This window comes from Hippichthys cyanospilos, chromosome 17 (assembly GCF_059441005.1).
Source record: "Hippichthys cyanospilos isolate Australia breed blue-spotted pipefish chromosome 17, RoL_Hcya_1.0, whole genome shotgun sequence".
Lineage (NCBI taxonomy): Eukaryota > Metazoa > Chordata > Actinopteri > Syngnathiformes > Syngnathidae > Hippichthys > Hippichthys cyanospilos.
In genome coordinates, this window is record NC_142385.1 from 950,411 (window position 1) to 1,238,768 (window position 288,358).

At 39.8% G+C, this 288,358-nt stretch overlaps 2 protein-coding genes, 1 long non-coding RNA gene and 1 pseudogene across 6 annotated transcripts; 2 read left to right on the forward strand and 2 right to left on the reverse strand.

Moving 5' to 3' along the window:
• Positions 1-1,826: 1,826 nt before the first annotated feature.
• shisa6b (shisa family member 6b) lies at positions 1,827-119,118 on the forward strand. Of its 3 annotated transcripts, XM_088438251.1 has the most exons (9): positions 1,827-1,952; positions 2,240-3,132; positions 4,868-5,028; positions 30,389-30,487; positions 89,214-89,252; positions 106,106-106,168; positions 113,069-113,221; positions 116,515-116,618; positions 117,305-119,118. In XM_088438251.1, the coding sequence occupies exons 2-9, from the start codon at positions 2,606-2,608 to the stop codon at positions 118,154-118,156; spliced, it is 1,998 nt and encodes a 665-aa protein (XP_088294377.1). In that variant the 5' UTR covers positions 1,827-1,952; positions 2,240-2,605; the 3' UTR covers positions 118,157-119,118. The 3 variants fall into 3 exon arrangements, with proteins under 3 accessions (XP_088294377.1, XP_088294378.1, XP_088294379.1); XM_088438252.1 differs by lacking the exon at positions 106,106-106,168; XM_088438253.1 differs by lacking the exons at positions 106,106-106,168; positions 113,069-113,221.
• Positions 69,966-96,996, reverse strand: LOC148409188 (uncharacterized). The gene is made up of 4 exons (XR_015868306.1): positions 96,775-96,996; positions 96,624-96,690; positions 96,483-96,539; positions 69,966-70,810 (listed from the first exon to the last, which is right to left on the reverse strand). It is a non-coding gene; the product is annotated as an uncharacterized LOC148409188 (long non-coding RNA).
• An 87,615-nt stretch (positions 119,119-206,733) lies between the features above and the next one.
• Positions 206,734-250,079, reverse strand: LOC148409189 (uncharacterized; annotated as a pseudogene).
• A 19,159-nt stretch (positions 250,080-269,238) lies between these two features.
• LOC148409190 (uncharacterized) lies at positions 269,239-275,927 on the forward strand. 2 transcript variants are annotated; one of them, XM_088438169.1, is made up of 2 exons: positions 269,239-269,298; positions 273,234-275,927. In XM_088438169.1, exon 2 carries the CDS (start codon positions 273,385-273,387, stop codon positions 275,131-275,133), a length of 1,749 nt encoding a protein of 582 aa, XP_088294295.1. In that variant the 5' UTR covers positions 269,239-269,298; positions 273,234-273,384; the 3' UTR covers positions 275,134-275,927. The 2 variants fall into 2 exon arrangements, with proteins under 2 accessions (XP_088294295.1, XP_088294294.1); XM_088438168.1 differs by lacking the exon at positions 269,239-269,298 and adding an exon at positions 269,671-270,103.
• Positions 275,928-288,358: the final 12,431 nt, after the last annotated feature.

The following is a 288,358-nucleotide window of genomic DNA, read 5'->3' on the forward strand; positions in this document are numbered from 1 at the left end:
CGTGAGGACTGCTAGTCCTCTGCTCCCTAGGGGGCGCTGAGGTGGGGAGATTCACCGAGGCGCCTCCTCTGGTCGCTCCCGGATCCCTGGGTGAGTGGGAACCCATGCGAATCGGGAGAAGGCATCTCTCCCCCAGCGAGAGGGAGCACCGGATGCACTCCAAACGACTCACCTGTGCGTCCACACACGGTTATTCATGACAAGCTTAGTCTTCTTTGTATTTCTTGATTATTTCCAGCTTTCTGCCCATATAAATCATATTCTTATTTCTATCTTCTCTCTTCACTGGCAATCTGGACAATTCAAGCTTGAATTAAGCACTAAAATGGGTTTGGGTTAGGCTTTGTAAGCACTCACAGGCGAACAAATCTTTAACGTTCCGCCATTTTGGAAACCGTGATGCCGATCAAGAGCAGACCAGCATCTTAGTGCTTCCATGACACTGATCAATAGTAGACCAGTATCTTAGGAAGTCATGACGCTGACCAACAGCAGACCAGCATTCTAGTGACGTAAGCGATGACGCGTGTATAAACCTATGAGCGCAGAGTGACTTGCAGAGTCACGCACAAACACTGACCGCTATGTTTGAGGAGGAGTTTTTGTCATAACGCGAAAAACATGGGGTAAAGAGAGGGCGCCGCGGTAGCCATTGTAAGGTGTTCTAGTTGATATTTCCTAGTTGATGTTTTCCTTTGCTAATTTGTTCCAGTTCTTCTCTTAATGACTCCGCTTCTTCGTTGCCGTACTTCCTTTATTGGACTCACTTGGACTAGATGTTTTCATCTCATCTTTCATTGATACGTTGTGATTCTGGTTTGATACTTTACCTTTTGGATTATTTTTGTTCCCCACACCTTGCGTGTGCTTTTTGTTAATAAACTTCCATTGACTATCCACTTCCTCGTGTGTCTGGCTGGGATCCTAACTCCACTTGGGTTCTGTGGCTATTCACAACAAAATCATGATAACATTTATTGTTTATTGCAGTCCTCAGAGCCCAGACGTGTCAAATTAAAATTTCAGATACCTTTTAGAGTACTTACATGCTTGTATTGCTATGGTCAAACTGTAATTTATTGTGCCTGTGTAGTTCTTTATAACACATTTTAAAAAAAATGTTTGTGCACATTTTTCATAATTCTGTTGCTTCAAAAGCTCATGTATTCTTAACCTCAGTGGCAAATATTTATCCAGAGAATTCAAATTCAAATCTAGATATTATAGACCGCTGTTGTGACAAGAGCAGCACCACCAAACATGCTGTTCTATTATTATGATTACGCTTGACAGCTTCACTCAAAATATGATCTTTAATAAGTCAGAATTGGTAAAACATGAATGCATGTCTTTAGACAGTGTAAATGGTGTAAAAGCTATGCTGTGTTGAAAGTAACTGAAAATGAAAGTACAGATTTTTCAGTGTAGCACTGCTGAAATTCACTCCGGCATTGCCCCATCATTTCTTCATAATACCACGGCTGCTTTGACTTGGCTACAGACCAGACATAGAGTCAATTATGAATTCATCCTACAAATAATGCATGTACAGCGGCATGAGACTGATGACGATGTCTGTTAAAAACAGGTCGAGGGAGATTTCAAATGTAAATTAACATGAATATTGTAACATTGCAAAATAGGCTTTTCAGTGGACATTCAGCAGTCTGGCTAGCCATTAGATTTAGAAGTGTCAATGAAAATAAGCCGACTTGCTAGAATGGATGGTGAAGCTTTGTTGCAGAATGGTGGGGGTCTAAATGAGGTGGTTGTGTGCAATTTGCCGACACTTGACTGAGTTCTGACGCCAGCGCAGTGATGTAAGAGACAGGGGAGAGGGAGAAGAGAGACGTAGAGAGAAAGCAGGGTTGTCTTCTTAGCAGCTCCGACGGTACGCTTTATTTTCGCGGACCCAGACAAAGAAGGACTCCCAGCAGGTCTTTTTCGCAGAGGTAGGCTGTCTTTAAATGTGCAGCGTGTAAATTCTACGGTTTTCATAAACTGATTCATTTACATACATGATCGAGAATTTCAGTATGAAACACGTGGACACTTTCAAACAAATTAGGGAAAACGTGTTTTATGTACCTGCTAGATTGTAATAATGCTTAAAACGAGTCTACCCACAATTACAGCAAGTTAATGGGACTCCTTGCATTCATAGAACAATGTGATAATTAATGTATGACGTGACGCTGACGCGCTGATCATAACAAATGAGCTCTAATTATGTTTCCAGTCTAACTCTGACTTGAGCAAACCGAACCCCAGATCCAGCCGTCAGCACATTGGACAGCGAACCGCCGCAAAACCACTGGAAGCCCCGATGTCTAGAGGCGTGACTCCTGCTCTGGATATGCGGCTGTCCCCCCGCCCTCGCAACCTCATGGGCTGCAGCGGGCTTGAGTTCAGTTCATGAGCTATGACAGCTGAGATCTGCCCTTGAAGGCAATCCACCCAGTTACATTCATCATGAAGGCTGCGCGCGGGACTGAGAGAATCGGAGAACACTCGATGGCCAAACTTACGTAGGACTGAATTTTCTGCAAAGCTTGATCAGAGTTGCCTTTACATAAACCAATAGTCTTGTTTTGTGCCGCACACCATGGGGATAAGGCATCTCCTGTTACTTCTCATTTATCTGGATCCACTGAGCGTGCTGAGTGCAGCCACGGGTAGTAAAAAGCCCAAACAGACGACCAGGAAGGTCCCTGAAGCCTCAGCGGCACCCACGGCGGTCCCGCAGCCGAAGACACCGCAGCCCGCGCCGGCCAACAATCACGACACTTGCCTCGGTTATTACGACGTCAGCGGACAGTACGACAAAATGTTCGAATGCAACAACACGGACCATCGCTACTGCTGCGGGACTTGCTACCTGCGCTTCTGTTGCGAGTATAAGAAAGACAGATTGGATCAAAAAGCATGCAAGAACTATCAAACGCCGGTGTGGGTGCAAACGGCAGCGCCGTCCCCCATACCGACTGGGGAGACATTTGAGGGCATGGACCAGACCAACACGGCAGTCTACATCACCTGTGGGATCATAGCCTTCATTATAGTGATGGGAGTGTCTGCCAAAGTTGCTTATGACAAAGCCACTGAACCGCCACAAGAGATGAATATACACAGGTAAGGCATAACACATATTGTGCCCCATAAAATTATTATTGTGACCCGTTACTGCTGATACAAAAGCTTCAAAGGCAATTATAGTCACATTTCAGTGACACATTTATGTTACTGTAGTGCAGCAGTGGAAAACTAAATTCCATCACACGTATAAGTTTCCTGGCAAAGATGCCAGCAATTAGTTAACTCTCGGTATGCTGCAATACTTTTCAACATCAAAGCAACAGAAGCACAAAATACAGTAAATAAATTATTATACTGTCATATAATCCCGGAGCAGCCATTCAGGAAAAATGCATTTCTCTATGAGTCTTCATAATTTATCGTCTTTGCAAATTATTTTTATTGCCTCTCATTTGCTCATTCAAATAGTTGTAATTTTTGTTCTATCCCTGAAATAAGTTGTACACACAGGACAATAGTCAAAATAAATTTAAATTGAGTCCTGACATTAATTGAATGTGTCAAAAGTAAAATAATGTAATTTTTTTGAGCAAAAATGGTATGGTTGTCATCCAAAAAAAAAAAAATGTGCAAAAGCACATTTTGTAACAGAGTAGTTCATACTTCAAGTTTGTCATGTTAAGAAGAGGCCAATTTAACAAATGATGATGATTCTGTTTGCCGTAACGTAAGAAAATCAGATCTTGAAATGGATTTAAAGTGATTGACTGATTAATGTAAAGCCAAATGACATAGGCCTTTCACATTAGATTCCATTAGCAGATCTTCCCTCCTGAAAATTTGTCAGAAAAGAAGCTTTAATTAATTACAGTCAAAAGAAGCTCATTACTCAAGACAGTTCTCTTTGAATTTGAGTGTGTTTGTGTGCTTCTTTAGCACCCATCTTTGATATCTTACATCACAGTCAGAAATCGTGCTGCATTTTCCACAATATGCCACATATTTAATTCATGCATCAAACCATCTGTCCGATTTCACACTTTGAACCGTCTCTCGCCACCCCTTCTGGTTTAAATGAGGTAGGTTTAGGTTTGCAATTGGCAGGAATGTTGAGCAGAGATGTGATCCATATACATCCAATGACAACATTTGAACCCCTCAGCTGGCTCCCGCTCCCTCCTGCGGCTTTTCCATGTGAGAGTTATCATACATGAGTGGGCTACAGACTGTGCCCACATCTGGAAACAAACGCTGACACACATTATTTCCTCAAGATTGAATGGTTGTTATGCATTATTCAACACTCAGGCAGTCTTAAGACTGTGAATAATGGATATTGTTAATGATGGGGTGGACCAAGGTCATGTGACATGCGTGCACTACTGCACATTGAATCAAGAACGGGAAGACAAGGGGAGAGTAAATATTCATTTAAAAACAAAAGGTAACCCCCAATGTTATGTTTGATTTACAAGAGCTTTGAGCAGTTGCAGCGGTGCAAAAGTAGTTTGATCTCCCTTTTAATGTGATGCCAGACAAATCAAGCAAACACTTTTTTTTTAAACTTTCTTTCATTGCTGTTGCCTGTGCCTCTCTTCCACGCTCCCTCCCGAGAGTTTCATGTGCACCTGCCGCCGTCTAAAACACATTCCAGTTCAACCTAATTAGATGTGATGCTCACACAAGCCTGTATCAACCCATAATAGCTCAACATGGTTTTAATAATTAGGCACTATTCAGTGTGGAGGAAACATGCATTATGACCTAATTTTTAAATCTGCATGCCGTGATGCTTAGACTGTAACATTCACTTTTGATTTTTAATTCTCAGGGCCCTTGCTGACATCTTGAGGCAACAGGGGCCAATTCCCATTTCTCAGTATGACTGTGAGAACTTTGCAGCCATGAATGGCTCATCCAAAGACAACACACCAGTCAGGACCTCATCCAAGAATCACTACACTCCTGTTCATGCCTCAAAATCCAACCACGGTAAGAGCTCTACTTTTTATCCACTCAGGTGCATTAAAGCTCTCTAAAGCATACTACAAATGCAGCAAAATCTCTCTTTTTTATCACTCTTCACATGTATGATTTTAATCAATTTTAATTGGAAAAACAAAGTGATCAAACAATTCTTTAAAAATGGTAATATTGTGGAAAATATTGAAACAAAAATGAATACTGATTTAAAATCAGTGTTAAAATAAAATGTACATTCATAATGAACAAAAAAAAAATATAGTCCATTTAATTAGCCATGTTTGCAGTATTTATTTTTTCTACAGTTAATTTGATAACAATTGTTATTCATGCACAATTAGTATTTTTAAAAACAAAACATTCTTCCTGCTGTTGAATGAAAATGACATCACATACATTCAAGGCTCTGGTGACAAACAATCATGGCCCACTTGTTGGTCCTGTGATGATCATAAGCGGACTTCTTTACCTGAGCCTTGAGCACATGTGATGTCATTTTAGGTCAAAAGCAAGTGGGAAATTTTGTTTTTAAATTTTTTAATTGTGCATGAAAAATAATTTAGATGTAGGCTTAATGATGGACAAACTGCTAAATATGGCTAAATAAATGGAATTAATATTTTTAGTTGCCTACTTAACACACTATTATGTTAGTACCAGTTGTAAATATGTCTTTTAAATCGTCCAAATTCCACTTTTGCAAAATCTTGATTTCACAATTTAGCAAATTTTCAAATCTTTGATTCTTAAAATGACAAAGTAATCACATTAATTTTATCTATTAACCAGCCCAATGTGCAGATATTCTCAAATTGCTGTACATACCCCTGCAGATATGTGAGGGCCGCAAATGTATAGAACAGCTTCTTTTCACACAAAGAGCAAATGAATTGGAACATGAAGAAACATGTTGCCAAATTGTGTCAGTGACCTTTGCAAAATTATGTATGCCTTGATTTGTATTATTGATGTGCATTATCATTCATGATTCAGTTTTCCAGCACACGAGGCAGAAGTTGTACTGTGTGAAATAAATGATGTGTAAAATAAACCCAGATACCACAACAAATATAGTTCCAAAATATATCAGACATGGATGGTTTGATTTCTCATCCAGAGGTGCTCTGCGCTGGTTAAGAGGTATTTTGCATAATTGAAAAAAGGCTGAGAACCACTGTACTAGTTTATATGTGTGGCTGCGAGTCAAATAGAGGCTGTTGGGAGGCAGATTCCAATAGTGTGCGATTTGCCTCCATTTCTATTTTCAGCCTAACGTTGTGCCTTTTTCCCTAAAGAGCACCCACAGTGCTCAACCTTTCAGCTGCATAATCTTCAATGTTAACATTCTGTAATTATCACATTTGAGCAAGAGGGTGTGAGGGAGAGCATATCAGATAGGAAGGGAGGTGGGAAAGCAAATAATTACAGGCTGGCAAGGTAAAATGGCCCTGCAATGTCTGACAGGGTGGAAGCTGTGACCTCACAAGCGCACAGAAGAAGTCACTGAAAATGCTCATCCTAATCAGGAAACTGCTTTAATCTAGTTTAACATTATTTTGTATGAATTGTTTGAAAAACAATGATAACAAATCTAATTGTTCTTAAAATTTTAATACATACACTACCAGTCAAATGTTTGAAAACACCCTCTCATTTATTTTTTTTTCATTATTTAAAAGTGTTCTCAATTGTAGTTTATGCCATCAATATTATGTAAAAATTTGATGCATTCATTTGGTCGATGAAAGGAAAAATGTAATCAAACCAGATTTTTTTTTTTTTTTTAGTTACTGTATTTCAAAGAAGGCACATTTTCATCCAGACAACAGCTTTGCACTTTTTGGTATTTTTCGTCAGCTTTATGATACTTTATGATCCTGAATGAACTAGCACTATTGAGTAAAAAAAAAAAAAAAAAAAAAAACCCTGGATGCTGTTAACTTTCAAATTTTCAGTGCTCTGCTAGAACCTCTCTCTCTCTTTCTCTCTCTCACTTTCTCTCTCTCTCTTTCTCTCTCTCTCTCTCCTCTCACTCTACCTCTCTCTATGTATATCTATCTATCTATCTATCTATCTATCTATCTATCTATCTATCTATATATATATATATATATATATATATATATATATATATATATATATATATATAAATTACCCCTCCTAATTATTTCACTTTATTTATATTTGAGAAACCAACGTCATAAGACTGTACAAAGCCAAACTAGGGCAGATGAAGTCACGAGATAAAACTATTGCACAGACATATAGACACATGCTATTGTGCATATATTCAATATTTTGGGGTTTTGTTGTGTTTGTCATGTAGACTTGGCCTCTTTCTGCCACATTGCCATCTGTCAGACATCTGCTTCCAGCATCTTCATTCTGCTTATTGTGAAAGGAATCTGCCTTCCTTCCTTTTGTTCTTTTCTCTTCTTTGCAGCCTTGTTTGTTCCTTGGTCTGACTGTAGGCATAAAAACTGAAATGTGAATCCATTCCATCTGACCTTGAATGCATTTAGATCAAGGGTCACTGACATGCTGATGACCATTTGATCCCATCGGTCATGGGATATTGTGATTTCCTAGGAATGTTGCAAGAATGGTTATTTAAAAATATATATATGGGGAAAAAGTGTTGTATTATGGTATTGTTTCAAAAAAGCTCAAAGTACAAGTTGAGGTTTTTCCTCATTTCAACCCCCATATTGGGGTTGTCGACCACAAAACTAAAAACAGATCAGTTTTTTTCCACATATATGTGTGTTTGAATAACATTAATTCAAATGCAAAATAAGTAATATGTAATTTACAAGGCTTAAAAGTATTAAATATATCCATCATTCAATAGTGTGCATCAGTTTTAGAGTGCACACAAAAGATGCACTTTCATTTAACGCCGCCTATTTGCCTCTTTGTTGTCAACAACACGGCTGTGTGGATAAATTTTTCGGCAGATTTTGACGCATAATGTAAAGAAAAAGGCTTGACATGTCTCATTCATCCCTTGGATGCATGCTTAAACAAACCGTTGAACACAAAAATGTGAGAGCAGCGGCATGAATGTCAGCAGGTGTGGTGGGAGGGGAGCAGCAAAGAGCAATATTGTACATTCTGATCTCGCCACTTCATCACTTGCGTAAAGAAAGCTTGTGAGAGTATCCAAAGTAAGATAATTTGCAAATCATTTTACTACCCATGAAAGAGTCACTTGGGGAAGTGAACAGAATAATAATTGTCCAGTACTACTATGCAAATGACAATAAAACTCTTGATCTTTAATGTTGAAAAAGATTTAATCCAAGATTTGGCATGATCGGGATGATGACTTTTAGGGATTTTAGACAAATTCATATTCAGCTGTGTCAAAAATAAAGCATTGAAAGGTTAAATCATTTTATTGTTACTACATTAGTATCAGCATTTGCGTCTACATGGAAGCGTACATTGCCTTGCAGTCATGTCTGCCCCCTCAACCGCAACAATATGATACTCGATATATGATGTAGAAATGCCTCTAAAAATACCAACATTTCACAATTTTAATCACAAACACCATGTATTTTATTTGGACAGCCATGATCTGTGTAACCACTATAGTCAGGAGTAGATTTATAATAGCATGTTTGTAAAGTTTAATTAAATTGTAGTAAAAAAGGGTTCTACTTATAAGCGAGGTCGACTTGTACTCAGAGAAATTTGGTAGATATAACTTTTATAATCACAAAGAAGTAATTACAAATGAAAAGATTACAAAGTTGACATTAATTTTATGAAAAATTAAGAAATTTGCCACATATGTGCATCAAACCTACTAGTGGTATCAGTACTTAATATTGGTATTGGTGACTACTGGTATTTTAAAAAAGTTTCTTTGAGCACATTTCCTATATCACGAGTTTCTCAAACTGTAAGTCAAGAAGTAGCTTTGCAATCACTGATTTAGATTAATTAAATGTCTGCCATCACTTTTATCTTTTGATCTGTTGCTACACATGACTGGAACTTTGTGTGTCAAACCCACGCCAAGTGGCCGTCATCACTGAGCATTCCCAGCAGTGCAACGTGAAAAGGCTACGCCTGCTATAAAAAATACCAAGCTTCACTAGGGGCTGGGTGGCACTTACTTGCACCCCGAGAACATTCATGTGCACTGAAGGAATCTAGAAAAAGCCTCTTGCCTTAAACTAGTTCCTAGCGTGTTCGTTTTTGTTGAAAGATCGCCCATACCACAACATAGTGAAACAATTGATTTAATCCAGACAGAGTGGGAAAGTACACGAGGCCTCGGGCCAGTCCTGCAATGGGTCGGAGCAGAAAATGGCAACGTTTCACATTCAACATTCAGTTCTTATACCCTTCCGGGTCATCTAGTCCCACTGTGGATTGCAAGTGTGTGTGTGTGTGTGCGTGCGTGCCTGTCGGTGTGTGTGTGTGTGTGCGTGCACGTGCGTGCGTGTCTGTCGGTGTGTGCGTGTGTGTGCACGTGCGTGCGTGTCTGTCGGTGTGTGCGTGTGTGTGCACGTGCGTGCGTGTCTGTCGGTGTGTGCGTGTGTGCGTGCGTGAGGGTCTGTTTAAGTGGGGATAGTGTCTTCCGAAGTCTTTGTTCTGCCGGCCATTCTTTGAAGCGGGAGGAAGTCTGAGCACCATAAAACCCTGACTGATATCTTCTCTTGAAGGCCACACCTAGCCTTTTGTTCCTGGTGTAAAGTTGGTCGGGGGATGCCATCTGTTCCTTTTGGAGGTGCCGACTTGTCCCCACTTCCCCTGGGCCAGGACCATATCTGCTTTATACTGACATTACATCGTCTCAATCTTTATTAGAATAATACAGTTCCATGTACACACTATTTTATTGATATATTGAATTTGAAAAATATGAATTTCCTTCAGCACCTACATGGGAATTGGGCAAAAAGTAATGATGATGCTGCTCTTAAAGTGACACTCTTAACTGAAGTTGATGCTTCAGGCGTTTTTTGTACCACAGTCAAGTGTAGAGACCCATAAAAAAGGTAGCTAAGTACCTCAATAAGGAGCGGCAGCTTTAATCATTAATCATTAATATATAATGATGCATAGCTGCTGTATTATTCCAAAATGCAGAGCATATGCTGTCTTATTTTCATATGACAGTCCTGCGATGATGACATTGTACACTTGGTGCGTTGCGAAAGTCCCTGTGTTTTTGGAACATTTGCAACATAATGTGTTTAAAATTTCTACGGCAAAAGCTGTGACAACCTGTGATGACAAAAAAACGAGATATATATATATATATATATATATATATATATATATATATATATATATATATATATATATATATATATATATATATATATATATATATATATATTATCAGTTTATATTTATATCCCCACCATGTTTAATGGTGGAAGTAGTTGAAGTTATTTGAAAAAAAAAAATATATGTTGCTCAACCATGAGCTAGTGCAACGATAAGGCATAGCATACATTTTGCAGAAAATTCAATTCCACCATATTTTCTGTACTATAAGACTCACTCAAAAGTCTTAATTTTTTTAAAAAGCCAACGGTGCGCCTTATAATCTGGTGCGCCTTATATATGGATCATATATTGTGCATAAACTATAATTTATGCCTAAAAAATCCAGTTCGAACCGACCAGGCCGACTCGGCCCAGCGCGATTAATTAACTTGATTTGCAGGCCCAACCCGATTTTTTTTTTTTTGAGGACTCAGAGTGTGTGGCACCTCACTCATGCTTGTCTTTTCAATTTCCCTGTCTTTCATTTATTCTTAACTTCTTGCTGTTCCATATCGGAATAGCAGGTCAAAAATATGTAATGCATGCCGAAGGAAAATTACAAAGACGGCGGCACTGCACGTTCACCTGCACTTGACTCTTCACTCATACCGTTTCATGTTTGTCGTTTAAATTTTCCTGACTTTTTTTTATTCGTAAATTCTTGCTGCTCCATATCAGAATAGCAGGTCAAAAATATGTAATGCATGTCAAGGAAAAAATTACAAAGACGGCGGCGCCACGTGTTCACCTACGCTTGGCTCCTCACTCATACAGTTGCATGTTTGGCGTTTAAATTTCCCTGACATTCGTTTATTCATAACTTCTTTGTGCTCCATATCGAAATAGAGGGTCAAAAATATATAATGCATGCCGAGGAGAAAATCAAAAGGATTGCGGCGCCGCACATTCACGAGTGCATGGCTTGATCTGGGTCTATTCTGCGCTCTGCAGCTCCTGTTTAGTAGTTAAATAGCAATTACCAATAACGCATTCTCTGATTTATCTGAATTTTTTTTAATAACAAATATTCCTCAGTATAATATCCATACAACACTTATATTGTATGAATAAAGTTTATATTCTATAAATATAGTTCGATGACTTTGCTGATTGTTTTTTATACTTTAGTGAAACACCATCTAGTGGCGGCATAACTTAACTTTATCTAGTGGATGCACAATGCAACCCCAGCCAGTACAATGGTTTCAACTCTATGTGAGCCTTATAATCCGGTGCGCCTTATATCTGACATTTTTTTAGAAACTGGGCCATTCATTCTTGGTGGGCCTTATAATTCGGTGCGCCTTATAGTGCGGAAAATACAGTACTCAGTTGTTTTTTTTTTTAACCCACAATGGCTGAGGAAGAGCAAAATGGAAATTGGACCAACGCAGCTTTCAGCATGGGCGTCCATGTCAATACAGAATGATTTATTATTGGATATGAAACGCAGAAACTCTACAAGCAAGTCATTGAAGTCTTTCTGAGGAAAGAAAAAAGAATGGATTTTGTATTAAAATAAGACTTGGACAACTGTTTGGGTGAGTCAAGCATTTGATTTATTTATTTTTTTCATTTCTAATGTGTTTTCATCATTTCAATTAGTAGTAAAGAATAAAATGATGTTCTCATATTCAACTGCGATTTATAATTTAGCGTACAATCTTGTTAAAGCTTGCCGGCTTTTGGTGTCAAGTTCTGTCTGGGTTTTTACTGTTGTGGGTTTATTTTGTGGAGTTTTTTTTTTATTCGCTTTTGGATTTATGTTGTATTTCCCTGGCGTCTATCGTTAGTGTAATTTGTGTCACCTGCCATGAGCGTGTTTCAACTCGAGTGTCTACGCCGCAATGGTGCATCTCGTTCCGTCCAGGTGTTTCGTGTTTGTGTAATTTTTGTCCTTTAAAGTGCCAGTTTAGTTATTTAGTTGTCTAATGTCTATGTTTAACGTCACTGTTTTTGCCGTCCGCAGCACTTGTGCCAGTTCCGCAAATTCCCTGTCCCATTGTCATTGTTCACCCCGTAAGTTTGGCTTTGTTTTTTATTTTTGTGGTTACTTTTGAGCTGGCATTTTTTCTTGTTTCGCCCAGCTTCTGCGAGTAATAAATATTTTTTGTTGAGCTCATCTCATATCCTGCCTCTCTGCATTTTGAATCCAGCTTTCCACACCCGTCACCGACATGAACTCATGAAACTTTGTAGACAAATAATTTAAAATTATTATTAATTATTTTAAGTTTGGCAGTATAACGTATCATGATAACTTTTAATTGCTGATGCGGGTTTATTGATGTTTAAATGCTCCGGAACATAGCTTGTGTACCCCTGTAATGCGTACGTGTGCGCACGATGGGTCAAATGACTGAAGACCTAATGCTGGGTTCACACCAAATGCAAATGGGGCAAAAACGCGGACGGTTTTGTATTGTAGTCAATGGAGTTCGGGCAATATATACAGTATATACCGTATTTTCCGCACTATAAGGTGCACCGGATTATAAGGCGCACCATCAATGAATGGCTGAGTTTCTAAAAAACACCATATATATAAGGCCCACTGGATTATAAGGCACACATAGAGTTGAAACCATAGTACTGGCTGGGGTTGCATCATGCATCCACTAGATAGAGTTGCGTTATGCAGCCACTAGTTGGTGCTTTACTAAAGGGAATGTATTAAAAACAATCAGCAAAATCATCAAATTTAATTAATCTGCGCAGAATAGATCCAGATCAAGCCATGCGCTTGTGAACGCTGCGCAGCAATCCTTTTTATTTTCCCCTCGGCATGCATTATAAATTTTTGACCCGCTATTTCTATGGAGCACAAAGAAGTTCTGAATAAACGAAAGTCAGCCAAATTTAAACAACAAACATGCAACGGTATGAATTTGGAGCCAATCGCGGGTGAAGGCTGGCACCGCGGTCATTTAAATTTTTTCCTCGGCGTGCATTATATATTTTTGACGCATTATTTCGATATGGAGCACAAAGCAGTTATGAATAAACAAAAGTCAGGGAAATTGAAACGACAAACATGCAACGGTATGAGTTTGGAGCCAAGTGCGGGTGAAGGCTGGCGCCGCTGTCTTTAATTTTTTCCTCGGCGTGCATTATATATTTTTGAGCCGCTATTTCGATATGGAGCACAAAGAGGTTATGAATAAACGAAAGTCAGGAAAATTCAAACGACAAACATGAGTGTGGGGCTACACACACTTAAGTCCTCATATATATATATATATATATATATATATATATATATATATATATATATATATATATATATATATATATATATACACACAGTATATATAAATAAACAAGTGTGTTAACACTGCACACCCTAGAGCCACAACACGGACTAGACCTTGAAAATGAGGAACAGATACCCTTACAGGATTTTGCCTTAAGTTAAAATAAACAGTAATTGTTTCTATGATTAATGCAGTTTTGCTGGCAGCTCAAGTGAAGTTGATTTATTTAGCACAAAACAGAGGCAATGATTTACCTCTTTTTGTCTCTCCTTTTTTCCCTCAATTGCTTTTCCTTCCTCATATGTTAACACTGGAAGTGTGAAGTACTGTACTATCATTTTACTAATCAAATACAAAAACACAAGTAGTTTTATAAAGCAACTAGTAAAAAGCTTTTTATCATGGTACTGCAATACGTTATAAGCAGAATAACCACAGCAAGGAATGTTCATATATTCAGCTGTACCACGCATCTATTTGAAGCGAGTCATCTACACATGTACACAATTGTTGGTCGAATTCTATTAATGATAAACATAAGTTATGATAAATAAATTCAGTAAAAAATAATCAATGAAAATCAAAAGATGAGGTTCACACTGCAGGGCTTAATGTTCAATTCCAAATTTGTTCGGAATCTGATTTTTTTCGCAAGGTCGTCCACATTTCCAAATAAATGTGACCTTTATGTGGACTCTGTTTGAATGCCAATTGGCCCAAAGCTGTCTTGCACTAGCAGAGGACATAGCGTTGTTACACACAGTGGGTGTGTTCGTGTCTACAAAGGACCACAATGGATAGCTGATCGGTTGTCATACCGGAGCAAAAATATATTCAGTTTGTTCCATTTAAGTCGGAAAGGAGGGGAAAGATGCAGTATTTGGCCATGGCATTTTTTGCCCTGACAGCAACTCCCTCGCAAGTTTGGAACGAACAGCTCGCGCCGAGCGAGCCAGGAAAGACATACACACAGACAATTTGTTCTCCCTCCTTCAGGGATTTCCTTCGCCTGGTCCACTATAGTTTTTTTTTTTCAAAGCTGCCTCTGCCCTTCCGAGCGTAGAATTGTGACATTTGTTGCTTGTTTGTTATGTGCGAGTTGGATGAACAGGACCTGGCCATTTAGACTGAAGCTGCATGTCAAAAGATTGGATACATATCTGATTTAGTAACATCTACCCAAGTGGCCAGGGTCCTATTTGGAAAGACAGGAAGTGTCATTCACACTGCCATCAAGAGTAGATATATGTCAGATAAGAATTGGGCTACTTCAGGCCCTGTTAGTCTGCCCCTGTCATCAGGTATTTTGGTTCACTCTTCATGAACAAACCACTCCAGTTGTGTAAAGTTTGAAGGGTGCTTTTTCCACAAGGCATGTTTAAGCTCTTCCCACAGATGTTAAATCATCAGATCAAGGTCTAGTATTTTGCTTTTAGCAATTCTTTGGGGTTGTTCATTGTGTTTTTGGTCATTATCTTGCCGCAGGACCCCTGACTGAGACCAAACTTTCTGAGACTGGACAACACAACTCTCTCTAAAATATCTTGATTGTCTTGAGATTTTATTATATCTTGCCCAGAAAAAAAAGCACCAAGTGGCATGTGTGGCAAAGCAGCCCAGGACTATAAAAGACCCTCCTCCATATTTCACTGTTGGGGCAGTGTTATTGTCTGTGTATGCTTAATCTCTGCATATCGAAAGCTGATGCCAAAATGTTTCCTTTTGGACTTGTGTCTCCATAGGACATTCTTTCATTTCCTTTGTGGCATATCAATATGCTTCTCACGCTCCTCCACATTGTAACTTACGGACATTCAGAGATACAAAATAAGTTCCCTGTAAATCAGATTTTGTATTTAGCCATTTTCTGTGATACCAACGGCGGTGCTACCATTGTAAACAAAAGTTCCGCCCAGTACATCTTCCCTTTGCTAATTGTGTCGTGTAGGAGTGCCCAATAAAGATTAGCTCTCCCTCATATCACTAATTAAGATGAAAATGACCCAGGCATAATAGATTACATTTCAATGCTGCACAACACACGAAGAGAGTGAGCTCCCTGTCAATCCTCTCCATTTTATTAAGCAGGAAATATTCAGAGAGGCTTGCAGGAAATTTTCTGACAGACCAGTCATTCCTTGAAAACTGTATCATAGAAAGAACTACATGATGCACTTTTATTTTCAAGTTCCTCCTGGAATGGTCAACTTCTTTCGATCTCAGAACAGCTTTCAGTGTACCAAGCAACACAGTGTTTTATTTTCTGATTGATGTTTTTTCGGCAGATTTTTACTACTAAGAACTTATGAACAAATTCGACTAACAAAGAGGTGCCCGGAACATAACTCGGTCGTATGTAGAGGAGTGTTTGTATTTGGCAATTTCTAAATAATTCAATTTCATCAGTGCTGTCCTTTTTTTTTTTTGTTTCCCATTAAATTTGGGCTCAAATGATGACAGATGATGCAATCTGACACTAAATGTTGAATGGAGACTATGAAGTGAAAATACAATATGAGCTTACCATTAATGACAAACTAATGGGAGTCCTCAACTTGTTGACGCATTCAAGGCAGCACTATATAACATGCTGAAGATAAGAACTAACATTACCCAGCATGTTATCCACAGTGACAAGTTGTTGCATCAAATGAACTCAAGCCACACCCGTTCTTCCTCATTACAAATTTTAATATCAATAGTCGCCAGAGGTTGCGCCAAAAAACAAAGATCAAGCCAAACAAAGCACAAATGAATAAACTGTTACTAAATCCGTTTCAGAAGTCATTATTATCGGTGCGGCCCTGTACCAGTTGATCCACGGACCAGTGCCGGTCCATAGACCGGCGGTTAGGGACCTCTGGTTTTAAGCATGCCACCAAACCTCACAGACTAACTAATTATAAGTTTGAATGTGTCTCTCTGGTCAAATTATTTTCTGTCTTTTCAAGGAGTACCATCATTTTTGGCCAGGACCATTTCATGGGTTTGTTTGCTAAAACAATTCTGTTGAATTACACGTTAAAAGCATTTTCATTGGATATTTTATAGAAAAATTAAACAAAGTCATCTCTAACTTTTCAGCCCTGTTTAATGTACATGAACTACTTTTAAAGCTTTTAAAAGTGGTAATACATTTTGAGATTTCTTAGACTTAGAGTATTTGTAGAGTCATCAGCTTAAAGTTCAGATTTTTTGGAGACCATCAGTGATTGCGATAAGTGGTTTGCACCTTAATTAGTTTTTATTTCTACCAACTCTGATTACCTTCAGGTTGATGTGGTTTAGTTGTTCCTTTTTTGTAGTTTGCAAAAAATAAGAATAAAAATACCTGCACTTTTCAAACTTTCAAACAATGTCACCTGTCAAAAAGTCATTTAAAAGCATTGAGCTAGTTGCTACTCTTTCGTTGTGGACCAATCGATGTGTATGAGTGAGACTCCAAATTGAGCTTAATGCAAGTTGATACCTGGGCAGCACTTATCTTTACATAACAATAAAAAGGCTCCACTTGAATGGTGCTGGTCTGCACCAAGTCTCTTAATTTTCCCCTACATTTTATGGATCTGCCCTTGAGTTTATTGTATAATTAGCTGGCCTTTGGTCTATCTTACGCCCTTTTGCAAAGTTTCATGACAATCGCTCTGAGAGAGCCAAAACAACAGATGTGGGTGAGACTGTAACCTCCTCAGTCAGGGGTAATTATCATAAGACACTCTAAAAACCCACACCAACGGCCATAGCCACCCTGCAATAAATACTGCATGCAAGTTTAGCAGTGTGACATCACTGACTCTCACTTGCCTATATCATCACTCACACGTTAAAAACAACATATTTCTAAAGCATCATCATTTTTAATACAAGTTAATTCCTGCGTGAACCTGAGTCCAGTCCATTTACTTTTGTCTAATTGTTGATGGGTTTGGGAAAAAGAAGTGTTTATACAGTAAATTTTTAAGTGTATGCCAGTCAGTAAAAACCACTGGTGGTCATGCGCTTCTTTTATTCGTCAAAGGACGGTAATAAGGAAGAAGGCTTTTCAATGATGCAAAAATAAAAAATCACTAACATAGAATTAAACAAACAAGTGTTGTTAATCGATAACTTTTTGATAATTACCCAATACAATACAAAATTCTTTAGTACTTTTTCTTAACTTAACCCTTTTACTTCCATTGGAACAATGCGTTCCTGCGCTTTTGAAAAATCGGCATTGGGTATAGGTAGCACTAAGACGAAATGGCATCCCAGCGGGTCATTACACATCTACCTACACATTCTAGTGGCATTTAGCTATTTTTTCATACAAAACAAGTCGGTGCTGTGCTCACTCTCTACAAGGTAGCAATTTCTTGATAAGCATGTAGTGTTGCGGAAATATATTGATGATACTATGTCAGAGAAATCTCAGAAAAGAAGACTAGGACAAGCCTAGCTGCTTAAACAGCAAAAAGAGTAACTCAGACCAGCCAAGATTGACTTTTCTATGCCGGGCATAGGGAAAAAAGCTTGGGCATATGTAACTCGTGGGTCTTCCAACGCTAGTTTTCACTGCCCAGCCGTCTCCCCCTGGCTTTTATTGAGCAAAAGCATAGCAGATTACAAGACACAACAAGAGAGCCAGCCGGGCGCCACCGGCAGCTGGGCCAAGGTCCCGGCTCACACTTTCGTGCATCAACAGCTCTATCTAAGGACAGGGTCAAGATGAACTAGGATTGCATAAATGGGGTAACAATGAACTAAGCACATAATGATAACAACCTAATATATGATTCCCTTCACATACTATAGATATATTGTGTTACTATAGTTTATATTTATTACTATGATACTGATTGTAAGTGTTTGGTGGTAATTCGCCGTGTAGCGGGCAATCCAAGCCTATGTTAATTAGCGAATGCGTGGAAAGCCCCAGGTAAAAACATAAAAATATATATACATATGAAAAATGTCTCATAAAAATAGTATAGTAAGTGCTACTTATATATATTATACATGCATTCAATTACATAACATAATAAATAAAAAATATATGAAGGATTTATTTACCTTTGAGTGACACTTGTTATGGCCATATTCCCTAGTAAGGGTAGCCTAGGCTTGGCTAGTTTAGCTTTCTTCGTGTTTCTTGATTATCTCCATCTTCGTTTCCATATAAATCATCTTCTTACTTCTCACACAAGATCAAGTCCTTAAGCATTCATCTTTGAAACCCTGTGCACCGACCAATAGCAGACCAGTATATTTGTAACCTCATCACACTGACCAATAGCAGACCATTATCTTAAGGAGGCGATATGCCAACCAATAGCAGACCAGCATTGTAGTGACGCGTTGCAGCGGAGTTTGACGCTAACAGAAAATAAGAGCAATTACCTAAAAATGCCTCAAGAAGGCGGCAAAAGAACAAAACACAACCAACCCCAAAGGTCATGACAGTTGATGTTAATCGTAAAGCGTGATAAATGCCTTAAAGAGGGGACGAAAATACTCAGTATTTTCACATCGTACCGTGAAAAAAACGTAAGTCGGGGACGGCTGTATTATTCTTATTCTTATTCTTATTCTTATTGATAAATATAGATGTGGCAAAAAAAAAATCCAGGGGCTATAACCTAATCTATGGAAGTGGGATTTAAAAAAAAATAAATTTTCCAAGTATCCTCGATTTATAAACTAAAGTAATATTTGCCATAAAATGTAGTTTTTTTGGTGGGAAAAAATGAATTGGTAGTGAAAGGGTAAAAAAAAAAAAAGCCTATTCTAGTACAGAAATAAACATGTGACGTGTTTTGACAAAACCAGGCGTTATGTTGGGGATCTTAATTTTCAGTTGTTGACCAAAATGCACGTTGAACAGAAATGTCAATTTTTGAATTTATACAAGACCAACCTCTTTAAAGTCTCAATGTTAATTTCCCAGCAGAGATTAATAGACGATGTATACTGTAATGGAGTTTTTGAATTGACGATGTGGCTAGTGTCTCCTTGTGAAGTTGTCAACAAACATGCCTGATACCCTTGTCTCAAACATCATGCCACTAATCATTTAATGGCTAAAGGGACCAATAAACAAAATGATGTGTCCTTCCAGCACGATATTGAACAGAAACAGACAGACTTAAAGCAGTAGGAAGGCTGTGCGTGCAGTATGCAACATAACCTTACGTGCGCTTCCTTACTTTGAAGCAGAAAACCATGTCATCTGAACATTGGTCAATAATTCAAATGTGTCAACATCAATTTAATGCTTTAAAAGATGCATTAAAAGCAAGTTTTGTCACAACGGGGCTCCTTTGTTCACAACTAAAGCAGGCCCTCCCACTATGGAGATAATAGCCAATCGCTCGGATTACAGTGTCTTTGAAGGAAATATTGAAATTTTGAAATGCCTTTTGAGTACTCGTGTGTTCTTATATGAAATTAACTCTTTCAGTGCCATGGATGAAAACCCTTGTCTTTTAAAATAGTAATAATTATAATAAATAAAAAAATTCTCATCAAATACTGCCATGTGTGTTTGGGGTTTGTTGTTTTCTTTGAATTGTGTGAATTTTGTTCATGTTCCTAAGTCCATGTTTGTTTCCCTTGAATCTGCTTTTGCTGTCTGTCTCATTCGTCTGATCTTGTCCACCTGCCTGTTTACCTGCCCTCCTTGTGTCATCCAATCAACTTCCCCTGCCTTTTGTCTCTCCCTAGCTGTCGTGTCTTCTCAAGTGTGTAGTATATTTAAGTTCCCAGTTTGGATTCAGTTCTTGTCGGGTCATTGTATGTCTTCCCCTGGTGTCTCCTTGTCGCGCTTCTCGGACACACATCATTCCCGTGTTGCCTCCTGTTCCTTGTAGCCCCCAGTAAGTTAAGTTTGTGCTTAGCGTTTAGGTTGTACTTTGCATTTCTCGGTTCCTTCCCTCCCAGCCTATGTTTTTGCATTAAACCTGCATCTATTAAGCCTCATCCCTCTCAGACCTGCATTTTTTGGTTGCACCTTTCACACATCCTGCACCTCCTTACGCCACCATGTCAAGTTGTGACAAATACGTTTTCTTAATGGAGTGTAGCTGACACCCTTGACTAATGCTTACTTAATACAAGCCAAATGAGGAATATAGTAGTAACTGTGACCAGTAATTCCACACATACGTAAATCAGATATTACCTACATGCAATTCAAAGTAAGAAATGGAAAGCAATATTTCATATGATACCACCAATATTTACAAAGACATAGCACACATGACATATTCTGTCGGCCCTGAACAGTGCATGAAAATGCTAAATTTACTGACCCTCTTGAAATTTCCTTTTCCGATAACGCTTGACACTAAAAGAGTTAAAAAAAAAAAGATCACTACTCAGTGTCGTCACTGAATGACATCATTGATGTTGAATGACATGCAGTTGTGTTGATTAGCCTCCCTGTTAGTGGTACTTTTTTCAACTCTAATATGCTAAAATATGTTTGAGAGAGGGCAGCTTGGTGGCACTGTGGGTAGCATGTTCGTTGTGGTCTTCCTGTGTGTGTGAAGAGTTTGCATGTTCTCCCCGAGCCCACGTGGGTTTTCTCCGGGCACTCCATCTTCCTCTCACACTCCAAAACCATGCATGACAGGTGAATTGGAAACACTAAAATGTCCTTAGGTCTGATTAGGTGCTTGAGTGGTTGTTAGTCTCTGTGTACCCTGAAATTGGCTGGCACCAGTCCAGGATGTCATCTGCCTACTGCCCGAGCTGAGATAGCTACCAGCAAGCCTGTAACCCTTGTGAGGATAAGCAGCTATAGAAAATTGACGGATGGATGATTGAGAGATGTGTAAATAACTAGTGTCTGAGTACAATTCAGCTATGTTTGAATATATTGATATAACCCACTCCTTTGAGCTTTGTGCTTCAGGCATCTAAGCTAACATCCATACAGTCCCTAACTTTTGCATTTTCCTGCTTTCACTGTCACCATCTTTTCATCTCCACACATTGTCTTTGTTGGAAAGGTCACTACTGCCAACATGACTGCTACATGACAAATGTTTAAGCTTACTCTAGCCTACTGTAATTCTGTTTATATATGATGGAGAGCAGCGCAAACTTTAAAAAACATTGACCAATCTTTGTCCATGATGGCAACAAAAACCACAGTGTATTAGGACCTAAGGAACTAACAGACATAAACAGTTACTTTAGAAGGGGCATTTTGAGTAGCTTGGACAATATTTTCTGTTAGATGAATACGAGATCCATTGTTTCCAACAAATTGAGGTTGCACTGTACAATTTAACAAATATTACGATCCAACTTTTATAATCTCAACTCTACCACATTATACTCATTTGTATAACTCCTTTGCAAAATGTACAACTTTATTTTATCTTCTGAGGTTGCCAAATAAGATACACTTAGAGATGTAGTTCCAAACAAAATGGACCAAAAATAATAAATAATAGTCTTTTATTTTTCATTCAAAATACTCTCTGCTGGTTAGGTGATACTTGGTTGAAAAAATCCATCCATCCATCCATTCATCCATTCATCCCTCCATGCATGAACCCATCCATGCGTTCATGCATCCATGCATTTTCTGAAGTCGCTTATATTCACTGGGGTTGCTGTGTTGCTGGTGCCAAACTGAGCTGTCTTCGGGCAGTAGGCCCAGACATCCTGGACTGGTTGTGAGCCAATCGCAGAGCACATGGGGATGAACAATCATTCACGCACCCAATCGTACCTGTGAACAATTTAATGTCCAGGGAGGCCTGAGCAAGCTGGAATTGTACTTGGGACTCTGTACTCTGCACAGCCAACTGGCTGAAAACATATACAACGTTGAAAAAACGTGAAAAAGGTTGAGAACCAATGGTTAATCTAGTGACATGCCATTTCTAAATTATGTCATGGTAATAATTTTCAACTATGGTGAAAGCAAAAAAAAAAAAAAGAAATCTTGCAAACTGCAGTACAGTATGTTTGGAAGTTTTACTCAGAGGTATTATTGAGCAGTGTGGAATGCAAGTTTTATTATATAAAACCATAGAGCACCCACTTCATGCACTGCATACCCAATTCCATAGCATTGTCAAGGTGAACATCAGGATTTCCTTTGTAGCAAGGGCATTGAATTTATAGTGTGGAGCCCCTTTTGCCGCAGGCGCACCAAGCAGCCTCACCTTAATAAGATGAGAACACGCACACTGGGATGAGGGGCATTCCTTTTGAAGGGTCTTTCAGATTGAAGGGCTGTCGTAGTGGGACGTGGGGTAGCCTACCAATGACTCAGGTGACAAAGGCAAATGACGAGCGTCACACATGGAAAAATAGCACTACAGACTGTCATTTGAAAGTCTTTAAATCAAAACCAGTTGGGGAGATTTGAGTTCAAAGTGCACAGTTATGCAGGTTGGTGAAAGTAATTGGTTGGATGCCACACGATTCTGCTCGGAAAAAAATGTATAGAGTAGCATATGTTTTTTGTTTGTTGATTGTGTGAGAAAATTTAATGGTCCTTTGTTTTTTGTTAAGGGGGTAGTGGGCGGTAGGCTTTTGCTATAAAGTGCATACATTATCAAGTTGTTTCAAAATACAAAAACAGCTGCATTGATATTTGTATCAAGCTCTTGACAAAAAAATATGAGTTTCTTCACAGACACTTGTTGTTCATGACATTTGACAAACCTGCACAATGACAAATGAAAGGGGCAATGTAGAGGTCTTGGAATGAATCAATTTCAAACTAACCAATTACCAAATTATTTGACAACTATTTTAATAATGAAATAACCATTTGAAGACATTAACTTAAAATTGTCTGAATCCTCTGACTTCAGCATCTCTACAGTAATTACACTCTAATTTATGTAGGCCTTTCATGAAAGTGGACTTGTTTTTGGGGTTTAATTTAACCAGCAAAGAATCTATTTCAAAAGAATTGATGAGTAGATGATCAATTCATCTTCAGAGATATTGAATAAATTTGGTCTTTAGTTGTTTTCTTTTTTCTCCTCCGAACACCACTTAGTAAACTATAATTGTCTAATTGAAAAGTAATCCACAAAAATGGGTAATACAATTTAATGCAAGAATCAATTAATGAAACGCTGTAGAACAGGGGTGTCAAACTCATTTTTATTATGGGCCACATTGTAGTTATAGTTTCTGTCAGAGGGCCGGAATAAATCTAAAAACAGTCTAAAAAAGCATCCTTAACAGTCAGTGCTTAAATTTTAATGTACCTCCAAATTTCTCTAAAATCCAGAACATTTAGGACATAAAAATAGAAAAACATGTCTAATAAACGTCATTTTTGCTTGTTTACATCCTTACCTAGTTTTGAAATCAGAGGCCGATAAAAACTGTTCAAAAAATAGATCGGGAACAGAAAATTGTTTTTTGTTTTTTAAGACAACCTGCAAGTTTACCTAGAAACTTACCCACATAAAATGATGTGGCGGGCTGGCTCTGGCCCCCCGGGCTTTGCGTTCGACACCTGTGTTGTAGAATAAGGAATTCTAAAAGAATGGATAATGACATAAAGTTGTGTGCAGCATATTATTTATCATAGGAAGGGAGAGGATGAGATCTGGCATAATGAGATATTGCTCGATTAGAATGTCAGATGTCTCGTCTATGCCAATTTTTCATTTTCTTTTTGGGGTAGTTGGGCCAGAAGAGCAATGGAGTATAGAGGAAAATGCGCTGCATGTTTATGCTGCATGACAATAAAACACACCACCAAACTTGGTTTAAAATTATCCTTACAACACCAGATAACATATGGACTTTTATTTTTAAGTTGTTCCTGGCAGCATGTTGCATCAATGGCTGACTTCATTCACTCATCTTTTTACTGCACAAATGTTGCTCCCGAAGCCCGTGATCACGTTCCATCCCCAACTAAGGGCGCAAAAAAAAATAAAAAATAAAAAAAATAAAAAAATGGCAGAGCATTATTTATAATCTACATTTTAATAATCAATAATAGATCTACTGTCTATGATATTGATTTGAATCTCAAAAGAAAAAAAAAGATGAACCCCTTAAGCGCCAAAATAGCAACATTATACCGAGCAACCAATACAGTATCCCTTTGTTGCTAATAGTTTTCAAGATACACAATTTTGAAAAAGTGATCTAAAAGTGCAATATATTATTGAAAAGCTCTAAAAAAATCCTAAAGGGTTAAATTTAAGTGTCTTTTTTATATTACATTTAATTGTAGGTCATTCATAAATAAGTGGGAATGTGTTTAGTCTTCTGTGTTTATATAATTGCTTTGCACCAAGCAAAAAATAAATAATAATAATAGTACTAATAATATTTTATCCGAATACCAAAATGCTCAATAGTCGTAGCTCAACAGGAGAAATACTCAATGTTTTGACTACTTTCAAATCATCTGTGTGGTGACATTTTGGGTTGTGCAGTCATAGAAAAGCAAAGTAAAATATCATCTGACAGTACAAGGACAGTTTTGTAAACACTGCAAAAAAATGTGCCATACACCGCAACTCAATTTCTATTTTCAACACAACAAAAGTAAAATATCTTGAAAATAGGCTAATTTATATTGGGTGTTATTTTCTATTCCAAATTTAATGAAAATCTTCTCGCATCTTGTTTTCATGGACTCAATCTTGTGAGACATCGCGTCTCGTGAAATTTGTGTCTTGTTACATCCATCATCATTTGCATTCAATAGTGTCAGGTTCACCAAGCCAATTACCGTCAACCCGAACGCTTGACTAAAAGAAAGAGAGAAGGCGACGTTTATGCTCATGCATGAGGAGAACGAGACAGGACCACAAAGGCCGCAGTACTGCCGCGCTCTGAGGTACTTCCTCGTTCCCCTTAGTTTTATTATTCAGAGGTCCCTAGGTTACATGAAGGTTCCGGCCCTAAAGGGTAGAGATGCATGGGGGAGCGATGTATGCGACCGGAATCCAAAATCTTGTAATACATCTTTGTGAAAGCTGAGCGCGCGTGTAGGTGTATGGCACAATGTAGTATGCAGCAACACGTTCCAGTAAGATGAACGCTCGGGTCCACTGCACTTCCCCACCCGACTTCTTCTTTCTTGGGGAGCCTTCCAGGTGACCCCGGTCCAGGATGCTGTTTGACGGGCCCTGAAAATACTCCAACAACCACTAACACGCGGCCCGAGCGCACTTAACATGTTGCTATCCTAATAATAAGGACAGGGTGTCAAATGTATAATCAGTGTGAATCAACAACATTAACAAATCACTTCATCAATTAAAACATCTGATCAATATAATGGCTATTACATGAGTGATTAGTACATGTGCTTTACTCCCCTGAGTATTACTGATTGCTACATTAAAGACATAAATTAACATGTCATAATTGATTGGCACATTCGATTAAACACTGATTCATTACACAATAAAAGTAAAGGATTCCTAAATTTCTCCAACAAATAGTCAGCTATTTCTCGTACAGTATTTGAATGCTTCGTTTTTTTGATTTACCTACAAAAAAGCACAAATTTCTAAATATCATCATAAGATGCTTTGAAATGAAACCATGTAGGTTAAATAATATGATAAACTATATATAATATTTCAAACAGAAATTTTAAAAGTTAAACACTCATTTTTTTTCTAGCATATGACTCTACAATGTGGGTGTGGTATACAGATAATCCCCCACCATGGACGTTGACCAGGCTGGCCTGGTCAGATAGTAAAAATCTGAGGATGACTTACAATGATACTTTGTAAATGAATTGGAAAAGAAATTAAGTGAAAATAAATCATGCACCCATCCATTATTGTAATCATTTATCTTCAAGAGGGACACAGGCCATCTGTCTGTGGAGTACACCCTGAACTGGTTGCCAACCGGAGTACCCAAAGAAAGGACATACAAGCAAGGAAAGAACATACAAGGCCACCCTTTGTGTTCCTTTTGGTTTGCATTGTTCCTGTTTCTGTCACACTTAAGTATGCTTTTTATTTTGTAAACTAAATATTACACCATATGCCACAAACAGCTATTTTTGCCTCAATAGCAACTCACTGGGCATTCAAACAACAAAAGAGTTCCAGCATGTACAGGGGAATTCCCAAAATCGTTGTATAAATCAATTGATTAAATGAATTGATCATTATCATTGATTACCAATGATTATATAGAATAAAATGAAAATTCTTATAATAAATTGACTTTGGGATATCAGTTTTCTTTTTTTTTTTAAGCCGATTTGAAAATGTCTGCATTAAATATTCTATCCAACGTTCTTCCTTGGAATATTCATTTTATTTGAGCCACCATTTTATTTGAGTCACCTTATCGTAGTGGAGGGGTTTGTGTGTTCCAGTGATCCTAGGAGCTAAGTTGTCCTGGGCTTTTTGGCCCTGGTAGGGTCACCCACGGCAAACAGGTCCTAGGTGAGGTTCCAGACGAAACACGGCTCAGAAGACCCCATATAATGAGGAAAATAAATGGTCTCACGTTTCCCTTGCCCGGACGTGGGTCACCGGGGCCCCCTCTGGAGCCAGGCCTGGAGGTAGGGCTCGTTGGCGAGCGCCTGGTGGCCGGGCCTGCACCCATGGGGCCCGGCCGGGCTCAGCCTAAAGAGACGACGTGGGTCCCCCCTCACATGAGCTCACCACCTGTGGGAGGAGCCATAGGGGTTGGGTGCAAAGAGAGCTGGGCAGCGGCCAAAGGTGAGGACCTTAGCGCACTGATCCCCGGCTACAGAAGCTAGCCCTTAGGACATGGAATGTCACCTCTCTGGCGGGGAAGGAGCCTGAGGTGGTGTGTGAGGCCGAGAAGTTCCGACTAGATATAGTCGGACTCGCCTCCACACATAGCTTGGGCTCTGGCACCAGTCCTCTCAGGAGGGGTTGGACTCTCTTCCACTCTGGAGTTGCCCGCGGTGAGGGACGCAGAGCTGGTGTGGGCATTCTTGTTGCCCCCCAGCTCAGCACCTGTACATTGGGGTTCACCCCAGTGGACGAGAGGGTAGCCTCCATCCACCTTCGGGTGGGGGGACGGGTCCTGACTGTTGTTTGTGCCTATGGGCCAAACAGCAGTTCAGAGTACCCACCCTTTTTGGAGTCCTTGAAGGGTGTGCTGGAGAGCGCTCCCTCTTGGGACTCTCTCATTCTGCTGGGGGACTTCAATGCTCACGTGGGCAATGACAGTGAGACCTGGAGGGGTGTGATTGGGAGGAATGGCCCCCCCGATCTGAACCCGAGTGGTGCTTTGTTATTGGACTTCTGTGCTCATCACGGATTGTCTATAACAAACACCATGTTCAAACATTGGGGTGTCCATATGTCTACTTGGCACTAGGACACCCTAGGCCGCTGTTCGATGATCAACTTTGTGGTTGTATCATCGGATTTGCGGCTGCATGTTTTGGACACTCGGGTGAAGAGAGGAGCGGAGCTGTCAACTGATCACCACCTGGTGGTGTGTTGGCTCAGATGGTGGGGGAGGATGCCGGCCAGACCTGGCAAATCCAAACGTATTGTGAGGGTCTGCTGGGAAAGTCTGGGAGTCCCCTGTCAGAAGGAGTTTCAATTCACCTCCAGCAGAATTTCTCCCACGTCCCGCGGGAGGCGGGGGACATTGAGTCCGAGTGGACCATGTTTCGCGCCTCCATTGTCGAGGCGGCTGACTGGAGTTGTGGCCGTACGGTGGTCGGTGCCTGTCGTGGCGGCAATCCCCGAACCCACTGGTGGACACCAGCGGTGAGGGATGCCGTCAAGCTGAAGAAGGAGTCCTATTGGGCCTTTTTGGCCTGTAGGACTCCAGAGGCAGCTGACAGGTACCGGCTTGCCAAGCAGGGTGCGGCTTCGGCGGTCGCCAAGGCAAAAACTCGGGTGTGGGAGGAGTTCGGTGAGGCCATAGAAAGCGACTTCCGGACGGCTTTGAAGAAATTCTGGTTCACCATCCGGCGTCTCAGGGGGGGAAGCAGTGCACCATTGACACTGTGTACAGTGGAGATGGGGCACTGCTGACCTCAACTTGGGACGTTATGAACCAGTGGGCAGAGTACTTCGAAGACCTCAATCCCACCGACACGTCTTCCTCTGAGGAAGCATAGTCTTCGGGCCCCGAGGTGCGCTCTCCCATCTCTGGGGCTGAGGTCACTGAGGTGGTCAAAAAACTCCTTGGTGGCAAGGCCCCGGGGGTGGTGAGATCCGCCCGGAGTTCCTGAAGGCTCTGGATGATGTAGGACTGTCTTGGCTGATACGCCTCTGCAGCATCGCATGGACATCGGGGGCAGTGCCCCTGGATTGGCAGACTGGGGTGGTGGTCCCCCTTTATAACTCCAACTACAGAGGAATCACACTCCTCAGCCTCCCCGGTAAGGTCTATTTAGGGGTGCGTGAGAGGAGGGTCCTTCAGGAAATCGAATCTCAGATTCAAGAGGGGCAGTGTGGTTTTCGTCCTGGCCGTGGAACAGTGGACCAGCTCTACACCCTCGGCAGAGTCCTCGAGGGTGCATGGGAGTTCGCCCAACCAGTTTAGATGTGCTTTTTGTACATGTGCTTTGTGGACTTGGAGAAGGCGTTTGGCCATGTCCCTCGGGGATCTCTGTGGGGGTGCTTCAGGAGTATGTGGTAACTGGCTGTTTTGCCCCTATATGACCGATGTCAGAGCGTGGTCTGCATTTCCGGCAGTAAGTCGAATTCGTTTCCAGTGAGGGTTGGACTCCGCCAAGGCGGCCCATTGTCACCGATTCTGTTCATTACCTTTATGGACAGAATATCTAGGTGCAGCCGAAGCGTTGAGGCTGTCTGGTTTGGGAGCCTCAGCATTGCATCTTTGCTTTTTGCAGATGATGTGGTGCTGTTGGCTTCTTCAGGCCGTGACCTCCAACTCTCACTGGAGCGGTTTGCAGCCGAGTGTGAAGCGGCTGGGATAAAGATCAACACCTCCAAATCTGAGACCATGGTCCTCAGTCGGAAAAGGGTGCAATACCCTCTCCGGGTTAGGAATGAGGTCCTGCCCAAAAGTGGAGGAGTTCAAGTATCTCGGGTTCTTGTTCACGAGTGAGGGTAGGATATAGCGTGAGATCGACAGACGGATCGGTGCGGCGTCTGTTGTCATGCGGGCTCTGCACCGGTCTGTTGTGGTAAAGAAAGAGCTGAGCCGAAAGGCGAAGCTCTCTGTTTACCACTCGATCTACGTTCCTGCCCTCACCTATGGCTACGAGCTGTGGGTCGTGACCAAAAGAACAAGATCCTGGACACAAGCAACGGAAATGAGTTTCCTCCGCAGGGTGTCCGGGCTCTCTCTTAAAGATAGGGTGAGAAGCTCGTTCATCCGGGAGGGGCTCAGCGTCGAGCCGCTGCTCCTCCGCGTTGAGAGGAGCCAGTTGAGGTGGTTCGGGCATCTGGTTATGATGCCTCCCTATACGCCTCCCCGGTGAGGCGTTTCGGGCATGTCCCACTGGAAGGAGGCCCCGGGGACGACCCAGGACACGCTGGAGGGACTATGCTCCCAGGCTGGCCTGGGAGCGCCTGGGGATCCTTCCGGAAGAGAGCTGGATGAAGTGGGAGAGGGAAGTCTGGGCTTCCTTGCTCAAGCTGCTGCCCCCGCGACCCGACCCCGGAGGACAGCGATACAAGATGGATGGATGGATGGCATCTCAAGTCAATTATGAATTGATTTTTTGCTACATGTGGGCCAGTCCGGTCGGGTTAAATGTAATTACTTGGTGCTTTCAACTGTTAATACTTCTCCTGCACAACAGATGACTAGCAATTTGTGTAAATCACAAGTTTGAGTGTTTAAGCTCTGTATGCACAGGAAATATATGTCTTGTTAATTGTTGCAACTGTGTGTGCAAACAGGTCACTATGGGAAGGAAAATGCACGGAGCAGTGGTGGGGCAGAACTTCATAACTTCATTTCTTCTGGCTTTGTGACGTTGGGGCGAGGTCCTCAGAAAGGTAACACCCCCCACCCCCTTTTTTTTAATGATACTAAAGATAACATTCATTCCATACTCTTGGAATGTACGTTTAAGAGACCTTTGCAGCACTCCTCGTTGCGCCAATCAACAGTGAGGCAATAACAGAGGTGAAATGTTTCCTTATTAAATTTCCCACCAGAATAACCCCCATGAATTCCCGCCACTGTTTTGTAATTAAATATAATTCTAACACAATACAAACAACTGATGAGCGAGAAGTTGAGGTGCGTTGTGCTGCATATCCTTTAGCCACACACATACATGTCCATGCATACAGCCATTAGAGAGAGACCGCAGTTATCGCTTGAGTAATACATTGATTACTATGCAGCCATGTTGGCAAAGCTCTGATTTATTCCCATTCATTTTGGCTCCACATATCACATGCCCTGTGTGTCACCACATGGGGAATTGCCTGGCAACAATTTCTTTGCTTGATCCTGTTTTCCAAGGTTTAAGCCTGCACACTTACAGGAATAGTTCTGTAAATCACAAGGATCCAATTTCTCACCTAATGAACTTAATTTATAAAACACACTTTTTTCCCCAAAATGAAGGCCAAAAGTTCTTTATTCGACACAATTCAAGGAAGATTGATCTGTCAGCCGCAAAAGCCAAGTTTTTACACACAGATGTGCTTTTTTATACCAGCCATAATCCTACTTACATTGATTACCATAAAGGGATGAGCAAGAGGACAGATGTCAGTTAGCAGCAGTTGCCAGGTGCCTAACAGCAGCTCCTGTTGGCTCAGGTTTTTACGGCATTATTTTCAATAAAAGAAGTGAGCAGGCTGAACCTACAACTGAGTTCATCTTTGTTCACACACAGGAATATTACTAAAACTGAGAGGATCATGTAAAAGCTAAGATGTCTTCAGCTGATTCAATTAGGAGTGCATCGGTTTGAGAACACGGAAAGATATTCCATTTGACTTGTTTATTAATTGCGGTCCTTTGGCATATACCATATTTTCCGCACATAAAAGCTTCACAATTTTTTTTTTAAAAATTGCGCCTAATAATCAGGTGCGCCTTATATACGGATCAATATTGAGATTGGGATTCGTAGATGGGGAATGAACTGATAAAGTTTGACCTGTTTCTTTTGTGTGATTACAGTTGAGGGTTAGGGTTGTCTCATATCTGATATGAGAGTGACCTTTCACTGTGTGGTTTTGTGCTATACATGTGACAATAATTCTCTACAATCTACAATTACCAATGTGATGCCAATACATTATAAATGGACAGAGCCAACATAAGATTACCGGTAATATAAATGCATGTCCTAAATCAGACTGATAGTGAGAACATAGATAACTTATTATGGTCAGGAAACAGAAACAGTTCAAAAATGAAATAATATGAGATCGGCACTAAATTGTAACCAGGTCTTCAGGGTATGTTGACAAAAGACTGCATTAAATATATTCATACATTTTGTCTTTGAGTTGAAAACTTCCCTTTTTATACAAAATTTTGTACAGTGTTTAAACGCCTCAAGAAACCAAAATTACACATTTTGCCAGTATTGACACACAGCTGCCTGTCCTGCTTTTCTCCAGAAGTGTCTTTCTTAATATTTTACTTTATGTATATTATGTAATGTGTCACCACGAGTCACAGTAACTACAAGTGTTATCAAGCTCATTATCTTGAGAAAGATTGTACTTAGGCATGTGTTAGTTTCCACTTTGAGTCCACTTATACATAAATATGTGTTTTCCCTATCCAAAAGTACAGTTGGATAAACAAGCAGGAATTGCAGAGTTTCCATCATTTGATTATTTTTCAAGGTGACAAAAGCACATTTTTGTCCTGCAGCATGTATCACGCCTGGAAAAATGCTCTGAAGTTGGTGTAAATGTAATCTAATTTTGAGGAATCTAGACCGAGGCTGCTTTATTTCTTCTATTTAAATTAATATTAGAGGTGGTCAAAAATTAACAAAATCGACAATTCAGTTTGTTTCTTGGCTTTGTGCTCATGGTTTTTGGTTAATTTTTATGCATGGACTACGTTTGCATGGAAGTTGTAGTCAATATGTGCTCTAGAACAATTATTCAAAGTGTGTTATGAGTGCCACATGAAACAATGACTGAATTATATACACATAATATATATCATATTCAAAATATCAAATGCAATAAAACATATTAGAATGGCCTGTATTCCAGTTGTTTTTGCATTTCACATGCATAACACAACTACTGTTCAGTTGTATTTAACCTATAGTACAATAAAATAGATTTGCATTCACTCTTTAAGTGTATATTTTTTTATGTAATGCATTTTAAGCACTATTACTGTTCAAATTGTACGTGTCATTACACTGGCTTACAATCATAAATGTATTTCTACGAATAATACCTTTGTTTCACATGTGATAGTGTTACTAGTTACTAGCTACTGTTTTTAATACGTATGTTGGATAGTATTTTGTATTGGATGTAAAACATTTGAGAAACATTGCACTTCAAAATGCTTGAAGTTAGAATTCATTAGAATGCTGTACTTTTTGTCACAACTGTCAGATGTCAATGAATTTCTAAATATATATTTGATATATTTAACATTATATATGAATATCAAATCGACATATACTTTTTTTTTTCCAATTACAACTTTTGATAATCTCTTTAGATTGTTCCAGCCATAACAAAAACACAAACACCATTTCAAATTGGTATGATTCATTGGGGCCTCTCTCATACTTACTTAGGCAATAATAGAAGCAGAAAACACACTCAATCCCCTCTACCAGGAATGAGTACAAATAAAATAAGATTAAGCTCTATAATTCATATTTGTTATAAACATTTTTTTCCCTCAGTACATAACAGAAATGCAAAAGTCTATGCACAATGTCAGCATGCATGGGGGCGCTTGTTAGCATTTAGCTCATGTGAAGGGACATTTGCTTTTAGCCTTTGATTCTGCTTCAGTAAAACAGCAAAAAAACAAACAAACAAAAAAAGAAAAAGGTGTTGTGTCTGTTGATGCAGAAAAAGATGTAAAGCAGTAGTGACAGCTTTCAGCTCCTTGAGTCTTCTTTGTTGCATCGTGCACCTCAAGGCAGGTATGACTGCAGTCTGAATCCTAAATCAATGACAGACTACTCTCATGTTTGGCACTGTTTCACTAGCGAACCATCACTATACATTGATAGAGGGAAACACTTGAACCAAGCATCTCTGCCAGTTTGCTTTTTATTTTTATATAACATCCTCCTGTAACTTGCCACTGAAAAATTTGGTCATTTTATTGTTTGTCTGTGATTCCTAATTTATAAATTACTTTATTTGTTGCTTGATTCATCTATTTGGTTATCTAGATCAGTCATATGAATTTTATCATGCACCTGTCCTATCATTGTGGACTGTGTCAGAATGAGGTGAACACTAAGTAAGTAGTCAGGTTAAATTTAAATCATAGTGGTGCGTCATTATTTTTTGAAGAGGTTTGCACAGCTTGTTTTTCTCTGACTGAGGGTAGTAACAAAGCAAATGCATATTCAATGCCACAGAACCAAAACATTATTTTGCTACATCCCCCTTTAAAAAGCACAGCATAATGTTTATATTTGCCACACTAATAAAATTAGATTTTGAAGTTGTATTCTTCTGTCTAGTGTATATTTAGTCAGTTTAATTATAGAGCCTAATAGAGACTGTGTTTGGTGTCTGTGTGTAAGCGTGTGTGCGTGTGTGATAGAAAGAGGCGAAGATCAGGTTCAAGGAGTATGGGTGAGGTCACAGAATGTTCTGAAGCATTAAAACAGCTGGAAGCTTCACATCTGTTCGCTCATACACTCAACAAACTTGCGCAAGATACTCAAAATTAAGGCAAAATGCTGCCTTAGCTCATTTTAGCCCTCCTTTTTTTTACTTGAAAATAAATATAATGAACAGCATTGTTGCTGAGCATAGCTACAATAAGCTCAAGTCCTAAAGTTAATGACATGTAATTAATATTTGTAACTCTCTTCTATTACTAGAGTATTTTGACTACTATATTCACTCAAAGGTTACCATTCAACTGAAGAAATTCTGCAGATATTTTTAAGGAAGAATGAAAAGAACTGCTCGTCAGGCATAGTTGTAATGAGGGAACACATTTTGATGTATATTTTAAATGTGACACAATAGCTTAACTTACCTTTACATTTGAACAGGAAAACCATCACACCTTTCCACTTTTTTTTTTTAGTAATTATATATTATTTAAAATGATTACTTGTGTTTTGAAGGAATTAAAACATTTGAGATAAAATCATTAATATAAATATACAGTGCTCATTTTACCTCTGAAAACTGTTGAATTCCCTGGATTCGCAATGGTTAAATGGTTAAATGGTTAAAAATTAAAAAGAACAAAGTGAGTTCAAGGTTCAAACTGCAATTTCAAGATGTGAGCCAAACAAAAAACAACAGATGATCAAAGTAAAATTAGATAAAATAGAATAAACTTGCATGTAGCGTCCATCATCATCTTTTTCATACCACAACCACTGCTATAACGGTCAATTTTGGTAGAAAAGTCTGCGTTTTACTTTGAATGTTCATTTGTTTAGTTTGTCACTGATACTAAAAAAAAATGCAGTTTACTTTGCTTTGGGCCTAAAGATAGCACTTTTTAAATTCAAGATTCAGGAGTTTTTATTGTCATATTGTATAGTATTAATATACTACACAATGAAATTCTTAGTCTGTTCACTCCCTGAGTAGCAAACTACATTCCATGTTCGATCAATAAATAGATAAATAATAAAACATAAACAATACCGGTAAATAGTACAATAAATAAACAAATGTGGTGATAATAATATACTGTGATCCCTCACTTTTCACGGTTAATTGGTACCGGAACCCCCCTGCAATAAGTTAAAAACCGCGATATAGCAGTGCCCCCCTCCCGTAATATTTTTGAAAAAAAATTTTAGATTTTTTTTTTTTTAATGTATAGTCTTCATACTATACAAATTTCAGACAAATATTACTGCAGTACATTAATTTAATTAACACTTAAATCATTAAACCTTATACAGGTACTGCTTTCATCCTGCCCTATCCATTTTGCTGCAGTCTCAGCTATGGCCATATTAGCATATTAGTAGCACCAGAAAGTCAAATTAAAGTGAACGCTGTAAAAACATGATAAAAGTCACAGTTAACACTTGAAATTCCAATTTATTACAAAAGAAATCTAGGTAAGAGATTTCCAATGGCCGCTTTCCTCCTCCTGCCAGTGTGTGTGTTTTCTGGTTAGTGGCGCTGGTGTGCTTGAGGCACATAAAGTGATCATAGTAGCACCCCACGGAAGTCTAATTAGAGTGACGGTTGTAGCAAACATGATAAGAATCGCAGTTTACTCTTGAAATTCAAATTCATTACAAAAAGAAATCTAGGTACGCGATTTCCAATGAATGGCAAAACCCCCTCCTCCTCCTAAAGCCTGCATTTTCTGGTTGAGATCGGTCCTGGTCTCTTGGACAACCAGACGCGGAAGTTGGAGCAAGAGTAGATTACACTAGTGCCCTCATTGGTCGATAGTCGCGCTGGGAGCCAAACACGTGTCATATAGAAGTGCCAATCTCCCTCTTAAAATTACTTTTGAGTGCCCTGCAAATGACGTGATTGGCTCCCGGCACGACCATTGACCAATGAGGGCAGGAGTTGTAATCTACTCCCGCCCCAATTTCCGCTTGTTTAGTAGACAGAGGCTAACAGCTCGATGTCAATCAAAAAACACTTAGGCTTTTGGGAGGAGGAAAGCAGGTTTGTGCAGCTTCACGTGCTGCCTTGGGTCGATGATCAGTACTTTTGGTTATGTCCGTGTTGAGGTGGAGATTGTTGCTGCGAAGGGAAGAAAGGGTGGGGGGGGGGGGGGGGGGTGTGAAAAACAAAACAACAAAAACTGACCCCAGAATCTTTGTAAGGACAAACATGTCCACTGTGGAATTTTTTCTGTGAAATAAATATAAATGGTTTAAAAATGTGGCCCGCAACTTGATGATAGTGAAAAATGTTTTTCCTCCTGAACGTAGATAACTCAAGAACCACTGAAATATCCAGAAAGGGGTTTCAAACTCATTGAATCTTGCAGGCACTTACTGCCACTTGCAATTTTAGAAGCCATGTCTAACAGATAAAAGTTTGCAAAGTCTTCACAACACACTGACCAGCTTGTGCCATCAAGCTAGACGAGGGTGTTCGGCCAATAGCATATCTGCATTCCTTTGATTGGCGTGACGCCGACCAATATCATATCGGCATCTCGGTGACATGCGAGAAAAGTTGTTTTTGTTGATACAGCAAAGCGAAAAAAATAGTGCGGACACACTGACCGGCATGTTGGATGGTTCATAAGACGAAAGGTTTGTGCGTAAGAGGGGGACAAAAAAACGCTGCGGTCCACGTCGTAAGATGAAAAATACGTAAGACAGGGGGTTCGTTAACCGGGGTCCCACTGTAATTGTAAAACAACAACTTCCTTTTTTTTCATTTTCACAAGCACAACAAGTAAAACATCACCGTTAATCATAAAATATTACCATTATTATTAATTACAAAACCCTTCAACTTGTTCGTACATTAATAATTTAGCTCATTTCTTTACTTCACAAAACCATTTGGCTTTCTGGATTAAACCCATTTGCAGGCCAGAACAGTTAGACACCATATTTGTCAACTAACACAACCTTGTCTCCCAGCTGCGGGCAAATAACTTTCGGACATTCATCTTAGAGTTGCATTTAAAGTCAATTCCAAACAATATTTTTAACACATAGTCGCTAAATTTACTGACTACTTGCAGTGAGTTCGTCTACTGTCTTTTATTTAGCCCGTTTTTCGGTGCGTTTCAACTCATTCCTAGTTCATCCGATTCACACCGTTCCAATTTCATTATTCCAATTAATCGTACAATGGCTGCTTCCATTCTTCTCATCTAGATATTTACAGATTTCCCACAATTCCCTGTTTTCTATGCCAAAGATCCCATTGACTTAACATTGGGTGATTTTACATTTCACACTGATTTACTATTGCACTTTTTCTGCACAACGCATGACTACAATGCAGGTCTGCTATTGGTTGGCGTCTCCTCACGGAGATGGTGGTCTGCTATTGGTTGGCCTCACTTGTTTGAGCCGTGTTCGATTGTAAGTGGTTACAAAACCATATTTATAGTGCATTTTACTGCTTAATTCAAAGTTGAAAGGGTTAGCCATGGGTCCCAAGATTGCTAGTGATGTTAAAGAGAGAAGTAAGAAGATGATTTATATTGAAACATTGCTGGAGATAACCCTTATTAGGGAATATGGGCATAACAAGCGGCACTCAAAGGTAAATAAATCCTTTCTGTATTTTTTACTTGTGTTTTCTGATGTTATATATGTATATTATATATGTAGTACTTACTGTACTATTTTGGTTCGAATTTTTAATATGTATGTACAATTTTGATGTTTTTACCTTGGATTCTTAACGCATTCGTTATTTAGCATATGTATGGGTTGCCTGTCATACGACGACTTCACCTTACGACCCCAACCACGGAATGGATTAATGTCATAAAGGGGGCCCACTGTATTCAGAATACTTCACAGAATCAAGCCATTAAACCTTCCACCATTCAACACCTCTCCCTTCAGCGTTTTTGCCTTCACACGCAATTTGTTCAGGAAATGCACATTCTGGTAATAAAATCAGGCAGGATCAACAACAGACAAAAAAACTGGACAAAGTAGCAAAATAAATGAGAACATGAGGCAGGGGAACCGGATTGGCTAACACACAAGGAGCAGGGACATGCGGACAACAGTTGGGCGAAATCTAATTGACGAGACGAAGAAAAAGCAGACGCGGTGGAAACAAACATGGAAAGACTAAATAAACCAAAAACTCCACAAGCTAAATCCACAACAGAAAAAAACACAGAGAGAACGTCACACACATAAGTAATACACGTGAATTACCATATTAATTCGCCATGTGCACATTGTTTATGTGAAGCGAATACAGTAGACTTGAGTTACTATACTAAGTAGTATGCGGCATGTGTGCTCTCAAGTAGATTTGTTGTTATTGGTGAAGCTTTTACCCAAGGACTGCAAATCAATACTGTAGTGTAGTATGTGCTGTGGTGACATCTGTCTGGTGACGCGCCTGGTTATAAAGGAAGTCAGACAATGCTTCAAAATATAATATGGGATTTTCTTCCTCTGCAGGGTTGCAACAACGATCTAATTATTATCTACTTGATCATTACCTCACAATTAGGCTCACAGTGACCAGCAATTATGTAAACAAAGATGAGGTCTTTTTTTTTCGAGTGACGTAATTTTATTTTGCAAGCTCAGAACAAAAATGGTGGACGAAGTTGTTGATAATGTTGTAAGTCGCCAAGTTTTGTTTAGTAAAACAGTAAATTGACAAAGGTTAATATTTTGATGTCAAAAACCGAAGCTGGATGCACGTTGATTTGAAATTATGTGTCCCCCGGCAAAAATTATGTTTAGCAGACTCAGGGGCGCAGGCAAACAGGAGCACTGTGATCAAATTTAAAAGGTTCAGAGAAAACCCTAGATACAAATAGATACATTTTGTTATTTTGGCAAATCAAAAGACTGATGTATAAAAACAAAAAAGTGGCTTCAGTAATTGATTTACTTAAACAGATGGAAGTCCCCCAGCAGAACGAGGGAGTCCCCGGAGGAAGCACACCCTCCAAGGTCTCCAAAAAGGGTGGGTACTCTGAACTGCTGTTTTGTGCATAGGCACAAACAACAGTCAGGACCCATACCTCAACCCGAAGGTGGAGGGAGGCTACCCTCTCATCTACTGGGGTAAACCCCAATGTATAGGTGCTGAGCTGGGTGGCAACAAGAAGGCCCACACCAGCTCTGTGCCTCTCACCGCGGGCAACTCCAGAGTGGAAAAGAGTGCAACCCCTCCCGAGAGGACTGATACCAGAGCCCAAGCTGTGTGTGTAGGCAAGTCAGACTATATCTAGTCGGAACTTTTTGGCCTCGCACACCAACTCAGACTCCTTCCCTGCCAGAGACGTGACATTCCATGTCCCAAGAGCTAGCTTCTGTAGCCTGGGATCGGTGTGCCAAGGTTCTCACCTTTGGCCTCCGCCCAGCTCACTTTGCACCCGACCCCTATAGCCCCTCCCACAGGTGGTGAGCCCATTTGAGTGGGGACCCGCGTCATCTCTTCGGGCTGAGCCCGGCCAGGCCCCATGGGTATAGGCCTGGCCACCAGGCGCTCGCCAACGAGCTCCACCTCCAGGCCTGGCTCCAGCGGGGGGCCCCGGTGACCCGCGTCTGGGCAAGGGAAACGAAAATCCATTTATTTTATTCATCATATGGGGTCTGTGAGCAGTGTTTTGTCTGGAACCTCATCTAGGACCTGTTTGCCATGGATTACTCGCTCGATGGATTAACACGCAAACCCCTCCACACGTTAAGGTGACGGCTCACGGTGGGGTTATTTAATTTCAACCATTAGGAGAAATTATGCAATTTTGTCAATAGTCAATTAATTTAAAATTAACATAAAAAAACACATTATTTAGTTTTGCAAAGAGCTTTGCTATGAATGTCAACATTAGCATCGTTGTTGCTATTGTTAGTTCTGGCTGCAGTCCAGACTGCGTGCTTATACACGTAGTAGGCTACACAGGAGCTGGTTCTGTGGCAAGCAAACGCCTTCTTCCAAAGAATGCTTATCAGTCTACTGCTTATCAAAGGTTCTCAATATTATGTCAAACACAATGACAGACAATCAATGTCCTTTTAAAAAACGGACCTTTGTTTTTAAACCCCTAACAACTCAAACACAGGAATCTTGATGCATAAAAAAATAGATATAATCAGCAATCAGAATGGCATAGATTATAAATTAGATTAACATAATTAAAAGATAACTATGACTGTAATCATGTGATTCACTGCCAATGAGGGCTATAGTCGTTGACTGAGTTGGCAGTGAATGAGTTAATATTACTTTAATATTTATCATAAAAAATAAAATGTAGATTTGCTTAGAATATAGGTTAAATTTCATATTGTACTTGATATGCAATATACTCTAATGCATCTATTACAAGTAAGATGTTCAGAAATGATTTACACATGGTAGAAATGTTATCACTTCTATCAGTTATTCAGTACATTCTATTCAGTCTTCTTCAAACCATAATTACTTCCAGGAAGAATACAACATACAGTTTGCCTCAGATTTGAAATGAGATGCAGTATTTCATGGCTGCTGTCATAAAACTCCAGCAGAGATGTCAGGTGCATGACTCCTTTCAAAGCCATCTGCTATCTGGTAGTGTGACATGCTTTGGGACTTATTTAGAGACTTGTATTTTCGCAAAATGATACTAAGTATGTTGAACTTTATTTGCAGAGCTGCATACTTTACATACATACGCACCACCCTTTTACTTGTCACATTTCATTCAACACTAAATTCATTGTGTTGCCAACTGCTAATTTTCTATTTTTAAAGTACAGTGGGGCCCCCAGTTTACGAACCCCCTGTTTTACGTATTTTTCATCTTACGGCGTGGACCATGGCATTTTTTTGTCCCCCTCTTACGCACAAACCTTTCGTTTTGCGAACCATCCAACATGCCGGTCGGTGTGTCCGCACTATTTTTTTTCGCTTTGCTGCATCAACAAGAACAACTTTTTTCGCATGTTTTGCGGTCTTACAAGGTCACTTTCATGGTCTCAGTCACAGTCTCAGTCACGGAGATGCCGATATGCTATTGGTCGATTAAGGTCACAGTCACGGTCTCAGTCACAGAGATACGGATATGCTATTTGCCGGCGTCACGTCAATCACAGAAATGCCGATATGCTATTGGCCGAACGCCCTCATCTAGCTTGATGGCACAGCTGGTGGAAACTTTATCTGTTAGACATGGCTTCTAAAATTGCAAGTGGCGGTAAAGGAAGAAGTAAGAGGATGGTGACAATAGAAACCAAGCAGGAGATAATAAAAAAATACAAAGGAGGCGCACGCATAGTTAACCTTGCTAGTGAGTATGACCGTAACCGCTCGGCAATATGTACAATTCTCAATGACAAGGAAGCTATAATAGCAAGCAAGTCTTCTAAGGGCAAGACTTTCCTTGTCAGGGGACGGACCTCGGTCGACAACAAAATGGAGAGGCTTCTTCTATTATGGTTTAAAGAGAAGGAAATCGCCGGTGATATGTTCTCGTTTAATAAAATAAATTCTGCGGATTCGTCTCTGCTCCCCTCCGCCTCCACCCACCACCAGCTCAAGTCATGTCTCCCCAAAGGTAAATGTCATATTTTCTTTGTATATTTATGTTCTTAAATTTAACTGTACAGTAGATTATGTTACTAATTTTTAATATGTGTATAAAGTCGTGATGTTTTTACGTAAGATTTTTGCACGCGTTGCACGCATTCACTAACTAACATAGGTTTGGAATGCCCGTCATATGATCAATTCGAGTTACGAGCCTAGCCGCTGAACGGATTAAGTTTGTAACACGGGGGCCCACTGTATCTGATAGACATGACTGGAACACCTTATCTTTAATGTATCTGTAAAATAAAATAAAAAACAGATGTGGACTCTTGAGGATGAAATACATATATCAACTGGGTTCCAAAGGGAAAAATCACACTTCTAATGGAGTATCGCTTAAATAAGTATAACACATTATTGTGATTACATCAAATACTTCAAACCAGTGGTTTTCTGTGCTTCCCTTTCGACTTATCCACTGAGAAATTAGATACTGTTAAAAGAAACATTTAAATAAATACCACAAAGTTCTGGATCTGCACCTATCCTCATAAAGTTTCTTAGATTTTACTGATATAAAGGAGTTTCATCCGGATAAAAACAAACACACACAAAAAAAACAGAAAACTCAAATTGTATCCACACCGTAACCGTCCAAATCTGCCAAAATTAGGAAGTCCCCCCCCCACCCCCTGTTGTCTCCCTTTAATGGTCATTTTACAGCCTTCAGCGGGAGCCTCTTCTCAATGTGACTCATACTCTTTGGCCGGGGCAGCCAATCATGTCCACTTCCTACTTTGTCGGCTTCTGTACCACTGTAAGTTAGCTACTGCAAAAAAAAAAAAAAAAAAATTAATATATAAACAAAAAATGACCAACTACCTCGGCTAATGTGGCTAACATGTTTATGCTACTTTTACGGAGCGTTTTATGGGATATCGCTCAATTTAGGATGCGAGCACTCCTAACTAAGGGACAAGAGGGAAAGAAAGCGACAGGAAATGACAGAATCGACATTGTACTATTAATTAATACACATAGTAATTGAATGATTGATTTGAAATAAACTACTATCACTCAACAGTAGTTAATTTCAAATCAAATCATTTTTCAAAATAATGTGCATTTATATTATTTTTTAATTTACTCCGCACTATGCATAGTAAATGTTTGTTACTGTAACTAATTCCGTATTATATACGGTGAGCCGTCTCTACTTTGCGCCTCGCCTATTGCGCCCTCAGTGCATTGCAGATTTTTGATTTTTTGGTGGGGTGGGGTGGGGGGGGGGGGGGGGGGGCTGTATTGCGGAGAGACTTCTGTGATGGTTTCCTGCATGCCAGAAAGAGGTAACTATAAATGCACTTGCCATGGATGTGGAATATTAGTGGTGCCCAGACATTTAAATCTGTACATGATCAAACATGATATCAATGAGAGTTTACACTTGGAATACCATTTTATTACAAAATAAATCTAGGTAAGAGATTTCTAACAGTCCAGTGAAGGTCTTTGCTCCTCTGTCTTGGAGAAGCAACAGCCTGCGTGTATTACGAATGAGACCGACCAGCACATCCAGGTGTGAATAACAAGCGGGAGTTGGGGCGGGAGTAGCTCTTCCCTCATTGGTCGATGGTCGTGCCGGGAGCCAATCACATCTCATATAGATGTGCCAATCTCCCTCTTGAAATCAAGTATGAGTGTTTGCAGGTTACTATAAGACAGGATCACTGTATTTTGTTTAAAAATAAAACTGTTTATATAATCTAGAAATATGGCTACTCCCCCCAAAAAAATCAAGATTTTAAAATGATATATTTTAGAGCTGTGTTTTCAATACCATGATACTGTGATATTTTTGCTCAAGGTTATTATACAATCAGATTCTAAAATTGTCCCATGCCTACATCACTCTAGGTTTTATTTTATGGAAAAAAAAAATCTTAATGTACTTTCCAGGAGTAAATGAAGTGATTCTAAGTGTTGGTATTTTTTATTTTATTATTATAATTGCACAAGTAACAAATAAACATGATTATCCGAACAATCTCACGTTCTCTTTTCATTAATTCATTTATCTTTTTATTTTTAGTGATACCAACAATCTCAAGTACTCTCTTCATTCGTTCATTTCTCTTTTTATTTGTAGTGAAGGTGAAAGTCTTAAAGTACAAAATCTCTTGGGAAACAATGCAAGTGTGGATCTTCAATTTATAGCTTCCTTGTTTTTCAGGCAAATTCTCACTCACATTATTACTCTGTACCTATGTAAAAGAAACACTAACCGTGGAATTAAATGAATTGTTATTGTCACAGAGGAAGTATGGTGTACTTTTGAAATCAATCGCTGTCACAAAGATGAACTCTGCACTGTAAATCTCTGTCACATTTGCACACATATTTCTCTGCCAAATGTCTAAAGAGAGCAAAGCTGTGTGTGCAGATGGATGAAGAGAGAATTCTTATGACGGATGTTGTTAGTTTTTGACTCGCATGCCCCCATTGATCAAATTTTTCCACCTTGGAGACACAGTGCAAAGTGGCTTGACAGCCAGCATGCAAAAAATTCTTTAAACATTCTTCTTGCCAGCTGTTATTGTTTGAAAGTGTCCATTTTAATTATTTTCCCATGTGTCAGTTTTGTTGATAGGGTAACACTGCCAATTTTTGGCACTCAGAAGTGATTACTTGAGGTAAATGCTATTTTCCTTCACCTGGCATGTGCCACACTTCATTGCCTTGATAAGGCCTACTTTTTACCTATTCAATTATTGTTTTGAACAGGCAGAATAGGTTTACTGTGCATGGGGTCAGAATTGTAGCAAAAGTGTTCACAAATGCATATTTCAATCCACAGATGCGCAACAAAAATCACAGATGAATAACAAGAGTCACAAATGCGCAACAGAAATCTATAAATGTGCAGTAAAAATCCACAAATGCGCGGCTGAAGTCACATAAAATGCCATTGCATTTGTCTGTACAATACTCTGCAGTACATTTAATAAATACGTATGTTAATGTGTTACCATATTATTTCAAATTATTTTTCTTTTACATAATTTACATAATTTTCTATTTAATTAAAGAGTAATACATACATGTTACTTACACAGTACCAAAGAATAGAAGATGTGTCCATGTTTTTTTGTTTTTTTCTTCCCGAAAAAGAAATACCAAACACCTTCGAATACCCTACCTCGTCTTCAAGCCCGTTTGGGAATTCTTTAGGTACTAGGAACGTTCCTTGGTGGTTCGAATGAGTTGCTACAGAGCCACACACAAGTCCTCCGATACGCTTTTGCACGCCCTCTCTCGCTTTTGAAAATCCCCTCATGCATTTGCAATTCCTGTGCGGTGGCAGGACACTAGCAAAAGTCACGTGTAAGAATCCAGCTGATGTTCGCACGTCGCCCTAATTACAGACCTAGGTACGCATTCAACTGTGTTTACATAAAAAACAACGTACACGTTTTGACTTTCATTGCGCATTTGTGGATTTTTGTTGCGTATTTGTGACTTATGAATTTGTGATTTTTCTTGCGCATTTTTGAATTTCTGTTGCGCATTTGTGAATTGTGACGCATTTGTGACTTCAGTCAAGCATTTGTGGATCTCTTTGCACATTTGCGGTTCTTGCTGCACATGTGTGTCTTTGGTTACACATTAGTGGATTAAAGTACGCATTTGTGACTTTGGTTACGCATCTGTGGCTTGAAATATGCATTTGTGAATGCTATTGCTACAATTCTCACCCCAAACTATGCAAGTACAGCATTCAGGTGCACAATTCGAAATGCTTCTGATGCACAAACGAAAGGAAATTTCATGTGAAATTAATGCAAACAAAACGCACAAACTGGTAATGATATCGATCGGTCGTCCCTGAGACTGTGGACTAACAGTTGACCTTTTTGTCTGCCTTTTGTTTACCTTGTTGGTAAAAAGCTTGGTCATATAGGTCCTATTAAACAAGTAGTCACCTTCTGCTATGCACTTCCTTATAATGAGGAAGATGAAAACATTCAACAATTTTGCATTATGTAATTTTAAGTAATTTTTGAGTAGTCACTGTATATATATATATATATATATATATATTTGTTGGAATTTTATTTCTAAATCAACACAAACTCAAGTTAGTAATCTGACTCCAATTTGTGACCTTACCCAACTGCCACTCATCCAACAATTTGCGTGCTCGTTCTGCAATGGAAAGGTATCAGGAAGCCGGCATTTTCACACACGAGTGGATTTATTCCTAACACACAGATCTAATACAAGCACCTGGGTCTCGGGTCCCTCTCAATACAGCCCTGTACGCCTCTGTTGCCACCAGCAGACGTACTCCACATCCGAGTTGCCCAGCCATGAGTTATACTACACAATATGCAAATGGCACAGCAATAAAGGTATCCTGGCATTATTCTATTGGCTATGTGTATACTGCAGTTAACTTTAGCTTGCTCTCATTGGTCTTTCTTCCCCTGCGGAATCGCTTGCTTGCTCCTCCTGGTTGTAGTTTTCCAACAGCTGCCTCGGGGTTATCTCGTCACTGCATCTTCCTTGCGACCACCACCGCTTGTTCTGCAACATTCCACTCTTGCACTCCCTTGCAACACACGTTCTGTCTTCTTCCACCAGTCACACGCCCAGCACTTTACAGTTTCACACTCTCATACACAGGATGTAGCAACATCTAATGAACTACTTTAAGCTCAAACTCTTATGTTCCTTTACTGAGAACTTACACTTATATATATATATATATATATATATACACACACACACGCACACACACAGCGAGCCCTCATTACTTCGCGATTCAACCATTGCGGATTTTCACTACCTCGTGGATTTTATTTATTTATTTTTGATTACGCAGATTCATGGATTTTTTTTTTCATTACTGCCTGTATTGTGGTGAGACATGGTCACAGTTTCTTGCATTTCACATAGACGAGGTAATTATAAATGCACTTGTCATGGGCCCTCCTCAGACGTGGAAATACTGCAGTACACATAAGTGCTTACATCTTAAATAATTAAACCTCATACACTGTACAGTAAGTGAGCAGTTCCCTTTCCTTTGAAGTGTTGCACAGCTGCGGTCATATTAGCAGCGGCCCGGGCGTTGAATTAAAGTCAAATCTGTCCATGATCAAACATAATTACGTGTAGAGTTTACACCTGAAGTACCATTTTATTATAAAAGAAATCTAGGTAAGAGATTTCCAACGGTCTGATAAACTTCTGCTCCTCACTCTGATTCTGCCTTGACAATGTTAATGGGTGTGTTTTATGACTGACACCCTGTGGAGTTGTAATCTAATTCTGCCCCAACTCCCGCTTTTATACCCACATGCTGTCAACTTATATAAATATAGTCAGGTGCTAACCAGTCATGCCGCCAATAAGGGAGCATATATATGGTTTATCAAAAAAAAACTGCATCCAAACACATTTTTTGTTACACTATTTTTAAGATTGTTAAGAAGCTTGGGAAACATATTTCTGGAGACAGCATGCGGACAAGACATACAGCAGAGGGTGTTGATGGAAATGGCATCATTGAGAGCGGGCATTTCAATATGTGTCATTTTTTTGGTCAGAGTCTGATGAATTTGAGTCACTCAAAATTTTCCAGAATCTATAGTGACAGATTTTTAAATGTATAATAGCATTGCCAATAAAGAAGTAATGAACATTGGCATCTTACAGCTGAAACAATACTGTAGATGGGAGTGTATACACTGAGCGGATCCTACATGGTTTCCCTCATCTATAAATAGTATTTTCAATGTTTTGAAAAGTTGCAAATCAGTGCTATGTGACTTTCCATCTATTCCCTTTATAGAGTTGCAGTAGCACAGTGAGCAATGCACTGACGTATTTTTCAAACAGTTTGAAAATCTGATCTTGTGTTAGGGATCTATATGGATGATATCTGTCTTAAATGCCCTAATATAAGAAGGTCGCTTATTTGGCCCCATGGCTGTTTTTGAATGGCAGGACATTACAATAGGACTCACTAACTGCTCGTATAACTGGATGGATAGGTTCCGAGGAGGTGTCCAGGTGACCTGCTGGCTCAGCATTTTGTGAAATATCCGATAAGAAAGCTGTAGTAAGGTCAAGCTGAGAGCAAACCAAGGCCACGACATTAATTAGCCAGAAGGAAAGATCAAGGCATTTTTTACTAAACTAACATTTTAAGAAAATACATGTTTCTCTGGTCCTTGCGTCTCTGAAGCACCAGCTACTGAATATGCAAGATCGATCAACAATTAGGATGAAGGTTAAAAGCATGGGAGCAGCAGTTTTCACTTGGTAAGCATCCTGCTTGTTCACTTGTGAGTGGGAAATATCAAGTAGGTTTATGTGGACGAAGTGGGCCTTAATAATCACCCCAACAGACAGCTCATTAAGGATTTCTTGGTGTCCGAGAACTGAGTTTGACAACTTCCCTGCCTTGCAAAATTAACACAAGCCTCGCAGCATTCTCTATAAAAGCTAACAGAGCACAAACTTGGAAGTCATTGAATGACAAGTCACCCCACAATTCCTGACAAGCCTCTTGGGTATCCTGGGGAAACAACAGCACTTCCAGGCACACTCCAGTCAATTGCAGTGATGTCAGATGTGTGGGAAGACAGAGGAAATAACAGTTCTGAGACAGCACTCTTATCATTGTTCTTCTGCAGTGGCCACTTTCATGTAAGTAGTTATTTGTCGGGATGCAAGCTTGGAAGTAGCACAAAAAGCCCCTTCCTAAAGGGACAAGATGGGAACATGGCCAAGAATATCTGATTGTTTTGAAGCAAGGAAACTGAATGACGAAAGTGGGTACAGTCGAAGCTCTAATGCTGCATTCAAATGGAGTGCGTCGTTTACGTTCTACGCGAGGCGTTTAGTCTTGAGTTCAAGATGAAGTTCACTTTTCATGCAACAGTGTCACGTGAAGGGAGGGGAGTGAGCTTGCTGTGATCTTTACAGTGGATCCAAATAGGAGAGCATTGCTGATGTTGGAATTTATTTCTAAATCAACATAAACTCAAGTGAGTAATCTGACTCTAATTTATGACCTTACCCAACTGCCACTCATCCAACAATTTGCGCACTCGTTCTGCAATAGAAAGGTATCAGGAAGCCGGCATTTTCACACACGAGTGGATTTATTCGTAACACACAGCACCTGGGTCTCGGGTCCCTCTCAATACAGCTCTGTACGCCTCTGTTGCCACCAGCAGACGTACGTCACATCCGAGTTGCCCAGCAATGAGTTATACTACACAATATGTAAATGGTACAGCAACAAAGGTATCCTGGCATTATTCTATTGGCTATGTGTATGCTGCAGTTAACTTTAGCTTGCTCTCATTGGTCTTTCTTCCCCTGCAGAATCGCTTGCTTGCTCCTGCTGGTTGTAGTTTTCCTCAGTTATTTTCCATCAGCTGCCTCGGGGTTTTCTCGTCTCTGCATCTTCCTTGCGACCACCACCACTTGTTCTGCAACATTCCACTCTTGCACCCCCTTGCAACACACATCCTGTCTTGCTCCACCAGTCACATGCCCAGCACTTTACAGTCTCACACTCTCATACACAGGATGTAGCAACATTTAATGAACTACTTTAAGCTCAAACTCTCATGTTCCTTTACTGAGAACTTACACTTTTCCGGGATGTGTTAGACGGGATGTGGTAGAGCTATTATTTTCACTGACAGCACCTTTACTGTTCTTTTTGTATACTGCATGTTCCTCACTTTATAGCAGTACTCGTCTGCCAAAAAAAAAAAAAAGGTTCGGTGTCGCAATCGAGTGGCCGATACCAAGCTAAATACTGTGCTGTCAGTGCTGCACTGCATTGTTAGCTCAGCACAGAAACTACGGTTTATTAGCTGGTAAAAAAGGAAGCAAACACTGCACATACCAGTTGTCCCAAGTTCTCCCTTTCTACAAGCTAGGTGAGTGTTCTTGCTTGGCTACGTTTTTGTATTGAATGATCAGCTGGCCCTGTTGGGTAGCTCCGGTGATCGCAAATCAGCCGCCATGATTAATTTCTGTCCTCTGTGTGAGCAGTTGAACGTTCCCGAAGCTAATTGGCTGACGCGACGCGACACGCGACACAAGTTCAAATTTTTTAACTTCTTGCGTCATGCGTAACTATGCTCCATGCATCGCTCCATTGCGTCCATCGCCGCGTCATCACGTGAACTTCATTGACTACAATACAAAAACGTCCGCTCTTCGCGTTCCATCTGAACGCGGCATTAGGTCATAACTATTCTGGACCATTTTGGAATCATTTGGATGCGGAATGAAGGGAAAACTTGAAAATAGAAACAATCAAGTCAATATCATAAAAACAAAGACACAATGTTAATGTCCCTGTAAAGCCTATTTAAAAATGTACTGCTAAATACATTCTATTTGTTTGATGATAATTTCTGAAAACATGCAGACTCAGGACTGCTAAGACACAAGTGTGGATATTCAGTATTACGATTTGCTTATTTTGTTCATTTTTTGCTAAAACAGTACCTAGTAACAGACCTCAAACAATGGAATAGTCTGCCCCTCCCAACATGTAGTTGAGAGATTTTAGTCTGTTTTTAGGATGAGCCAAGCACAAAGATGGCCCTCCTAAAGATTTTATATGACTTTAGACAAAATTATGTTGCAATGTGTTATTTCTGTAAGACGACTGTTATCTTTGCCATTGTCTAAAACAGGGGTTCTTAATGTGGTCGATCATGAAGATCGATTGCACATGACATGCAAAAAAGCTAACTCCGGATGCATATACAGTATGTATTAGGTTGTATACTGTATACTAATAATTTCACTGTCATGACATGAGAGCTGGTGTGCAAGGTACAGCGGACAATTGCATGGCGTCATGCTTCGTGCAGGTGCCTCAGTAATCAAAACAATAAAACTGACTTACAGCAGTTTGGCCATGCTGTTGATTAACTCATTGTAGTGATATCTTATGTAGTTTTGGCCTCTTATTATAATTGTGTGAAGGTGGAACCTTCACAGGTATGTTATTCCTTTCGGCCATTTTCTTTATTATTGTGTGAAGGTGGAACCTTCACACATGTTATTCCTGTCGGTCATTTTCTTTATTGTGTGAAGGTGGAACCGTTTCGTATTTAGAGCTTTCACATTTCATATTTTCAGTATTTAACTCATTCACCTTGTTTTAGGGATCATTCCCATTATTCCAGTAATTAATACATTTCAATATTTTCCCATAATTCCATATTTTTCCATCTTTAAATATTCATAATTCATTTCAAATGGGAGGGCTTCCCATTCATTCCCAATGGGAGATTAAACATTTCACATTTTGAGCTTTCCTAATTATATTCATAACATTTAACTCATTCATTCTGTCTTATGGTTCATTCCCATCATTCCAATAGTTCATAATTGTTCATATTTTCCCATAATTCCATATTTTTCACCTATAACAATTCACAATTCAATTCCAGTGGCGGATTTAACTTTTCTTCATTGAAGCTTCTCCACTTCACACTCACATCATTCAGTTAATACATGTCACATTCTCAATATTACACATATTCACACCTTCCAGTTATTCATAACTATTATAATAATTTTAACCATAATTCCTCATTCTCATTCTCCTCACCAAAACTTTGTAACCTTCTATCTTGGCCATTCCTTCTCCGATTAACACCGTTCCAACTTTAATGGATTCCCCCAAATCCCGGCATTCCAAAGGGCTAGCCACTTTTTGCTTCCCCGAACTTAAAATTTTACCCACAATTCCTCATTCTGTAGTCACAAAGAATCCATTCATTTTCTATGGGGTCATTCATTATGTGAGCATGTGACCTTCTTGGACTACTGTTCAGGTACACATTGTACTCTACCATGGTACCCCCACCCAGCGGCCATCTTGGATGAACTCTGACCTACACCAAATACTACAGCTCCCATAAACCCCTGTAAGGTGGCCATCTTGGACATTTGACAAGCTCTCGCCCCAGCCCATTCACTTTGTATGGGGAAAAGTGGAAAAAAGTGAAAAAAAAAAACGTTTTTTTTTGGAAACCCTCACGTGGAAATGAGCGGAACCACCTAACTCATGGACCATCGTTGTAGATTTTTAATGATAACGCCGCGACGATCCGACATTCCGATAAGCCAATACAGCTGATTTTCCAAAGTTCGATAATGGCCGCCCACTTAACCTGTATAATATCAGCTATTTTAGATTACCTCTTGCGTTTTCTCCATTTGCGATAGACCTATACTGGTCGTTCCAACTTTAGGTGTTTCCCGTAATTGGGTAGATTGCCAAGAACACCCTCACACCAAACATTTCAAGTTTTATCCCATTTTTTTACCCATAATTCCTCAGTTAACTGTTCGTGCCTAAACTTTGTAACCTTCTGTCTTCGCCATTCTTCATCCGATTCCCACCGTTCCAACTTTAATCGATTCCCCATATTCCCGCCATTCCATTCGTTTATCCATTTTTCTATTGCCAGAATTAAAAATTTTCCCACAATTCCACATTCTGTACACATAAAGAACTAATTCATTTTCAATGAGATCATTCATTGTGTGGGCGTTTGGCCTTCGGTGACTACTGGTTAGGAAGACAAAGTACTCCGTTTCCCATGGGGTCGTCAAGCGGCCATCTTGGACACTTGCCCACTGTCAGGTTCATTTGTCAGACATTTGTAAGAAATTGTACACAAAAAAGGAGACAAGGCAATCTTCCCAACTCTGCATGAGGGGAGCTAAGAGGAACTGGCCAAGGACAATTCGACTGCGCTCTGCCAATCTCTGCCTTCCTTCTGCTTGAGAGAAAACAATGATGAGACAGTTCTTTTCCCACAAACAGTGCACTCATTCTCCCAGCGTACCATCAACATACCTAGCAGTACATCAGCAGTTTATTCATTCATTATAATCATTCAGTATGTGTTTATTCATTCACACAGCAAAGCATTTCGTCATTGCAAGCATTAATATTTTGTGGCAAATGTATAATCACTATATCTACAATTATTCTAACACCCACATACACTGAGACTCCATTTCCCATCAACCCTGAGGGGTGGCCATCTTGGATATCTGATCAGACATCTCATGAGCGCTCAGCCCAACTTCCACCCAGGATGGCGGCCATCTCGATTAACTCAGAACAATAAAAACGACACTGTCCTAATGTTGAACATCCAAACTAGTAATTATAATCCCCCAAAATTCTGAATTTGAACTTCAAGTGTACTTTTTTTCTCACTTTTTGAAATTTTGTGATAGTTTACAAAATTCAAAAATTTGTTTTTTTTCACTCTAATGACTACAGGTGTTTGTCCGATTCAGGCCGATTCAGCGTTTAACCGTTCATCTTGACCCTGCCTAAGACCTCAGAGTGTCATTTACCCATAATGCATCCATTTTGCATAAGTAATAGCCCCCTAAAAATTGCGAAAAATGCAATTTTTTTATGTTTCCTCTTGTGATATCTCCATTTGCGTCCAACCTATACTTATCGTTCCAACTTTACGTGTTTCCCATTATGGGTAAGAATGCCAAGAACACCCTTGCATGAAAAATGTTCAATTTTTTCCATTTTTTTACCTATAATTCCTCAGTTAATTGTTCTTGCCAAAACTTTGAAACCCTCTGTGTTCGCCATTCTTCAGCCGATTCCGACCGTTCAAACTCTAATTGATTCCATTCATCCCCGCCAATTCATTGGGGTATTCATTTAACTCTTACCAGAATTCAAAATTTTCCCACAATTACACATACTGTACCTTTAATGAACCAATTCATTTTCAATGAGGTCATTCATTGTGTGGGCGTTTGGCCTTCGTGGACTACTGTTTAGGTAGACAAAGTACTCCATTTCCCATGGGGTCGTCAGGTGGCCATCTTGGACACTTGACTACATACACTGAGACTCCATCTCCCATCAACCCTCGGGGCGGCCATCTTGGATATCTGATCAGACATCTCATTCAGTTTTTCCCTTCTATCTTTGCCATTCTTCATCCGGTTCCAACCGTTCCAACTTTAATCGATTACCCCAATTCCTGCCATTCTGTGGTGGTATCCATTTTCCTCTTCCAGGAATTCAAAAATTACCCACAATTCCATTTGTTCAGTTTTTCCCTTCTATCTTTGCTATTCTTCATCCGATTCCGACCGTTCCAACTTTAATCGATTCCCCCGATGCCCACCATTCCGTTTTTACCCACAATTCAAAAATTAGCCACAATTCCACTTTTTCAGTCTTTCCCTTCTATCTTTGCCATTCTTCATCCGATTCGGACCGTTCCAACTTTAATCGATTCCCCCAAGTCCTGCCATTTCATGGTGATATCCATTTTCTTCTTCCCAGATTTCAAAATTTACCCACAATTCCACTTTTTCAGTTTTTCCCTTCTATCTTTGCCATTCGTTATCTGATTCCGACTGTTTCAACTTTAATTGATTCCCCCAATTCCCACCATTCCACATCATTCAAAACCTCTCCCTTCAGGTGTTTCACCTTCACACGCAATTTCTTCAGGAATTGCACATATTCTAGTTACCAGGTAAGATGATGGAGCCGCTATCTGTTGAAGAACTAAGCTAATATTGCTGACGCAGATTAGCATGCATTCTACTTTTGGTACTGAGTGAGGTGTGTATGTGGCCCATATATTTTATACATGTGTGTACATATATTTTATACATTTGTGTATGAAGAACGCTTTACAAGGTTTTGAGTGGTTACATGTAAAACACACAACCAAAATACTTTGATTTGTTGAACATATAAACAATACAAATGGAAACAAAATAAAATAACATAAAAAAACTCAAATTAAAGAAAGAAACAAAACAAGGAGCAATTCTGTAGTTTAAACCGTATGTTCAAAAGGAGTAGGAAGAAGTTTAAGAACTTGTAGGGTCCTGCCCCTTGTTTTCTCTCTTGTTGCATGATATTTACATACCAGGTAAATTATACAGTGATCCCTCATTTTTCGCGGTTAATGGGGACAGGAAACCCCCCCCTGTGATAAGTGAAAAACTGCAAGGTAGCGTAACCCCCCCCCCAAAAAAAAAAAAAAAAAACATGCATGATATGCATGATATGTCAGTACGTGATTTTTTTAAAATGTGGAGTCTTCATAATATGACACAGGCACATACCTCTAAGAGTAACACGCAAGATTGGAGTAGATTACAACTAAGTAATAAAGACAATAAAGTAATAAAGACAAAAGATGGATGAATCAAAGTGGATGACATCATGCAATAAATTGGTGTGTGAAAATGAATGCCAATTGTAGATTTGGCAATTTCTTTTTTTCTTTTAACGTTGGATTGTTTTGTTTTTAATTTGTCAGATTGTAGATCGCACAACGTGTTTTTTTATGTTTATGTCCGAGACATAGATTTGCTATAGTGAAAAGTCCCCTGCTGTGAAAAATTTCTGGCTGTAAATATGATTTTGTTGTAGAGGAGTTCTACTGTACCTGCAAGTATGTATACAAATATGCTAGAAAATTGGTTCAAATGCACTTGCAAATACGTTTGGATGTAAGCTAAATGCAGAAAAGCATTTTTTCCCATTATGCTATGTGGTCTATGCAAATGTCCAACCACAAAAAATGACTAACAACCAATATGTGCTTAGTTAATTTACAAACTCATTATCTAATGTATGCCAAATGCATGTGACAAAAAACAAAACAAAACTATTTTTTTAACCTGCATGTGCATAAGTCAGTGCCCAGTGACATTATGGGGGAAAAGGGCTTTAGTGTGTTTTTAGCAATCAGCCTATTTTTAGAGGTGTTTTTTCCCATAAATTTGGGGTAATTCCAACTTGTTTGAACTCAGGGTGTTTTCATTGTTTTGACTAGATAAAGGCAAGAGAAAAGGTTGTCCTCGTTGCATGTATCACACCGGGGACAATACTTTATAAGGCTGCTGTGATGTACTGTTTGGGGCCAGTGGAAAGCTCCTAGTCTGGAGCATGAATCAAGTTGCTTTTCGCCGCACAGCATGAGAACTTTTATCTTCTCTCATTAAAGTAAATGGGGCTATTTTATGCATCAGCTAGAATGTAGGGGCTTTTTCCATGCTAATTTCCTACATTTAGATTTGTTATTAATCATCTTTGATCAGCAGGGTTCTGTTCACTAATAAATCGGTATCCAGTCTTCGCACCTGCAACACTTCGACTCATTCTATGCTGAAGTGTCAACAAACGTATGCAAAGCTGAAGCTGTTTAATGGAAATACATAGGATGTCAAACCTTCCAACAGCTTTTCAATTTGAGAAAAAAAATGAAGTGCAGGTTAAAGAAACTGTGCCATTCTTTTAAATGCAGTATAAACAGAAACTGTGTGGACATGAAGCCCGTTCTCCAGTTTGTCAAGGTCGAGTGAATCTCAGCTAAAAAGTACATTCAGCGTTTCTAAATCCACCCCATCCCTAACAGTTTTTTAGCCCACCAGCAATTCATTCAAAATGAATGACTGCTGAAAGAAAATAGATTTTGCCACAAATTGTCCAACCCCATCGAGATTCCAGACATGAATCTGTAAACACCTTGAATGATGCAAGCTACCTCAAGGCAGCGCAATCTTGATTTGCTGACACATCCTGCAGATCTTTTGTGTTGAAAAAAAATAAACATTAGAATAGAATAGAACAGAATGCCTTAATTGTCAGCTGGTATATAACAAGATTGGAAACGCTGCTCCATTTGGTATGTAACAAATAAATATGAACAGTAAATAGAAGAAATATTATAGAATATAAATTAAATTACAATCAACATTCTTTTATCTCATTTAGTCGCTTTGTCAACTCTGACCACTAGTGGGGTCAAAAGACACAGCTGTGTTGACACTTTTCCCCTCATTGATTATGTGTTTTGGCTCGTGATCAGCATCGTCCGCAAAATCAGGCTGAAAATTGCATTTTGGCGCATGACAAACATGTCAACTACCCACCACTTATCCAGCAATGAACATTCCAAGAAGAATTTTGGTCCACTGTCAACTAAGACACAAAGACTAGAGTGAAGAAACTAAGAAACAAAGACTAGACTGCCAAAAACACAAGCTGAATAGAAACACAGCCTCTCTGTATGACAGAGAGGATTATAGTTAGGACAAAGATCAAATAATACCCAGCAAATTTACACTGGGACCTTGGAATGACGGGAAGATACAAAGAGAAAACAAAACTTTCTGGGTAAATCACCATGCCAAACAAAAAGCATCTCAAACCTCAGACATGAAAGTCAAAACCTTTGCATTGCACTATGGAGAAGAATGTATTTAGAATCCATTCATCATATTGGAAATTCAAACTGTATATTAAACAGCCATGTCCTTGTTGGTTCAAGCGAAAAATGATCTGTTATAAATAGTCCTGCAGGCATTTTGAGAATTCCTCTGCAGGTGTTTTAGAGGGACTGGTAAAAGACTGATCTTGGCTCTGCTGTGTTGACCTCAAGCAGCTTTTTATCCACCTTCCCTGCAAGGCAAACTCCCACTCTCAGCTCTAATCTATAATTCATAACGAAGAGGCTCAAACAAAGACTGGCAAAGGCAGATAACTTGGTCACTTTTGCCGCTTCCTCCCCCAGCTGCGACTATTATCCTAGGGCCATTGTGCAGGAAAACAAATGGGGAAATTGCCTTTTCTGTGTAGTATTAGGAATAGTGTATTGTGCATTTTGTGTGTTGGACAAGTTACTTCAAAACTGTAATGCATTATTTATTACTTATTACTGTCATTTCAAAGTAATTAGTTACAAAACAATATTACTGTATTTGAAATGAAAACCTTTGAAAACAATATACAAAATATTTTTTTGTATTTTAATCCCTTTATAACTTAGCCTCACTGCATAATGATGCATTGTTTATGCTGGAGGCAAAAACAGTTATGCATTTCACAATTCCAATGTTAATATTCATATTCAAGATCAGTTGGCTAGGTTAGAGACATGTGTTTCAAAAATAGATGGTTTTGGTGGGGGGCAGCCAGCCTACATCTTTGTTAAGGTGTTGAACGTACTGGCTAACTTGAGTTTTGTATACTTCATCTTGATACTCATTGACCAGAACTAGTTATAGACTATTAATAAGAGCAATTGTACATTGTCGCACACAAAGTGCACCTAACTATTGTAATTTTCTTGTCTTTATCTCTGACAAACTGAAAGTAACGGTCGTATCTTGTGTATCTTGTCCAAATTCAACCTGCTGTTTCATCACAGCTGTAATGGATCAGCAAGTAAACATTTTGCCCTGGATTTTTCTCCTCCGATCTCGCAGTGTTTTTGGTGAATTTGGCGGGGGACACACCATTTTCAGGCTAAAAATGCATTACTCTTGTTTGTAACGAGTACAATATTACTATTTTTTTGTGTGTAATATATTACATTACTGCGTTACAGTAAAAAGTAATGCGTTACAGTAATTACATTACTTTCAAGATGCATTATTCCCAACACTGGTATTCTGTGCCAAATTTGCACGTGGATTTGCAATTCAGAGCACAAGGTTTATGGCCGCCTATTGAATTGTGCAAATAGAGAGCGAGGGGGTTGAAATTCATATTAATTATCTGTAGATTGGGATTTATCTTCTAATCCAGTTCTAGTATTAAAAATTAAAAGGGTTGTGACCCCCTGCCCGCTTTTTGGTTCAATTTAAATTAGCTGGGGGAAGTCTTTTATTGGAAGATGGGTGTTTTATCGTTAGATTCATCTCCAGTCAAGATAATTTTATGGATTAGTATCTGATAAATTATTCATACTGTGGTGGTAATCTGTAATTGTTACCAATTACAATGGGCAGTTGTTTACCTAGAAAGCATTCATTTGCTAATTCCACATTTACAGATGATAAAAGCCTTGATTAGAGAAATTTCATTTGTTAACCTCAGGGAATTTAATGTTTCTATAATCCACTTCACTTTATCTGCACCACTAAACCTTGAAATCTCTGTTTATTAAAACAGTTATTTATACAACTAGATCCCCCAAACTGTCTCTGTCAATAAAGCAGGTGGCGCTTCCCTGGGCTTCCATTTCACACCATTGTTAACGCAGCACACAAGCTTGAGGAATGAGAGATCAACACCTTGTCAGGCATACCATTAGGGTCCAATTTAGAAATTCTCGTGGGATGTGAAAGACTCGGCGTGCTGAGCGCAGCTTTGCTCAACTGCTGAAGCTGTTCCATAATCAAGTCTACACCTCTTTGCTGTCACTTACTCCATCACAATTGCCCACCGCACTTCAGGCTTGGTTATGAATTGTGCTGCAAATTGCTCCCACATTGTTACCAGTTTGTTTTGTCGCTGATAAAGGTTATAGATGTTCAATCAACAATAACAGACCATGGGGCAAGGTATAATCGAAAGTTGCCTTCAAGAGTGATAAATAATGACATCTCCCAAGGGGGCGTTAGGGGTTTGGAATGGGAAAATGTTGGATGGTTGAAGGGATTCTGTTGGAGCCTGTTAGTACCCCACAGAGAAAGGCGTGGAGGGACTATGCTACAGGTGTGAAAAATCAGAAAGGGAGACACTCAAATAGCTTCATTTCAAATGATCTGGAACTGGTCTATGTGTAAAATAACTGTGATATTACACATAAAAAAAAGCTATGAACCATAGCGAATACCCTTTTAGTAATAATGGAAGCGCAATCCTGCAGATTTTCTGACCAAGAAAAAGAATGGTTGAGTGGTGCTTTCACATGAGCACCCTTTATTAATTATGGGCCATTGTGTGGCTTTCACATGATGCTAACAAGTAAAAATGGACCAAATAAATAGCATCCAATTCACAAAGCACGTGCAGATGGTGAAATCCGTCATTAAATAAGAGGCCAAGCAGAATGCCTCTTGGTGCAGCATCAGTGTTTGCCAATATTTAAATGATTTACATGCATATATGTGCCGACATCTATGCAAATGAGACTCATTGATAAACAGTGTCTAATTCACAAGGTCTAAGACACTGACGTATATCGCAAAGAGCAATTTTGAGGGAGCAAATAGCATCTGAAAGTTGGTGTAAAGGTGGCGCTCCTCGGTGGACTCTCACATTATGAAAGGGGATGTTCTAAAATGGTTCATGCACAAAAGTGCACCATCAGCTCGTGTCAGAAAACGATGACCAATTATGAATGTCTTGGGAACAGAATGAAGAAAATTATTTTCACTTAACTTTTCCTTATTCCCCAAATTTCCCAAGTCATTAGTACTGGATATGCACAAAATAATTGTTACATATTTATGAAAGAACTTTCAAATCAGACCAAAATGGCTGCATGCTACCACTACTGACAAGACAGGAGCTTTTATTGTTCTTCCCAGCGGAGTGGAACAGTTTCCATGTCTTAATTACTTCACTTTTGGCACAGTGAAGCACTGCAGAGCTCACAGCCACCATAAGGAAGACAAGGGAGTTGGCTCAGTTGAGGCGGACAGCGGTTGGTGACAGAAGCCAGGGGAGAACGCAAAGGAAAGAAGGCACCATGCTAGCATGCCTTGGATAGATAGATAGATAGATAGATAGATAGATACTTTATTCATCCCCGTAGGGAAATTCACATTTCCAGCAGTATCCTCAAGTCGAGATATGACAGTTGTGACAGAGGAGGCGGCCCTGAGATCCCTAAGGAGAAGAAGAAAGACCAAGATATCTCAGAGAAGTCCCATATGCCTATGTAGCGGAATTGAAAAATACTATAAACCACATGGAAAACAACAACAAAAAAAGAGAATGCAGGCTCAAGTTTAGTCTCTGGCTCTCTATTTAAAGGTTTTGTTTACTGTCTGATCTATTTTGTTGCAAGTACATGCTTTCCCCCTGGAATGGCACTTTTAAGATTTTTCCAAAATTATACTGTAACTCTGCTTGCAGAAATGTTACTGTCGGTGTACAGTATAGTGTAGCTACAGCTATAGACTACAGGTGTGTAAGAATCACATTACGTATACATTAATATATTATGTGCTGCTCTTCCGAAAATGCCCTCTTTTATTGGTGTGACGTACGTCACACGAGTACCTTAACATCTAATTTGAGGGATCCTGAAAGAAACGTTTTTGTTTTTTTTGTTTTTTTTTTAAAGTACAGCAGCACGTACAGCAAACACCCATGGCTAAAATGTATTTCAATGTTTGTTTTGGTGTGAGTATAGTTAATAATAGTTAACTATTATTAACTATTTTTTACAGTGTTTATATGAATAACAGCTTAGTCTAAAAAAGGCATTTTTTAGACTAAAAGGCATATTCATTAAATAACTAATATTACTTAGTTTGTTGAGAATTTGTTCTCAGGACTGGTTATCTGCACCAAGACTCCTGTGTAAGAGTACGCAAGTCATCACGTTGAACTTCACATTTATTTTGGCTCATGTATGGTGTATCATGTAGTATCTGTTGAATAATAAATCAACAACAATCTTAAAGTCAGTCAACTAACATATAAATACTTGCCGATCTTGAATCTATGAATTTACTGTATTTTTAGCCGACATTAGCGGGTTAGCAACAACTAACAACAACGACTAACTATAAAGTGCAACCTCTACACAAACGAACACATAAACAGTATAAACACGCATCGCTTACTAAACATAGGCAGTAGCGTGCATTATCAATAATATGGGTAATAAACTATAAATGTGAGCTTACGTTGTCATTCACTGCATCATAGTAGTGAGCCGAATGACGCAAAGAAAATGTAAACAGGAAATGGATATGCAACGCGACCCGACAAATTAAAAGCATGCATTTCAAAATAAGATTAAAAAAAACGTCACGAACTCTAACGCTTGAAGAATTCTTAAAGTTATTAACTAATATTACTGAGTTATTTGATGAATACAGTACTGTCTAATGTAGTTTTTGCTCTTTTCAATTTTTGCGTATTTTTCAAATTATTTTTTATTTTGAAATATTTTTAATTTTTCCTGGAAAAACCCACGAGGTACCGAGACCGCGATATCTGAGACTGCGAAGTAGGAGGGATCACTGTATGACAAACCTGACAAATACAAAAATAAACCTGAGAATTTAACAGGTTGAATTACACATTGTGCCAAAGTCTCAAAGTATCTATCACGTAGCACATTTTATATGCTCACAAAGATAATTAAAATGGTGGTTTCATTCAGAATCCCAGTGCTTTGTGTTTCTTTAGAAAGTTCCATCTCCAGCTACCAACCCAATGAATAACATAGCAAAGCTTCTAGGTCTCAACAGATACTGGATTAGACATTCAAAGGACACCCTTTGAATTGTTGTGACACTGGACACGAAACATGCTTTAACATATATCAAATGTTTGCATATCTGGTCTAAACACAGATGCTCGTTGGTAGGCTTTACTCTCTCTATATATCAAGGCCTAGTATGCACCTTTTTTTGTCATTTTAAAGCAAACAATGCGAACGTGAATCATCCAGTTCTGTCTCTTTATCCTTTCAATGTGGCATTGATCTGTCTGCTCGGGGCAGTCTCTGCCAGCCCTACCAGCATCATCAATATTGCATCAGGTTCAGTCCAAACAGTGCGAAACCATCAAGAGAAGCAGAAAATAGAGGCCTGTCTTTATTTCCTCAACAGGGAGCCCCAAAAAGCAATTGATATTAACCTATAGCTCTACAGTGAATTCTGACAGCCTTATTCTATTGTATAAAGTAGGCTATGTGCCTTGTTCTATTGTATAGAGTAGGCTATATTATGTGTAACGTACATCAATACATATACATATATATATATATATATATATATATATATATATATATATATATATATATATATATATATATATACACACAGTGGGACCCCGTGTTACGAACTTAATCCGTTCAGCGGCTACGCTCGTAACTTGAACTGCTCGTATGACGGGCAATCCAAACCTATGTTAATTAGTGAATGCGTGCAACGCGTGCAAAAACCTTTGGTAAAAACATCACGACTTTAAACACATATTAAAAATGAGTAACATAATCTACTGTACAGTTAAATTAAATAACATAAATATACAAAGGAAAAATGACATTTACCTTTGGGGCGACATGACTTGAGCTGGGTGGAGGCGGAGGGGAGCAGAGACCAACCCGCAGAATTTATTTATTCATTTTCTTAAACGGGAACTTTTCTCAAACTAGAACATATCACCGGCGATTTCCTTCTCTTTAAACCATAATAGAAGAAGCCTCTCAAATTTGTTGTCGATCGAGGTCCGTCCCCGGCAAGGAAAGTCTTGCCCTTAGAAGATTGCCGAGCGGTTACGTCCATACTCACGAGCAAGGTTAACCATGCGTGCGCCTCCTTTGTATTTTTTTTTTTTTTATCATCTCCTGCTTCGTTTCTATTGTCATCATCCTCTTACTTCTTCCTTTACCGCCACTTGCAATTTTAGAAGCCATGTCTAACAGACAAAGTTTGCAAAGTCTTCACAACATTCCTTCCTTCCGTTTTTCACTCATTTTCTCTCCTTCCTTCCATCCTGACCAGCTGTGCCATCAAGCTAGATGAAGGCGTTCGACCAATAGCATATCGGCATTTCCGTGACTGACACCATGACTGAAACTGTGACTGTGACATTGTAAGAGCAATAGCATATCAACGTTACCGTGTCAAGCGTGACCAGATGATTTCGTTGATGTAGTAAAGCGAGGTCAATTGTACGTTCACATCGACTGGCAACGCGTAGTGAAATCATAGTAAAAAGCATCACAAATTTACACACATAAATAAAATTAGTAACATAATCTACTGTCTAGTAAATTGAAATAATGTGGATATGCAAAGGATAAATGACATTCTCCTCTGGGGCGACGTGACTTGAGCTGAGTGGAGGAGGAGGTGAGCAGAGACCAACCCGCAGAATTTATTGATTTATTTTCTTAAACAAGAACTTTTCTCAAACTAAAACATATCACCGGCGATTTCCTTCTCTTTGATACATAATAGAAGAACCCTCTCCATTTTGTTGTCGAGCGAGGTCCGTCCCCTGGCAAGGAAAGTCTTGCCCTTAGAAGATTGCCGAGCGGTTCCGTCCATACTCACAAGCAAGGTTAACTATGCGTGCGCCTCCTTTATATTTTTTTATTATCTCCTGCTTGGTTTCTTTTGTCATCATCTTCTTACTTCTTCCTTTACCGCCACTTGCAATTTTAGAAGCCATGTCTAACAGATAAAGTTTTCAAAGTCTTCACAACATTCCTTCCTTCCGTTTCGAAATGTTCGTAAAAGACGGTGTTCGTAAACCGGGGGCCAACTGTGTATATATATATATATATATATATATATATATATATATATATATATATATATATATATATAGGTATTGACGTACTTGGGCGAGTGCTTTTTTACACTCTGACAAGATGTGCGCATGGTACCCCTCTCCTCACATAGCTTGCAGAGCGGGTCCTTGGTCAAGCCCCACTTGTGCAAGTTGGTCACTGTCATCCATTTGTCCCTCTTGAACAAACTTGATTGGTGCTATAAAAACCACATCATCCTTCTCACTACGCCTCGGATTTATATTGATTTACATTGCGGACCGGTGGGGGCTTCTTTAAAAACCACATCACAAACGTATGAACTGTTATGCTACGTGCACACGGAACGCCGAATCATTCGCCGAATCGCGGGGCTTTCTGTCGCTGCTGTAATTTTTGTCCACTTTTTTGTCCTGCGAGGAGAGGGGAGGGGAGTGGAGTGAGTTTGCTGTGCACTTTACGGTAAATCCGGAAAGAAGAGCATTGCTGAGAACTTTCACTTTTCTGGGATGTGACAGAGCCAATATTTTCACCGACAGCACCTTTATTCTTTGCGGCAATACTCGCCTGCCAAAAAATAAAAGTTTCAATGTCGCAATCAAGTGGCTGAGACCGTGCTAAATATTGTGCTGGCAATTCTGCGCTATCGTTAGCTTAGCACAGTAACTACGGTTCAAAAGCAAACGCTGAAGATACCAGTTGTCCCAAGTTCTCGCTTCCGCCTTTCTACAAGCCAGGTGAGTGCTCTTGCTTGGCTCTGTTTTGTATTGAAAGCTCAGCTGGCCGTGTTGAATCGCTCCCCGTGACCGCAAAGCGGCCGCCATTACGCCCCCTGGGTGAGCCGTTGACTGTTCCCGAAGTTGAATGGCTGTGGCGATGCCAAACGCGGAAAAAGTAAAAAATAAATAAATAAATAACTACGCGAAACACGAAATTTCACTTCTCGTGACCATGCGCGGCCATTCGCATCCATCACATCGCCCGACATGCATTCGCACCCAGTCACGCGAACTCCATTGACTACAATACAAAACACTCCGCTTTTTCGCCTTGTTCGCGTTCAGCGTGCGCGTACCATTAAATTCAATCATTTCCAAAACATTATTTTGGTACAGCCCACGCGGCCCGATACCAGTTGATCCACGGACCGGTACCGGTCCACGGACCGGGGGTTGGGGACCATTGTTATAAGGGATACCGCTTGGGCCATGGGCTGATCGTGTTCTGGCTTTCTTCACAACCTCTTGGACTTCCTTCTAGGATGGTTCGCTAATATTGAGCTCTTTTCTAGGAGTACCAATGCTGCCAATTTTAGGGTTGGCATCCAGGGGCTGATTCCTGCAGGTGTCATTGTTGGTCTCCCTCAAGAATGCCTCCACATCTTCTTTGGGGCTGGTTAGCTGTCCAGATTTTGCTTAACCCAACAGTGCTCTGGTGAATCGGAAGGGGTTGTTGGTGAACTGACCTCTTTTGTTCTCATTATCCTTCATTCTCTCCTGAATGCTTTCTGAGATTCGGAGTATGCATAGACGTTCCTGGAGTTGACTCATCAGATCCTTGATGCCCTCCCTTTAATATGCCTTGGCTCTATTGAGCACTTTGAGTGCAAACAGCAGAAAAAGAAACACTTCTGTTCAAGTTGTCTGCAGTAAGCTCTCGTATGTGTTCCAGAGAAGTGCAATAATATCCAAGCAGCCATTAGCCAGTAGAATCTCATGTTAAGTTTAATTCAAATGTGAATTTTGAGATTTCCTGTTTACTTTTATTGAGTTTTATATTATTTTATATGGTAAATAATTTTTGTGATCCGAAATGGAAAAAAAACGTACAGAAGAATGTTTGTGTGCTTAGATATGTCAATGATGTGTGGCTTCTGAAAAAGAATAAATATAATTTGTCTATTTTAATGATTTACTTCTGTTTTTTGTTTTTAGACATTTTAATACATTGGGCCCCCGTGTTGCAAGATTAATTCGTTCCGTAGTTGGACTCGTAAGAGGAATTCACTGTATGGCGGGAAATCCAAACCTATGTTAAATAACTAATGCGTTTAGAACCCCAGGTAAAAACATAAAAATTATACATACATATTAAAAATTGGTACCAAAATAGTATAGTAAGTGCTACATATATATATATATATATATATATATATATATATATATATATATATATATATATATATATATATATATATATATATAATATACGTGTATACAATCAGAAAACATCATAAATAAAACATTTAGAAAGAATTTATTTATCTTTGACTGACCCTTTGAACTTTGAATTAAGCAGTAAAATGCACTATAAATACGGTATTGTAACCACTCGCGATAGAACAAAGCTTTACCATCCCGCCATTTTGAAACGAGTGAGGTCGACCAATAGCAGACCAGCATCACCGTCATATGCTGGCAACAGAAAATAAGTGCAATTACCCTAAAAACGCCTGCAGATGGAGACAAAACAACACAAATACAGCCAACCCCCTAGGGTCATGACAGCTGTTTGTTTTGCAAAGAGGGGCCGAAAAAACTCAGTATTCTACATCGCAACATGAAAAAAACGTAAGTCAGGGACGCTATAACACGGGGGTCCACTTTATATGCAATAGAATTTTTTTTTTAACCAAACAGTCAAGTGCCCCAAAATTAGATAAAAATCATACCATAATATCAACGTGAATGCTTGTCTTTCAGCTATAAGAATTATCTTTTTTTTTTTTTTTGCCAGTAGATGGTACTTTTGGTAAGGTTTAAAGAAAATCGAATAATAAAATGAGCTTATGAGCAAATATTGACTGACTTTAACCACAATTGGATCATTTTAAAAAAATTCTCAATGGAGATGTAAGCAAGATTTTGAGCCAAACTCAATCAGACTTCATTGTTCCCTTGTATCCCTCCCATCACCACAGTGGACTCTGCGGCAGACACAGCAAATCAGAAGATATTAAATGAAACAAAACAGAAGTAGCTTTGCCGTTTCAGCAATGCCTCCTAGGAAATATAGTGTTAAATGGAACATGTTTCAAGAGGGGGGATATCTGCTGTGCTGGCAACTCATTGACTCCGGTAAGGCATTTTAGCTCAGTCATTAACCTTGCATGGAAATTGTTTGCTTAATTGCATACACAGATTTTTGGGCTTGCTGTTCGATTTTGAGTTCGAGGTTCGGCGAGTAGAAATTAGGACTTTTTAAACTTTAATTTTTCAAATTCAAAGATTAATATGAGAGTCTTAGCTTTTGCATTTTAAGAGTGTATGCAGTATTTGAAGGCCTCTTATTAACTTGGCTTCAGGGCATAGGCCAGAGGTGGGCAATTAATTATCCAAAGAGGCATATGTGAATCTGGAACAGTTATAGAGAGCCACACCGCATACTTTCATTGTTTTCAATATACAGTAAATTGAATATCTTTATATTCTGTACTTAGCAGTAGAATACTTTTAAGAATCTGCTAATTATATACGTATGGTATACATTGTTTTAATTATGAAATAAAAGTATATCCATCTTTTATACGACTTATATCTTATACAGCTGATTGACGCAGATACTGGTGATGTCAGAGGCATCAGTTCTTTCTGACTAAACACGTCAGAGGTGGAAGTTCTTTCTGATTGGACAGAATTTGGCGACACTACTGCCGTCTAGCAATGTGGCATGCTTGTAAGTGAATGAAATCACACTGCTGGATTTCAATAGATGTGATTTATTTAAATGAAAAAAACAAAAATGAGGGGGAGACTATGAGGGTTAAAAAAAGGATGGTTACATGTAGACAAGACCTAAACCGAGATTTTTGTGATTGTCATAAATTATACAGTATCATATATACAGTAATCATTCCTTTTTCTTGGTGAAGAGAACTGAAACCCGGCGCAATAAGTGAAAAACTGCAAAGTGCCAAACCCCAGAATTTGCATGTGTGTATGTGGGTACCTGAATTTTTTTAAATGTGAGAAGTATTTATACTTGACATATTTAAGACAAATATTACTGCAGTACACATGTTGACTTAAATCTTAAATCATTAAACCTTATACAGTAACTGTACTTTATCCCTTCTCGTTTCCATGTCTTGGCTGTACATAGTCGGGATCATGGTGACCCGCACTTGGCCTACGAGTCATCTACCCCCATTCACTTCACTTCATTGATCCAGTGCCGTGCATCTATTTTGGCAACAACACGCTTCAGTATTCAATATTAAATGTACATCTGAAAATACAATATGGTTAAAAATGAGTGTAAAACATCCATACAGTATAGTGTATACAGTACAGTATATTGTTTTTGTATCACATTATAAATTGTAGATTGTAGAGAATTATTGTTGCAGTACTTGGTTCAAAATTCAAACTTTTTGTATCACATTATAAATTGTAGATTGTAGAAAATTATTGGTGCAGTACTTGGTTCAAAATTCAAACTCTATCATATGTTATACTAAATAATAAGCAGTCATCTAAATTCTGGGTTTTTTTGGCTACATGACATATAAGTCTGATTTAAGGTTGACATTTTAAATATTCCCCAAAACCATTTTACAAAAGCTGAGTTGAAAAAGTGTGAACATGGCACTGACAAATTATTATTTTGCCTTTCAAAATACTTAAAGTTACCCTGATGAAAAATTGTCTGTAAAAATGTGCATACAAATAACTGGCTCTCCGAAGAACCCACCCACCTATCAAGCGACAATCAGACAGTCATGTAAATCAGACAGTCATGTCAAAAAAAAATGTGAGGTGCCATTTGTGAGCAAGCTGTTCTGAGTTCACCTAGATTGTGAAACAGCAGGAGATATCATGAGTGAGGGTTTCGTCTTTGTGTTATAGTGGCAAAGGCAGACCCAAGTTCAGGGAAGCATGGAAGGCAAGAAAGGCATGTATTGTACTCACAAAAGCTCTTTATTAAGAGAAGAGCAAAACAAAAAGCAAACTAACAGCAGGATAAACACCAAATAACAAAAAGTAAATAAATCAAAAATAAATCACCAAAGCATGTAACAATGACAATGAACTGACCCTGACTCTAAGAAAACTGGGGTACTAAAACTATACATAAAACTAAACATGAGGGGAGAGTGTTCCTGAGAACAGATGGAGACAAAGAAATAATGTAGAAAGACAACTTCCCCCTAATATTTCCCCATACAATTGATTAAGTTAATTAAGTTAAATTACCAAAGGGAGTTTTATAAATTCATTTTTGTTTTACTGGATTTAGTTTATTTAAGATTTATATAAATCTTTTATGTAAACACAGTTACATTTTGTCAATCATGCACATGCTGGCTATCGGGAATTTTACGAGATTCCCTGCAAAACTCACAATCCAAAGAACTGATCTTACAAACACTAAATGTCCTGTTGTTTATTAATTAACATTTACCCATGTGGGGTTACATAAAAGAAATCAGAAGTCTGGCAGTCTTTTGTGTGTGTGCGTGTGTGTGTGTTTATTTAACCACAAGAGCAAAAGGTGGCAAACAAGACCCATTTGTGGCTTTGTGTCTGAGCTAACTAATGAGCAGATTCAATTCAGTAACCTATGCTTTAATATTTTTAGAACACTAATTGAGAACATTTTATCCTACCCCTCTTTCCCCATTCTTTAAATGGACTATGTGTAAATTTTCGCATGCGCCTGTGGGAGGTTTTCGGGTATTACGGTAAATGCATCAATAAACATTTCTGCTGACTGTAGCTATAGCACAGTGTTTTTCAACCAGTGGTGTGGCGCGAGATACTGTCAGGTGTGCCGCGGAAAATCCCCCCCCCCCCCCCCCCCCCCAGACCCCCCGTCCGCTGTCTAAATTTACGGCATTGACTGTGCCGCGGACTAAATTTAAGGCATTAACTGTGCCTGAGCAAAAGGTTGGGAAACACTGCTATAGCAGACATGGCGACTTTCGGAGGAGTGCCACCCCCTATGTAATATAATTTAATAATAACTAGATCTACAATTATATTTAAAACATACTTTTGGTTGTTAAGAACACTTTTATTTGCAAGATTTTGAAATTTATAATAATTCAATTTATTCATTTTTAATGAAAAACTGTCAAAATGTTACACGGTGTCACTTTAAGGCATTACTCTATTCTATTTGATAGGCTACATCAGAATAGGTTCCAAATATGCATAATACTTAACATTAGTTAGCGATTTCACACTGAGATTCAGAAGCTCAATATATAATACTAATGAATAAATCAAAAGTTAAATAACATCTGATGGGAATTCAACTTTGAGAATTATAATTCACCTTTGAACTCATGGTCCACACTGATTTATTATAATTGGTGGTAGAACAAAAATAATCAAACAGACAGTGCAATAATGTGAGAGTAACAACATGTAGTTCATTTGCTCTGAATTTAAATACTATCATGGGAAAGTTTTGACAGCATCTTTCCCCATCAAATACTGTATTACGAGTAGAAATAACTCACATAAATGGGAAAACAAAACATAGATAAAAAGTAGCATTTCAATGTGGAAATCCCAAAATATTATCTTGCTGGGATTTTGAAATAACATTTCATTACCTCAATCAGCATGTCTTCTGCCACTACACTGTGGCGTGGCTTTCTGTGTTTGAAGAGGTGATCGGCACAACCTGATCTGCACTGATGGTGCAGCAACATGCCTAAAACAAACTACATGAAAACTAGGATTAGAGATTGATAACCATTGAGGGAGCTTGCTGATTGCTATTAAAACAAATATTACAAAGGGAAAAATATCTCCATTTTTTTTCTCAAGTGAGTCAAGGAGGGCACGGCTTATCAAGCAAAACATATACAGTATTTCTTTGAGTACAGGTCGACCTCAGTTATAGGTTGACCCCCCCCCCCCTTTTTTTTTTACTTCAATTTGGGTGAGTTTGACAAAAATGCCTGAATAAGTCCACCCCAGTGCTTACATAGATCATGGCTGTCCAATTAAAACACATGATGCGTGTTATTAAAATGATTAAATTACTGCACTTTAAGAGGCATTTCTACATCATACATTGAGTAACATATTGTTGCGGTTATGAGGGGGAGGCGGTGGGGTGGCACTGGGATTAATGTATGCGTGCGCGTAGACACAAATGCTGAAACTCATGTAGTAACAATTAAAAAAAAAAAATTGAAGTTTCGATGCTTTACTTTTGTTACACAGCTGAATATCATATTGTCTAACAGCCCTAAAAATCATCATGACTATACGACATGGCAAATAGCTCCTCCCATTTAACTCGTCTTCTCGTCTTCTCATATTTCCTTGTCAATTGTTCAAACATCCTCGTTACTCTTCGACGGTTAGTCATCTTTGCAGACATTCAATTTGTTTGAAATGTTTAAATAGAGGTTTTCTGAGATGATTTGTTGATCATCTAACTTGGGATGTTCTCTACCCAAGTTACGACTGTTGTGAGATCACAGCATGGAAGTTTGCCCGTCACAGTTCCTCCTCCCACCTGCAGTGACATGCCATCCTAGCCTGTTCAAGCACACATAAAAGGGATGGTGGAGACAATTTAAGCCCTCTTTTCCTTGTCATAACGTGTCAAAGTCCACTGGAAAAATTATCCACGCAGCCTCATTGTTGACAACAAAGTGTCAATAAGGCAGCGCTTGACCAAATTATATTTTTGCAATGTTCTGTGCAAATACTCTAAAATGGATCCATACTATATTAAGAGGTACATAACATCCTTTCAAAGTTTTTAAATTACAGGATATTACTTACTTCACATTCAATTAATGCTATTCAAACACAGATATGTGCCAGTTGATCCCGTACAGGGCGAGGAACTGGCGGTTGGGACCTCTGCTTAAGTGTTTAGGTGCTTGAAAAGACCACTCTACCCAAGTCAAACCATTTGAAGGAAGTGTCCCTCAAATTTGGCACGGACGTCTCTTCAGAAATACCCTTCATATTTGCAACTGAATTCAAAGGGACAAGATTTGAGTGATATTCCTCAAAGTCCTTTGCCCTCTGTCATAAATAGTTTAGCTGCTCTTTGTCCTTCAAGGCTGTATGCCGCTTATAGGTTGATTGATAGGAATGTGCATAATCCATTATTTCGGCCCGTTGATTGAAGCCAGCAATGAGAGATCAGTGATATACAGAAGCTGCTAACTGGAGCCTCCTCTAAGATGGCTGCATCACAGAGGCGCAAGGAGAGGTGTCACCAACCGGTCTACTAATCACCCTATGCCGTGAGTAATGGCTATGAGAGCAATCACAGGGAAAATGCATCATCTTTGCACACCTTCGATTCATCAACCTGACTCGCTTTCATTTGAGTGAAATGCATGCCAATTTGAAATATGACACTTTGTACAAGTCAGTGGGAGCACATTGACTCTGGAACCAGAGAATGTAATAATTAAACATACCTATAAACATCTTTTGTATTTCATCTGTTGATGCTTTTCAAGTTCTTACCCTGGGAAAACATTTCAAGCATGGCTCCAGTGCATGATTACAATAAACAAAAAAAAAAAAACATGCATCACTGCTGTACACAGAGTTACAACAAATATACTACAGCCGTTATTTCCCACCTGACTCATCTATTAATTTGTTAACCTACGCAATATGAATCTGTGAGTCATGCACCAGCCGAAAACTGTTTGGCAAAAGTTTGATTTGTCGCTTCTGTGAGGAACTCAGTGAGTAGGTGTTCATGGGTAACTAATTGGAAATCGGGAGCGAATTCCCTGGTATTCTTTAAAAAGCCAGAGTATTATTTCTGTTGCTGCAATGATGTAGTTTCAAACAGTAACCGATGCGTTTAAACACAAGAAAACTTAAATTACCCTGTAATCTGACCTCCTCATACTGACTTCTCAGACTTGCTTCTTCTTATATACTAGATAATGCTGTTAATGTTATTCCCTCAAAGAACCCTTTGATTGGTTATTAATGATCACAGTGGCACCTTACTTTAATGGACCAGGAATCAGTGGAGTTAGACAAAAAAAATCATTTTTAGTCCTCTCAAAGTGCCTATTTGAGTGTACAGTACTATGCTATACAAACAGACTCACATACTATAGGGCAGTGGTCCCCAACCTTTTGATCACCACGGACCGGTCAGCGATTTGTGGACCGGTTGGCTGCTCTCAAAGCCACATCATCCGCATCTCGCCATCTCACTATGTATGCAATATCAACAGAGGCCAACGGTAATATTGTGGACGGGGGGGGGGGGGGATATTGTGCTGACAATGCTGCGCTATCATTAGCTTAGCACAGTCACTATGGTTCAACAGCTGTTAAGTGAAGCAAACGCTGAACATACCAGTTGTCCCAAGTTCTCGCTTCCGCCTTTCTACAAGCCAGGTGAGTGCACTTGCTTGGCTCTGTTTTGTATTGAAAGCTCAGCTGGCGGTGTTGGATCGCTCCCGGTGACCGCAAAGCGGCCGCCATGATTCATTCCTGCCCCCTGCGTGAGCCGTTGAATGTTCCCGAAGTTGGCTGTCGCTATTTAAATGCCTACATATGGTACAATAAAGGTTCATCACGTTGACACAATCTATAGCTGCCTCAAGCTTGATCTGGCAGGCCACCAAATTAATCAACATTGCTGCTGATGTGTTCATTGGCTCTTTTGTGAAATGTTAATAAAGCTATACTGAATAAGTTTGTACCCTGTGGCTGCTCACTAAATCTCAATGACTTCATTAGCTCATCACCGTGAGTCATGGCACACAGTGCCAAAAGCAATTAAAACACTACAGAAAATTTAGTCGATAGGCTTCTGCGTAGCTTGTGACACTAGCATGCTCTGCTAGTTTTCACATTATAACTGACTTGTCGCAGGCGTGTGTTGAATCAATATGCAGATTTGTCTCACACTCATCTCAAATGTGTAGCAAATTTTGCACACCTCATCAAGTCATATAAGCTTTTTTGATTTTTTTAGTCATTCCCTTCAAAGCTGATGCTGAGCAGGATATAATGGCAGTCAAGAATTAAATACCTGCCACAGTTTTTTTTTTCCTTTAATCGCAACATAATCATTCTTTCATATGTTTACACCTGGTAAACTCAAATGGAAAAATGAAACAAAGGTAAGAGATGTGAGTGTAAAGAAGAAAGGTCACCAGAAAAGACTGCGTAACTGAATCACTTTGTATTATTCATTCAGTCATGAGGCTAGAAGAGAAACAAACGTTGAATGCTATTTAAGTATTTTATTCAATGTTTTGCTTTGTGCTGTAAGACATTCCAATACATGAAGCTGTTCCTCCATATATGACACAGTGTACTTATGTTACTTTTGCTAAACTCTAGAAAAATGGTAATTAAATTGAAACTGTGGGCTACTTTCCCCTTTTTGCATTTAAAGAAACCTCTATCTTTGCAAATGAGTGACAGTTGATTGAAAACCTGCATTTCTGTCTCCTATTTCTCCATGAAGGGAGTCCACCCACACATTTTTCTTATTGTTATGGCTTCATCATTTATGCATTTTGAATTAACAGGATCTGGAATGTCTTCAACTGGGGCCCCTGCGGAGTCTGATGGAATTAATTTAATTGGAAATAAATAACTTAAATAGCAGTCAGGAACAATTGTTTTATTTTATTTTGTTTTTTTAATTTCATGGCACCCTCATCGTTGAACATATAATTTACTTTGAAGCCACCAAAATACAATATAGACAGGCAAACATGTATTAGTTATTAGAAGAAGAAGCTGCTACACAAAGATAGGGTCAAATACAAATAAATGAGGACAATGAGGACCGTTCAGCAAAGCGAAAAAATTAGTGCGGACACACTGACCGGCATGTTGGATTGTTCGTAAGACGAAAGGTTTGTGCGGAAGAGGGGGACAAAAAAACGCCGCGGTCCACGTTCGTAAGATGAAAAATACGTAAAACAGAGAGTTCGTAAACCAGGGGCCCACTGTAATTGCATTTGACATTTTTGCTTAGCGCAAAGTTTTTACAGAGCTTAACACTGCAGAGCATGGATATTGGAAGACTGCGTCAGATATAGAGGAGTTTAAAATACTGTACACCAAAACCTTTAATTAAGGTAGTAAACAATCTATTTCAGCCTGCTGGTGGGCCTCTCATTTTTCCAACATACTTTCCCTTGAAAAATGATGGAAACTGAATTATTAATTAATCAAGCTGTTGGCATAAATAACCTTATTGACCTGACAGACAATGCTTAAGCAGTTTTTCATTCATACTGTCCCATAAGAGGAAAAAGATATAGACATCTGTAAATAGTAAAAGCCAAAGCTAAACAGTCCTAACTTTGATGGTGGGTCTACAAACATGTTGAGTGAGTTTATTACTTCACTTAAGCATTCATGCAGCTCACTTTCTGATGAATATCATGGTCATGTACTTTTTTATTATGGCTCACAATAGTTTACTGAGCACGAAGAAGCCAGATATAATATTATCCATGCAAAAATTCAGATTTATGGTTTTATGACTATAATCAAAATAATTCATTTGTCAAAAATATATATGCATATATACATATATACATTTATATATACACACACACACACACACACACACACACACACACATATATATATATATATATATATATATATATATATATAATTTTTTTTTGCAAATTTGTGTCACGAAATTTATCCATTCCGCGGTTGGGCTCGTAAGGCGAATTCACCTAACCTGTGTTAAATAGCTGATGCATTTAGAACCCCAGGTAAAAACATCAAAATTGTACGTACATATTAAAAATTGGTACCAAAATAGTGTTACGTATTTATAATATACATGTATACAACCAGAAAACATCATAAATAAAATATATAGAAATGATTTATATACCTTTGAGTGGTGCTTGGAATATGATCCATATTCCCTAGTAAGGGTAGCAGGCTAGGTTAGCTTTGTATTTCTTGATTATCTCCAGCTTCGTTTTCATATAAATCATCTTCTTACTTGTCTCTTTAACAACACTTGCAATCATGGGACCCATGGCTATCCCTTTCAAGTTTGAATTAAGCAGTGAAATGCACTATGAATATGGTTTTGTTACCACTCACAATAGGACAAAGCTTTACCATTGGTTACCGACCAATAGCAGACCACCATCTTCGTGAAGAGACGCAGACCAATAGCAGACCAGCATTGTAGTGATTTATTGCATGGAGACATTGACAGAAAATAAGTGCAATTACCTAAAAACGCCTGCAGACAAAACAACACAAATACAGCCAAGCCCCTAGGGTCATGACAGTTGTTTTTGTCGCAAAACTGTGAAAATACCATAAAGGGGGGGATGAAAAAAACTCAGTATTCCACATCGCAACATGAAAAAAACGTAAGCCAGGGAGGCTGTAACACAGGGTTTTTTTAAACATCAATAAACCCACATCAGCCATCAAAACTTGTTCTTGTAAGTGATGCTATCAAAGTTATAATATATATTATATATATATGTATATATATATATATATATATATATGCAGTGGGCCCCCGGGTTACGAACTTAATCCGTTCAGCGGCTTCGCTCGTATCTCGAATTGCTCGTATAGCGGGCAATCCAAACCCATGTTAATTCGTGAATGCGTGCAACGCGCGCCGAAGTCTTAGGTAAAAACGACACACTGTATACTTATATTAAAATTGAGTGACAAAATCTGCTGTACGCTTGCATTATATATTAAATACAATGGATAAATAGCTTTTACCTTTGAAACGACGAGACTTGAGCTGGGTGTAAGCAGAGGGGGGCAGAGTCCAACGCCCAAAGTTAATACGACGATAGATATGCTATTGGTCTTACAGTGTTACAGTAACTCTTTCAGTCAGGGTGCAAATCACGCAGATACTAAAACATCATCCTCTTATTTCTTTCTTTACCACTGCTAGTAATTTTAGAAGCTATGTCTAACAGATAAAGTTTGCAAAGTCTTCACAACATTCCGTTTTTCACTAATTTTCTCTCCTTCCTTCCATCCTGTCCCATCAAGCTAGATAAAGGCGTTCGGCCAATAGCATATCGGCATTTCTGTGATTGACGTGTGACGCCGGCCAATAGCATCTCCGTGAGTGAGACCGGGTGACCTTAATCGACCAATAGCATATTCGCATCTCCGTGACTGACTGATAATTATTCGCACTTTTTTTTTTTAAACGGTTGGAATGTATTGACAATTAACACACATTTAAACCAATGACAATTCTTTGTCCTGCAATCGGCACATTTAATTTCATGTCAGCTGTTTTTCCCTTTAGCTGTACAAACACTACACTTAAATGGTAATATATTTAGACACCGTGAGTGAGACAGTCAGTGTGACGTTGTAAGACCAATAGCGTTCACGTTACTACCACAAGTATCTACTGATGATTGATGATGTCGCTACTGTTGATTTTATTGACGCAATTAAACGAGAACATTTCTATATACTCAATGGCCGGCATGTCGAATTGCTCGTAAGGCGAGAGGTTTGTTCGTAAGCGGAGGACAAAAATCTCCCTGATCCACGCTCGTAAGGCGAATTGTTCGTAAATCAGGGTGCTCATAAGCCGGGGGCCGACTGTATATATATATATATATATATATATATATATATATAATTTCAAATAAATATCCATGAAATTTTATGAAGTCCAAATTACAAATCATAATTTAATATAAGAACATTATTTTATTTCTTTACTATTAATTGAACATTAACGAAATATCAATCAATCAATCAATCAAATTTTACTTGTATAAGTCTCAGAGGGCTTCAACGATGAAAAGCGGTCATGTGGAGACCTCTTTCGAAAAAAAGAGGTCGTACAGAGACATCTTTTCAGTGTAAGGTACACAATAGCATCGACTGTCAAAGCTCCCAGAAGGGGAAGGAAAAACTCAAAAACCCCAATTAGGGGAAAATCAGAAACCTCCAGAAGGGACCACAGGAGGAGCCCCCTTCCAGGCCCACAGGTTGAAGTGGATGCTGCATGTACCAAATACAGACATACACATAAACAATATAGATTACAGAAAACATATTGTGCTATATAGTGCAGTGATAGCTTGACAGCAGGCAAAGCCCCTGGGCAGGAACCATCCCACATTCCAACCAAGTGAACCGCAGATGGCCGATCTCCTAACCCGCGATGGTTGATCAGCGCAGGACCAAATGGAGGCGGTCAAGTCAACCCTCACCATCTAGCTAGCCCCCTCTCCGAGCCAGAAGAGGGGGGCAGGAAAAAGGAAAAAAGAAGAAAGCTGCAAACAGGCTCAATTCACTAAATGCTTTTGAATATAAATGTGTTTTTAGTCGGGATTTCAAGATTTCTACTGAGGTGGCTGCGCGAACTTCCATAGGTAGGGCATTCCATAGTACTGGCGCGTGAATGGAAAATGCCCTTGATCCCACAGACTTTTTTTTTAGCCCGTGGGGTTGATAGCAAACCGGCATTGTGTGATCAAATGTCGGGACGGAACATATGGTAAGTCGACGAGATAGGAAGGAGCTAAACCGAGTAAAATTTTATAAGTAATTAACAGCACCTTAAAATCACATCTCACGTGTATTGGAAGCCAATGCAGGTCATCTAGAATCGGTGTAATATGATCGAACTTTCTCGTCCTTATCAATAGTCTCGCTGCTGCATTCTGTACAGACTGCAGGCTTTTAATGGCGGACATGGGAAGTCCAGAAAACAAAACGTTACAATAGTCTAGGCGCGACGTAACAAATGCATGAATTAATATTTCTGCATCGCTAAGAGAAAGAATAGGGCGAATTTTAGCTATATCATGAAGGTGAAAAAACGCCCTTCTTGTCATGTTATTAATATGTGTTCGAAAGGAGAGAGTTGAGTCAAATATCACGCCGAGATTTTTTGCAGAACTACTTTGGGAAATAGTACAGTTTTCCAGGTTCAACGTGGTATTCTTAATCAAGTGCTGATGATGAGCAGAAGCAGAAAATTGGAAGACATCCATTGTTTAATCTCGGCAAGGCAGGCCTCCAGTTTACTGCACTTGCACGGATCTGATTTCTAAGGGCATATAGAGTTGGGTATCATCAGCATAGCAATGAAAACTAATAGCATGTTTACGTATGATATCGGCAAGAGGAATAATGTATATGTTGAACAGTAAGGGACCAAGTACTGACCCCTGCGGGACACCACATGAGACGGAGAAAGATTCAGAGATCGCATTGCCATAAGATACACGTCCTTCCCAGGATGTAAGATCTGAACCAAGAAAGTGCTGATCCCGAGATACCAACACATGATTTAAGACGTTCTATAAGAATATAAAGATCAATAGTGTGTACTAAATGCGACACTAAGGTCAAGCAATAACAATATTGATGAGAAGTGGGAATCCATGGCTAAGAAAAGATCATTTGTTACTTTTACAAGGGCTGTCTCAGTTGCGTGGTTGGCCCTAAAACCTGACTGAAGGAGTTCAAATCTATTGTTGTTTATCATAAAAACGCTAAGCTGTTGTGCCACAACTTTCTCAAGAATTTTGGCAATAAACGGAAGGTGTGACACTGGCCTATAGTTAAAGAGATTTTCAGGGTCTAGGTGAGGTTTCTTAAAACCCTATAAAGCCCACACCATTAAATAATTGGCAGAAAATTCTGATTCTTTGAAACTGGAGCCTGTATTGGTTGGCCCTTCTTAACAAACAAACAAAATTTTTTTGAAATATCAATGTCCAAATATATGTTTTAATTTGTATCATATTTGATACATTGGGTCATAGTTCACACATATTCTTTTTTCTTCTTAATAAACAAACGCATAATGTAACACAAACAAATGCAAAAAATTGGTCCTTTCAAACATAAAAATTGCCTAAACAGCATTCCCTATATTGCCTTAATATAAAACAATGCAACAATAAGTAATCAATCAATGGAAATAGAGTGGAAGTATGGCAGATTTAACATTTTAATTTTTTTTTTATTCATTTTGCGGTTGACAACTTTTTTTATTTTGCATGGTGGTAGGCTTAAAAACAGCTTCTATCTTTGTTCAGACAAAGATGCATTTAGCATTTCTGACAGTAAACATGGACAAAGTGGCCCAAACATTTCCTGCATCTCTGTCAGATTTCTCACGTTGGGAAATGATCAAGACTACTATCCTTTCTCACATCACAGGGACACATTGAAAATTTTGGCTTTCCTCTTCCATGGAGGGGTCAGCGTTGTTTTTGGAGATGACAGTGGTGCTTTTTTACCTTTGCTGCATTTGTGAGGGCAGTTGCCAAATGAAACCTGCAACCAGGTGTTTCTGCCTGGGCTGCATTTTCTCCTGGTCTTTTCAGTCACGGATACATGCATTGATCGCAATGGTTTGCCACTAGATGTAGAGGTACCATTTTTGGGACGTTGGACTTTTATAGTGCAGATAGCGTCAATGCCTCTCATGAATCTGTTGTATGTGTCAACAATGGATGGTCTGGGAACATTGCCCATCATTGCCCAGTGATTCAACACCATCAAAAGTAGAGAGCAGGTTCAGCAATGTTGTCATTACATCACTCAATGATGCTTTATTACAAAGTATATATGATAATGTTGAAAATGCTGTCATCTGATACTCCTTCCTTTTCACTTTGCCCCTTGCTGGCTGCTTATTTTTTGTGTTCTTTGGTTTTTTTGTTTCCAATTCTGTGACTCTAAGACCTTCATCATTACCACCACTATTTGGGCTTTCATCTTACTCATCGTCACTACTATCCGAGTTTTCCCCAATCCTTGCATTCTTTATCTTCTTCCTCCTCCTCATCATGTTCCCCTTGCTGCTCCATGTCACTTCAGAGCATCTTACACTGTATTTTTTTTTTGCTTTCTAAGAACATACATGCACACACAATACCAAAGGTGTGTGCTTTCTTTGAATTGGTCAGTTTTATGTATAATCAGTTTGCAAAACAAAGTTTCTAGTATCACAACACCCAACTTGTCATCAATTATCACAAAACGGCAAATTGCATATGTAATTTGTTACTCTAAATGTACCATATTAAGTAATTTAATAATCTAATGAGTTTAATTAAAAATAAAAAGGCTGTATGTTGCTAGATTTTACTTATAATGCTTGAAATACAATGAAATGATAATTGAATGATTTAAGGTTACATGACCTTATTTACCCACTGTATCAAATTTGATACGTCATTTTCAACATGGTTTTACTAAAATATAAATTATAAAATATTTAGTAATTTCACATTGCATAAACCCAGTAACTGTTCCTATTAATAGTTCACGCAAAAAATAATGTTATTCTTATCTTAACCTTTTCATAATTGGCAAAAACTTTCAGCAAAAATCTCCTGCGTCTGTTTCCTTGTTCATGGCCAACTTCAAAGACCAACTGGGAGCCCTCGATTGCTCGAATTACTGTCATCTGCTGGTTATTCTGTGCACTGCATGTATCTAATTGTCCACGTTGGGTTTTTCAGGCAAAAAAAAATGTCACAGTAATTAAGTGGAGGGCTCAAAAACTCATGTATCAAATATCATACGTTTGGCGTTATATTAAGTAATGGTTGAATGACGGCCGTCTTAAAAGCTTCAGATACAATGCCAGAGGAGAGTGACAGATTTATAATATTCAAGACAGATGACCCTAAGACCGGGAATAAGTCTTTCACGAGTTTGCCTGGAAGCGGGTCGAGCATGTAGGACGTCGGCTTTTCTGTATTAACCAGGTGTGTAAGACACTCCAGGGATGCTAAATCAAACTGGGACAGGGTAACCAGACTTTCTTGAACCTGATTTTCCGAACTAGCATCAACAATCACAACCGAGGGGGTAAGTGGCGCTGCCTTTTTTATTTTGTCCCTTTTTAATTGAATCCGCTGAGTAAAGAATTGCATGAAATCGTGTGCTGAATAGAGGGAACTATGATTAATCTGCTGCTGTTGCGTTAGCTGTGCTACCATGTCAAATAAATATTTTGGGTTGTTTTTATAAAGACTAATCATTTTGGAAAAGTAATTTGTTTTTGCTAACCTAAGAGCCTCTTTATATTTCAGCAAGCTATCGCACCAGGCCTGATAGAAAGCCTCGAGTTTAGGTGTTCGCCATTTACACTCAAGTTGTCTACTTAACAATTTACACGTACGCGTTTCATCCGTAAACCACAGAGTGTTCTGCTTCAGACAAGTTTTAAATTTCAGCGGCGCAGTAGAGTTTAGGGAATTTAAAAGAACCGTATTAAAATCATTCGCGAGCTTATGGACTGAACCAGTGAAAGACGGAAAGGCAGCTGTTGCGGAAGGAAGTAATTCAGAAAGTGCAGCAGTGGTTGATGAGTTAATATCACGGCTCTTAAAGCCTTGGTTGTGGACAATAAGACCACACTGAGCTAGGACTTCAAATGTTATAAGATCAGACATAGCGTTAGTATACCGCAAAATTGTGACATTTGAGGCAGTTAGGCCACAGGTTAACACTAAGTCTAAGATATTACCATTCCGGTGTATCGCTGCTTTATTATTGGTGTAAAACCAATAATAAACTGTGCTTGAAATGCACAGTAAGTTACTCCAATGGGGAGTTCATATGAATATTGAAGTCACCCATAATTATATTATGTGTGTGAGTTATTAAGTCAGCCATAAATTCGGGGAATTCATCTAAGAATCCAGAGTATGGACCGGGAGGACGGTAAAGAACTACCACATAGAATTGTGGTGAGGAGCTCGATCGCATAACGAGAGCCTCAAGTGTCTTCAAGGTGTGATTAGTGCTCGTGCTAAGTTTAAGATCAAATTCTGAAATTAGGGTGACACCTCCCCCTTTTTTACAAGGACGGGCAATGTGTGAGCCCACAAAGTTTGGGGGTGAGCCTTGATTTAATGATAAGAATTAATTTGGTTTTAGCCATTTTTCGCAGAGATCAAGAACTTTAAGATTGTGATCTGTAATAAGATCATTAACAACAATTGCTTTTGAGGGGAGTTACCTAATATTTATGAAGCCAAATTTAAACTGGGACATTTTTCCTGGACTATTCTGAGTCTTCATGTTGGTGGTACTAATACTAACAAGATTTTTATGGCTGGGGCTTGGATTGTATTTTGAGTAATTAAAACCTCGTCGCAATGTTAGTAAAGTAGGAATTTCGATTGTTGACAGCTACAGCGCACATATTAATATTAATATTCCGACTAGGTACTATGCCGCTAGTCTTACCAATTAAGGAGGCACGGCTATTTTCCTTAATCAACACCACCTCAGCAGAAATCTTATCACTACGACATTCAGCATTAGGTATTGAAAAAGTGTGTGGATTGCAGTGACCTAGACTAAGTATGCTATGTGTGTTGTAGCAGTCCAGCCTAGTGCCGGTTAACTCTAGCCTTAACGACTCCACACCCTTTCTACCAGGCTCGCTACTCGCCTGCGACCCGACATGTTCTAATGTGAGAAGTCATGGAAGGCTCAAACAGTGATCTATGTTTCTAGAAAGAGTGATGGCGCCTTCCCAGTTAGGGTGAAGGCCATCCATCTTTAGCAAGTCGGGCCGGCCCCAGAAAGAGGGCCAATTATCTACAAACTGGATACCCTGCTCTCTACAGAAACTAGCCATCCACGGGTCAAGCGAGAATAATCTACTAAACCTCTCATCATTGCCTCTCGCAGGCAGAGGGCCAGAGACAATAACTCGATGCTCATCTTTCTAGCGAGATTACAAGTCCTAGCTATGTTCTTCTTATTCTTCTAATTCTTCTTATTCTTATCTCAGACTGCCTCATTCTAGTATTGTTGGAGCTGACATGTATCACTATATCTGAGTGACTAGTGTTGTTTGCACTAAGATGGTGTCTAGGCCCCTTGTGTGTAGGCTCCCTAAGATTAGCTTCAATGACGGGTGCTCTGGCCCCAGGAATACACATTACGGTGGCTGGCGTTTTAAGCTTGATGTTACGGGTGATGGAGCCCCCTATAACAGTAGTCCCCAACCCCCGGATCAACTGGTACCGGGCCGCGTGGGCTGCACCCGAAATAATGTTTTGGAGATGATTTAGTTTAATGGAGTTCGGGTGACTGGGCGCGAAGGCACGTCGGGCGACGCACTGGACGCGAATGGAGCGACGCAAATGGCTGCGTGCGGTCACGAGAAGCGAAATTTCGCCTTTTGCGTGAAGTTGTTTTTTTATTTACTTTTTCCGCGTTTCGAGTCGCCACAGAAAATCAACTTCGGGAACATTCAACGGCTCACGCAGGGGGCAGGAATGAATCATGGCGGCCGTTTTGCGGTCACCGGGAGTGATCCAACACAGCCAGCTGATCTTTCAATACGAAACAGAGCTAAGCAAGAGCCCTCACCTGGCTTGTCGAAAGGCAGAAGAGAGAACTTGGGACAACTGGTATGTGCAGGGTTTGCTCCACTTAACAGCTGTTGAACCGTAGTTACTGTGCTAAGCTAATGATAGCGCAGCATTGTCAGCACAATATTTAGCACGGTCTCGGCCACTTGATTGCGACATTGAAACTTATTTTTTGGCAGACGAGTATTGCTGCAAAGAATAAAGTTGCTGTCGTTGAAAATATTGACTCTGTCACCTCCCAGAAAAGTGAAAGTTCTCAGCAATGCTCTTCTTTCCGGGATCTACCGTAAAGTGCACAGCAAGCTCGATCCACTCCCCTCGCACGATAAAAAAAAAAAGTGGACAAAAAGTACAACAGCAACAGAAAGCCCCGTCCATACGTTTGTGATGTGGTTTTTAAAACAGCCCCCCCCCCCGCCGGTCCGCAATATAAATCAATATAAATCTGAAAATAGAGCAGCCAGAACCCCCCCCCCCCCCCCCCCTCCCCCACAGTCTAAATCTAAGGCGTTGACCGGGCCGGGCGACGATCAAAAGGTTGGGGACCACTGCCCTATAACTAATTTGCGGGAACCAGTAGACTGAGATGGAATGTGCCTAGCAAAGGGGCTAAAACAATTATGCGTCGGAACAGGCTCACCGCGGCAGCAGGCTTCTTAGGGCTAATGCTAGCCGGACTAGCTGGTAGGCTACGACCCACACTAGCCGACGCTAGCGGCATTGCAGGAGGGCTACGTCCCGCACTGTCACTATCAGATGTGTCCATCTGATCTACGATTATCAGACTACTCTGCTCTAGCTGATGGACACAGCCCTCTAGAAGAGAAAGCCTCTCCATGAGAATAACGCAGGTGTTGCAAGTGACTGATGCGGTGGAGGTGCACGAAGGCATGCTTACCTTAGTACAGCCGAGCGAATACTTACGCTAGCAGAGCTGTACGAGAACGAGGACGAACGGAGCTAGGAGCTGTTAAGAGAATGGGCGAAACACTAGCTATCGAAGAATGGAAACAGTCCTCAAAAATAAAGAAAAACACCGAACACAGGTACGACGGGTGGTGGTAAATTAGAAAAATATAAAAAGAAAAATATCGTTTGTCTCTCCAGCTAAGGCTAAAACAGCGACAGCATCAAAACGTCCCGGAACCGGAAATAAAATAACACAAGCATATTAAAAATGAAACAATATATAAAGAGGAAGCTTACCCTCATCAAAACAAATGGTGGTCACAATTGATCAGTCTTTTCAATACCTCCCAAATTTTCCAGACCTCTTCATGCTCTTTTTCTCTTCATACTGAGATGTACAGTGTATCCACTCTGGCTTTCCCAAAAGTTTTTTAAAAGCACTGTCGCGCATTTAGAAGCTCTCTTTACCTTTAAACCCCCAATACAGTATATCCACTTGGGTGTCCCAAGAAGTTTGTAAAAGCACCGTAACGCGTGTGTCCAGCTTTGCTTTGGTGTCTCATTGCTGCCTTGGTTAGCTCACGGCCCTAGTAGCCCAGTCAGAAATATGGCCAAGTTGGGACAGGTTAGCAAATAGCTATGCGACGCCTATAAAGCAATCAGGCAAAGCCAACACCGCATGGCTTGCTTGTTGAGCATTGCATCGCCTTCCTGCAGTGAGCATCCACTCACATCACGTTGAACGTGAAAACTTTAGACTTCGATCTTATGACTTGATTGACTATTACAGCTGTCTATTAAGTTATACGGGCCGCTCACATATCCATCTGCGCTTGTCTAGAACCCCACGTTGTGTTGATACGAATGCGCTTCTGGCTAAGGCAGATTACATACAGCATGGAGACACAAGTTAGCTGAGTTCTAATTGGCTAAAAACTCCAACTTAAAACTACAACACTTAAAGGAGCGTAACCAAATGGATATGACTCAAAAAGAACAGAAAATGGAGAATAATTTTAAAAATGACAAAAAAAAGTGATTTTTTCTGATCGTATGCATGTATATTATATATATATAAGACTTACTATACTATTTTGGTCCCAATTTTTGATATGTTTGTAATATTTGGATGTTTTTACCTGGGATTCTAAACACATTAGCTTTTTAACATAGGTTTGGATTGGCCGTCATACAGCGAATTTGCCCTACGACCCCAACCCTCATATACACTATATATATATATATATATATATATATATATATATATATAGTGCTGTGGTAGCTGTGTTAGCACTTGGATTTTCAGCGTTTGAAAAATCTGCCATGTTAAGTGTGTTGGAGAGAATGGTAAGATATCTTAGACCGATAAACTGATATGGGGCCAGTCTGAGCCATGAAAATCCAGGGTTGAAAATGAGCCTCACTCCCTCCCTGGTTAGTCATAAAACCAGTGTTTTGAAAGATGTGTACACTAACAAGAGTTTAATAAACAGTGCAGTTTTTACTCACCCTCTTTTTTTTCCTCTGTCCTACAACACAATTCGCTACAGCTTGTGCATGGGAGATGAAATATGATTCTTAGAATTAAAACCGTATTTGACTCTTTGATCATACTTTATGATAGAACACTGCAAGAGGACTCGTCCTTCTTTATCGCATCTTTGCTCTGTGTTATAATCTTTCTCCTGTGCATGCTGCGGAGGAAAAAGTATGATGACTTTTTACTGTAGGATTATTTGTTGTATCAACATTGGCTTTCATGCCAAACAATGCTACACCAGATCATTATAAATATATTACACATATTACACATATATAACACAGAATGCTGCTTTACCAATGTTTTACTAACTTTGACTGAACAATTTCCACAATAATTCATTTGTATTACACTGCTGTATATATTTTACTGCAAAATTACTGTCATTTACTCATTCACAAAAACTTACAAGCATTGTCGCACTCATAAACTGCAAGTGAGAAGCGCCATTGTCCAAAAGCCATGTTATCATCTAATATAGAGGCCGACGTGGGATGGTGCTGCTGGCAACGTGGTTATGTAAGCTGCTTTCTCAGGGACTGATAGCAATCTAATACACCCAGCAGGGGAGCAATGTGTGCCTCAGTGTTGGGGATGTGAAACAAATCACACATTTGAGTATTACACTCAGTATTTTACCACAGGTACAGAATGATTCACTCGATCGTGCCAATTGATTTGTTAAATGGTAATGTCACTGTGATTAGTGAAGCAAATGAGGCCGGCAAATCTTTGCACAGTGAGGTGTTGATTAAAAGAGCCCAAAAAGCTGGGGTAGATAGAAGTAGCCGGAAATTCTCAAACCCCGGAAAAAAAAGAAGAAAAGAAAAGAAGAAAAGACTAAAGAAAGACGCTTTATTGTTATGAGTTTGGCTATAATTACAAAAGATTTTAATGTTATTCATGTAGGTCATGTAGATCGTGGCGTCCATAAGAAAGAGAAAGGAAATCACTATGGAGAGTGACCTTGAAATGCATTCAATTGAGAAGTGGGATTTTTAAAAAAGTGGGAGTTTATAAAAAAAGGGTTAATTTTCATTCAGGAGACGCTCGGAGTCAGATAGACTCAAATCTATGAGCTTTTGAAAAACAAAGAATCCATTCTTGCTTAGTATTCTGGCAATTTATGTTCTCAGAGGAAGTCGCTTGTGGCCCAACGCACAACGGTCACCAGACATCAGCGATGATCAATGGGACAATTACTTGCAATTAGCAACACAATTGTATGATATTAGGGCCAACATTTTCTTAAAGCAAGAAATGAAGCCAACACAACATTTCAAAATAGACTTTTTTTTTCCAAGACAGATAAAAGTCAAAAATAAAGTACAGTATACAACACTGTAGTTAAGAACAGAACTGTATTGTACTGTACTGTATTGTTATTTTATCAACAGTACATCATGTTTTTTCCATTTTCCAGTTCATATACTGTACATGTTTGAATACTCCGGTTTTTGTTCAATAAACAGGTTTTGGACAGTATATTTTTGCATTTTAATGCTTGTGTTACATGTGTAATTCATTTTGTTAAAGTACTTGCACATTCGCACAGGATGTGTACCATTGTTTCCCACATGAGGAAATTCCGTTATAAGGAAAACTTGGAAAACGTAAAAAGGATTCCTTATTAGAGTACTAACTGTACACATGTGGAAAATCTAAAATTCATGCTAATCAACCTATTGATTAGCAGTACCACTTTTGTTTTTCAGCACACCTACATCTTATCATTAATATATCAGTTTGTTTGATCAGTCGGTTTAAAGTCAACTCTGTCTGTATTGTTCGGACCCAGTGTTGGGGAACACCTTGCTTCTGTGGGGGAGGCAGGAGCAATGAAAAATGTGATGGTTAATCGATAAGGATGGATCAAAGTGCTGCATGCCTGAAGTCTTGTAGTGTCCGTAAGCCCAGACATCATTCACTTTAACACCTCCTCATTTTTTGTTGTATGTGTGGTAGGTGGTTGGGACAGAATGGGCGGGTGAGCTAGCAAGCAAAATAAATGTGAGTGTTTTTCATTTCGCGGTTGAGGTTGGCCACTTGATGCTGTGTGTCAAGTGGTATCAATCATCCTGGCAAGTTTGAAATATTGTTTTCTAAGTCTGCTGATGGTTTGATTTTTTTTTTAAACAAAATGTAAATAACACTTTTTTGCTCACACATTTGCAATTTTATTATTTTACCCCCTTATTCAAGTTTTGAAATATTCACTGCTTAAAGTTTGATGTGATTACAATTACCTATTTCATAACCAGAATCACAGAATATAATAGATAACCACTTGGTTCTGTTTTCTAGGAGAACAACATTGGCCTGTCCGCTCCCAGAGTCACCATGGTAGGGATGGCTATTCATTGTTAAATGGTCAAAGTTGCCTCTAAGAACTTACTACATTCATTATGCATGAATCTACCATAAGACTAAAATTAATAACCTGAATTTGGGACTCACTATTTTGAAAGTAATCAGAGGCATCTTATACAAGTAGTGTTAAATTGTAGTGCTTTGCCACTAAGCTATATACTGCTAGATCTCTTGTCTGTTGATGATGAACATGTGTGTAGTTTTTTCCCTGTGTTCTTCTAGGGGTGTAACCGTACATAGAAAACTATTTAAAATATTTTAATGGCCATTTTCATCAGTATAGGATAAAGCAGAACCCATAATTCTTCTTACAGATCAATGTCAGCTTATTACATGTCATTAGCAGTCCAACCATCAATACTTTTGCACTCCAAAAGGTTTATCACACCACGTTTATACTAAGATGATCTGAACACATTTAGACGTGTTTTTTTGTTTGTTTTTTTAGAAAATTGTGTGCAATTGGAAACACAAGAGTGAAATTATATTGTCACATGGGTATATGTGCCAGGCTGCTACATGGTGCTATGGTGTAACTCTCCTACATCCATGCGGCTGCATAAAATCTCCATTTTGTCTCTGTGTGTAAGCAAAAAATTAATAATAAAAAACAATCAATTTGACGAATAAAGAAGTCAGCCACTATAAAACAAACAAAACCCAATGTGGGAGATCTTAAAGCAGATAGTCAAGCATGTTTACTTGGATATGAAGGTGCACTTGATGCATGTATGTAGTTTGACGTTCAATTATTATGTAGTTTGACACTGTTATTCATTTTGACTTAAGTAATTGTGATAGTATTTTTGTCGGTGTGCAATCCAAATCTTTTGCAATCCAAATGTAATAAAGGACAATTTAAGAAAATGAAGTGACAAGTAAGTGACAGAAGGTGTGTGAGACATGAGAAGTTCTGGCATGAATTTGGGGAGTTTTGAATATGTAGTGTATAATGGGAATGCAATGGGGGAGCACATTTAACTTTTCTAGATCACTCCGGAGGGTGGTTTAAAACTCTGAATGAAATCGAAATAAATCTTGTACACTATATAACTTGTTAAATATGTGCAGTAATTGTTTAGCCCTGTTTAGCTTGTGTGTGTGTTTTGTTTTGCATGTTACATCATGTCATGCGATCTAATAATAATAATAACAATAATAATTCTTATTATTATTAGGTCATTAAATCGATATTTAATAATATAAATATAATAATACGAATTATTATTATTATTATTGTTGTTGTTGTTGTTGTTGTTGGTATTGTTGTTATTATTATTAGGTCATTAAATCGATATGTAAATAAAACAGAAATCTACACTTCCTGTCGTTTTCTGTCCTAAACGCTGTCATGACGTCACCACGCAGCTAGGTCCGAGATCAAATTTGTGATGTTTGAACACAGTCATGTCTCTTTTTCCACGGCCGGTTTAAATTTTGCTGTTCTGCCTTTCAGTTACAGGAATTTGTTCTACATGACTCTTGCTATGTTTTTATTTAGCCGCAAACTGCCTGGTGAGCTTTCGTGCGAAAAGAACGTGATCGAATACGTGTGGATCGAGACTGTATTAAATTCCTACAGTGGCAATGCCTGTATGCAAAATGTTGTTTGTTAAATTGTTAAGGTCATATTTAAAAGCTAAAGTGACATAATTACCGTTGATTGCCACTTAATTTAAGTTTCTTTTTTACACCTGCTGGAATGTGTGCTATCGAAAAACATGGCTAATTTTCACTCCTGACGTTGATGCCAAGATGTGCATTAAAAGCTACAAACTACTATGAGGACATCTTGCGTTATCACTTCAGAGTTTAGTTTGTATAATTTCATTTTGCTGTTAAGAATGAACTATTGCTTACCTGAAAAAGTTCTTATTTATATCTTCTTTATCAAAAATGTACTGATAAAACATTTTCATTTGGGCGACAGTTTAAAAATATAATACTGATTAATATATTAATAAAATAATATTTTAGTATATGAAATGTATCTTGTTCGACTTTTTTTGTATGCAGTTTATATTGTAGTTAGCTTAAAAATAGCAGTTGTCAACATGCTATTTTTGTGGAAAAAGACCATTTAAGCATAAATCATTTTTAAGTATTTGAATCGAATTAGTTTTGAATCGAAAATCCTTGAGAATCGAAAATTGATTCTGAATCGAATCGTGAGACAGCCAAAGATTCCCACCCCTATATAACAACAACAACAACAATAATAATAATAATAATAATGATATGCGATATAATAATATCACAAATATGTTACCTGGTACAAAATGTCTTTGTGACTATTTGAGCCCTTAAAAAGAATCTCAACCTAAGACAGATAAAAATTGTTAATGTAAATGTTGTACCTTTTGTTTGTTGCAACTGACCAACAATGCCTTTTTTTTTAATTGATTATGCCGTACTTTAAAATCCAACCTGTCCACTTCCATTATTTTGTGAACTCCTACTGTATATGAGCTGTATGTTTTTCATGTGCTTAATTGCAGTATTTTCTGTGTAGTCAACTTGAAATGAATGTCCTAACCGCAATGGTGTGTGCGCTCAACTGTGCATCTCAGTGGAGAGGAAGTCTGGTCTATGAAGGCATGGATGAAGGCAGTTTTGATGATGTTACTTCTTTTTATTTTAAGAAGACATCAGATAAATCTGTGCTTATCCTTGCTCACGATATTACGAACCCTCCTCTGCCTCTTCCTCGCCTTCACTCAAAGGAAGTCTGCTTCTCTACAGTTTGCAAATGGAGTATGTTGGTATGTCAATCAACTTTTGTAGGAAATTGCTTGTTTCTCTATTCACAGTTTGTATAAAGCTTCAAAAGTCACAATATATGTTATACTATTTAATGACTAATTTTAAGTATTGAAAATAGATTGTTCTCTTTGATAATGCCGTTTTAATGGTTGAAAAATCAAGTTTTGGGGTCTCCTAAAAAGTGACATTTTGAAGTGACAATCTAGTGATACACAGGTCTTTCTAAGAAAATGAATCATAAAATAGCACATCAAATGACAATATCGCAGTAACTCACCTTTCGATTTCTTGAAAAGATTATTACCTGTAGAAAATTTGTCACTTCAACTTTTAGGTATAGGAGCAGAGTGAAAGTGTGCTGGCTCTGTAGGAACTTCATAAAGCTCAGCTTCAATAAAATGGCCCTCTTAAATAGACCTTGTAACACAAAGGGTCAGCCTAGACCACATGGCTTCACTGTGAATCACATTTCAAAACAAACTGGTATGATGTCCACCTCAAACTCTTCCCCTTACTCATCTATGCTGAGATTATCAGAGTGTATTTGTCAAGATGGAGAGGCATGGCGATGACAAGTAACCACTTGGCCTTTGGTGTCTAAGGAGTGATTGTGAGTTATGAGGTAAAGGGCAATGCTTATTGGAAACAGACAACGAATCAGGCCAAAGTGGGGTTGTATTGTGCTTGGAAGGCAGTGAGAGCAATCTGTAGCACATTTGGCACTCATGATTCTATAAATGCATGATCATATCAGAGTAAAGTAGCTGTTGGGCTCATTTGCAATGTCTGGTGATTGCTATATTTTTTTATTAGTAGATGTGAAATTTAAATAAACCCAGAGGCAGAACCATCTGGAAATACTTTATATGTGCAGATGATCAATGCGCTCTGCTCAGCATATGAATCAGGAGGCTCAAGCTGCTCTACCCTGGGGGCGAGGCTTTGTCCCCCTGCAAACTGAGGCTGTTACGGTAGATAGCATTCTGTTGTAAAATGTGAACAGTCTTTGTCAGTTGTTCAATGCCTTTGGTGGTTTCCCTTTCCTTTGCTGTGTGAGGAGGCGCACAAGTGTCAAAGTGGCAAACTTAGTGTTATGGCAGAGCTATGACTTCTGGAGAGCAATGCTGTGAAGGGAGCGCTATGGAGAGCTGAGCCTGATCTTCAATCTTCAATGAGCGCTGAGAAATCGGGTGAATCAGGAAGTTGTGATCAGTTGCCATGCAGCTGCTATCATAAAGTACTTGTCACCTTCGTCCGAATGGTCATTTATTTGGCACCTTTTGTTTTTTTTTTGTATTTTTCTTTGTAATATCCAGTGGGTCTTGTATTTACTATTGTGGCTGGTTCGTTCCTTCATCTGTCAATTGCCATGCATACGCTATGGTTCTTAAGTTTGCTTCAAGTTATATAGGATTAATGTGTGAGAATTTTTAAGCTCTATGTTTTCATTGGCACATTTCCAGAACGTCAAGTCAAAAAGCCGTCATGTCAAGCTGTCTTCCTAGTTTCTTTCCAAATCTTGTCTCAGAGCCTGTTTCTAGTGTGTAGTTTGCAAGTCTGTGGTTTCCAATGCTCACTGAGGTTACTGTATTTTTCGGATAATAAGTCACAACTTTTTTTCCCCATGATTTGATCCCTGCGATTAATAGTCCAATGGGGCTTATCTGCATTTTTTTTATGTTTTTATTTTTGCTGGAAACCTGAGATAATCCACCGATCAAGCAAATGTGTGTATCTGTATAAAGTGTAAGTTTATGGAACAATGTAATGAGTTTTAAAAACTATATTATTAAAAATTATACCCAAATTGAAGATCTTTTATAAAAGCTTTGTGATGTGCAAATTTGATATATATTTTACGTTATTAAATGGTGTTTTTAGATTTATGATTGTATGTATAAAATATGTGCAATGTGTTCATATGTTGTCTAAAATAAGCAATCAATGAAACAAAGGGAGACAGAAGAAGATACGATGGAAGTATTGGTTTTGAGTTTGAACTTCTATTTAACTGCAGTATAGTATTAGGTTGAAAATATCCATCCATTTTCTATCAATATATTGGGATAAACATGCAGGCATGTTCAGTCTATTGGGGATGTTTCTATATGCAGGCAATTAAAAAAAAACAGTTTCAATAAATAAATAAAAAAACTTCCAAATGCCATCTTTCTGCGTAAATATCCGATTTTACGACAAACATCTTATAGTCCAGTGTGGTTTATCCGTGCCCAAAATTTGTATTTATTTATTTTTTGCTGCCACTGGTGTGGCTTAAAGTCTGGAAAATATGGTTCTTTGGAATTTTGTGAATGAAGACTTTCTTTCTTTTCCTTTGGCCTGTCTTGTTCTGGGTTCAAACGTCGCTCCACACTTGACACCAGAAGGGTACTCTTTGGTCACAGGTCCACATTCTTCTCTGCTCATCTCAGTGCTACAAATTATTCTGCTTGCACCAAAGTGTTTGTGCAACAAAACACACATAGAATGCCTTCAAATGGTTTGGTGCATTGTTTAAAATCCTGGAAGACATGCACGTTCTGCTATTTAATGAGTTAATCATCATTGTTTTGCAAATTGTATATGTCAGAGATTTGAAAAGAAGCAGAAGAAAATCATTCATTTTGAAATCCTAAAATGTGGCACAAAGGATTTACATCTTGAAGTGTAAATAAAAAGTTTATTGCACAATGCATTTAGGGACTTACACGAAAATCCCAAAGAGTTTTAATTGATTCAATGAAGTAAATTGAGCACAAATTAATATATCAGCGGTATGGAAAACCACTTTTCAGCTGTGAAACGAATCTCACAATTTATGAAATTAATCGACAATAGATCGTGACATTTAAAATTACCGGTAGGTTTACAAGAAATCTAATCTTTAAAACCACCATTTTGACTCTGTTTAGCCAACCACGCCATTCCATCAAGGAGTGCACAAATGCATCCAAAGGCTGTTTCGGAATGTGTTCATAATCCTTGTAGAAATGTTTTTTTTTTTTTTTTTTTTTTTTTTTTTTATAGCAGTGGACTCTGCCTTTCACAGAAAACCTTATTATTTTGTGCAAACGACTGCAGTTCAAAAATATCTTGACACAGCTTCAACTGGCAAGAAAGACTACCTGACATGCAAAAAATAAACTGAAAATATAAAAACTGGCTGGCAGAGAAGATGAAAAAAAATCTCAACAAAGGTCACAAATCAAATAGGATCGAAAGTACTGAATATGAAAAGGAAAAAGGGCGGAGAGGATGGTGCTTAAAAAGAACTGACTGGTAGGCTTAGGCAGCTTGAGGAGTGCTAGGGGGTGGAAGATGCCACCTTTATCAAATGTCTTAACCCAAATTGCCTCCCCAACAACTGGTAATGAGTCTATCAATACTAAATCCACATGTTATTTGAATTTGGTCACATGACTTTCACAAGCTCACTGGTTGTTACCCAAGTCCTAAGCATGATACATACAGTAAATATTGTTATCGTAAATCTCTTTGCTCCTGTGGACTTGAAAACAGGAACAAAAACTTTCAATAAAATTACCTAAACAAAATTGTCCACACGCATCAACAGACCAGTGCCATCTCAAGGCCAACAAATGAAATGCGTTTACATTGTCAATGGCTAAAATTATCACTGGTTATTAATGTTATTTTAATGGGTTTATGGGCGTGAATTTGGACTTGGAACGAATTATTCAGTTGACATGTAAAATGAAAATGTAATTATTATCAGCAACAACAAAAAGTCAATAGAATATCTATTTATGTCATATATAGGCTACACTGTTATGTGTTGTGTTGAATTCACACCATTTGTTTTAAGCCCTGTATGAATATTTGTTCCTGGGTAGCTCAACTAATTCACATGCGTGTGAGAGAGCGAGGATACTGTTGTCACTGCCTTAGGAAGGTGGCAGAAATATTTAGCATGGCTTATCTACTTTTAAAGCTTACACAATCACCAGTTTTGTGAGGGTCCAATTCCATTCATTAACAGCCAAGTGAAACATTGCATTCACATGTGTTTGGGTTCCATTGTTTGTGTCTGTGCATCCTGCCATGCAGTATTGACTTTGCAGAACGGGCTGCGTGGTGACATTATGACACAGCATGCCTCTGACATAGTAACGAAGCTGTCCGATTTCATTTTATACTTGATATCGATTTAGGGACATATAATTTAAATTTAAATCTGTTATATAGATGTGGCCAAGTGAGAAATAACACCGTGCACACACTTTATTTTATTTGGGCTTTATTCCCCGACTGCACATGGATTATGCACAGCATTAATTTACAAACATTGAGGTTAGATTTGTTACAAAATAGACAACAGTAGTGGCTTGCTGAACAAAGAAAAAACACAAAACATTTCAAGCCACTGAGCTTCAATGGTCACATGTATGACAAACAAACTGAACTGTTCAATACACTTACTTAATATTCTCTCCAATGTTCGCGGGTGCACTCAGAAGGCAACGGACAATCTCCCCTCTGAACAGTACGAACGGTAACACGTTAACTTTACACAAATCTACTGCAAATCTACACCACATTTTACGATTCAAAATTACTCACGCTGCGCCGCGGCATACACCCACCATCAGCTGCAAAACAACAATGAACCTCTCCAGACCAGCTTCCACTGTAAAAACGTCATTTCCATAACACGCCATCGTCAAAGATTCGCCGTCTTATTGAACATATTGTAACTGAATGTATTAGTTACCTTAAACTCTATCGAGGCACGATTGGAACGACAAGACAATATTGGAACGTCCACTTAACACGATGCCTCCAAGACCGCCAGTCTTCGCGGGTATTTTAGTCTATTTCCTGGTCTGGGTCTCATGCTCGCTACTTGCTCTCGCGTTATTTCAGTGACTACTGTTCCCAAAGGGACAGCACCCCCTCTGTTAGGCAGAGATGCTGGCCAACGGTAAAACGTCAGAGATGCTGGCCAACGGTAAAACGTCAGTTCACCTGGTTATATATATATATATATATATATATATATATATATATATATATATATATATATATATATATATATATATATATATATATATATATATATATATATATATATATATATAACCAGGTGAACTGACGTATATATATATATATATATATATATATATATATATATATATATATATATATATATATATATATATATATATATATATATATTGTGGCGAGGCGAAGAAACCACACGTTGCTGTTCTAGTGGAGATCTTTACTCTTCGCATGCAACAAAGTCCAAAACAGCAAAGACAAAGCCAACAGGTTCAAAGCATCAAAGTATCATAGCAACATGCCTACTGGGTGAGAGACATGGTCCTAGTGTCCGCCCCACAGCTCCCCCCCGAACACCCAGAAAGACATAACGGAAAACCCCACAGGGTATTCACCAGTCTGGCACCCTGAGACTCAGTCTGGTCCTGGGCGGTGTATGTGACACCAGGGCCCCAGGTGCGACAGGAGTAAGGGTGAGACGCTCAGTGTGAAAACCATGAGGTAGCGTTGGCAAAGGGATGTTCTGAAGTTCCGCAGTGGCAGTGCTGACCTGCATGCTGTCAGGCACAGTGGCTTCCGAGGGACGGCCGGTCGGGGCTGCGTCCCAGTCTGTGCCTGGGCATGAACCTGCTGCGGCACCAACACCAGCTGACCCGCTCTAATGTATACTCAGACCATACCTGCGGGCATGGTGAATCGGAGGGGTGGCTGAATGATGGTGGCTGGAGGCCTACTGCTGAGGCCAGACGGACATCGGTAGTAGATGAGGCCGCCCGGCTGGAAGATCCCGGTCGACTCCCAGGGACTCCGAAATTGGACTGCACAGCCGTTCTCACCAGCGCCCGTACCAGCCTGTTGCTGGCTGGCTCGATCCCTGGTGCGCCAAGGGACTGGGCGACGGGTGAGAGGACCCTTGTCGGGGTGCTGGCTGGCTGACGTGGTACAAGCTTGCTGCATTACCTGACGTATAGTAGGCTGGTGGAGGAATGTCACGATGTGGGACGTCTGCGGTGATTCCTCGCTGAAACATTCTGACGTCCGGGGTCACCCATGTGGCGAGACTACATCTCCAACAGCCTGACTAAACTTTCTAACGTCTGGGATAATAATATGGCAAGATGACCCATCCGGGGTCACCCATTCTAACGTCCAGGGTCACCAATGTGGCGAGGCGAAAAAAACCACACGTTGCTGTGCTAGTGGAGATCTTTACTCTTCGCATGCCATCACAAAACTGATACAACAAAGTCCAAAACAGCAAAGACAAAGCCAACAGGTTCAAAGCATCAAAGGATCATAGCAACATGCCATGGTTCTAGTGTCCGCCACAATGTGTGTGTGTGTGTATATATATATATATATATATATATATATATATATATATATATATATATATATATATATATATATATATATATATATATATATATATATACATATACACACACACACACACACAGTGGGCCCCCGTGTTACGAATTTAATCCGTATGACGGGCAATCCAAACCTATGTTAATTAGTGAATGCGTGCAACTCGTGCAAAAACCTTAGGTAACAACATCACGACTTTTTACACATATTAAAAATTAGTAACATAATCTACTGTACAGTTAAAATTAATAACATAAATATACAAAGGAAAAATGACATTTACGTTTGGGGTGACGTGACTTGAGCTGGTGGTGGGTAGAGGGGGAGGGGAGCAGAGACAAACCCGCAGAATTTATTTTTTTTCTTAAACAAGAACTTTTCTTAAAAGAGACCATATCACAGGCGATTTCCTTCTCTTTAATCCATAATAGAAGAAGCCTCTCCATTTTGTTGTTGACCAAGGTCCGTCTCCTGGCAAGAAAAGTCTTGCCCTTAGAAGATTGCCGAGCGGTTACGGCCAAACTCACTAGCAAGGTTAACTATGAGTGCGCCTCCTTCGTATTTTTTTATTATCTCCTGCTTCGTTTCTATTGTCATCATCCCCTTACTTCTTCCTTTACCGCCACTTGCAATTTTAGAATCCGACCAGCTGTGCCATCAAGCTAGATGAAGGCGTTCGGCCAATAGCATATCGGCATTTCTGTGATTGACGTGACGCCGGCCAATAGCATATCCGCATCTCTGTGACTGAGACCGTGACTGTGACCTTAATCGACCAATAGCATAAAACAGCACATTAAATGTCAGATTACTGAGTCATTTGTGTGCCATCTGGATGATATTATGCAAACTCGTTTGTAAGAGAAGTGGTTATACGTAAAAGAAAATGGCATGATGAATCATTGGGTAATGCTACCCAGTTGAACACTGAAACATTGCTGCTCCAACATGATAAGTTTAAAGCTTATCTCAGTCTCTGAATTGAACTGACACCATTTGAAAACTCACAGCTGCAACCTTAGTGAAGTGATAGAAAACATACATTTAGCAATTTAGATAATGACCCTGTTAAACCAACAATCTCCAAAGCATGTCAATCACCATTAATCATTTGATTAAACCACAGCGGTTTGAGCTAATGAAGATGATGGCAATAAGTAATGGACACCGAGGGACACCAGTCTTAATGCTTAGCTCCTTTTCATTCCCTTCATGGCCGTTTACACGGAGAGTGTGAAGGTTACTTTAAAATGTCAGCCATGTTCTTAGAGTTCAGGGGTCATACTGGGACTCATCCTGAATATTCTATGTTTAATTAAACCTCAGATTAGAGCAGTTCAGACACTTAATGAGACATATTTTTCCTAAGATAAGCCTTCCTCTGCATAACCAATAGATGCTTGTTTAATTTTTAATTAGGAATCAACAATATTGCATGGTATTGCTTCAGGAACACACATTATAACCGCAAAATAAGAATTGCAACTTCAAATTGCAAATATATATAGAGTTCATGTTTCTATCAGAAAGCTGACTGATGTTAAAGCATTCATAAGTGTCTTCTGAGATGATAGAAAGTACAGTGGGCCCCCGTGTTACGACCTTAATCCGTTCAGCGGCTATGCCCGTAACTCGAATTCGCCGAATGACAGGCAATCCAAACCTATTAGTGAATTAGTGAATGCGTGCAACGCATGCAAAAACCTTAGGTAAAAACATCATGACTTTATACATAAATTAAAACTTAATATAATCTATTGTACAGTTAAATTAAAGAACAAATATACAAAGGAAAAATGACATTTACCTTTGGGGCGACGTGACTTGAGCTGGTGGTGGGTGGAGGCGGAGGTTAGCAGAGACGAACCCGCAGGTTTATTTTTTTTCTTAAACAAAAACTTTTTTCAAACGAGATTTTTTTTAAACAATCTGTAAACTACCACCTTTATTACTTTCTCAAAGGACCCTATTTATACTAGGCACCGTTGAATTCGTTTGAAGCTTGGCAAGAGGAAATGGAGGAAATGTGCCAATACAGTATATCCCACCGGGGGGGGGGCTGCTGCTGCTGGCTACTCTAAAAAATACATCATCCTTCTCGCATTGTATGTCAAAACAGCGGCGCCACAAAAAAAAGATCAAGCACAAGCGTATGAACTGTTAATCTAAATAATTTCCAAAACATTATTTTGGGTGCAGCCTACGCGGCACAGTAACAGTTGATCCACGGACCGGTTCCGGTCCGCGGACCGGTGGTTGGACATACAGTACATGTATTGAGAAAATAACCTGACCCTAGTGAGGATAGGCAATTCAGAAAACAAAAAGCTTTTTTATTCGCTATATATTTTGCACCATAAAGCACACTTAAAATCCTTAAACGTTCTCAAAAATTTACAGTGCATCATATGTAAGTCGAATTGAAGTTGAATAAAGTTAAGTTAGTGGCTGACTGTACTGGTTTGTGCCTTATAACCCAGTACACTGTATACAGTATATGTACATTTCTAAAAATTAGGCCTGTTTGTTGAGATTGTGCTTTATTATTGGGTGTGCCTTAATATAGTACAAAACAAGTGGGTACTTTTACACAATATACTTTAATGACAAACAAATGCAAGAATAATTTATTATCCATCTGCTGGTAACTAAGTTAACATACAAGGTATACCATATACAGTACATGAATACATGTCAAATATTTGTAAAGGAACATTATGACACATGCCATCTAGCTCCATACACTGAGCAAATATTGAAACACATGCGCCAAGCTTCTTTGTCCCCTGTCACTTGTTTGACAGATGTACATGGATGTATCATGTGGGCCCTAATGTATTTTTAAACAGGCACAGCAGCAGATAGCAAATGAAGCGTCGCCAGGGCAACTCTCTGCGAATGGGTCCTCCATCTATCTGTTTGTCCTCACGCTCAGACATAAAAACCTACAATGACAGGAACACACATATTCCTACACAGCACTGAGAATAACTGCCATTCATCAACTTTCTTAGACCAATGGGCTTGCTAAAGGTCCCATCTTTCATTCTAAAGCACCTCCACTCTGCGGTGTCCAGCCGGGTCTGCACTCTGCCTGTGGAATGCAAACGCTCCTACCTCGTAGGACGATTGATGATTTTGGGAAACCATTGTTTATTCTCCAAATGCAAATCAAAGCCATCTTACTTCCCACATATACTGTTGCTATGTGTACAGAGAAGAGCAGGGAGAGAGGTAATGACCACGGACAGCATGCAGCTGTGAAACTTAATTAATCTTCACCCTTTATGCATTGTTTGGTGAAGGGACCATATTTCATATTTTTGCATAATGTGACCTAATAAGATATTGAATTACCTGAAGACTCAAATTCAGTTAAGTAAAAAGAATTACCCGAAGACTAAAAAAAAAAAAAAAAAAAAGATAAACAGAAATAACCACTATGGGTTAAACTGAACCTATGTCAAAAAATATATATGTTTAAAACAACCCGAGAAAATTAGTTATATTATAAAAAAAAATAAATTAAAAAAACGTGAACGGAATGTTTAGTCAAATTGACCCAAGAAATGTATTATCCGTATTTTGTCAACACAAATTGGATTATTTTTGTTTATTTTTAAAATTATTACCATAATGAGACGAGCTAGATGAGGTGGGTGTCAGATGGCAAATTAGCACTAACTGCCTGTTGCGGCTACCAGCAGCTCGTGTTAGCTAGGATTGCTACGGCACTATTACTGAAACTACTACTGCTATTTGTAAAAAAGACAGAGGATTTCCCATTCAGTCACCACCTGATTCATTCTAAAAATGTTTGTTAATATTTATTATTGACTGGCTTCGGTCTTCCCAATCCAATCTTGACACTAAAATGATGGGTCTAAAAAGGAACCCATCCCTGAGTAAAAGTACAGTAACCCAAAAAAGTTATGTCAGTAAACATTTTGGAGCTGAAAAGCTGCTAAATTTTACAGACACTCCTCAGCATTTACCTCTCAGTGTGTTAGGGGTTTAAGCAGTTCTTTCTTGTTTTTTTTTTCTTTTCTTTTTTTTTTAAGAAAAGATGTCTCTAAAGTAGGACATAAGTACAGTGGGCCCCCGGGTTACGAACTTAATCCGTTCAGCGGCTACGCTCGTAACTCGAACTGCTCGTATTAGTGAATGCGTGCAACGCGTGCAAAAACTTTAGGTAAAAACATCACGACTTTATACACATATTAAAAATGAGTAACAAAATCTACTGTACAGTTAAATTAAATAACATATACAAAGGAAAAATGACATTTACCTTTGGAGCGCCGTGACTTGAGCTGGGTGGAGGCGGAGGGGAGCAGAGACCAACCCGCAAAGTTAACACAGTTACGCTGATATGCTATTGCTCTTACAATGTCACAGTCACTGTTTCAGTCACGGTGTCAGTCACGGAGATGCTAAAACATATCACCGGCGATTTCCTTCTCTTTAATCCATAATAGAAGAAGCCTCTCCATTTTGTTGTCGAGAGAGGTCCATCCCCCGGCAAGGAAAGTCTTGCCCTTAGAAGATTGCCGAGCGGTTTCGTCCATAGTCACGAGCAAGGTTAATTATGCGTGTGCCTCCCTCTTTTTTTTTTTTATTATCTCCTGCTTCGTTTCTATTGTCATCATCCTCTTACTTCTTCCTTTACCGCTACTAGCAATTTTAGAAGCTATGTCTAACAGATAAAGTTTGCAAAGTATTCACAACATTCCTTCCTTCCGTTTTTCACTCATTTTCTCTCCTTCCTTCCATCCCGACCAGCTGTGCCATCAAGCTAGATAAAGGCGTTCGGCCAATAGCATATCGGCATTTTTGTGATTGACGTGACGCCGGCCAATAGCATCTCCGTGAGTGAGACCGGGTGACCTTAATCGACCAATAGCATATTGGCATCTCCGTGACTGACTCCGTGACTGACACCGTGACTGAGACAGTGACTGTGGCGTTGTAAGAGCAATAGTGTTCACGTACTGTCACAAGCGTCAACTGCTGACTTTGTTGGCGCAGCTAAGCGAAAATATATTTGCATACACAATGGCCGGCATGTCGGATTGTTCGTAAGACGAAAGGTTTGTTCGTAAGTGGGGGACAAAAATCTCCGTGGTCAACGCTCGTAAGTTGAAATGTTCGTAACAGGGTGTTCGTAAACCGAGGTCGACTGTACTGCAAAGTCATATGGAAGCCCAATCTCAAGATAAATTTAAAAAACAAATGCTGACATAAGCAGTTTGTGTTGAAGGCATGATGCTGCTGTAAACAGGCAGTTTGAAAAATATGACACAAAAATAACATAACACCAACAACAAAAATCTGTCCACCATCTTTCTGCGTAAATATCTCAAGTTACGACCTGCGACTTACCAGGGGTGTCACTAGACCTAATACTGTACTGGGGCACAACTTGGGCACAAAGAATTCATGAGAGCGGGCATAGTGCATGAAAAAAACCAAAACATTTTTAGCACTTATTTATCATAGAAAACAAATAGTTTTTTAAACTACCCAATCATATCAGTCTATGTTGCTGTCTCGATCTTTGATTAACCACCTGACATGAACTACCTATGCACTTTACTCTAGCCCTCTAAACCATTACTGATAAAAGCAAAAAGGGAGAGCAATAAATCTTTTTTTTATCTTTTTGGAATTATATCCCTAAAGTGAAAAAAAAAAAAAAAAACTAATTTAAAGGTGTTGAATGAATGTGAATAAGACTGGATGATGTTAGAATCATTTTGAATGTTTGACTGTTTGAATTGGTGAAAAATGAAAAAATTAAAATTAAAACACAGAAAAAAAATCATAAAATTTGAAAAAATATGAATAATTATAATTGTTTTTGTGAATACTTAAATGTATGAAAATAATTGCTTTAATAATGTTATAACCTAGGAATTTTACAAATTATTATAAAGTATTAAAATAACCGAATGACCTTATGTCAAATGTAATCAACTGTTTCAAGTTAAATGTTTATAGTTAAATGTCAATTGCCCAATGGAAGTTAATGGGACATTTTGGAATAGAAAATCAGGATTTGTGGGAAAATGGTAAATATTTGGCATAAGAAAAAGTCATGCATGAATATGAAGAATAATATGAAATTGGAAGTATCAAAAACAAAACCACAAAAAAAAACTAATAAATCTGAGAAGGAAAGAAAACATGTGAACCCAATCAGGGATTATACCACCATTTCCTCACGTGCAGAACCAGTATTTTAACCACATTACCTAGTAACCTTTCTATTCGGCAGCAATAAAATTCCAATTGTGAATGAATGGGATTGTGTACCGTTGGAAATAATGTTGATATGGTTCGCAGGAAAATATGAAATTGCTGTAAAAATGTGAATTATTGGAATGTTGGCATTGATCCCTAAGGCTAAATTCATTAGGTAAATTTTGTAAATGTGAAATCGGAAAACTTTAAATGTGAAATTTATAATTGGCTATTATAAAAAGTGAATGTTAATTCGAAATCAAAAATATGGTCTCTGCACATGAATAGAGTATCACAATAATTAGCCATGTGAGCATTTCTCTAACTCATTCATTTCATTTTAGGCACAATTTCCGTCGTTCCAATAATTCATAAATATTAATATTTTCCCTTTATTCCATATTTTTCACCTATAGTAGTTCATAATTCATTCTCAATGGCATATTTAAGATTTTACACTTGAAGTTTCCCCATTTCACATACACATCATTCAGTTTGTTCCTTTCACATTTTCACCATTACTAATATTCACACATTCCAATAATTCATATCTATTTTAATATTCTCACCAAAACTTTGTAACCTTTCCTTTTTTGCCATTACTTATTCGATTTAAACCCTTCCAACTATAATCCATTACCCCAATTCCCACCATTTCATGGGTGTATCCATTTTCCTCTTCCCACAATTCCAAATTTTCCCACAATTCCACTTTTTTTTCAGTTTTTCCCTTGTATCTTCTACATTATTTGGCCTATTCAAACCGTTCCAACTTTGTAATATTCAGAATACTTCACAGATACAAGCATTCAAACATTCCACATCATTTCACCATTCAACGCCTCTACCTTCTGCGTTTTCGTCTTCATGCACAATTTCTTCAGGAATTGCAAAATTTCCTGTTGTTACTGTCTTTTTTTAGCTTCCATGTATGCCTGAGTTTTTAGATTTGCTGTTTCCATTGAATCATTTTATTTTCACTTGAAATACATAGATGTTGTGTTTTTACTTTTTGCTACAACCTCTTCAGTATTGCAAAACAAGATGAGTCAAATCTTGTTTGCAAACCAAGTCTTTTGAAATCTTTCTTTTACCCAGAAAGATTTCACTACAGTGGCAAACATGTTTGTAACCTTGTTTTTGCAGGAAGATTATTGTGGATGCCACCTTTTGCAGATTTACACTTCTCAGTCTTCTTTACAGTCCATGATTATGATTATTTATTATTTATTTTTTTAACTAAAGTGATATTTCACACTACTCAAATAAGTGAGAAACATTGGTGTTCATTTTAATGGTGACTTATATCAATCGCTTAAATCTCACTTTGATTATCATTCTCATGCTTCTACTACTCTGTATTAGCTTCGATACAGAGCATTTTTCATCAACACTGAACGGATATGTCATTGCTTTTGTCATTGAAGGTACACTTCAGCACAACTATAAACCTGTGGCGCTAGGTAGCCCCATATGCACACCTAAGAATGGTAAGGCAAACTAGAGGGGGATGGGAATATCTCGTAAATTCATAGTTCACTGTCTGAAATAAAGGCATAAACCTGGCCATTAACCTGATCACAGCACTTGACGTGGACGTATAGGAAGAAAACAAACAAAAAAAAACATTCAAACTCCACCGTATATCTTTCTGTGATTGAAAATACGGTTCTATATATTCTGGATGGTGGAATAGTTGAAGCTTCCCATCCCAGTTCTGAGCAGAAGCAGGCACTGACCATCTCAGGAAAATAATTGGCTCGAGGTCAGCCCGTCCCTTGGCTGACAGGCTGTACAAAATCTTCAACATTCCCCGTTGTTATCTGAGAACAAAAGTTATCACTTGTAACCTCATGCACTACTTTGATGATGCATCAAACTAAATTGTTTTCTATTTCAGCTGTCACTCATGTTTGACAAAATTGTTGCCCTGTGCTCATTAATTGGCGGTGTTGCATACGGATACACAGCGGAGACAGAGAAAAGAAAGTGTAAATCTCTACCAATGTGTTTTTTTGTTTGTTTTTTTTTTTGACACACACTAGCCAGGAGTTCATACAACAGTAACTATAGGAAAACCTACAAGGTAGCCAAGTTTAGGAAACACCATATTTCTCCATGTATAAATTAGTTTTTTTTCCCCTCATTTTCAACCCCCATATTGGGGGGGGGGGGGACTTATACCCACATAACTCAGAACCAGACCAATTTTCCCCACATATCTGTATTTGAATAACATTATTTCAAATGTGAAATAATATCTTGTCATTTACAACAGTGGTCCCCAACCCCCGGTCCGCGGACCAGTACCGGTCCGTGGATCAACTGGTACCGGACCGCGTGGGCTGCACCCGAAATAATGTTTTGGAGATGATTTAGTTTAATGGTACACGCATACCGAACACGAACGAGGCAAAAAAAACTGAGCGTTTTGTATTGTAGTCAATGGAGTTTGCATGACTGGGTGCGAATGAATGTTATTCAAACACATTCCACGATATGTGGAAAAAAAATTGGTCTGTTTTGAGTTATGTGGTTATAAGTGGAATATAATACCAACCCTTAAGGGGTGAAAATTGGGGAAATACGGTATATTGTGTTTCTACAAATTGGAATTACACCCAATGTACTGTACTTAAAACAATCCCAAACGTACCTTACTGGGGATTTATTTACAAACAGACTATTTAAATATTTTACCAGTCTTCAAATTTCACGTCATCTGTTTGTGATCGCGCTAGATTTGAAAGAGGCAACACAGCCTGACTCAAATCATTCCTTATTGATGTAGTCCGCACACATCCTTCACAAGTCTTCAGGCTCCCAGGACCCCCCGTTGTTGCTCCCCACCATCCTTGGCCAGGCTTTCCACCTCATTTCTCTCCATTTTTTTCTTCTGTCATCATTTTGCAGCCCCTTTATCCCTTTTTTAAGCTTTGGTTATCTCCAATGTCTTGCTCTTTCTCCCCTCCATCATGTGGTAGTTGCCAAAGCTGTATTTTAAAGCTGTATCTGCGCATTAGAGGCTTTTCTGGGGCCGTACCCATGACTGCAGCTCTGCACCGCTCCACAGACTTGCAGGCTCACATGGGAGAACCAGATAGAGCATGAGCGAGTGAGAAAATGAGAGTGAGGTTTTGTAAACGGACAAGACAGAATTAAGGAGCAAAAGTGGGTGGCAGCATGGTTCACTAGATAAAATTGACAGAGCGTGGTTGGGAGACATGGGGAGGATCGCGAATATGTGCATTTGTGGGAAGGTGCGATAAACGGATAGATGAAAATAGAAGTAATGTCTCCCCTGTTGTCTTCTTGGCATCATATCACATCACATTCAGCCAGAGCATGCGTCACTGCCTGTTCCTGATGACATCTCATTGTACTGTCACAAGCAGGGTCGCTCTCCAGACACATTTGTTGTTTGTGGTGCCAATATGTTGGACACTGCTTTTCCCCACCAAACCCTGTCACTTGTCAAGTCAGTTCGACGCCAACTGAGTCATTGATATTTGTACAGTCTGACCCCCAACTTTACTGTCACTAAAACTAGTTAAGAGTTTCTAAACCTGCAGCCATTCCCCAATGCCAATTCACTTCAATTTAGTGGTTAAGCTGAAGCCCAAGCAAAAAAATAAATAAATGAAATAAAATACAGCTTCCCTGAATAAGCAGACGGAGAAGGCAGGTGTTAAAGTGAGATAGCCACACAAGGTTTGAGCCATGCTGTCACTCCAGTACCATCAAAGAAACACTATTAGGTCCATGGAGCAATAAATAGTTGAAGACAAAAATGCTCTTAAAACTTTATTTCGACTTCTTTCAAGATGATTTTAAAATCATCCGATATTTCACCTATATACTGTAAACCCTCAGCAATAATACGACACTTGTACAGTTGCATAAAAATATCTTTTTTTTTCTTTTTTACTTATATTTTTATAATATTGTAGTTTTAAATTTCCGTATGTTTATGCACTGTGGCCTGCAGTCTCACTTTACACCCTATACACTATAATACACTTCTATACACTCAAAGTTCTTTATTGGTCAAAAATGTCACACAACTCTTTGAGTGACTAAGCCAAAAAGTTTGGTCAAACAACTATCAATCAATCAAATTTTATTTGGATAGCCCTGAATCACTGAAGTCTCAAAGGGCTTCACAGATGAAAAGAGGTCATTTCGTGACTTCTTTCGAAAAAAAAATCATACAAAGACATCTTTTTTACACAGGTAAAAAAGCTACACAACAGCATCCCCTGTAAAAGCTCCCAGAAGGGGAAAGAAAAACTCAAATATCCCAATTTGGGGAAAATCAGAAACCTTCAGAAGGGACCACAGGTGGGAGGAGCCCACTTCCGGGCACACAGGTTGAAGTGGATGTGAAGGGAATCGTATATTAGGTTGTTACCATTATGTGCTTATTTCTTATCTAGAATAGTGTTCATTGTCATCCATCTATGCAATCCTAGTTCATCTTGACCCAGTCCTTAGATAGAGCTGACGCAGGAAAGTGTGAGCCTGGACTTTAGCCCAGCTGTTAGTGGCACCCGGCTGGCTCTTTTGTTGTTTCTTGTCATGTGCAATGCTTTGCTGAATGAATAAAAAGGAGGTCGGGACGCTTGAGTAACAAAAATGCTGTGGGCAGTGCAGTATGCCAAGCTTTTCCCTTTGCCTGAGCAGAGAAAAGTCAATCTTGGCTGGTCGGAGTTACTCTTTAGCTAGGCTTGTCCTAGTCTTCTTTTCGAGATTTCCCTGATAGTGGATGCTGCATGTACCAAATACAGACAAATAGATACACAACACAGACAAATATGGGTACACAATATAGATTACAGAAAACATGTTGTGCTATATAGTGCAAAGATGACTTGACAGCAGGCAAAGCCATTGGGAGGGAACCGTCCTTACAGTCCAACCAAGTGGACCGCAGACGGTCAATCTCTCAACCCGTCGTGGTTGATCAGCGCAGGGCCAGATGGGGGCGTTCAAGTCAACCTTCGCCATCTAGCTAGCCCCCTCTCCGAAGGGGGCTGGAAAAAGAAGAAGAAAGCTGCAGGCTGGCCCATTAAATAAATGCTTTCGAGTATAAACGTGTTTTTAGTTGGGATTAAAGATTTCTACTGAGGTGGCTGTGCAAGCCTCCATAGGTAGGACATTCCATAGTACTGGCGCAAGAATGGAAAAGGCCCTTGATCCCGCGGACTTCTTTTTAGCCCATGGGGTCGATAACAAACCGTTATGTGACTGAAGTTGTCGGGATGGAACATATGGTGATGCTAAGTCGACAAGATGGGAAGGAGCTGAATCGTATAAAATATTATAAGTAATTAACAACACCTTAAAATCACATCTCATGTGTATTGGAAGCCAATGCAGGTCAGCTAGAATCGGAGTAATAAGATCAAACTTTCTCGTCTTTGTCAAACGTCTTGCTGCTGCATTTTGTCCAGACTGCAGGCTTTTGACGCAGAACATGGGAAGCCCAGAAAACAGAACATTACAATAGTCTAGGCGCGATGTAACAAAAGCATGAATTAATGTTTCAGCATCGCTAGGAGAAAGAATAGTGCGAATTTTAGCTATACAGTGATCCCCCCTACTTCGCGGTTAACGGGGGCTGTCAACTCCCCGCGAAGTCTGAAACCCGCGAAGTAGGATATCACTTCCTCGATTTCTATGTACGCCCCAATATAGCCACAGAAACCATAAACAATCCTTTTTTTTTGTATTTTTTGCCCATTTTATTTCCTTTCTCCTATTATTTAACATTACATTATCCTTGTTAACATTATTAACATTATTGTATATCATTAAATAACTAATATTACTTAGTTTGTTGAGAATTATTTCTCAGGACTGGTTATCTGCATCAAGACTCCGGTGAGAGAGTTCGCAAGTCATCACGTTGAACTTCACATTTATTTTGGCTCATGTATGGTGTATCATGTAGTATCTGTTGAATAATAAATCAACAACAATCTTAAAGTCAGTAAACTAACAACTAAACACTTAATCTATGAATTTACTGTATTTTTAGCCGACATTAGCGGGTTAGCAACAACTAACAACAACTACTAACTGTAAAGTGCAACTTCTACACAAACGAACACATAAACAGAATAAACACTCATCACTTACCAAACATAAACAGTAGCGTGCGTTATCAACATAAATGATAATAAACTATAAAAATGAGCTTACGTTGTCATTCACTACGTCACCGTAAGGAGCCAAATGACGCACAGAGAATGTAAATCAGGAAACGGAAATGCAACGCAACCCGACAAATTAAAAGCATCCATTTCAAAATAAGATAAAAAACGTCACGAACTCTAACGCTTGAAGAATTCTTAACATAGTTATTAACTAATATTACTTTGTTATTTGATTAATACAGTACTGTATGATGTACTTTTTTGCTTTTTTCAATTTTTGTACATTTATCAAATGATTTATTATTTTGAAATATTTTTTATTTTTCTTGGAAAAAAACGCAAAGTACTGAGACCGCGATATCTGAGACCGCAAAGTAGGAGGAATCACTGTATTGCAAAGGTGAAAAATTGCCGTTCTTCTCGTGTTATTAATATGTGTCCGAAAAGAGAGAGCTGAATTTAAAATCACGCCGAGGTTTTTTGCAAAACTACTTTGGGACAGTTAGCCAAGTTCAACGTGGTATTCTTAAGTGCTGATGATCGATGAGCAGGGTAAATAATTACCATCTCTGATTTACTAGGGTTAAGAAGCAGAAAATTGGAAAACGTCCATTGTTTAATCTCGGCAAGGCAGGCCTCCAGTTAACTGCAGTTGCACGGATCTGTTATTTCTCAAGGCATGTATCAAGCAGGCAGGTATCATCAGCATAGCAATGAACTAAACCATTACTTGGAAAAATGTGTCTCAACTGTGACTGATCCATTTTTTTCTTGCACCCAATCAAACAACACTGAGTCAAATGGAGTAATGGATCATTGCTTTTTTGACCCAGATTGGGTTATGTTTTTGACAACTGGTTTTACAAAAGATTTGAGATGTTTCTTCTCCTTATATAGGGGAGAGCATTCACTTATGACAGTTGATTTACAAAAACACACATGCAACTCTGTTACTGTATCTTAGTTCTGGTGCTGAATTATTATATTCCACAGAGTTTGCTGCTCTGTTTTTTAAAACATTTTTTGTCAACTCCCTAGTAAAACATTTCATCTTATGTTGGCCAGTGACACCCATGACTACAAAAGACATTCAGTCTACTCCATTGATGTGTTTGGTCTTGTCCATCATGAAGTATTCAATGGTTTGCATCTTGTGTGTTTCTAGCCCATTTTGTACTCAAGCAACCATAAAATTTAAGATTGATTTATTTTTTCCTGAAATTATTTTTAAATTCGCTAAAAAAGTGGGTCAACTTAGTTGACCTGTCATATATGAATAATGTTAGAGCCCCCCCCCAATCAAAAAAGGTTTGTTGCACGCAATCTCTACCACATCTCCTTCAACCGGGCTCTGGGCAACTAAAATGGTTGCTAGCGAGCTGTGTGTCCTCTGTCGTGTGTTCATTTTATAGCTTAGCACAGCTAAACTTTGGTTTTGATTGTCAGTATGATCTTATACATTATATACCAGATGATCACAAAACAGATAGAATTGGATCAAGTTCATTCTGTACCGCAATAGTGCAGCACAAAAATAAAAATAAATAAATAAAAGAAATAAAAATAACCACCCTCTGAGTAGCCTAGAAAAAGTGTGAAAAACGATCTGTCATTTTGGCTTTTTCTCAATTTGGCACACTTTTATCAGTTTCAATGACAAAGCTGTCATCCAGCAAATTGTGTCATCAAGAGCTCAATAAAGTCTTTGTGAAAAGGGCATTAAGGGAGCTGATTGTAAGTATTTACCTAGTTAAGCGGTACGAAAGGAAACAATCCAGCTGATTATATTATGCTCATGGTTAGAATTCACCACACCATTAACTTGAAGGCACATAGAACACCTTAAAAATTATTAATGAATAGTATTCAGCCAGAGTATCATGGTAAAATTAAACCTTCATATACCAAAAGAGGAAAATATACTCTAATATGCTATGTGTACATTGTCTACTCAGTGAGCTATGCAGAAAATCAACTATGGATTCTAAATATTCATGCCATGGAACACTGTCAGATTGGTTTAAAACAAATCTGCCTCAAGGTAATATTTGTAGGACTAAGAACTCTAACTTCAATCTGCTTTTTGGTGTCAGCGGGTGATCCTCTATGGTGACTGCCTTTGGTGTCATCATGCTTTTACTTTTTAAACCGGGAGAAGTTTGGAAAGAAGCCAGCACTGCCCATTTTTTGCCTCCCTCTCATGTGTCTGTATATGTATGTACGTGTCTCTAGACAAAAATCGGATAAGTGGCATCCTGACCTCGCAGACGGAGCCCTACGACCTGTCTTTTTCACGCTCCTTCCAGAGTCTGTCCCACCTGCCGCCCTCCTACGAGGCGGCCATCAAAGCCGACCTCAACCACTTCTCATCCCTGAAGAAACTGAGTAGGTCCAAATTCACAGCACGTATGCAAGAGCAGGAACCCTGATGTCATGCATGATTTCTTTGCCTTGAGCGACAAGACCATGAGCAACTTTTTCAAGGCTAGTATATACATGCCATTGTGAGGTAACTTTAATAGATGAAAACCACTGAACCAAAGTTACAATGGAAAAAAAAAAATCATTTCAATTTGTGAAGACAGTGGAACCTTTGAAGTCAGACACAATTTGCCACATGGCGCAATTTGAACTATGGTTTGGTTGTAAACTGAAGCCTTTTTGTTCTTAAAAAAAATGGTTCCACTTGTACAAAGCATGCAAATCTGAATTTGAGGTGTTCAGGAATGTTATGTTGATATAAAGACATACAGAACCTGATTGTTACATTGCAACACTGAGAACTCAACAAGTGGACCCCAACAGTGTTGCTCCAGGCTCGCTTAGTCCGGAAATGGCAGATGGAACTCAGGTGCCACAAAACAAATATACAATATCTTAAATGCAGGTCAGTGTTTTTGATGGTGTTCAGTCATTCAAGAAAGGCCTTAATGGAATGCCACTGAGTTTACACTGTAAACTTGAAATAAGAACACTGAAGAAAGTACTCTCAACTCAGACTCTATTCTGAGTCGATTCAGTTCGAAATGTACAACTTTGGGGATGATTCTGATGTACTGCACATTGTGGGACCAGTTTTTTAGGGGAAAAAAGGGGTTGTTCACATTAAACACATATCCGAATTGTATACTGTTACACTATGTGTGCAATATATCTGTAGTATCCGTTGGTCTTGACCTTTCTCAGTACATTAATAGTTTCTATTTTAAGTGTGTTTAATACCATAATGAAATGGTGCAGTGTGGGTTACTAACATAGTATTAACATGCAAAAACTGAAACTGTCATTATGGGTTTTGTGACACGACTGAGAGGCCTCAAAATGTATTTCACTTTTTTCTATTAGCACCGCATATTGTGGTCGATCATGCACTAAGCATAAACATTAATTATTTTCTCATCAAATTTAGAGCTTGTGAATAAGGCTAATGTATAGACATGATGGTTTGAAATTTTTGGTTGAATTGCAAAGTGTACTACTTCACGGACTTTCAACTTTGAGGGTTCCACTGTACAGTCAATGTAATCTGTCTTTGTATCTCCAAAAACAATAACTTAGTCTTTCTAGGTTGCACTACTGTCCTCTAACCATACATTTTAGTGGTCTTATGCCTTGCCCAGCTCATTATTGATTTAGCTTTGCTTTGGTGGAGTTCTCGAGCAGAGTGTGGTTTCATTTCATGAAATTCTTAAGGTGGAACACAAATATTCCTTAAGGCTTGTATAATTTCATATTTACTGTGTCACTTCATTGCTAACTCCCAGTCAAAGACAGAGGAGTCTTCGACAGCTCCTTCCATCAGGTCTCATTCCAATACGCCTCACACACTTTTAGCTGCCAGGCACAAGTCTAGCAAAACAATAATGGAGCAAGATGCACTTCCTTTGGTCGTTTCTGACAATAAACACTTTTGTTTTGGTGCACCACAATTCTACAAAGGCAATAAAATACGGAAGCCTGAATAAGTGCCTTTAAACCAAATGTCTGAAAACATATGGATGGTCCGTGAGTTGCGCTATCATCTTGCATCTGCTTTGAGAGCAAATCAGTTGTTGCATCAAAGGTCCACATTGCACTGGACTGGATTGTGTTGGAGGAAGATTAGATGAGCTGTTTTCAGTGTTGGGTTATAGAAAAAGAGACAAATGCAGCAATGCTCATTAATGCAAACAAAATCAAAATAGAAAAAAATAATTGTGTGCCGTGGCAGGCAGTTTATTTTGTAAACCTTACAAATGATTATTTTAGAGTCTGACACAGTTGATGAGTATCCAATATGTGCATTACTGTCAAGAAAATGAACATCCTACTATGAATGGTCATTATAAATTGATTTGTGGAAAGCAGGTGTGTCTTGCCGCTTAAAGGGAGTAGCCTTGACAGGTGGCATAAAGAGGACCTCACATATACTGTACAGTAGCTCAGACACAAATGTCTTGTATAAGTTCTCACTAAGACTAAAGTCTGCTTCGTGTTTAAATTACACCCTACATCTTCTTACTGTGTGAGATCTTTAAACATTTGTATCACCAGACAGAAATAAAAACCAATGACATTTTATGGAACTGTTGATGCGGTAATATTAATTATTACTGTAAAATCCCATGTATAATACCCACCCAAATATAGAAAGACCTCTGAAAAAGAGTTTTTTGTATATATATATATATATATATATATATATATATATATATATATATATATATATATATATAAGCTTGTGTATAATCTTAGAGTGCTACAAGCTGCTAATGTTGTGGTCGTCGGTGCTAGGGAAATTGGTAGCTAGCAACCAACGCCATGTAATACAATGTCACCTTGACTAAGAATATTTAAGCATTGTTACTATGGTTGGAAAGATTTTACTTTGAAATTGGCCTCACAATGTTGCCTGCATATTTCATCATTATAGTATGAACAATTGCTGCTGCTGGCCTGGCAAGTTTCAGCCAGTGTGTGAGACATGTTTATTTATGTATTTATTTATGTATTTATTTCTTTATTTATTTATTTATCTATTTTAATTCATCATTTGGAATGAAAGTCCATTTTTTAAACATCCAGCTATTAGCAAAGATATGATGGGACAATGTTGAATAATTTTGTATGGAAAAAATGTGTCTTATTCGCAGGATTTGACAGTAATAATGTTGATATTACTTCTGTGTAATTTGCATTTGTTTGCATGATTTTATGTGGCATGTTGGTGCAACAGTGATTTCTTTATTAGAAATCTTTTCATGTCTGAATGCATGTTAGACATACACAGTACAGTATATCCATGAAAACCAATTACTTTCATGAATAATCCATTATGTAGAGTTACTCTATGCTGTTTAGCATGTACTGGATGCCACGTGTCTGTGTGATATGACAATGTTTGAATCTCCTTTTGTGTGATCTTTGAGAAATTTCCCTCCACAGCTTCCATAGCCTACTGTACAGTAGGCCTCTCAACGGATAAGCGGATACTCTGTGCCTGGCATGTCAAATAATCTAACTGCAAATCTGTGTCTTTTCCTTCACACTCAATGATTTTGTAAAGGTGACCATCTATTGTTTGAAATCTATCAGAAAAGTATTACTCTGGATAGACATTTTTTCCTTGTATTCCAACAATATATTCTCTCTGAATATCTTCCGAGTATCTGTTTTATCTCTCCTTATTTCTTCTGCAGCAGATAAAGAAGTTGAGGACTACTACTCTCGTAAACGGCACCTGCCTGACCTGGCAGCAAGAGGCACTCTTCCCTTGCATGTTCTCAAAATCACTAAAGACCAGGTAGGTAAACAATTTGCTAATTTTCTTCTATGACTGACTGACTTTGACTGTCACACTGCATTGCAGTAATGGTCAGTGTAAAACCACAGCTGAGTTTACACAAAATGATAGTGCACCCCAGTACTGTTTGAAAACAATAATAATTTGACTGATGAGTCAAATTATGATAGTCAACTACTGTATTATTAGGACTACAATAGGCACAGTGCATTACTGCACATTATGGGAACCAACCCAAGATGGCAAATGTCAAACTTCATTCAACTTCCAAACTTGATTTAACCCTGTAAAAATGGCATTTTTACTCATATGTAATTATTTGTTGGCAAATACAATGTAATGCATTTTTCAGACAGTAAAGTGAAAATAAATATGCAGGAAATTTCATTCTAGATGAACTAAAAATTTGACATGAGGTGCACCTGATTAGGAGAGAGAAATAGATAAATAACTTTAAATCCACCGGTAAATGCGGAAAGAATGAGTTTGAAAGTGTAACTAACTTGATTTCCATACAGATAAACTTCCATATACTAGAGCAGTCAAACACACTATTATGCCTTATAGTCTGAATATTATGGTAGAGTCTATAAAAATCCCCACATAACTAAACCAATGTGAAAGACCAGAGCCTGTGACTAACAATTTCCTTTTTTCTGCTCTGCTCCATTTATTTCATTATAAAGCATCGGGAACAACAGCAGCTTCAGACTCAAGTTGCACAGTCTGCCATCTTGCAGGCACTTCCGCAGTCACAGTCCTCCCAACCGCAATCCCAACAAAGACAAAGACCCCGCCGCGTCCAGAGGGCCATGTCCCAGGATCGGGTCCTATCTCCTCAGAGAGCCCTGCAGCAGGATTACAACACATCCTCTAATGGTATGTCCCCTTATGGAGGTCGGATTCTCTCAGACGAACAGCTGCTGTCCGCTGAACGTTTTCGATGCCAGGAGCGCTTACTTCCGCAGGACAGCCATACTTCCCAAGATCGCCTGTACACCAAAGACCGCATGTACTCCAAGGATCGACTCCTCTCACAGGATCACCTCTACTCGAAAGACCGTCACTACTCTCAAGAACGACTCTACTCACAAGATCGCTTATACTCATTTGACCGCCTTCTCTCTCAAGACCCCCTGCTCTCCCCGGACAAGCTGATGATGTCACTGAAGCGTGGCAAGGTCAGCAGTATCTCCGGTGGGTTTGACGGAAGCGACAAGTTCATGTCCCGAGCTATCTCGCACACAGACGTCTTCATACCCACCACGCCTCTTATGGATCCTTACAAGATGACCAAAATGCATTCCCATCCCAGTGCCAACAATGGCGGCGGTGGGGTCAGTGCCGGAACTCCGTGCGCAACAGCAGCTCCACACTCCAACACTTTAACAATGAACCAGACTGTATCAAAGCGGCAGGCATTTGCCGCCAGACGGACTCACACGGTGGAGCAGCTCCATTATGCTCCACAGCATCACCAGCAGCAGCAACATCCACAGCACTACCGCACAGGAAGCAAGACTGAGGTGACAGTGTAAATGGCACCCAAGGAGTGCCTAAACTGCACAGAAAAAAAGATAAATAAATAGATAAATAAAAGAAAACTTCCAATGGCCTAAGTAGGCCAGTGTCCTCACTACTCAGAGTAAGGCAGTAGTTATTTCACTTTTCTTTGACCCATGTTCCAGGACCAAGAACATCTGCTAGGTTAATGTGAGAGACCGGTAAAATGAGATACACTGTACACTACATTCAGATTATTTTAATTTGGGATTTGAAAAATTCTCATTTTCAAATGCAGACTCACACCCTCAATCTTCATTCTTTTATTCCTTCACAGGCCATGGCCTCATTCTGTGTCTTTTCAAGTCTCAAGTGACTCCTTTGTCCAGCCAATCTACAATATCAATTAACTTTTCTGGCAAATTTTAAAGGGCTTTGCAGAGTGAAGCTTGCAGGCCAAATTCCCCCTTGATTTCTGATGTGAAACAGATGAGCTTGGATGAACCTGTAATAATATTATAAATATATAAATACATTTGTGCACCCTTTCTTACTCGTAACTATAACGCATTTAAAATTGAGAGACTGAAATGGATGTTACTTGCATTTATAGGTGCCTCTAACTGATGTTCCATTACTAAAAATGAAGTGGTTATGTGGGTTACAAAGCACAATCATTAAGATTAAAATAGTTCTATAGTTTCAGATTTTTAGTGATGGCTTCCATTTTTTTTGGAAGCAAACTATGACAGTTCTTTAGTTTTGTTTCTTTTGCTTCAAGTCAATGATTGTAAATAAGCTATAATAGAAACATTATCCTGGACAGTTCTGAATTGAATGGACTTCATATTAGATTCTGTTGTGAATCAATTCTCTAAAAGAATATCTAAAAATTATCACTGTTTTGTGAGGTCAGATTAAAAACGCACTTAACCGAGTATTTGACACAAAAAGTACTAGTCTGTGTGTGTGATTGCAAAACTGTTTGTAGGGAGAAACAAATGAAAAAATTATATATATATATATATATATATATATATATATATATATATATATATATATATATATATATATATATATATATATATATATCACTGTTTATACTTAGATGTGTGTTCCGTGTTCCATTGACATCACTGAAGTTGAAGATTATGAAAATGGATTATACTGCTTGTTGGGACAAATAAAGATTCATATTTTTCTAAACAGTCACTATTGCTTCTTCAAGACGTTGTGTTGTGTATTTTCATTGGAACCACATTACTTTAGGATGACACAATGTGGTGCGCAAATAAATATTAGTCAGTTTCAGGTCTATATTCACATACATTAAACAATGTATAAAAAAAACATGTAGCTGTGTATCAAGCTTTTAAAAATATTGCACCCACGTGACAAAGGCACAACAATCAGATACAGGTATCAACAATTTTCCCTAGATGACTATAGTGACTTACCGTACTTCTCTAATTACAAGTTGACCTTGAGTATAAAGCAAACCAGTTTTACAAAATGAAGTATAAAAAACATGAGTATTAGTCTACCACTGACTTTAGTGGTTTTACATATCAATCAAAACACATGGTGCGTTATTAATATTGTGAAATACGGTACTTTTAGACACATTTCTTCATTGTATATCGAATAACAATGTTGTGGTTAGGGGGGCGTAAACAAGACAATTGGGAGGCAATGCACACGCGCGTAGACGCAAATGGTGAAACTGTTGCAACAATAAAAGTTTGATGTTTCATTGCTTATTTTTTTTTGACACAATTGAATATGAATACATCTAAAATGTGAAATCATCTAAAAGCCCTCAAAATCATCCTCGGACACGCCATATAGCTCCTCACATTTAAAGTCTAGATGTCTTCTCCTTCCTGCTCGTCATTTGTGCAAACATCCTTGTTTATCTTCATCTAATTTGTTTGAAATGGAAGTCTTCGGAGATGATATGATAAGATATGATCATCATTTTACATGGGAAGTTCTTTACCCAAGTGACGACTGATCAGAACGCCTTGAGATCAGAGAGTGGAAGGTTGCCCTTCGCTGTTTCTTCTCCCTACCTGCCGACATCCAAGCTGGCTTGTTCAAACACACGTTCAAGGGCTCAAGGTGACAAGTCAATTTGTCTTTTCCTTTTAAAAATGTGTCAAAGTCCGCCGGAAAACGTATTTACGCAGCCTTGACGAAAATGCAAACACGCTAAAATGGGTGCATATCAAATTAAAAGTATTGTATATATAATCGTTTTTAGTCTTTTAAATGATGTGATGTTACTTATTTCACATTCAAATCAAAGTAATTCAAACACAGATATGTGGGGAAAAAAATGGTCTGGTTCTGAGTTATGCTGGTTGACTTCCCCACAAACAAAATCCCCACACACAAAATCAGGGGTGTCAAACTCGTTTTAGCTTGCAGGCCGCACTTCGAACATTTATTGACCATGGAACAGTGGACTCTAGATTACAGCGTCCCTGAAATGTTTTTTTCACATTACAATGTTGAACACTAAGTTTTTTTTATACCCTCTTTAAGGCATTTATCCCGCTTAATGATTAACATAAACAACTTTCATGACCTGTGGGGTTCGTTGTGTGTGTTGTTTTGCCTCCCTCTTGAGGCGTTTTTAGGTAATTGCTCTTATTTTCCATTGACGTCAAACTGCCTCCGCTGCAACGCGTCACTACAATGCTAGTCTGCTATTGGTCGGCGTCTCAACTCCCTAAGATACTGGTCTATTATTGGTCAGCGTGATGGAGTCATGAAGATGCTGGTCTGCAATTGGTCAGCGCACAGGGTCACAAAGATGGCTCGATCTCATGTGAGGAGTGCTTTCAATATTGTATTTATTATGTATTTTAGTGCTTAATTCAAACGTGAATTGGTTATCCATGAGTCACAAGATTGCTCGTGATGTTAAAGGGAGAAGTGAGAAATGATTTCTTTGGGAACAAAGATGGAGGTAATCAAGAAATACCAAGAAAGCTAAGTTAGCCTAGCCTAGGCTACACTTACTAGGGAATATGGCCATAACAAGCGTCACTCAAAGATAAATAAATGCTTTATATATATATATATATATATATATATATATTGAAGGAAATTCATATTTTTCAAATTCAATATATCAATAAAATAGTGTGTACATGGAACTGTGTTATTCTAATACAGATTGACACGATGTAATGTCAGTATAAAGCAGATATGGTCCTGGCCCAGGGGAAATAAAGGCAAGTTGGCACCTCCAAAAGGAACAGATAGCATCCCCCAAGACAACATTCCACCAGGAACAAAAGGCTAGGTGTGGCCTTCAAGAGAAGATATCAGCCAGGGTTTATGGTGGACAGACCTCCTCCCGCTTCAAAGAACAAAGACTTTTGAAGACGCCATCCCCACACAAACAAACACCCACGCCTGCACGACACCATCCCCACACAAACAGACCCCCACGCACGCACACACGCACACACCGACACGCACGCACGTGCACACACACACACACACTCGCATTCCACAGTGGGACTAGATGACCCAAAAGGGTATAAGAACTGAATGTTGAAGGTGAAACGTTGCCATTTTCTGCTCCGACCTGTGGCAGGACTGGCCCGAGGCCTCGTGTACTTTCCCACTCTGTCTGGATTAAATCAATTGTTTCACTATGTTGTGGTATGAGCGATCTTTCAACAAAAACAAACACGTTAGGAACTAGTTTAAGGCAAGAAGCTTTTTTTAGATTACTTCAGTATATATTTATGATGTTATTTAATTGTATGCATGTATATTATAAGTAGCACTTACTATACTATTCTGATACCAATTTTTAATATGTGTATATAATGTTTATGTTCCTACCTGGGGTTTTACATGCATTAGCTTGGATTGCCTGTTTCACGGCAAATTCGCATTACAATCCCAACCGCGGAACGGATTAAGCTCGTAAACTGGGGGGCCACTATATATATATATATATATATATATATATATATATATATATATATATATATATATATATATATATATATATATAAATGTATAGTCAAAATATATCGGAAGCATTATATGAAAAAGTCAAGGCAAAGGGCACAGTGGTCATGTCAGGAAGAAAATCCTGATAGCAACTGCTGTGCACTATCTGAAGCGCTAGGTACAGAAAAATCCCTGTGTGACTGCTGAGCAACTGCAAAAAGTGCACTGAAGTTTCAGCAAATACAATAAGTATACAATAAGGCGCACACTGTGGAATTAAGACCTCCATGCCAGAACTCCCAGGCCCACCCCTTTGCTGATTCCAAAGAATAAGTAAAGTAGACCCTTGCTGACTCCAAAGAACAAGAAAAGTAGACTTCTGTATGCCAAAAGTCATGTGACAAGCCACAAAGGTTTTGGGACCAGCCTCTGTGGTCTGATGAAACAAAATCGGAATTGTTTGGAGCCATGGACCAGCGCTATGTTTGGAGGAGGAAGAAACAGGCGTTTGAAGAAAAGAACACCTTGCCTACTATGAAGCATGATGGGAGGTCAATATTGCTTTGGGGCTGTTTTGCTTCTATCGGTACAGGGAAGCTTCAATGTGTACAGGGTACTATAAATTCCTCTCAGTACCAGGAGATCCTGGATAAAAATGTAATGGGATTTTATCACAAACCACGGCTTGGGTGACGTTGGACCTTTCAACAGGACAATTATCCAACGCACACATCCAAGTCCACGAGAGCATGGTTGAAGATGAAGGGCTGGAACATTTTAGAGTTGCCATCGCAGTCAACAGACCTAAATACAATTAAGAACCTCTGGTGGACCTGAAGAAGGCTGTTGGAGCATGCAGGCCTAAGAATCTGAGTGAACTGGAGACTTTTGCCCGTTAAGAATGAGTCAAGATACCTATCGGTCGCTGCTAGAAACTTGTATCAAGCTATGCTTCACGCTTGCAAGATGTAATAATTACAAAAGGATATTGTAGTAAGTGCTGAAAAGAAATTTCACTTAGGAGGTGAATAAAACTTACAATGATGTCAGCACATGAAATCCATTTAATATTTTATGAAACAAAACAAAAACTATTGATGTAATTTTAGTTGCATTTGGTTTGTTAACAAGTCCTTGTAGGATGTCATTATGAACACAATTACAAGTGTACAGTGATTTCCCAAAGTGCCTGTCCAACATTGGGGGTTGATTAATTCTGATTACAACTATATAATGTTAGTTTAGGGTAATCACTGTCGAATTGTCAGCTAATTTAAGTTTTTCTTTTACACCTGTTATTGAAGAACATGTCTGTTGAGTTTACCCTGTTTATTTTTAGTTTCACTCTGCTGACGTTGATGCCAAGATGTGCGTTCAGTTTAGCTTGCTGTCTATCTCGGACTAAGCTTATACTCGTCAAGAAAGAAACTCAATTGAAATAAATGAGCTAACTAAGGATATATTGCAAATAGCAGAACATAAATCAAATGGCCTGCATATTATATAAACAGTGAACCCTCGCAACTTTGCGGTTCCATTATTGTGGATTCGCCACAGCGTCAATTTTTTTTCCATTACACGGATTCATCACATTGCAGGTTTTTTTTCCATTTCACAGATTCACAACTTCAAGGTTTTTTTTCCATTGCATATTGAACTTTTGCAATAGCTCCCAAGCGTGCTACTCCTGCGAAGGTTTGTATTGAGCCTAAACATCATCAAAAAATGATAATTGCTGAGAAGGTGATACTTCTCAAAGAGAGGTTGGGTAGCCATTGGGAGTGAACGAATTCACCATTCACTACATTAAGGACAAGGTGAACACTAGATGGCCATCACCTTTTGCAATTCAGCGAAGTCAGTTGTTACGGCTCGTGATAAAACGACCGTCCGTATGGAAGCTGCTTTAGAATCTGGATTGCCAACTTCCGACGGAAGAAGCCCTTTCTTTCGAAGTCTCGCGGAGCTACAGTCATATTTGTGGCGGCCCTGACGTCGAATTAAAGTCTAATATGTACATGATCAAAGATGATTACAATGGAGAGTTTAACCCAAGACATCACTGCACTATATAGCACATTATGTTTTCTGTAATTTATGTTGTTTCTGTGTCTGGTACATGCAGCATCCACTTCAACCTGTGGGCCTGGAAGGGGGCTCCTCCCACCTGTGGTCCCTTCTGGAGGTTTCTGATTTTTCCCTAATTTGGGGTTTTTGAGTTTTTCCTTCCCCTTCTGGGAGCTTTGACAGGGGATGCTGTTGTGTACCCTATACTGAAAAGATGTCTCTGTACGACCTCTTTTCATTCTGTGAAGCCCTTTGAGACTTCGGTGATTTAGGGCTATATAAATAAAATTTGATTGATTGATTGAACCCTGCATTACAAAAGACATCTAGGGAAGAGGTTTCCAATGGTCTGGTGAGCGTCGTCTCTGCTCCTTTTCTCTCTGCCTCCTCTGTGTGTGTGTTGACAACACACTACTCCCGCCCCAAAGGCACGTTCATCTCGGTCATGAAGCGCACCCACAAAAGGCACACACGTGCACACACACGCACTCATTGTCCGGGCAGAGAGAGGGACAGAGGAGCAGACTTTCGCCAGACCATTGGAAATGTCTTACCCAGATTTTTTTTTATCATAAAATGGTATTTCAAGAGTAAACTCTCCATTGTAATAATATTTATTCATGTACAGATTAGACTTTAATACAATGTTAGAACGGCAGTAGCTGCAGGAGGGTACAAAAAAGGGGAACACTTATGTTGTAAATTCCTTGTTGCCGCTGGGTTGATTTGCATGAGGGCAATTGCATCCGTGCGTGTGTAAGCAGGTGGAGGTCCTTTGATAAGGTTGGAGTGGGCATGTTAATCAAAATGTGTACTACAGTAATATTTGTCGTAAATAATATGTATAGCATGAAGACTTTTCACGTTAAAAAAAAAAAGTTTTTTTTTTTTTGTTTGTTTTTTTTAATGTGACAAGTGGGGGCGCTACTGCGCGGATTTTCAGCTATCGGGCTGGCTCCAGAACGTATCTACCGAGATAAACTAGGGTTCACTGTACTGCATATCATCGTTGTAGGCCTGTCAGTGGCAGAGATCCAAGCAAAGATGAAAAGCTGGAAGGCACCAGACCCAACATGATTTATGCTTACTGACTAAAGAAGCTAAAGAAGCACACTGCTCTGCATGAATACTAATATCAGGGACCCGCACACTAAGGCTAACCCAAAGTCGGACAGTCCTCATCATGAAGCAATTCCATCTAACATCTGATCTGTAACCTATTTCAGCACCGCATGGCAGCTCCAAACAGGCATCATAGCAGACAAAATGAGTAAACACAGAAAAGGCATTGGTAATAATACCAGGGGTCCCAAACACATAGCTGATTACAGATGGTGAATATCAAATGTTCAGATGCCCTGTGGGGACAGCCCTATGAAGAACAGCAGCCCCCGCTGTTCTTCATAGGGCTGAACCCACTCAGTCAGATCACAGCTAAGAGCTTCGGGTACCGATTCAAGAGTAGAGCAATGATCAGTCACCTCCTCTATGTGGAGGACATCATGATGTATGTAAGACCGAACATGATATCCATTCCCTTAATACAGTGAACCCTGGCTACTTCACTGTTCCACATCACAGATTTTTTTTTTTTTTTTGCTACATCGCAGTTTTTTTTCCATTATGTGGATTCACGACCGTGGATTTTTTTTTCATTACGTATGTATTTTATAAGCAAAATGTATCGTTTCAGCGACCCCTGGCTGCGGCCGTGGCACACCATTTGAGAGTGAAGGAATCCACCATTCGCTACATTAAGACGAGGCGAACATTAGGGAGAAGGCTGCCATCACCTTTGGCAATTCAGCGAAGCCAGTTGTTACGGCTCGTAATAAAACGATTGTTCGTATGGAAGGTGCTTTAGCAATCTGGATTGAAGACTGCCGGAAGAAGAACATAGTGAAGCCCTTTCCTTTGAAGTCTCGTGCAGCTGCGGTCATTTTAGGAGCGGCCCGGACGTTGAATTAAAGTCTAATCTGTACATGATTAAAGTTGATTACAATGGAGAGTTTACACTTGAAATGCCATTTTACTATGATATATATATATATATATATATATATATATATATATATATATATATATATATATATATATATATATATATATATATATATATACACACATACATATTTAAATACAAATGTATACACATACACACAGTGGGCCCCCGTGTTACGGGATTGATCAGTTCCGCGGTTGGGGTTGTAAGGCGAATTCGTCGGATGACGGGCAATCCAAACCTATGTTAAATAGCTAATGCGTTTAGAACCCCATGTAAAACCATCAAAATTGTACATACATATTAAAAATTGTTACCAAAATAGTATAATAAGTGCTACATATAAATAATATACATGTATACAATCAGAAAACATAATAATAAAAAATATGGAATGGATTTATTTAGTTATACCCATATTCCCTAATAAGGGTTATCTCCAGCATCGTTTCCATAAAAATCATCTTACTTCTCTCTTTAACATCATTTGCAATTTTGGGACCCATGGCTAACCATTTCAATTATGAATGAAGCAGTAAAGTGCACTTTAAATACAGTTTTGTAACCACTCACAATCGAACAAAGCTTTACCGTTCCGCCATTTTGTAACGAGTGAGGTAGACCAATAGCAGACCACGATCTCCCCGAGGAGACCCCGACCAATAGCAGAATTGTAGTGACACGTTGAAAATACGTGTAATTACCAAAAACGCCTGCAGATGGAGACCTAACAACACAAATACAGCCAAGCCCCTAGGCCCTAGGGGGGAGGCCCTAGGGGGGTGCCCCTAGGGTCTAGGTTCATGACAGTTGCAAAACCAGGAAAATATCATCGAGGGGATGAAAAAACTCAGTATTTCACATCGCGACATGAAAATAACGTAAGTCAGGGACAATGTAACATGGGGGTCCACTGTAGAAACTTCGCGGATTTTGGGCTATCACGGCCAGTTCTATAACCTATCTACCGTGATAATCGAGGGTTCACTGTATAGGATTAGGGTTTTTGCTCAACCAATTATTTTCTTTTGTTTTACGTTTTTTTTTTGTTTTGTTTTGCTTTGTTTTGTTTCTGTTTTTAATCACGAATATTTTGCACTGGTATGTATTCAATTTCTCCCTAAACCTGGATGAGAGGGTATCAAGGTCAATATTTAATTTGAGCTTTGATTTTTTTGTGAGTTTACTAAGTAAACTCTACTAAGCTGCAGCTAATATTTAACCATATTTAGCATCTAGCCAGCAGGCAAGAACAATTTTTTAAACTGTTGCATTGACTTGCAGCTCTGCAGCTGTCTTATCTAGGGATGACATCTCACTTGAACATAAACCGAGAGGACAGTTTGGCGCACAGCCTTTTAAAATCAATAAATCATCCCAACATCTGCTGTCATATTTTCTGATTCAAATTAGCACTTGATTTTTTTATTTTTTTTTTTCAGTTTGACTGAGATAATCTGAAAAGTATCCAAATGAACTTGCCTGGTCTGTTGCCTGCTGCTATGGTACGATCAACATAACATGCAGTGATTTCTAACTAAAGCAAAACCTAAGATGTTTGAAATAACAGCAATTCTGGTTGTAATGGTGTTAGTTTGAGATTCCTTATGACCTTCACTGAGGAGCGTTCTGACTTTCAGATACACTCATTTTTTCTCAGTATTTCACAACAGGGCTCGGTCTTTATCTATTATTTTCAACTTTACAAATGGCCCATAGGTTTAAATCATTCTAACACTGCAAGATGATTATATGAACATAATTAAGACCCTAGTTTTAATGGCTGGATTTTACACTACTCAATTGTGATTTTTGACCTTTAAATTCATGGGAATCTGGTGTGTGTGAACAACAATTGACACGGCAAACTCTGGCTAAATGGAAATCCACAATGATTTGAACCCATCAGAATTTAAAAGATAATCCAAATTTGCGATCAGAGAGAAACTATTGTGGGTGAAATGGCTACAGGTAGTAGTGATTGACACACCTAGTAAGCCGGAGTGACATACAGCAATGTTTTTTAAAGGACAAAAGTAGGAATCTCTGTCTCATGATTCGATTTCAATTTTGGGGTCTCCGATTAAATCAGATTCAACTTTTGATTCAATTCAAGCAAAATTGATTTCTGCTCCTGTCTATTGATCTGAAAAGAACTATCACACAACTTCAGTCTGATTTGCAAGGCAGAGGAAAAAAAAGAAGGCAAAATGTCTTATTTTATTTAACTTAAGTTTTGATTTGTAAGAAACACACCTTTCCCCCAAAAAATAACATATGGACAACAGCTACTCTTTGAAGTTAGGTATACATTTGATAACTTTGTTATATAATAAAATTAAACGTTTAAAATATGTTGCCAAAATTATTAATACTGTACTTCTCGGTGCATTTATGACAAACAAGAGATGAATATCAACCTTTTCAAGTGAGCTTCTAAATTGTACCTGCAAAGCATTCATCATGTGGTAGTTCGTTCATCTCTGAGCATATCGGCAGAACTATCTTTCACAATTGTAACATTTATTTCATATTTTAAATATTTGTGAGTAGGCATGGGGCAATATCAGAGTCTGACGTTATGATAACCTTGAACAAAAATATCATGGTCTTGAAGCAGCTCTCAATTGTAAATTCAAAATGTTTTGGTAAATAGCAATTTTGTAGATTATATAAACAGTTTTGTTTATAGTATGAGTGCACAAAAATATTTTGAAAGATGACTGATTTGAAAATTCCATCGAGTAATAGTAGTTTATTTCAAATAAATCATTCAATTATTTTGTGTATTAATAATTATCACAATGTAGATTCTGTCATTTAATGTCAATGGGAGTTTTGTTTTTGAAAGCTGAAAAACTCTGAGACAGCCAACTTTGCATGTTTGGAAAGAGGGAAGTTTGATTGGTTTGCCTTCTTAACCCACACTTTAGCTTGATATACTGCTAGCGTCTTACCTCGAACGATTTCAAAAACGCTGCATGAAAGTAGAATAAACATAGGAAAGTGAAACCAGTAAGTGAACATGAGAACGCGATTGGCTAAGGCAGACAACTAGTATAAATCACATTGAGAGCAGATCCCCAACTGCTGGTTGAAATTGCCTTGTGTGAACAAAGTGTTTCACAACTTTCCTACAAAAAAATGTTGCGTCCAGAGGACGCATGTTGATTTCAAAGAATGTGTCCCATGGCAAAAATGATGCATCACCGACGTAGGCAAATGGAACACCGAAATAATTAAAAAAACTGTTTAATCATCACCAAATATTCCAACATTCAAAATGATAACAATAAATACATAGCCATTGTTGACTCTACTTTTATTGCACTCATCTTAAACATGTACTACCACATGGGGCAGCTCGGTTTGGCAGTGGTCAGCACTACCTTCTTGTGTGGAGTTTGCATATTCTCCCCTGGCTCGCGTGGGTTCTCTCCGGACACTCCGGCTCCCTCCTACACTACAAAAACATACATGGCAGATGTATTGGACAAACTAAATTTTTCTTAGGTGTGATTGAGAGTGAATAGTTATCATCTGTGTGCCCTGCAATTGGCTGGCAACCAATTGGGGATACCCACTCTCTACTGCCAGAAGTTAGCTGGGATAGGCACCAGCAGTATTGTGACCCTTGTGAAGATAAGCGGGTCTTTAAAAAGGATGGAGTAATTAAAAGTACTGTATAAACACAATCTAAATACGCAGAAAGTAGACATGCAAGCAGACGAGAACAAGTAGCTGAGTGCTAAAGCATTAGTATACAACTGTTACTATTAAGAGAGAAAATGTAAAATTCAATGAAGCACTGAGCAACAATTTATCCCCATTAAGCTTGCTTAGCATGGCTGAGAGGTCAATGTTTGTGCTGCATTGCAATGATGTTTCATGAACTGAAATGCATACTGTTCACAATTTTGCTCAACACATTCATTGTACATAACATCAAAAGCAATGGTTAGAATTTTGTATTGAGATTTTTGAGTTATTTAGTTTTTAAATGAGAATGAACGAATCACTTGCACACAGTTGAGTAAGAGTCTGGGATATCTTTCTGCAGGCATGGAGCAAATGTCATTCAAGTAACCAATGGGCATATTACAAAGCGAAAATCTCACTCTGATTGGCTACTAGTCAAGAAATGCAAGATTGAAATTTTAAAATTCCTCCTAGGGCATAATGTAATAAATAAGATCAGCAAAACCTTGTGTTTTAGTTGTAGTGTATGGCTAATGATAAGTGCTTAAATGTGAATCTTGTTTTATGTTACCCTGGCCTTTGAATGAAAGGCTCCGGAGATTGAAGGCTGTATTTATCTGATCATTAATTCGATTGGCAAAAACCTGATTAAAATTCTGATCCATTTATTCAAGGACCGGTGATTTGAATCAATCTACAGCATAAATGTTGATGCGTGCATGCTAAGCATTGTGGTGTGGGTTTAGTGTTTGTTTTTTTTTGTTTTTTTTGTTTTGTTTTTTTTGTCATAAGGGTTAGGGTTAGGGTTGGCTGACACACAGACGATTACAGTTTGGGTAAACTTCCAAAAATGATGGACCGACAACGATAGAAGAGGCTCCACATACTTACAGGACTGGAAATGGTACCAGCAAAAAATAAATAAATAAAATAAAATAAAATACCCACCTCTACAAACTTTATTTCACTATGTAGAATCATAGATTTCTAAATTCAGATTATATCTTCATGCATATAACATTTAAGTACATAAAGATGTCACAACTCCAAGATAAAAACAATAATTGCAACAGGCAAACATAAAATTCCACAAAGTGTCACTGCCAACATGCTAAGTGTTTTTGCTGTTAACTAGTTTCTGACTCAGTGCCTGAAAAGTACTCCACTGTTGTCTTGCAGTTTATCTCTCCGTGTACAGCACCCAAACGGAGCTATTTGGGATAATCCACTAATTGTAGGCCGCTAACAGACATTTGTTTTTATGACAGATGCCAGATTCCGACAAACATTTAATTAGCAACTCATCAGCTCTGTCAAGCTAATTACCTCCAGCACCAGTCACAGCCAGAAGCAGCTTCTTGCAGTGCTGGTCTGCACAGCTGCAGTGATGCTACTGTGTATATTGTCCCAATATTGTGGTCTAATCTAGTCATTTTGTTACACTAAAGTATTCGGGGTGGGAGAGTGAGGAGACTGAGTTAGCATAACAAACTGAGGCAAGATTGTGTCATTTATCAACACATCTACATGCTTATTAGGAAAATGACTGCTTGCAGTGTATTGCCACACAAGCCTCAGAAAATGTGGCGTTTAGAGTGTAGCACTTTCTTAGAGCAGGGCATTAATCTTTAACCTTCACCACGTTTTGCAATTCAATTTAATTAAGCATTTGCTCAAAGACCTCCCGCTACATATTTCTCAATTTATTTAAATAAATAAGTGAGTTTAAATCATACTGCAAACAATGAGTTTTTCTTTTTTAAACTTTTGATCTAATATCATACACTCAACAGTTCGTTGGGGCAATCAGAGCCAGGGACTGTGGGCTGCTCAGGGTATTGTGAGTACAAGTGTTTTCACAGTGAAGCAGCCACATTTTTTAGTCTTTAAACTCAAGGGGAGTATTCACAGTGGCATGCACCTTATATTAATTGCAGTCAACATGAATTTGACATTGGATTTCAATTCCTTGTTTACTTTGGCCATGGCAACAATAGACTTTTACACTAAAAGCGCTCCCATTTGGGTTTGAGTCATACTTGTAGAATCATTACTAGTCACGACGTGGTGTAGTAGGATTCAGAACCAACATCCAGGTCATTTTAATTCCTATTAATTGTTACAATAACAAAGCAGGCCACACACTCTTAAGGCCTCAAAACATTAAAACAAAAAATCATGTTGGGCCTGCAAATCAAGTTTATTAATCATGCCTTGTAAGCGTTAATACCCTATCAACTGGATCAGTGGTAGACCGTCAGGGCCTTCTCTGTTGGCCTAGCATAACCTGATATCATTATCATTATAAACTATAATAACTATAATGAAAGTCAATTTCATTTGAAATTCAATTTTACTAAACGTATATAATACTCGTTAATTTAATTATGAAATTATTCTCCATATTCTGTTCTTTTCATGTCATATTATATCCATTTGGTTAAATTGGCGTTTTTAGCAAATTAGAACTCAGCTAACTTGTGTCGTTATGCTGAGTGAAATCTGCCTAATGCTGCGTGTGCACCGAACGCAAATGAGGCAGAAAAGTAGAGAATATATATATATATATATATATATATATATATATATATATATATATATATATATATATATATATATATATATATATATATATATATATATATACAGCTTGTTCTAGTTTCTCTTTTACACCTGCTGTGGATGTGTGCTATTGAAGAACTTGGCTAATTTGAGTTTACCTTCTTCGTTTTTAGTTTCACTCTGTTGATGCCAAGATGTGCATTCTAAGCGACAAAGTACTATGAGGACATCTTCCATTATCACTTTAGAGTTTAGCTAGCTCTCTCGCTAGGAATAAGCTAACACATGCCTCAGTGAGGAAAGTCCAGTTTCACTTCCTTCTTAAGGAAAAGACTATATTCACACAAAATCACACAGAACATAAAGGAATTGGTTCATAATCACAATACAAAACTTCAGCATGTCCACAAAACAAAACAAAACTAGAGAAGATAAAATACAAAACAATGTTTGTAAACTGCAAATTAAGTCACAAACACATATTACTCACATGTAAATGAATGAAAATACTGTCACTGACAATGTTAAAAACAATTGTGACTGTTGGTGGTCCCAAAATGGGAGATGAAACAACTGGCACACGTTTTCCTCATACTTTTCCACATACACAATTTAGGTCCTCACTCGAAAAAGTTCATTTTCATATCTTGTTTGTCATAAATGTACTGAGAAATAAAAACTATTTTTCTATTGTTGTTTTCTTCTTTATCAGATGAACGTAAGGCTTAAAAACTTTAAAATTCAAAAGTAAAACACTTTAATATCTTAAAATTCCAAAGAGGTTCTAACCTGACATGTTCCGACATTTTTTTCTTTAGCCTTCTGAATGCCTAACATGTCAGGTTAAAACTCCTTAGGAATGTTAAGATTTTAAAGGTTTTAAGTCTTACTTCTGTCTGATGAAGAAGAAAACAACAAAGGATTTTAAACTATAGACAGAATGAAGGTTGTTCAAGTATCACTATTTTTCATTTGGGTAGGTTTTTCACATTTTTTGGTACAATGAAAGGACAATGTATCTTTTCTATCATTCTATTTTTCTTTTTTTTATCTTATTGTATTCAATAAAAGTGGTTCATAATTAGCTTAAAAAATAGCAGTTGGCCACCTATTTCTGTGGAAAGAGCATGCTCCTTACAAATCAAAACTTAATAAATGTAAGAAAAAAATACACAGTCTCAATTTGTTATTCTGTCCTGCAAACATGACCCATAGTATGATGGTTCTTTGCTTTTTTATAGATTTAAGCAGGAATCATTTTTAATGAATTGAATCGTTTTGGATCGAAAACCGATTCCGAATCGGAGACTATATATATATATATATATATATATATATATATATATATATATATATATATATATATATATATATATATATATATAATTTGTATCAAGTACATAGGTGAAACTACTGTCAAATGTCCCACACAGTTTTGGGGCTCGGTCTATTGCTTTGGGATGTAATGCAGCCTACTATACAAGTGAATTACTTAACAGGTTATTGATAAAGTCTTATATGTGTGCAATGCTTGTACTTACTTGTACATACTTGTTAGTTCAATATTACAATCAGCACATTCAGTATGAACATGACTTCCTGCAGTGTTTTTTTTCCATGCATTCCATTGAGTTTCCTTTACAAATAAATTCTATCATGAAAAGTTAGCTTTTGTAATTTTTAATCATGTGAGAATATTTCCTCACCAAGAACACACCCGAAGTGGGAATTGCCCCCATTCGTGCATTCGTGGACATTTCTGGTCATTGTTATATACACAAGAGCAACCCCTCCCAATCAGAGAGAAGGACAGGGTCCTCAGACTCCTCATGTTGTCCACATGTCTATCTTCGATTCAATAAAACAATGAACTTTTTTCCACAGTTGTTCTAAAGCTCTTGAAACAAAAATATTTCAAACTTGAAAATGTGCAATTTCTGACGAAATTTCATGTGAAGGTGGAACCGCTGAAGGGAGAGGCATTCAATGGTGGAATTATAAGGAATGTTTGAAAATGCATGAATCTGTGAAGAAATCTTAATATTAAAAGTTGGAATGGTTTGAATAAGCCAATTAATGCAAATGATACGAGAGGAAAACTGAAAAAAGTGGAAATTCTGTGGGTATTTGAATGGGAAAAACCTAAACTATAAGACGAAGAAGTGTATGGCAGTGGAAAGAACAATATTTAACATATAAAGTTGGAACGGTTTGAATAGGATGAATAATATAGAGGGAAAACCTGAAAAAAGTGGAAATTGTGTGAGTATTTGAATGATAAAAACCTCAGTTAATAGGAGAAAAGAAGTGCATGGCAGTTGAAAGAACAATCTATGACATATAAAGTTGGAACAGCTTGAATGGGCACTATAATATGGAAGCTATTGGGGAAAAACTGAAAAAAGTGGAAATTGTGCGGGTATTTCTAAGGCAAAAACATCAACAATTTTGTGCAAGGGACTTTATAGCATTGGTATGTACACGCTTTAACATATAAAGTTGGAACGGCTAGAATAGATATATCATTGTGGAAGATACAGGAGAAAAAATGGAAAACATAAAAATTGTGGATTTTCTGTGGTGGTTTTTGGGAGTCTTTTAATGGCAAAAACAGGACATTTTTGGTGCAAGGGTGTTCTTGGCAATCTTACGAATTATGGGAAACACCTAAATTTGGAACACTTAGTATAGGTCGGGTGCAAATGGAGAAACTGCAAGAGGACTTTGCAAGTTTTAGGAGACTAATACTTATGCAACAGTGATGAATTATTGGTAAATGACGTCTGAGGTCATACGCATATCACAGAATTTGCAAAAGTGAGAGAAAAGTACTATAAAAGTTCAAATTCAGAATTTTTTGGGATTATATTTAATAGTTTGGATGTTCAACATTTGGTAAGTCTGATTTTTATTGTCTGAGTTAACCAAGATGGTCACCATCTTGGGTGAAAGTGGGGATGACAGCTAATAGGAAATGGAGCATCGGTGTATGGAGTCAAATGTTCAAGATGGCCATCAAATGAGGGGTACATGGGAAATGAGTTCTGTGTCTATCTGAGCATCCCGGAAGCGGGGCTGAGAGCTAATGAGATGACTAATCAAATATCCAAGATGGCCACCCCTGAGCGTTGATGGGAAATGGAGTATGGCTGCATGTAGTCAAATGTCCAAGATGACCGCCTCATGAGGGGTACATCAGAAATATGTCCTGTGTCCACCATCGTGGGTGGAAGCGGGGCTGAGAGCTAGTGAGATGTCCAATCAAATATCCAAGATGGAAAGGTGGAAAGTAGTGTATAATGTAGATGATACTAGGGAAAAACTGAAAGTAGTGGAATTGTGGGTAAATTTTTAATCATGGGAAGAGGAAAATGGAATTCATGGAATGGCGGGCATCTGGGGAATCGATTAAAGTTGGAAAAGGTTTGAATAGGCCAAAAAAAGGCCTTAAAGAGAAAGTAACATAAATGTCCATTGGGCAGTGAGCCAAAACAACCAACAAACAATTAAACTCATTTTTAGCTCTTGGCCATTACAAAAACTGAAATTTATATCAACTCTGTTTTTGGGATCAAAACCAATAATAATTCCAAATGCTGTGAATTGGCTCCTGCAAACATGTCATTCATAGATGCATCGTTCTCTTGTATTCGTCCCGGATGACGCTTTTCACCTCAGCTATCCCCTCATGAATGATGGGTTAAGTACCCAGAAGCACATTACTGGTCCACACATATGTTTAAAAGTTGTTGGACATCATCAGGTTGTGCTGTTCACATAAAATGTTGTGAGTTCAGAGCTGCCTTGCATCATCAAAGCACTAGCCACAAATGAACCCACTTTTGCTGTGGCTCAGTGCAGGGCCACAGCACCCCCTTCCTTGCTCATTAATGACAAAATGTGAGTTATGTGATTTCGGTCACTTTCGGAGCGACATCAGATATGCACAAATTGACTCACTGTGTGCATGTCTGAAATTGCTCACCTTGCCCCTCAGCTCTGAAGGTACCAAACCTTTACTTCTCCCTTTGGCGGTGATCCTATGGGAAGGGTGATACATGTTTCTCCTGAGTACACCAGTGGTAAAAAGCACTGGTAACTTTTCCTCTAAGATTATTGGGTAGAACACACAAACCACACAGTAACATACCCGCTGAAGAAGCCTTATCTATTTAAGTACAGTGGGCCCCCGGTTTACGAACCCCCTGTTTTACGTATTTTTCATCTTGCGACGTGGACCGCTGCGTTTTTTGTCCCCCTCTTACGCACAAACCTTTCGTCTTACGAGCCTTCATCTAGCTTGTTGGCACGAGCTGGTCGGTGTGTTGTGAAGACTTTGCAAACTTTATCTGTTAGACATGGCTTCTAAAATTGCAAGTGGCGGTAAAGGAAGTAGTGAGAGGATGATGACAATAGAAACGAAGCAGGAGCTAATAAAAAAATATGAAGGAGGCGCACGCATAGTTAACCTTGCTAGTGAGTATGGCCGTAACCGCTTGGCAATCGGAACAATTCTCAATAACAAGGAAGCTACGAAAGCAAGCAAGTCTTCTAAGGGCAAGACTTTCCTTGTCAGGGGCCGGACCTCGGTCAACAACAAAATGGAGAGGCTTCTTCTATTATGGATTAAAGCGAAGGAAATCGCCTGTGATATGTTCTCGTTTGAAAAAAGTTCTCGTTTAAGAAAAAAAAAAAATTCTGCGGGTTCGTCTCTGCTCCCCTCCGCCCCCACCCACCACCAGCTCAAGCCATGTCGCCCCAAAGGTAAATGTCATTTTTCCTTTGTATATTCATGTTAATTTAATTTAAATGTACAGTAGATTATGTTACTAATTTTTAATATGTGTATAAAGTCGTGATGATTTTACCTAAAGTTTTTGCACGCGTTGCATGCAATCACGAATTAACATAGGTTTGGATTGCCCATCATACGGCCAATTCGAGTTACGAGCGTAGCTGCTGAATGGATTAAGTTGGTAACACGGGGGACCACTGTACTTAAAAGCTTTTGTGACACTGTGTTGAATAACAAGAACAAGAAACAGGCAGGAGATTTGAGAAATGCTGTCAATCAGCTAAAATGTTAGTTACACAAATGAATTGAGTTAGCCTTGTTAGTAAAAGCTGATTTACACATTGCAAAGAAAAATGCTCAGTTAGAAAAATCCATGGTAGAGCTTTTTATAGTCTATTATTTATTAATAGTTTTATAGAATTTTTTTTTTTTATTGCAGTTTATAGGTAATCATCAGACAATGTGGATGGGAGTACCAAGAGTATGAACAAGCATAAAAAAATACATGCTCTTGTTTATTGTTGGAGAAAAATGAAACATTTGGATCTAAAAAAAAACATTATGACATACAACTAATGATCTTTTTTAATAGAATTTTTCGGTGATCCTTAAGTTCATGAACAGTGATAAAAGCGAAAGATGAAAAGAAAGATATGATACTTTAGGAATAGAGCAAGCACTTTTATAGTAAATTGTCTTACAATTAATGTATGAAAGTGAATGTTCATGCTGAAAATAGAAAAAAAAAAACATCACAAGAACAACTGCCAAATTTCACAATTAATTTAATCTGTTTCTTAATTAGTAGCAATAGAGTAAATTCATGAAAAACCCTTGACCCTGTTGTACCATCGCAGCTATGAACATCACAATACAACTCCTGGAATCCTCCTAGATCTGCAAAAGCAAAGCAACTCCAGCCAAGGTCCACTTGGATAGCTTTTTTTTTGGGTCTTCAGGTTAAAGGTCCACACATATATAGGCCCCCTTTTACAGGTCTTGTAAACTGGACACTGATACATGTTTGTGTTCTCCTGTTTGTCCATGGGGATGGCCCTGATGAAGATGATATCCCAGGCCTGATGAACATGAAGATGACATCATTGGAGCAAGCTCTTTCAGATGAGCATCCACAATCAAACTGGTCTGACAGAGAAAGATGGGAGGGGATGATAGCCCAGTTAACCAATGATTGCCGCTTGCCAAACAGCTAAGGGAAGTCATTCATTTGTGTAAAATGCAGAGGTAGCTTGTTAATTTGCTAATTTTTCATGCCATTTAGACTACATTTAAATGTCAGACTAATCCTGGTTGATTTAAGCACTGCGGGACACTCAGAGCATATACATTGTCATAATCTTGAAGTATGTTGGAAAGTCAGCTATGTTTGAGACAAAGTCAAAATGCCCTGCCTAAGAAACACTCACGAAACATAGTGAAACAGAGAGGTCTGTCTCTCTAATTAATCCTCCTACATTTAGTGCCTGACAAACTGAATTTTCACCATGCATGCATAGAGGATTGCAGGGCTGTGTGTAAATCCTGATGACTTTGGTAAAGTCTGAAGACAAAAGCCTTAATTGAAACTGAACATGATGTAAAACTTCAAAGTAGTGTAACACACCAGTAGATCCATGTGTTAAATACAAATTTTAATCTCCAAGCAAGACTAGTGTCCTCGTGTTGAAGTACCACAATTAAGTAGAATGGCATGGACCTCGATGACCATTTTATATCTTGCTCAAATTGTACTGTCTGCCAATTTTCAAAGATGTGGAAAAATATTAATCAAGGCATCATTATAGTTGTCAAAAATTCAATGGGAAAAAAAGATGGCTTCAACAGTTAGGTATGTATGGCTGTGGGATTGCGGGATTGTTGTGTAAATCAGATTTATCTGCTGTACTGCTTTAGGTCCCTCAATCTGCAGTAATACACTTTATAGACTGAAGCACCAAATAATCCATTGCACCCTATATACGAAAATGAGGTGCAAAAATAGACACATTCATTGAGACTTTGCCATTTTTGAACCAATAAAGGCAGTACATCAAAGACTATTTGCCAATTGTAATTTGTTCTTAGTGTTGGAATCTTATTTCTAAATAAACATAAACTCAAGTAAGTAATCTGACTCCAATTTGTGACCTTACCCAACTGCCACTCATCCAACAATTTGCGCGCTCGTTCTGCAATAGAAAGGTATCAGGAAGCCGGCATTTTCACACACGAGTGGATTTATTCCTAACACGCAGATCTAATACAAGCACGTGGGTCTCGGGTCCCTCTCAATACAGCCCTGTACGCCGCTGTTGCCACCAGCAGACGTACTCTCCATCCGAGTTGCCCAGCAATGAGTTATACTACACAATATGCAAATGGCACATCAACAAAGGCATCCTGGCATTATTTTATTGGCTATGTGTATACTGCAATTAACTTTAGCTTGCTTTCATTGGTCTTTCTTCCCTTGCAGAATCGCTTGCTTACTCCTCCTGGTTGTAATTTTCCTCAAAGTTGTTTTTCACCAGGTGCCAAGGTCATCTCGTCCCCGCGACTAGCACCGTTTGCTCTGAAACATTCCATTCTTACACTCCCGTGCACCCCTTATTGTTTTGTTCACTTTACAGTCTCACACTCTCATACACAGAATGTAGCAACATCTAATGAACTACTTTAAGCTCAAACTCTTATATTCCTTTATTAGTGAATGTAATGTTCTAGCTATAGAATTGATAGCAAATACATTCTGGCTTGGTATTACTGTATAAAACGAGTAACTAATCATTTGTGTCCAATAACCAAATTTTTATGTTATCTTTTGTTGCATCTGGAATCATTTTCCTGAAGTGAGACAAAATCTGTGACATGCTTGACTCAAATGACAGGTGTCATGACTGCTGCTTAATTCAAAGTATCTCCCTAAGATGTAGTTTTAGTTTTTTTTGTTGTTGTTGTTTTTAGGGGTCCAGGCATTCAATCAGGTATCTATGAATATACACTACATCAAATAAAGAAAATAATTCAAAAGTTCATAGTTTCTTAAATATACTGGAACTAAATGAATTAAAAAGTAAACTGTGTAGCCGCATTTTGGATAATCCAAAAAGAAGGCAATTTAGACCAGCATATGTAACTTGCAAAGTATAAGTATACATTGTCATCTGAAAAAAAGAGAAGGTTGTGATATGAAGTGGTCCCTTCAAATTTGAATAGGGCTACGAGTTCCTGCCACTTGCATGAAAGGCAGAGAAAAAAGTAACACTACAATTGTATATTGCAAACAACTTTCCAAGTTAAAAAAGAATGGTATTGCCTTCTTTCGCAAAATTTGTCGAATTAAAGTGCATCATTATTTGGATGTAATTGTACTGGATAGCATTGGGCAGGGGTTACCAACATGGTGCCCGTGGGCACCAGGTAGCCCCAAAAGATCGCACGAGTAGCCCGCGAGCCTGTTCTACAAATAGCTTACAGCTGCTTACTACAGCTGTGCCTTAATCATTGTGAAAAATCATTAACATCATCAACGGTCTGTGTCTTCACATAAATAGCCCTTCTTATTACTCAGTACCAAAGAAGTAGCTCTCCGTTTCAAAAAGGTTGGTGACCCCTGGCATAGTGGGTCTCAAATGTATCGTTTTATTGGCAGGATCTTGAGGTGGGCCTCAGCACTGCAAATGTATATGGCTAATGTGCTATCAAGTTATCAATTAATGTGATGGAAAACAAAATGTTCTTTCAATGTTTAAGACTCTAAATTTTCTTGAGAAAATGGAAAAGATACATATTATTGTCTTTTTGAGACTAACAATACACATGTTGAATGTTGGCCAAATGAGCGTAAGTCAGCATGAGTTTGCCATCATTTGTCCATTACAAAAAAAAAAAGTCACGCTCCAGTGTCTAATGGATGAATTCTAAACACACTCAGAGTATTTCAATGCTATATCTAGCTTTCTTTAATGTGTGCTAGCTCTCTGAATAAAAGGTGAACATAAATAGAGATAAGTAGGCTTATCATAAAGCTTTGACTTTTATTGCTACACATCTGTGGAGTGTTGCTTACAGTGCAGTCTTATTCCAACTATTCCCAGACACTGGTACAAGACTGGGCTTTGCAGATGTGGGTAGGTAGAGGCAGTGGATGAGGAGTGACGTGAGCAGCAACGGGAAGCTCCCCGAGTCATCTAACTGAAAGTCTATTTGCCTGCGTCTCTAACTTTAATGAAGAAAAAAGGAACGGCTCAACTAAGGGGAGATCTAAGTGTTAAAGTGCACACTCTGCACATTCCCCAATTAAGAAGTCTACTGGGATAGGGCTTGAAAGCTGGACAGCATATTCTGTATAGAGGTAACATGCTTAGATAGACAGAGCCAAGAGAAACAAAATAATGTGTGCAGCTGAATGCCAGTAGGATGCAAAAGAGAAAATCAAGGCACAAATGGAAGGCAGAATCCCTTATGGGAGGAAACATCCAACTTCATTTACAGAGTAAAATTAAGGTGCATCTAAAGGTTGATTCACTCCATGTCAACAAGCTAGTCAGCCTCACATTTTTAGTTGGATTTGGAAGCATAAAATGAATAGTGCAACTGTGCCTTCATGATCAATAATATTATCAACTGACCCTCAAGGACAAAAGATCTTAATTATTAGTCACATATTGCCTACTTTATTATTTGTTTGATTATGGAATGTAGTCTGCTCGGGGAAGTGAAGAGAACAAGAATTTCATTGTGTAGTATTACTATGCATATGACAACAAAACTCTTGAATCTTGAAAGGGCCTACAAACGTAGGTATAGTCTTCAAACTGACATAGTCAACAGTAAACTTAGCATCGATCTAATCAGGTTGGTCATGATCGTCATGATTATTTTCATTAATTCTCTACGAACACTTTACAAGAATTTGCAATAAATACACTTGTTATCAAGAGAGACATATTGTCAGATTTTGTGACTGGACTGGTAATCAGTCATTTTTAATCAGGTTTACAGGTGATCATGATCAGCCACAAAAATCCTGACCGTGTAAAATGTAGTCAATGTTTTGTATCCAAGAGTCACATATTATTAGTGAAAGCTGAAGCAGAAGAGGTAATGACACAGTAATCTGAAAATGCTTACCTTTGACAATTTTTACTTCCAAAAGGTTTCTATAATAAAGGCTCATAATCATGAAAAGTCAACTTTTTGGAGCTTTTACCCATGCTACAATTTTAATATCCCACCCCCAAAGTGTAATTTTCCTTCATTGATGTGTTTCCAAGGATTCCTTGTTTATTCAGTGCTCTCACACTGTCCCCAACCAAGAAGGTAAACATGACTTGAGAAAACGAATACACCGCGCCTGTCCCGCCTGAGCAAAGGGTGAATACACGCCAATCTTCTCAATGTCTTTTAATGTCATTTTTAGTTCTGAAGTTGAGAAGCCAAGATTTTTGCTGGCCAAGTCAACAGAAACGTTTTCATTTGTTAGAACGTTTTACTGTAGAAAATGCCAGGGTGTGTGTTTTTTCACCTGTGGGCAGAACTTTTATGATGAATACTAGATCCCCACAGGACCGATTTGATAAGAGGATGAGTGTTTTGCATTTTAATGTCAGTAAAACGCCTGTTTTTGGCTCTTTCATTCACTGTGTGACCCTCGTGAAGATAAGTGATGAAGATGCCGGTTGGCTGGATGTTTCATGGCCAGCAGCATTGAACCACATCATAAAGGGGGCGTGACAGCCACACAGTGAGAAGCACAGCCCGCCAATGAGACATTTTACTTCCTGGTTACAAATGTTCCTTCCGTAGACATTTTACTTCCTGTTTAGAAATGTTACTTCCGCAAAACTGATATTTAAAAACAAATTAAATCGTTAATGTTCCAAATGTAATTTATATAAATATATTTAACTGTGGAAAATACAGAAATACCATGATTTATGAGGTTGATAAGGGTCTGGATAGTTATCTGTGCTAGAGTAGAAACTTTTTTTTTTTTAAAGTAACACTGTCGTGCAAGTTCATCCACATCTCATCATATGAACACTGTAATGTTAAAACCAAAGTGTTTATTTTACTATAAAGGCAAAGTATGATTCAATTTGCTGGTACAACAGACTTCTTAGCTTTTAAATCACTGAGCCGATTTATTGGTGCTAATAATGTTGAGAGATCCTCATAACTCCTGACAAATGATTTTACACCGTTTTCCCTCTTCCTTTTCTCTTTTCATTTAGTTGTTCATACATGACTCAGTCAGACTTGGCACAGTTACTATAGCCAGGTCTTTTCAATTGTCATTTCTCACAAAAAAAAAAAAAGCTTCATTGTACTGCAATAAGTAGATATTAACAATTGTTTTTAAGGGATGCGTGAGTGAACGAGGAGTAAACATTTCTCAGTGGCAAACTCACTCAAATGTACTTACAAATAAACATATGTTTGAACTTATTTTAAAAAGCTGTTACATATGTGCAAGTACTTTTGAACATGCAAATAGGTTCAAAAGACTTGAAATAATGTTCAACCATATGACCAAACTGTTAGTTTATACTTGCAAGTGTACTTTTAGGCAAACTGCAAAAAACACAGCACTTTTTTTTTTTTTTTAACCGTGATGCTACACGTCAGATGTACAAGTCTGCCACATAATGGGAACACATACTGAATAGGCATAATATTAAAACTAAAAAAAATTATTAAAACTTACTTAATTTTGTAGTGTGTTGGTATAGAATAGAATAGAATAGAATTGTCACGGCTCTGACATTTTTTTGTTTGAGCTACGTCCCTCTCAGCTTCCTGCACTTTTGGGTCTCATTCCACACCTCCACACACCATGCTCAGACGTGACACCATCCATTTTCGATAAATATGTTGGGACTATCAATGCAGGTATGTTGAATCAGTTGGAAAAGGATGTTGCTGTTGGCAGGCAATTGAAAAACAAAATTAAATATAAAAACCTTCCATGTACCATCATTTTGCATAAATATCTGATGTTATGACCTGTGGCTTATGAGTCCAGTGCGGCTTATTTGTGACAAATTGTTTTTTGTTCTATTTTTGTTGGTGTGGCTTATAAACCGATAAACCGGCATATAGTCAGATAGAAAGAGGAAACTATGACTTTTACTCCCTGAACAGTTTATAATTGATGGAATAATTGTATATATGTGTATATGTTATCATATAAAAACACTTTGCTCGCACACCCCTTAACCTACTCATTCACACACACACGAACACACAAATATACACATGCACAGACACTCACGCTACAGACATAAACAACTCCTTAAATGGTATTATTTTGAAACTTGTAACCGCCTTCTTTGTAATCTTTGGAATAAAACAAGGAGGAGAGCCCCAGAGCACCGGAAGACCCTGGTGCTCTCCCTCTTTTGCAAAAGATCGTGTTTGACTCAGAGTTTTGGCTTTTCTCCAGTCTCTCATTATTGATAACTCTGACAATAATTATACTGATTGATGAGATCTGACTTCTACAAAGATGTGTACTTTTCATTTGACTCAGGTGTTTTCTTTTACCTCGTGCTGACAAAGGGTGAAATAAAAATAAAATCTGTCTGAAAATGCAATCACTTGACAAGCTGCTAATGAGGCAAGGAAAAAAGGGCATGTTCCATCTGCTGTTCTATGACGAAGATCAATATGCTCTTTGTTGGAAGCAACATTAAAGAATATACTTTAAACTTTCGAGTTGTCAGTTTTTCAAACATATTCTATTGAAATCGAGATCTTTAACTCACAAGCACTTTGTTATAAAGTTGCTTGATCTATATTATGCTTATTGCACAGACCTGCACATTTCTAAAGTGAAAATAAAATTGCTGAGTCACTCCTTCTCTGTCCTGGGTCTCTTTCATACAGCTCCAGATGGCTGTGATTCAGTGGATAACATGTCCAATGTATCATAAATAAATTGCACTTTTATAGAGTCTTTATAGTGTTTGGCAACAGATGACACAATGACCTGGCACTATTCTGACTTGACCCTGTCTCTAGGGTTTATGCTTGGACATATAACATCATCTAGCAGGCAAGGTGAGATAAGCTGAGGAGAGACAGTAACTATGAAGCTTGCAGCTGTCACAGTTTGCTTCAGAGTAGATCTGAAAGTAGGTTTTACAATAACTGTCTGTTGGCAAAACTGTAGATTAAAGGGACTTAACCCCTTCACTCCAGTTGGGAAAATGCATCCCTCTGCTTTTCAAAAAAATCACAGGGGGCAAAAGAATGGTCACAATTAGATACACACCTATCTACCTATCCACACATTCTAGTGGCATTTACTAACTTTTCAATACACAATTAGCCAGTGCTGGGCCCACTGTCAACAAGGTAGCTTGTGTTGTGAATAACGAGCTAGTAAATGTTTTCCCAAACTATTGGTATACTATTACTATACTAACAAGTGCCCTGTGTTTCAATGCAAAGAAAAGCATACATTGGAATTAGCCTCCAGGTAGGTGAAAAGAACATTGATTGAAATTGTGAGGTCTCCAGTGTTAAAAGGGTATGAACCTTGAGGACCAAACTTCCTCCTCTCTGCTACCACAGTATGGAAGTAGCAAAGTACAAAAAGTATACTTTAAGATTCATTGTCCAGTGTGCATATTTCCAGTGTGTCCTAAAAACAAAAACATAAAAATATGAAATGAAGAAATGCTTTAAAAAAATGCCCTTCAGTTAAAACTTTTTCTATTAGAGATTTGTCACACACATACATTTACAATGAAGAGAATCGTACTAAATATTCACCATCATAATCGATATGCACCACTGCATACTTAACTATCCCCATCCATTATTTATTGGAGCAAAGTGTTCTGGGATCCCTCTTTTTCGGGTGGCAAGCAACCATTGGGCTCATCTAATGTCTTTATTTGACTTCCGGTTCCGGGGAGTGTTTTGCTGCTGTCGCTGTTTTAGCCTTAGCTGGAGAGACGAACGATATTTTTTCTTTTATATTTTTCTATTTTTACCACCACCCGTCGGACCTGTGTTCGGTGTTGTTTTTCTTCTTTTTCCTTCATTTTTGAGGACCGTTTCCATTCTTCGATAGCTAGTGATTCGCCGTTTCTCTGAACAGCGCCTAGCTCCGTTCGTCCTCGTGCAGCTCTGCTAGCGTAAGTATTTCGCTCGGCTGTACTAAGGTAAGCATGGCTCCGTGCACCTCCACCTCTTCTGTCACCTGCGACACCTGTGTTATTCTCATGGAGAGGCTTTCTCTCCTAGAGGGCCGTGTCCGTCAGCTAGAGCAGGGTAGTCTGATAATCGTAGATCAGACGGACACATCTGATAATGACAATGCGGGCCGTAGCCCTCCCGCAATGCCGCTAGCGTCGGCTAGTGCGGGTCGTAGCCTACCCGCTAGTCCGGCTAGCATTAGCCCTAAGAAGCCTGCTAGCCGCGGTGAGCCTGTTCGGACGCATAATCGCTTTAGCCCCCTCGCTAGGCAAACTCCTCCTCAGTCTACTGGCTCCCGCACATTAGTTATAGGGGACTCCATCACCCGTAACATCAAGCTTAAAAAGCCAGCCACCGTAATGTGTATTCCTGGGGCCAGAGCACCCGACATTGAAGCTAACCTTAGGGAGCTGACATGCAAGAGGGCTAGACACCAGACTAGTGCAAACAACACTAGCTACTCGGACATAGTGATACACGTCGGCTCCAACGATACTAGAATGAGGCAGTCTGAGATTACAAAGAAGAACATAGCTAGGACTTGTAATCTCGCTAGAAAGATGAGTCGGCATCGAGTTATTGTCTCTGGCCCTCTGCCTGCGAGAGGCAATGATGAGAGGTTTAGCAGATTATTCTCGCTTAACCAGTGGATGGCTGGTTTCTGTAAAGAGCAGGGTTTCCAGTTTGTAGATAATTGGCCCTCTTTCTGGGGCCGGCCCGACCTGCTGAGGACAGATGGCCTTCACCCTAACTGGAAAGGCGCTGTCACTCTTTCTAGAAACATAGATTACTGTTTGAGCCTTCCATGACTTCCCACATTAGAGCATGTCGGGTCGCAGGCGAGTAGCGAGCCTGCTAGAACGGGTGTGGAGTCGTTAAGGCTAGAGTTAACCGGCACTAGGCTGGACTGTTACAACACACATAGCATACTTAGTCTAGGTCACTGCAATCCACACACTGTTTCAATACCTAATGCTGAATGCCCTAATGATAAGATTTCTGCTGAGGTGGTGTTGATTAAGGAAAACAGCCCTGCCTCTTTAATCAGTAAGACTAGTGACAAAGTGCCTAGGCGAAATATTAATATCAATATGCGCGCTGTAGTCGTCGACAATCGAATTCCTACTTTACTAACATCGCGACGAGGTTTTAATTACTCAAAATATAGAGCAAGCCCCAGCCATAAATATCTTGTTGGTATTAGTACTACCAACACGAGGACTCAGAATAGTCCGGGAAAAATGTCCCAGTTTAAATTCGGCTTCATAAATATTAGGTCACTCGCTTCAAAAGCCCTTCTTGTAAATGATCTTATCACAGATCAAAATCTTAACGTGCTTGGTCTCTGCGAAACCTGGCTAAAACCAAATGAATTCTTACCATTAAATGAGGCCTCACCCGCAAACTTTGTGGGCTCACATGTTGCCCGTCCTTGTAAAAAAGGGGGGGGCGTCGCCCTAATTTCGGAATCTGATTTTAGGCTTAGCACGAGCACGAGTCACACTTTCAAGACATTTGAGGCTCTCGTTATGCGATCGAGCTCCTCACCACCATTTTATGTGGTAGTTATTTACCGTCCTCCTGGCCCATACTCTGGATTCTTAGATGAATTCCCTGAACTTATGGCTGACTTAATAACTCACACAGATAATATATTAATTATGGGTGACTTCAATATTCATATGAACTCCCCATCAGAGCCACTTACTGTAGCTTTTCAAGCAATAATCGATGCATTTGGTTTTACACAAATAATAAAAGCAGCAACACACCGGAATGGTAATATCTTAGACTTAGTGCTAACCCGTGGCCTAACTGCCTCAAACGTCATAATTCTGCCACATACTAACGTTATGTCTGATCATTATCTTATAACATTTGAAGTCCTAGCTCAGTGTGGTCTTGTTGTCCACAACCAAGGCTTTAAGAGCCGTGATATTAATTCTTCAACGACTGCTGCACTTTCTGAATTACTGCCTTCCGCAACAGCTGCCTTTCCGTCTTTCACTGGCTCAGTCGATAAGCTCGCGAATGATTTTAATTCGGTTCTTCTAAATTCCCTAAACTCTATTGCGCCGCTGAAACTTAAAACTCGTCCGAAGCGGCGCACTCCGTGGTTTACGGAGGAAACGCGTACGTGTAAACTGTTAAGTAGACAACTTGAGCGTAAATGGCGAACAACTAAACTTGAGGTTTTCCGTCAGGCCTGGTGCGATAGCTTGCTGAAATACAAAGAGGCTCTTAGGCTAGCAAAAACTAATCACTTTTCCAAAATGATTAGTCTTAATAAAAACAACCCAAAGTATTTATTTGAGACGGTAGCGCAGCTAACACAGCAGCAGCAGGTTAATCAAAATTCCCTCCATTCAGCACACGATTTCATGCAATCCTTTACTCAGCGGATTCAGCTAATAAGGGAAGAAATAAAAAAGGCAGCGCCGCTCACCACCTCAACTGTGATTGTTGATGCTAGTTCGGACAATCAGGTTCATGAAAGTCTGGCTACCCTGTCCCAGTTTGATTTAGTATCCCTGGAGTGTCTTACACAACTGGTTAATGCAGCAAAGCCGACGTCCTGCATGCTCGACCCGCTTCCAGGCAAACTCGTCAAAGAGTTGTTCCCGATCTTGGGGTCGTCTGTCTTGAATATTATCAACCTGTCACTCTCCTCTGGCATTGTACCTGAAGCTTTTAAGACGGCCGTCATTCAACCATTACTTAAGAAACCACACCTAGATCCTGAAGATCTCGCTAACTATAGGCCAGTGTCACACCTTCCGTTTATCGCCAAAATTCTTGAGAAAGTTGTAACACAACAGCTTAGTGATTTTATGATAGACAACAATAGATTTGAACTCCTTCAGTCATGTTTTAGGGCCAACCACTCAACTGAGACAGCCCTAGTAAAAGTGACGAATGATCTTCTCTTAGCCTCGGATTCCAACATCTCATCAATATTATTACTGCTTGATCTTAGTGCCGCATTTGACACTATTGATCATCATATTCTTATAGAACGTCTTAGATCATGTGTTGGTATCTCGGGATCAGCACTTTCTTGGTTCAGATCTTACATCCTGGGAAGGACGCATAGTGTCTCTTATGGCGACGCGATCTCTGAGTCTTTCTCCGTCTCATGTGGTGTCCCGCAGGGGTCAGTACTTGGCCCCTTACTGTTCAACATCTACATGATTCCTCTCGGCGATATTATACGTAAACATGCTATTAGTTTTCATTGCTATGCTGATGATACCCAACTCTATATGCCCTTAGAAATAACGGATCCGTGCAAGTGCAGTAAACTGGAGGCTTGCCTTGCCGAGATTAAACAATGGATGTCTTCCAATTTTCTGCTTCTCAACCCTAATAAAACTGAGATGTTATTTATTGGCCCTGCTCATCATCAGCACCTGCTTAAGAATACCACGCTGAACCTAGAAAACTGTATTATTTCCCAAAGTAGTTCTGCAAAAAATCTCGGCGTGATATTTGACTCAACTCTCTCCTTTCGAACACATATTAATAACATGACAAGAACGGCGTTTTTTCACCTCCGCAATATAGCTAAAATTCGCCCTATTCTTTCTCTTAGCGATGCAGAAACATTAATTCATGCATTTGTTACGTCGCGCCTAGACTATTGCAACATTTTGTTTTCTGGCCTTCCCATGTCTCACATTAAAAGCCTGCAGTGTGTACAGAATGCAGCGGCGAGACTATTGACAAGGACGAGAAAGTTTGATCATATTACTCCGATTCTAGCTGACCTGCATTGGCTTCCAATACACGTGAGATGTGATTTTAAGGTGTTGTTAATTACTTATAAAATTTTACACGGTTTAGCTCCTTCCTATCTCGTCGACTTAGTATCACCTTATGTTCCGTCCCGACAACTTCGATCACAAAATGCCGGTTTGCTATCGACCCCACGGGCTAAAAAGAAGTCTGCGGGATCAAGGGCATTTTCCATTCGCGCGCCAGTACTATGGAATGCCCTACCTATGGAAGTTCGCGCAGCCACCTCGGTAGAAATCTTTAAATCCCGACTAAAAACACATCTATACTCAAAAGCATTTAGTTAAATTAGCCTGTCTGCAGCCTTCTTCTTTTTCTTCTTTTTTCCTGCCCCCCTCTTCCGGCCGGGAGAGGGGGCTAGCTAGATGGTGAGGGTTGACTTGACCGCCTCCATTGGGTCCTGCGCTGGTCGACCATCACGGGTTAGGAGTCTAGCCGTCTGCGGTCCACCTGGCTGGAATGCGGGATGGTTCCTGCCCAATGGCTTTGCCTGCTGTCAAGACATCACTGCACTATATAGCACAATATGTTTTCTGTAATTTATATTGTTTCTGTGTTCGGTACATGCAGCATCCACTTCAACCTGTGGGCCTGGAAGGGGGCTCCTCCCACCTGTGGTCCCTTCTGGAGGTTTCTGATTTTCCCCAAATTGGGGTTTTTGAGTTTTTCCTTCCCCTTCTGGGAGCTTTGACAGGGGATGCTGTTGTGTACCTTACATTGAAAAGATGTCTCTGTATGACCTCTTTTCATTCTGTGAAGCCCTTTGAGACTTCGGTGATTTAGGGCTATATAAATAAAATTTGATTGATTGATTGATTGATATTTATTAAAATGACTAAATAATAAGAGGGCAAATAATCAATCAAACAATACCCACCACAAAATGTTAAAAAAAAGAATTCTAATGTAATTTGAACCGATCCTCTTATACAAAAATGTTGGCGGATTCATTTGTCTTGTCACCAGCAGGTGTAGACAGTTTTTGGGATGTGTTCGATGGCAAAAAAGCATGTCAATGGGATCACCTTTTAATTGTCACAATTTGTCAAGCGTTTCAAGCCTCCATCTGTCTCCTGAGATTATTATTCTAGACAGGCTAATACAAAATCATGAATGGAAATGTATTCTCTGGTGGGAAGAGACAGTTAAATAAGCATGTCAATAAAACCTATGGAATTTAGGGTGTTAGATTGTATTTACTCCAGCAGTATGTCATGGAGTGTTCGACGAGGGCCACTGCTGCAGTGCCACGGGGAGCTGACTCCTACGATGCACATGCTTGCCCACAATTACACTGCAGACTGAATTATATACACTCTCCTCCTGGAGCTTTAATTAACATTCTGCACTATACTCCCTTTGCTCAACACAGCTGAATGAGATGCAAAGCCTTTCTTTTCTTGACCTGCGTACTTGATAAAAATAAAATGCAGCCAGATAATCAAGAAAGGCAGACACATCACAAAACACAAGCATGCAAATACAAGCACACAAAATACACCTTTATACCTTTTCACAGGCATGGATATTAATTTAACAGCATGCATGAACTGCCTTTAATTTGACAGATGAATGAATGTGATTAGTTTCAGCAAAAACACATTGCAAACATTTTATCACAAAAAAGAATGAGATTTTGCTAATTATGAATCACACACATTTATTTAATTTTCTAAACAATCAACAGTGTGCCTTGTAATCTGGTCCACTTTATGTATTGTCAGCAGCGGGCATGGTGGCGTGCAGAGGAGCAGGATCAATGCGGTCAAGCCTTCCCACTCTCGCGAAAAGGAAGTCAAATGAGCCACACCTCATAGTTTATTTACTCGGCATTACTGTAAAGGGCCATCAATGAGAGGCACGCATCACTTTCAAAGTAAAAGATGTCCACTTTGCCTACATGGATGTGAAAATGTCGGGTTAAAAATGACATTAACAATTATGTCTGTTGTAACAGAACATTTCCACTTATGAAAAAAAAAGTCAACAATAATATCAATCTCAGGACAAAATAAAGAGTTTCAAATAAGCATATTGCAGATAAACTTAAGTAGGCATTTTTGTTTGTTTTTTATTATTAAAAAGAATCCCAATGGTATCACAACATTAGACGAATCCTGGAGAGGCCTTACTAAGTACAGGTCTCCCGGAACATTAAAAAAAAAACATGTATATATGTAGCTATCATTAACACCACATCTGTTCTTGGAGATACAAGAGCACACCAGGGGCCCCCAGATCATTGCTCATCAAAATTTGATGCGGCATTTCAAAATGAGTCACCCCTGAAATTGCTACATTCAACTATCAATTTATTATATTTTTAAAAAATCATTAAAATATATATATTTTTTTTATCTGTCGTAAAACCAAACCTGATCTTGGTGATACAAGAGCACTGCAGGGGGCCCCCAATTGAGTCTCATCAAAATATGTTGCGGCATTTTAAAATGAGTGACCTCCAAAAATGATGCATTCATCTGTCAATATATCGCATTAAAAAAAAAAAAAAAAAAAAAAAAAAAAAAAGATTTACTGACCGTAACATCACACCTTATCTGGGAGATACTAGAGCACCCCAGGGGTCCCCAAATCGTGTCTCATAAAAATCTGATGTGGCTTTTAGGAATGAGTGACCCCTGAAAATGCCTCATTCAACTGTCATTTAATCACATTTTAAAATAAATAATTGAAATATATTCTTTAGCTATTATAACATAACCTGATCTGGGATATAGTAGAGCACCCCAGGGGTCCCCCAACTGGCTCCCATCAAAATCTGATGTGGCATTTCAAAATGAGTGATCCCTGAAAATGCCACATTGTACTTTACCCTGGGGACAGGGACCGGATGACTGGGAAATACAAGACGCAAGGAAGAATATCAGCGTGACGACGTGCAGAACGGCAAGAAAAAACAATGGCCCGACAACCAGCTGGACAAGTACAGGGACTATAAATAGATGTTAAACTAATTAGGAAATTGCAAAACACCTGGAAGGAAGACAAGACGCGGGGGAAGTGTATTGGAAGAGACATGGGGCAGGATCACACAGATGACATGAGGAACAGGCAGGTGGATGAGATAAAACTAATGAGACACGGAAAGTAAAGGCAGACGCGAGGGAATCTTAAACCTGAACTAATAACATGAACCAAAACAACCCCCAAAACAAACATGAAATGTATGGCTGTCAGCTTTTTAGTTTGTTGTCTTGAAATTACATTTCTTCATTTTCTTTCACACGTCTAATCAGCTGTTTGGGGCAAATCACTTCAAAATTGTAATGCATGTCACATCTAGGCATGGGGCGTGTGGCAGTGGAGGGAAAGGGACCCAAAAATGCAGGAGGACGGAGAGGTTGTGCTCAAACAAAATGAATTGTTTAATAGTAAAATAAGGCAGGAACAGCAATAGACAAAAAACTAGACAAAGTAGCAAAGGAACGAGAAACTAAACTTAACTCACGGAGACTGCGGATGACTGGGGAGAAAGAGCGTTGAGGAGGACTATGAAGGGGTTACACAGCAGCATGGGATCACGAAGAACTTCATCAGCGAGATAAGGTGTGCAATAATGCGATGAAGGCTACAGAGGGACAGTGGCTTAAATACATGAAAACTAATTACAAAAAACACATTACAGCTGGACGGGAACATGTGGAAGGGGAACCGGATTGTCTAACACGTGAGGAGCAGGGACATACGGACAACAGGTAGACGAGATAAAACTAATGAGGAGAAAAAGACAGACGCAGGGGAAACCAACACGAATTTGACAGGTGAAATAAACCAAAAACTACTTAAGCTGAATCCAAAAACAGAAAAACCCAGACAGAAGGTGACAATGCATTATTTATTACTTATTACTGTCATTCCAAAGTAAATCGTAAATTATATTATTACTGTATTTGAAATCTAAGACATTACACTACTAATGCATTACTTTGATCTGTTGATGGTGAAAATGTAGGCCATTCTATCTGCTTTAAGATGTTATTAAAGAAACACGAGAAAGAAACACGAGATCAAACAGCCAGACACTGTATTCATCACAGCGGGGGATTTCAATCACTGCAACCACAGGACTGTTTATTCTAAGCTTATGTCATAAGCTTTGCCACGAGGGAAAATAACACCCTGGACTAAGTCTACAGCAACGTGAAAGGTACTTACAAGTCTGTCCCAAGAACTCACTTTGGAAGAGCAGACCACATCTCTATATTTCTTGACCCATGCTACAGGCAACTTCGGTACAGACTGGGATGTGTTTAAAACTGCAGCTGTGTGTGAAACCTGTTATGAGTGTGTTCATGGGGTTCCCCGTCTCCCACTGTGTTCTCCCTTGCATTTTCTATGCAAATAGGTGTGTGCCACGACAACGAGCGGACTGGAGGGTCGGTGTCAGGAGGGCCCGTGATTGGCTGATGTCGTTGCGTACCTGATATATATTGAGCCAAGATGACGGACGCGAGAGACAGCTGCAGACGATCCCTCGCCCTCGTCGAGCAGTAGGAGTGGACTGCCATTTTTGTCATATATGTCTCTCCTGTTTATGTAGGTTATGGAGGTAAGCCTATTGTTTGTCAGATCAGTTTTGGTCCCCTTCCAGATAGGACTTTTTGTTCGTTGTTTTGGCCTTAGTTCACCCTGAGTTAGTTGCTCATATTTTCAGTCATCTTTTTTATGTAAAATAAATATATCTTTTGTTTGTCACGCAACATCCGGTTCTGCTGTTGTCTGCTTGGGAGTTGAGGAAGATGGGGCCTTTTTCGTGTTGTGTCCTAGACCCATAGACTGGGACATAACAAACCACTGACACTGTAGATTTGAACGAGTATGCTTCTGCAGTCACCAGCTTAATCAGCACATGCATACAAATACAAGTACTAAACATCTCAGAATATAGCCTAACCAAAAACCCTGGATAAGCTATGATGTGTGAGCAAAATTACGTACACGCACATCTGCTTTTGTTTCGGGCACCGCTGAGGATTACAAAAAGGCCAGACATGACCTGAGTAAAGCCATCAAAGAGGCCATAACAGTACAATAAAAAGACTATACAGGTAGAAACTGGAAGGTCCACTCTACTGCTGAACCTTGACGCATGTGGGAGGGACTTCACTGACTATCGGCAGAGGAGCAGCGCAGTCACATCCAGCGCAGTCACATCCAGCCAAGCCACACTGCGAGACGAGCTGAACGAGCCTCCTTTGATGCTAAGAATCCTGATCAGCAGAGAAGGATGTTGGGCGTGGAGTGTGCACCGGACCCTCCTCTCACGGTGACACCAGCAGAGGTGAGCAAGGATCTGAGCAGAACTAACCCGCGGGGGAAAGCAGCCAGTGCAGATAAAACTCCTGGCCGCACATTCAGGGTTTGATCATCAGAGCTAGCGAATGTGTTTGAAGACATCTTTAACTTGTCCCTTGCACGAGCCTCGGTCCCCATCTGCTTCATAGGGCCTGTCCCCAAGCAACGCACCGTGACCTGCCTGAATGACTACTGTCCCGTAGCGCTCACCCCAATCACAATGAAATGCTTTGAGAGGATTGTCATCAAGCACATCAACCATTCCAGACACCATGGACCCTCTCCAATTTGCATATCGACAGAAACAGTCCACGAATTATGCAGTCAACACCACCATTCACACCGTTCTTACGCACTTGGAGTGCAAGGACACATATGTAAGAATGCTCTTCATTGATAACAAATCAGTGTTTAACAGTCATCCCTGACAAACTGACGGACAAGCGTCTTGCACTTGGTCTGGCACCCCGCCTTTGCAACTGGGTGCTGAACCTCATCATCAGCAGACATTAATCAGTAAGAGTCCACAAAGGCACATCCAGCACCAGGACTCTAAGCACAGGGACACCCCAGGGCTGTGTGCTGAGCCCCCTACTTTACACACTCTTCAACTATCACTGTGTTGCCTCCCAAAACAAGACCAGCATAATTAAGTAGGTAGACGACACTACAGTCATCGGGCTGATCACTGGTGGGGCTGAGACAGCATACAGGAAAGAGGTGGCAGACCTTGTGACCTGGTGTCGCAGCAACAATCTCCACCTCAACACAGACAAAACCAAAGAACTGATCATTGACCCAAGGCGGCAGGTGGAGCCGAACATATTTCTCTGCACCTACATCAGCAAGAATCTCACCTGGTGCTGACTCCAGCCAGCCAAGTTCCCCACCTGGACCCTGGGTTCTATTTGCCGTGTCCTGAAGATGTTCCCTGCCTCTCTTCCCAAGTACAGTGGACCCCTGGGTTATGGCGTCCCTGGCTTATGTTTTTTTCACTCTATGATGTGGAATACTGGGTTTTTTTGTCCCCTCTTGAAGGCATTTTTCCCACTTTACAATTAAAATCAACAACTGTCATGACCTGTGGGTGGCTGTGTTTGTTTTTTGGCCTCCCTCTTGAGGCGTCTTTACGTAATTGCTCTTATTTCCTGTTGGCGTCAAACTGCCCCCGCTGCAACGCGTCACTACTGGTCTGCTATTGGTCGGCGTCTCGACTCAGTAGACTGGTCTACTATTGATGAGCTTGATGGGAACACGAAGATACTGGTCTGCTATTGGTCGGCGCACGGGGTCACAAAGATGGCTGCCTCAAGACGTTATCTCGTGTGAGAGTGTTTTCAATATCGTATTTAATATGCATTTTAATGCTTCATTCAAACTTTAATTGGTTATCCATCAGTCCCAGGATTGCTAGGGATGTTAAAGAGAGAAGATAATTTATATGCAAAGAAAGCTGGAGATTATCATGAAATATGAAGAAAGTTACGATAGCCTAGCCTAGGCTACCCTTACTCGGGAATATGGCTATAACAAGCGTCACTCAAACGTGAATAAATCCTTTATGTATTTTTTTATTTAAGATGTTATTTAATTGTATGCATGTATATTATACATACCATAGTATAACATAGTATAGTATAATATGTATAACATATTATACATAGCACTTACTATACTATATTGATACCAATTTTTAACATGTATATACAATTCTTATGTTTTTACCTGGGGTTTTACACACATTAGCTAATTAACATAGGTTTGGATTGCCCACCATTAGGCGACTTCGCGTTACGATCCCAACCGCGGAATGGATTCGTCTTGTAAACCGGGGCCCCACTGTCCTTGCTATCTTTCTCGAGAGAGAATGACAGAAAGAGAGAGTGTGTGCGTGTGTGAGAGAGAGAGTGAGAGAGAAATAAAGTACATTATTCAGTACAATGTGGTTTTACCTGGTTGAAAATTTCCAGAGCCTTGTGCAAGTTGGCATGCATGTCTGTTGGTGGTTCATTGGTTATCTAGATGGTGTTCTCCTGTCACAGTTTGCCAGTTCAGCCACCTCACTTCCAGCCTCAACACATCTGCTCAGCCCTCCTGCTAATCAGCCCCTAACACCAACACTTGCAATCACTCACCCGCCCAGTTTAAAGCCCGGTCACTTCCCTCCACAACCCGCCAGATCGTCTCTATGTGCCACGCCGAGCTTTCCAGCATTTCCTTCTGCCTGCCTGCCTGTTCTCCGACCATGCTCGTTCTTGACCACCCGATTGCCTGCCGACTTGACTGGACCTTTGGTATTTCGACCCAGCCTGCCTCTGACCGCCCGTTAGCCTGCCGCTTTAACCAATCTGCTCAAGCCTCCTTCCCATCTGCCTTCCTTCGCCCGGCTGCTAGCCAAACCCCAGCGCCGCTGACTCCGGACCCCCCCCCAGACCTCTATGCCATGCTCCCGTCAGCTCCCACTACTGCCCGCACCTTCTTCTCAATAAATGCTCTGTCATTGCTCTTACCAGTTCGTGCATGCTCTTGCCGGGATGATGTGCTCCTCTCCTTGTAAGGCTCAGCACTAACAAAAAAGTTCTCATGACTTATCTCGGCTAGCGGTTCTAGAAGTTTCTCCAGAGTACCCAGCCAGTGAGCCACCAGAAGAAAGTTCTACAGTGAGACAGCAAGAACAATCAAACACCCAGTTTAACGAGCAGAACTGTGACTTCTAGGCTTAAAAAAAAAAAAAAAAACACACAAAAAACGTAATTTGCTTATTGGTTGTGAAACTGCCTGTTTAATTTATATTCGTAAAAAGGAGAAATACATTTTGGTATACTCCCCAAATCACTCTGACTTTGAAGTGGCACTAAATTAAATTGTACACAGCACTTGAAACCAATTTTCAAGATGCTGACATTGAGCAACATTCTTAGGTGATACTTGAGCCTGACTTTTCTGCAAATTCATCTTGCAAGCACAGCCCGGGCAGCAGAGCTGACTTGTACAATCACACAAGCTTGGATGAGCTCAATTTTCCATCTCAACTGTCTTGACACTTACAGGACATCCTGTGAATGATAAGCAGTCATCCATGCCCCCACACCCAGCTTCCAACACATTTAACCATGCAGCACTGCCCATTCCCTAAATCTAATTAGAACCCTAATAACTCCAGTCATTAATTCATAAGCCTCTTTACTTTCTCATTTCCATTTGCTCTTCATTTTTAATCTTCCTTACGATGGCTGAAGTTAGCCCTTTTTCCAAGCAAGGGAACATGACAAAGGCATGTCAGTCTGTCCGATTTTTGGGATACATTAAATAAAATGGAGTTATGTAAAGTTTGAGTATACTATTATGTGATAAAAATAGTGGTGGGGGGGTGGGTTGGCAGTGTGGTAAGGGACAACTGCTTAAGGAGACAAAGTGATAAGTACATTTTTTCTTGGTGCTCTAGAAAATAATGAATGGGTATACAAATTAGAAATCTAAATTCAAGCACTTTTTCATCAGGCATGAGTACAACCCCTTCCTCTCAACATGTAAATAGTCAAGCAATAAAGACATCGACAGAAGAAGTTACAATTTGTAACAGTAATGAAACCATTCATCCCCTTGCCTACAGAGTGCAGAAGTGAAGAAAGATTGATGCACTAGTGGATCTGACTGCACAAAACAACAACACAAAACGAACAGTCTGTTTTAGAGCTTTGAAGTTAACTTGAGGTGAAACGCTTGTGTTCTTTCCTCCCCATAATATTTCATCAAACAGTCATCTATTTACATAGATGAATCTGTAAGTCCCATCAGCAGCCACAGCTGGCATGCCATTTGATTCATTGCTATCCAATACAACCTGAGGGAATGCAAAATGGTGGCTCATCACACAAGTGAAGAGCACATAAAGGCAATACTGAACAAATTCTGGTAAGCCATTTGTCAAGGAGCAGAGTAAGGGATAACTGCACAGCTGAGGTCCACCACTGAGAACGCGGACATGCAGGGTCATGTGGGGGCTGGACAAGAAAAAAGAATAAATTCTGGACCCAGTGCAAAGGCTGTCAGAATGACTGGCAGCTCAGTCCAAATTCAATGATAGTTACACATTTAGAAAACATAGCACTTCACATTTTAGTTAAAGTTTAAACTTATGACAAATTTGTATCTGCGTAACAGTTAAAGGTTTATGGGCCTAATCTCAGTTTTGAGATTTGTATGTGGAGTTTGCTTGTTCTACCACTGGAGGCAATTCTCAGGCATATTATAAATGTAAAAGGGGATGTTTGGATCAACCCTTTTAATTAACCACATGCGTTTGAAAGAGGATTTACCTTATGTAATTTAGCTACTGCTCCTCTCATACACTTCCATTTTGTTTTCTGGTTAGAGGTAGATAAAGAAATTAAAGTGATAGTTTACTTAAAAGTTAATGTTTTGTCTAATTATATCCATACATACATTTTCTAGAGTCACTGGGTTTGCAGGCTTGTTGGTGCTTATCCCAACTGACTTCGGTCAGTAGGCAGGGGACAACCTAAACTGGTTGCCAGCCAATTGCAGGGCACACAGAGACAAACAACCAGTCACGCACCCTTACGCATCATCTAATACACCTGCCATGCATGTTTTAGGAGTGTGGGAGGAAGCCAGAGTGCCTGGAGAAATGCCACGCGGGCTCGGGGAGAACATACAAATTCCACACAGCTGGACTTTAACTCGGGTCCCTGAACTGTGAGGCGGATGTGCTAACGACTGCGTCACCAAGCCACCTCATATACAATTCATTTCTTTAAAAACACATTTTGCCACCTGCTGTCGAGGGAAAAAGATATCACGTGCTCACGGATCAAGTGGCAACCAACTACGGCTCAGTTTTGTAAATGTCATTTGACCAAACTCAGAAAACGGGCAAACCATACTTGATTGTGACCTGAGCTCCAGGGACGTGTGATGTCAATTTCAGGCAGGAGCAAAGTGGGAAAAAGCATTTTTAAAGGTATTAATTGTACATGAGAAATAAAGAAGTTATCTATGTAATGCTATGGTCGTGCTAATCTACTGCAGAAAATAACTTGTATTTCACCAGCATCTCAAAAAACTTGAGTCATGACTTACCTCTGTTGGTAAATTTTCTACAGCTGCAGCTATTAGATATTTTGGCAATCAGATATCCTACAGAAAATTTGAAAAGTCGACTAATTGAATGAAAATAAGAACTATTATTTTTTTGTTTTGTGAAAAACAATAATCATTGAAGACCAAATACGTTCACTTTTTTATGAATAACCGATATTTATATTTTTTTGATGATCAACATGTTTATTTTTTAAACTGTGCCAAAGCACACTGCTTTACCTCTTTAGAAAAATCCCCTCTTATACGTATTCCCCATGTGGACATTTGCGTCAACCTGGTTTGGTAAAAACTGAACAGTAGAAACAGCAACTCAGCATCAACGTGCACATTCTCATTTACTTCTAATATGGCTTCTCTCACCAGCCCTTATGGGGCACATGAGCATTGTGAGCAAGTGGCTAATTCATGTTATGCTGCTATTAATGACGAAGTCACTGAAAATTGCTGGCAAGAGGCACTGCTCCAATGTCAACATAATTAAGTTATTATTGGCGCCCTTAATTGGTGACTGAACGTCATTTCAGAAAACCAATGTGATGTGCTCATGTCAGGACTCTCCAAAGCAATAGTTCATGACAGCCTGTCATCAGTTTGGCAAAACAAAGAGGAGTAATGCATTTGGTCCTGGTAATATATTCAGAATTAAAGTGTTACAAGGCATTTGGATATTTGGTAAAGTAAGGTTAATTTTGAAGTTGGCATTCTCACCATGTTCCCGGCGTATTTTACTGTCATGCAGAGTATTAACAATTGTAGCTATTCTCCAACCCAGAGAGCCCTGCCACCGAGGTCCGTCCTCCCCCGCAAGTACCATTGAGCAAATAGGCATTCTGTTCTTACCTTCACTTACCTGTGTGGCCCACAAACAAGACAATAGTTATTTTTGCGTTGGTATTTAGTGTGGTTTTCCACTTTTCATCTTTACTCATTTTTTTTACTCAACGCTTCCCACCAATGATTTACACCATAGAACTAACAAACATAAAATTGGCATTAGCTTTGGCTCACATTGTACATATTTACATAAAAACATTTTTGTAACATACCACTTTGGGCTGTCGTGTCTGACATTAGCATTATTAGCATGTCCTTAGCACTTTAGCAATGACATCACACAGGAAGCACATGACTCCAAACTAAACTTAGGTAAACATTCATGCTCAACATAGTGTAAAAAATAACTATTATTGCTCCTGTGGACTTGTAAATGATTCCTGGATCACTAGAAATGTATAATAAAAATGTACAAAACTTTCTAAAAAGGTTTCTGTCTCTCTGCACGAATCACTAGCACACCAGAAAGACAAACAAGTGAAGTGTATTCATATTGTCAACTGCTACAGTTAATATTATTGATTTAAAAGGTTAATGAGTGATTTTTATCTGTTCTTTTACAATATATTTTGATTACTATGCATTAATGTCATTTCAATATGCATCTGTTAGCATTTATGATGCATTTTTATTATTTAATAATATTCATTTAAAGCATAGGTGTCAAACTGCAGTCCTCGAGGGCCGGCATCCTGCATGTTTTCCGGCTTTCTTTCCCCAACACACCTGATTCAAATGATTAGCTCATTAGCAAGCTCTGCAGGAGCTTCAAAATGATCCCAATCATTTGAATCAGGTGTTTTTGAGGGAAAAGGTTTGAAAACATGTAGGATATCGGCCCTCGAGGACTGGAGTTTGACACCTGTGAAGGGTTTAGGAGCATTTTTGGGGGGCTTGGAACAGATTAGGCCATGTAAAAAGTGGCTCTACTTATAAAAGATTCACATTAACAATCTACTTCCTGAATGAATTAAATTTGTAAGTAGTAGTACCAGTCTATATTTCTAAATGAAACATACCATCCATATAAGAACACCAAGTTCTGCCGAAAGTAAAAAGTCTTTCATCAATAGTATAATGAAAAAAGTAATGCCGAACATAGAAACCACCGCGATATGCAATGAATAAATCACGTTTCAGTCTGCAGACAATGAAATGTTTCTTTGTCTTCCAAATTTGAGTCCAGAGAATAAATTGTAGAAGAGTGCTATTGTCAAATGGTCTTTATTTTTTTTTAAACTACACTTCTTTCTTCTGCCTGCTAATGGGGTGGAACAGAGGACCCTGGTTTATGACGTCCCTGTCTTAATTTTTTTTTTTACCTTACAATTCGGACCACAATGTTTTTTTTGTCCCCTCTTAACGCCATTTTTTCGCCATACAACAGCTGAAGCATGGCGGTCAGTGTGCAAGCGTGACTCTAAGGTTTTTGCACGTGTTGCACGCAATCACTAATTAACATAGGTTTGGATTGCCCATCATACAAGCAATTCGAGTTACGAGCATAGCCGCTGAACGGATTAAGTTCATAACACGGGGGCCCACTATATATATATATATATATATATATATATATATATATATATATATATATATATATATATATATATATATATATTCCGAAATGTTGAAGGCTAGCAAGCCGACGACGCAGTACTGCCCTGATGGCTGGCAGGTGAGAAAAGGAGGAGTGCGAGATGAGAGGGGGTGTCACGGTCTAGCATGGCGAGTGGCGTGAGGAGGTGTGAGAGGAAGGTTGCAAGGAAGTCAGGAGGGGATGTACTCAAAAACTGAGGTTTTAATTATCCAAACAAGGCAAGTGCAAGAATAGACACAACCTGGGCAATGTACAAAGGAATGAATGCTAAACTAAACTTACGGGGGAAGAGTGGCCGTGGGACCGGAGGAAAACTAGGAACGCGACAGCGAGGAGACGACAGCTAGGAGGTGATGGAAAAGTTGAGAGAGAACAAGAGGCAGGGGAAGCTGATTGGAAGACACGCATGGGGCAGGAACATACAGGCGACAGGTGGACAAAATCAAACTAACGAACAGGGAGGAGAGACAGACGCGGGGGAGAAACATTTGTAACTGAATGGCTAAACAAACCAAAATATCAACAACTAAACACACAACAGAATAAAACCCAGGCAGAACGTGACAGTGGGAACCTGTTCACTTTGTAAGAAGGATGGAGAGTATCGAATGATATACCGTATAATTAATTGGAGGTGAAGAATCCAAATCATCAATCATAGATGTGCATGGTGATGTGCAGGTTAAGTGGGAAGAGAAATTTGTGGAAAAAAAAAAAACAGGTGAATCCAATATCAGGAGGTATAACTGTGTAATATGGAGAGATAATGACACCCCCGATGTTTTTCTCTCTCTGCTGGCCAGTGCCATGGATCGAGCTATCAGTAGGCAGACAGTTGATGATAAAGTGAGTGGGTGGTTTGTTGCCAAGGGGACAACCCCTTTTTAAGCCTATTGATTTTTATTCTTATGTAAAGATAATTAAAACAGCTGCTTGTCTGTGCTATCCTTATAGAAGGATAGTTGGCACATCCCATTTTTTTCTCCTTATCTACCACCCATGCATATAAATGTATACAATATTAAAACGTATCCCATTATTATCCACCAAGGTTTCTGCTTAAAATGCAAATGTGTGAGTATTTCCGATAAGAGAGGAACAGATATCCTGGCTATAGATGTTGTACCATTGAATACCAGGGCACAGAATAGAATTCCCATAGAGAATTTCATTCATTCTTACATGCAAATGAACCTGGGACAAAGGCAATGGCCTCATGTATGCTTTGCCAAGCAAAAAGTTAACACAATTAATTAACATTGAGCTAATATGTCAGGAGATATTCTAGCTTTCGTAAACAGTATACTGAATGTATGTATACATGCATAAATGTACAGTGTGTGTGTGTTAATGTAAATTGTGAATAAAAACAGAATGCGCTTCCAGTTTGAACATTTAAAAACTTTTCAATGATTAATGTGACCAATAAAGTAAAAATTGGACTATCACATACCCTCTGATGCAGTCTGATGTAAACAAAGTTAAATCTATGGCAAATAATTTCAAAGGCGTGAAAAAACAGCTCATTACCAAAAGAACACCAGTTATATTAAATTCTCACAATTATCTGGACTGAGATAAAAAAATAGAAGCACGCAATTATCAAAAAGAAACGTCGTCACATAACATACTGTTATTTCACATTCTAGGCAATGTATCCATTATGTGGAAGTTATTTGGACCCATTTGAAATAACAGGCATATAACATTCAGACATCTGATATATAGGTTATAGGTTACATTGATGATGGAAAAAAAAAATCCTTTGAGCATAAGGCCTACACAAACAAAAGTAGCAAACATTTTCATATACCATATGTACAAATACAGTATTGTATGGAACACAATTAATAAACTGACATTCCTCCCATAACGCAGATGTAAACATTGAGGACTCTGTTTTTGTGCCTAAGTCAAGTTTTATGGAAGGTACAGTCAGAATCTGCATGACCAAGCAAGGTAGACCTTGTGTTGGTATTTTGGCAGACATGCACAAGTGGCAGATTGAGGGCATGAACACAGCTGTCAACTCCAAATTAAATGAGAAACAAGTACTCAGGGATCACTCAATGATCAATCAAGGCTTTGCTTGCAAATGTCACGTGACCAGAAAACAAGTGAGCGTTGATTGGTCAACCTGATTACCTGTGTCCTGAGCAAACGTTATGTAATTTTTTTTGTCGATCAAAAGGAGTGAAAGGGTTGTGCCCTGATAGGTATGAAAATATGTGTATATTCCACAAAGACAATAGAATTCAGATTGCTGTGTTTAGACTAATGTGGACACATTTAACATATTACTGCAAAGAATTTTCTTGGGTTGACTTCATATTATAAAATGACACTTTTTTTCTATTAAATTACACGTAACTTACACAAATGATAATTCTTACCTGCTCCTTACCTGTGCCATTGAGATTGAACAATACAATTAGTTTTGTAGCATTACAACGTCGACCTACCAGCTGATAGATACTGAGGTTCCTAGCTATCGCAAGTATAGTAGCCCCCTACTGAGGATCAAATCGTTTAATCAGAGCCACTATATTCAAAATGAAAATGGCAATGATTAAAGCCTCTCTGGTAGCTATAATAAATACATGTCATTGTGGCATGTAGTTCAGCAACTGTTACAATCACTGCACTCTTTCTATTGCAATGATATGATAGCGTTCAGCTTTGATCCACTCAGCATGAGGCTGCTGGTATTCAATTAGCATACATCTTAGAGACATGTTACAGGAGAAATCCTTCCTGTTATTGTATTAGGAAAGGATTCCATAGGTTCAAGGTTTGTTTGTTCCATTTTGAGCTGATTCAATCTGATATGGATTTGTTTGTTTATCATTGGCTTTGAGGATGTAGCAAAGCATGAAACGTCAAGACCAATGGAATGGGCCTGTATGTGATCAACATGTTGAATTAGTGTAATACAAACACAAGTAAATGTGTTGAGGAGCTCTTCAGCTCTTCATTGTGACTACTCAATGGAGGTGGCATCGAATTTCCTGACTATATTATTTGGCAGGCAATTCAGAGGACTATTGCTTTTAAAAGCAATATATTCCATGTCAGTCGGCTACAAGACTTTCCACAATATGTCTGCCAAATATGGCTATAAAGTTCATCCACATTATTCAGAACTGTAAAGTAACTCTGAGACAAATGGGATTTACCTGCTGGCCCTATTTCAGCAGTAGTGTTATCTCATAAATATGTGACCTTTAGTATAATCCCTTCAATCTACCCATTCTGATGGCCATGATGGTTTATATAAAAGACAAGATGTGATAGAACAACTGCTGTTATCACTGATAATCGTATGGAGTTGCAATCAGAGTAGCAAGTAGGTACACCTGTACTCCACTTCAACAGTCTGCTTTGCAAAAATCTAATGTTTTTCACAATATAAAAAAATGACAGCTGCGTTCTCAGTATGTACAGTATGCTCTGATAAATCGCCACATGCTGTGAGAAGAAATTTTATGGCTTATAAAAGATGAAACAGCGAGAGTATTACCGTGGTTCTCCACATCCTTCAAAGGATCAACTCCAGGAGATAGGATGAAGAACATGGGCATCGTAGGACCTGTCTCTTCAAAGGACACTGCAAAGTCCAGAGGTCTGCCAATCAAATACTTGGCCCCTAGTTTCTCCTCCACAAAGTCTCTGTGGGAAGAATGGAAGTATCTTATCTGCAGCTCTTTTTGGTATGTTTGACAGATAAGCTCAAAGAGCTTCTATCGATTGTGCAAATCAACTCTCATTACACCCAGGCTGCTCAGTTTTTTTTTTTTTTTTGACTTGACTTGGTGGAAGGGTGGGGGGCTCAATTTCAACATTATAATTTCAATCAATCAATTCAATCAATTAAAAACTTTAAATCTCCAAAATGTGATTATCAATACAAATAATGATCAGTCGTGAGTAATGTCAGTGAAAATGTAAATGAATGACATGTATAAATGACCATCATGTACATCTAGAAATTTGGGTCTTGAGATGGCATGGGAAAATAGTCCAGAAAAATAAAAGACTATAGATATAGGCTTAAAACAAGGTAAGATCATTTTGACAAGCTTAGATGGTGAAGGGATTTATATAATTATATACATGATAATGAAGCTTTATTAATTTTCTCTGGCGCTATTCTAGTGTAATATAGATTGGTAGTTTCTTCTTCACTCTTGACTTGTAATAAGATCAGAAGCACATTGTGGTCTGGTCACCCCCCAGGGGGCCCTTCTGCAGTTACAGACGCCATAACACCTAGAAGTTAAGGAAAACAGCTCCACTGTGCATTGTTCTATTCTCAACCTCGAATACACATTTCTGTGGGGACCTCCAATGTATCTCCAAGGGTACTCGCCAAGGTACTGAGGTGGCTAGATTCAAACCCTCCAACAGAAAGGGGGCAGCAGCAGACTGGAAACAACATGCTAACCTGGCCATGGGACCACCCCTTTTGGTGGACCGGCGAATACAAAAGATAGGACCGGAAGACAAACCGGCATTATTCTCACCATGACACGGGAATGTTCCAGAGACCTGTTTTAGATCACTGGCTTGTAAACTGCATTGGACAATTAGGTAATAATAAATCTTTGAAGTTTTGTTGACGCAATGAACGTGTGCATGTGTGTTTATCTCGGCTCATACCCGAATGCGCAGGAATCTCTCACAAAGGTATGTAACCAATATACTATTGTCAGGTTCATTTGTCAGACATTTGTAAGAAATTGTACACAAAAAAGGAGACAAGGCAATCTTCCCAACTCATGCATGAGGGGAGCAAAGAGGAACCGGCCAAGGACAATTCTACTGCGCTCTGCCAATCTCTCCGACTCCCCTTACTTTTATTTGTTACAGAGATCCCTAACTACATGAAGGTCCCGTCCCTCAAGGGGCAGGAAAAAACGCAACTCTATGGCCGGGACCTTGTGTATTTGTCCTTCTATGTGTGAGCATGTGGGTGAGAAACTAATGCATGTATGAAAAAAGACGTAGCGAAAAATTCTGATAATGCATAGCAAAACATCGATAAGAGTCACAGCTGTGGGAATGCTCCGACTGGCAGGCTTGAGCGGCCTTCCTTCTGCTTGAGAGAAAACAATGACGAGACAGTTCTTTTCCCACAAACAGTGCACTCATTCTCCCAGCGTACCATCAACATACCGAGCAGTACATCAGCAGTTCATTTATTCAATAATATCATTCAGTATTAAATTTATTCATTCACACAGCAAAGCATTTCTTCATTGCGAGCATTAATATTTTGTAGCAAATGTATAATCACTATATCTATAATTATTCTAACAATAATTATTCTAACAACTATTATTCAATTGGGTCCGCAATCGAAACTACGAACAAATATGAAAGTTCCAACACTATCCATTTGGTTACACTCCTTGCAGTGCTGTAGGTTTATGTTAGAGTTTGTAGCCAATTAGAATTCAGCTAACTTGTGTCGTTATGCTGTGTGAAATCTGCCTTCGCCAGAAGACAGGACATTCGCTTCAATATGGCGTGGTCTTCTGCACAAGCGCACGAGGATATTTTAGTGGCCCTAATGCTTAATAGACAGCTGTTATAGTCAATCGAGCCGTAAGTTCGCCATCTAGAGACCTCACGTTGAATGTGACGTGACTGGACGCTCACTGCATGAAGGCTGTGCTATATTGATCCACCATGTTCAATGTTGGACGTAGTTAAATAAAGTTATTTACAAAAAAAAACAAAACATGTTGCTCAACCATAAGCTAATCATGAGGCGTAGCGTACATTGAAGCCAGACCTGTGGACATTTAGCAGAATATTCAAATCTACTCTTTTTTTTTTTTTTTTTTTAAACCGACAATGCCTGAAGAAGAACAAAACGGAAATTAGACTGACACGACTTTCAGCATTGGCGTCCGTGTCAATACAAATTGATGTATTATTGGAAATGAAACCCAGAAACTCTACAAGCAAGTCATTGAAATCTTTCTGTGGAAAGAGAGAAAGAATAGATTTTGTATTGAAAGAAGTGGGAGACACACCTTTTGGTGAGTCATTTTTATTTAACCAGCGTATGCCCAGTCAAGCAACATGCACCCCCCACAAGAAATATTCCAATACAGATTTTAATCTGGATATGTGCTTTCCAATATTCAACCCTGATGCAATGTTTATTAACTCATTCACTGCATTTGACAAGAAAAATATATCAAAAGTGCAGTTTAAGTAGGGTGGCAGTGAGTGACTTAATGGAAAAGAAGGAGTCAAAGCATTTGTTGCAGAGATCACATTGATTACATAAATAAGATCCAGGTGTCAATGGCTGTTGCGTTATGGGAAAAAATGCATTTAGCCTACATTTTAGCAATACAGTGGAGCCCCAGGTTACAACCTCCCTGGCTTACGTTTTTTTCATCTTACTACGTGATCTGGGACATTTTTTTCAGCACCCCTTTACGATATTTTTCCTGCTTCACGACAAGTTTGTCGTGAACCTACGGGTTGGCTGTATTTGTGTTATTTTGCCTCCATCTTCAGGCATTTTTAGGTAATTGCTCTTATGTACTGGTTCCGTCAAATTGCTTGTGCTGCAACGTGTCACTCAGATGCTGGTCTGCTATTGGTCTGCGTCATGACTCCCTAAGTTACTGGTCAGCTATTGTTCGGCGTCACTGTCAAAATGGCGGCATGCAATGAACAGATTGCGTCTCGGTGCTTAAAATAACAATTTATTGTGCATTTTACTGCTTAATTCAAACTTGAATGGGTGACCCATGGGTCCCAAGATTGCTAGTGACGTTAAAGAGATAAGAAAGAAGATGATTTATAAGGAAATGAAGCTGGAGATATTCAAGAAATATGATGAAGGCTAAGCTAGTTTAGGCTAGGTTACCCTCACTAGGGAATATGGCCATAACAAGCCCGTCACGTTAAGGTAAATAAATTCTTTCTATATTTTTATTTGAAATGTTTTAACTGTATACATGTATATTATATATACATAACACTTACTATACTAGTTTGATACCATTTTTAAATATTTATATACAATTTTGATGTTTTAACCTGGGGTTTTACATGCATAAGTGAATTAACAAAGGTTTGGATTGCTCGCCATACGGCGTATTGGCGTTACGATTCCACCCGTGGAAGGGATCAATCTCGTAAATCGGGGGCCCACTGTATAGCCAACATAAACAGTGCAACAGATTGTCTGACGTTGTAAAGTATTATTTAATTGTAGAAAACATTTTTACATTTTGTCCAATTATCAGTATAGGTAGACCAACTATTTATTTATTATTACTTTTTTGTCACAAATTCTCCTAGGTGTAATGACCGTATACTCTAATGTTCTGTATTGTGTATATAGATTTTTTTTTTTTTTTAGGAAACTGTCAATAGTTACTCATTCAAGAAACCACACGATGCAATTGAAGAACCTTTACACATGAAACAGTCACCAAGCAGTATTTATCCTGATTGTTGCTTACTGATGTCATACCACTTGGGATTTTCAATAAAGTGAAGAACAAAGGGTGTATATCGAGAGAAAAACATCCTTTAATGAAATGGGATGATATTGATGCTCCTCAAGAAAGACAATCGTAAATTCGGCCTTGAAGATTCTCCAGGGATTCCTTGCCTGCTAATATCATCCAGAGCACTAAAGAATCAAAATATCAAGTTCAAGACAAAATTCCATCAGTTAGTCCTTAGACATCTGCATTAGTCTGAGTGCAGTTCACTCAGGCTGTCTCCAAACCCCATAAGTGGAGTTTAGCCTACGATACAATCCATGGTGTCCAGATTGAAAAATTCATTACCGTAAAAGGCTAAAGATGCGTGCTGCCATTACATTTAGTCTTCTGCTAAATAAATGACAAGATGGACAACCTCTGCTTAGTGCTAAATTAGCTAATGTATGTTCTTTATATACATTGTGGGGATTGTTGTTGTTGATGTGTCATCCAGTTAAAAATATAATACAGGGTGACACAGGGCTCAAAAGATGAGCCCAGGTGAATCATAGGCTGTCAGCACAGCGGTTCAAACAAAATGGAAAAAACACACCCTAATTATGTCACCATACTTCCACGGAAGTATGGCAAAACAGAAACTTCATGAAATATTAAAATAAAGTACCTGAATGATGTTGTTGAAAGCATAGCATGAATACTATAATGTTTATTTTATAGGTAAGATAAGTTATCGCCAAGTAGAAATACTATATGAATATGCCTGGTTCATTGGTTCATGGGGAAAATAAAGGTGCTAAGTGTATTATTTAGGACTTCAAACATAAATGAACAGAAAGAAACATGGAATATGCTGGTTAGTGATGCATTGAAATTCATTAAAACATAATGGAATACTTGAGATTGTTTGTTAAATGTGGTATTGTTATGCAAGATGTATTATACATTGGAATATTATGTATAGGCTTAGATTTAATTGGATTTATAGATATGCTTAAATATATTATTAATTAAATAAATATACAAGAGTAAAATTATTTAAGTTTTAACCTTTTATTTTTTTTGAACATGTACCTATGTTGTATCTATTATCTAACAGTTTTTCTTTTTTCTATTTACATTGTGTTTATCGTTAAGAAAATCAAACACAATTTAAATAATGTGGTGTTTGTTTATCTTAATTTAGCATTTTTCCTCTTTCCATTCATTACCGAAAACGTATTTTTACATTTCTTAAGCAATTCCGTCCCAGGTACTTATAATTTGTTTCGTTTATTTCGTTTATTTTTGGCTAAAGAAGTAATCTTTTTTAAGTAATTGAGAACTAAAGGTAATTGAGAACTAAAGCAATAACTTACTTTAGTGGTGTTCACATTTCTTCACTTATTGAAACCATTTTAAGTCTTACTTAACTGTAATTACCTTAGGTAATTGATGACTTCAGTACTTAGACTTTTAAAGTAATTGATCACTTTATTAATAATTGCACCTAATATTTATGAAATGTAATTTATTAACTAAGGCAGTTCTTCTCAGTCAAAATGTTTTCTCTTTCCTGGGGTGGGGGGCATTGGTAAGCTAAGGTAATCGTGTACTTTATTATTTGACTGCATAAAGGAATAGTAGGAACAATTGCAATTTTAGACTCTGCTTCAGCAAAACAGGGGAAAAAAAAGAAAAAAATCAGTAACGACATTGAATGTCTTGACTTAAAACACGTAAAAATACTGTTTTATACGCTTATTTATATGTATGTTTGGAAAAAAAATGATAAATATTTTCACGTGAAATTATTCTTCAAAATAATCACTGTTTGAATGTTTTGCCTGCTTTATGTTTCAAAAAGGCTGGCACAAGGATATGGTTCTCATTGAGCTGTATGACCATTCTTTTTAACAACACTTAATAAACATGTGGGAACTGCGGACACTTTTTTTTAAGATTTTCATCGCGGTTAAATTTCTTCTCATTCTTGCTTGATGTACAACTTCAGTTGCTCAGAGATTTAGAGCACAGGATATATAAACAGTGGCATATGGATTTAAACTACTTCATATTTTTTGTCACTGCAAAACAGTTGAAATTTGGGAACAAAATTTCAGTGAAGAGGCTATTATCTATTTTATTTTTATTATTTTATTTTTTTTTTACAAATAGTAGCTAAATGTGTGTCAATTAATTCTGGGAGGAACAAACAAATGAACGTGCATCTAAGAAACTCCACAGATCAAATCATGAAATCAAATTTTATTTGTATTGCTCTGAATCACCAAATTCTCAAAGGGATTCACAAGTGAAAAGAGGTCATGTCAAGACTTATTCTGTAAATAAGAAGTTGTACGGACACATATTTTCGATTATAGGTACACAACAGCATCCCCTGCTCAAAGCTCCCAGAAGGGGAAGAATGTGTTTCAGCAGGTTGGATAGGATATCTCAAAAGGAAATCCAGCTTAATTGGGTTTATTTCAATCAATCAAACAAATTTTATTTATATAGCCCTAAATCACCGAAGTCTCAAAGGGCTTCACAGATGAAAAGAGGTCGTACAGAGACATCTTTTCAGTATAAGGTACACAACAGCATCCCCTGTCAAAGCTCCCAGAAGGGGGAGGAAAAAATCAAAAACCCCAATTTGGGGAAAATCAGAAACCTCCAGAAGGGACCACAGGTGGGAGGAGTCCCCTTCCAGGCCCACAGGTTGAAGTGGATGCTGCATGTACCAGACACAGAAACAATATAAATTACAGGAAACATATTGTGCTATATAGTGCAATGATGTCTTGACAGCAGGCAAAGCCATTGGGCAGGAACCATCTCACATTCCAGCCAGGTGGACCGCAGACGGCCGAACTCCTAGCCCGTGATGGTCGACCAGCGCAGGCCCCAATGGAGGCGGTCAAGTCAACCCTCACCATCTAGCTAGCCCCCTCTCCCAGCCGGAAGAGGGGGGCAGGAAAAAAGAAAAAAGAAGAAAACTGCAGACAGGCTCAATTAACTAAATGCTTTTGAATATTAATGTGTTTTTAGTCGGGATTTAAAGATTTCAACTGAGGTGGCTGCGCGAACTTCCATAGGTAGGGCATTCCATAGTACTGGCGCGTGAATGGAAAATGCCCTTGATCCCGCAGACTTCTTTTTAGCCCGTGGCTCGATAGCAAACCGGCATTTTGTGATCAAAGTTGTCGGGACGGAACATATGGTGATACTAAGTCGACGAGATAGGAAGGAGCTAAACCGTGTAAAATTTTATAAGTAATTAACAGCACCTTAAAATCACATCTCACGTGTATTGGAAGCCAATGCAGGTCAGCTAGAATCGGAGTAATATGATCAAACTTTCTCGTCCTTGTCAATAGTCTCGCTGCTGCATTCTGTACACACTGCAGGCTTTTAATGTAGGACATGGGAAATCCAGAAAACAAAATGTTACAATAGTCTAGGCGCGACGTAACAAATGCATGAATTAATGTTTCTGCATCGCTAAGAGAAAGAATAGGGCGAATTTTAGCTATATTGCGGAGGTGAAAAAACGCTGTTCTTGTCATGTTATTAATATGTGTTCGAAAGGAGAGAGTTGAGTCAAATATCACGCCAAGATTTTTTGCAGAACTACTTTGGGAAATAATACAGTTTTCCAAGTTCAACGTGGTATTCTTAAGCAAGTGCTGATGATGAGCAGGGCCAATAAATAACATCTCAGTTTTACTAGGGTTGAGAAGCAGAAAATTGGAAGACATCCATTGTTTAATCTCGGCAAGGCAGGCCTCCAGTTTACTGCACTTGCGCGGATCCGTTATTTCTAAGGGCATATAAAGTTGGGTATCATCAGCAGAGCAATGAAAACTAATAGCATGTCTATATATAATATCGCCAAGAGGAATCATATAGATGTTGAACAGGAAGGGACCAAGTACTATCCCCTGCGGGACACCACATGAGACGGAGAAAGATTCAGAAATCGCATTGCCATAAGATACACTATGTGTCCTTCCCAGGATGTAAGATCTGAACCAAGAAAGTGCTGATCCCGAGATACCAACACCACACATACCCCACAGGTCATGACAGTTGTTGATGTTAATCGTAAAGCAGGAAAAATGCCTTAAAGATGGGACGAAAAAACTCAGGATTCCACATTGTAACGTGAAAAAACATAAGCCAGGGACACGGTAACTTGCGGGTCCATTGTATAAGTCCACCCCTAAGTTTAGTGGTTACACATATTATGGCTGTCCAATTCGAACACATGGTGTGTGTTATCAAAATGACATAATTAGATCGAATAACATACTGTTGGGCTGATGGGGAGAGGGGATGGGTCAGAAACGGGACAAGTGTGGGGCAATGTACGTGTGCGCATAGATGTATATGCTGACGCAACTAATGTTGCAACAATAAAACAATGTAAAGTTTTGACACAGCTGAATATTAATTTGTCAAAAATGCCTAAAATTCATCATGACCTGACCCTATCTTACATACTAAATAGCTCCTCACAGATCCTCTTCTTCCCGCTCGTTCATGTGTGCAAACATGCTACTTACTCTTCCATGGGTAGTCATCTTCGGATCCGTCCAATTTAATTTGAAATGGAGGTCTCCAGAAATTCTATGCTGAAGCTTTCCTTACCCAAGTGATGACTGTGGCAACATCAGAGCGTGGAACAGTTGCTCTTTGCTGTATTTCTCCCCCCACTTGCAGCCATCCGAGCATACCATGCCACTGCTCCTGCATTTTTGTTTTGACTTGCACGGAGAAGTCAAGCCATATTTTCCCTTTCATAATGGGTCAAAGTTGTCCGGAAAAATTATCCACTCAGTTGAAAACAATGAGGCAATAAGGCAGTGCTTGACCAAAGTGCGTTTGAAAGTGCAAACACACTAAAACAGATGCATACTACATCGAATCAGAAGTATATGGATATAATCACTTTAAGCCTTGTAAATGACATATTACTTACAGTATTTCGCATTTAAATTAATGTTATTCAAATACATATATGTGGAGAAAATTGGTCTGGTTTTGAGTTATAAATTATAAGTCAACCCCCCAATTTGAAGGTTAAAAATTAGGAAAAAAAGTCGACTTGTATATGGAGAAATACTGTAGCCATTTTTAGCACTATAAAGTTAATATTTTGTCTGAAATTAACTTGAAACCATTCATTTTTTGTGCAATTAATACATTTAAAAACACATTTTGCCACTTAATGTCAACTGAAAAGACGTCACAGTTTTTGAACACTGGTAATTTGGTCATGTGAAATCCAAAATTTGAGCTGTGATTGGTTGTTTTCTGAGCTCTGAACACATGCTGCCAATTTGAGAGCAAGTTACAATTGCTGCAGCCAATTATATTGAATTGCAGTTACTAAGGTCATGCATTCATCACCTGTATGTATATGTACAGTATATATACAGTATACTCTTACTCTTGTAAGTAATGGTGACTGGTTTTTCCCTAGATGTATCAGTTGCCACGGTATGTTAGTTTGATTCATTATGTCATATAAGATTAATGAACAGTATTTCAGCTCTAAAGTTTTGATGAAAATTCCTCAAAACATCAAGCTCTCTATTTAGTTTATTTCAAGACGAGTTGCTGAGTGGGTTTACCGAGTCTAAACCTAACCTTAATTTCAGAGTCTAGTTTTTATAGTTTGGTTTCTGATGCTTGCTGTGATTACATTTGAGTTTTGTGTGTAAAGACTGGCACTTCACCACTTCTGTGTTCTGTCTGCTGCTGGGTTCAAACTCTGCTCCGCTCTCCTCCTCTCTGCACTTTAGAGATGTGATGCTCAGGAACAAATCAAGTCTTTTGAAAGATACTGGACTGAACGATGGGAACCGAGCCTTTATAAAGAGTCGTTCAAACACCCCATAGAAATTAGCGCCATAGAAATGTATGTATGTATGTACTGTATGTATGAATGAATATATGTATGTATGTACAAATTGTATTTGTTTCTGGGACAACTCAAAAAAATTTAACAAAACAAAAAATTGCGTGCTTTGCACTGCTCACTGCAGACAGCTGCTTTAGTGCCATGAAAGAAAAGATGTTACAACAAAACACGTTATGGAGGGACAACACATAGAAGACTAAACAACATCAGTTTTTTGGAAGAAAAAGAAGCAAATGTGGAGAGATGGAGCTGCCGGCAGCTCAAAATTGCGACACAGTAGAAGTGAGTGGCTACAGTCTAGAATTGATAGGTTAAACAAGTGTGTTGACCAATACGTGTAAAGTCATCTTTTACATATGTTCTAAAATGATTAAAGTTATTGAATGTTTATTTTGTACATTTAATGAAGGAAAGCACAATTACCAACATGCTTAATGTATCACTAACTACTGCATGACATGAATCCAGCCCACATGTCATTAAGAGTGAGAACATTCGAGAAGGAAACCACATTTAATGTCCCACCACTTAAACATTAAGAACATGTCAAACATAAGCACATAAAAGAGCCAGTCGTTTAAATGGCTTATTTTAGAGAACAGCTCCCTTTCAAGAACCAAAAGTCACATCACTTATTGGGAATACTGTATTTTTTCGAGTACACGTCAACCTTGCTTATGTCCTGAGTATTAGTTTATCGAAAAGCCCTAAAAGTCATTATCACTTTGACACGTCATTCAGCCCCTCCAGGGCGATCTTCAGGCGTTCCCAGGCCAGCCGAGAGACATAGTGAGACCTTGAAGGCATCCTAACCAGATGTCCCAACCACCTTCACTGGCTCCTCTCAACGCGGTGGAGCAGCGGCTCGAAATTGAATCCGTCCCGGATGACCGAGCTTTTCAGCCTATCTCAAAGGGAGAGCTCGGACAACCTGTGGAGGAAATTCATTTCGGCTGCTTAAGGCCCATTCAATTTGTTTGAAATGGTGTTCTTGGTCGGAGGCAAGCTGGGTTGTTACACAGGCTAGCTTGTGGAGTCAGTTGGCTGGCGGATGGTGGGGAAGAGGCTGGGTCATAACATGGGCTATCAGGCAAGATTGAGTGATGGAAAGCTCGGCATGATGCATCGAGACAATCTAACGAGAGCTGGAAGGGAGAGACCGGGTTATACACTGAGCAAATGATTAGCAGCAGCTGTTGGGGTTTGGTGCTGATTGTCAAGGAAGCTGAGCAGGTATGGTCAGGCAGATAAAGAGGTGACTGAGTGGTGGACTGTGACAGCTTTTCATAATACTTTAAAGTCCGCTGGAATAATTATCCATGCAGCCTCGTTATTGTCAAAAAAGAGCCAATGACGCTAGGGCTAGAGGCTTGATGAATGTGCATGTTTGCATATGAATTAGAGGGATAGTATCATGACATTTACAAGGCACATACTACATATTTTGTATTCAAATTAATGTTATTTAAACAAAGATATGTTTAAAAAAATGGTCTGTTGAAAATTAGTAAAAAAAAAACAAACAAAAAAAAAACGACTTGTAATCGGAGAAATACGGTAATTTTGAGTCAATTTAACAAAGATGGGTAGACTTTGCCGCAACCTGATGTGTTAAGTCCATATCCTAAAATATTTCCTCCCATTCAAGTTGTCATCCAGACTCAAAGTGTGTCATTGGATTAGTTTTGAAAATAAACTGAACAGCAGCAGCAACAGTACTGGGGAGAGTTGAGGGTGATTGCAAACCATATCTCAGACTGCCTCTTCTTCGAACTTGCTGGCTGACAATATGAAAGACGTTAAACTCTACATAACCACATTAGGGAGCCACAAACACAATAAAACAGGGCAAAGAACATAAAACACAGTGAGCAAATGGAAGGAGGAGGGTAGGAGCAGCGGAGTGAGTGTTAAGAAGGATCTCACAGAAGAGCCCTTGAGGGGTGTGGGAACATGCCCTGTCAATAGATGGCCAACCTTAAGAGAGAACTGGTACATGGGGTGGATTTTATTGAGGTCGTTCATTATGAAGTATAATAACGAAGCCCGTGCTGCTGCCGGTCTGTAGTGCTCCCGAGCCTCATTGATTTGGTCTTCTGTCATCTTAGATTCTTTTACCTAAAGTATAACAAAATCACACTCATAAACAATAGCATTAATCACACACATGTGCGCACTCTCTAGCTTAAGAGTTCAGCAAGATGAATTTATGCAGCCTATAAAAAACACACTCCGGAGAAGCTTTTCCAATTTCACGCTTTCAGCCAAAATTGACCTCAGAGAAAGTGACAATTAGTGCAACGTTTCTTTCCAACACAAAGAATGGCGTGTGATATGATGCTTAAGAATACACATTTTAAAAGACGTGTTATGTCTTGGAGAGAAAGCACACACATTTTCAAACAATTCACCTACGCAGCAAGAATTCAACTTAACACATCCACATTTTGTGAATACACCTGTACAATTCTGGACAAGTAAACGACCCTAATAGTTAACATCACATCCAATAATGAGCCTTGTCAGGAATATTAGTTCAGCTTTCATATTCCATTGTTGTGATGACACAAAAACAAAGTTCAACTTCTTATAATTAATTTAACAATGTGCATTGAAAAAGGACACACTGTATTCTAACACGGGATTCATGGTTTGTGTTATGCGACTTTCTTGAACATATTTATGATACTACAATTCACTGGACCAAATGTTTTGAATGTGACATTAAATTGCATGATGCATATGTGCATTATATAGAGCTTAGCCAATGTCTTGTGCCTCGTTCCTTTACAGACTACAGACTACCTGAGCATGAGTTATACAGAGCATGTTTTGGCTTTCATTTTTTTTTTGTTTTTTTACATAAATTCTATGCAGGCAATTTAATTAATATACTCTGACAATGATTGACCGCATGGAAGGTGCAAATTGAGTTGAACAGGTTGCCAATACAGTTTCACTGTATATTGTATATCAAATTTAAACATCACAAATAATATACTGTATATTATAATTTTAGTTTTACTGCATATTGTGTATCAAATTTACACATCACATTTAATATACAGTGGGCCCCCGTGTTACGAACTTAATCAGTTCAGCGGCTACGCTCGTAACTCGAATTGCTCGTATGACGGGCAATCCAAACCTATTTTGATTAGTGAATGCATGCAACGCGTGCAAAAACCTTAGGTAAAAACATCACGACTTTATACACATATTAAAAATTAGCAACATAATCTACTGTACAGTTAAATTAAACAACATAAATATACAAAGGAAAAATGACATTTACCTTTGGGGCGACGTGACTTGAGCTGGGTCGAGGCGGAGGGGAGCAGAGACCAACCCGCAGAATTTATTGATTTATTTTCTTAAACAAGAACTTTTCTCAAACTAGAACATATCACCGGCGATTTCCTTCTCTTTAATCCATAATAGAAGAAGCCTCTCCATTTTGTTGTAGACCGAGGTCCGTCCCCCGGCAAGGAAAGTCTTGCCCTTAGAAGATTGCCGAGCGGTTACGGCCATACACACGAGCAAGGTTAACTATGCGTGCGCCTCCTTCGTATTTTTTATTATCCCCTGCTTGGTTTCGATTGTCATCATGCTCTTACTTCTTCCTTTACCGCCACTTGCAATTTTAGAAGCCATATCTAACAGATAAAGTTTGCAAAGTCTTCACAACATTCCTTCCTTCCATTTTTTCACTCATTTTCTCTCCTTCCTTCCATCCCGACCAGCTGTGCCATCAAGCTAGATAAAGGCGTTCGGCCAATAGCATATCGGCATTTCTGTGATTGACGTGACCAATAGCATATCCACATCTCCTTGAGTGAGACCGGGACTGTGACCTTAATCGACCAATAGCATATCGGCATCTCCGTGACTGACTCCGTGACTGAGACAGTGACCGTGACAAGTGTGAACATTTGATTTCGTTAATGTAGCAAAGCGAAAATAATTGTACAAACACATTGACTGCCATGTCGGATTGTTCGTTAGCCGAAAGGTTTGTGCGTAAGAGGGGGACAAAATACGCTGCGGTCCACGCTCGAAAAGTTCGTAAAAGAGGGAGTTTGTAAACCGGTGGCTCACTGTATATTGTAAACCTTATATCATAATATTTTTAAAACTTTATTTGAGCACAGCTTATGATCCACATCTTTTCAGTTCTATTTCATAGTTTTTCCATAATTGACCCCTTGAAAAATAGACACTTTTGCTTTCATGGTGAATTGCCCCTTGGTGGCTAGTTAAAAAAAAGACACTTTTGCTTTACCGGTGAATTGCGCCTTGGTGGCGAGTTAAAAAAAAAAAAAATGCAGATTTACGATTGTCTTTCTTGAGGAGCATCAATATTATCCCATTTCATTGCAGAGCCCTGCAAGGCCTGCCCTCTTAGCTGCAGACTACAGGTGCGCACAAAATTTTTATTGGAGGCTTGAAAAAAACCCTCATCCAATGGAATGCAATTAATGGATGAATATTTGCTTCTTCCACTTCGGTCATTAGCATTGTTACCATTAAGTTGCCTGTGTGCACTGCTCGCACATTCTCAGCGCAAAAAAAAAATGTCTTCGCCTTGCATGAAACAAAATGACGTATAAACATATTCATATCTAATGTTAGACCTCGCGTTATCTGATTAGACCAATATAATTTTTTTTCTGTTCCATTTTGTGACAGCGGGGGACAAGTGTCCAACCAACAATATATGTTTCACTTACACCAGTGGTGTTCAAACTCGGTCCTCGAGGACCGCTGTCCCCTCATGTTTTCCAGGTTTCTTTTCCTGACACACCTGATTCAAGTGATCAGGATCGTTATCACGTTTCTGCTGAGCTTGCTGATGAGCTGATTTGAATCAGGTGTGTCAGGAAAAGAAACATACAAAACATGTAGGACGGCGGCCCTCGAGGACCGACTTTGGACACCCCTGACTTACACTATTCAGCCAATCAAATGCATTGACAGTGCTTGCTTACATTACCTGCATATACACCCCATGCAGGTTAGCTAGCTTACAACAGCGCAGAGTTAATAGACGCAAATGCTAACCCCTTTTCCTGGTGAAACGAACGAGCAGCGAGACATCCACTGACCAAGTCAAAGTAAAATAGAAATGCGCTTATACTGAATGCAAATAGAGGAACAGGCGGAGTAAGTGAGTTAGTTTTTCTTTTTCACAACTTGTGGCTTGTTTATTATCATGGTGACAAGTGCAATATGTTACGGCGGGCGGAGAGAGGACCAAAGAGCAAGCAGAACTGGTAAGGGCAAAGGCAGAGTGTTTATTAAACAGAAGGTGCAGGTGGTCGTGGTGAAGAGGTCTGGGGGTTTCCGGAGTCAGTAGAGCTGGGGTTTGGCTGGGAGCCGGGCAAAGGAGGAGAGAAGGGAGGGGGGCTCGGGCAGACAGGTTAAGGCGGCAGGCTAGCGGGCAGTCAAAGGCAGGCAGGGTCGAAATACCAAAAATCAGGTCAATACGGCAGGCAAACGGGTGGTCAGGAACAAACAGGGTCGGGCAACGGGCAGGCTGGCAGGAGGAGTCGCTGGAAAGCTCGGCGTGGCGCATTGAGACAATCTGGCAGGTTGTGATTTGAAGTGACCGGGCTTTATACTGGGTGGGTGAGTGGTGCAGGTGTTATTGTTTGGGGCTGATTAGCAGGAGGGCTGAGCAGGTGAGGCTGAAGTGAGGTGGGTGAACTGGTGAACTGTGACAGCAATAAACATTACACTGTCATGTCAAAAACACTTCTTCCTCAAGATATTTAAAAAAAAAAAAAAAACTTGTTGAAAACGAACAAAAATTGTTGTGATTTGTTTGGCAACATGTCAATCACGGATGTATTGTTTTCCCGTATTGGTCCACACATATGTTTACAAGTTGATGGACATTATCAGGCTGTGCTGTTCATATAAATTCTTGGAGTTCCGAGCTGCGCTGCGGCATCAAAGCATGAGCCGCAGAATGACCCCACTTTGGCAGGGTTTGTCCAGGGGTGCAGCGAGGCCCTCGGATATACTCCGTCCCCCTCCTTCCTTGCCCATTGATGGCAAAATGTGAGTTATGCGATACAGGTCACTTTGGGAGCGACATTAGATATGCACACAGCAACTCACTGTGTGCATTGTCCAAAGTTGCTTACTGTGGTCCAAATCCTGCTCACGGAGATTGCGTGAATGCTAGGCACGTTGAAAATTAGAGGGAACAATGGTCACTATAGGCACTTTTTGTCAGCAGATTGGCACATCATATCACACAGTCTGAAATGTCATCTTCCAAAGGTGCCACACTGAGCAGAGACCAAACAGTAGACACGCTCTCTAGCAAAACTTTTGCAAGACTGCTTTCAAGTCTTGAATTTCGGCCTGAATCAAGACTTTCAGGCAAACCTATTTTCACATGCAAAACTACCACTGACGCGGACCTTTGCATAAGCAAAGCAAACACAGCGGATGCACAGACTGGCGCTAATGTTCAAACACATATATTTGAAATAATAGCACAAACTGGCAGCAAAATACAAAAATAAAAAAAACATCTTCAAGCACCAATGCAAAAATATACATACAGTAGTCCTGCAATCCATAATGTGTTTATTGAACAATATGCTCTTGCTGTGCAGAAAGCGTTTGTAAAAGGAAAAAAAGAAAAAAGAAACTCTAACTTGGCTCTGGTGTCACCTACTGGATTAGTCGAGTTAAAAAATTTCAACATATCAAATTGACATCATTTTTGACCATCAGTCGAGGGCTCATTAAAGGAATTCAAACAGTAATCATGAGAAATGCATGACAAAACAACAGGTTTACAGTATATGGAAAATGGCTAATTATAATGGAGGGGACAAAAAAAAAAAGATTTGAATCACGTTCCATGGTATCATTTTCTGAGCGCCAATCTGAAACAGCTAGAGACTAGATCTTGCCCTTTTGACTTTTGGCCTCTTCTGACATTCCCCCAGAAATTTCAGTGTTTTTTTTTTTTTTTGCTTTTTCTTTGATGAAACACACAAAAAAATTACAAAGTCCAAAAACTGTCACTGGAAAAATACAAGGGTTAAGGTTCAAGTCAATAAATGTCATGAACACTGAAGGACATGTCAAAGGCAGAAATGAACAATTTCCTATTCATTGTTAGATAGATGCAAAAAGGGAACGGCTATGATTAGTCATTTTTCGCGTTGGATGTTGATATCACACATCCACCAACCTCTGCAGCCTAAACCTTGGTGTGTCACTTCCAGTAAAAACATGAATAATGAGCTTAGGTTGTGAACCACATGCATATTCCATATTCTCCCATTAATTTAGCCAAAGAGAATCATTATAAATTTAGTTAAGATGCAGTTGGAAAACACAATTTGGCCAGTATATATATATATATATATATATATATATATATATATATATATATATATATATATATATATATATATATATATATATAATATATATATATATATATATATATATATATATATATAATATATATATATACATATATATATATATATATATATATATATATATATATATATATATATATATATATATATATATATATTTTTTTTTTTTTTTTTTACTTCACACCATATTCACTTTGAAACAAAGCTCTATCCTAAACTTTGCTACTGTATTCCTTCAAGTGAAAACAATTACAAGTGAAGACAACTTTAACTTTTCAAAGTTTTGTGTTTTGTGTGGAGAACAAAGTCAATAGTGAAGGGTAACTTTCTTTATTACTTCATCCTTCTTCGGCCTCGATTATTGTCTGTTGCAGCTTTCACTCGATAATGACTATCTTGTTGAAGTTTTCCCTAATATAGGTCTTAAGGTGCTTAACATAATGGTTATGGCAGAATGGAGGGCTGCCTTGCCTTGTATTTAGAGATAAACTATAAAAAAAAAAAAAAAATGACTGGCACACCTGACTGACTGAACCTCTAAAACAGAGCATTTTTTTTAGAATGCATTATGTTACTCAGGAATGTCAGCATATGGTGCAAGACATCGTTGTGCCATAAGAGATGTCTGTTCAGCAACCATCAAAGGAATATCTTTATAGGTGTTCTACACGAATAACTTTATTGCTAATGCATTGTTCTATTTTATTCCTTGCAATTTTTGACATATTGTTGCTTCCAAATTTTTCCACAGATTCTTACCATTCCATCTTCAAACTATTCAAAACAATCTGTGACAGGTGTGCTTCTATTTTCCACAATAGTTTTTACCAAATTCACAAAGTTTCACCCTCAACATTTATTCGTTGCTTCCCTTATTAGTTTACCTATCATTCATATGGCATTTTCAACATTTCACATTCACATCGTTCGAATTTGAAATTCAAAACATTTATCTCATTCAAATCACTTTTGGACATTTTTTCAATGTGCCAACATCCATCCATCCATTTTCTTCCGCTTATCCAAAGTCCGGTCGCCGGGGCAGCAACCTCAGCAGGGAAGCTCAGACTTCCATCTCACCGGCCACTTCATCCAGCTCTGTCGGGGGGATCCCCAGGCGTTCCTAGGCCTATCAATGTGGGGGAGCAGCGGTTCAACAATGAGTTCCTCCAGGATGACCGAGCTCGTCACCCTATCTTTAAGGGAGAGCCCGGATACCCTACGCAGGAAACTTATTTCGGCCGATTGTATCTGGAATCTCGTTCTTTCGGTCATGACCCATAGGTGAGGGCAGCAATGTAGATCGACCAGTAATTGAAGAGCTTTGCCCTTTAGTTCAGTTCTCTCTTCACCACGATAGACCGGTACAGAGTCCGCATTACAGCAGACGCTGCACCGATCCGACTGTCAATCTCACGTTCTAGCCTCACTCATGAGCAAGACCCCAAGATACTTGAACTCCTCCACTTGGGGCAGGACCTCTTCCCCGACCCGGAGTGGGCACTCCACACTTTTCCGACTGAGGACCATGGTCTCAGATTTGGAGGCTTCACACTCGGCTGCGAACCACTCAAGCGAGAGTTGGAGGTCATGGTCTGAAGAAGCCAACAGCACCACATCGTCTGCAAAAAGCAGAGATGCAATGCTGAGACTCCCAAACCATACCCCCTCAACGCTTCGCCTGCACCTAAAAATTCTGTCCATAACAGTAATTAACAGAATCCTGTCACGTTCTGCCTGAGTTACGTTCTGCTATGGGTTTTGTTGTAGAGATTTTGGGTTGTTTATTTAGCCATTTAGTTTGTATAGTTTCTTCCCTGCGTCTGCCTCACCTCTCTGTCCATTAGTTTTATCTTGTCCACCTGTCGCCTGTGCGTTCCTGCCCTTGCGTGTCACCCAATCAGCTTCCCTTGCCTCTTGTCTCTCCCAGCTGTTTCGCGTTGTCTTGTAGTAGCCTTGTGTATTTAAGTTGCAGCCTTTTCAATGTTAGTGGTCGGATTATTGTACCTCTCACCCCATCGGTCTCGTCAATTTGTGTCCCCTGTGCCGCTGTTTTTTCCCTTGTTCCAGCCCTCCATTCTTCCCCATCGTCCCAATTAAGTCTCGTGAGTTATATTCCGTTCCTCATTTATTTTGCTACTTTGTCTAGTTTTCGTCTACTGCTTTTCCTGCCATGTTTTATTATTAAAAGAGCATTTTTTGTTTGAGCAAACCCTCTCCGTCCTCCGGCGTTTTTGAGTCCCTTTCCCTCCACCGCCTCACATCGCCATGCCACGACGTGACAAATCCATGATAAAGGGCAGAGTCCAACCTCCACTGGAATAGATTTGACTTACTGCCAGCAATGCAGCGCAAACTCTGAGATCGGTGGTACAGGGACCGAACAGCTCATATCAGAGCGTTTGGTGCCCTGTACTTCCGAAGCACCTCCCAAAGAACTCCCCGAGGGACACGGTCAAGCGCCTTCTCAAAAAACACAGATTGGATGGGCGAACTCCCATGCACCCTTGAGGATCCTGCCGAGGGTGCAGAGCCAGGACGAATACCGCATTGCTCCTCCTGAATCCGAGGTCTGACTTCCAGACAGACCCTCCTCTCCAGCACCCCTGAATAAACTTTACTGGGGAGGTTGATGTGTGTGATCCCTCTGTAGTTGGAACACACCCTCCAGTCCCACTTCTTAAAAAGGGGGGACCACCACCACAGTCTGCGATTCCAGGGGTGCTGTCCACGCAAAGTTGCAAAGGGGTGTCAGCCAGGACAGCCCTACAACATCCAGAGCCTTTAGAAACTCCAGGCGGATCTCATCCACCCCTGAGACCTTGCCACCAAGAAGTTTTTTGACCACCTCAGTGACTTCAGTCCTAGAGATGGGAGAGCCTCCCTTAAATAAATCCCAATTTTGATCCCAAAACATTCCCAGACAGGAAGATATTCTACTTTCCTATGTTCAGATTGTTAAAGCAAATCCATTTATTCAAATTCACATTTTCTAAAACACCAAATTAAAATATATTTTAAAAATCCCCTTACAGTCTGCCATGCATGTTTTGGAGTGTGGGAGGAAGAGAACTCACGAGGGTTTGAGAAAAGCATGAAAACTCCACAGGAAAGCTGGAGCGAGCTGGAATTGAACTTGAGTCCCAAAACTGTGTGGCCAACGGGCTAACCACTCATCCACCAAGCCACCATCATTCAGTATCATAGCTATGACTCATTCATCCTCCACATGCAATTAAGTCTGGGGAAAAAAAGGAAACCAAGTCAGGTGTGTCACCTAAAAATACAAATATTAAATACAATAGGTCTGCTGAAACCATGCTTGTGCCACCATTTTCTAAACTGACCTTTCTTGCAGATGCACACAGTAATGTCTCCCTGCAAAAAGATGTCACAAGCTAATTTCCAATTTAAAAAAGGTGACAAAAATTGTGGTAAGAAATCATTGCAAACTGGACCAAGGCAGTATTTTGACTGCTGATGCATTTAAAAAAAAACAAAAAAACGAAAAGACATTTTTTTTTATGAAGAGATCGATTCCATTTGTTGTCCTGGTGCGCCACCTAATGGCTAAATGGCTAATACTGTTAGAGTGCTTAAAATTACAGTAGACCCCCTTGTTACAAAGTCCTTGACTACGTTATTTTCATGTTGTGAACTGGAATACTGATTTTTTTCATCCCTTCCTTGTGACTTTTTTACCGGTTTTCTAAGTGTCATGACCCTAGGGGCTTGGCTGTATTTGTGTTGTTTTGTTTCCATCTGCAGGCGTTTTTAGGTAATTACACTTATTTTCAGTTGCCGTCCCTGCAACGCGTTACTACAATTCTGCTATTGGTCGGCGTCTCCTCACAGAAATGATGATCTACTATTGCTCTGCCTCACTTGTTTCAAAATGGTGGAACGGTAATGCTTTGTTCAATTGTGATCGCTTACAAAACCGTATTTATAGTGCATTTGACTGCTTAGTTCAAAGTTGAAAGGGTTAGCCATGGATTGCAAGATTGCTAGTGATGTTAAAGAGAAAAGTAAGAAGATGACTCGCAACCATGCACACACACTGACCACCATGTTTGAGGAGGAGTTTTTGTTTTAACGCGAAAAAAATGGTGTAAAGAGGGGACAAAATAACACCAAGGTCGACATCGTAAGGTCAAAAAAAAGCCACCCAAGGACATCGTAAACCAGGGTTCCACTGCATGTGTGTATATATATATATATATATATATATATATATATATATATATATATATATATATATATATATATATATATATATATATATATATATATTTTTTTTTCCCCCAAATTTAGGTGGGGTGCATGCTGGGTCGATTACTCAGTTGTTTGATGGGATACTCGATAGGATGAACGACTCATTAGTAACAGCCCTACATGCAATTTGTTTTGAAATTCCATTCTGGTTTTTTTTTTTACATTTTTGTTACTGTTAAAAGATGTAAGGGCTGCATTATGACCCACTATCTCCACCGTTTTTAGAAAACCACTTCTACTGTTCTACTACAGCATATACAGTAGACATGACAAAGACATGCATTACCTATCTTGTTGCAGCAGGTGAGCTGGGAGCTTTGCATATCATGCTACTTAATTGCTCTCTTTATCACAGCATTTCCTACTGTGCTGATTAAAGATATTAAGCACCATTGTTGGAACTAGTTTAGCTTCTGCTTCTTATGAGCATATGAATTTTGAGCATCTGAGTTTTCAGTCCCTCCATAGGTGACAAGTTGGCCTTTGACAGAAGTGCATGTGATGCGTGGCCTTTTGAGGATGGACCTGAATATGCTGCACAAAATCACTTTGAATGGAGGACATTTTACTGGAGGATATTGGCCTGTGTGAGTCAACGATGACCTTCTAATGCCCACACTAATGTGCTCCTTGGGGAAAAATGCAACCCACTCCCCAAATATCCCCAAAAAGATCCAATTACAGACTGCATACAGTGATTAAATGTCCTCTGGCACTTTTAATTACCCCCTCCTTGGCAGAAAAATAAACAATTAACCAGTCAGCAGAACACCCTAATTAGGATTTAAATATTTTGTAGGCAATCTATCATCTTTCAGCAAATGAACGCCACCAAGTTATTAAGATAATTTGGGAAGTGAAGCATTTTAACTCCCATTCAATAACATTGTTCAGGAGTAGGACGATTCATAGGCACATACAAATGTGTACTAAGTAAGACCAGACAATGTAGTAATTGTGACAAAAAGTTGCATGCTGATAACCTCGTAAAGACTCCAAAAAGTTAACTTGACATTTTAAGCTTCTTAGTCCATGTTTGGTCAGTTAAACGAGAGCTCTTATGGCTGGGTAGCAACACAAAAACCTTATCACAGGTATCATGGTGCAAAGTTGTTCACGTAGGTATAGACATGTTATACTTCACTAACAAATGATATTTTTCTCTCTATGTTGTAAACACATAGTCATTCTATTGTGTTTCCATAAAGGTTAGCCCCCCACCCTTCCCAACTTTCAGTGTTAATTGAAATGATAAGTGAGTTCTAGATCTTGTAGGGTTTTTTTTTCCCCTCTTCCCTTCCCAGTTAAATAACATCTTCCTTCACTTGATTTTTGCTTGGGGTGTAAACACCTCAATACATACTCACACAGTGCATAGTTTATGCTTTAGTTTATCAAAAAGGATGACTTACTCATGAATGAAAAGACTGTAGAGCAAAACATACAGTTTCTCAATAAAAATAATACCTTAAGAAATCCCCTAACCGAGTAATAATGTGAATACATTATATACTGCACACTAGAAAAACTATGACGTAATGTGCATGTTACAGCAATAATTGGCAAAAGTTGGCAATCACACTTTGGTCAATAAGTAAAGAAACAACACATATACACGGACGCCAAACATTTGCACCGAGGCGTTGACTATTTGAATTCAAAGAAAAACATGCATGGACATAGAAAACTTGCGACTACCACTGGATGGTTTTGATAATAATTAATTAGATAATTCCCCCCTCAGTATTTCAATTGTGATTTAACATGCATTTTTTTTTCAAGTTTTCCTCCTATGCATTTTCAACAGAAGCAAATTTATCTGAATTATAATTTGGGCTGCCACAAACAACTATTATACTGTATTAGTCGATTAATCACAGACAGTAGTCAAGATTAGTGGACGAATCATGTAAAGACTGGCATATTGAACAAAATGAGCCAAGCCTAGATGAAAAATCAGGAGATTGTTTGTGGTCATGGGGGGTCAAATTGGAAGTATTTCAGGGAAATGACTGATGAGGAGACACATGGGAGACGAGGAAAATCTGGAGTCCCTCCTGGAAATCGGACAACTACTATGCAAGCAGCTGCTCTTATATAAATATTGGCTTGTATAATACATTGATTAATGGCTTGAATCCTCTCAGGCATGTACAAATTAATTATAAATACAATTACAGTGGGCCCCCGGTTTACGAACTCCCTGTTTTATGAATTTTTCATCTTACGAGCGTGGACCGCGGCGTTTTTTTGTCCCCCTCTTACGCACAAACCTTTCGTCTTACGAACAATCCAACATGTCGGTCAGTGTGTCCGCACTATTTTTTTCGCTTTGCTGCATCAACAAAAACAACTATTCTCGTATGTCACAGAAAACCCCGATATGCTATTGGTCTTATAAGGTCACAGTCACGGTCTCAGTCACGGAGATGGCAATATGCTATTGGTCGATTAAGGTCACAGTCTAGGTCTCAGTCACGGAGATGCCGATATGCTATTGGTCGATTAAGGTCATAGTCACGGTCTCAGTCACGAAGATGCGGATATGCTATTGGCCGGCGTCACGTCAATCACAGAAATGCCGTTATGCTATTAGCCGAATGCCTTCATCTAGCTTGATGGCAGAGCTGGTCGGTGTGTTGTGAAGACTTTGCAAACTTTATCTGTTAGACATGGCTTCTAAAATTGCAAGTGGCGGTAAAGGAAGAAGTTAGAGGATGATGACAACAGAAACGAAACAGGAGATAGTAAAATAATACGACGGAGGCACACGTATAGTTAACCTTGCTAGTGAGCATGGCTGTAACCGCTCGGCAATCTTCTAAGGGCAAGACTTTCCTTGCTAGGGGACGGACCTCGATCAACAACAAAATGGAGAGGCTTCTTCTATTATGGATTAAAGAGAAGGAAATCGCCGGTGATATGTTCTCGTTTGAGAAAAGTTCTCGTTTAAGAAAATAAATAAATAAATTATGCGGGTTTGTCTCTGCTCCCCTCCGCCTCCACCCAGCTCAAGTCACCCTGCCCCAAAGGTAAATGTCATTTTTCCTTTGTATATTTATGTTATTTAATTTAACTGTACAGTAGATTATGTTACTAATTTTTAATATGTGTATAAAATCGTGATGTTTTTGCACGTGTTGCATGCATTCACTAATTAACATAGGTTTGGATTGCCCGTCATACGAGCAATTCGAGTTACGAGCATAGCCGCTGAACGGATTAAGTTCGTACCACGGGGGCCCACTGTATAATGATCATACATATAAATTTAATTAAAATTAACAGCTTATACAAGTATTCTTGACATTTTTGTAAAAATAGAGCAACTTATAATTAAGTTGTTGTTGTACATTGTTTAGAGCATTTTAACATTAAACCAAAATATAAACCAGGGGTCACCAACGTGGTGCCCGCAGACACTGGGTAGCCCCTGAGGATCACATGAGTAGTGTTACGATTGTCCTTGGAACTCGATCAGATTTAGGACCCAAGCCAGCCACACGATGAGGCGGATAATTTATTAACTGACAAGGAAGAACAAGAGGCATTTGAACCATGGCAAAATAATAACCTGGCAACAGGTAGTGATGGGTACGGCAACATGGATGTGCCAATGCGTGCGCCGAGCTCAGGGAACAACCCCCGCGTTGGTGCGCTTATTGGGTCAAATCAATCACGTGACCAACACATGAACTCATTGAACTGCGTCGACACAGCAACAACGCACCAAACTGTGTTTATAAGAAAGTGCTTCTGTCAACGCGACGCAACCGCTGAACCGAGCCAAATCACACAGTTTCTTCACTGCCTTGTGAGCGCATTATCACTCCCAACATTCCCATAATTCATACATTGCAGATATTTTTTTTCATAATTCCATATTTTTCGAACCAATCCAACATTCATTTCTACTCGTCACACTCCCATTAATTGTCAATTAGAATTTGATCTGTGTCATTCCTAAAGGGAGACAGTCTCATTCGTTGAAGTGGAATTTTATATGTGCTTCATTAACAGGCTGCTTGGTATGGTGGTTGAAGTACCGAACCAATGTGAGAAGGGTACGCGGTTCCAGCCTTGACAGTGTTCACACTCTCATCACTTCTTAGATGAACAATTGTTTATCTATTTTAATACTTCAAATGTCATATTAATCTCCATATTCACTTGAGGACATCACGGACGTCTTTTTCTTATTCCAAATATTTATTCTTTTCCCAAAAATCCTCATTTTCTATTCCTAATCTACTCCCATTGACTTACATCGGGCAAATTAACGTTTAACTGTAAACATGTACCTAAAAACAGTATATTAAATTTGACATAAACTCATTCATTGTATTTAATACTTTATTAGTATCTGTCATAATTCCTAATTTATTAGGTCTAGTGACGCCCCTGGTATACACTAGGTCAGTTCAGTTAGCCAAGTGGGTTGCCTGCAGGGATTTTTAGCCTCCAGCAGGTGTCAGTATCTGATGACACAATATCGACACAGTATTGATCATCAACCCATCACTAGTGACAGGCTCTCCTGCGCGGGTTGGTTATATAGCCTTCGTGGTGTACTACGCAGTCATCCTTTATGACTGTGACGTCAGCTCAAAGGCATCTTTTCTGACGCGGGAACTGTGAACTCATCCTAAACAAAAAGCCCACAATAAAACTGAAAAATACATGCACAACTTAAATGCATAACTCATAAAAAAGGCAGAAATCAAAATAAAGGCACAGAGCACAACAGGTAGCCAGCAGATGTGTTCCACAAATAAATTACAAGTGATAGAACAATGTAATTTTCAAGGTATTTTACAAACCATTATGCATTTGAAACATACCACACAGCAGCGGTCCCCAACCACCGGTCCGTGGACCGGTACCAGTCCGTGGATCAACTGGTACCAGGCCGCGTGGGCTGCACTCGAAATAATGTTTTGGAAATTGTTTAGTTTAACAGTTCATACGTGTGTGCTTGATCTTTGTTTTTTTGGCGCTGCTTCTGGCCGCTGTTGATATTACATAGACAGTGCAAAGGATGATGTGGTTTTTGGATCAGCCAGCAGCAGCAGACCCCCCAGCGGTCCAAGGTTGGGGACCGCTGCTATACAGTACATTACATATTACACTTGGTTAACATTTATTACAGCTGTTTTGTAATTATTGTGAGTGATTGTATTACTCAATACCAAAGAAGTTGCTCTCTGTTTCAAAAAGGTTGGTGATCCCTGATCTAAACACGGTGTGGCAGCTCTAATGTGAGACTACAAATACCAAAAGTAACATTTGTAAACATACACGCAACAGAAATATGAACGCAAAATTTTTGTTTTTGCTCCTATTTTTCATGGATTGACTTAAAGATCTAGGGATCATTCCAAATACAAAATATTACAATTTCTCTCAAACATTCTTCACAAATCTATCTAAATGTGTGATAGTGAGCACTTCTGCTTTGCTGAGATAATCCATCCCACCTCACAGGTGTGCTTTAAATTGCCCACAACAATCCACAACAGGGCAGTAATGGTGCCAGGAAGTGGCAGTGCAATTAGCAATTTACTCGTAACTCAAGTGCAGAGTGGTCTTATTTTTTCTACTCACCTTACGGCCTTGTCAAACATCCATATTAATGCATTTTATTCAGAAACTTCAACAACTTCCATCTATGGATTTCAATGCAAAGAAGGAAATAACATCTAAAGGAAGACTATTGCACTAGCGATTACACTTAGAACTATAACAACTACCTCAAATGCACACAACCACAGTCAGAGTTGTCTTGCTTTGTCTCGTACTGTTGGATTGTCTTGTCATATGCTGCTACTTATGTCTTGTCTTGGGGTACTCTTGCCATACCTGGTTTTTCGTATTTAGTTTTTTGTTTTAATTATTAGTTTAGCAACACTAGGCAAAGTAGACCTAACATACTGCACATTACATTACTATAGATAAGAATCTAGTTTTTAGGATTGTCTCGTCTTGCGCACCCGCACTTTGTTCTTGTGCATGTAAAACGCAGAGGATTGTGAGAAACGCAATTTCAATTCCTTTGTATGTTAAGCACATGTGAAGAAATTGACAATAAACTTGACTTTGACTTTGACCAACGCCGGACCTACGAGACTTGCTTCAGTGCACAGACCGGAGAAGCCCCTCATTTAACACAGACTGGCACACAAGAAAATGGCTGGCTGTGTGGATTTCCACTCATAAAGCATCTTTTCTGCTTCTCCTGCTTTCTTTTTGCATCGTGTCATGACAGTGTCTGGACACAGACAGGATATTTTGAACATTAAAAAAAATATATAACTAAGCATCATTCACCATGGGCAGTCCACCACTCACATCCAAAGCCAGACCGTGCAAAAAACTAAGAATTGCAAGGATTGACTTGTCTTTGGATGAACAGAGAAGACTTAACATCAGTATCCACAATGCTAGAGTGGGAACCAAGAGATTTTAAAAGATCTCATTAATGCCACCTGTTTCCTTGCCAAACAGTAGCTAATGCAACATTTCATGATGAAATGATGAAAGTACAGAGTTTAGCAACCGTGGCAACTATATTGACCTATTGTATGCTTTTGCCAAGAAAGATGACAGGCTAGCTAGATATATGAAGACATCCACTGTATTTTCTGGCTTCTCCAACAGAACACAGAACGAATTGCTTGGCGCAATCGCAGACGTAATTAGAAATGACGTTAAGAAGATGTGTGCAGCCTCATTTGTTGCTGTTGATGAGACCACAGATGTAACAAATTAGCACACATTTCTGTTATATTCCGCTATGTGGCCAAAACAGAAACAGATAGTAGGGTGAAGGAGGTGTTTTGGGGATTGGATAACGTGAACGAGGACAGACGAGCTCCTGCAATTAGCGTATATATCCTGGGAGTTTTGGAGAAGTATGAATGTGTTGAAAAGCTTGTAGCTCAGACTTATGATGGAGCAGCTGTAGTGGCCTCAGAGCTTAATGGAGTCCAAGCTAAAATTAAAGAGAGTACCCAAAGCTATTTTTACACACTGTTTTGCACACAACCTGAATTTGTTAGTGTTGCATTCAGCAAATTGCATGCCCATGCGTTGTGTGTTTTTTATAACAGCTGAGTGACTAGTATCATTTTCAACAAATCCACAAAGTGCACTCACATACTGGATGACGTTGTCAGGCACTGTTTACCACGAGCATCACCTGAAAGATGTAGCTCCAACACAAAGTTGGTGCAGACAATAAGCATGCACCACATTGACCTGCACACTTTATTTGAGATTTAGATTTTAGAGAATGCAGACAAATGGGATGACACACATGATGATGGCACCAGGATATGAACGGTGGTTATCAAAAGCATCAATTTGTTTTCTCCTGATGTCAGTTGAAGAAATTATCAGTAAAACTGACACTCTTTAGAGTGTGTTATGGAAAATAAGTATTTAGCCTATATTAGTTAGGACCACCTGGCATTGTTTTAACAAATACCTTTTCACTAAACCAGGCAAGAGAAATATTTGTGCAGCTAGGATAAGATGACCCTGATAGGTTAAGGGAGTTCAAGATCTCCTCTTCAGTTTTATGGGTTTTGCCTCCTTTCTGGTTGTAAATTTCCTCTAATCCAAATACTGATAAGCATGTTGAACAAAGAACTGTTTCTCTTATGTGTTTAGGTCTGGTTTTCATCTTGAAGACGTTCACTCCCAATGAGTGACTAAGAATCTTCACTTTTACGTGTTCCCTTCACACTCTCTTAGAGAACAACCGACTGTTCTCTTAAGACCATGTCTTTGAAGCTTCAAATAAAGGAAACCTAAATCCAAGACAATTTGATTTCCAGATTTCTTATCTAAATCCTAAAAATTCCACAAGTGCTGGAAAACAAAGGGATGGACATTGAATATTGTCTTTCAAGCAGTCATGACATTCTTGCATCTCTCGAGTGCATGACACATAAGTTTGACAATTTCATTGTTAAATTTGAGAATAAACATAGACAACTTGGATAGACAGAGAGTGGAGCCAGAGATCAATTGAAAATGACAGAAATCAAGTGTTCTGTAACATTCTGGATAACATTAGCTGTCAAATGAAGGCTAGGTTTGATCATTTTGGTGAGCTTGCATTCCTTGGTTAGGCGAACTGCACAAAATTCAGGGAAATGTCAAAACGCTTTGATGACAAAAAAATGCAGAGCCTGTCAAAATTTGCCAAATATTTTGACTTTGTTGAACTGAAGGCAGATCTTGTGCGACCACATAGTTCACAAAAAGATCTAATTGAAACTGTTCCTAAGGCGACAAAGTTGCTCATGGTTCCAGCAACCACAGCATCAGTGGAGAGGTCAATTGAGCTCTGAAAAGTCTTAAAATATACAGTCGGAACAGGAACGACCAAGAGCGACTTTCTTCCCTGGCACCGATCTCCATCAAGACAGAGAGACTTTTATAAAACAAAAGGCACAAAAGGAAAATTTCTACAAGCAGGTCATCTATGCGTTTGTTCACAAGGACAGGTGCATGGACTTCATTTATAAACAAAGTTATGATCATAATGATTTTTTAATTAAATATGCTTTTTGCGTGCTACATTTTTGATGTGTAAAAAATGCAGATACGAGATGGTAAATACGCTGCCCTGGTGGGCTCATATGATTGTGAATCTGATTGATGATGTCAGCGCCTCCCCAGCCATAAACCTCACCGCACGTCATAGTCAGTTGGCCCTGCCTGCTCTTCTATTAGGGCCATAGTTGGGGTCTGAGTGATGATGTAAACCTTTCAGCATACTTTCCTGGCAGGTTTGACTGACACCTTACAATTCTTGCCATCCCCCCCAAGGTTTTTAACGGTGTTGAACCTCACTTGTTTGTTTATGATGATCTGGACGGTTGCCACTGGGATGCCAAACCACTTGAAAATGGTCTAGTAACCCTTTCCCTTGCTATGGGCACACACAAGATTCCAACACAGGTCCTCCCACAGGTCTTCTTATTGACCATGATGTACAGAAGCCCAGTATGACTGGGAGAGTTTTAATTCATTTGTACTCTTTTAAAATAATTTAAAAAAAAAATAATTAAAAAAAAATTTATATATATATATATATATATATATATTTTTTTTTTTTTCAAAATTTGTTTTAGAACATGCATTTATTCATTACTCTACACAAGCTGTGAAAGGTCATTGCAAGGAAAATTGTTAAAATTATTAGCCTATCAAATGGCCAATAATTTAATTGTTAATAATTTTAACAATTTTCATTAGACCTCAAATTTTCACAGCTTGCTTAGAAATATTTCATGTTTTTGCGTGTAACGTTTGGCAGTTCTATCTTTTTAGGTTAAGAAATGCCATTTACTTCAAAAGAAAAGGGATTTTGCGAGTTAGAGTATGCTTGGACTCAGCCACCGAAGACAGTGCAGTGTGCCTTCTTCAAACAGTGTGCAAATAAGGCACCAACTAAAAAACAAATTAGGACTTGGCACCATAAATTTAAATAAAAGCGCTGCTTATGCATACCTAAATCACCTGGACGACCATCAACGTGTGGAAAGTCACAGACAGCGCTCATGTAGAACATTTATGAAAATCTGTCATAGAACCAACAAATATTTGTACTTTTCTTTGTAACTTTAAACAATAAAATGTATGACCTTCAATATAACGTGAATTTAGTTTCATTAAGATCCACCATGTAGTTTCCGAGATATGGGCATTTAGAATTGGGTCAACCATTTTGGAACATCCTATATATATATATATATATATATATATATATATATATATATATATATATATATATATATATATATATATATATATATAACAGCATCCTTGCATTCTATTGATTTGTAATTTGTTTTGTACCTTATTACTTAGTCAGCCCTACTTGCAACTGTATTCAGGTTTTGTGCATAGAAATATTTGTTTGGGTTACAGTTGAAAACATACACAGCCCCCTTGTCAGTCTGCCCCATTAGTTGAGTTTCACATTGACATTTGATCCCTCTAACATTTCACCCACAAACATTATAAGTAGCGACAAGCTTGTCACACTTGTCAATGGAATGGTGGAACTGTTTCAGCAATTTGTCTAATTGCCATGGTACTGCAGCCTTTCAAACACATTGACATGAAAAGAGCAGATTTGTTGATGTGACAGCTGTGAGGCATCATTAGGGGCTGGAGCTTTGATCACGTGAATTCTCACTTAATAGCTTGCGTTTACATTCAATCCACGGAATATGCTTTAGACATTGTGACTATGTGCTGCCCATTAATCATCAAAAGTATACCAGCAGTGGCACCTTAAAGGCACAGCTGGTTATCAATTGAGTGGAATCACAGGGTTATTCTCCTCTCTTTAAAAAGGTCCATATTAACAGCCGTTACTTATTGTGTGTGTGTGTGTGTGTGTATGTGTGTGGGGTGGGGGGGGGGGGTGGGGGGGGGGGATTTTATTACAACAAAATCTGAAGTAAAATATTCGGGACAATAAATACACATTTTATTCATTTTTTATTCATTTTTCTAATTTGAAAATTTGAAATAATGGTCATTTCATATCAGTGGTTCTCAACTGAGGTGCAAGTACTCCTTGGTGTATATGAAGGCACTTCAGGGATATGTAAATTTAACAGGGTTTCTGCAAGCAAATCTAATTTAATGTCATAAACTGATCATTATGTTTTTCTTTTTAAATAAAAAAAATGTTGAAACATGAAGCAACTTGTTTCTAAATTGTGACTTATTAGCATGTTGTTGTATGCCTTTATTTTGTTCAATCTAAGATGGATGTGCAATTGTCATCAGATGCAACTTCAGTACAAATATAGTTCCAAAGTTGAAAAGGTTGCATGATTTGCACAGCACTCTGTTTTAAGTCTTTTATTTTCCATCCAAATATGCTTTGCACTGGTTAAAGTGTAAAAAAAAAACATTGAACAAAAGTTGAGATTCACTGGTCTAGTTCTTTGATACAACTGGTGGAATCATGGTTGGCTGGATTGTTAAGGTATTATTTTTTACACAAGATTAGGCAAATGTATAATTTATAAAGCTGCAGTGTGTATATTTTGAGTTATTCATTTTAAAACCAACTACAATTTTCAATAAGCTCTAAATAAATGTGTTCTATCACCAAGATTTTTTTTATATGAGGAGCACGGCTCAGATGGAGGCCATCATAATTCTTTTAACTACGGAAAGTGGATTCAGAGAACCTTCACTGACATAATCTAAATTTCGTTTTAGATGTCACTATGAGTTTCTGGGTTGTATGCCAACTGCAAATAAAAGAAAAAGGAGAAAAAAAGGTTTGTACGCCAATCATAAATAAGTTAAAGCGAGGGAAGAAAACAAGGCTCCGCTCAATGCAGCAAGCAAGAAAGTATGCAGATTGATTTGGGGTTTAGGGTAACGACAGTTATTCTACGCATTTGAATTTACCGACAAAACTGGCAAACAAAAAAAAAAACTTTGAAAAATTGCAAAACAATAATTTACCTTAGATAAACCAGCCTGGAAAGAGCTGCATGCGACATGTCGTTAGCTATTGTTAATCCTTGTGTGCCTGGATCGTTGTACTGCAATTTACTTAACTGGTAAGTGTGTAATTGTGTTTGTATTTGGAAAAAGTGTGGATAGGGATTTTGCTACAAAGTATGTACTGTGCAGTGCTTGTGTCAGTAAAGAAAGAGGGAAATGCTTCAATGCATGAAGATATTTTCACACTAAGCTCTATCTTTGTAGCTGTCCTGCCAACGTCAGGCTTCCTGATTTATGTTTGTTTTTGGTTTTATGGAATCTGCACGATTATGCACTAAAATCAATGGCAAATTGTATTTGTTCGCTTTCTTGCTCCCTTGACGTAGGCTTGCAAAGTAAGGGCTCAATGAGACACTGTATCGCATAGTGCTGCATTCACCTAACACCAGTAATCAGCAGTTCTTAATCCTACACATTGCAGATTTAAGTCAAACTAATTAAAGATGTGTGATAAAAAAAAAAAAAAGAAAACATAGAGTTTACATTTTACAGTGATATGAATTACTGTTTCTTATTTTGGTTCCATAGTTTTGGCCAAAATATAAGATAGTCCTGGGAGTATGTGGACTGTTGTATTAGATCCCTTTCGAAGAAGATTTGGGTCTTCATTTTCTGCGGCGACACACAAATGCCAGCAGATCATGATTTTTGTAAGAGAATATTGCACATTTGTTTTTGCCAATTTTGCAGTCGGTTCTCAGCCAAGGTGGAAGTCCACTTATTGGCGTGGCAATTTGTTGGCAGAAAGTCATAAACACAGAGAAGTATTAAATACTGGTGCATGGTAGAAAGCTCTACTAACACTACTTGTTATGACCGCTTTGACAGCCATCATACAATATATAATACAGAGTTTTGCAGACAAAAAATGAGAAAAAATAAACACAAACTAAGCGCTGATGGAAAGTCTCATTGGCAGAGATTGTCAGTTTGTTAGGGATGGAAGGTTATCTGTTTTGCTGACAAAAGACAAATGAGCAGCAAAAATGAGTAAAATGTTCATCTCTGGTGGTGATGAAGTCATGATGGAAGCGTGGGTAAAATAAAGTGACAGACTGATGACTACAGTTTGGTTTGGCTTGGTGATGATGGAAGGAGTCCCAGGGCACCATTAAATGATGAATAACGGAACAGTAAAAATTTCTAAGATGGTCACATCTGATCATATCATTTTAACAACACATCAGCACTATGGCTTTCAACGGTATAGCCATTGTCTAATCACAGAAAAAAGAAACAACTGAATAAAAGCAATATATTGTGAATGACTAATATTCTCAACTCTACTGTATATTAAACTACTATACCAGATGTGGGACAGAACTATCCTTTTAAATTATGCACTTTTAATCACATAATCTGTTAAAGTTTGGATGTAGTAACATTTCTAAAATGCCAAAACTTAGTTTAGAAGTTATGCAGCACTAAATTAATGAGCTGTGGTTACAGTTTCGTGATCCCTAAAAGCGAGCGACTCAAGTTCCAATAATATTAACATTACTTTGTGAGCCATTAATCAAAGGCACCATCTGAAAGTTAACATTCAAAGAGACTGGACCTGTCGCTCTTGTGATGTTTCATATTGTATATTGTTCTTTGTTGATGAATTGGTTTAAAGTTGGGATATAATGAGCGTGAGTCCTACAACTGGTTGAAAGTAGACCCTGAAATCCCTCACCAAATGTTTCTTTTCATCCCCACACAGCAGACAACATCACGGGAGAGCGGCTAAAAGATGGCACTTTGAATGTTTTTTTTTCGTAATAGCTCCTGGTGACTGTGACAGGTACCACTTTCATGTCTCAACACTTACTTAGTTGTGGCATCTCTCACATTAGTGCTTTGACATGAACTGCACTTCGTAGTTAGATGCTTTGATCACACTGTGGTTTTCTGTGCCCTCAATTGGCATCCTCACCTTTAGCTCCTCTAGGTCAGGTCTCTCCGTACTAACCAGAGCTGCCAACAGATGGTCCTCCAACCCATCTCTTGTCACTGTGAAATTTATCAAAGTGCACTGGCCCTGCAGCTCCAGCTGGTAATGAGCTCTGGCAAGTTTTGTGAGCAGAATTAGCCAGAAGCCAGGATTGTACTCGCACTCCTTGTTGCCAATCTTTACATACACGTTTGCAAAAATGAAGTCTGGTAAATTAAACTTTCGGATGGACTGATATGAAACGATGTCAATCAATCAATCAAATTTTATTTGTATAGCCCTGAATCATCGAAGTCTCAAAGGGCTTCACAGATGAAAAGAGGTCACTTGCACAATAGCCATGTGATGCCACAGATTGAATCATGAGACCCACCATGACTCAGCAACAACTTTTCAATAAAAGACTGCAGCCCGAGAGCTCGAGGAGAAAGACTTAGCAACGAGGCTGACACACGGTCACGCTCTCCTTCGATCTCTCCCCACTGCAGTGGTAAAACTAAATCTCTGACTCCTGAGTTATTATTTACACCTCTCCTTGGGTCATTTGTAAGGTATCGAGTCCACTTCAAACCCAACATGCATAAATGGAAAATGCCGTTGATCCTGCGGACTTCTTTTTAGCCCTTGGGGTTGATAGCAAACTGGCATTTTGTGACCAAAGTTGTCGGGACGGAACATATGGTGATGATGCTTGTGGAAATAAGCATACGTATGTCACACCCTTGCTGAAATCAGGTGAACCCTCAGATTTAAAGAAGAATAGATCAATTACTATTCTCTCAAGCCTGCAAAACTATTTGAGTCCCTGGTATCTACGTACGATTTAGGATTGGACCAAAACATAGTACAACTAACGCCACTCTTAAGTACTTTTGATGATAGCAAATTTTGTCTAGCCTTATTTATTGATTTTGCAAAGGCCTTTGATGGAGTATGTCACAATCACCTCCCTAAAATCAATCAAAATATGTAATGTGATTCAAAGCAGAACATATACAGTCAGTTAGGCTGGGCACAGTAATATCTGATCCAGGGATTAAAAGCAAAGTCCCTCAAGGATCAGTGTTAGGATTATTACTCTAATATATATATATATATATATATATATATATATATATATATATATATATATATATATATATATATATATATGAAACGTCTGTAATGATCTTAAATTCTCCTCATACCATATGTATGCTGATGACATCGTTATGTACAACTCTACAACCTCTCTAGATTTGGCTTTTGACAATCCTCAAGATGATTTTATCACTCCCGGATGTTTTTATCGCATGCCTGGATCAAGGCAAAACATGTCCTAAATACAAATAAAACTAAGATTATACTCTTCAACCACTCCACAGTCAACCTGTCTTCAGTTTGGATGGTACAGTCATTGAGTTGGTGGATACATATACTGTACAAACAAATCATTTAGAGTATAGCTAGCATGTCCCACCACTCTAGCAAAACTGGATCCCATTCATCATTCAGCCCTTATATTAACAACAAACTCAGCATTTAGAATGTGCCATTTTACCTCATATTCTATCAGAGTACTATTTTTCCTCAATAATCGAAGGTTATCACACTGGTACTACGTGATTTATTAAGAAGATTCAGGTACTCTCCTGCAATCAACAACTGCTCTAAACTCACTACAGTTCAGGCTACTGTAAATCTGAAATCAAATAGTCCGCTGCGTCTTGAGGTTCCTGCAATAATGATCGAGTTAGGGAAGAGGAGTCTGTCCTATTTTAGGCCATGGGTTTGGAACGATATGAAATGAAATTAAGGTCTCTGATTCCTTTTGTTCATTTCAAGCATGCTTTTTCCAAACTCCTTTTCACCAGTTTTTTTTGTAATTAATGGACTACTGTCATTGTAACTGTTATATGTATTGTCAATACTGCTATTAAACATATTAATATCACTTTAATTTTTCTCATAATTACTTATTACATAATTCACTTTCTTCTAAACTTTTGTTTAATTATGATCTAATTTTTCATTATTGTTTTCTGTAGTTTTTCTCCTCGCAAAAGAGATGTAAATCTCAATGGTTCATTTCCTGTTTAAATAAAGATCTTAAAAATAATGTAGCCTGGCTCTCATGCAAAGAACCTTGCTATTTTTGTGTGATGGTCAGTGAACACATTTTTAAATCCCAAAAATAAAAAATGGTAAATAAATAAAATAAAATAAAAAAAACACAAAACACAATGACTAGCAAAACTGATAATAACCGATCTCTTCTGAATGTCCCTCATGCTCGTGTCATCTCAAAGCAAACTAAGTGCTACACGTAGACTAAACTTACGCTGCAGCAGCTGACGAGCAGTGAGATTTGGCTGACAAGTAGTACGGCTAGAGATGCTGCAAAGTCGTTCCTAAGTCAGTAATCTAGGCCCCCAACGTCCCTAAGAGAACCACTTGGAAGGAGGGAATGCCAACAGCTGGGCAACCTTAAAGGGAGGGAAGGATGGTGGGAGGGAGGTTGGGTGAAGGTTGAAGTCTGCAACCAACACGGGGTCCAGGTACTAGTGGGATGGGACCAAGGACTATTCCTCAGGCCGGTACCGCTCCCAATCCACCAGGTACTGGAGACCTCTACCCCGACAAAGGGAGCGGAGCAGCCGATTTTCTGCGACTTTCTGAGATTCATATTTAACTCTGTTGCTCCCGTTGGGACAATGCATCCCACAGCTTTTCAAGAAATGGTAGTGGGTATAGGAATGGTAGCAATAAGATGAAATGACAACCCAGCAATTCATTATTCACCTAGTTTAGATAGTTTAAGTTTAGATAATGTTAATAATAATAATAGTTATTATTATTTTAAAATACCAAAGGGACAAAAAATGTTGTGACCTAATCTATGCAAGTGGGAATTTTCTCAACTAATTTTCCAAGTATCCTAGACATATAGTGGGAGGGGGGGAATAAAATAAAACACAGCACTTTCGTTGCAAACTCCATTCACTGATTGTGATGGTGGTGTGACAAAGGGGGTATGTTTTTTTTTTTTTTTATGTTAGTTTTGTCTTTGGTGGCATTTTTTTTTGCGGGGGGGGGGGGGGGGGTTGTTCATGTTCTTCTTTTCATTGAGGATGGAGGTAATATTTATTTGATAAAAAGGTTTTATTCATTTTAAGAGACATTTTCTTTCATATCAATTGACGGAGGTCTTTTTGTGTATTTTGCAATATAACTCACAGTAACTGTTCCTGTCTACCTGGGTCGGGTCGCGGGGGCAGCAGCTTGAGCAAGGAAGCCCAGTCTTCCCTCTCCCTGGACCACTTCATCCAGTTCTTCCGGAAGGATCCCCAGGCGCTCCCAGCCCAGCCGAGAGACATAGTCCCTCCAGCGTCGTCCCAGGGGCCTCCTTCCAGTGGGACATGCCCGAAACACTTCGCCGGGGAAGTGTGCGGGGGGCATCCTAACCAGATAACTGAACCCCCTCAGCTGGCTCCTCTCAACGCAGAGGGGCAGCGGCTCAACGCTGAGCCCCTCCCGGATGACCTAGCTTCTCACCTACCTCTAAGGGAGAGCCCGGCCACCCTGTGGAGGAAACTCATTTCAGCCGCTTGTATCCTGGATTTTGTTCTTTCGATCACAACCAACAGCTCGTGGCAGGAAAGTGAGGGCAGGAATGTAGATTGAGTGGTAAACATAGAGCTTCGCCTTTCGGCTCAGGTCTTTCTTCACCATGCAGAGCCCGCATGACAGCAGACGGTTGAATGCCTTATCCAAGTCCACAAAGCACACGTAGACTGGTTGGCGAACTCCCATGCACCCTCGAGGACCCTGCCGAGGGTGTAGAGCTGGTCTACTGTTCCACGGCTAGGACGCAAAACCACACTGCTCCTCCTGAATCTGAGACTTGACTTCCTGATAGACCCTTCTCTCCAGCACCCCTGAATAGACCTTACCGGAGAGGCTGAGGAGTGTAATTCATCTGTAGTTCAAACACACCCTCCCTTCTTATATAGGGGAACCACCACCCCAGTCTGACAATCCAGGGGCACTGTCCCCGATGTCCATGCGATGTTGCAGAGGTGTGTTAGCCAAGACAGCCCTACAGCATCCAGAGCCTTCAGGAACTCTGGGCGGATCTCATTCACCCCTGGGGCCTTGCCACCAAGGAGATTTTTGACCGCTTCAATGACTTCAGCCCCAGAGATGGGACAGCACACCTCGGTGCCCGAAGACTCTGCTTACTCAGAGGAAGACATGTCGGTGGAATTGAGGAGGTCTTTGAGTTATTCTGCTCACAGGTTCATAACGTCCCAAGTTGAGGTCAGCGGTGCCCCAACTCCACTGTACACTGTGTCAATGGTGCACTGCTTCCCCCTACTGAGACGCTGGATGGTGGACCAGAATTTCTTCGAAGCCGTCCGAAAGTCAATTTCTATGGCCCCTGCAAATTCCTTCCACACCCGAGTTTTTGCCTTGGCGCCCGCCGAAGCCGCACTACGCTTGGCCAGCCGGTACCTATCATCTGCCTCTGGAGTCCCACAGGCCAAAAAGGCCCAATAGGACTCCTTCTTCAGCTTGACAGCATCCCTTACCACTTATGTCCACCAGCGGGTTCGGGAATTGCCGCCACGACAGGCACCAACCGCAACTCCAGTCAGCCGCCTCGACAATGGAGGCGCGAAACATGGTCCACTCGGACTCAATGTCTCCCGCCTCCCCTGGGACATGGGAAAAATTCTGCCGGAGGTGGGAATTGAAACTCCTTCTGACAGGGGACTCTGCCAGACGTTCCCAGCAGACCCTCACAATACGTTTGGGTCTGTCAGCTCTGGCCAGTCTTCTAATCCAGCATCGGAGCAAACACGCCACCAGGTGGTGATCAGTTGACAGCTCCACCCCTCTCCTCACTCGAGTGTCCAAAACCTGCAGCTGCAAATCCGATGTTACAAACACAGAGTCGATCATCGAACTGCGGCCTCGGGAGTCCTGGTGCCAAGTGCACTTATGGACACCCCTTTGTCTGAACATGGTGCTCATTATGGACAATCCGTGATTCAGATCGGGGGGGTTCCTCCCAATCAAGCCCCTCCAGGTCTCACTGACTGCCCATGTGAGCATTGAAGTCCTCCAACAGAACGAGGCAGTCCCCGGAGAGAGCGCTCTCCAGCACACCCTCCAAGGCCTCGAAGGTGGGTACTCTGAATTGCTGTTTGGTGCATAGGCACAAACAACAGTCAGGACCCGTCCTCTCACTCGAAAGCGGAGGGAGGCAACCCTCTCGTCCACTGGGGTAAACACCAATGCACAGGCGCTGAGCTGGGGGGCAATAAGAATGCCCACACCAGCTCAGCGCCTTTCACAGCGGGCAACTCCAGAGTGGAAGAGAGTCCAACCCTTCCCGAGAGGACTGGTACCAAGCCCAAGCCCAGAGCCCAAGCTGTGTGTGGAGGCGAGTCCATCTATATCTTGTCAGAACTTCTCGGCCTCGCACAGCAGCTCAGGCTCCTTCCCTGCCAGAGAGGTGACATTGCATGTCCCAACGAGGGAAACGTAAGCCCATTTATCTTTTTCATCATATGGGGTCTTGTGAACCATGTTTAATCTGGAAGCTCACCTAGGAGCTGTTGTTTGCCATCGGTGACCCTACCAGGGGCATAAAGCCCCCGACAATTTAGCTCCTAGGATTACTGGAACAAGCAAACTCCACCACATTAAGGTGACGGCTCACGGAGGGAGGACATAAAAGTCTAAAGACTATTTTAAAAATATATTTGTTATAAAAGTTATAGAGGTGCATGGCTATTGACAGTAAAGCAATCAGACAAAAGCTACCCACCATCAGCTGACTAAGATAAGCAGTGTTCCCTCTAAGCTGTGAGCATTTGTGCACTGCTTGCATGATCTCAGCGCACTAGAATGTCTATGCTGCGCATAAAACACAATGCAATACAAACGTATTAAATAATATTTCATATTAGACCACATCTTATTTGTTTAATTCGACCAACCATTTTGCAATGTGACAGCGAGTGACAATTTTCCATGGATGTTTCACTTATACTATTCATCCAATCAAACGTAAGGACAGAAACGTTCCCTCTGTGCTGGTTAGCTAGCTAGCAACAGTGCGGAGTTAAGAGACGTCAAATGCTAACTCCTTTTCCTCGCGAAACGAACGAGCAGCGACACATCCACTCAACACACCAAAGTAAAAAAGAAATGCGCCTCCTATAAGATGGAATGGCTGTCGGAGCATATGCAAATAGAAGAACAAGCAGTGAAAGTGAGTGAGATTTTTTTTTTTTCTTTTTAACAACTTGTGGCTCATTTATTGCCATGGTGACAAGTGCAATATACATCACACTGTCATGTCTAAAACATTTATTGCTCAAGATATAAAAAAAATATTAATAAATTGTTGAAAAGGAGCAGAAATAGTTGTGATTTGTTTGGCAACATTGTGCATTCTTCTGGCCGCCTGGCTTACTCGTATGCTTGCCCAGGTTCAAATAAAATAAATATAATAACATTTCCACAGGTCTCATTTGAATCACTAAAACGATAAATTTATTTCCACAGCAGTCCTAAAGTTCTTCAAAATAAAGTCCTTCAAGTAAGAGGCAAACGTTTCGGTTAAGAAGCTTTTGTAAGGTATCCTAGGTAAGAGATGAAGGCTGTGATAAGGAGGACATCACCTTTCCTGTTTTCTGAAACTTAAAATAATATTGGCCCAGTGTACATTCTCTGACACAAGACCTCCCACCTGGAATACAGGACACACAGTGACAAAATTCCCAAAGGCATTCCAGTAATTTCTGATATAAATTAATCTGTGGTCTCCACATAAGACATATACTCACAAACAATTTTGCCACCTTCAGGCCCATTTTTAATAGGCTGTTATATCTTTTACTGCTTCGCTGCTCATGTAACAACACCTTTACTCTTTACTGCAGCAGTGATGCCATTTTCCTTCAGGGATCAACAATTTTCAACTTAATATCCTAGCTTTTCCAAACTTAAGTGACGTTGCCTTTGGGCGTCACAGTAACTTCTCTAGCGTACATCACAGAAAGACTACACACTTCAGCATGTTGGCAACATTTGCATTGATATTCACAACTGACTCTGAGACAAGAAAAACAGTCTTCTGTTATTGCACCTGTCAGGCATCCTGCTACCAAATAATAATTTAGATTAACTGCGTCAACAGCCCTCTTGTTTGTTTTGTTCCAGTCAGCACTATTACTTATATGCAGAGGTGAGTTGAGTGACAAGAGATACTAAAAACATGGATTTGCATTTGAGGAAGAGACAGTATATGAGACAGTATATCATTGTACTATCTTGGATCAGGATTGAATCAGGATTTAACCATGTTTGGTTTAGAATAGAGTGGCATGTGACAGTATTCATTAAAAAAAAATACTGAAAAAAGAGGAATGTACAAACATAGTTACTTCTATGACTCCAATTTCTTGCATAGTAATGCTTTTAAAATTTCGTACCCACCAAAATGTGTGCATTGTGTCATGTCCACCTGTCACGATCGAAGAAGTAGATTGGTAGAAACATGAGGAGCAGGTAAAGGCAGACAGGTGGACCAAATCAAAACTAATGCGGGGTGACACGAGCTTAACAGAAACAGGAATTATGCAAACAAAAGAACAAAACCCCTCAAAATAAACCCACCACCCAAAAACCAACAGAACATGACACCACCATGTAGTAAACCAATGATTCTCGCCCTTTTATCAATGGTGTACCCTTAGTGGACGATTTTTCTTCAGGAAAGAACCCCTGAACAACTGCAAAACATTTTGGGAAAAAAAAAATCTATACATAAAAATAAAATAGTGCTGCACGATCCGCGTCTAAGCAAATACATTTTGGACTTAGTTTTGTAGTGGTATCTTGAATTTGTTTTATTTCTAGCTCATTTGTGATTGAATTGCGTGACTCATGACTAGGTGCATCTGTATAAAACCTAATAATATAAAGTTTTTAGCAAAACATTGCTTCATGTTCCAATTAAATATATCTTGGTTGAAAAGAAAGATGCACTATTCCCCTCAGAGCATTAGAAAGCATTAACTTAGATTTTGTGATGCCTGAATAAAACCTGTTAAAACAGAGGGGGTGCCTACACATATGCCAGATACCCCGTCTGAGAACCGCTATGCTATACAACCACATGGCTAATAACTTATTTGTGATGAGATTGGGACAGCAATATTTAATTCTTATGCAGTATTTGGACCATTTTTGAGTTGTTTTCTTCCACATAAATATCACAGTATCTTTAGCCAAGGGATGGCCACAACTGGTAGTGTGGTAATTAAGTGGTCAAGTTGTGTTGAAATTTGACATAATGTCACCACCTGGGTGAAATTTCAGCTCCCTGGTGTCTTCTATCAATTATATTCCTTTGATGAGAAATGCCATTGATGTAAAGATCAAAGGTTTGGACAAAATACTGCACAAGGTTAATCTTATTACAACATGCTAGGAAATTTATCAAAGATTTGACATCTTAAATAGAGCTTAATCCCTGACAATTTCTTTTGAGGCAATAAATATTGACCTTAATGAAACCATGACTGATCAAAATAGTATATTATTTTGCTTCATGGAATTGTGACCACACTATATTGGGATGTCACTTTCCCCACACCCACACTAACTGATTGTATGATTTTGCATCCTCATTGTGCAGAGCTGTGTTGGACTAATTGAGCAAAATGGATGGGCTCACCAGGCGGTTTGCCCGAGAAGTAGTGTGTGCGGTCGATTCTGCTTCTTGTTGGCACTTCAGTTTGTCTACACTGGCTTTCTCCAACTTTACTGTAAACTTGGCCAGATTCTCATTAAAGTGTCAGGATACCATCAAACACAGACATGCACGCACACGCACACACACACACACACACACACACACAACCACACACACAATAAGAATACACATTGCCATTCATTAAAAGTAAAGCATAGACATACAGAAAAAAATACAGTAGATGATTGCGATCTGCAGGTGACACAAAGTCAGAACGGAGTGAAAAGTTGGTTAAAATGCATCATTCTGTCAGCAATGGATTTATTCATGACGTGGAGGCAATTAGCAAAAGAAGAAACAGGATTATTTGATGTAGGCACATTAGTTCGAAGATTCGTTTGAGGATTGCTTACTCTCTCTGTACTCTCTTCTTAGGCTGAATGATCTGACAGAGGGCTGAGAAATGACAAACAAAATGCTGGATCTTATTAACAATCAGCACTGTAAACTCCTCAGGATTTTACGCAAGCAGCAGACACCACTGCATCATCCCAGGCCGCCCAGAGCTTCACGCTCTGCTTGGGCTCTTCAGCTCTCTGAGGTTGTGAATGTCAAGTGCCACTGAGAAACAATCATTTACAGCTGCTATTATCAATACAGGTTTTAGGCTGATGGATTGAGTTTTGATTAATGAACGATAAAAGCTTGAATTGCTTTGTATTGATGAAATGACAGGAAGTATATAATTACTGGCCCTGCTCATCTGTTCAACTTTCACTCAAACTGTGATAAAATAATTAATCTCCTGAGCTGTTCTTCAGTTTATTGCCTCAGGTTGTTATTGTCTCATTTCTGTGGAAGACAATTCTTACTGCCTCGTATATCTAAAGGGTTCATCCACATTCATGTGAAATGAATATATTTCACAAGTGATCTTTTTAACCCGTGCTTTGTCCACCCTTGAAAAACAGAGAGAATACTTTTTGTAAATGCAGTTTTGCTTATTCAGAGATCATCACACACAAAATCACTTATTCACATACTCAGGGTGAGATAGGCAGAAGCAAAGCTTGGGTGAAAATTCATCTTCAATATAATTACATTCAACACTTTGTTTCTACAGGATATACTCTAAATTTCAAGTCAAACGGAAAGTAGAGTTGATGTATGTATAACTAATAAAAAATACAGACCTACAGCCTGAGCACTATCTATGATGCATTAACTTTCAAGAAGAAGGGTTAGTTGCTATTGATTCATTAGTTTACTTGAAAAAGTGCAATTTCTGAAGAAATTGCATGTGAAGGTGTAACCTTTGAAGGCAGCAATGATGAATGCTGGAGTGATGTTGAATGTTTGAGTGTTTGAGTCTGTGACGTATAGTGAATAATACAGAGTTGGAATGGTTTGAATAGGCCAAATTATGTAGAAGAAACAAGAATAAATTGAAAAAGGAAGAACTGTGGGAAAATTATGAATTGTGGGAAGAAGAAAATCTAATTCATGGAATGGTGGGCATACGCGGTATCAATTAAAGTTGGAATGGTTTGAATAGGCAAAAAAAAAAGTAGAAATTACAAGGGAAAAACTGAAGAAAAGGAATTCTGGGTAAATTTTGAATTGTGGGAAAAGGAAAATGGAATTCATGGACTAGCGGGCTTTGTGGGATTTGATTAAAGTTGGACTGGTTGTAATGGCCAATTGATGTAGAAGATATAAGGGAAAAATGGAAAAACGTGGAATTGTGGGTAAATTTTGAATTGTGGAAAGAGGATTTTAAGTTGTAACAGTTTTAATAGGCCAAATAATGTAGAAGATACAAGGGAAAAACTGAAAAAAATTTTAATTCTGGGTACATTTTCAATTGTGGGAAAAGGAAAATGGAATTCATGTAAAGGCGGGCATCTGGGGAATCCATTAAAGTTCGAATGGTTTGAATAGGTCAAATTATGTAGAGGGTACAAGGGAAAAACTGAAAAAGGTTGAATTCTGGGTAAATTTTGCATTGTGGGAAGAGGAAAATGGAATTCACAGAATGGCAGGCACCCAGGGAATCGATTAAAATTAGAACGGTTTAAATAGGCCAAATAATGAAGATGAAAGGCAAATAGTGAAAAAAAGTTGAATTTTGGGTAAGTTTTGAACTGTGGAAAAAGGAAAATGGAATTCATGGAATGGCGGGCATCCGAGGAATCGATTGAAGTTGAAACGGTTTGAACAGGCCAAATATTGTAGAAGATACAAAAAAAAAACTGAAAATAGTTGAATTCTGAGTCAAATTTGATTTGTGAGAAGAGGAAATTTGAATTCATGGAATGGCGGCCATTGGTGTGGGCATTGGTATAGATCAGCTGAAAGATATAAAGTTGGAACAGTTTGAGTAGGTAAAAAAAATGCTAAATTTACCGGGCAAAATCTGCTTTGTGGTGGGTGACCATTATCGAAATTCAGAAAATCGGCTCTATTCGCTTATCAATGTCGGATCATCACGGGATTTTCATTAAATATTCACAATGATGGTTCTTGAGACAGATGGTACCGCTCCTTTTCACTTGAGGGTTTCAAAAAAAAAAAAAAAAAATCCACCTTTTCCATACAAAGTGAATGGGCTGAGGCCCAAAAGAACCCTGCGCTGATCGACCATTGCGGGTTAAGAGATTGACTGTCTTTGGTCCACTTGGTTGGACTGTGGGAAGGTTCCTGCCAAATGGCTTTGCTTGTCAAGTCATCGTTGCACTATACAGCAAAATATGTTTTCTGTAATCAATATTGTGTACCTGGATATTGTCTGTAATGTGTATCTATTTGTCTATATTTAGTACATGCAGCATCCACTTTAACCTGTGGGCCTAAAAAGGGGGCTCCTCTCACCTGTGGTCCCTTCTGAAGGTTTCTGATTTTCCCCAGATTGGGGTTTTTGAGTTTTTCCTTCCCCTTCTGGGAGCTTTGACAGGGGATGCTGTTGTGTACCTTACACCAGAGATGTCTCTGTATGACTTCTTTTTTCGAAAGAAGGCTCGACATGACCTCTTTTCATCTGTGAAGCTCTTTGAGACTGGTGATTCAGGGCTATACAAATGAAATTTGATTGATTGATCTATTGTTGTGAATGTGTAATGAGAAAAGCTCAGAATGTGATATATTTAATGTCCAATTTGATATGAATATTGAAATATTGTGGCGAAAAAGATGGAATTATGGGAAAATATTAATTATTAATTATGAATTATTGGAATGACGAGAAAGATCAATAAGACAAAATTAGTGAGTCAAATATTGTAAATATGAACTGGTAAAGCTCAAAATGTGAAATGATAAATCTCCCATTGGGAATGAATGTGAAGCCCTCCCATTGGAATTTTCAAAGGTGGAAAAATATGGAATTATAGGAACATATTGAAATCTATCAATTACTGGAATGATGGTAATGATCCATTGGGTGATATGAAAGCTAAAAATTGAAAATGTGATAGGTGAGAGCTTTAAATATGAAATATAAAATCACCCAATGTTAAGTCAATGGGACTTTTGGCGGGTAAAACAGGGAATTGTGTGAAAATTATAAATAATTGGATATATCTGAATACACGTGATCATCACGCGAATAATTGGAATTATATAAAAATTGAACGACGACAATTGTATGAACTGGGAAGATGAAGAAGCGAGCCAAAAAAACGAGCGGGATAAATATAACTAGAAAATGTGCAATTCCTGAAGAAATTGCGTGTGAAGGTGAAACCGCTGAAGGTTAAAGTGTTTAACGGTGGAATGATGTGAAATCTAGGGTGGTGGTTTGAATCTGTGAAGAAGTGTGAATAATAGTGAAAACAGTTGAATTGTGGGAACATTTTTAATCACGGGACGAGGAAAATGGAATACATGGAATAGCGGGCATCTGAGGAATCGATTATAGTTAGAACGGCTGGAATGGTATGAAGACTGGCAAAGATAAAAGTTTACAAATCTTTGATGAGAACAACTAACTAAGGAATAATGAGTAAAAATAATTGGGAAGTAATTGAAATTTCTAATGCAAGGTTGTTCTGGTTAAACTTACTAATTATGGGAAACACCTCAATGGTGGAACGACTAGAATAGGTCGAACATAAATGGAGATATCGCAAGAGGAAACACGACCAGCCTCTGTGCCTGTCTGCTGCCACCGTGAGGAGGACACTCTCCGCCATCAACACTCGGAAAGCAGCAGGTCCAGACACCATCCCTGGCCGGGCCCTGAAAGACCCTGCCCCCCAGCCTGGACCCGTGTCAGTTTGCTTACAGGGCAGAGCGATCCACAGATGACGCAATCTGCTCTGCCCTCCACCCAGTTCTCACCCACCTGGACAAGAAAGACTAATATGTGCGAATGCTGTTCATAGACTTCAGCTCAGCGTTCAATACCATAATACCACTCACCTGCAAATTGGACAAACTGGCCTCAGCACCTCACTCTGCAACTGGCTGCTGGATTTCCTCAGCTAAAGGCCTCAAGCGGTGCGTGTTGGCAACATCTCAGGCAGGATCACCCTGAGCACGGGGGCCCCACAACGCTGTGTGCTCAGCCCGCTCCTCTTAACCCTATTGACACATGACTGCACAGCAACCCACATCTCCAACCACCTTGTGTAGTTTGCTGACGACACAACACTGGCAGAACACATCTCCAATGGCAACGAGACCCACTACAGGAAAGAAGCGGAGCTTCTGACCAGATGTTGCAAAGACAACAACCTCTTGCTAAACATCAGCAAGACCAAAGAGATGGTTGTCAGCTTCCAGAGAGGCCACACCCTACACCCCCCACTGACCATTAACGGTGCTGCAGTGGAGAGGGTAAGCGGCACCAAGTTCCTGAGGGTGCACATCACCGATGACTTCTCCTGGACCACCAACACTGCATCTCTGGCCAAGAAAGCACAGCGGCGTCTCTACTTCCTTCGCAAACTGAAGCGGGCAAGTGCCGCGCCACCCATCATGACCACATTCTACAGAGGAACCATCAAAAGCATCCTCACCAGCTGCATCACCGTGTGGGGCGGGAGCTGCACTGACTACAACAGGAAGGCTCTACAACACATCGTGAGTGACAGCTGAGAGGATTATTGGTGCTCCACTCCCCCCCCCTGCAAGACCTTTACACCACCCACCTCAGCCGCAAAGCCATCACAATTGTCACTGATACAAGTCACCCTGCACACAGTCTGTTCAGCCTCCTGTCCTCCAGAAAGAGGTACAGGAGCCTCCGCTCACGCACCACCAGACTCAGGGACAGCTTTATCCACCAGGCCGTGAGACTGCTGAACTCTCTCCCCCTGGCAAGTGGTCTACCGGGTAACTTCACTGGAAGTACAACGTTAATTTAATCGTCCGCACAGGTTCAAATCCTACTAGGAGCATTTATTTTTATTCGTTTTAGATTTTTACTATGTTTACATTTTCCTGCAGGTAATTAGAAGTTCAAAAGGAATCGCTTTGTTTCGTGTATTTATTGATGAACGGGACAATTCATCAATAAATCTGTTCATTTGCACGGTTACTGTGAACTGTTAATTTTCAAATAAACGCACATTGTGAAATTCAAGAATTTCATTTTTTTTCTTTACCAATATGGCTGTAAAACAGGCCGACTAAAGTCTTAACTTTGTGTATAAATGGTCTGAAAAAGGTATTAAAGTCTTAAATTTAACATAGGAACCCTGCTTCACACAATAACACATAAAAAAATCCTTTTATTAAGTAACATTAGTTAAAAATAAATTTTAAATTAAAATAAAGTAATATTAAAGGGCAAGCACATAATACTTTATTTATTCTTAAACTAAGGTGTTAAAACTGACACGACAGCCTGATTTGTTGGTGAAAAAAGTGAAACAAGTTCAACTAAAGCTGTTCGGAAGTTAAAAATGGGTGCATATTTTTGTTACTACAGCCATCTCAGCACCACCGCATTTTAATAAAAACATATGTTCTGGTTTTATTTATGTCCTAATCCAAACCAAACATCATTGCACTTAATGTAACTCATTGCCAGTGACTTATGTCACATCTGGAACTTGATGAACTGTTAAATTTAACTGTCAAAATAAAGAGAAAAAAAAAAATCATTACTTGTTCATCGAATAGTATCCAGAATACAATTTTCTGTGGGCAAATGATCATCTTTCAAGTGTAGAAGCTGCCAAAATTTAAAATAACTTGAAAACTGTAAAGATGAAACAACTGATTAAAAATTAAAGCCAGACCCAATTAACATTAGAACAAATTTAATGGTATGTCAGCAAAAGTAGATGTTACTCCTGGTTTGTGCAATTAAATATCACACCTCCAAATAAGCGGCTTGTTGACACAGTGGTTAGCACGTCCGCCTCGCAGGTAAGGGTTCTGAGTTAAATTCCAGATGGCTCCGGCCTTCCTGTGAGCAGTTTGCATGATCTCCTTGAGCCTGCGGGGGTTCTCTCCGGGCATTCTGGCTTCCACTCTAAAAACATGCAAGTATTGGACACACTAAATTGTAGTTGAGATTGGGTGCGTGGATGGTTGTTTGTCTCAGTGAGCCTTGCAATTGGCTGGCAACCAGTTCAAGTTGTCCTCCGCCTACTGCCCGAAGTCAGCTGGGATAGGCACCAGCAAGCCTGCGGCCCTTGTGAGGATAAGAAGCTATAGAAAAAGGATGGGCTAGCAAGACACTTGCATGATTTGTTTGCTAGTAATAAAACGGTTATGAGATAAAGAAAATGCTCCATTTTATATTTTACATTGTGTGACATCCTGTTTAAGGCAATACTGAAACTTAACCTTCTCTTGTAAACATACTGTATGTACAGTCATGTTTTTTTTGGGTTTGTTGTTTTCCTCGGGCCGTGTGGTTTTGGTTCATGTTCTTAGTTCATGTTTGTTTCCCTCACGTCTGCCTTTCCTCTCCGTGTCTCACTAGTTAATCCACTTCCCCCGTCTCTCATCTTTCTTCCAGGTGTTTTGCATTGTCTTAATTATTTCTCGCGTCTATTTAAAGTCCCGGTCCATATCGAGCCAGTTGTCTGGTCAGTGTTTGTTTATGCCGTGCGGCACGTTTCCTCACAGACATTCCTCTTCGCGCCTCGTATTTCCCTGTCTCCTAGTCGCTGTCCCCCATGAGTTTGTTTTTGCTAATATGTCACAAAGCCGTCGGTCCAGCTACTCATTGCCCAACACACCTCCTGCCAATCACTGCCCAACACATCTCACAGGCTCATCCCTCCTGCCAATCAGCCCTGAACAGCACCGGTTGCCATGATCCACCACCCTGTATAAAGCCTTGCAATTTTGAAATACAGATAGTCAGTGCTGCTCACACAATCGTGTTACAATGCTCAAAAAATGTTTCATTTAATCTTTAAAGGTTTTGCTTTTTTGTGTGAGGTTCATACTCCAATTACATTTTGTAGATGTATTTTATACTTTTAAATTTAACATGCTTTAAATAAAAGCAAAACGTTTTGAACCATAAAATATGACCTATATATAGTGTAGGCTCAAGGCAGTGCCCATTGGTGCCATTCCCAAGCCCAGATATATCCAGAGGGTTTTGTCAGGAAGGACATTAGACGTAAACTTTTGTCAGATCCAATGCATGAATCAAACCAATGCCTTCCATAGCAGATCGGTCGAGGTATGGGTTCACAACCACCACCTTTGTTGTTCATATACAAGGTACCAATGGAAATCCAGCTCCTGTTTTTGAAAGGAGAGGAGGAATATATATTCATAGGAAGAGAGAGAAGAGGAATACAAAGTGCCTAGGGCTGAGAGTAGGGACCTTGAATGTTTCAACTATGATATGAAAAGGTAGAGTTACCAGAAAGGGTAGAGTTAGTTGCAAGATGCAGAACTGTGTGTGCAGAAAACCAAGTAGGAGAGCAGCAAGGCTAGAAGGCTATGACCAGGGTTCAAGTTTTTATTAGTTTTATTTTTTTTTTTTTTTTTATGGAGTTGATGGGAAGAGAACTTGAGTAGGGGTTATATTGGAGGAAGAGTTTGTTAGGAATGTCCTGATAGAGTGATGATGGACAATGTGGAAAAGAGGTGAACAAGCCTGTACTGGCTGGGACGGGTGGAGAAAAGTGTCAGGTGTGATTAAGAGGTTCAGCTCGAATGAAAGGGAAGGTGTAAAAGACTTTGGTTGGACCAGCGATGCTGTTTGGCCTGGAGACAGTGCCACTGTAAAAAAGAAAGAAGGCGAAGTTGAGGCAGCAAAGATAAAGATAATGAAGTTCTTTTTGGGAATGACCAGGATTGATAGAGTCAGGAATTAATACATCAGAGCTAAAGCTCATATAGAGTTTAGAAATTTACTCAAAGAGACCAGAGTGAGACGGTTCTGACATGTCCAGAGGAGAGATAGCAAATATATAAGGTAGAAGGATGCTGATTTAATTGTCAGGCAGGCGGCCAAGAATAAGACCAAAGAGTAGGTTTATTGATGTAGTGAAAGCAGACATGAAGGCAGTTGCTGGGAGAGAACAGGATGCAGGAAACATGCTGAGATGGAGGCAATTGATTTGCTGTGGCGACCCCTGAAGGGAAAAATCAAAGAAGACAACCTAAATATAGATTACCTAAATATAAAGAATAATATTAAAAAAAACAATACAAGTGTTTTTATATCTTTTCTCTGGTGTAGTGCCTTTTCCTAGTTTTACTTGAATCCGACAGAAAAAATAAAATAGTTGATGCTTGGAATCAGTTAATTATGTTAACAAGTAGTAAATTTGTTAAATCTCAGTTTTGATGACTTAACAGTTTTTATGTTGTTTCATTTGACATTATTAAATAGTTGCAATGTAGGACATACAGTAATTCGCTTACTAGTAGATAGAACATGCTATATCAATATATATATATATATATATATATATATATATATATATATATATATATATATATATATATATATATATATATATATATATATATAACCTAAGTGCTCAACATATAAATAACAACAGAAAAATATTAAATACATATTATTTTCAGGTTCTTGGTCATATTACTGCACCATACTTCATTTTTACAGGCCTTTTCGGCCTGAAAACATGACCCACATCTTCCTCACTGCCATAGTTCTGCTATATAGCTCTACATGCATGCTTCATGCACTGTATGAGCTGGTGGGCGAGCTGAACCGTAATGGCACAGCATCAAAAAACAAATTTGTGGAATGGAGGAATATGAGAACCAGTGACTTCAAAGAGAGTGACATACTTTATTGACAGTGTTGAGTGTGTCCTGTGCAGCGATGAGACCTGGTTCAGCCATGGCCAAGTTCTCTTGGCCAAATCGTTCTTTACGTTCGTTTTGTTTGCCACGGACCATAACAGCCATAGCTACCACCTTCTCTCTTCATCATCAGCCAAAGCTTTCTCTGTGGATACCTTTAGAGTTTCGACTCCAACGACCCGCGGGCCAACCCATTGTATTATGGCTGAGTTAGTCAGTTCACACTTGTTATGGCATACATTTCCATGTGTTCTGAATGTAGTGTTTCAGATTTCCAAAACACAGTGGTGGTCCGTCAGGGCCAGCAAGGCCTTCTCTGTTGACCTGATATTATTATCGTAATAAACTATAATAATTTATAACTATAATGAAAGTCAATTTCATTTCAAATGCATTGTGGCTAAATACTGTTCTTTTTGTGTCATATTAAATCCATTTAGTTATGCTCCTTCAAGTGTTGATATATATATATATATATATATATATATATATATATATATATATATATATATATATATATATATATATATACACACACACACACAGTGGGCCCACGGTTTACGAACCCCCTGTTTTAAGTATTTTTCATCTTATGACGTGGACCGCGGCTTTTTTTTTTGTCCCCCTCTTACGCACAAACCTTTCGTCTTACGAACCATCCAACATTCCGGTCAGTGTGTCCTTACTATTTTTTTCGCTTTGCTGCATCAACAAAAACAACGTTTCTCGCATGTCACGGAAATGCCGATATGCTATTGGTTGATTAAGGTTACAGTCACGGTCTGAGTCACGGTCTCAGTCACGGAGATGCCGATATGCTATTGGCTGAACGCCCTCATGTAGCTAGATGGCACAAGCTGGTCGGTGTGTTGTGAAGACTTTGCAAACTTTTATCTCTTAGACATGGCTTCTAAAATTGCAAGTGGCGATAAAGGAAGAAGTAAGAGGATGCTGACAATAGAAATAAAGCAGGAGATAATAAAAGAATACGAAGGAGGCGCACGCATAGTTAACCTTGCTAGTGAGTATGGCCGTAACCGCTCGACAATCGCTACAATTCTCAATAACAAGGAAGCTATGAAAGCAAGCAAGTCTTCTAAGGGTAAGACTTTCCTTGTCAGGGGACGGACCTCGGTCAACAACAAAATAGAGAGGCTTCTTCCATTATGGATTAAAGAGAAGGAAATCACCGGCAATGTGTTCTCGTTTAAGAAAAGTTTTTGTTTAAGAAAAAAAATAAAATACATTCTGCGGGTTCGTCTCTGCTCCCCTCCGCCTCCACCCACCACCAGCTCAAGTCACGTCGCCCCAAAGGTAATATTATATATTTATGTTATTAATTTTAACTGTACAGTAGATTATTTTACTAATTTTTAATATGTGTATAAAGTCGTGATGTTGTTACCTAAGGTTTTTACACGAGTTGCACACATTCACTAATTAACATAGGTTTGAATTGCCTGCCATACGGCCAATTCAAGTTAGCCTAGTGAGCCTAGCTGCTGAACGGATTAAGTTCGTAACACGGGGGCCCACTGTATATATATATATATATATATATATATATATATATATATATATATATATATATATATATATATATATATTTTTTTTTTTTTTTTTTTTTTTTTTTTTGTAGTAAAATAATTCTCCATATTCTGTTCGTTTCGTGTCCATATGTCATTATGTCCATTTTGGTTACGCTACTTATAGTGTTGTAGTTGGAGTTTTTAGCCATTTAGAATTAAGCTGATTTGTGCAGACTGTATGTAATCTTCCTGCTCCCAGAGGTGCAAGGGCATTCCTGTCAACAGTTGTGGGCTTCTGCGCAAGCGCAGATGGAGATGTGAGTAGCCCCGTATAAGTTATTATACATTTGTAACAGCCAACCGAGTGATAAGATTGCCATCTTGAGGCCTCACATTCAACGTGACTTGAGTAGATGCTCATTGCAGGAAGGCGGTTCAATTCAAATGTATTCCTTTTTATATTATGGTCAGAAAAATACAGTATGCTAGTTTGTATCTGTCTTTAAATGACTGATGAATAGCAAAAAAACAAAAAAAACACTGCTAAAACTTCTGACTCTAGAATTGAAGTTGAATAAAGTTTAAATATACTGGTTTGGTTCCCTTGATGTGCATTAATGTGTCTATGTGACAAATATACAGTGTCACCCCAAAAATGTGGTATTTTAACCCATTTGAAAAATTATGTCATAAGAAAAAGCTCTTTTCCAAATTGGATTCGAATTTAATATGAATGCCTGATTGGGAAGTGGGTGTATAAAATGTTGGTATTCATCTTTTGATGGTCTTGGTCCAATACCTTCGTAGTTGAATTTTTACACATCTTTGAACAACAATGTTCAAACTCAGTATAATGTGTAACCAGAATCCAAAAGAGAGATTCCCTGAGATTCCATGTTGAAAATGTAAATAACTATCTCTAATGCCATGTTGAAAAGTAAAGAGAACCTTCAGCTTTTGACAACTTCAATTGCACTGTAGTGCCATGGATTGTAAATACATATAAGTACATGCATAATCCCTGAGTTATTGCTGTCATAAAATTGAATCCATATTATTTGAAAAAGTGGTCATTTTTTCTTTGTTAGTCATTATTGGATTGAACTAGCTAGATGTCAGAAACCTAAATATCGGGACAAATCTCTCAATGTGACAAAGAATATTTGGCATTTTAAGAAAGCTGGACAAATGAGCCTACAAAGGGGCCTCACCCTTTGTGCATAACATTTTGTGCCTTGCAAGATTTGGCTTGACACCATGCATGTGACCTTTAAGCCTTTAAAAAGATAAATCTTATTCAGCCCAAGATAAACAGAGAGCTAGAAATGAATGGTTTGCATATCTGGAATAAAATTGAAATATTTGTTATAAAGGGTTGCTTTCAGTCAACACAAACAGACAAAATCATACACACATGCTCAGACCAACGACAGCCGTAAAGAGAAATTAAGTGTATTACAAAGTCCTCATAACTCCTCAACAAATAGGTCTTGCATTGCCATTTGACGCCATCAAAATGCTGCCTATGGGAAATTAAAACAGACTGTTTTTCATGCTTGTCTTTCAGCTAATTAAAAAATAGAAAATCAGGCCGCAGGCAAGACAGCCTTTTCAGATTGTGACAGTGGATGCAATGGATTCAGTCAAACATTAGAAGAGCACCAAATGAGCCATCAACATGATGAATAGGCAGGGGAAAAGAGCAAAGGGAGGTGGGTCTTGCATGGGGAAGCAGGCCCAACTAATTGGTGCATGGAATGGATGATATTCAATACATGTGACCACACTCTGGGTTGTTTATATTCTAAAGAATGTAAGCCTATCCTCAGTTTTAACAAGAACCATCGCCAAGCTATCATTTTCCTTTTCCTTACAAGGAGTTCCTGACAACTACACTACAGGGTCACTTCGAAGCAACACCTGCACATTTTAATCAGATCATATTCAAGACGTTGTTGCACTGATAGATTATTAGTAAATCACAACCAAGATTCAAAACATTTATTGTCATATGTATAGTTGTAGCACACAATGAAATTCTTATTCTGTTCACTGCCCTGAGCAGCAGACTACATTCCACAATCGAGCAATAAATAACAATAAATATCAATAAACAGTAAAAAGAGACAACAGTGCTAATAATGTAGTGAAGAAAATGATGTAGTGCATTTTTTTTGTGCAAGATAATGTTTATGCGTGCAGTAGGAGGCAGATTAGGTTGTGAGGGATTTGTTGAGCGGAAGTAGTGCTGTCGCAGGTGTGTTGGTGTCATGACCTTCGGATAGTAATCCTGGCATTTGGGCCTCAGTGCCAGCTACTGGGAGTTTCTCTTCCCCGGACCAACGGGGGAAGGAGAACGTCTGGTGGGGTCAAAATCTTACTCCATGCCTTGCTGGACGGTCCTCAGAGGGGGCTGCCCTATAGGAGCCCTCATTAGCATCGCAACATGGTGAGTAGCTCGTACGAGTGGCATTGTAGTCGGAACTTCTTGGCCTCGCAAACCAACCCAGGCTCCTTCCCCACCAGAAAGGTGACATTCCATTTCCCAAGAGCTCGCTTCAGTAGCCGGGGATCGATGCGCCAATGTCCTTGCCTTTGGCCGACGCCCAGCTCACTTTGCACCCGACCCCGATGGCGCCTCCCACAGGTGGTGAGGCCATGTGAAGGGGGACCCACGTCATCTCTTCGGGCTGAGCCCGGCCCCATGGGTGCAGGCCTGGCCACCAGCCGCTCGCCAACAAGCCTCCAGGCCTGGCTCCAGAGGGGGGCCCCGGTGACCCTTTTTAGGATGTTTAATTTGTATGTTCCCAGGAACAATAATAATTATTTTCTGGATTATTTTGAGCATGTAAGTTTACTTGAGTTTAGTTTGAGGCCATGCAAAGTGCTTCCTGTATGATGTCATTGCTAAAGTGCTAACAACATGCTAACAATCCAAACCTCAGATGCGACAGCCCAAAGTGGTATGTTACAAAAGTGTTTATATGTGGATATGTACAATGTTAGCCATAGCTAATGTCAATATTATGTTTGCTCTTTCCACATTGTAAATTGTTTGTCGGAAGTGTGGATGAAACGAAGAAAGATGAAAAGTGGGAGACCTCAGTAAACATCAATGCAAAAAAACTATTATCTCGACTTTGGGCAAGCCCACTGATTAATAAAATATAAAAACACATCACAAACTGCCACCAATATGGCAGATATCATGCGAGCGCAGGTGTCTTGTGTCTCATATTAAATGCCAACAATGTCATCTTTTGTAGCTTGAATTTTCTTTCGTTACTAGATAGAATATTTTGCGCTAAGGCATTTCGTAAACTGAATATTTCATAACAAGAGGCACTTGTAAGTAGATGTATCACTGTACTGAGAGACAAGGGCTCAATACACGGATGACTTTTTCATATACTTAAACCAATTGCAGTAGAGTTTAAGAGTGTCAAGACAAATACAGAAGAACGCAGTCCTTATTCCAAAGTGCGGCAAAATATAAATTTCTGTAATGAAGAGAACCAAAGCAAGAACAAATATCTAAATGTAAAATCTGAAAGTCTGGAGGCCCAAATTTGGTAATTCGGCGTTAATGCACTAGTAATTATGTAAAATGAAGTTTTAAAAAAAGTTTGCATCATCCTTTTAGCATCAGCGCAGGTCCAGTCTATCTTGTTTGAAGTGGTCTTGCACCAGTTTGGGTGTACTGGTGGACATATGGTTGCTGCGCCCCTGAAGCACAGATACTTTGATTACAGAAAGTAGATAAAAAATAAACAGGTGCATCTTAAATTTCAAGGGTTATGGTTAAGGTTAGTGCAAGTCTAGTTGCAAGTCTAGTTAGTTCCAGTGCAAGTTTAGTTCAGCGTGTTGGTCAAATTGCTAATTCCCACTGGATGTTCCGGCGAGTGTAATGGAACTTGGGGCGAAAATTAAGGTCACAGTCACGTTCTCAGTCACGGAGATGCTGATATGCTATTGGCCGGCGTCACGTCAATCACAGAAATGCCGATATGCTATTGCCGAACGCCCTCATCAAGCCTGATGGCACGAGCTGGTCGTTGTGAAGTCTTTGTGTTGTCTTGGTGTTGTGAAGACTTTGCAAACTTTATCTGTTAGACATGGCTTCTAAAAATGTAAGTGGCGATAAGGGAAGAAGTAAGAGGATGATGACAATTGAAATGAAGCAGAAGATAATAAAAAAATACGAAGGAGGTGCACGCATAGTTAACCTTGCTAGTGAGTATGGCTGTAACCGCTCGACGATCGCTACAATTCTCAATAACAAGGAAGCTATGAAAGCAAGCAAGTCTTCTAAGGGCAAGCCTTTCTTTGCCAGAGGACGGCCCTCGGTAAACAACAAAATGGAGAGGCTTCTTCTATTATGGTTTAATGAGAAGGAAATTGCCGGTGATACGGTCTCGTTTAAAAAAAGTTCTCGTTTAAGAAAATAAAAGAAATAAATTCTGCAGGTTCGTCTCTGCTCCCCTCCGCCTCCACACACCACCAGCTCAAGTCACGTCGCCCCAAAGGTAAATGTCATTTTTCCTTTGTATATTTATGGTATTTAAATTAACAGTGCAGTAAATTGTTACTAATTTTTAATATGTGCATAAAGTCGTGATTTTTTTACCTAAGGTTTTTGCACGCGTTGAACTCATTCACTAATGAACATAGCTTTGGATTACCCGTCATACGGCCAATTTGATTTACGAGCCAAGTTCGTAACACGGGGGCCCACTGTGTATATATATATATATATATATATATATATATATATATATATATATATATATATATATATATATATAATTGAATATTGTGCATACAGTATTACGATTCAAAGCGGCCCATTTTAAAACAGCGTGGCAACCCCTGGAAAAAGGAATTGTAACTGGGTGTACAATCTCTCCCATCCTCTTCATCATGGGTATGAACATCCTAATAACAGCTGTTGGGAAGGAAGCACGAGACCCTAAAATGGAATCGGTCATCTGACAACCCCTAACGAGTGGTTACATGGACGAACTTACAGTGAAGACCATTAACCATGTGGAGGTGAGGTGGGTGTTAACGATTCTAGACCAAATGGCAACATAGGCCAGGATGAAGTTTAAACCAAAAAAATCCCGGGCAATGGTGATCAGGAAAGATAAGTTGAAAAACACAGTCAACCAGTTGCATGAGTTGAAAGTATGTTGAAGCTGCATGACATTATGGAACACCATGCGCAGGAAGAAAAGGACTCGGAACTTGGAGGAGGAAGGTCGAGGAAGGAGTGTCTCTGGGAGCATGGACCAAGTGGAACATACACAAGAGGAAGATAACATGGGGAGACATATGGAACTTTTCCGCATATCTTTCCTGCTAAGATCGGTGTATGACACACAACGGACACGACTAACTTTCACAAGTGGGGCTTGAGGGAGGACCCATTGTGCAAGCTTTGTCGGGGAGATGGGGACCATGGCGCATCCTGTCAGGGTATAAAACAGCACTCGTCCAAGGAAGATACAGGTGGCGCCATGACAACCTGCTCATGACACTCTCTAACAGCTTGGAGCAGGAGCAGCGCAAGAAACGACAACCTCATGGGAAAACATTACCATTGATCAAGTTCGTTCGGGAAGGATAAAAGCCAAAAACCAAAGCAACAACAAGAAGCAACCTGCAACGACAGGTCCAATCATGGGAAATGATGGTAGACCTGGGGGAAAACTGCCATTTCCCCCGGTTGTCCAGACAACCCTGAGGTTGGTAATGTGGTCTGAAAAGATCATCCTCATTGATCATACCGTCCCTTGGGAAGAGGCGTTAGAGAAAAAGAGCATGAAATACTAGGATCTTGGATCTACTAGGCTTGGTTGTTCCCAGTCTAGGGAACACTTTCCTATCACTTTTCCTAACACTTTTCCTATCCAGTCAGTGTGGAGGATGCTCGCAGCCATAGGAATGATGAGGAGGGAAAGAAAAACAGTAGCTCACAGGTTGGGGGAGGCAGCAGAAAGAGCCTCTTGCTGGTTGTGGAGCAGGAAGGAGGAGATTAGCTGGAAACCGGGAGGTGTAGATGGGCAGTGATTTAACCATAACCATAACCATCTGGTGATATCAAATCCTCCTTGCCAAAGCTACATTTACCAAAAGTGAATGGAAAAGTATCTTTTGATGTAATTATAATCATCTCTATTATATATTGTATAATATGGGAGGAGGTTGGAGTTTCCAGAGACGAAACACACAGAAAACATGCAACCTCCTCTCAGGAAGGCCGGGGCAAGCAGGAATTGAACCTAGGATCACTGAACTGTGAGCAGCAGACATGCTCACAAGTCTTCCACCGTGCCACCAGTAAATTACCGAAAGAGAGAAAAATCCACGAAGCCTCACATTTAATCTGCATACTGCACCAGATCTGCACCTGAGCATGGAAATGGAGCCCTAACACTCTTAAAAAAAAGAAAGGTATAAAAATAGTCTTTTACAAGTTTTAAAAACATGTTACATCACCAACATAGTAAGCTTTAGGATCAGTAATGCTGATAACTCATTATTAGTTACTCATGATATTTATGGCATTTTCCTGTGTCATATTTATTTACTTGATAAGAAGGTGACACCAGAATTTCAACTTGGTAATACCTTTCATTATGTGCTGTAGATAAAGTATTATCTAGCTTCAAAATCACTTCTTCTTTTTCTTCAAAATAAAAAACAAGCTTAAAGAGAACAGTCCATCAACCAGACTGTGACTCCAGTAGGTCCTCAATGTTCCTTCCATTGGTATTATACATGTATACAATGTACTTTGAGCATGAAAAACTGCATTTTCTATCAGAAAGTACAAAAGGTACTCAAAGATTTATCTACATTCAGTATGTGGTCAGAACCGTGAACAAAAAAATTTAAGCAAAGCCCATCATGACGAAATTCGCTGAGAGATATAAACCTAACCTCTGTAAATCATGATTCACGATACTGAAATAATATACAGGAGGTCCTCAATCTACAACGTGGATCCGTTCTTAAGATGCGGTGTAACCTGAATTTCAGTGTAAGTGGGCACACAATACAAATAATAGCTAAAAAAAATAATTCAACAAAAAATACATGAAATCAATAGGCCACTCTATACATACTGTACTGTAAAGCAGTGGTCCCTAACCCTTTGACCACCGCGGACCGGTCAACGCCTTAAATTTATATTGCGGACCGGGGGTGGGGCTGGCTGCTCTAAAAACCACATCACAAACGTATGAACTGTTATGCTCATTCGCGGGGCTTTCTGTCACTGTTGTACTTTTTGAACACTGTTGTTGCTGTGCACTTAGATTCGGAAAGAAGAGCATTGCTAAGAACTTTCACTTTTCTGGGATGTGACAGAGCCAATACTTTCACCGAGAGCACCTTTATTCTTTGCGGCAATACTGCCTGCCAAAAAATAAAAGTCGCAATGTCGCAATCAAGTGGCCGAGACCGTGCTAATTATTGTGCTGACAATGCTGCGCTATCGTTAGCATAGCACAGTAACTACGGTTCAACAGCTGTTAAGTGAAGTAAATGGGCTGTACATATCAGTTGTCCCGAGTTCTCGCTTCCGCCTTTCTACAAGCTAGGTGTGTGCTCTTGCTTGGCTCCGTTTTGTATTGAAAGCTCAGCTGGCCGTGTTGGATCACTCTCGGCTACCGCAAAGCGGTCGCCATGATTCATTCCTGCCACCCGCGTGAGCCGTTGAATGCTGCAGAAGTTGATTGGCTGTCGCGATGCAAAACGCGGAAAATGTGAAAAAAAAAAGTTCACGGGAAAGGCGAAATTTCGCTTCTCGTGACCGCGCGCGGCCATTCGCGTCGCTCCATTCACGTCCATCACGTCGCCCGACGTGCATTCGCGCCCAGTCGCAAACTCCATTGGCTACAATACAAAACTCTCCACTTTTTCGCTTCGTTCCCGTTCGATGTGCACGTACCATTAAACTAAATCATCTTCAAAACATTATTTCAGGTGCAGCCCACGCGGCCCGGTACCAGTTGATCCATGGACCGGGGGTTGGGGACAATTGCTGTATTGTACTATTATTCTTTCCCTTTTTGCCCCCGTTTTGTCTGATAAACTTTGTTTTTGCACCACGTTTTACTTTGTAGATACCTATTGTTTTGAGGGGCCGTGCAACCGTAAAAAGCGCGACAGCCATTTTCGCCTACAAGCCCTAGACATGCTTGCGGCAAGCAAGAATGGCATTGGGGCGCAGAATGGCAGTGGGGAGGCAGAGTCGATCTCAACCGTCACTTTCATTACATTAACAAAACCCAAAAACGGAACATAGCACTCAAACGGTGTCTCTTGGGTGCAACAACTTGTAGTTGGCGTTTAAGCGTTTTTAGGCTGCTTAATAATATCTGATTTAACTTCCAGGGTGATGCCCAATTGTTTGCTGGGCGGGTTTGTAACTTTGAAACATTGTAAGTTGAGACCGTTGTAAGCCGAGGATCTCCTGTACTCCAAATCAGTGGTTCTCAAATAGGGGACACGAGTACCCCTGGGGGTAATTGGAGGAACTCCAGGGGGTACTCGAGATTTTAAATAAAACAAACAAACATAAAAAATACTTTAAAAGTAATAGTTGAAATAATTCAATGTTACAAGAAAATATAAGTTCATAAAACAACGCTCTGGATTACCCTATTTTCTGCACTATAAGGCGCACCCTCAATGAATGGCCGAGTTTCTAAAAGACGCCATATTTAAGGCGCACCTGATTATAAGGCGCACATAGAGTTGAAACCATAGTACTGGCTGGGGTTGCATTTTGCATCCACTTGATAGAGTTGAGTTATGCAGCTACTAGATGGTGCTTTACTCAAGGGAATGTATTAAAAACAATCAGCAAAGTCATCAAACTTTATTAATAGAATATAATACAGAGAATGCGCTATTGGTAATTGCTATTTAACTACTAAACAGGAGCAACAGAGCACAGAATACTGTAGATCCAGATCAAGCCATGTACTTGTGAACGCTGCGCTGCAATTCGTTTGATTTTCCCCTTGGCATGCATTATATATTTTTGACCAGCTATTTCGTTATGGAGCACAAAGAAGTTACGAATAAACGAAAGTCAGAGAAATTTAAATGACAGACATGAGTTTGGGGCCACACACTCTTAAGTCCTCAAAAAAAAAAAAAATTGTGTTGGGCCTGCAAATCAAGTTACTTAATCGCACCGGTCTGTGTTGGCTTTAATACTCTCGGGCCAGGTCGGTTTGAACTGGAATTTTTAGGCATAAACTATAGTTTATGCAGTAAACACATGATTTGATCCATATATAAGGCATACCGTCAGCTTTTTTTAAAAAATCAGGTTTTTGGGTGCGCCTTATAGTACGGAAAATACGGTAGTACATTTTTCAATTTGTTTATGTTAAAAAGCCAGATTCTCCCCGATATAAGAATGGTTCGACCCAACTTGTCCTGTACCACCTCTCGTTACTTGTCAAGTTAATGATTTATCTTTTGTGAACACATCTCTACTATGATCCTACAAGAGGCCACTTTAAATTGAATGTTTTTTTGTGGATAGTTATTTATTTTTGCGAAACTTGTCTGACACTTTATGTTGATTATTTTTATGGTTAAATATTTATTAATAATTAAGTTAATGACCTATTTTTATATACATAGCTCTACTTTAATCCCAAAAGAGGACACTTTGTTTACTGTTTCTCTGTGCACAAAACGTCTCCTGCTCCACAAGCAGCAAGAGGCTAGTTCTGCTGGTCTAACACTTAATGTGGATTTTTTTGTTTTGTGGACACGTATCTATTCATGGTTAAGTTAATAATTCTTTATTGTCAATTGAGCTTCTTCCTTAAGGGCAGCTCTGTGTGGTGGTGAATAGCACTTCTGCCTCACAGTTAAAAGGACCAGAGTTCGAATCTACCTGGCTCCGGCCTTCCTGTGTGGAGTATGGGTTCGCATGGGTTCCCTCCGGGCACTCCAGTTTCCTCCCACACTCCAAAAACATGCATGGCAAGTGAATTGGAAATACAAAATTGTCCTTAGGTGTGTACATGAATATTGTTCGTCTCTGTGTGCCCTGCAACTGCCTGGCGACCATTTCAGTGTGTTCCCCGCCTAGGGCCCAAAGCAAGATCTAAGAAAATGGATGGAGGGATGGATCTCTACTGTAATTACAAAAGATTATGCTTCATGTTGAACATTTTTTTTGTGGACAAATTTATTTATAATTATTTGTTTTTGAGAACAGGTCAGACCCTTTTAGATTTTTTTTTTGCTCAAAAATATTTGTTAATAATTAACTTATTGTCAGGGCAGCTTCCTGGTATATGGGCGTAGAGTGTGGACCCTAGACAGCTTGAGAAGCAAAAAAATGATTGTACAAAAGAATTATTAACCAAAAGCGCATGCGGAAACGAGTACAACAGAATTCAAAGTTGAACTAAATGAGGTACTTACAAATTATCCATGCAAAAACTTACAAAGTGACTGTGGGGAGTGGAATCCACAGGTCGACGACGAAAAGTATCTAACCAAGGGTGCGAGAACCAGAAAAGACTCAGAACTAGAAAAGTAACAACCAAAAGGGCAACTCTGAAGCATAAATGCAAAACAGTAGAAAAGTACTCAAAGAATAACTCAAGAGCATGGCGGGTAATTATGAATGTTGTTTCGAGGTCCAGCCACACTAAAGAAGCCTAGGTGATGACAGATGTGCATAAGGTGTGCCGCCGGCGACTCCACTCCCCTCATCAAGGGCACTCCTAGTCTCTAGACACAAACACACACACAGCCGTAAGCCAGAAACATGACACTTATTTCATTTTGATAATAAATCATTCAATAGATGATTTTTTTTCTTGATATATCTTTGTAATGAAAAATTGTTTTCATTTCATTTTCCAGGTATTCCTCAAAATGCATGTTTGTGATATTATCACTCCCTCTCACTGGATCAACCACACCACAAGTTTTCATATGTATAGCTGACGTTTAATTATTCGTCACCGTCAAACTATAAACAATAAATAGAAATACAATACGATATAATTATTTACATTATTATACAAATGAAACCAAAAAGTGCAAACTTGCAACCTCAATGGCTGCCTTCCAACTCCGAGGGGAATGAAATCCAAATGTCCGAATTCTTCAATAGGCTGATGGAACAGTTCAGTGCTACTCTTTTCTCCCAAGTGGGACTGAAGGAACCCCTTGAGCTCTGCTACGGTCATGTCCTCCTTATTCATGAGCATATCCTTGAAACCTCCCGGCTTAATGATTCGTAGCACACCCCTCACTATTTCAACGTCGCTGAAGTTCTCCTTTAGTCCTTCCTCAATCTGCCGGCATACGCTGGTGTAGCTGATATCAGAAGAATGGTCACCGACTTGGCCCCCCTGCACTTTAAATTCGCGGCGGGAGAGGTAAGACAGGTCTTTCAGGGACACCATTTGTTCATGTGTATGGAAAGGGGTTGTGTCTGGCTGATGGGCACAGTGTGGTGTGTCCTGGTTCTGTGTAGGTTGTGCAGGTGTGTGTTGTGTGGTGGGCATTTTCATGAATGGTGTGTTATTGTTCTGTGGATTGAGTTGTGAATTGAGTTGTACAGGTGTGTGTTGTGAGGTAGGCTGGTTCGTGGGAATGTTCATGTATCGGTGCAGCTTTTTACCCAAATCCTCATACATTTCAAACATCTTTTGAACAACATCTGGTGTGACACTTCCTGTGCTAACTGTAGCAGTCAAACCTGAGCTAACTAGTGGTTCAGTGTTCAATGAATCATGAGCAGTAACATTAACCATAGCTGACTGTACTAACCCACTAGGGTGTGAGGGCACCTCAGTGCACTCTGGCTCTTCAGTTACACTTGAACCAACAGGTCGATTAACATCACTGTGAGATTGCATAACCTTAACAATAGCATCGTTCAATGCAAGTAATTCAACCATACCCGCCTCCTCAGACTCCAGCAAGCGCTTACTGTACATGAACTCGTGGACGTGGTCAAAGCACCCCGCTACGTCTTCACAGTAGAGCTTGGACGGGTCTTCTCCTGGAACTGGGCAGACATCCTTGGCAATTTGGAAAAGTTCTTTAGACGACAACGCAAGCAGGTTTTTCTCATCTCCCTGACCAGGTCCCTTCTCTCTTGGTCTGCCATCACAATTCCTTTTCCGTCCACTCGTTGCTCAGTCCAAGTCTCTGACACAGCCTCTGCTCTCAGTGAATCACGGTTCTCCTCAGGCTCCGGCACCGCCCGTAGCATCAGCAGTTCTGAGTGACACGTTCGGCACGTTGTATCACCAGTTCTCTCTGTATCTTGCAGATCCAAAACGTGGTATTGGCAGGTCTCTCAAGGTCACAGGTGTAGATTTTTGGGATCAGCTCCAGGTCAGTGGTGTCCGCAAAAAGGACGGCTCGCTGCGCCTCTGCATCGATTATCGACTTCTGAACAAGAAGACTGTTCCTGACAGGCACCCTTTGCCTCGGATTCAAGATCTGACCGATACTCTGGGTGGCCATTCTTGGTTCAGTATTCTCGATCAAGGAAAGGCTTACCATCAAGGTTTCATTGACGAGAGCTCAACTGGGGGTTATACGAGTGGGTGAGAATACCCTTTGGCCTCTCCAATGCACCGGCAGCGTTCCAAAGAAGCATGGAAGAGATGTTATGCTCACTCAGAGATGAGTCCTGTATACCATACCTTGACGACATCCTTTGCTACGCGAAGACTTTCGAGGGACATGTAGAAGGTGTTCGCAAAGTCCTGAAAGCACTCCAAGAGCATGGTGTGAAACTGAGGCCTGAAAAGTGTGAATTGTTTCGAAGACAAGTCAGGTATGTGGGCCGCCTTGTCTCTGCAAATGGTGTGGAAATTGATCCGAAAGACCTGGAGGCTGTTCAGGCCCTTAAAAGCAACACCCCAAAGACCGTTGGTGAAGTGAGAAGACTCCTAGGCTTCCTGAGTTACTACCGCAGCTACATGCAGGACTTCTCACGCATTGCAAAACCAGTGTATGACCTCCTTCAAGTAAAATCTGTCACGTCAACAGTTCAGCCCCAGCGAGGAAAGAGCAAAGGTCCTCAGTTGGCCTCTATGACCCCTGTGACTTGGACCAGTGAACACCAGAGGGTATTGGAACAACTCACTGAGCTACTTACCCACCCACCAGTCCTCGCCTACCCAGACTTTAGCCTGCCATTCATATTGCACACCGACGCCTCTGAACAGGGCCTAGGTGCTGTGCTCTACCAGCGGCAGGAAGGCAAGTTGAGAGTGTTGGGATATGGTTCCAGAACTTTGACTCAGGCAGAGAAGAACTATCGCTTGCATAGTGGGAAATTGGAATTCTTAGCACTAAAATGGGCAGTGTGCGAAAAATTTGTGAAAAATCTTTTTTACGCACCCCACTTTACCATATACACTGATAACAATCCACTAACGTATGTTATGAGCACGGCAGAGCTCAACTCCGTCGGACATCATTGGGTCGGGGAGTTGTCCGATTTCCGGTTCGATATCAAGTACAGACCTGGAAAGGTGAACATAGACACGGATACCCTGTCTCGTTTATCACTTGACATGGACAAGTACGTAGCTGAGTGCAGTGAGGAGCTGTCGCAGGAAGTGGTGCGTGCAACCTGGGATGGGAGTAGGGCAGCTCAGAAGCAAGATGTAGAGTGGATAGCAGCCCTCACACTCGCCACAGATACAGCCCCAGAACCTCCAGCCATCATCCCAACTATCAGCCGGGATGAGCTATTCAAAGCTCAATGGGAAGACGCTGCAATAGAAGACATTATAAAACGGAAAGAGACGAATGCAGTGTTGACTAATGACATAAGACATACTGTGAGTAGAGCAGCAGGTAAACTCCTCCGTGAAGGGAACAAACTGCGTCTGGGGAATGGACTTCTTTACAGAGAGACCTGTGAAAGGAAACAGCTGGTTCTCCCGACCAAATATAAACCCATAGTCCTGAAACACCTGCATGACGACATGGGCCATGTAGACACAGAATGTGTACTGTCCCTCGCAAGAGAACGGTTTTACTGGCCATTTATGAAGAAGGAAATAGTGGAGTACGTCACGAGAAGATGTCCTTGTATAAAAGAGAAGAAACCAACCAATCACGTCCGTGCACCATGGGCTCAATCACATCAAACGCACCATTGGACCTTGTATGCATTGACTATCTGCACCTGGAGACCAGTCGAGGTGGGTACGAATACATCTTGGTCGTTGTGGATCACTATAGGAGATTCGCTCAAGCCTATCCAACAAAGAACAAGTCCGGTCGGACAGCAGCTGAGTGCATCTTTGATGACTTCATACTCCGTTGGGGATATCCAGGTCGTCTTCATCACGACCAGGGCAGCGAGTTTGAAAACGAGCTCTTTAAGACTCTCCGTCAGAAAGCCGGAGTTGGACACTCAAGGACGACGCCGTACCACCCTCAAGGCAACCCCGCCGAGAGGTTTAATAGAACGCTCTTGCAGATGTTAAGGACACTGGGTACACAAGAGAAGGAACGTTGGAACGATCACCTCCAGCATACCGTACACGCATACAACTGTACACGTCATGAGTCGACTGGGTACTCACCCTATTTTCTCATGTACGGGCGCAATCCCCGTCTCCCTGTAGACTTGTTGTTTGGTTTGATGGAAGAGAAAGACGCAGTTCCGCACAAAAGCTATGCAGATAAGTGGGCAAAAACGATGTAAGAAGCGTACAAGATCGCCAGTGAGAATAGTAGACATTCAAGTGAGCGTGGCAAATCCTACTATGACAAGAGACTGAGAGGTGTCGTTCTGCGCCCTGGGGATAGAGTTCTGGTGAGGAATCTCAACGAGCGTGGTGGCCCAGGGAAGCTCAGATCATACTGGGAGAAGAGGATCTACGTAGTCAAAGAGCAGGTTGCAGACAACCCAGTGTATGCAGTTTACCCTGAGGGTGGTGATGAACAGAGAAAAAGAGTGCTCCATCGAAGCCTGTTATTACTTGTTAATGACTTACCTGTTGAAGCGCCATCGCATTCAGCGGAATCCGCTCCTCAGGGACAAAGAAAACAGAAACATGGTCATCTAAGTCATGCTCCCGTGAGAGAATACCAGACTTGCTCAAGTGATTCCGATTCTGAAGGAGAGTACGGAGGGTACTGGTTGAGACTCCCTGTAAGAGAAAGAGAACAGATACGAGAGAATACTTACCAGATCACGCCTACCTTGAACCAAAGGAACCTGGTCCCTGAAGAAGTCAACAGTCCAAGCCAAGCAAATATATGGGAAAAGAGACATGTTTCAGTACCTGTGAGGAGAGAAAGAAATGATGAAATACTCACAAGGGAAAAACAAACCCAAATGGAAAACTCACTATACCTACCTGATCCGGTGTCCCTTGCAGCTGGTAGTGAGGACGAAGAGTACGTCATTGCTGCAGAAGAAGATATTACCGGGCCGTCCCCTGCACTGGTCACACCCGACAGGCTCAGGCGGCCCACGAGAGAGGAGACCACGACAGATGTTTACTTACGAGACTCTTGGTGAACCGTCACTTCAACCACATCCCTCTTCAATACAGTACACGCATACACCACACCTTACACTCCATCATACAACCCTTTCCATATTCCACAACCTTTCATGTTTTCACCATACATGCCTTACCCCATACATCCTACACATGTACCACACCATTCTAGTGAGTAACTGAAGTTTTGTGTTGAGATTTTGGAAAAAAAAGTGTTTGAATTGTCAGGAGCCATTTTTACTTGTCAGGGAGTGTGTGATGCCCACTAAAGTGTCATCACATTAGTGTGATTGTTTTATTTGGTTTCGGTATTTTGAAAGTGTGTCTATTATTTTTTTGTTCTTCTTTTGAGACCCAGTCTCGGTAAATTTCTTTTTTGTTCTCTCTAAGAGCAGTATATATTTTGTGCACCAGGGGGCAGTAAGGTTTGCCTGTCTCTAATCGTGATGGTGTGTGAGAGGCCCGGCGTGCATGCGCACATGCGCAGCCGGTCTCCTTTAATTCCCGGAGATTCGGCGAAAACAACAGCTTGCATTTCGCTGTCTCAATTTCTTTAATAATTGTAACCTGTTTACAGGTGGGTAGTCTGTCACACAGCACTCAGGGAAATCACTTGATCCTCATGTCACATTTGGTAACGTTTGTGTGTATGTTGGTGTCAAGTTCATATGCCAATTTAGCTTGTAGAAAGGAAAGAGTTGGGGTAGCTGTGTTTACTGTGGGCTCGGTAACATGGCGTCGTCCATATGCTGCCGTTGTTCCGTCACGTGTTCGCGACTTTGGGCAATGTTTTGGGTACTGACTACCCCCATCGAAGTATCTCATATATAAAAAAAAAATGGTTTAACATCATGGTGCATTTAATGCATTTTATGAGTCCTTGTGATGCTTTTAGCATCTTCATATAAAACAAGTAAAGACCAAAAAACGATTTTTGGAATAGTTTTACAGATAAGTGATGATGACAGAGTGGTTCTTGTATTGGAATGTTTATTGAATAATTGTGAATTTTTCATAACCAATGTGAATAAAAGAATTCCTGGAGATTCGGCGAAAACAACAGCTTGCATTTCGCTGTCTCAATTTCTTTAATAATTGTAACCTGTTTACAGGGGCGTCCTGGTACCTGTAACATGATGAAAACAAGTCACTTTGTCGCTTCAGTCGACGCTTGTCTTCTCCACGTCTTCTCGACATCACAGCAGCACATGCCAAAACCGCAACAAAAAGTGCCACAACAAAAAATGTCCCCATGGCAACAAATAAAATACACCGTAATAACGAACATCACAGTAGAACAAATTGATTATCATATTTACAGTAATTATCCATTTTTAGATTATAAACTTGACAACATTTTAAAAAATTAACTGACAAACTATTTTTGGCAGTTAAACTCCCACCAAATCACAGCTATGTGATTTCTCTTAATATAAACTCAACATTTATGAAATACTAGTTACTACTCTGCTTCAAGTAATAGCACTGTCTTCTGTCCAGGTCTATCTAGATAGGTTAACTATGTAGTGCGTCGACCCTGACTGTTAAAGGAATGTAGTTTTTAGTAGGTTGATTGGCAAGAAAAATTCAGAGAAGTAACTTTCTGTGGAGCCGGCCCGGGAGGTCAACACCTGGTGCGATCATTTGTCTTTGTGATGCAGTCAGTAAAACAGGGACTTACTGGCGGCAATAACAAAAGAGGGGCGCCACAAAAGATAGGAATGGTGGTAAAGTCCTCCAGAATGCATTGTTTGATGATCGACCTTGAATACACAGAGGTGATTGGCGTCCACAGGTCTGGGACGGTGGGGACACACACAAACACACATGCACACACACACACACACACACACACACACACACACACACACACACACCTACGGGCGCAAACAATAAAATACTGAAATATCGTACCGTATGAGAGAGTAGTTAAAAGATCGGATGAATGTAACAATAAAAGTCTGGGCTATAAAATGGTGCAAAAAAAAGAACGTTCTAATGTGTATTTGAGTATGTTCAAAAGCATCTACATAGTTGCTGAAACGTCTGGACTGGAATCCTCCAACCGAAAGGGGGCAGCAGAGGACAGGAAACAACCCAACATGATGAATGGACCGGCGACAACCCCCATTCGGTGGACCGGCAAATATAAAAGAGGGCGGCGGATGAGGAACCGGCATCATTCTCACCATGACACGGGAATGATCCAGAGATCTCTGTTTTGGACAGTTGGCTTGTAAACTGCATTAGATAATTTGGTAATAATAAATCTTCGAAGTGTTGTTGATGCGATGAACGCGTGCATGTGTGTTTATCCCAGCTCATACCCGAACGCGCAGGAATCTTTCACAAAGGTATGTAAACAATATACTATTATTCAATTGGGCTCGCAATCGAAACTACGAACAAATGTGAAAGTTCCAACACTGTCCAATGCAGAGTAAATGAGTTGAAGTTTTACTCTTCTAATTCTTCCATTTGAGCTAGGATAAACTTCCGGTACTCTAGCAATCTTCCACTGATATCTGGGACAATTTTCTTCACAAAGGATAACTATATCATCAACCTTTGTATCTCTCCTATCTCTTTGCCTTTTTTAATATTTTTTATTTCACTACTGAACGCTCTTGCTTGGGTTAGAGTGATGATGAAAAGCTCTGCCTCTTTTCTTTCCTCAATGCTTGTAGTTTCAACCTTTTCAGTAATGAGGCCCTTGATTTTCCTAGCATGACGTTTGCGATAAGCTATGGCTTCGACTACTCTAGTCCAGTCTGAAAACTTTGTCAAACGATCTAGTAGAGTTCTTTCCTCTTTGGCTTTGGTGTTATGCACTTGGACTCTTCGCATTTCTGGATCATCGTCAGAGACCTCTGCCACCTTGATATCTTCTATAGGCAGTTGCTTTTCCCACAGAACGGCAGGTCCAGTGAGCCAAATGGATGCAACGAGCTGGTCTGTTCCAAGGCCCCTCGACGCATGATCAGCCGGATTATTTTCAGACTTGACGTAATGCCACTGCTTGGGTTCTGTATAAGACTTAATTCTTTGGATTTTGTTAGCCACGAAGACGTAAAACCGTCTGGCATCATTATTTAAATATCCCAGGACCACCCTAGAGTCTGTCCAGAAATGCTCTTCTAGAGCCTCAATGTCAAGTTCTTCCCTGAGCATGATGCTCACTCTTGCTGCGACCACTGCTGCAGATAACTCTAAACCTGGTTGTTGTTACTTCGGAAGGTGCAACACGAGCTTTGCCCATGACTAAGGAGCAATGGACTTTACCATCAGCGTTGACAAGTCTGAGATAACTACACTCTCCATATCCCATGGCGCTAGCATCTGAGAAGTGGTGCAGCTCGTACTTGTTTATGTCTGAGAAGTGCGATGGAATGAAACATTGTTTGATCTTTACTTGGGACAGGTTTTGTAGATCTTGTGTCCACGCTTCCTATTGTCTTCTCAGGTCTTCTCGGAGTGACTCGTTCCAACCAATGTCCTCTTGGCACATTTGTTGCAAGATCTGTTTCCCCAACAGAATGAAAGGGGCAACAAACCCTAAGGGATCATAGATGGACGCAGCAGTGGATAGAACGTCTTTTCTAGTCAATGGGTGCTTCTTAACTGAAATTCTGAATTGAAACTCATCAGAGGAGACACACCATTGAACTCCGAGTGCTCTCTCAAGAGCGGTTCTCTTAAATGCATGTCCTGTTCTTTGACAGTTCCAGCACACTCTTCATCTGGTATTCATACCAACACCCTTTTGCTGTTGCAGACAAACTTGTGTAGTCTGAGCTTGACTGAGCTACAAAGCTGTCTAGCCTCTTTGACTAGTTGAATAGCATCAGTGTCTGACATGACACTCACCAATCAACCAATCAACATAAAAGTTCTGCTGAATGAACTTCACAGCATCCTAGCTAAATTTGTCTTGAGCTTCTGTGGCTAAATGTTTAAGGTCAAAATTGGCACATCCTGGGGAGGACGCTGCACCAAAGAGATGGACTCACATACGAAAAACTGATGGTGGTAACTCTAGATTGCCATTCTCCCACCATAAGAATCTCAAATAATCTTGATCTTCACGTTTCACATAGAACTGATGAAACATTCGTTCCACGTTGCACATGATAGCGACTGGGCCTTTACAAAATCTGCAACTTGTGAGACGGGTATCTCTTCTCCTACTCTTTTGCTGAAGTCGGACTCCAGTATTTTCAGGACATCTACTGGAGTCAACCCCTTCTTTGATCCGAGTATTGCAAACAAAGTGAACTTCACCTTTGAGCTTGGCTGCTGGTTTGGACTCAGGCATTACTTGTCGTACGATGATGCGATGACTTATTCCTATGTCATCCTCTTCATACTCGCCGGGCTCAACATAACTTACTATGATCCACCCTAAGTCGGTCTTCTGCGCGAAAGGCTGATTCTTTTCTCCACACACAACCTTTCTAGGGAAGAGTACTTGAGGACAATTGTAGCCAAATAGCAAACCAATCTCACAATCCATAAGTGGAGCAATGTTCTCTGCAAGATGCTCCAGGTGAGACCATGACTTGGCAGTCTCAGGTGTAGGAATGTGATTCTTATTTGCAGGAATAAACTCACGAGTATATGTGGTTGGAATCATAATTCTGTCCACTGAGAATATCCCCCTCACTCGCGGGTCTTTGATTCTTTTACAGTGAACAATTGTATTCTTTGATGACATTGTGGATAACTTGAGCTTGACTTGTTCTGTTTTGACATCTAAATTATCTGCCACTTCTTCTAAAACGAAGAAAGAGTCACTTTGCGAGTCTAAAAGAGCATAGACAAGCACTTCATTACTAGTGTCAGCAGGCGTGGACACATAGACTGGTATTATTGCTGTCTGGTATTAAGTCTGTGATCCATTGCCATCGTGATTGACTTTGTAGCTGTACACTATAGCTTGTGCAATGTCATCATTACACTGTATTGCTTGTGATTTTCTTTCTTTACTTGTGTCTTTGTGCTCATTATTAGATTCTTGTTGTTCTTGAAGATTATGATCTTTCTTTGAGCGATCAGCATGTAGGCATGTAGGATGTCTCTTAGCGCATGTGTCACAAGACATTCGCTTTGTGCAGTTCTTCGATAGCTGGCCAGGTTTCCAGCAACCAAAACTTAGCCGTTCACTCTTGATGTGTTTAACTCTGTCTTCAACTGGTTGTTTTATGAACTTGCGACATTTGAGTATGCTATGTCCTTCCCTTTTACAAAATGAACATGTGAATGTGTTCTTTTCATCTGTGTTTGTTGTGAACGCCTTAGCACCAGCAGAGCGTTTCTTGTGTCCTTCTTCTTTTTGGGTTTTGACCTTTCCCTTCTTGAGTCCGCTTTGATGTATTGCTTGGTATGAAGTAATTGGATCACATGCGATACTTGCTTCCATTGAAAGAAAGGTAACGAAATAGTTAAAGCTCGAAAATTTGTCATGCTCAAGTTGATATTGAGTTGCCTTATGATTCCATCTGGTACTTAACCAGTCTGGCAGCTTAGCACTAAGCCTTTGATTTTCAAGCCCATCGTTGAGTACATTTAGGCTAGCATTACTGGTCATAGCTGAGTCACAACTTCATAAGAAGTCAACGAATTTCCTCAAGTCACCACTCTCCTTTGAGGGGATTTTAGGCCAGGAATGTATTTTGTCTCGGAAAGCTTTAGCAATCACAAAGTGTTTACCATATCGTTCATGGAGTAGATCCCATGCTGCTTGATAAGCATCATCAGAGTTAATCATGAAGTAGCCTTCAATAGCATCTTTAGCTTCACCTCCAACATATTTCTGAAGGAAGAAGAGATTCTCTGTGGTTGGGATATTCTTCCTCTCAATCAGTGTCTGAAAGGATGACTTCCAGTGTTCAAACTTGAGTGGATCCCCAGTAAGACTGTGGGCTCTGGAATAGGAAGCTGATTAGCTGATATGGCCTCAGCTAAAATTTTCACCAACCCTCTTGTGTCATCTATTGGATCGTTATCCTGTGATATCTCTGGAGCCATATGTGGAGGCTGGGTATAATGATGTGCATTGTTCTCATGGTTTGTTTCTTGCTCCACTTTAGGTTATTTCAATTTGAATTCTTGAACTGGGTTAAACTCACTTTCATCGTAAACTTGAAGTTTCGCTTTAGCTGCATTTAGCTGTTTTAGCTCCACTAAACGCTCAAGTTGTCTTTTTAAGTTGTCAACTGACTTTTGCCTAAATAGCATTCTCTTCTTTCTGTTTCTTTAAGAGAGCAGCCACTCGGGTTTCTTTCTCTAACTTACGTTCTGCATCTTCTCTTTCAGCTTGTAGTTGACGGGTGGGTGCATCTGCTTCTTGGGCTGAAATGATCAACTTATTTTCAGCTTCAAGTGCTAGCAATCTCTCTTGCTGCTGTTCTTGCTCAGACATTATTTGTAACACAGCCTTGCTGCATACTCAGCAGCAGCTTCTTTTCATTTGGCTTCAAACTGAGTTGTCCGACCACTATCGCCCCTAGAGACTGAACTTGTATCGCAGACTGTAGTTGCAAATACGGAGGGTGCATCAGGCCAAATAATTTCTTCATCATTTCCTGCCATTTGAGATTTCTCTCTACTTGATATGAAATGGACACACAATTGTCTACTTTACGTTGGACGTCATATGGTGGGCTGTCAAATTTTCTGTATTCTTCATACAATTGAGTGAGTTCAGAAAGTTCTCTTTGAACATTGCTAACGTGGTTTTTTAGCACATCTTGAATCCTGATGCAACACAGATTTTTTGGCCACTTTAGTTAGGACTTTCCAATACTAATAACTTCTATCAAATTGATGTAGAAGCTCTTCTGTTTTTACACTGTCAAGTTCTTTACCTTTCTCTGTAAGTGTACCCTGCCTTTCACTTCTATGTGTTGGTTCTGCAGTCTGAACTGTAGCCTGTTTAGCCTGATCTGCCTCATCTTCAAAATAATCAGGGATTTCAAATTCTTCTCCTGGGTCAATTACTTGTTTAGACCCTTCTATATCTAATAGCTGCTTTATTTGAGATATTTGATCTTGATTGTTGCTTAAACAATATGCATTAAATTAGAAAATAGTGTAGTATTTTACTAATACATTAGCAACCCTTTGGTTGCACTTCCTAATATGTAGACTGTTAGATCTTCAAAGACATCATGAATTGAAATCAACGTACTTCAAGGTTAAATTCACCATCCAACGGCTTATTCTAACTTATTATTGAAAATGAACCTTCATTTAAATTGAAAGGTTAACTGCCCAAAATAGGTGTACTTTGCCCTTCAAACTAGCAAAATATACATTACTTTCATATCAACAATGTGACATTTTCAAAAGAAACAAGTTGAATGTGAAGGAATCTAGAAAAAGCTTCTTGCCTTAAACTAGTTCCTAGCGTGTTCGTTTATGTTGAAAGATCGCCCATACCAGACCATAGTGAAACAATTGATTTAATCTAGACAGAGTGGGAAAGTACACAAGGCCTAGGGCCAGTCCTGCCACGGGTCGGAGCAGAAAATGGCAACGTTTCACCTTCAACATTCAGTTCTTATACCCTTTTGGGGCATGTAGTCCCAGTGTGGAATGCAAGTGTGTGTGTGTGTGTGTGTGTGTGTGTGTGCGTGCACGTGCGTGCGTGCGTGTCGGTGTGTGTGTGTGTGGGGGTCTATTTGTGTGGAGACGGCGTCGTGCAGGTGTGGGTGTTTGTGTGGGGATGGCGTCTTCAAAAGTCTTTGTTCTTTGAAGCGGGAGGAGGTCTGACCACCATATCTTCTCTGGAAGGCCACACCTAGCCTTTTGCTCCAGGTGGAATGTTGTGTCGGGGGATGCCATCTGTTCCTTATGGAGGTGCCAACTTGTCTTTATTTCTCCTGGGCCAAGACTGCATCTGCTTTATACTGACATTACGTCATCTCAATCTTTATTAGAATAACACAGTTCCATGTACACACTATTTTATTGATACATTGAATTTCAAAAATATGAATTTCCTTCAAATGTAAATAGCTTGTAACAATTCAAGACGTCAACAATGCTTCTTAATGCTTATGGAAAATGATAATACACTACACACAGTTCGTTGTTGTTATCTGCTCCTTAATGTCCCCTTTTAAACACAAACTTAAGTGTTTTAGCTTATGGGTTCTTTGAACAAAAAACGGGTGAACTGATGCGTCCAAGCTTATCTGAGTTCCTGCTTTATTTTGTCACCGTCCTCCTTCACTGAGCACGTGCAAGCAGAGTGGCCTCACAGATGATCACTTCTTCATCCAACGCAGACGAGTTTGACTATCAATCCCTCTCACTGGATCAACCACGCCACAAGTTTTCAGATGTACAGCTGACGTTTAATTATTCGTCACCGTCAAACTATAAACAATAAATAGAACTAGAGCTGCAAGCAGCTATAAAGGGCCCTCGCAGACCTGTGCACGTTGGGGTATGAACAGGTCGGGGAATGAACAAGGACTATGAACGATGAAAAAGTAGTTGTAGATGACTTCAGTGCAGGACTCTTACCAAATATGTAAAATTTAGACAAGGTGGGACAATGTGGGTGGAGTTACTGCAGCTTTTATTGTTCCAATTTTGTGATTTCAATGCCATATAGGCCACACCCACTGTTGAAATATCGTACTGATTTGTGGAGGGCATAAGGCATGACCACTGGCTTTTCAGAAAACATTTAAGTGATATCACTTCAAGGGGCTCAGCAGAGTACATAAAACATTAAGGATTTGCTATAGTTTTTGCTGCCACTAGGTGGCGCTCGTACTATGATTAAAAAATAGGCTTGTAGGTGTGTTTCACATTGGACTCCCATCCCATATATGAAGTTTTAAAAATATCAGATCGTCTAGGTCCAATTACAGCAACTTTTACTGTTTTTGCGAGACATGGGATTTTGAGTTGGCATAGAGGCCACGCCCTTTATTGAAAAGTCATAAAAGTTAAGAACCTTAATCTTCCAATCTGTCATAGCTTTTCTGACCATTTTTTAGTTCATTTAGTCAAACAGGCATTTCACAGTACATAAAAGTATAAAAAATTTGATTTTTGTCCGCCACTGGGTGGCGCTGTAAATGATTTGAAAGTTTATCACATAGCTGTATTATTGTATGACTTTTAAAGTCCCAGGAAAGTTTCAGATGGTTTGAAGCTGTCATCGCTGAGTTATTAAGATTTTTGTCACTCTTGGCGTAGGAATTATTAAACATAATTTGAAGATCCGCCCCAATCTTTTATGTCAAGAGATCTTCACGATATTTGGAATATGTGTGCCCCTCAGTTTGATAATCATTCACGCCAAAGTTGAACGTAATGGGGTGAATCGTTTAAGAGAAAAAGGCACTAGTTTGAGACCAGCTAATGTCTAACAATGGGACAAAACTGCACATTAAAAAAAATCATAACAATTTTTCTGTACATCCTAGCACAACACTTCTATTGACTTTTTTGGAGGTCTTGCAGTACTTCATTTGCCTACAAAGTTTAAAAGCTGTAGGTCAAGCTAAACAGGATTGACTGTAATCTTTCGACTAATGACACTTTTTTGCAGCCACTAGGTGGCGCTAGCTTTAAACTGGAATATATTTTTGTCAATATGTTCAGGAGAATATTTTCATCCAATGTGTGAAATTGTGAGAAGATCAGATTATCTGGGTCAAATTACAGCAACTTTTACTGGACAGATAAAGCTTCGGAATGAAAATGGTCATAGAGGCCACGCCCGTTATCGAAACTTCGTAAAATTTGGTGGAGGTCAGCAGGGCTGTCTAGAGGCTTTTCAGACTTAATTTCAGCGATATTACTTCAAAGGGCTCAGCTAAACACATAATAAACGTTTAAAAAATGCTATATTTTTGGCTGCCACTAGGTGGCGCTCGCACTATAACAAAAAATACGTTGATAGGTGTGTTCCGCATTGGAAACCCATCAAATTTGTAATGTTTAGAAAAGATGGGACCATCTGGGTCCAAATACAGCAACTTTGTTCGTTTTCGCGAGAAATCGGACTGACATTTTTGTTTGCCACTAGGTGGCCTTATAAGCAATTTATGAATTTTTTAAACACATTTGTTAAGTGTTTAAGTCTTCATGTGTCTGTGAAGTTTCAGATTTTTCCAAGCTTGGAAAGCTGAGTTATAAAGGTTTATTTCACATGTGGCAAAGTAATCATCAAAGGCATAATATGAAGCCCCGCCCCCAACATATTTGATTGTGGATTGTCACGAAAATTTGAACAATTGTGCCTCACAGTCAAATAAAACATCACAGCAAATTTGAAGTCGATCGGGTCAAGCGTTTGGGAGAAAAAAGGAGCAGTTCGGGACCTGCAAATGAGCAAAAACGGGCCAAAGGTGCACATTCAAAAATTCATAACTCTGTTTCTGTACATCTGAGCATATGGCTTGCGCTGACTTTTTTGTAGGGCTCGAGGTCCTACATAAGGCTACAAATTTTTGTAGCTCTAGGTCAAACGAGCCGGGAGTGAGAGGCTATTTTCCACTCATAAGACCATTTTGGGGCCAATTACAGCCACTTTTCTCGTTTTGGCGAGTCATCTGACTTTGAAGTGGCGTGCAGACCACGCCCATTATCGAAAAGTCATAAAATTTTAAAATCTTAATATTCCATGTCTTAATGATATTCTGACCAATTTTCACTTGTTTTACTCAAACAGACTGAGCACAATACATGAAAGTGTAAAAAATGACATTTTAATCAACCACTAGGCGGCGCTAGTAGGTATTTAAAAAAACTTTTTTCAAAGGTGTTAAAGACATAAGTTTCCATCTATCTATGAAGTTTTAGATTTTTTTTAAGCTAGTACATCAAAGTTATTAAGGTTTATGTCACTCTTGGCGAAGGAAAAATTGAACACATAATTTGAAGCCACGCCCCTATCATATATGTCAGCGGATCTGCACCAAATTTTGCCCAGTTGTGGCCCTATGTCTGATTATAGACCACAGCAAATTTGAAGGCGATTGGGTAAAGCGTTTAGGAGAAACAAGGAGCAGTTTGGGACCTGCAAACGTGCAAAAATGGGCCAAAAATGCACATTCAAAAATTCATAACTCTTTTTCTGTACATCTGAGCACATGGCTCACGCTGACTTTTTTGTAGGTCACTAGGTCCTACATATGCCTAAAAATTTTCGTAGCTCTAGCTCAAACGGGCCGGGACCAGGTGCACTTTTTCGACCTTAGGTGGCGCTGCAGAGCCATTTTTTTTGCATTTTTTGGAATGTTGTGAAGACTTTGCAAACTTTATCTGTTAGACATGGCTTTTAAAATTGCTAGTGGCGGTAAAGGAAGAAGTAAGAGGATGATGACAATAGAAACCAAGCAGGAGATAATAAAAAAATACAAAGGAGACGCACGCATAGTTAACCTTGCTCGTGAGTATGGCCGTAACCGCTCGGCAATCTTCTAAGGGCAAGATTTTCCTTGCCAGGGGACGTACCTCGATCGACAACAAAATTGAGAGGCTTCTTCTATTATGGATTAAAGAGAAGGAAATCGCTGGTGATATGTTCTAGTTTGAGAAAAGTTCCCGTTTAAGAAAATAAATAAATTCTGCGGGTTGGTCTCTGCTCCCCTCCGCCTCCACCCAGCTCAAGTCACGTCGCCCCAAAGGTAAATGTCATTTTTCCTTTGTATATTTATGTTATTTAATTTAACTGTACAGTAGATTGTTATTCATTTTTAACATGTGTATAGAGTCGTGATGTTTTTACCAAAGGTTTTTGCACGCGTTGCACGCATTCACTAATTAACATAGGTTTGGATTGCCCGTCATACGAGCAGTTCAAGTTACGAGCGTAGCTGCTGAACGGATTAAGTTCGTAACATGGGGGCCCACTGGAATTACATTTCCATTTTTTACTGATTTTTTATACATTTTAAGAACATGTAGTTTTTGTATTACTACCCCAAGTTTCCATTCGTGGGTGAAAAATGACCCACATTCATTTTCTGTGGAATCCAATAGGAACCTTTGATTCTTATCTGCTGTGGCTGTCAGGAATACATTAATTGTGGACACACTGACTATATCAGAAATGTCACCCCTCAGGAAGGTTATTTTACACAGCAAGAGCTGATACGTTTAAGTATTATCTTCATATAATATTGTATGTGTGTCTTTCATGGCCGTGGTTATAATTGTTTATCAAAAACTAGCCTGCATTGTAACTTGCTTTAGCTAGGGTTAGGGTTACCCATATCCCTAAAAGAAAATTACCCAGGACAGCAATAGAAAATGTGATCCATCGTGTATGTTTGTTTGTATGTGTGTATGTATATGTGTAACTGTCCAGTCATTGAACCATTCCTTTCTCTTTTCCCATTTTTGCTTTCTTGTCTCATGACTGTATGCAGTTCAGAAAAATTACCTGCCTTTTTTATTTCGTCCTTTATTAGCTTAATCCGCTCAGTAAAGAATCACATGAAATCGTGTGCTGAATGGAGAGAACTACGATTAATCTACTGCTGTTGCGTTAGCTGTTCTACCGTATCAAATAAATATTTTCGGTTATTTTTATTAAGACTAATCACTTTGGAAAAGTAATTTTTTTTGCGAACCTATGAGCCTCTATATTTCAGCAAGCTATCGCACTAGGCCTGACGGAAAACCTGGAGTTTAGTTTCTTACCATTTACGCTCAAGATGTCTACTTAACAATTTAAACGTGTTTCGTCCGTAAACCGCGAAGTGTGCCGCTTTGGACGAGTTTTAAGTTTCAACGGCACTATAGAGTTTAGGGAATTTAAAAGTACCGTGTTAAAATCGTTTGTGAGCTTATCGATTGAACCAATGAAAGACGGAAAGGCAGCTGTTGTGAAAGGCAGTAGTTCAGAAAGTGCAGCAGCGGTTGATGAGTTAATATCACGGCTCTTAAAGCGTTGTTTGTGGTCAATAAGACCACACTGAGCTAGGACTTCAAATGTTATAAGATTATGATCAGACATAGCGTTAGTATAGGGCAAAATTGTGACATTTGAGGCAGTTTGGCCACGGGTTAACACTAAGTCTAGGATATTACCATTCCGGTGTGTCGCTGCTTCTATTATTTGTGTAAAACTAAATGCATCGATCATTGATTGAAATGCTACAGTAAGTGGTTCCAATGGGGAGTTCATGTGCACTTTGAAGTCACCTATCATTAATATATTATCTGCATGAATTATTAAATCAGCCATAATTTCAGGGAATTCATCTAGGAATCCAGAGTATGGACCGGTAGGACGGTAAATAATTACCACATCGAATGGTGGTGAGGACTTAAATTGCATAATGAGAGCCTCAAATGTCTTGAATGTGTGATTATTGCTTGTGCTAAGTTTAAGATCAGATTCTGAAATTAGGGTGACACCTCCCCCTTTTTTACAAGGATGGGCAACGTGTGAGCCCACAAAGTTTGGGGGTGAGGCCTTATTTAGTGTTAAAAATTCATTTGGTTTTAACCAGGTTTCACAGAGATCAAGCACTTTAAAACTGATTTGTAATAAGATCATTAACAAGAATTGCTTTTGAGGGGAGTGACCTAATATTTATGAAGCCGAATTTAAACTGGGAAATATTTCCTGAACTATTCTGAGTCTTCATGTTGGTAGTACTAATATTGACAAGATTTTGATGGGTGAGGCTTGGTTTGTATTTTGAGTAATTAAAACCGGTCGCAATGTTAGTAATGTAGGAATTCGATTGTTGACGGCTACAGTGCACATGTTAATATTCATACTCTGCCTAGGTACTATGTCACTAATCCAACCGGTTAAGGGTTAGGGCTACTTTCCTTAACCAACACCACCTCAGCAGAAATCTTATCTCTAGGGGATTCAGCATTAGTTATTGAAACAGCGTGTGGATTGCAGTGACCTAGACTAAGTATGCTACGTGTGTAGCAGCAGTCCAGCCTAGTGCCAGTTAACTCTAGCCTTAACGACTCCACACTGGTTCTAGCAGGCTCGATACTCGCCTGTGACCCGACATGTGAGAAGTCATGGAAGGCTCAAACAGTAATCTATGTTTCTAGAAAGAGTGATGGCGCCTTCCTAGTTAGGGTGAAGGCCATCCATCTTTAGCAGGTCGGGCCGGCCCTAGAAAGAGGGCCAATTATCTACAAACTGGAAACCCTGCTCTATACAGAAACTAGCCATCCACCAGTTAAATGATAATCTGCTAAACCTTTAAGGGTTAAGGGGTGCTTGGCTGAAAAAATATTTCACAGGGGGTACATCACTGAAAAAAGGTTGAGAATCATTGCTCTAAATGTTCCATGTTATTCCTAAATGGGGGTACGTGAAGGCACTTCTGGAGGTAGATTTTAACAAGATGTCTGCAGGTATCATCAAATCTAATTTAATGCTTTTTACTGCCGGCACAAACAATGTTGTTGTTGTTTTTTTTCAAATTCAGAACAAATTGACTGCAATAAGAAGCAAGGACTACATTTGGTTATTTAATGACTTTGTTTTAATTCCTTTTTTTTTCACCCTATTTTTTTCACCCAGGAATGAATGGTTGGGGTGTGCTCTAATATGTCAAAAAGGGCTATATTATATTCTTGAAAAAGGTTGAGAATCACTACATAAAGAAATGCTAGCATAAAACACACAGGTCAGCATTTTCTTTGAAAAATCACCACAGGTTGTCAGTGTATGTACAATGTACAATGGCAGCTCTCTGGCTTTAGCCACAGGGGGCCAAGTGTTAGTTCATTCATAAGGTCTGTTAAATGGGAAACATAAGGAGATGGTTTTAATGGACATTATAACAAACATAAAAAGAAGACGATTTGGCCACAACAGCTTTTGCAGACAAACGTAATGAAATGAACAAAAAAAAGTTGCATTAACATTGCCATATAAACTCTGTATAACAGCCCTTTCAAAACAAGTAGTGAGGATTTCACATTCCAAACCACAGGATGGTTCCATAATTGAGTGTGTCTGTATGTTGTTCTTGACAATGCATCTACATCTTAGATTTTGATTCAACTGAGACGCATTAGTCCAAGAACATTGAAAAAAAATTGACCCCCCCCCCCCCCCCACAAAATACTGGTTGAGCAAATACAAAAGACCCCTTGGCGTAAACAATACAATACTACACTTAAGTTTCTGATTGGAGGTTGTTTTGAAAACAAGATTCAAGAGTTTTATTGTCATATGCATAAAAATACCACACAAATAAATTCTGTTCACTTCCCCGGGCGGACTACATTCCATAATCAAGCAACAAATAAAGTAGGCATTAATAATAGATCTACAAAGGGCAGTAATAATTAACCACCAATACAAACAATAGAATTACATTCTGAGCCTATTATGGAATAGATGGAGTGGAAGAAACTGCGCACATATGAGGATGATAGGCAAAATATCATCCAGTGCAAAATATTATGTACTGTATTTAGCAGCTTTCCTGCACTGTCACCTGAAGGTAAAACATTTCAAATATACGAAGAAACAAAACTGCTGTTTTTCAGAGATTGCTCTTGTATTGTCATTTAACGAACTGGAAAGGGGATAAGGGGCAAACAAGGTAATCGGGTAGATAAGAAAAAGAAATCGAGGCATACGTTTTCAAAATAAACTGACTAAAAAAAAGAATTGACTTTTGAAGCTTAGAATTTACTCATGCTCTCCTTAGACCTTGCACTGCAAGAAGTGGTTGTAAATGACTGAAGGCATTTATGGAAGATTTAAACAGAACAAGACAATATTGATCATCATAGCAATACTTTATAAATACTTTTAGTGACATGGATAATTTGTAAGTCTCTCATTTAGTTGAACTTTGAATTCTGTTGTACTCTTTTCTGCATGTGCTTTTGGTTAATAAATCTTTTGTACAATCATTTTTTGTTTCTCAATCTGTCTAGGGTCCACACTCTACGCCCATATACCAGGAAGCTGCCCTGACAATAAGTTAACTATCAACAAATATTTTTGAGAAAAAAAAAATCAAAATAAAGTGTCAGATCTGTTCTCAAAAACAAATAATTATAAATAAATGTGTCCACAGCAAAAATATTCAACATAAAGCATAATATTTTGTAATTACAGTAGAGAACCATTTATCCATCCATTTTCTTAGAGCTTGCTGGGCCATAAGCGGGGCCAGCCAGTTGCAAGGCACACAGAGACGAACAACATTCATTCACACACCTAAGGACAATTTAGTATGTCCAATTCACTTGCCATGCATGTTTTGGAGTGTGGGAGGAAACTGGAGTGCCCGTAGGGAACCCTTTCGGGCTCGGGGAAGACATGCATACTCCACACAGGAAGGCCGAACTCTGGTCCTTTTAGCTGTGAGGCAGACGTGCTATTCACCACCCCACTGAGCTGCCCTTAAGGTAGAGCTCAATTGACAATAAAGAATTATTAACTTAATCATGAATAGATATTTGTCCACAAAACAAAAAAATCCACATTAAGTGACAGACCAGCAGAAAGAGCCTCTTGCTGCTTGTTGGAGCAGGAGACGTTTTGTCCACAGATAAACATTAAACTTAAAGTGTCCTCTTTTGGGATTAAAGTAGAGTTATGTATATAAAAATAGGTCATTAACTTAATTATTAATAAATATTTAACCATTAAAATAATCAACATAAAGTGTCAGACAGGTTTCGCAAAATTAAATAACTATCCACAGAAAACAATTCAATTTAAAGTGTCCTCTTGTGGGATCATAGTAGAGATGTGTTCACAAAAAATAAATCACTAACTTGACAAGTAATGAGAGGTGGTACAGGACAAGTTGGGTCGGACCATTCTTGTATCAGGGAGAATCTGGCTTTCTAACATAAACAAATTGAAAAATCTTCTATCGTTTATCTTACTATCTTTTCCGCACTATAAGGCGCACCCAAAAGCCTGATTTTTATTTAAAAAGCTGACAGTGCGCCTTATATATGGATCATATCATATGTTGACTGCACAAACTATAGTTTATGCCTAAAAAATCCAGTTCAAACCAACCTGGCCTGAGGGTATTAAAGCCAACACGGCCCGGCGCGATCAATTAAATTGATTTGCAGGCCAAACACGATTTTTTTTTTTTTTGAGGACTTAAGAGTGTGTGGCCCCACACTCATGTTTGTCGTTTAAATTTCCCTGACTTTCATTTATTCGTAACTTTTTTGTGCTCCATATCATAACAGTGGGTCAAAAATATATAATGCACAACGAGGAAAAAATTAAAAAGACAGCGGCACCAGCCTTCACCCGCGCTTGGCTGTTTTTAATACATTCCCTTGAGTAAAACACCATCTAGTAGCTCTATAACGCATCTCTATCTAGTGGATGCAAAATGCAACCCCAGCCAGTACTATGGTTTCAACTCTATGTGCGCCTTATAATCCGGTGCGCCTTAAATATGGCGTCTTTTAGAAACTCGGCCATTCATTGAGAGTGCGCCTTTTAGTGCTGAAAATAGGGTAATCCAGAGTGTTGTTTTATGAATTTATATTTTCTTGTAACATTTAATTATTTCAATAATTACTTTTAAAGTGTTATTTATGTTTGTTTGTTTTATTTAAAATCTCGAGTACCCCCTGGAGTTCCTTCAATTACCCCTAGGGGTACACGTGTCCCCGATTTGAGAACCACTGATTTGGAGTACAGGAGGTCCTCGGATTACGACGGTCTCAACTTACAATGTTTTGAAGTTACAAACCCGCCCAGCAAACAATTGGGCATCACCATGGAAGTTAAATCAGATATTATTAAGCGGTCTAAAAACGCTTAACCCCAACTACAAGTTGTTGCACCCAAGAGACACCGTACGAGTGCTATGTTCCGTTTTTGGCTTTTAAGAACGACGCACACTGGGGTGAAAATGGCTGTCGCGCTTTTTCCGGTTGCACGGCCCCTCAAAACAATCGGTATCTACAAAGTAAAACGTGGTGCAAAAACAAAGTTTATCAGACAAAACAGGGGCAAAAAGGGAAAGAGCAAAAGTACAATGGTCCCCAACCCCCGGTCCGTGGATCAACTGGTACCGGGCCGCGTGGGCTGCACCTGAAATAATGTTTTGGAGATGGTTTAGTTTAATGGTACGTGCACATCGAACGGGAACGAGGCGAAAAAGTGGAGAGTTTTGTATTGTAGCCAATGGAGTTTGCGACTGGGCGCGAATGCACGTCGGGCGACGTGATGGACATGAATGGCACGACGCGAATGGCCGTGCGCGGTCACGAGAAGCGAAATTTCGCCTTTCCCGTGAATTTTTTTTTTTTTTCACGTTTTCCGCGTTTTGCGTCGCGACAGCCAATCAACTTCTGCAGCATTCAACGGCTCACGCGGGTGGCAGGAATGAATCATGGCGACCGCTTTGCGGTAGCCGAAAGCGATCCAACACGGCCAGCTGAGCTTTCAATACAAAACGGAGCCAAGCAAGAGCACACACCTGGCTTGTAGAAAGGCGGAAGCGAGAACTCGGGACAACTGGTATGTGCAGCGCATTTACTTCACTTAACAGCTGTTGAACCGTATTTACTGTGCTAAGCTAACGATAGCGCAGAATTGTCAGCACAATAATTAGCACGGTCTCGGCCACTTGATTGCGACATTGCGACTTATTTTTTGGCAGGCAGTATTGCCGCAAAGAATAAATGTGCTCTCGGTGAAAGTATTGGCTCTGTCACATCCCAGAAAAGTGAAAGTTCTTAGCAATGCTCTTCTTTCCGAATCTAAGTGCACAGCAACAAAAGTGTACAAAAAGTACAACAGTGACAGAAAGCCCCGCGAATGAGCATAACAGTTCATACGTTTGTGATGTGGTTTTTAGAGCAGCCAGCCCCACCCCCGGTCCGCAATATAAATTTAAGGCGTTGACCGGTCCGCGGTGATCAAAGGGTTAGGGACCACTGCTTTACAGTACAGTATGTATAGAGTGGCCTATTGATTTCATGTATTTTTTGTTGAATTATTTTTTTAGCTATTATTTGTATTGTGTTCCCACTAACACTGAAATTCAGGTTACACCACATCTTAAGAACGGATCCACGTCGTAGATTGAGGACCTCCTGTATATTATTTCAGTATCGTGAATCATGATTTACAGAGGTTAGGTTTATATCTCTCAGCGAATTTCGTCATGATGGGTTTTGCTTAAATTTTTTTGTTCATGGTTCTGACCACATACTGAATGTAGATAAATCTTTGAGTACCTTTTGTACTTTCTGATAGAAAATGCAGTTTTTCATGCTCAAAGTACATTGTATACATGTATAATACCAATGGAAGGAATATTGAGGACCTACTGGAGTCACAGTCTGGTTGATAGACTGTTCTCTTTAAGCTTGTTTTTTATTTTGAAGAAAAAGAAGAAGTGATTTTGAAGCTAGATAATACTTTATGTACAGCACATAATGATAGGTACTTCCAAGTTGAAATTCTGGTGTCACCTTCTTATCAAGTCATAAATATGACACAGGAAAATGCCTTAAATATCATGAGTAACTAATAATGTGTTATCAGCATTACTGATCCTAAAGCTTACTATGTTGGTGATGTAACATGTTTTTAAAACTTGTAAAAGACTATTTTTATACCTTTCTTTTTTTTAAAGAGTGTTAGGGCCCCATTTCCATGCTCAGGTGCAGATCTGGTGCAGTATGCAGATTAAATGTGAGGCTTCGTGGATTTTTCTGTCTTTCGGTAATTTACTGGTGGCACGGTGGAAGACTTGTGAGCATGTCTGCTGCTCACAGTTCATTGATCCTAGGTTCAATTCCTGCTTGCCCCGGCCTTCCTGAGAGGAGGTTGCATGTTTTCCGTGTGTTTCTTCTTTGGAAACTCCAATCCAAAAGATACTTTTCCATTCACTTTTGGTAAATGTAGCTTTGGCAAGGAGGATTTGATATCATGAGATGGTTAAGGTTATGGTTAAATCACTGCCCATCTACACCTCCCGGTTTCCAGCTAATCTCCTCCCTCCTGCTCCACAACCAGCAAGAGGCTCTTTCTGCTGCCTCCCCCAACCTGTGAGCTGCTGTTTTTCTTTCCCTCCCCATCATTCCTATGGCTGCGAGCATCCTCCACACTGACTGGATAGGGAATCCTCTACAGCCGACCTAGACTGGGAACAACCAAGCCTGCCATCCTTTGTCCCTGCAGTCATGTAAGAGATCCTGGTATTTTATGTTCTTTCTCTCTAACGCCTCTTCCCAAGGGACGGTAAGTTAAATGCGGACAATCTTTTCCTATTCAGACCAGATTACCAACCTCGGGGTTGTATGGACAACTGGAGAAAATGGCAGTTTTCCCCCAGGTCTACCTTCATTTCGCATGATTGGACCTGTCGTTGCAGGTTGCTTCTTGTTGTTGCTTTGGTTGGTGGCTTTTATCCTTCCCGAACAAACTTGATCAATGGTAATGTCTTCCCATGAGGTTGTCGTTTCTTGCGTCGCTCCTGGTCCAAGCTGTTAGCAAGTGTCATGAGCAGGTTGTCATGACGCCACCTGTATCTTCCTTGGACGAGTGCTGTTTTACACCCTGACAGGATGCGCCATGACCCCCATCTCTCCAACAAAACTTGCACAATGGGTCCTTCCTCAAGCCCCACTTGTGAAAGTTGGTCATGTCCGTCGTGTGTCATACACCCATCTTAAAAGGAAAGATGTGGAAAGGTTCCACAGGTCTCCCCATGTTATCTTCCTCTTGGGTATGTTCCACTTGGTCCATGCTCCCAGAGACGCTCCTTCCTCAACCTTCCTCCTCAAAGTTCTGAGTCCTTGTCTTCCTGTGCATGGTTGTTCCATAATGTCATGCAGCTTCAACATACTTTCAACTCGTGCAACTGCTTGACTGTGTTTTTCAACTTACCTTTCCTGATCACCATTGTCATTGGCATTGTCACATATATATATATATATATATATATATATATATATATATATATATATATATATATATATATATATATATATATAATTATCCCATGCACACTGTTGTAAAATTGTGATAGCCATTTAGACACTGACTCCTACAGCCCCACCCCTCACACCTCTCCTCCTTTGTTCCTGCCATGCAAGAGTGCTATTAAAATGTGTTAAGTGATGACGCTTATATTTTGTTCAGTGACATGATCTGTACGGAAACCGTATATTTCAGATGAATTTTCCTACACCTTTGCAACATTTATGAATTATATATGATTCCATCCATGTACACACAAAGTAAAGCCTTAGTGTGTTCAACTCTGCTTATCACCTCACCACCAATCCACCAAAATCACATGAAATCGACATGTGCCCTAAATGAAACCATCTTTTCGGCAGTCTGCTTGTGGTAACCAAATTAACAGATGTTCCACTACACTCGCCGGAACATCCAGTGGGAATTAGCAGGTCTACCAAACTGACAACCACGCTGAACTAGACTTGCACTGGAACTAACTAGACATGCAACTAAACTTGCACTAACCTCAACCCTAACCCTTGAAATTTAAGATGCACCTGTTTTTGTTTTTTGTTTTTTCTACTTTCTGTGACCAAAGTATCTGTGCGTCAGGGACGCAGCAACCATATGTTCACCCGTACACCCAAACTGGTGCAACACCACTCCAAACAAGATAGACTAGACCTGCGCTGATGCTAAAAGGATGATCCAAACTTTTTTTTTTTTTTTTTTACATAATTACTAGTGCATTAACGCCAAATTACCAAATTTGGGCCTCTAGACTTTCATATTTTACGTTTAGATATTTGTTCTTCCTTTGGTTCTCTTCATTACAGAAATTTAGGTTTTGCCGCACTTTGGAATCAGGACTGCATTCTTCTGTATTTGTCTTGACACTCTTAAACTCTACTGCAATTGGTTTAAGTGTATGAAAAAGTCATCCGTGTATTGAGCCCTTGTCTCTCAGTACAGTGGTACATCTACTTACAAGTGCCTCTTGTTATGAAATATTTAGCTTACGAAGTGCCTTGGCGTAAAATATTGTATCGATTAATGAAAAAAAAATTAAGGTACAAAAGATGACATTGTTGGCATTTAATATGAGACACAAGACACCTGCGCTCGCATGATATCTGTCATATTTGTGGCAGTTTGTGATGTGTTTTTATATTTTATTAATCGGTGGGCTTGCCCACAGTCGAGATAGTATTTTTTTTTGCATTGATGTTTACTGAGGTCTTCCACTTTTCATCCTTCCTCGTTTCATCCACACTTCTGACAATTTACAACGTGGAAAGAACAAACATAAAATTGACATTAGCTATGGCTAACATTGTACATATCCACATAAAAACACTTTTGTAACATACCACTTTGGGCTGTCGCGTATGACACTTGCATTATTAGCACGTTGTTAGCACTTAAGCAATGACATCATACAGGAAACACTTTGCATGGCCTCAAACTAAACTTAAGTAAACTTACATGGTCAAAGTAATTCAGAAAATAATTATTATTGTTCCTGAGGATTTGTAAATGATCACTGGAAATGTAAAATAAGAACATAAAAATTAAACATCCTAAATAGTTGTCTCTCTCTGCAGTCACCAGTGCAACACACTAGTACCATCTCAAAGCAAACAAACATTCAAATTGTCAACTGCTACAATTAAAATGATTAATGTGAAGTGTTCAGAAGCGTTAATTATCCCCTCTGTAAGTCATCACCTTAACATGGTGGAGCTGTTTGCATGTTCCAGTGATCGTAGGAGCTAAGTTGTTGGGGGCCTTATGTTCCTAGTAGGATCACCCATGGCAAACAGGTCCGAGGTGAGGTTCCAGACTAAACACGGCTCACAAGATCCCATATGACAAACAAAATAAATTGATTTACGTTTCCCTTGCCCGGACGCGGGTCACGGGACCCCCCTCTAGAGCCAGGCCTGGAGGTGGGGCTCGTTGGCGAGCGCCTGGTGGCCGGGCCTATACCCATGGGGCCCGGCCGGGCTCAGCCCAAAGAGATGACGTGGGTCCCCCCTCACATGGCCTCACCACCTGTGGGAGGGGCCATAGAGGTCAGGTGCAAAGTGAGCTGGGCAGCGGCCAAAGGCGCAGACCTTGGCGCATCGATCCCCGGCAAGAGAAGAGAGCTTTTGGGACATGGAATGTCACCTCTCTGGCGGGGAAGGAGCCTGAATTGGTGTGCGAGACTGAGAAGTTCCGACTAGCTATTGTCGGACTCGCCTCCACACACAGCTTGGGCTCTGATACCAGTCCTCTCGGGAGGGGTTGGACTCTCTTCCACTCTGGAGTTGCCAGCGGTGAGAGGCGCAGAGCTGGTGTGGGCATTCTTTTTGCCCCCCAGCTTACCGCCTGTACATTGGTGTTTACCCCAGTGGACGAGAGGGTAGCCTCCCTCCGCCTTCGGGTGGGGGGACGGGTCCTGACTGTGGTTTGTGTCTATGGGCCAAACAGCAGTTCAGAGTACCCACCCTTTTTGGAGTCCTTGGAGGATGTGCTGGAGAGCGCTCCCTCTGGGGACTCCCTCGTTCTGCTGGGGGACTTCAATGCTCACGTGAGCAATGACAGTGAGACCTGGAGGGGCGTGATAGGAAGAAACGGCCCCCACCGAGCGGTACGTTGTTGTTGGACTTCTGTGCTCGTCACAGCTTGTCCATAACAAACACTATTTTCAAACATAGGGGTGTCCAAATGTGCACTTGGCATCAGGACGCCCTAGGCCGCAGTTTGATGATCGACTTTGTGTTTGTATCATCGGATTTGCTGCTGCATGTTTTGGACACACGGGTGAATAGAGGGGCGGAGCTGTCAACTGATCACCACCTGGTGGTGTGTTGTCTCCGATGGTGGGGGAGTGTTTTATTGAAAGGATCGGTGCTGGTCGGCGCTCAGGAGACAAAGACGACGCTCAACAAAAGACCAACATTCCCAAATGCTATTTTGCCCAAATAACTGGCATATTTATTTTGACCAAATGCAAGTTCTCAAAATACAGTTGACATTGCGTGAAATCATCATATGAGCCTCTTACCTATGCCGAGAAGGTGGAGAGCCAACACCCAGGCAGAGCTCCGCTTGTCAACCAGCTGGGCGTTCGTACGCAACCCGCAGCAGACTCTACCTGTTTGTACTCTGCGTCTCTCTTTTGTACTTTTTCAGTTGCGTGCGCGAGGAAGGGCAGGTGGCCTACCCGTCCGCCCTGGCGCCGCAACACCTGTTTCCTGATTTGTTATTGACACTTAAGTGTGTCCTTCAGGCTCTGAAAAGCAACTTACTCAATAATGTTCTCCTTTGATGAAAACATCTAATACAATAATAACTGTCAACCTCCCACAACAATGTTCTTCTTTGGTATGAAAACAAGATAGTAAAATGGTCAAAACGTCCTGACCAAAAACAAGTTATTGAAAAACAACTTCTATAACCATGGTTGCACAATATATTCAGGTTTTCAACGGCTATGGGGAGCATCACTAATTACTATTTCTCTCAGGGAGGATGCCGGCCAGACCTGGCAGACCCAAACATATTGTAAGGGTCTGCTGGGAACGTCTGGCAGAGTCCCCTGTCAGAAAGAGTTTCAACTTCGACCTCTGGCAGAATTTCTCCCACGTTCCGGGGGATGCGGGTGACATTGAGTCCGAGTGGACCATGTTTCGCGCCTCCATTGTCGAGGCGGCTGATCGGAGTTGTGGCCATAAGGTGGTCGGTGCCTGTCGTGGCGGCGATACCCGAACCCGCTAGTGAAGCTGAAGAACAAGCCCTATTGGGCCTTTTTGGCCTGTGGGACTCCAGAGGCAGCTGACAGGTACAGGCTGGCCAAGCGAAGTGCGGGTTTGGCGGTCGCCAAGGCAAAAACTCGGGTGTGGGAGGAATTTGGTGAGGCCATGGAAAACGACTTCCGGATAGCTTCAGAGAAATTCTGGTCCACCATTCGGCGTCTCAGAGGGGGGAAGCAGTGCACCATTGACACTGTGTGCAGTGGAGATGGGGCACTGCTGACCTCAACTCGGGATGTTGTGAACCTGTGGGCAGAATACTTCGAAGACCTCCTCAATTCCATTTTCACATCTTCCTTTCAGGAAGCAGAGTCTTCGAGATAAGATCCGCCTGAAGTTCCTGAAGGCTCTGGATGCTTGGGGCTGTCTTGGCTGAAACGCCTCTGCAACATCCCGTGGACATCGGGGACAGTGCCCCTGGAATGGCAGAATGGGGTGGTTGTCCCTGGTAAGGTCTATTCAGGGGTGCTGGAGAAGAGGGTCCATTAGGAAGTCGAGTCTCAGATTCAGGAGGAGCAGTGTGATTTTCGTCCTAGCGGTGGAACAGTGGACCAGCTCTACAGGGCGGGGTCCTCGAGGGTGCATGGGAGTTCACCCAACCAGTCTGCATGTGCTTTGTGGACTTGGAGAAGGCGTTCGACTGTGTCCCTCGGGGATCTCTGTGGGGGTGCATGGGCAGTATGGGGTACCGGACGCCTTGATACGGGCTGTTTGGTCCCTGTACAACCGATGTCAGAGCCTGGTCTGTATTTCCGGCAGTAAGTCAAATTCGTTTCCAGTGAGGGTTGGACTCCGCCATGGCTGCCTTTTGTCACCGATTCTGTTCATTACCTTTATGGACAGAATTTCTAGGTGCAGCCAAATCGTCGAGGGGGTCCGGTTTGGGAGCCTCAGCATTGCATCTTTTTTGTGGATGATGTGGTGCTGTTGGCTTCTTCAGGCCGTGACCTCCAACTCTCACTGGAGCGGTTCGCAGCCGAGTGTGAAGCGGCTGGGATGAAGATCAGCACCTCCAAATCTGAGACCATGGGCCTCGGTCAGAAAAGGGTGGAATGCCCTCTCCAGGTTGGGGATGAGGTCCTGCCCCAAGTGGAGGAGTTCAGGTATCTCGGGTTCTTGTTCACGAGTGAGGGTAGGATGGAGCGTGAAGTTGACAGACGGATTGGTGCAGCGTCTGGTGTCATGCGGGCTCTGCGCCTGTCTGTCGTGGTGAATAAAGAGATGAGCCGAAAGGGGAAGCTCTCTGTTTACCACTTGATCTACGTTTCTGCCCTCACCTATGGCCACGAGCTTTGGGTCATGACCAAAAGAACAAGATCCTGGATACAAGTGGCCGAAATGAGTTTCCTCCGCAGGGTGTCAGAGCTCTACCTTAGAGATAGGGTGGGAAGCTCGGTCATCCGGGAGGGGCTCAGCGTTGAGCCCCTGCTCCTTCGCGTTGAGAGGTGCCAGCAGAGGTTATTCAGGTATCTGGTTAGGATGCCCACGGACGCCTCCCCCTTGAGGTGTTTCAGGCATGTCCCACTGGAAGGAGGCCCCGGGGACGACCCAGGACACGCTGGAGGGACTATGTCTCTCGGTTGGCCTGGGAGCGCCTGGGGATCCTTCCGGAAGATCTGGATGAAGTGGCCGGGGAGAGAGAAGTCTGGGCTTCCTTGCTCGAGCTTCTGCCCCCGCACCTGACCCCAGAAAACAGCGGTAGAAGATGGATGGATAGATGGAAGCATTAATTATTACTCTTTACATGATGTTGTTTTGATTATTACACACTAATAATAAAATTCAAATATGTATTTGTTCCCGTTTTTGATGCATATCAATAATTATAAAATATCCATTAAAAGATTTTAGGATCATTATGGGGGTCTTGGAACGGATTACTAAAAGGGGCATGTAAAAAGCGTCTCTACTCATGAAAGACTCATGTTACGAAATTACATCCGGAACAAATTAATTTCAAACGTCGAGGTACCACTGTACTGTGTTTCCTTCTCAACCAAATCAGTCAATGAAGATGGATGCCCCACACTGAGAAGCCAAGTCAGGGTGAACTCTGCCTGGGAAATTCAGTTGGGAAAGGCTCTCATTCACTTTCCACCCTAATGGAGACACGTGGCATAGAAGATGGATAGAAAGAATAAAATAAATACAAATGGTGGTGCACTTTCAAATGAGTCTCAAGAGAAATGATTTTAAAACTGATTCTGTTATCTTTTGAATGTAAACACATAGCTGTTTGACAAAACATGTCAAACCCTACATGTCAAATCCAACATGTATATTTCACAATACAACGCTTACAATATTTTAAAAAAAGAGGGAGAAAATGTTGGATGTTAAAAAAAAAAATATATATATAAACTGACTACCAAAGTGCAATTGTTGTAAACTTCCCATTTCCCAATGATGTGACTTCTTATCTGTCTACCACAACATCTACAGGGAATAAAGTCACCAGAATGTTAGTTTAGTAGTAGTCCAACAATACATATTGGTACACCAGTGATATTTTTTTTTCCACTTCCTGGTTTGTAAATACTGTATCCAATAAGTAAAAGATTTGTACTGCTGATAAGCTGAAATCACTGCAGTCATAATTAGCAATATTGTGTCATTCCTCAATATTGTACAATTCTGTGGCTATACTACCTATGCCTAATATGACTGCACATAAATATGTACAGTGCAGTACTGACACACACAAAAATATTCGGATTCCGTTTATTTACTCAATGTACAATACACCTATCAGTGACATGCGGTGAGGTCCATGGTTGGTGAGGCACTGATTCCTTTCGTGTCAGATTTACAAATATATAAACCAAAAATGGTAGCTTATTCAATTGGCTACTGGTTATTTCATATTTCATCAGCATTCTTCACAAAACACGCACACACACACACACACACACACACACGGTATATATTACAGATATGTCAAGGTAAAAAAAAAACCTGCATTTGCTCTACACCACAGGTGTCGAACTCCAGTCCTCGAGAGCCGGTATCCTGCAGATTTTCGGGGTTTCTCTCCTAAACACGCCTGATTAGGATCATTTTCAAGCTCCCCCAGATCTTACTAATGAGCTAATCATTTGAATCAATTGTGTAAGATATAATGGTCATAATAAGCAGCGGCGCATCACTAATGTGTTGGCTGTCGTAATTCTATAATCCATACAACATAAATGAGAGTATAGAGTCGTGTACAAAACCACAGATTTCAATTTTGACCTTCAGTGAAATATTCAGTTGTTTTTAAAACTTTTATTCTGACACTTAAATTAATTTAATACAGATTGCTTAATGAAAAGCATGAAAAGAAAAAACAAAGAATATTTAATTTAAGGCCTTGGATATGACCCCGTGGGTTATCCAGGGTTAAATATTCTATTGTATTAATCTTAGTCTAATCTCTTTTTTTATAAGATTGAAATTAAAACTGTTTGTGTCTTACCTTTATTTGTAGATGGTCCATGTAAAATATCTCGTGTTAGTCCAGACATTGTCACAAGTTGAGAACAAACGGCAGGGAAAGTGGTAAAGATGGTTTTTTGAAGGATAACCACATATAGCCATTCTCGTCGGGTGTACCACTCCGTTTGAAAAGAGCGTGTTATCTTCTGTCCCGTAGTTTGAAGCAAACCTTAGCTCTGGCGTTGGTCTACCTGTGTTAATCACGTCCACTTTTGACCGAAAGACCAGTTTTGAGAAATTTTTAAGCTTAGATATAAACTCCTCTTCCATTTTGGCAGTCCGACGCCGCAAAATACAAAATCAATAGCACTTGACTCGCTTGGTGCCTCTGCGTAGAAGAATAGCGTAACAAGTATCTGCTCACATATGTCCTCTTCATTGCGGCAGAGAACTATCTGCCTCACCCTGTGCCTTTTCACTGCGGTTTTATTTCCCATCAGCAAAATTAAATATGTCACTAACAAACATTAAACTTTATTGGTTAAAGACATTAGCCAGACTGTGGAACATAAGGTAAAAAAAACGTATCTGCAAACATTAGATTGGCGACAAGCAGATATACGGCAAGCAGCACGCACCAGTTGCACGTATCAACCCAGTTCGTGATGATTGCGCATTCAGAGGTGAAGCTTGACTCGTCGCTGCCTCACCTCTCATTTCATCCCTGTATTGGAACAGGAAATAGGCAAATTCAGCGATTTTAACCACACAAAGGTTAAAAGAGGCTCTGCCTCACCTGACCGCACGTCCCTGACACCTATTAAACCTGTACAATTAGTACAATCTGGCCTGCCTGTAGAACTGGAGTTTTTACTGCTGTAGGGAATGAAGGCATTAATCATCAAATACCTAATTCACTGTTGAAGAAGTGAGGACCTTCAAACAAATGTAGAGGAACATAAGAATATTTGCTTTTTTTCTAACTGAAGAATGCACAAATCACACACAGCATGTCCTTCAGTGTTTTAGTGTTGTTTTTAACCCTGGTGGCCCTTGTTTATCATGGTCACAACAGCCCCTGGTGAGCTGCACAACCTCTTGCACAGAATGTTAAATAATAGTGCTTATTGTATTGTAGTAGAGATGCATCAGCAGGCACAGTGTGCATTAATGGTCGCTTGCTACTGCAAAGACTCTGCTCTCTAATTAGAAGACTACCTCATTAACAAATGCTTATGTGTGTATATGGTACAGCTTATAAGGCATATACTATACACAGAGGACTGTAACATTACACACAGGTGACAACACTTTGTATACTCTGACGATATGTTGGTATGAGAAACACTTGATTTGTGTCTAAACTGTGCATGTTTGTATTGATTTTCTCAAACAAGCACCCTAAATTGAGGGTTGGATTTGGCTATCTATTTCCTGTAAAAGTGCTGAGATGAAAAATAATTTGATGAACTAAAGATACATTTTTGGGGATGTTTTTTTTTTTTTTTATATATATAAGGGGCGTAAGTGTGTGAAATAAGGAGGTCACAATTTCTGCTGAAGACAATTTTTTGGGACTGTAAACATTTTAGACATGTATCCTTTTATTCACAAGTTTTTTGTTTCTCTTCTTGGGTATCCCACAAGGTTATACAACATTACTGCATGCATAGTATGGTAGCATATAAGATATTATTTCTATGCATAATGTTATGGGTTTGATATGTGTAATTACAATGTGATATTGTAATGTGTAATCACCATCTCTTTCTTGACAGGAGTTTAACAATGATAAATGCACTCCCCCTAAATTGTGATGGAACAGTGAGGCTTTTTTTTACTTGTATTAAAAGACGAATATTAGAAAAGAAATAAAGGAGGCAAAAGCTCAAGATATCAAATGTGATTTGCAGGCATTGCTGTCCATTTGGACCAGATACAAAACCTAGATGGTGTATAAGATATCCTGTGATTGTATAAATGTACAACAGTAAAGTTAAAAACAGGTTTACACAAAAATCAGTCACTTTTTAATTATGTAAATGAAATCAAAAGTTATTGAAATTAATATTATAGTCATAATTAAGACCTTAAAACATGCCACAGTGATGGGTTTTTATTTTTTTACTTATTATTTTTTAATTACATCCTTTAGATCAGAGGTCCCCAACTGCCAGTCCATGGCCTTGTGCCGGTGTTGATGTTACATTTTGTAGTGAAGAAGGATGGTGTGACGTATTTGAGAGCAGTCACTATTTGTGACACACGTTGTTCTGTCGCTGTGAATCGTCGTGAAAGGTGAGCTCATATTTTATATGCACATTACATTCAACATTCGCGATAAATACAGCATGAAATACAGTACAGTGGGCCCCCGGTTTACGAATTCCCTGTTTTACGTATTATTCATCTGACGACGTGGACCGTGGCCTTTTTATGTCCCCTTTTTACGCATAAACCTTTCGTCTTAAGAACCATCCAACATGAAGGTCAGTGTGTGTCTGCACTATTGTTCTCGCTTTGCTGCATCAACAAAAACAACTTTTCTCGCATATCACGGAAATGCTGATATGCTACTGGTCAATTAAGGCAGTCACAGTCACGGTCACAGTCACGGTCTCAGTCACGGAGATGCCGATATGCTATTGGTCGATTTAAGGTCACAGTCACGGTCTCAGTCACAGAGATGCGGATATGCTATTGGCCGGCGTCACGTCAGTCACAGAAATGCCGATATGCTATTGGCCGAACGCCCTCATCGAGCTGGTCGGTATGTTGTGAAGACTTTGCAAACTTTAACTGATAGACATGGCTTCTAAAATTGCAAGTGCCGGTAAAGGAAAAAGTAAGAGGATGATGACAATAGAAAGGAAGCAGGAGATAATAAAAAAATATGGAGGCGGCGCACGCATAGTTAACCTTGCTAGTGAGTATGGCCATAACCGCTCAGCAATCTTCTAAGGGCAAGACTTTCCTTGCCAGGGAACGGCCCTCGGTCAACAACAAAATGGAGAGACTTCTTCTATTATGGATTAAAGAGAAGGAAATCGCCGGTTATATTTTCTCGTTTAAAAAAAGTTCTCGTTTAAGAAATAAATAAATAAATTCTGCGGGTTCATCTCTGCTCCCATCCGCCTCCACCCACCACCAGCTAAAGTCACGTCGCCCCAAAGGTAAATGTCATTTTTTCTTTGTATAGTTATGTTGTTTAATTTAACTGTACAGTAGATTATGTTACTCATTTTGAATTTCAAAATATCCAGGCTGAGTTGCTGCAGTGCTCAGTGATGCATCTCAAAAGCATATTTTACGAATACAATCGGACAAGTCGACTGTCACAGTGCATCACTTAGTCACCTCATTCTCTGCCTCACCACACCTGCTCAACCTTTGTGGCAATCAGTCCTGAACACCAGCAGCTGCAACTAATCACCTGCTCAGTATAATCTCCTCTCCAGAAGCCGCCAGATTGTCTCCAGGCCGAGCTTTCCAGCACTCCATTCTGTCTGTCCGCCTGTGCATCATCCTGCTGTCCCCGACTATCCGATAGCCTGCCAGTTATACTTGATCTCTTGTGCCTCGGCCCTGCCTGTGCCCGACTATCCGCGAGCCTGCCGACCTCATCTGCCTGCCCAAGCTTCCATCCCATCTGCTCCTCCTCATCTACTAACTGCCTGCCACACTCCGGCTCCGCTGGTCTTGAATGCCTCTCCACAGCGGCTTGCTTCCATCAGCTAACATGTCAGTTAGTATCCTCCAGTAAAACAAAAATTCTGTCACTGAACTTACCTGCTTGCGCGTGCTCTTGAATCCTCCATCTTGCAGCCATGACACCAAACACTATGTGAGTTTTTAACCTCCATCCATCCATTCCCTTAGCCGCTTATCTTCAACCTATTTCAGTTATTCTTCAATCTCTAGATTCGCCTGTAATTGGGACAATCTGTATTTAGCCTGCATACCACTACAACAAACCTCCTGTGACAGCCAACTTGCAACCAGAACATATGCAGTCTTTAACTTTTTTGACATTGTTGTTCAAAAATGTTTTTTTCCAATGGAGTCAATTATTTAAATAGTGGACAACGAATAAATAAGACACATTTCAAAATCTTGAGTGCACCCTCTTTTCAGTAATCATCATTGGACAGGCATCTTCATTAACGGCTGAAACTTGTACACCGGCTTAGGCTCCTTCCTTGCCAGGAATGTTGCATTCCACGCTTCTGGAGCCAGATTCCTTAGTTAGTGATTGGACCGCCAATTTCCATGTCCTCAGCCCCCACCCAGCTCGGACACAATTTCCATTCTCACAAGTTGTGCTTTTGGGAAAGTGCAGCTCTGACCACCAGGCACTCACGTTCAAGTCCATCCTCCAGGCATGAATCAAAAGGGGGCCCCAGAGACAGGTAAGGCAAAACCTTTTTCTTTATTTCTACTCATCGGAAGGGTCTTTTGAGTCATGCTTTGTCTGGTCTCTCACCTTGGACCAGTTTCTCGTAGGTGACCCTGCCAGGGGCATAAAGTCCCAGACAATTTAACTGGGACATACAAATCACCGACCACAATATATAAATATATACATATCTACATCTATATAAATCTATTTTTTAGGAGAAAGAATGAAAAAGCCATGACCACTTGCACTCTGCCAAGACGAATCAACAAAGCATCAACAATGCTTTGTTGTGACAAGAGGTCACAGCATTAGAGACACTGAGCAAATAGTTTTGTTTTTTTTAATTAATTTAAGATGGTGTCCGGTTAAACCCCATGAGAGGAATTGTAATTAGTGATGCTTCCCATAGCCGTTGAAAACCCAAATATATTGTGCAACCATGGTTATATATGCTGTTTTTCACTAACTTGTTTTTGGTCAGGACATTTGACCGCTTTACTGTCTTGTTCCCATAACAAAGAAGAACATTGTCGTGGGAAGTTGACAGATATTATTGTACAAGATGTTTTTGAGCAAGATGTTTTTCAGAGCCTGAAGGACACACTTAAGTGTCAATATCAAATCGGGAAACAGGTGTTGCGCCGCCAGGGCGGACGGGTAGGCCACCCGCCCTTCCTCGCGTACGCAACTAAAAAATACAAAAGAGAGATGCAGAGTACAAACAAGTAGAGTCTGCTGCGGGTTGCGTACGGACGCCCAGCCGGTTGACAAGCGGAGCTCTACTTGGGTGTTGGCTCTCCACCTTCTCGGCATAGGTAAGAGGCTCATATGATGATTTCACGCAATGTCAACTATTTGAGAACTTGCATTTGGTCAAAATAAATATGCCAGTTGTTTGGGCTAAATAGCATTTGGGAACGTTGGCCTTTTGTTGAGTGTTGTCTTTGTCTCCTGAGCGCCGACCGGCACCGATCCTTTCAGCAAAACATTTTTGGCGTTGTCGGCAGGATCGTGCGGGCTACGCGCAGGAGATCAAAACAGAATGCGTTGTTTTAGAAAGAGAAATAAGGGTGCGGAAGTGGCACCAGAGGAGGAGGTGGTGCCCGGGTGGGAAGGCACCACTTTCCGAGAAGTAGAAGCTGTCTTACGGGAGCGTGGGGGACGCCCTGGACCGTGGACAGGAGTGAATCCCGCCGCCACTCCGCTGGCATTGTGTGATATGTTGAAGCGGGTGGAAGTGAATGCTCGTGCTCCGCTGGGAGGCACGCTGCAGATGTTTTGGATGTGTGCGGAAGCTTGGAATCCCGCCGCCACTCCGCTGGCATTGTGTGATATGTTGAAGCGGGTGGAAGTGAATGCTCGTGCTCTGCTGGAAGGCACGCTGCAGATGTTGTGGAGGTGTGCGGAAGCTTGGAAAAATTGCGTGTTGGAATTGGATAAAGTTAGAAGCGCAGAAAATCAAAAGGGGCAAGAGGTTATCCAGTTAGAGGTTATAGTGAAAAAATTAAAGAAGAATTTGGCAAAAATGCAGAGTATAACGGAAAAAGTTGTAATGCATATTTCCCGAGTAGCGCGAAGAGGGCGAAAGAAGAAATTTTGTAAAATAGAACAAGCGCAAACCCGTTCATTTACTATTGGGCTATCAGCGCAGTGGAATTCGGAGGAGTGGAACGGGGATGTTTGGGGAGATGATGATTTGACTGCAGCCACTAACCTGTCGGCAACTAACACAGCTAGACAGGAGACCCAGATTAGCGGTGGAAGGCAGACACCAACAATTTGTGCCTGAGTTTACCACCATATTTTTGAGCCCAGACACCTGAGGTTTTCAGAGGCGGAGTTGACAACCAGGCAAGACCGTGGCCACGGCAGCAAGACCCTTTTCGGGACTGGGTCTCAGCTCCACATCTGAGTACTGAGGGTTGATAGGAAGCCAAAGGAGTGATGCCATTTGAAATGGTGTGCGCAAAAATGTGTCTTGTACGTGCTTAATAAAGTCCGCATATACGTTGTAAACTGCATGTTGCGTGATGTGGATCTGCGTGTGTATTTGTCAGTTTGCTGGTGTGTAACTGTTGGTGTGTTGCATGTTCATATGTTGGATTGTTGGAGATAGACAATATTGGTTGAAATGTGGCTAAAAGACATTGTTAGATCATGTTTTATTTAGTTTGTATAGTTGAAAGTCAAGGTGACAGATTTGAGATGGTTTCAAACCTGAGGTTTGTGGGCAGGAACTGGTCTATTCGCAGGGTTGATTTTCAGCACACAGGTGAAATGAGGAAAATGGAAAAATGTATTATGGGATCAGTTGAGATTGAATTAAAAATTAGGATGTTTTCGAATGTTAGATTAATTGGCAATGAATAATTAGTGGTTGAAATATAAATAAAATACACAAAGTTGATGTGTTATATGTGAGGCTATGCCAGGGGTGGATAGCTAGATGATGTTGAAGTGATTGTAGATGTTGTGTTTTCGTAGTTTAATAATATGTAGGCATGTTGTTGTATGATAGCCAGCTTGGGAGGCTGTGGTATGAAAATGAGAAGTGATTGTGAGTGTAAGCCTGTGAAGCTTGCTCTGTTGAAATGTTCACACAGTTTGCTGCATGTGTTGCTGTTATTGTTGTTGTCATAGTTGTGAGAATTGTCGTTGTTGCTAGAGTTGGTTTTGTTGTTGTTGCTGTTGTTGTTCTTCAAAGTGGAAAATATTTGAAATTGGCAAATTGATAGAGACCACTGAATTTGGTAGAACAAAGTTGAAGAAAAATTTCAAATAGCAAAATTGATAAAAGAGAAAAAGTTGAATTTGGAAGTGGCAACGGCCACTAAATGACTTGCAGAGAAAATAAGACAGCCAAGTGGACATCAAACAGGGCTGCTTGCGAGAATTGCAGCTAACGGGACAGGGCAGGGGCGCGGAGAGCAGGGGTGGCAATCAGGGGCCTCTGCCCCCCTTTTCTTTTTTTTTTTACAGCAATTGCGATTTATTTTATAATTTATTTTCCACTTTCTGAAGGCAGAAATGTGACCCTTCTCTGCCAACCACACTTGTATAGAGGTTTGCATGGATGCGTGATGGGGAGTTGTATTTCATGATCCAAGTGGTAAATTTTGCATGTTGAGACAGAGGGAGGCAGAGAGGGCAGAATTGTTTTTGTATACTGGCCCTGTTCAAAAAAAAAAAAAGGGGGAAAGGGGTACGCAAATGCTGAGGAAAGCCTGGCGCCTTACAAGATATGAATTTAGAAGGTGGAAGATCGATGCTTTATGTGTAATGGTTGTTTGGAGAGATTAGCATGATAGGATCAGATTTTATGGTAAAATAGATTCAACTGTGCAAAAGGAGGATGAACCAGTTGATATGTTAATTGTTTGTTATAGTATAGTTTGTAAGCGTTTTTTTTTTTTTTTTTTTTTTAAACAAATCGCATTATGGTAGATAATGGATAAACGGCTTGAACATATTGACAGCAACTGAGAAGGGTTGCAGGGCTGGATGGAATTATATTATAAACAAAAATGTAGACGTGAGTGATATCCAACACTCAGAGATTAGATAAATTGATTATTCAGCTGAGAGTGGAGTAGTAGAAGAAAAGAGTAGTCAATGGGCTGACTTGAAAGCTGTACACATGGTAATTATACAAGGAGGGCCGCAAGGACTCTGCATATTTACAGATTCGTGGTCAGTAGACCAGGGGCTTCTTATGTGGATGCCCACATGGCATGCCACAGGGTGGAAAATTCATTCGAAAGAAGTTTGGGTAAAACAGCCAGACGGTCCTCCCCGAGCAGCAGAAATTATAGCTCAAGGGCAAGATGCTACTGTGAGCGTCTTATATCCTAGAGTGGAAAAATGGATAAATGTACCGGTGCCAAAATGTTATACAAGAGAGAATTAATCATATGTTTGTAGTATGCACTATTTGTCGTAATACAGATGCCGTGGTGGTGTTTGCTGATTGGAAAACCATCATTGGAGAGGCGCCATAGCCGGACCAAGGAAGACTGAGGGCCCAAGAGGTGACAGTGTCTTCTGCTGGGTCACATGTATCCTTGTCCTTGGTGCCACGGTCCAACTTTGCTGCGCAATGACGGAGAGTGACAAATTGGAGCAGATCCAGCGGTTCCACATAAGATGGAAAAGCAGTACCCGGGACCGTACTCAAGGAAACTACACCTGTCCAGCTTACCACGCCTGCTACGTGGTAAACGTCACCAGCAATTATCAGATGTGGAAATGCAGAAAGTGCCTTGCAGGAAGGGACATCCCGGTGATGGAAGAAGGATGCAACTTAACCGTCACTACAGTGGTACCCATGTGCCACTTCAACAGGATGACCAGGGACTGCAATGAGCACAACGGGACGAGGTGGACAATTACCGTAGAAGAAACCCAGTTTTTCTATGACAACACTGAAATTTCGGGACGGAACACATTTTTGTATGTAATATGGGTGATACCTGGGAAACCTAATGCTACAAGAACACACATAGCACCAATATTGGACACCTGTACACACATGGCACAAGCTAGAACTAAGACCCGAGTGTACTGGGAAATAAAATTTCCCGATATACCACACTGCACACGAAAACGTAGAGCTTGGTATGATACTCTCTTAGGAGGAGCGGGAACACTGTATGGTGTGGCTAATGCTGCAGATAATGAAGTAACTAGAACAATGTTATTTAACACAGGGCAACATGCGTCAGAGGCTATACATCAGGTAGGGGTATGGCTTCCAAAAGCTATGGTAGGGCAATTGGAAAACACAAATGTTTGGAAAAAGGCATTTACATGGGAGTCAAAATTATGGAATGAAACGTATGATGCGTTAAATAATTTATCACATATAGGTAATTGGACAACCTGTGAATTGCAAATGATACATGCGGAAGCTCAAAAAGAGCGATTCCAGAGAATAATGACAACGGGAAATTATAACGAATGGAGACGGATTTGGAATATTAGTAGCGAATTTTGGTTACAGCTACACTCGGAGCGAACGAAGTGCAACAGTACGTATTGTACTGGGTATTGGACTCAGTACAATGTGTCTACTGTTATGACGATATGTAAGTATCAAGTATTACCAGTGATTACTGCTACAGGGTTTTGGTTTTTACATTTGGATGGAGAGTGGATAGATGTGGAAACAAATACGACTTATGAGATGAAAATGTGTGACGAAACAGACAGAGGAATGGCGTGTACATTACAACAGGGACACAGTAATCCATGTTTAACCGACTCAGAGGTCGTACTTTGTGATTGGACTAGGGAGCCACGAAGGGAGATGTTGTGGCAAATTGGACCACATGCTCTATGTGTGGCAACAATGCAAAATCATTCACAAGTACCATCGGTTCCTTTCGTTGGTTGCCTATATAATGTGCACCTATGGCATTGGGGAAACCAGACGTATCGTTTGACGAATTACTCTGTGTCTAATCGGCTGACACAAGTGCAATGGGATGTACTAAAGAATCCCTGGAACCTCTCACTGGAGCGTTTCAAATGCGCATTGGAACAGTCCACTGAAGTTCAGAAAATTATACAATCACATACGTCTAACATCTCCAAACTCATGGTGTCCACATTGGTAGCCAGCGGACGGGTACAACATGCTGCTAAAATAGTACAACAGTCCTCAGCCCATCACTGGTGGGACATCTTTTCAGGGATGTCGGTCACTGCTAGGAGGACTTTGGTGCCCCCTCTGATTCTGTTGGTTATTGTAATAGTATTGTTATCAATATGTAACCTGCTAACGTGTATCTATGTAAGACGTATCCGAGCTGAGGTGGAGTGGGTGATTATGCAACGCATGAGATGATTGTACACCTTGACATACGCAACGGACACTTTGGTGTCGAGATCTACACTGTTAAGTTGACGCCTCATCCCACTCATGTATACATTTATGCTAGATGGCAAGGATATTTAACACATCAATATATTCACCGAAACCTAACGTTGCAGGAAGTATGGTCCATGTTCTTTCATGATATTTTTGAACATACGGGAAATGAAATAGTGTTACCATCAACGTTTGACGGGTATATCAACTAATATGTGAAGCCTCAAGAGTGGAATGAGAGGAATTGTAATTAGTGATGCTTCCCATAGCCGTTGAAAACCCAAATATATTGTGCAACCATGGTTATATATGCTGTTTTTCACTAACTTGTTTTTGGTCAGGACATTTGACCGCTTTACTGTCTTGTTCCCATAACAAAGAAGAACATTGTCGTGGGAAGTTGACAGATATTATTGTACAAGATGTTTTTGAGCAAGATGTTTTTCAGAGCCTGAAGGACACACTTAAGTGTCAATATCAAATCGGGAAACAGGTGTTGCGCCGCCAGGGCGGACGGGTAGGCCACCCGCCCTTCCTCGCGTACGCAACTAAAAAATACAAAAGAGAGATGCAGAGTACAAACAAGTAGAGTCTGCTGCGGGTTGCGTACGGACGCCCAGCCGGTTGACAAGCGGAGCTCTACTTGGGTGTTGGCTCTCCACCTTCTCGGCATAGGTAAGAGGCTCATATGATGATTTCACGCAATGTCAACTATTTGAGAACTTGCATTTGGTCAAAATAAATATGCCAGTTGTTTGGGCTAAATAGCATTTGGGAACGTTGGCCTTTTGTTGAGTGTTGTCTTTGTCTCCTGAGCGCCGACCGGCACCGATCCTTTCAGCAAAACACCCCACCACACACAGAACTTGAATCATCTGTAACTGTATTTTATGTGCTGAAAAGTGTTTTTTAAATTTTGTCTTCTCCCTCATCTGCCTGTAGAAAAGCATTGTGGTCTTGGGTGTTGCGATATGATGGCGCCTTCATCAACGCATTTTTTGATTTGGAGTTGCAGGGAGAACCAGAAAATGGGGGAAAAAAAGCCAGCCTAGGGCAGGCACGACTTAGAACATTGTTTTGAGCAACAATACCAAATTGGAACAAAAGAGCCGGAATTATTCCACCATACCCATATCGCAAATCATGCTTCTGTAGTGGACGCAGAATGAGGAAAGCTTCCCTTTTTAGTAAATTGGCACACAAAGCAGAATGATTTTTTTTTCTTTTTATCTCTGCCCTGCATACACTCAGCCTACATGTTGCTCGAGTGTATGTTCATTTGCCTATGATTTCTCTTAGTACTGTGCTGATACATATCAACATTATCAGAGGCAAGTGTCTGTCTGCTCAACTTCAAAAATCCTTTGTTGTGCAACCTGTACTCAGCTTAAAATGGGAAAAATATCTCAATATTGTTTAAACACACACTTTGGTACCTTGTTTATTTATTTGTCTATTATTTTTAGTTTATGTACTTAGGACAAATCAAACCTCAGAAGTTCTTTGAAGCTAACTGCTTGAGATACATTTAAACAGAACATGCATAATGCATCAATTATTATGGCCCATATGTGACGCTTTGCGGCACCAGAGATAACGGGCGTGTATGGACCCAACAGAGACTGAACACAAAGTAACAAATGAGGAGAAAATTTAATAACAAAAGGAGAACATAAGACGCGAACGGGAATAGAGAATAAATAAAATCAAAACCCGACAGGGGCGGAACCAACAGGACAGCGAGGTCGAAAATAGTGTCAAAAAACAAGTTACAAAATAAGACGCTCGAAAAACGGGCTCGAGGGGAGAAAAAGTAACGACAAAAGAAAGATCGGAAAATACTCACGAAGCAAAGTAACAATTGAGGGAGGCAACCAGGAGACGGACAAATAAATACGATAAAAACAAACTCGGGAAAAACTCAAAAGGCAAGGGACGCAGACGCAACGGAGGTTCAGAAAATAATCCGACGCGGCCGCCCTGCTCCGGCTGCGCTAAATAGATGATGGAATTGAGAACAGGTGTGCAGCCGGTGGTTCCACCCCTTACTTGCTTAGGCCTGTCCTACAATAAGACAAAGCCCCACAAGGGGGAGACGTGGCAGGTCATGACACCATAGGTATGACTCGAAGAGTCTTTCTGTGGTACTCCAGTGATTAAATGGAAATCATATCCGACAGTACTCCTCCTCAGCTCAGCTAGGCTCTGGCTTTCATATGATCTTGAGCATACTAATTATTTGAAAAAGGATACATGGATGGATGGATAGTTAAAATAATGTTTAAGTTCATACAAAAAAAAAGTAATCTCACCAAAATATGATTTTAAAACCAGCTCATAAGCCCGAAGACACCTTGAAGAATAAAGATACTGTATTTACATAAAGTGGTCCGGTTTTGCTAAAACTGCTGGGCAACCTTTATTCTTATCTTTCCTGGCACTGCCATTGTTTTGAGCCTCCTTGCGTAGCGCTCCTATCTAAAAAAAAAAAAAAAAAATTGTCAGCTTGAAACTTGACCAGATGTTTAATAAAGATAATATACATGCAGTCTTGTGAGTCTACCACAAGGTTAATGAAAGTAGAGGGGTAATGGTAATGTGCAGGTTAGAAAAATACCTACGCGGAGGTGCTGTTGTGTCTCAGCAGACCTTTCTGTACAAAATCCATTCTTCATTTTTTCCTCAGAAAGACTTTCATGACTTGCTTGTAGAGTTTGTCTTTGCGTTTCATGTCTAATAAATCCTTTTGTATGGACATTGACGCCAATGCTGAACGTCGCATCTGTCCAATTTCCGTTTTGCTCTTCTTCAGCCAGTCTGGCTTCGATGTACATTAAAGCTAACGTTAGCTGGTTGAGCAACATGTTTTTCTTCTTCTTTTTTTTTAAATAACTTTATTTAACGACTTCCACCGTTAAACATGGTGGATCAATATAGCACTGCCTCCTGCAGTGAGCGTTCTATGTGAGGTTTGTTGAAGCCGTTTTTATGAGTCGATTCGCTATTGCAGCTGTCTAACAAAGATATGGGCCCGTACACAATATGTCATTGCCAAGTGCACAGAAGCCTTCTTCTTTTCAAGTGAATGCACAGCGCCTCCGGGCTCAGCCAGACACGAAGTCTGCCTGGCGGCACGCATTTGCTGAATTCTAATTGGCTGAAAACGCTACACTAAAACTGCAGCATTTAGGAGGAATGTAACCATATGGATATAATATGACACGAAAAGAACAGAATAATCTTATATAAAGTGATCCCTCGCTCTATTGCGGTTCATCTTTCACGGCTTCGCTGCTTCACGGATTTTTTTACATTATGGATTTTTTTTTACAGTGCATTGTGCTCTGAATCCTAATTGGCTCAGGGGCTTTACTGTTGCCTAGAAATAAAATATTGACGCTGTACTGTATTGTTTTTTTCACTTGTCAATTTATTACAAAAGGCAAGAGGACCCAAAAGCTTGCTTTCGTCTCTCCTGTGTCTCTCCTGTGCCCGTGTGCGCTCAGCTCAGCACACATGTTACAAACGTGCTAGTAAACACATTGATTGACAGCTTGGTCTCTGGGAGCCAATCACTTGACTCGTAGGCGTGCCGAGAGAAACACACACATCTGTGTGCCTACCGAGAGCAACGGAGAAATGCACAGCTTTGGAAATCTGACTTTTACCGAGATTTCTTTTGTAATAAATTGAAATTTCAAGTGTATTGTTATGATATAAGGGGCTTCACTTTAATTCGATGTTCGAGCATATCCGTTTATAAAAATCTTCTTGCTCAGGAAAAAGAAAGACCGCAACAACTACTCATCACAATGTGCGGGTTCAGGACGAAGATGCATAGCTGGGACTGCGAAATACACGAGTGACTGTTTCCAACTTTGTATTACTATATTAAAATGATTGTTTTAAACAAATTTGGGGCTTTAAAACAGGTTTTCATTTTTGGTTTTATTCTATAGTTTAGTATTGCGTTGTAAAATAATAAAAAATAATAAAGGGTTAAGTAGGATGAAGTTGCCAGTACTACGGATTTCCCTTTGCGCGTGTTATTTTTGGAACATAACCCCACAATAAATGAAGGATCACTGTATATAAAATATTTATATTTAGTAAAAAATAAATTCAAAATGAAATCGACTTTTATTATAGTTAATATAATTATGATTATAGTTTATTATTTTTATGTCAATGTCTATATTAGGCTAGCAGAGAAGGCCTTGCTTGGGCTGACAATCCACCACTGAGTGTTAGCATATGACCATCACTTCAGTAGTGTTCACTTCTTGTGGATGCTGAGGCTGACCGATTACAACGCCTCCTGTGGCCATTCGTGGAACCAAGTCGATAGCTGTACAGTTGACCACAGCAGGGAACCTCCTGCTACGAAGTCTCAGTTTAAGGCCAACTAGAGATAAACACAGAGCCATCTACCAATCATACGCATAGAGACATATAGACAAACACACATACATGTTTTTTTTACCTCGTGGGGACATGGAGTGTGTGGGCTGTTGCCCGTGGGGACCTAACTTCAGACATGGAAAAAAGCTATTTATGTCACTAAAAAAAAAATGTGATTTTAAGACACAATTTTTTTTTGAGAGCATGCTCTCTCACACATTACCTTCAATATTCATTTTTCTGATTTTAGTTTTGTCAGGTTTATTGCGACCCTGTGGGGACATCCTAGGACAGGGGTGCCCAACACGTCGATCGAGATCGACCAGTCGATCTCGGAGGTAGAACAGGTCGATTGCCTGACATAAAAAAAATATATATGACAGCCAATCATCCATCCCATCACTTGATTGATATACGGGCAGCCAGTCAGATGACATCTGAATTTTTCGGACACTTAGATCACTATGTGCTCTTAAGTACACAGCCAGCTCCACATCTGGATGGGTTGAAGTGGTATCTCTCAAAGTGAAAGCAGTAAATGGCATCTTGGATACTTCCCCTTCTCTTCTTCGGTTGAAAAGGATACTTTCACAGTGTGATTTTTGCAAGTTCTCCCCAGTTCTTCCTCCAAGGGTCTTCTTTGAGTTTGGTTTGGTACATGTGCCTTTGGACATTGAGATACTCGTGCTTTCTCTTTACATCTTCAGTGTACGGGAGAACTTGTGGAGCATTCCATTTTCCCTCACTCAAATTTCGGAGGGCCTGTAAGGAGACGCATTCACTCCACCTCGTTTCACAGATTTATTTGAACACTCGTGCATAGTTTACGATCCTGTCATCACCTGAGATCAAACCTTCAGATTCAATTATACCTGCAATTTTTTTGAGATTGTGACCCACCTGCAATTTTTTGAGATTGTGACCCAACTGAAGCTCCAAGGATGGAACTTTGAATGTATTTGTCTTTTCATTCATGCCAGCCACCTGCCTAACCGCTTCTATCACATGAGGGAAACTAGATGGAATGAAGATACCCAACGTTGCTTTTAACTTTTCATTTTTCTTTCCCTGGAGAAGTAGCCATCCTGTCTCAGGCATCTTCTGTCTGATGTAATTGTGTTTTGAGACATCATGGCCGTGTTTATTGAAGAGGTGTTCCCCTAATTTCAAAGTACGTTTTTCTTTACACACTGTATTTGTTATTTTGTTGTCCTTCATGTCAAGCACCATTCTCCAAAACTGTTCATTCATACCATCCGGAACTGGCTGATCATAAGCACATATGGCCTGAACCTTAGTTTTTCCTGGCTTCAAACTTTGCACCTTCTGGCTTAGGTGACACCTCTGCATGTGCCTCCTCATTGATTTTCTCTTGAAGAGGCCATGACAGTTAACACTAGTGATGGGTAGATGAGGCATCCTGTATCGTTTCGACACAGTGACACACTGTATTGACACTGTGTTGACGCTGTGTTGCTGAATACTGACACCTGGTGGACTGCAGGAAACATTTGACAGGGTCATCTGACACTGATCTGTCAAACCAATTTTATCCAATTCCATTGATTAGGCATTTGCATTCACATTATTTTTACATATACGTAATTTCATTAAAAAAAATCTTTGATATTCGAGACCCAGTTGATAAATTAAGTCAACGTCTGTCTGAATGCCTGAGTAAAAGTGTTGTGAATGACAATGGACTCATTGTAATGAAAGATTTTTATTTAAAAAAATAGTTTCTCCAGCGTTTTGTTATTCAGTCTTTCTTTTTTTTGAGGCAGTTTCACTCACCTTTGAGAAGATCCTCTCACAAGGCACTGAAGAGGCCGGTGTGCACAACACCTGTGTGGCTAATATAAATAGGTGAGGGAACGTTGCCTGAAATGGTCCCACACGGCAGAAAACTTGCGTTTACCAGTGACGTCTTCCATCTTGCGGATTTTAGCGCAGAGTAACGCGTCAATAACTTGATGCTTGTTTTGAGCGTCCGTCCTGTTGACTAATGCGCTTCCTTATAAACACAGTTTGGCGCGCGACCGCTGTGTCGACACCGTTCCAGTAGTGGTCACGTGACTTTCTTAAAGCGGTACGCGCACCGACACTGGGTTTGCCCTGGAAGCTCGACGCACGCATCGACGCCTCAGTGTCGCTGGACCCATCACTAGTTAACACAGTACACATAATCTTTGGTTTATACAGGTTTGCTGGATTGCTGACGGGGGATTATCATTCCTTTATCTTCTCTGAGCATGTGATTGTTATGGGCACGGTTCCCTCTGTTTCTTAACACATCAAGCTGTATTCTTCGCTCCTTGGACCTCGGGGGAAATTCAAATGCTCTTGCCACCTCTGGTATATGTTTGTGTTTTGCTTCCAAATGGCGTGCTATTTTTTTATACGGCTTGGCGCAAAACACGCAGAAGAGATTTTTGTTGTACAGTCTGTGGCCATCATTTATCTTTTTTAAAGTCATAACCATCACATTAGAGCCACCAGATGAAGAGTCTTGCAAGTTATCTGTATTTCGAGAAGAAGCACATGTTGCAGGTCTTTTTTTCCTGTGGTTGGACATCCACTGCAGGGGCATTGGGTTGAATGTACACCAAGATGAAGATTATTCATCAGGGTTATCCATGTTCAGCGAAGTAGAAAGTGTCACATGTCTTCTTTTCTGTGATTTTCTTGTTACTTTCCGGCACTTCGCTGTAGGCTCTCCTTGTGCCTTTGTCCTCTTACCCTTTTGTTGTGTGTCTTCTGAGGCGCTGTCACTGGTTTCTTCTCAAGATTTAGGAATATATTCATCCTCCGTGATGTCAGAACTCAACATATAATCTGTTTTTTCAAGCATTTGCCTTTTAGTCTACAAGCGAAGAAAGCAAGCAAGAGCCAAGGAAAGATTATTTACAATAAATTCACTTCATAAAGTTTCAAAGGTCAGACATTTTAAGACAAAGCAACTAAAAATAAGACTAAAAATAGAAACACATATGTTGTCAGAGCAAACATTCATATGAATCAATGTGATCCATTTTGGATTTTTTTGTGCATGTGAAACCTAACTAGCGGCAACTAAGTATGGCATCATTCTGAATTCGTGCCGTTTTAATGTGACTTTTTGTTTGTGTTATATGTTTAGTAAATTAATATTTAAACAAAAAACGAAGTACAGCATCACAACATGTGACTAAATGGACCAATCTCGAGAGGTGAATCATGTAGCAACCCAGAAATCATCATGTTTTGATCTCACCTGAGATTTTTTTTACAAGACTTACTATGTAACCAAACTGCAACACGGTCCTCTCATTTTACATCGCTGCAGTGACAGAGTGAAGAGTTAGTCTTACAAATCACATGCTTCCAAAAGGATGCAAAAGTTGGAGAAGTGGAGAAGATGCAGCAGACGCCAAGCGAAAACCAGCAAAAATCTGACCATTTTTACTGCAACTGTTTCCATAGGTGAGTTTGATAACGATAGCGAAAACTACATATTTTGGGAGGGATGTACGCCATACAAAAAAAACAAAAGATTTGTGTGTGGAGAGGGCTCTTTCAGATTGAGGGCTGAGATGGAAAAATTTTGAAATTTGCACAGACATGCTCTGATGAAAGGATAGCATTTGTGACCACTTATCACGGACTACTGACTACTTCTATATTACTTTACAGTCTACTGACTACTTGCGTCATTTCACATATGTAATATTCTTACAATCATTCTGTCTTGTTTTTTTGAGCTAAGGAACCCTTGTATTGCTTGCAATATCATTTGAATTGTGATCAAGAGTCACTGTACTGTTACTGTCACAAGCTCTTTTTGTGAGGTTTTTGCCAAACAAATTAAAATATATTTAATCAGCTCTAATGAGAAAGTATTTTGAGATGTACCTGGTGTCAAAGTGTAGTTCAACAAATACTGTAATGAGGCAACACGAATAAAATTTTGGACGTACCAAAATGAAAATATTTTGCCAAAACTGAAAATGAAAAGAATACTTTTCTTTACGCACATCATCTTACGGCAGCCAATCAACTTTGGGAATGGACTGTAACATCACAAGCAGCGTCCTGCACAATCTGTAAATCATTGATTAAATAAAATAAATTGTTAGCAGCTATCACTAACACAGAGGCTTGTGCCATACCAGACGAGTACTGCGGGATTGATTTGCGGTTTCTAGCGTAGTTAAACAGCATTTGTGTGTTTATTTTAGTGGCTCTGTGTTGTAACTGCAATAAAATCAGTGGCAAAGAATCAAGCCTGCCACTCCGCTATGACAGCTGCAAAGGTTAGTTGAAAATAAAAGCCTTCTGCGGCTATTGCATTGTCATCTGTGTATTATTGTTATACATTGTTGGCATGTGATGTGATGTTATGTTATTTGTCTTTCTTGTGAGGTCTTTTTTGACTCACCAGTTGTCCCAAACTTTTTTTTCGACCTGGTGAAATGCTTCACAATAGCTGTCTACAGTGATTCCTCTTAATTCTTCTGTGTGTGTGTGTGTGTGTGTGTGTGTGGAAATTCAGACCAATGCTTGCTGATTTCTTTTTCTTTATTTTTGCATCATTACAATATTGTTCTTCAAAAGTATCATTTTAGTGTTAACGGTCTTTCAGACTGCATTTTTTGCCTCTTTGAGACAAATTTTTTAGGTGGGCGAAAATTTAGTACATCCCAGACAAATACAATTTCATCTTACGCAGCTTGGCTGATATATTGGCGAGAGCCATAGCATATCTCTCCTCACATTTACTGTGTGCTCTTTCAATAACTGAATGTGTCTTACGTTACGACTTTGTAACTGCAAACACATAAAGAGTACAATTAGAGTTTGTAATTGTTTTGCAGTGTCCAACACACTGAAAGTCTTGTAACCCACTAGTACCCCAAGAAAGGGTTGAGAGTGAATTAACCTTCTCTACCGTACCTTTTTATTGTATCCATTTTGACAGATCTTATTGTATTTCTTTACTTATTCCTTTGACCTGTTCTCCTTTTGCAATAGTGCTTTTTAGTACTTGATTTTTTTGGTTTGGGGGCTTGCTTGAATAGCTTTTAATGTGCCAATATCTAAATATATGTTATATGAGTTCTAAGTTCCTGAGCCTGCATGTCACCATTTTTTCCACAGATGAGATACAATTTATTTTTCCATAATATATAGTCTACTTATTGCAGAGAATCAGTCAGTGCCAATTGTGACTCATATGCCGGCTTTGTCCGAAAAAGGGGAGAGACACCAAGGTTCTTCTTACTGATGCTTTACTGACTGCACTTGTTTGCAACAGTTCACACCGTAGAACTGACACATACAAAGGAGATGTCAGCTACGGACAACATAACATGCATTTAAACATAAACCAAACCACACATACCACTTTGGGCCGCTAAACAGACAAAGCTGGAACACTTTACGTCGGTGGATACACGCGTGCCGTCGCGTCCGACCCGATGACAGCAGCGTGAATGATTTTCCGGAAGCCCCTTTCGCGACCCTAAATAAACTCTGCAGCTGACGGATTGAAAATCATCCATAAATTAACACTATTGCTCCAGTGGGCTTAGAAATAATATGGAGCCATCTCAACCGAAATACAAAATATAGAAATCGAACAGAACAAAATTAGGTTATGTTTCAATACAACATTGCCCTCTTCCGGCGAATGCATGGCATTTCTTTGCCAACCGCCACACTCCCACCATCACACGATTAAACATTAACGTTGTGTGTGATCTTATGGACAGCGATATGAAATTAACATTAGCAACAGTACTCGGCTTCTAGCAGAAGAACAGTCTTATGAATTGGTCTTTCCAAAACCATGGTCTTCGGTACACCTGTTCCCTTATTATCTAGAGTGGAGTCGTTGAGAAGAAGTTTGACCTTCCTGACCTTTCCGTCAGCTCCTGGGGTGACTTCCACAACCCTAGCTAACTTCCATTGGTTTCTTGGAACACAATCGTCTTTCAATAAAACAATGTCATTAACTTTGGTGTTTCTTCTTGTTCTATTCCATTTTCTTCTCTGTTGCAGGTTAAGCAAGTATTCCTTTCTCCATCTGGTCCAGAATACATTTGCTAAGTACTGTACTCTTTTCCATCTTTTCCGCAGATAGAGATCTTGCCTGACAAATTCTCCAGGAGGTGGGGAGATTATCGTAGATTTCATGGTCAAAATATGATTTGGTGTCAATGGCTCTGGTTCCACAGGGTCGTTGATAGACTCGACAGTTAGTGGTCGACTATTCACAATAGCCATGGTTTCGTACATAAAGGTTCTCAATGATGATGTATCCAATCTTGAGGCTGATTCCTCTAGAATAGATGTTAAAACATTCCTTATTGTTCGGATCTGTCTTTCCCAGACACCTCCCATGTGACTGGAAGCAGGTGGGTTGAAAATGAAACTTATTCCAAGCTCTTTGCCTTTATCTTTGGTTATCTGAGTCAGATTTAGAAACTCGTTCTTTGCACCAACAAAATTAGTGCCTTGATCGCAATGTAACTGACTGACTTTGCCTCTAATAGAGACGAAACAACGAAGTGCATTGAGAAAACAATCTGTCCTGAGATCATCCAATACTTCAAGATGAATCGCTCTGGAGCACATGCATGTAAATAAGAGTCCATACCTTTTTAATTCCTTCCTTCCTTCTTTTACTTGGAATGGCCCGAAGCAATCCATACCGCTATACGTGAACGGAGGGGTGGTTTCCATTCTTTCAGATGGCAGATCTGACATTTTTTGTTCTTGACAGCTCCTTCTGGATTTTCGGCATTGGACACATCTGTAGATGAACTTTGATACTTGACTACTACAGCCCACAATCCAAATACCGTTGGCTCGAATCTCATTCATTGTCATCCCTCTTCCTTGATGATGGATTTTGTTATGGAAGTGTTTGATGAGTAGATGTGAAACGTGGTGTTCCTTTGGTAGTATGGCTGGATGTTTGATGTGTGGATGAAGTGACGCTTTTGTCAATCTTCCTCCAACCCTTAAGATACTGTTATCGTCAAGGAATGGACTTAACCGATGAAGTTTGGAGTATGAAACTTGAATTTCTTTCCTTTCTTTCAGGCACCTTATCACTTCACCGAATCTTTCCTTCTGTACGGTGCGTATGATAAACTCCTCGGCTTCTTTTCTTTCTTCCAGCGTACTGCTTTCATTAGACATTTCCTTTGGGTTCTTCACATGTTTCGCACGTCGCTTTAACCTTGCTATCGCTCTCACAACTCTCTTCCAGTCGGAGAACTTTTGCAGTCGATTGACAATGGGATTCTCTTCCTCAGCTTCAACTGTGCAAACTTGTGTGACTTTGAGTTCTGGATCCTGAAAACAGATTTTCCCCAATTGCATTTCTTCTTGCGGCAGTTCCTTTTGCCATAAGAAATCTGGTCCAAGGAACCAATTGGACTCCAGTAGTTCTGTTGTCATGACTCCACGTGACGCATGATCAGCGGGATTTTGTTCTGAGGTGACATATCGCCATTGATTTGGTTTTGTGCTTGTTCTGATTCGCTGTATTCTATTGGCCACAAATACATGGAATCGCCTGGCGTCATTGTTGATGTAACCAAGAACGACCTTCGAATCAGTCCAGTAATATTCTTTTAGATCTTGAAATCCTAACTCTTGTTTTAGGAATCTTGCAATCCTGGTTGCAAGCACTGCAGCTGAGAGCTCCAACCTTGGAATAGTTGTAATCCTTGACGGAGCAACTCGAGCTTTTCCCATTACCAGGGTGCACTGCACTTCCCCTGAGTCTGATATAGTTCTGAGGTATGTGCATACCCCATAACCGAACACACTAGCATCAGAAAAACTGTGTAGCTCATACTGTTGGACCTGTTTGAAACTTGATGGGACATATGATCTTGGTATCTTTAAAGTGGACAGTTTGTGAAGGTCTCGTAGCCAGGCTTCCCATTGTGGTTTTATTTCTTCTGGAAGTGGATCGTCCCAATCCAATTTTTCTTGACACATTTTCTGAAGAATACCTTTACCAATTAGGATGAATGGGGCGACAAATCCTAGTGGGTCAAATATAGACGCCACAGTGGAAAGTACTCCTCTTCTTGTGAAGGGGTTGTTCTTAACCACGATCCTAAAATGAAATGTGTCGGATGCTACACACCATTGGACTCCTAACACTCTCTCCAGTTTTGGTTCTCCGAGAGCGAGGTCCAGGTCTGTGGCTCCAGGTATACATTCCTCTTTGGGGATCGTAGCAATCACCCTTTTACTATTGCTGATGAATTTGTGCAAGTGTAGCTTTCCTGTGGCACAGAGTTCTCTTGCTTCTCTTACAAGCTGAATCGCTTCTTGCTCTGAGTCCACAGCTGCCAAGCCGTCGTCCACGTAGAAGTTATGTTGTATAAACTTAACAGTGGCTTGGTTGAACTTACTTTCGCCTTGGGTAGCGAGATGCTTGAGTCCAAAATTTGCGCATCCGGGAGAGGAGGCTGCGCCAAACAAATGAACTTTCATGCGAAACACGGATGGTGGTTGTTCCATGTTGCCATCCTCCCACCATAGGAAGCGGAGGTAGTCTTGGTCTTGTGGAGCAACATGAAATTGGTGGAACATGCGTTCAACATCGCACATGATGGCCACCTGTCCTTTCCTGAAGCGACACAGAACTCCTACAAGGGTATTCGTGAGATCTGGTCCGGTGAGGAGATGTTCGTTCAGCGATGTGTCTTGGAATTTTGCAGAGCAATCGAAAACAACTCTCATTTTATTGGGCTTCTGTGGATGGTATATGCCATGATGAGGGATATACCAGGCT

Excerpts from the sequence above, each read along its gene's own strand:
- shisa6b (XM_088438251.1), top strand. The coding sequence starts at position 2,606 with ATGGGGATAAGGCATCTCCTGTTACTTCTCATTTATCTGGATCCACTG. Across the intron at positions 3,133-4,867 it reads CAAGAGATGAATATACACAG|GGCCCTTGCTGACATCTTGA; the intron begins GTAAGGCATAAC and ends TTTAATTCTCAG. Across the intron at positions 30,488-89,213 it reads GGGGCGAGGTCCTCAGAAAG|GAGAACAACATTGGCCTGTC; the intron begins GTAACACCCCCC and ends TCTGTTTTCTAG.
- LOC148409190 (XM_088438169.1), top strand. The coding sequence starts at position 273,385 with ATGACGGAGAGTGACAAATTGGAGCAGATCCAGCGGTTCCACATAAGA.